At 41.6% G+C, this 288,358-nt stretch overlaps 3 protein-coding genes, 1 long non-coding RNA gene and 1 pseudogene across 12 annotated transcripts; 3 read left to right on the forward strand and 2 right to left on the reverse strand.

The window, feature by feature from the left end:
- The first annotated feature begins 10,567 nt into the window (after nt 1-10,567).
- FRRS1 (ferric chelate reductase 1) lies at nt 10,568-36,644 on the forward strand. Of its 4 annotated transcripts, XM_039486250.1 has the most exons (18): nt 10,568-10,711; nt 10,872-11,018; nt 11,796-11,899; nt 21,459-21,654; nt 21,999-22,135; nt 22,704-22,798; nt 23,992-24,142; nt 25,518-25,700; nt 27,787-27,885; nt 28,863-29,010; nt 29,599-29,715; nt 31,074-31,186; nt 31,518-31,604; nt 32,539-32,636; nt 32,859-32,917; nt 33,781-33,924; nt 36,259-36,320; nt 36,406-36,644. In XM_039486250.1, exons 4-18 carry the CDS (start codon nt 21,459-21,461, stop codon nt 36,496-36,498), a joined length of 1,782 nt encoding a protein of 593 aa, XP_039342184.1. In that variant the 5' UTR covers nt 10,568-10,711; nt 10,872-11,018; nt 11,796-11,899; the 3' UTR covers nt 36,499-36,644. The 4 variants fall into 4 exon arrangements, with proteins under 4 accessions (XP_039342184.1, XP_039342183.1, XP_039342181.1 ...); XM_039486249.1 differs by lacking the exon at nt 11,796-11,899; XM_039486247.1 differs by lacking the exons at nt 10,568-10,711; nt 10,872-11,018; nt 11,796-11,899 and adding an exon at nt 11,067-11,145.
- Nucleotides 22,868-23,247, forward strand: LOC120370181 (annotated as a pseudogene).
- A 5,326-nt stretch (nt 36,645-41,970) lies between the features above and the next one.
- Nucleotides 41,971-108,516, reverse strand: PALMD (palmdelphin). 3 transcript variants are annotated; one of them, XM_039486395.1, is made up of 12 exons: nt 108,223-108,516; nt 107,629-107,755; nt 85,231-85,451; nt 84,394-84,612; nt 76,954-76,999; nt 70,379-70,459; nt 62,883-63,013; nt 51,771-51,885; nt 50,651-50,684; nt 50,421-50,534; nt 48,430-49,539; nt 41,971-42,107 (listed from the first exon to the last, which is right to left on the reverse strand). In XM_039486395.1, the coding sequence occupies exons 5-12, from the start codon at nt 76,996-76,998 to the stop codon at nt 42,064-42,066; spliced, it is 1,674 nt and encodes a 557-aa protein (XP_039342329.1). In that variant the 5' UTR covers nt 76,999; nt 84,394-84,612; nt 85,231-85,451; nt 107,629-107,755; nt 108,223-108,516; the 3' UTR covers nt 41,971-42,063. The 3 variants fall into 3 exon arrangements, with proteins under 3 accessions (XP_039342329.1, XP_039342330.1, XP_039342328.1); XM_039486396.1 differs by lacking the exon at nt 85,231-85,451; XM_039486394.1 differs by lacking the exons at nt 84,394-84,612; nt 85,231-85,451.
- LOC120370985 lies at nt 105,917-180,124 on the forward strand. Of its 3 annotated transcripts, XR_005584096.1 has the most exons (5): nt 105,917-106,023; nt 106,467-106,560; nt 110,964-111,038; nt 174,253-174,395; nt 179,376-180,124. It is a non-coding gene; the product is annotated as an uncharacterized LOC120370985 (long non-coding RNA). The 3 variants fall into 3 exon arrangements; XR_005584095.1 differs by lacking the exon at nt 105,917-106,023 and having other exon boundaries at nt 106,352-106,560; XR_005584094.1 differs by lacking the exons at nt 105,917-106,023; nt 110,964-111,038 and having other exon boundaries at nt 106,352-106,560.
- Nucleotides 180,125-219,604: 39,480 nt separating this feature from the next.
- PLPPR4 (phospholipid phosphatase related 4) lies at nt 219,605-264,025 on the reverse strand. Of its 2 annotated transcripts, XM_039485243.1 has the most exons (7): nt 263,648-264,025; nt 245,450-245,635; nt 236,609-236,738; nt 233,003-233,198; nt 227,226-227,283; nt 225,143-225,316; nt 219,605-221,631 (listed from the first exon to the last, which is right to left on the reverse strand). In XM_039485243.1, exons 1-7 carry the CDS (start codon nt 263,723-263,725, stop codon nt 220,294-220,296), a joined length of 2,160 nt encoding a protein of 719 aa, XP_039341177.1. In that variant the 5' UTR covers nt 263,726-264,025; the 3' UTR covers nt 219,605-220,293. The 2 variants fall into 2 exon arrangements, with proteins under 2 accessions (XP_039341177.1, XP_039341178.1); XM_039485244.1 differs by lacking the exons at nt 245,450-245,635; nt 263,648-264,025 and adding an exon at nt 242,903-242,969.
- Nucleotides 264,026-288,358: the final 24,333 nt, after the last annotated feature.

A 288,358-nucleotide genomic window follows, 5' to 3' on the forward strand; every position in this document is an offset into this window, starting at 1 on the left:
TCCACTCCATGCATCTGATGAAGTGGGTTTTAGCCCACAAAAGCTTATGCCCAAATAAATGTGTTAGTCTCTAAGGGTATGTCTACACTACAAGAGTAGTTCGATTCAACTTAATTCGAATTTGTGGAATCGACCTTATGAAGTCGAATTTGTGTATCCACACTAAGGACACTAATTCGACTTTGTGAGTCCACACTAACGGGGCCAGCTTCGACTTTGGAAGCGGTGCACTGTGGGAAGCTATCCCACAGTTCCCGCACTCCCCGCTGCCCATTGGAATGCTGGATAGAGCCCCTAATGCCTGCTGGGGGAAAAAATGTGTCGAGGGTGGTTTTGGGTAACTGTCATAATTGAACCGTCAATCACGCCCTCCCTCCCTCCCCGAAAGCGCCTGCGGGCAATCTGTTCGTGCACTTTTCTGGTCAGTGACAGCGCGGACGCCACAGCACTGCGATCATGGAGCCCGCTGCAGTTATGGCCGTTTTCACCTCCTCGCACCTTATCGTCCACCTCTTCCACAGTCAGCTGCTGAGAAATCGGGCTACTTTTCAATGGTGCTGCAAGCACTGGTGGAGCATAGGGGACGTTTTAGCAACATCAACGTCGGGTGGCCAGGCAAGGTTCATGACGCGCGTGTTTTCAGGAACTGTGGTCTGTTTAGACACCTGCAGGAAGGTAGTTTCTTCCCGGACCACAAAATAACTGTTGGGGATGTGCAGATGCCTATAATGATCCTCGGGGACCCAGCCTACCCACTAATGCCCTGGCTCATGAAGCCCTATACAGGCGCCTTGGACAGCGACAAGGAACTCTTCAAGTACCAGCGAGCAGCGTGACCTGTGACTGTTCAGTTTCTTTTCAGAGAAGCTGAACCTGCCCCTGTTTCTTTACCCAGTTACTGTTGACTATCCTCTGCAGTTACATACCCCGTTCACCCCGTTTCCCCCACTTCCAACACACGTGTAAAAATAAAATACATGTTCCATTGTTACTTAACAAAGGTTTCTTTATTAATGACTTTGCATTAAAGGGTTGAAACTGGAACGCAGACTGTGCTGGGTAGGGTGTGCAGTGATGTAAAGACCGCCTCTAAACTTGAGGAATGACAGGCTCCTGCTCCTAGAGCGGTCCGCAGTGCCGGACTGGTTGTTTCAACGGAGCCTGCCATCCCTCCTTTTTGGGATTCTATGTGCAGGGGCTATGTGACCTTGTGGCGGAGGAGGATGGATACAGATTCCTCTGCTGCGTGACTCTGCGGTCCAGGACAAGGACCGCTGCATAAGATCTGTAACTGCCCTCCCCCACTACAAAGTCACGTCCCCCACCCCCACAGAACCTGGAAACCACCTTCATACCGACCAAGGTGCCTACTGACTGCACTGTGTGTGTGACCTGCTGCTGATCCTGCCCCCGTGTCTGTACCCTGGTAATGGTGAATGTCCTACGCAATTACAAACTCCCCCCCCCCACACACAAAGTCTTCTGCAAAGAAACATGGCGGAAACAGTAATTAACAGCAAACTACTTTTAATACTCAACAACACAATTGGGGGTTGAAACTGGGATTTGGGCTTGGGTGAGCCAGAAAGGTAGGGACTTTTCAAAATTTATGGACTGAGAGCTTTTGGGTAATTGAGCTCTCTGCTGGGGTGCAGTGACAGTTTTCACGGCCCCTCGCGCCGGCCGTCGACACTATCCCATAGTCAGAGTCCACGGTCACTGGTGGGGCAGTGGTGGCAGGCTCCGGAGCGTCCGTTTGCCGCTTTGGTCTTCTGGTAGCCTTGTCTCAGGTCCTTGATTTTCACGTGGCACTGCGTTGCATCCCGGCTGTATCCTCTGTCTCTCATGGCTTTGGAGACCTTCTCGTAGGTCTTTGCATTCCGTTTTTTGGAGTGCAGCTCCGAAAGCACAGACTCCTCGCCCCACACACCGATCAGATCCAAGACTTCCCGGTCAGTCCATGCTGGGGCCCTCTTTCTATTCAGAGATTGCATGGACTCCTCTGCTGGAGAGCCCTGCATCGTTGCCGGTGCTGCTGAGCTCGCCCCGATATCCAACCAGGAAATGAGATTCAAACTGGCCAGACAGGAAAAGGAATTCAAATTTTCCCAGGGCTTTTCCTGTGTGCCTGATCAGAACATCCAAGCTCGGACTGCTGTCCAGAGCGTCAACAGAGTGGTGCAGTGTGGGATAGCTCCCAGAGCTACTAAGGTCGATTTCCGTCACACCTAGCCTAATTCGACATGGCCATGTCGAATTTAGCGCTACTCCCCTCGTCGGGGAGGAGTACAGAAGTCGAACTAAAGAGCCCTCTATGTCGAATTAAATAGCTTCGTGGTGTGGACGGGTGCACGGTTAATTAGAATTAATGCTGCTAAATTCGAATGAAAGTCCTAGTGTGGACCAGGCCTAAGGTGCCACAAGGACTTCTGGTTGTTTTTGCTGATACATACTAACACGGCTACCACTCTGAAACCTATATTATGTCGCTCAGCCACTAGATGGCACTGTATAAAATACTTTATTTAAATAAACCTCAGCTATACTTGGCAGAACATTAAAGGATCTTATGACGAACACATCTGGGGTCTATACCATATCTGGTACAGGAGCATGACAGTCACCACTTGATGTTAGGATCATCTAATAGTCAATCCTGTAATTAGCAGATGAAGTTCCTTAGAGTCTCACTTCACACCTGGGATAGCTGCCATCTCCATTAGATTATACTTGCTACATATAGTCCAGACTAGTCTGATAAAATGGGGTGTATAACCACCCAACTCATAACATATCTGAAAGACACAAATGGTACAAATGAAATTAAAATACCTTGAGTTTTTATAGTGCTTACATTTGGTGTCCAGGTCACCCAGGCCTGGCTCACCTAAATCAACATTATTTTTATAGTACCATTGGTAGCCCTTCATTCCTGCAGTGAATTATTTGAAGCAAGTTCTGTTCTGTATCTTACCTCTGACTATATGATCCAGTTAGCTGGGGAAAGTGAACCAATGATCTGAGCTACAACAGGCCATTCTGGTTTGTTATTTTGACCAGTAAAGCTGCCGGCTCAGTAGATACCTTTTAATCAAGAGTGGTTAAATCCTGTATATCAGTGGCTCTCAAACTTTTTTACTGGTGACCCCTTTCACATAGCAAGTCTCTGAGTGTGATCCCCCTTCTAAATTAAAAACACTTTGTTATATATTTAACACCATTATAAATGCTGGAGGCAAACTGAGGTTTGGGGTGGAGATTGACAGCTCGCGACCCCTCAAGGAATAACCTTGCGACCCCCTGAGGGGTCCTGACCCCCAGTTTGAGAACTCCTGCCGTATATGGCTTAGCCATTCCATTGTTTTATCACAGGACCACAGAAATAGCCTACTGTATAAAGATACCCTGTCCCTCTTTGTCTAGGTCTTCACTGCATGCTAACCACAGGTAAACTAACTCCTACCATGAGACCACTTTGTCAATATCAACACACTGCCATCATGTTTGGCATTTGCACTGGCCTTGCATCTGGCTGTGACAAGCAATACAGCTTTCTAGATGTGTGTCCTGTGATTCACAAGTGCAACAACGCACTGTATCGCTCGATGCTGATCGCTGAAGACTGTTGTGGGTCATCTTGTCTGCCCACTCTGGGGACTGTGGGAGGAAATGAGCTAGGCCCAGGAAATTCATTTCCTGGCAGGGTGATGCATCATTATGTGCCGAAGGTATGGAGCCCACTCACCCTAATAATTGGGATTAACAGCTGCTGCTTTTCAGGGAGACAGTGTTTATTTGGCATGCCTCTGCAGACACTGCTTCCAAGAGATGGTGGCAGGTGTTTCAAAGGTGGCATTTAGCCTGCAGAAGATGGAGGCAGTGGCTTACAGTTACAAGCAGAATCACAACAACAGACTGGGATCATGTGGACATGGATACATGGAATGAGCTGATGCTATTTTGCACCAAGATTCTGATATCATCCCTGGCCAGGTTGGTGCACAGTGATATATGGGCTTCTTACAAGGCATTCTGGAAATGAGTGAAACTAAAGGAACTGCAGGCAGGCAAGCAGTGTGGGATCAAGGATGCTGAGCAGAGGCATATGAAAGTAGACTACTTCCAGTCAGGGGTCAAAGCACAGGTAGATTTCAAGATAATACACAGGAATGGTTGCCCAGGCACTTGTTGAAGGGAGTAGAAGACCATCTATCAATTGCCGTGACTGGCTGTGGCTGTACATTTTCACTGCAATCTCCTGAGTTAGAAATACACAGGATACGCTATCTCAGTGTCTGCATTAGGGTTGCTTTCCCATATGGCACAGATAGAGGCACGTGGATGTATGAATGAATAATGTGTTCTGGGGAAAACCCATTGTTGAACATGAGTTAAGTCTGCAGTCTAAGAAGGCTTTTAAGTTTCTGATCACTATAGACCAGTGATGGGCAACCTGCAGCCCATCAGGGTAATCCGCTGGCAGGCCGCCAGACAGTTTGTTTACATTTGCACGTCCGCCCACAGCTCCCAGTGGCTGCAGTTCACTGTTTCCGGCAAAAGGGAGCTGTGGGAAGTGGCAGCCAGCACATCCCTGCGGCCCGTACCACAAATGTAAACTGCACGCGGCCATGCAAATGTAAACAAACTGTCTGGCAGCCTGCCAGCGGATTACCCTGATGGGCCGCCCACCACTGCTACAGACCAGTGGTTCTCAAAACCGGTCTGCCGCTTGTTCAGGGAAAGCCTCTGCTACTGCTGAACAGAGTCCATTACACTCAAAGACCGTCATACAAAGTAAAATGCTGATGTGGGTATTCATCCATTTCCTCTTCTGTCTCACTTCCCAGGTGCACCAGGCAGCTTTGTATTTAATGAGGAACCATGCTTTCCAAAACCTCTAAATGCCTGCTTCCAATTTTAGTACCTTGTTGTGATGAAGGCATATGAAGCAGAATCAGTTCGTGCAGCTGGATTTGCAAAATGACCAAACTTTCTACAAAAGAAACAGAAGTTGGCATTCTTCTCTGAGTGCTTGTGTTGTTCCCTTCTTGAGTGCCATGCTGATCACAAGGACTGCAGATGAGTCCAGTTGCCAAACTTTACATTAGGATGTTAAGGGAGAATCAGACAGATCTGTACAAGATCTCTCTGTATCTGTATAGAGAGACCTTGAAGAGAGGACATTTTTATTCTTTTGTACTTATTGCTGATCCCAAGAGGATAACCATAGTCAAATGGAAGATACTGTACAAAAACAATGTTTATATTTACACAAATATTGTATCAGTTACAGTACTCTCCAATTATAGGGCAGTAAGACTATGAAACAAGAAAGCTGTACTGACCTGGGGAAAATGACAGAGCAACCCCCACGAGGAGCAGTTTTCTATTCCTAATTATAATTACAATTTAAATGATTGCATTTGTATACACTATTACCGAAAGAAAAAAGCATATGTAATCCAGCCTTGAGGTCTGGCTGCAGCCTTCTCCTTTTTCTTTTCTGGGGTATGAGTCCTGGGTTCACCTATAAGGGCGCCAGATCCCTCTATGCAAGGAAACCCCTTCTAGTGTAGACAGCACAGAGGCTCTGTCCCTTGGGTAATTATTCTCATACAAAGGAGTGTAAGTGAGAGCACACAACAATAAAATAGCTATCACAATTCTCAAAGTAACAAAACTGTACCTGGCCATTATTAAGTATGGGGCACTCGGGATAAGGGACAATGGAAACAAGGGATCAGGATAATAAAAGACAAAAACAACAATTGTAAACTGTATCCCTCCAAATGTTCACAGTCAGTACACACTACCATGTGCTCTCTCCCAGCACCTGCCTAGGCAAACAGTGAGTTTAGGCACAGTCTTTGCTGGGCGTGCAGAGCTGAAGTCAGAGAATGGCTTAAAACACAATATCAAAATAAACAAACCGGGGTGTTCTTAAAGTATCCCCACTAAGAACTGAAAGAGTGTCTTTGTGGCATTCTGGACTGGATTCAAATATGAAGTCAGGCTGCCTCTTGGTAGCCTAACTATGACTCTGTCCTCAGACTCCTGGGTTTCTGGTCTCTGCTGAGATGACACTGTCCAATGTCCCAGAAATCGCCAAAGGGCTCATAGTCTTCCCTTGGGTAGGAGTGTGGATAACAGTAGGGTTCTCCCTTGCTGTGACGGTTCTCTCTCTGCTTCCATCTCAGCCCTGGAGCCTAAAATAATCTGAGAAGCGGAGTCCTGAGCCTCCATCGCCATTGCTTCTGGAGTCCAGGGGCCAGTCTCCTTGAGGCTCAGTGTGGTAATACAGGAGCATCTCCAAAGGGGTTACACGTCATTAATCCAGGACGCCTGGTTTCTAGACCCTGAACCACCACTAACTGTGGTGTGTCCTTGGACTAAAACGTTGAAATGTCTACTAACTTTAGGTGCCTCAAGTTTTAGGGGCACAGATTGAGATGCTTAGGACCTAATTTTAAGAGATGCTGAGGACTTGTGGCTCCCATTAACTTCTGTTTGAGTGCTTTGTGCTAAGTGCTTCTGAAAATTGGATTCTAGGTACCTCAAACTGGGACCCTAAATACTGATGTGCTCAGAACTAGTTAGTGGACATGTTTAAACTTCAGCTGTAGTCTCTTTGCCCCAGTTTCACCATCTGTGAAATGGGCAAAATAATACGTATCTACCTCACTAGGGTGTTGTGAAGATTAATTCATTAATATTTACAAAGCATTTTGAACTATTTGGCTGGGCACAGGAAAATTGGCTTGGGAGAGGTTCTGTCTGGGAAAGCTAGGCTAGTGGAGAGGAGGCAGGTAGGGAGAAGAAGGGTGGTGTGAAACAGCTCCTTCATAGTGAAGAACAAGCGGGTAGAGCGGGAGAGGGAAAAGTTAACAAGAAAGGCAAGAAGCTGGTGTGATGAAAGCTTGTATTTTTGATGGGTCATTCAGTTCCGATGGGAGCTTGTGGTCTGCAATGCGTATATTATTCCTTAAACTGATTAAACAGTGTCAAGTCATAGGTTGTTATAACTGCAATATATTTGTCATATTACGAGTAAGTGACACTTCTTGCGGCCTCAGGATCCAGCTGTGGGCCTTTTCTAGTACATATGCTGTGGGGGTATATTTCTTTGATATAACTCTGACACGCTTTTCTGGCTTCGACTGCATATTGTGCAGAAATATTAAATTTAAAAATGATTTGCCTCTTACAGCATAAGAATCTTGTTCATGGAAACATTTTCACTAGGACTGTGCACCTGTTTGTGTATTTTGGAAATGGGATCAACAAGCTTGAAAAGCTGTTTTAGGGGGAGCATATGCACCTGTTCTAACTTATTGTTATTGGCTCCTTCTTTTTTGTGGGTGTAATAATATTCGCCAAACTGTTATAAAACAGTCAGTAACAGCTATTGAAATCAGAGAAGCTGAACAAGTGAGCAACAACAAAATGTCATCCAGGGCCGGCTCCAGACCCCAGCGCGCCAAGCGCGTGCTTGGGGCGGCATGCTGCGGGGGGCGCTCTGTCTGTCGCCGGGAGGGCGGCAGGTGGCTCCGGTGGACTTCCTGCAGGCACGTCTGCAGGAGGTCCACCGGAGCCGCAGGACCGGCGACCGCCAGAGCACCCCCCGTGGCGTGCCGCCGTGCTTGGGGCGGCGCAGTTGCTAGAGCCGCCCCTGATGTCATCCCCTCCTTTTGCCCAGTTTAACATGGAGGGACAAATGGATTCACTTTTCCAGTGTCTTAAGTACTGTTATCAGCAAAATGTACACTAAAGTGGCATCAAGGGCTACATTTCAAAGCTGAGCCTCCATCTGTGAAGATGAAAATCAGGTAATTAGCTGTATCTTTTATAATTCCAGCCCATCATTCAGAGGCACAGACCTTCATACTGTAATGAGATCTGCACAAGCCGACTGCTGAGACCTTAATTCCAACTGAGTTCTCCTAACTTGGCTATATTTTAAGTGGCTTACAAATAATAGTTACAAACAAACAAAGTGGTTGTAAATTATAACAGAGAAATGGATTGGGCACTTTTCAAATAAGATTTGCCTTATTTTTGTGGGGTTTGTTACCCATAATTTTATCAAAAAGACTGTATTTTTAGGTTTACTTATGAGTGGAAAGTGGACATGACCTGGAACAAACACCCCTATATTTTGATTTTGTATGGTGTTTCCCTAGATACTACACAATAAGGACCTGCTTATGCAATGACTTCACTGAGGAAGATCAATGCAGGATCAGGGCCTAAAACACTAACAAGATGATGGCTTATTGAATCGATATTTCACTATTATTTTGCACCGTAAACCTACCTTGGAATATGCTTTTACAGATCATCTCTAAAATGCATCATAGTATTGAAGTTGGTTGGTGGTCGACATGACTTAGGAAAAGTGGGACTAGAGAGAAATTATATGATACTAAGCAAGTCTCCTATATTTCAGTAGATAGTTATATTTTTCTAACTAGCATTAATTATAACTGAATGCCAATGAAGTCATAAAAATTGTTCCAGTTTACTAGTAAATAAACCACTGAGTGGATTAATTGCACATCATGTCAAAACATAATGTAAATATAATATTGCTACTGTGCATTATAAGTGAAATTCACTCCTGTGTAGAGGCCAGCAATGCATTAGGGGAGTTAGAGGGGGATATATTAACTCAGATCAGTATCTTTATTGAAGTCCTGACTTTTCATTGAGAACACGCTAGGGATATCAAAATGTTATGTCATTATGCTCAATTTAAATTCCCACACACAAAAAATATCTTTAATTTACAGTTGAGTTTGCATAAGTGCATTTCCTAATAAAGCAATATCTAAAACCCCAGGAAGTCAAAGTCACCATATAAGACAAGTATCAGAGGGGTAGCCGTGTTAGTCTGGATCTGTAAAAGCAGCAAAGAGTCCTGTGGCACCTTATAGACTAACAGACGTATTGGAGCATCAGCTTTCATGGGTGAATACCCACTTCGTCGGATGCATGATATAAGACAAGATACCCCTCCATACCAGCCCCAAATACCACATCAAGATATCTAAACCCTCTCAGACTCTTCATTCCACAACAAACTCCCCTTCAGTTTTAACATATAACCAGCCAAATATAGATATACACTTTTGCCCAGCACGCAAACACACAATATGAACATTTGATTAATGTATTTCCCTGGAAGATTTATGCTTTCTCTTAAAGTCTGTGGACTGAGACTTCAGCTGTGCCGAACTATGCTCCCTATATTGGCTGGTCTGGAAAAGAGGATAAGAGCTTGTTATCTCAATGCCCTATGTTGTTATCTCAGTGAGTGGGGCAGAAACTATGGGAACCCTAATAAAACAAAAATTTGCTCTCTTTGCAGTAAACAGGAGAGGCTCTACAAGGACTGAAAAGGGACATACTTACTGCTTCTGAATATCTTTTGAGTTTTTATGAATATTTGCTATGGCTTCTTTCCCTCCGCTCCTTTTTTTTTTTTTTAAAGATACTGTGGTTACCGAGCAATAAAGGATTTATTCAAAAGATGAGGGACATTAAAGTTGTGACATAAGATGTCTGCATAAATACATAGGGCAGACTTCCAATTAAAGACAGTACATATTTGCTTTGCTGGTAATAAAAGCTGCAATCTGGCAAACATGCACACCCAGGACTAACTTTACACTTCTGAGTAGTAGTCTCATTGAAGTCAGTGAGATTTCTCACAGGCATAATTGTTTGCAGGAAGGATCCTTGCATAGCCACAGAGGGCCAGATCCTCATTGATTTCAATGGGAGTTAGGCGTGTAGATGCCATTGAGGCTCTGGCCCAGAGCCTCAATGAAGTTAACAGGGCACCTCACTGGTACAAGGGTCTGATTGTATCTTGAGAGCATTACTAGGTAACTTTTAACATTTCAAGTTTGCAAAACAAAATATGTTTATTGATTGCACTGGATCCTGCAAGGTTGACTCCTACAAAGCCCCATTGACTTGACTGGGGGGGTCTGTATGGGGTCCAGCTGCATAGATCAGCTTGTAGGATCAGTCCTAAGTTTTACACAAACCATTTTAATTTGCCTTTCAATGGAAGCAACTGGGCGAAGTTTTTATATAATAATAGCAAGACAATGCCCTTATTTACAAATTAACAATGATTAGAAATAGTGCCCCCACCAATAAATTATTCTAAAATATCCTCAAATGTTTTCATTTGGAGGAAAATATAGCTCTCCTGCTTCTATAACTTTTTAGGATTTCCCTGCAATTTGCTTGAACACATCTTATTATTAATGAAAATTAAAATGAAAAATGCATATTAATGAAAAATGAATTTGATCTTTTAGGACCCAATCCCAAAATGAACATGCAGGCAGAGGCATGTGCACACATAAAGCCCCTCAGAAATTAATGCAGCTGTCCATGGAAATAGGTCTGCTTGTCTAGAGCTCATTACACGATTAGGACTTTAACTTTCAGATCCCCAGATTGATTTCAATGGGAATTAGGCACTAATTAATACCTGCAAGGATCTGGGCCTTAGTTCTCAATTCTACAAACATGCATTTGTTTAACTTTACTATTCTGAATAGTCCCATTGAAATCAATGGGCTACCTCCAGTAGTGAAGTTAAGTGTGTGCATAACTAATATGCATTAATTGTTGCAGCCCTGGCAAAATTCTTCTTGCCTATTTGCCTAAGAAGAGTGTTTCCCCCCTCCCTTGAGTGAGTAAAATATCATGTATTTTTCATTAGTCATTCATCAGGGTAAAGGGAAGTAAAGTAGACTTTATATGTGGTGTGGTAAATGTTTATGACAATTTATTAAGACAGGTATTTCTAAACGTTAATTTAAAGCATTACTATTTTTTCCCTTTCTTCCTAGCTTCCTACTTGCTTTAACCAGTTTTCCCTAGGGCCTGTTCCCTTCTGATTAAAAAGCTGGTTGGCTCCACCCACCCCCTGCTGAAGTATGATACAACTTGTCAGAAAGCAGGAAGTCTGGTTAGAGCACTCTGCATGATTTGATAAGGTAAGCGTGATGTTAAGATTCTCTTGGTAGCCAAAATGCTTTGAAAACCATCTACTAAAATACTAGTTTTAAGAGTGTTTGTGGTACTGGGAGAAGTGGTTGCTTTATGGTGAGCAAGGTGTATGTAGTAAGTAAAGAACCGGTGTTCTGCAGTTGGTTCAACAACTTCTGTTGTGATTGTGTAGGTCACGCATAAAGTTAATGATTGCTTTCCTGTGATTAGAAAGTAATAACTGTAAATAGAATTTTTAAAAAATGTATGTTGATGGGGGGGGGAACCTCAGTTTCTGTGCTCCCTGTACTGTAGAGAACTGTAGGTATGTATAGCAAAATTCAATTATTATAATTTGGTATCTGCAGAGAGAACTTTTATTTTAAGCTTTATATATAAGTTTTTTTCTGGAAGTCCAGAACTTGTGTTCAATCAAAAGCTTAACTATTTTAATGCCATTCACTTCCAGCATTGTTTCTATATTATAATAAAGTCTAAATTTCTCAAGACAACATATGTGCAAAGAGAAAGCTATGTTTCTAACAGTTATAAAATAAATGAAAATGCTTTGTATTTAGTGTTTTATAATAAAAATACTTCTATAATGCCTTTCATGGAAGACTTCAAAGAGGTCTAATTATTTAGCAAGCATGTTCCTTGCTGTAAGTTTGAGATATTAAGAGCTACTGTTAAACTAAATTTCAGCCTACTTTATATTGAAACAATTTTGACTTTTTCAAAAACACACTTGCCTCTTAGTGCTTTACATTTTTTTTTCTTTAAAGAAATCTCTATTCCTCGGGGGGGGGGAACTATCCAAAGGCCCTGATCTTGTAACTCAACTGGCACAAGTGGACCCTATTAACTGGATGCAGGATTGGAGCCAAAGGTGGGAAAGCTGACTCCACTCTTGCACATATTCTAAACCTGTGTGTAACTTTAACTTTAAGCATGTGCATAAATGTTTGCTGCAAGCCCCAATCTTGCATAGTGTTAAAAGTGACCAAAGTAAACTGGCTAAGAAAAAAAGAGAACTTTCTTCTCTACTCTTCCACTTCTATACCTGTTCAGTGGAATATGTTCTGAAAGAAGTACGGTTTAGATTTGTTTAAGTTGCTATTATCCCCCTTTTGTTTTAAAAAGAAATATGAATTTTACCTGGCACAAAGCAAAGTGTGTATTTATAACCAGAAATTATTGTATGAAATCACAAGGCAAAAATAAGTTGTTAAAGAATCTTCCTGATTTGTACCAGAAAAACATGTGTGCTTAAAAAATAAAATAAAAGGCTCTGATCCTGTACTAGCACAGCAGTCTGCCAATGTGCAACAAGTTGCAAGATTAGCTCCTTGTTCACCTGTGTACAATTTCCTATATTACATACATGTATGTGTGAAATGTTTGTGGGTTGAAGTTGGGAGGTTAATTTAAAAACGACAATGTCAGGTTTCTTTCTTTTAAAGCTTATGCACTTTGCTCTTTTGTGTGGCTTTTATACCTCTAAGGGTATGTCTACACTTACTGTGGATTGATGCTGCGGTGATTGATCCACTGGGAGTTGATTTAGTGGGTCTAGTGATCAGCTGCTAAATTGACCATGGATTTCTTGTTCCAGTGGAATCAGCAGGAGAGCAGTGTAAGGTAAATTGACAGGAGAGTTTCTCCTATTGACACAGTGCTAAGTCGACCTAAGCTACATTGACTCCAGCTACATTATTCACGTAGCTGAAGTTGCATAACTTAGGTCAACTTAACCTCATAGTGTAGACCTCCCTAAAAAAGACACTTCCATGTATGCAGCTTTAATGTTAACTGAAATAGAAAACATTGTAATGTGTCCCACACTACAAAAAGCAAATGAGACCCAATTTTTCCTTTGCTCAGACTTGAATTGGTCTGATTATTCTTGTTCTTGCATTGAAATGTATATTTGTCTTTTGCAAGCTAACAAAGAATGTGGACCGAATGCAGAAAGCTTCTAATTTAAAACAGATAGTATACTGCTCAGGATGATAGGACTAAAATATAACCTCCTTCCTCTATTATAAAAGAAATTTTTGAAATACTTTTTCTTTCACCGAGATGGTGAAATATGTCAGACTTCCTATATCTTAGTCTTTAAGTTCCAAGTTCTAAGTGACTCTCTAGTAGAGGGTGCTGAGTTTATTGCTAACCTGAATATGCAAACAGTGCTGTACTTCTGCTCTCTGTGACTGTTCTGTTCTTTAGAGCTGGCAGGGGATCAGAAGTGACCACAACCCTCCTTTTTGTATTGCTCAGGAACGTGGAGCTCAGACAGCCGGGCTCTCTCCCCCCTAGTGCCTTGTGAGGATAGTGAAAACATGGCATAGTGTGATATGCACAGAAATGCATGCAGAATCTGAACAGCAGCTCACCCAGTTTCTAATTCAGATGCTCAATCTCCCTCTTCTGAAGAAATTCCTCTGGGATGGAGTGTGTGAACCTAGACTGTTCAATTTGGGGAAGGGGTGAGCTCTGCCATCACCCCAGTGGAACCTAGCTGTTGATTTCCCCCTCCCCCATATTGCTCGTGGGACCTGCTGGATCCCAAGGCCTCCGGTATAGAGGCCCAGAGGTTAGGCACTGGCACTCTGTTCCCTCTCTGAATCCCTGGCAGTATGGCTTGAATGAGGCCATGCTCTCAGAGCTTCCTTGGCAGTTGCTTCAGGGCCCTCTTTTAGGAACATTCCCCCACGTGTAGGGGTTTGGCATGGAAGATAGCACAGACTGAGGCTTTGCTGCTTTTTCTGCAAATTCTCCATGGGTCCAGCTGACTTTTTCTCTTCAGCTGCAGATTGTTGATCTTGCAGAGAACCCTCCATGATGTCCTGGGAGGTGGGATGGTGCTGGTGCTACAGAGGCACCTGCCTACCTAGTGTGGGCCTCTCATCTAGGGGTAGCTTGTGTACACACATTAGGTGGGAAAAGGAATGACTAGGCCCTGGGATTCTAATTTTCTTCTTACAGCCTTTTAGTCCTCTAGAAAAATGTGTGTGATGGGTGAGGTACGGGTGCATCTTTTTAGCCCATTAATGTTGAATATTGTCCCTCTAAAAATGCAATATGGTGCTTGGGTGTGGCAGGATGGAGAGGGAATGTTGGCACAGCTGGGAACCATCAGCAGGAATCCATTTTCATTTTTTTAAAACAGATTTTTTTCTGGGGTTTGTTTTATTTTACAACTTGTGATCTACACAAAATCCAAAGCTTAAAAATTCTCATACCATACATTGTCCTGATAATAGCTGAAATCAAATCCAGTATCTTTCAGTCCTCACTGTCCCACATCTACTAACGGCCTGATCCAAAGGTCATTGTAGTCCATGAAAGTAGAATCTCTTATTTTCCAATCTGTCCCTCCAAAGGACTTAGCCAGTGCTAGATACTTCAATACTTAAAATGGGGATAAACCTTTAAGTTGGCGGGTCCTGTTATGAACAATCTGGCTTATTGATCATAACAGCTTTTGTGGACAGACCCTCCTGTCTCTCTTCTGAGGTCAAAATGACCTCTGTAAACTCCATCAGTTAGTGGTTACAGGTAAAGAGGTACTCTTGCTCTGCTCTATTACATATCTAAATAAGCACAGCTGTTTTCCCTTAGTTCAGACAAGCTGAAGAGGGAGGGACTTCAGTTTACCAGTCCTTCAGGAGTGTCTCTTGCAGGTGCCCAGAAGACCTGACTGGAAATCCAGATCTTGTTTAGAACCAAAATATCCGTTCCTCACCTCTGAAATCACTAGCTTCCTGGGAACAATATTTGGGTTTTTAGGCAATCCTTGCTGGCCTACCAACATGTTTACCCTATTTGCATGGGTTGTGCCCAGTGCAGGAGTCAGGGCTGGGTGCCTCCAGCACAGAAGGCTCCTGCTTGAGCCCTGAAAAACTTGCCTATCCTGTGGGAGACTTCTTAAAATGGAAGGCATTGGGTAACAAATGGCTCCGGGAATAGACTGAAGATTCCAATTCAACTTCAGCTGGGGCCAGTACTGATTACAAGTTACCTATCAGCAGTTGGCTGTTTAGGTGACCTCTCTAAAACTTGTTTTACAGTCATGGCCCTGTTCCAACTAAACAAGTGTTTACACCACAAATACTAGCACCAGAGCTGGCATTAACTGTTAATTGGGTTAGTCTGATCATGGAGAAGCTAAGGATTAAATGGACATGGAAACTAAACTATGTTCATTTCCAGAGAGAGTCAGTCCCTCCTGAATTAGGATTGGCAGCAGATACAGGAAGCAGGCACTGTCAAATATCATAATATACTGAACATTGCATAATTAGGACTCTGTGGACAGTTCATATTCAGTACTTTTTATAGCTCAGTGTTTGAAGCATTGTTGTATAACACTTCTGCAAGTGGGAGTTTATTCAGATTAGTGTATTTCGAAGCTAGTGGATTACCAATTCTCTCTAATGAGAGGGTGGAAAACGAGTAGTGTATTGCATAGAAATGAGTTACAAAGTACATAATGAACATACAAAAGTCCCCGTCTAACTGACAAGTTCTGAAGCATTTCCCAAGTAACCACTGCTAGAATACATTGTTAGAGTTAATCATATTATAACTATCTGCTGACATTAAGGTCTGCCAGCTCTCTCACCATATAGGACAACCATGTCATAAGGTCATATAAAAATACTTCTGGACTGTTTTAAAAAAAAAAAAAAAAAAGGTAAAACAGTTTGACTTTCATCTCGTGATTTACTGCAGTTTGTTGTTGGATGGTGCAGTTTGGTTAACCTGTGAACAAAACCTTAAACTCCATGATGTTTTTTCCATTTCAAACTGTATATAGATGGCTCTAAAGTTAATACAAACGCTAGAGAATATTAGTTATCCAGTATTACAAGAACTGCTGTCTTCTAATGTGTGTGTTCCTGTTAAAAGGTCACTATGGATTCTTCACGTATGGCACCAGCGTAGCTAACTGCATTCTGCTTCACGTTGGGTATAAAACCAGTCATCTGTGGGTAGCCTTCAGTTTTATTTGTAGTGTGGCTTAAGGGCTAGTCTTTTTTCCAGTTAAATGCTACTAAATCTTATCTAGAGTCTTGGTTTGCATGTGACCTTCTGATTGAGCTTTCCTTAGGCTGACAAAAATCAATCAGCTGACAAAAATCAATTCACTGCTTTTGAGCTGGAAATAATTTAGTAAGCCATACTGTTGGGGGAGAAAAATCTAACTAAATCCTTTTTAATTATAAGACATTTATAGCTGTGATCACTTCCAAATTATTCAATACAGGTTGGGGGAAGGAGGCGTGTTTAAAAATCTTTCAAAGTCCTCTTCCCTTTCATGGTGAATTTTAAACATAAACAACAACAATGTGGTATTCAAAGAAAATAATTCAGATGTAATCTATGTGCATTTTTACTCCAGAAGATCCTGATCAAAAAATGGGATGCACATGAAGTCAAATTTTTCCAGTGTGTTTTCAAAGCACGGTGATTCGGAACAGGTTTTTTTCCCTAATTTTCCTCCTTACTTTACTGTAAGTATATCTCACTGCTACCCTGGAAAAATGCATCTTTTAAGCTCTACAGTGTATTGTGTACTTACTGCAACTCTACAGCATATTGGGCATACACTTATTGCAACTTTAATAGCTTTTGGACAGACTGACATTTGAATTTGTTTACCTACTAGGCAAATGTAGCAATAATCTTAATGTGTTGGTTAAGAGTGTGTTTTTTCTTTTCTTTTCTTTTGTAATGGTTGCTCATTTTTAGCAAATAACATGAATGACTTCATGTTTTGGAAATTGCCTATGATGATAAAGCAAATCTATGCTACTGACTGGAAAACTGTAATTATCAGAAAGTAGCCCTGTAATTTTATGGAGGGAAGGGTAGCTATTCTAGATTCCACTAAGATGTTATATGAGAAAGGGTTCAGAGACTTTGGCTGTATTGAGTGAATACAAATGTTCCATAATTTTACCAAAGATTGACATAGATTTGCCATGTTTGTTATCTTACCACTCTTGATTTCAACACACTTTTTGAATTATAGAGATCTTATGGTACTTCTGTCCTCGTTTATAGTGACTTTTCTGAAGCAATTATTACTGGTTCAGTAAGTTAATTAGCTAATTCCCTTAAAACTGAATATCACACCATCCTGACCTACTGATGATATATATTCAATTTTTCCTTCATGGCTTTTAGTTAATGTGTGGTTAATAGTGTCGTATTCACAAAGCTGTGAAGTGTTCTGTCTCACAGTTATTACTGCTATGGACTTAACGGCAAACAAGTCTCACAATAAAGCCTCAGGATAGAGACATTTGAAGTCAGCTCCTTGGTAGTCTCTCGTAGTCTGGTTTTTTTTTTTTTTTATATTCTCTTAAGGAAGGTAGGGTATGCAACAGATTGGAGGTGAGAATGATCTTTGGCTCTACGCTTTAATTCACAAACTTCAAGATGTTTAGGTTTGGGGCATTACTACTATGTGGAATGGTGTCTGGCATGACATTCTGCTTTGGACTGGGTTTAAACACTGAACTCCTTTCAGAGAATTTGGGCAACTTTAAATCTGAGGTATTTGGTTGGACTCACCTCTTACAAAAATTGGCTTCTCTTCAGTGCCAAATTCCTCTTCCCTCTGACATTCCACAGAAAGTGAATCTCCAAAAGAATCAAAATACTGCTGTATATACATGTACTAGAAGGAACTGAGTTTTTCAGAGAATAACTTCCTGTTACTGGGAGAAGAACTCTGAGAAAAATGTTATGCTGTAAAAGAATCTTAACTCAAAGAAAGTAAGGGACTTTCTTAGGAAACTCAGCTGGGTGTGTGGGGGGTGTGTGTGGTTTTTAGTAGGATTACATTTTAGTAGGCAAGTTGGGATACCTAGCAGAAACTCACCTATCCCTTTGTAAATGTCTCCCCACCCTATCTCCCGTTTTAAATTACTGTTTGGCATAACAATTGTTTCACATCTCCCTCTTTTCTCTCCCCTCTGCAAAGCCATTTTTATCTTTATGGGAAAAAGTAGCATTCTTACCAATTCAGTTTGAAGAAGAATAACCTTGGCTTCTCTTTAAAAAAAAAAAAAAAAATCTGTACCACATCATCTATTATTTAAACTGGAACCTTAACATTGTTTTGTTATCACCTTATCACATACAAGTCTTATCTCTTAGTAACTGTCAACATGTTGAAGCTTGTTATACCTTCTGTTACTACGGGCTCATGCTAGTGAGGGAAAAGTTACAGTGACCTGAGCCAGCATACTGTGATCTTAACAAGGACTATGCAAACTTTCTTTACACCAAAAATCCAGTGCAATTTAGTTCTTGCATGCTATATCCTCTATGTGCTCCTCTGCCCCTCCAGCGCAGAACTCTGGTGGTGATTGAGACTTGTGATGGATTTTTTGAGACGTGCTCGAATGGGGACTATGAGGAGCTCACCAAATGCATTTTAATTTATCTTCAATAAGCTTGGAAATCAGCTCTCTAGAAGTAATCGATGAGCTTTCGTGGGTGAATACCCACTTCGTATCATGCTCCAATACGTCTGTTAGTCTGTAAGCGGCCACAGGACTCTTTGCTGTTTTTTCAATGACACAGTGAGTTTGTATACTAGCCTGTCTTGTGTCTCAGTATTCTTAGGGAAAGCAATGGTTTTGCTTTTAGGGTGGTGGTTGTTCTAGTAGTCCCTGGAGTATAATCATTCTGAAGACCTGGATTTTTCTCAAATTTACTGAACATAAGAGCTGTTTGCTGACTTTATGTAGAAGCACAAATCCTGCATTGTTTTGTACAATTGCATCCAGCACTTTCTGGGAAAAGAGCTACTATTACATGCTTCTAGAGCAGCGGTTCTCAAACTGTGGGTCAGGACCTCAAAGTGGGTCATGACCCTGTTTTAATGGGGTCGCCAGGGCTGGTGTTAGACTTGCTAGGGCCCAGAGCTGAAGCCAAAGCCCAAACCTCACCGCCTGGGGTCAAAGCCCAGGGGTGTCAGCTCCGGGTGGCAGGACTCGGGCTTCAGTTTCAGCCCTGGGCTTTGTCTTTGGGCCACCCCTCCACCCCCACCCTGGGCTCAGGCTTCAGTCCCCACTCCTGGGGGTCATGTAATAACTTTTGTTGTCAGAAGGGGGTCATGGTGCAATGAAGTTTGAGAACCCCTGTTCTAGAGTGAGTAAATGGTTACTCTGGCCTTGTAGCCTTTCTGGTTTCTCTTTTATCAGAGAGCAGGGCTCAGCTTATCTGAGAAATGGTGCTGTGCCTGTGTTATCTTTACATCCATAGGAAGCTTCCTAAGCACATAACTTGGTTTTTCTGATCTATTTGTGTAAAATAGACTGTACTTCCCCAGAAAGCAGATCTTTGGACCTCACATTAGTATATTTCTGACTTGGGTATGTCTCTCCTACACAGTTGAACGGGGGAACTCTATTCTCTGGTAATCTTTCAACCTTGATGTCTCAGTGGGGGATGAAGATTTCAAGAGTCTTTCTTACCATTTTGTTTGACCATAGTAGAAACAAGTTCTTTTAATCATATGTTAAAGATGCACCAAGTACATGTCAAAACCCCAGACACCGTTTAATGAGTACGCCCTGAAATAATGCTGCCATCCTTAGCGTCTGTCTTGGAACAATATTGTGCATAATATCAAATGTCTATCTTATACCTGTAAGTACAGAATGTATTGTTGTGTATACAAATAATGTTCATGTAACAGTACCATAATGCAAGGAAACACGAGGATGAGGCAAAATCAGTATCAAATGTATTCTTATTTTGAAAAATTTCCTCATAATAATTGAAAACTTTATTTACAATGTTCTGCTTAACATGCATCCCCATAAAAGATCCGACTGTACATAAATGTAACTTTAAAAGCCAGATCTGCCTTTCTTTCTACCATACTCCCCATCGTGGCAGAACAAAGTAAATTTTCCTTCTTTTTAAACCTCTGCTGTGAGATCTACATTGCCCTTCGTCATGATCTTCAGTCCTAATAGATCATGGTTCTTTGCATCAATATTTGTTTGTTATGATGAAAGGTGGGGGGGGGAAGTCTAGAACTACTCTGTTCAAATCCAAAAGCTGATTCCATGGGGGAGAATTCCAGCCACCTGTTTGTAGCTAATGGAATACAGGGTTTTTTCCCCCAAATTAATAAACAGACAAATATTTTACTAGAGGATAAGATCAGAGTTTAGTTCTAGTCAGTAACTTTTTGTACTTTTGAAACAGTAGCTTGATTTTTAGCATGTCACAGTAATATTTTGTTTAATCTGACTTTAAATAAATGTTTTCCACTACTTGGCCATTGTAATCACTGGGGAAGATCTTGTCATTGGGGAATCTTTAGTCATGTAAAAAGGAATAAATATATACTATGTGACTGGTTCGCCATCAGTACTGCATGATGTAGATTTGGACTTTTGTCACTCTGATTAATAAACATCTGGACTTGTCATAGGCTTTTGATGTTCCTCAATACTATGATCCTTTGCATTTGTATTTTACTAGGTTGATTTTTGGAAGCTGTGTATGTCCCATGTAACTGGTGGGCTTCATCTGACTGGAGTGGTCGGATGAGAGAGGGTGTAATGCCAGTTTTGAGTCAAGTCCCTGTTTGAGGCTGACTTATCTTTTCTAGGACTGACTGAAGCCTGCAGCTGAAGATTGTAGCATGGGCTGAGCACGAGCCTGGGAAGCAGGAATTCCTGAGTTAAAATCACAGGATGAATATTCTTTGCAGCCTTGATCATGTCACATAATCTCTCTCCTCTGTTTCCCCATCTGTAAAACAGGGATGATATTTACATACGTGAGAATGTTAGTGTCTTGTGAAGCATTTTGAAATCTAAAAGGAAAGTGAGGAGTGTCCTATACCGTGTAATAAGTGCCAAGTATACTCACTTCAAGTATATGAACAAAGAAGCAGCAAAGAGTGAGCCCACATGTGTTTTGGGGGCTATTGCTCATGGTCCTATCTTCTCTCCACTGTTGAGAAGACCCATGAATATCAGCAGAAAGGTAGAAAAGACTCTTCTGAAAGTTGTGAAAGGGCCATTTTAAAAGGAGAAAATAAACATAGACCTTGCTTTAAATGGTAGCCTGTCCACAACACAAATCTGGTCAGAGAGAGGACAAACAGTACCACATGACTGGATGATCTGCCACAACCACAGGAGTTCTTGAACAAATAATCATTCATACTAAAATTTGTTAAATGTTTGGTGTCTATAAACTATCTCATGAATGCCTGGCAATTGTCTGGATACTCCAATTTGCTATGATTCTTGAACTCGGTGCCTTCACAAGCAAAGATGTTTCAAACATATATTTTTTTTAATTTAATCATGTCTACTAAAGACCAACATTAGTCTTCCTACTCTATAAACAGCATAGCATTTACAGTGCTGGTTAATAATGTGTGACTTTAACTTCTTCAGATGGAGCCTCCTGTACTGGCTTTTGCTCTTTGGATATTTGCCTTTCTTTCTGTTCCTGCGGCTGGTTATCCAAATGGAAAAGTAAGAGAGGCCTGCAGTAGTATGATGCCTTGCCATGGACATTCTCCACAGCCATCCCCTGAGCACACTATATCAGTGAATGAGACCAAATTTAGACCAGGGGACCATATAAAAGGTATTGTGTTCAGCATTGCAGTTGCGGTAAACTATGGTAGTCAAAGGAAGTGCTTTGTCTTGCCTCACTCACCTTCTGTAGATTCCTTGTGGTTACCTGGTTAAAGGAACCATCGATAGCCCCATTCTGAGAAAGTTGAAATGTCCTGGTGATGCTCATGAGTGTTCATCCAAGTCAGTGCAATTACCCTCTAAAATAATGTTAAACAGAGGCCATTGCTAAGGCATGGGGTTCAGGGGGCAGGGGAAGCATATTTGTTCACTTCCACCTTTACAGATGACATTGGAAACATCTTAACATCTTACCTTTTTTCTCTCTCTCCCCCCCGCCCCCACTTATTTTAGTTAGTTTATCTGGTCCAGTCTTTGAAGGATTTTTCATACAAGCCCGGAATGCAGAGAACTTGGCTGGCCCTGCAGTTGGCTCTTTTATGCTAGCTGAAGAAAGGATTTCTCAGCTCCTGACATGTGGACTTGTAAAGGTATGGTATGTGTTTCAGACAGGAACTAAGATGCATTGGTATAGCTACACCAATAGCTAAAATCCCCAGTGTAGACATGGCCTAAGCTTTTTAGCCCTTCTAGTTCTGTTTAGGCAGGCAGCTCACCACAGTTGGGCAGTAACTTGCAGATGGAGGTGTGGTTCTCTGCAGTTAGCTCTGGCCAAAGCCTCCAGCTTCCACTAATGTGAAATGGTTAGTGCCAACTGGCTCTTCACACAGCAAGTGGACTATACCTCTTAGTGTGTTAATATTAAGTAGAAAAACACAGCACTCCATACAGCATATATTGCAGACGTTGATCATTGCCACAGCCAGGTTATAACTGATTCCCTTTCATGGGACTCAACTGATTTCCCATTGAAGTCAGTATGGAGGCTTTCCATTGAAATCAGTGGAAGGTGGGGTGAGTCTGTGGACTTGTTCAGGACTCAGTTTAACTGCATCTCTGGTGCACCATTGTGTTGCCTTGTAGAATAACCATAGGAGTGTTGCTATAAGTACATAGTTTGTAATATATACTCTGATTCTGGATATATCTCTTTTTCAGAATTCTGCTGTCAGTCACACAAGTAAATCAAAAAAGACACATGTAGAGGCTTATTGGGTTGCTCCCACAGATGCACCAGAACATGTACAATTTCTGTAAGTAAACACAATATTGGAGCTACTTTATTAGAAATCCAAACTAGGTGAATATATAGTATATCTGTTATGAATGTTGACAAGCACCCAGGAAATGTCTCTGGGGGAAACTGTTTGTTTCCTTCCTTTTTCTACCCACACCAACTCTTGCTCAAGAATTGGCTCTGCTGCCTATGGAAGGAGCTGGGAGGTTTCAGTGAAGTCAGTGGTTCCGCTTGGGCTGTATGCAGGGCAGCTGGCATTAAACTGGGCATGGACTCCCATATTCTTTGGAGCTCACAAAATTAGGATGGGGATTGGTCGATCTCCTACTCACTAGTGGTGCAGCAATAGCTACAGCTGTCACCTGGTACCATGTCAACAAGAAAGCAGCATATTTGATGTTCCCTTATTTAGCTTGGTTAACTTTGGCTTCTGTGCTCAATTACCGCATCTGGAAGGACAATTAAAAACAAGAAGCAATCTTAATACAGAACCTTGTGGAAGAGAATATCAAGGCAGAAGATTTATTTATTTAGGTTTTTTTTAATGCATTTCCCAAATAAAGTTACAATCCTGAATTGGCGACGGGGGAGAGAAAATCATCAACATTCTCTCCTCTTCTGAAGTGGGGAAGTTGCAAGGCATGTTACTGGCTGACACTGGCCAATACTACTTAGGATTTTTCCTCTCTCTTAGCAAGTGGTGGTTTACAAATGTAGTGATAGAAATATTTTTGTGATGTGTGAATTTTAGTTTAATTCCTAATCAAAACTGCACACGTGCTCTACCGTTATATGGCTTTAAAATTTGGACCCCAAATGTATGGTATGAGCAGTGACACTCATATGTTTTGAAACAGAAATTATATGCCACCCTTCTGTGATGCTGCAAGTTATGCTGCAGGCAGCTGAGAAGTGACTGCCTTGAATCCATTTCTGAAGCTTGATCTGCTGTGTGGTGGATCCTTCTAGCTGGAGGGTTCTCCCCCCATTTCCCCCCCCCCCCAAAAAAAACCCACCAGGTACCTGCGTAGATGTCATATTTTGTCATACAACTAATGTCTCCAAACTTGGCAAGTATGTTTCTTTTTGGTCAGCTAAATAAAGGAGTTTCTCCCTCCTTTTTTGTAAAGCATTATTTAGTAATTCATTTAGTACTTGCACACCCCTCATGGTACTGAATATTTGTGTGGTTTCCTTCCCTCCCTTCAGAGCCACAGTTGTAGAGAAATATAAAATCTTTTGGGTGAAGATTCCTGGTCCCATCATTTCCCAGCCTAATGCACCACCTTTGACAACACCTACAAGTATTACACCAGAGACTCTACCAACTTCACGGCCAGTTTTCCATCTAACAACATCAGTGGGTATTATTTCTCTATTATGAGCTAAATTCTGCAAGCTTTATTCAGTTCTTATGCCTGGTTTCAATAGGAGTTTTCCCAAATAGGGCTGCAGTTATGGCTTTCTTAGCCACTGTGTTGACAGAAGGTGGAAGATAGGAAATGACCTATCAGATTATTGTATGCAGTGTTGTTGTAGCCAGGTTAGTCCCAGGATATTAGCGAGACAAGGTGGGTGAGGTAATATCTTGTATTGGACCAATTCTCTCTTTTTGTCTCAACTTGTCTTTTTCTCGCGAACAGAAGTTGGTTCAGTACAAGATATTACCTCACCCACCATGTGTCTCTATCAGATTATTAACTATTGAGATGTTGAGAGAAGAGGGGTGGGGGTAGGAAACTCAGTTCAAGCACCACTTTAGTAAGAAGGTGAAAAGACAAATACCTAAGCTCATCTGGGGAGTCATGTTATGCTTCATGCATAAAGAGCCTTACTGACCTGTTCTGTATAGATAAAACTCAAGTTTAATAAAGTGAGAGTGTGGGTGGGCAGGAACAAAGTAGATTATTTCTATATACGAGTGGGAAGGCTTAATTTATAACTGCTTGTTCATATGGGTTTTTCTTTGTTTGGACTTCCATTACTGGTTCTTGAAGTTTTAATTAAAGTTGCCACATTAGTTGGGCAACAGTATTATCATTTGCTAGGTTTAGCAATATGCCCTTTTTCCACTTACTGCTATCTTGAGCATGCTTGTTCTGAATTTGTTGTATTTAAAGTACTCCTAAAGTTCAATGCTATGTATTGGGCATTTGTGCAGCTTAACTTTTTTCTTGGTGGGCTTTTAACCAACCATTCAGGAAAAAAATACACTTCTTTTTTTTTTCTCCCCTAGAATGTGTTATTTTGAGTGTGTAAGAATCCACAGGAGCATCTTTCTAATAACTTAAGCACTATGGGGCTGTTAATGACTTGGAATAGTCTAGGAAAAGTGAGACCCCAGGAAGCCTGAAAAGTATATAGAAACGTTTTACTTGAGTTAATAACTTATTTTATTAAACCGAAGAAATGTCCTTGAACAGGAGGGGATTGTATTACACTTCCAAATTATAGCCTTGTTACCACTATGATGTCAAACTCTTTCATTTAAACTGATTGTGAGCTTTGAATTCACCAATTTAATAAGTACCATGACAGTGAATTCTAATCCTGGTTAGTAATTATTGGCTATGTGGTGGGGGTGGGGGAGAAGAAGAGGGGTTTCTTTATTCATTTTCTGTGTAAATCTTCATTTCTATATTAGTTGGGACTATAGTAATTTTAATTGTATGTGGGGTGGGGTGGAGAATGACCAGCTTGTTTTTGTTAACTTAATTTTCTACTTGTCTGTCCAGTTTAATGCCTCCGGCTGTGGAATTACAAAGTTCTGCATAAGGAATCCTCCAAAATGTGATCCTGGGGCTGCCAACTGTTTCTTTCTGTCCTTCTTCAAACAAAATAACCACTCGGTACTTATTGAAATGAGTGGTCCTACTGAAGGATATATAGCCTTTGCATTATCTCATGACCAGTGGATGGTGAGTATCCCTTTTACAGTATTTCCTATGCCATCCAAGTAGCACAACAAAAGACATAAATAATTCTTAGTCAAGATATTGAGGATCAGGGCCACCCAGAGGATTCAGGGGGCCTGGGGTCTTCGGTGGCAGGGGGGCCCCCACTGCCGAATTGCTGCCGAAGACCTGGCACTTCAGCGGCAGATCCCTGGGTGGAAGGAACCCCCTGTGCCGAATTGCCGCTGAAGACCCAGAGCGGAAGAAGCTCCGGGGGCCTGGGACCTGCGAGAGTTTTCTGGGGCCCCTAGAGCGAGTGAAGGACCCCGCTCCAGGGGCCCTGAAAAACTCTCATGGGGGGGCCCTTGCGGGGCCTGGGGCATATTGCCCCAGTTGCCCCCCCCCAGGCGGCTCTGTTGAGGATGAAGACTGGTGTAGCCCCACCATTCTCAGCTGCACGTCCATCAGATTTTATAAATTAAATAGACCTGAGCCTCAGTAGTAGTCAGATGAGAACCCTTCAGAAGAAACTGAAATGCTACTAGGAAAAAGAACAGGAGTACTTGTGGCACCTCGGAGACTAACATATTTATTTGAGCATAAGCTTTCGTGGGCTACAGCCCACTTCATCGGCTGCATGTAGTTTGAAAATACAGTAGGAAGACACACACACACACACACACACACATATGAGAAACAATGGGTGTTACCATACACACTATAAGGAGAGTGATCAGTTAAGGTGAGCTATTATCAGCAGGAGAGAAAAAGAACTGTTAGTAGTGGTAATGAAAATGGCCCATTTCCAGCAGTTCTTTTTCTCTCCTGCTGCTGATAGCCCACCTTAATTGATCACTCTCCTTATAGTGTGTATGGTAACACCCATTTTGTGTGTGTGTGTGTAATATTTATCACACACCCTCTCCCCCTATCTTTCTACTGTATTTTCAACTACATGCATCCAATGAAGTGGGCTGTAGCCCACGAAAGCTTATGCTCAAACAGTCATTCCTGAAAACCCTTTGGAGATTCTTATGGCTGAAGAGAGTTACAATGTGCAAGAGTATTATGCACTAATCTGTATATCTAACTTCCATACTGAACAGAGTAATCTTCTTAAAGCATTTCTATATGTGTCTGTTGTCACAAGAAAAAGTAGTTCTTCACTCTACAAATATAGGAAGAAATAACATTCTCTTCTTTGACCTCAACAGTTAATTCCAGTTTTCATCAAATTATGTGATTATGTAGATTGATCTACTTATCTTAAATAATCTGAGTTATTTATTAATACTCCTAGAAGTATTTGTGACTCTGGCAATGTGGATGGGGATACTTTGTAGAAAAAGTAATGGCATAATTTAATTTATAAACCAGTATCAGAGGGGTAGCCATGTTAGTCTGGATCGGTAAAAAGTGACAGAGTCCTGTGGCACCTTCTAGACTAACAGACGTATTGGAGCATAAGCTTTCATGGGTGAATACCCACTTTATCAGATTTATAAACAAGTTATTCATTTTAATTAAAATCCCACCCCTTTTTAGCACTGATGTTCAAAAGGTTTAGATGAAAACACTTTTAGCATCCCAAAAATACTGTTAATGAGCTATCAGATACCAGGATCAAACCATTTTACAGACTATCCTGGTGCTCACTGCATAAATATTTCAAAAAGTACGTGTACCACTGACCCCTGGTGGTAAGCCTTTATCATTTCAAGCACTATATCTTACAGTGTAGGGTGTGTTGTGTTGGAGTAAACTTTTTAAACTATAACATTATCTTCAACTTAACAATGCAAAGATTGGTATTGGCATATGGTATGCAGTTAAATAACTTTTAATACCTTGTATAGTTCTAGCCAATGTCCTTCAAAAAAGTAGTTTGAACTTACAAAATCTAATGGAAAAAAAACCAAACTTTCAACTCTTACAGTACTTCAGGCCAGACTCTCAGTTTAGTTTCACCGTTGTAAACTTGCTGTAATGGCAATTAAAGTACTCTGGGTATAGTGCAGGTGGAAAGGAGAGCTTGGAATAAACCATTCATCTGCATATGGCCTTGCCTATAATTACTATCTAAATTGGGGGAAAATGCTTTTATTTTCAGGGTGACGATGATGCATATCTGTGTATTAATGAAGATCACCATATTAATATAAACACGGCCTATCTTAGTGGGCGAACTCCTCCTGTGTTGGACTCAGAGGTATGGTGTGTGACAGTTAAGTCACTTTGCATTCAGCTGGGTTCTAATTTGTCAATATTTCACTGATGTATAGTGGTGTGGTGGGTTTTTTTTTTTTAATCCTATAGCTCTGAATGAAGCTAATAAGGCAGTAGTTCTATAACTAGCCATCTTATGATAAAGACTCACAGGATTTTTCCCTTTCTGGACTCACTGACCCACCTCATAGAAGGTGTTTTATTCCTGATGCACAAGAAATGTCGAGATCCAGATCCGTTGCTGGCTTCTTTATTACTTCTATTTGAACAATGTGTGAGGTAGATGTCTGTTATTGCCCGGCCTATGCTAGGGAAACTTTCTACAAAATCTCCTACCATTGCTAATGCTGATGGAGCTCCACAGTGTAAGTGATTTTTCGAGAGCCCTGCAGTGTCTCTACAAAAGGTTAACTGAGAGTAAAAATGGTAGCGGGGCAGTGACTTGCTCAAGGTCGTGCTGAGATAGCAGACAAATGAGTAATACAATGCAAACTTCCTGATTCTGTTATCCAGGGAAGCACTCTGTCTGTCTTTACTCTTATGCCCTCTTTGTGACCTTGAGCAAGTAATTTAACCACACAGTGCTCCTGTGCATCTATTGTCTTTTTAAAATAGCTTTCTGTAAATACACCCGTGTAAGACACAACTTTGTTAGTCACCGTTTTGAAGACAATGCCCTAAAATGTAGTGTGTGAAAGCACGTCCCTGCAGCTGTTGCCTAGAAACCTACCACACCAAGAGAACTCTGATTCTTGCTGGCATCACTGACTATGCTGGTGCAGCTAACTCTTTTTATGATATGGGCTGTTAAGAGACAGTGAACACTGGCTCATTGTCTAACACTGGTCAAGTAGAGCCAGGCCAGAATCACTGGCCTTGAGGAAGGAGTGGAGTAAATTTGTTTTCAAGTTTGAAAGACCTCACACAATGAGTATTGAATGTTCATCGTATGTTTCATAGAATGGCCTTGAAGATATCTCATGGAGGGTGGCTGATGGTATTCTTCAGTGCTCTTTCAGAAGAAATCTTCGTCTTCCTGCTTATAAAGGGAGGTTTAATCTAGATGCTAATTATTACATATTTCTGGCAGATGGGGAGGCGAGTGAGGGTAAGTCTGGTTGAAGATATGGTTAAATATTCACATTTCTCAAACCACGCTAAACAAGGACTATCCCCTATAAAGTGTATTAAAAATAAACACGAGACGTAATCTGACTTCTGTCTCAAGTTTCACATGTAACCAGTGAAAATAACCTTAATGTGATGAGCTCTGGCTCATCTCTGGGAATGTAACAAAAATATGGTTTGTTCTTAATATAAATGTGTTCCATAACCATCTGGTGCTTGGAGTAGTATTCTTGAGAGAGAATCCTATACAATTTTTAATAGGAATTAAACTGAAATGAGTATGGAAACTAAATAGCATTGTATACAAGATACTCTTCAAAACCCTGTAGATCTAATAGAGAGTGATATCTTTTCGTGTGTGTGTGTGTGTGTAAATATATAGGAAAAAATCTTGAGGGGGCGGGTGGAGTTGAATCCAAAAGATTCCAGTCAGAATCTGCAGAGGTAAAATTTACGAACACAATGACCATCCCCCATAACACATGGTGCTCACTGAATTGTAAACAAGGGATAGGAGGGGAAGGGACTTTCACTAATTATCTATAAACTACTCTGTATCTTTGCATAGGAGGTCTAATTCACAAACATCATCATCAGCCTCTCATCACCAATGGAATGTACAATGTCACAGACTCTCCAAAGGATGTAGGGGGATCCCGCTCTCCACTTCTTCTTAAACTCCATGGCAAGTTACAGTTTAACAGCAAATACTAGATTTGCCCAGTGCTGAAGAAGCTACTGTTGATTGCAGAAAGAAGGATGAAAATTTTGTAAAGAAGCTATTTCCGGTGGTGTCAGTCCACTGGGGTATCTGCTTCTCCTGATATAAGAGCTGGTTTGGAAAACTGAGGGAAAAGTAGGAAAACTTTTTTTTTTCCTTAATTTTAAAAAACCTGACAAACTGTAATATGGTGTTGCAGGATTCTACTCATCCAGAGAGAGGAACTTGTTTTACTCATTTGTCAAGCATATTACTAGCTCCCTTGTTTGAAAGGAATTTTGTCGTCTTATTTTTATGACTTGGCAGTCTAAATTTAGCATTGCATCTCTATTTTGAAGTTCCCTTTTCCCAATACTATGTAAAATAAATGCGTGTACCATGATTTAGGCTACGTTTTAGTCACAGGTATTTTTAGTAAAACTCATGGACAGGTCACAGGCAGTAAACAAAAATTCATGGCCTGTAACCTGTCCATGACTCTTACTATATACCCTTAACTAAAACTTTGGGCTGGGAAGCTGTGGGTGCTGGGGGTGGTGATGGTCTGGGACTGAAACTGCTGCTGGCCCAGGGGCTGCTTGGCTCAGCTGAAGAAGTCATGGAGGTGATGCGAAAGTCACGGAATCCATGAGTTCTGTGATCTCTGTGACAGACACGCAGCCTTAACCATGAGACATGCAGCCTTAACCATGAGACACTCATCGGGTCGTGGTTTGGAGCCTGAGCCAAAGCCCATTGAAGTTAATGAGAGCCTTTCCGATCACATTAATTGGTTTTGAAACAGGTCCATAAAGAGCTGAATGAAAATTCTACTTTCTGTCAAAGAAAGAAGACCTGTTTTGAATTAACTTTTTAAACTTTTGTTACTAAAATCTAACTCAAGAATTCTCTGTGTAGTGCTCACCAAAAACCTGTGGTCAGCAGATGAAGCACAGGCTGCTCATTACTGCCTCTGTTTTGACTTGTGCTATTGCACAGTGAACCAGCTTGTGGAGGCAGCAATAGATTGCCCTCTGGTTTGGAAGTGAAATCTATATCTTAGTGCATGTGCTTTCCCTGACCTGGCACTGATCTCTCTACAGTGCTATCCATACAGATTAGTCCTATTATTGACTGGTCTCTGCTCAAAAATAGATATAACATAGCAAGAGTACACCAATGTATGAGGCATTTTTGAACCAAGTACCAGAAGGATTTGACCCTCTACTCTTATGTTCTTCTAAAGTTATGTTTTGAAGCTTATCCCTTGCAATATTTGGTCAATTGTGTTCATATCCAGTGTTTGTAACCAAATTTTCACATGTGAATATTTTCTCCTTCAGCTTCATTAATGTTTGTTGCATGGATGACTACAGTTAGTATTGGCGTTATTGTTGCCAGATTCTTCAAGCCAGTTTGGCCTCATTCATTGTTTGGGAAGGAGATTTGGTTCCAGGTGGGCAAAAATCTCTACATAAAAGTTTAGCTATATGTATTTGTATTAGTCTTATTACAAATAGATTAAAACACAAGAGACTGTCTTGCTCCTTAAAGTGCATCTTCTTTTATTTCTTGACCTGGGGTGCCACAACAGGTCATAACTTTCATTTGGATTTGTGAAGTACAATGAGTTCAGTTAGGTATTGTCTCCTATTTACAGTGGACTTTGTCTTTACTAGTAATCTCTGCTTGCCTGCCAATGTAATGCAAACTCTAACAGTTTCCTCTAAATACACTTCAAAATATATCGCCACTCCTTCATTTTAAACCTATTTAAATGTTCATAGGTACATCGTATGCTGATGTTGACCACAGTGCTTCTTACGAGCATCGCTTTTGTTCTTCCTTTTATATACAGAGGAGGCTGGAGTGAAGTGAGTAAAACCTTTTTGGGCTGTCTCTGAGATTTGAAGTCTGTATTGTTTCCCGGATAAATGTCATTTGAAGTATGAACAGTAGATTTGTTTTTTTTAATGTCCATGGCATAGGTAGTTATTTAATTCCAAAGAAATTGCCATGAAAGCGGTTACCTCATTGCTGTGCTTGAGTGATCTCCTGATGACCAAGAAGTATAAATCAGGCATCTACCTTGTTTTCCTACTTACTGCTTCTTTCAGTTGAAAAATTGCACTTGTCACCTTTTCTGGTTTTTCCCCTGTGTGTGAAAGACCTTGTTTAGAATTATGTGACCCACTTGGAGTCCACCTTTTTTCTAGTTTCACCACAGAAACTAGAGATGAAAAAGATCTATTAAGTCCTGAATCAATCTGCTGCTGCTTCCCTTCCCCTCATCCAGCTAATACAGGATTCTTCTCTGTGGTATAATTTTTCTAGTGCTTTATCTAGCCTATTTTTAAATGATGGACGGCAAAGCACTTCTCTTAAGAAAACTGTTCTATGTGTGATGATGGTAGTTGACATCAAGTTCATCCCAACACTCAGTCTGAATCTTCCTTTTCCTGTTTACGCCCTTTTCTCTTAGTTTTGTCACCATGTGCCACTAGTTCTGTTTTTTCTCAAGCTGCCTTGTACACTATAAATGCCAATTCAGTTTTAAATTAATTTAAAAGCATACACCGGGAGGAAAAAGTGCTTCTACTCTTAGCCAAGACAGACCAAAAGGTATGTGAGATGGGAACACTAGTTGCTGAGGATAGGGGCTTGGAATGCACCTGAAAGAAACGGTGTTAAAATAAGGCTTTGCAATTGTGTACAGTTGTTGTTCCTGACCTGTTCTTTGGTCTGAATGATGCTTGCGTTGTTTAGTATGAACGTCACAGTATTAATAAAAAGAAATCCTTTGTTCAGTGGGCAGGTTTTCACCCATACCTTGGCTGTACCGTGATGGCTCTGGCAATCTTTCAACCTCTGATGGCAGGTTTCAGACCACCTCCTCATGCACCAAGGTACACTGTTGTTTACACTCCTTAAAATGTCATAATGTACTTCTCCAGGAGATTACACTGATAGCATACAAAACAAGTTTTGAACATGTATCATACAGATACAAACTTTATATTTTTTCAAGATAACATGGCATATTTAAGGATCTCTTTTCAACCTTTGGAAGACTTCATGTTGGCAACTAAATTACTTGATATAACACTGATTATTTTTTCTTCTTGTAGAAGGCAAGTATTTAACTGGGTTCACTGGAGTACTGGCACAACAGCTAGAATACTAGCTGGTGAGTAATTGTAATCCTGTCTAGGCATATCTAGTGTACCTCATTGTTTATAGCCCATTTGTAACTTGCTTAGGCATCTTGAAATGTTGATATTGCAGAAATGGAGTGGTGGTTGAACACTAGTTACTCAAACATGGATCTTAATGTAGATGACTACTTCAATCTCGTTAATCACCAAAGTGATCTTAGAATAAGGGTTTTGTCTGTATGGGCTATACAAACCAGACTTAACCCTGTATAATAGCAAGAGTAAGCAATAACCAGACAAATTTTTTACAGGCTTGCTTGTGTATTCAAAGCTTCTCTTCTTTTCCTAAGTCTCCACCTATCAATATGGAGTACTGGGACCCCTTATGTAACTTTCTTGTCTTCAGGGACTCTGGTGGCCCATCTCCTGCACGAGGCACCTTTCTCTCACCTCATCTTGTAGTTTTTGGGGGAACCATTTGTTTTGGGGTTTGTTGGTTTGGTTTGGTTTTTTAAATTGTGTATAATCACCAGAGTTTTCAAATCAGTTGCGGTCCTCCATTTATTTGGAGGAATTTGTTACCATTGTGGCTATGTATCACATCATTGTCCTTTTTAAATCTCTCTTTAGATTGTAAACATGCTAATCTATGTAGTAAAGTAGCTCCGGACTCTAAGGTTATTTCATAGGATCAATGTATAACAAGGATCATGGTTATCCTGAGCCATACAGTTAGAGATAGTTGGATGTGGCTTTTCACTCTTAAGCCTCCAGAAGTATATTTCACTCTTGATAACCATTCACCCACTAAGCCATAAGCTTGTGTTACTTTGTCTTAGGGACAGTACTTCTCAATGTTTCTTTTCACATCTTTAAACTGACTTTGTTTTAACAGTGGTGACTATGTTCCTGGGAATGGACCTACCAGCACTCAACCTTCCAGACCCATGGGACACTTATACAATGATTGGATTTGTAGCTTGGCATGTCGGTATTGATATTCTCCTGGAGATACATAGCTACTGTCTCATTCGCAAAGGTACAAACCAAACAATTTGGCTACTGTCACTGCCTTGCTTGCCAGGTAGTGCAAAATAGGACTTCCCAGGTGAAATGCAAAAACTTGGGTAATTTAGTTCACTTAGTTAAGAGGCTTAAACCAGCCTCTAATTTTGTGCTTGCAAATATCCGCTCATTTAGGTGATTTTGGATATGTGAAATAGATGCATGGATGACTACTTTTGAAAACAAGGAGTGAATTTTGACACTTTTTGGTTAGACTTTCCTGGCTGTAAGTGCTGGTACATTTTTGAATTGGCCCGTTTGTCATGAAATCCCAAAACTTAGTGCCAGAAGGTCACGTGAATCTCTTAAAATGTACACCAAAAATCTTCTGTTTGTGTTGCCAGCTCAACACAGCCATTGTGTTATTATGGGGAAAGTCAAGCTTAGTGTGGGAGTGAACTCAGTCCTTTGAAACTAGGTAGGAAAGCAGGTACTGTCACTTGAGATCCTCTGTGATAAACCATTACTGTAACTAGCTGTGGCTGCCTACCTATGAACAGACTGGTCTACAGCAGAGGACCTTAAGCACAAACACTATTTGAGCAAAAATAGCTAACTCATTAGCTGCTAAATACCAGGGCCGCTGGCCCCATTGAAGCCTGAGAGAGTTTTGAAGTTAATTTCAGTAAGGCCCAGGATTTCATCCCAAGTTCTTATCTTCACTTTGGTCAGTATCTCACCAGGAGTCAAGATTACACACAAGTAAATAAACCACTGCATAGTTGTCAAGAAAGATGGCGAGCGGTGGTTATAGTTGGGGAAAATAATAATATTAAACACTTACCTGGAAGGGGCGGGGCCTCGGGTAGAAGGGGCAGGGCTGGAGGGGTCAGCCTCCCCCAGCCAGCCCATCCATGCTGCCTGGCCTGTGCTGCCCAGGGCTTCGGTAGCAATTTAAAAGGGCCTGGAGCTCCAGCTGCTGCAGTGGTGGTGGCAGCCGGGAACCCAAGGCCCTTTTAAAATCGCTGACCCTGGGGCAGCTGCCCCTTTTGCCTTCCCGCCCCATCCTCTGGTCAGTGGCCCTGCCAGTATGGGCTGGTACCAGTGTTTTTTTTTTTTTTTTTTTTAACCAATACACAGTACCGGCCTACTTTCACCCCTGGTTACAGTAGACAGGAAGGGTGATACTTTCTAATAAAATAGAATGAAGAGAAGAGAACAATTTAGCTATTATGTGGAGAAGTGGGAGGAGTTAGATGCTGCCTATACATGGGGGGAGAAGAACTGGGTGACTCTCTGGTTACTGGCTTGAGTAACCAGAGCATAGCAGCATCAAATGGCTCAAAATGGGAGGGGAGGGGCAGGATGGACGGACAGAGGATTTTTGGAGGAAAGAGGAGTTAAATTCCAGCTGACCATGAGAAATCCAGGAGACGATGTAGAAATCCTAATCAAATTGACCTTTTTAGCAGTGGCTCTCAACCTTTCCAGACGACTGTACCCCTTTCAGGAGTCTGTTTATCTTGCATATACCCATTTCACTTCACTTAGCTATTTGCTTACAAAATCAGACATAAAAATGCAAGTGTCACAGCACACTATTACTGAAAATTGTGTACTTTCTCATTTTTACTATACAATTATAAAATAAATCAATTGGAATATAAATATTGTACTTGCATTTCAGCATATAGTGCATAGAGCAGTATAAAGAAGTCATAATCTGTATGAAATTTTTGTTTATGCTGATTTCGTGGTGCTTTTTATATAGCCTCTTGTAAAACCTAGGCAAATGTCTAGGTGAGTTGATGTATTGCCTAGAACAGTGGTTCTCAAACTAGGGCTGCCACTTGTTCGAGGAAAGCCCCTGGCGGGCCGGGCCAGTTTGTTTTACCTGCCACGTCCGCAGGTTTGGCCGATCGCAGCTCCCAGTGGCCGCGGTTTGTCGCTCCGGGCCAATGGGAGCTGCAGGAAGCAGCGAGGGCCAAGGGATGTACTGGCCTTTGCTTCCCTAGTTTGAGAACCGCTGGCCTAGAAGACCTCTGCATACCCCTGGTTGAGAACCACTGCTCTTTGTCATTGAAAAGACAAAACACTGAGAGTGTCCTTTTTATGCTTCTGGCATGCTCTTCCACATTTTCATTAACTTTCTATCCTTATTTCTACTTAACTGTGAACGCTGAAGTGTAGGCCATGAGAGGATGCATTGCATGAGGCTTTTTCAGTGGTGTTTCTGAACTGGCTGTAGAGATGCCTGTTGATCAGGCTTAATACCATGCCATGATTAGCCAGAAAGAAGTGTATGTGAAACATTGCATCTCTTCTTATTAAGTACCAGGCTAACCATATGTTTGTTTTGGTTTTACAGTTGAAGTGATTGATGAGGATAGAATACAAATTCTTCAGTCACTTACATCAGCAGAAGCAGAGGCAAGTTGCTACCTTGTAAAGAAAAGCACATACCGTGAAATACTTTCCAACACTGTAATTGTGAAATGTGTATTTTCTCTTACAGGGTCATACATTTAAAGAGATTGTGTTAACCATCTACATCTGTGGAAATATAGCATTCCTTATTACCTTCCTGGCAGCAATCCACCAACTATAAAAACTATGAATTTCTGGCAAGGACATTAGATGTTGAGCATTTGCAGTGAAATCAAGAGTGAAGCACCGCTCAAGGAATTCTTACAGATACCAGTGTTGCCTCAATACCTTCCTGAAGTTATACTTGAAGAATAATTGTGTGTGATGATGATCATGAGAGCACAGACAGATGGATTATCAACAGAGAGAATGTATGTTTTAGATTCTAAAGACTGATCCTGCAGTCCGACCCAAACTTTTTTTTTTTTTTTTAATGGGAGTCTTTTCGTGAGTAAGGACTGCAGTAACTCTTTTTTAACCAGTAACTTAACTTTTTGTTTTGAATTGTGTAGGCTAAGAGGGTATGATTATAACTACTGATTGGTATGGCTGGAAATCACTGTTTTGAACTTTTATCATCATTCTCTGTACCTACATGTACATTATTTGGAATACTGAATAGACCAGTCCTAAATCTGCTTGTCATATAGTTCAGTTTACCATGGTGCTTAATGAATAATGTACTGCCTAAATGGCTATTTAAAGTATGTGATGTTGGTATTGTGCACTCAAAATCTGTGCTCAGAATGATTGTCACAAACAGTAGCTGATGCATCAAAGACTACATTGGCATATTTCTCTGCAATTAAATGCAAAAACTACACTTTCTGCTCTAAAAGAAGTTCCATATAACATACAAACTGGGCTGAGCTTCAGTCCTGTAACTTTGTCATTACTTGCATCAGTCACAAGATTTTTTAAAAAAATCTTTAGACTATAAAGAGAAGACACACTGCAAACTCATTATGAGAAACTTTTAGCGAAACTACGCCGCAATGTGTCTACATAGTCATAGTGTCTTCTGGCCACTTAAGTCAAAATATCTGTTCCATCACTTTGTCGTTAAACATGGTACTGTTAGAAATGAGGCGTTTCCTTGACCTCCTGGTTAACCTGATAGAAGCTGCTTTCCCACAGCTCTTTTTGAATTAGCGTGTCCATCCAACAGGAGAATGACCTTTTTGCTTCATGTGCACAGGAATATTAGAGACTGTGGGGGGACAGAGAGGGAGGGTTGTGCCTCTCCCTACTTTAAGCAGTAAGGGATTCTTATAAGCAATATTGGCTAGATAAAAGCAACCCTCTCCACTTCTTGTTTTAAATTGTTTGGTTTTTGTTTTGTGGGTTTGTCTAGGGGTGGCAGTAGCTCTACCAACTATATAGCCAAAGCGTTCAATAAGCAGTGTTTTACTAGTGTATAACTGCAATAATACCCCCTGTGAACCCTGAACAGCTTCTTTTCATGCTTTATTCTAGTTCCTGATGTTTCAAAGCATAAAGATCTAGGTATGCTATAACAGAATATTTTGCCAACCATGACATGAATACCTGACTAGCTGTGATGGGGTGAGATTTGGGATGAAGAAAGGTATAAGAAACCAGACCTATCCACCCTCCACTCTCTTAGCAAGCATGATGTAGCTGTGGAATTTGTCACAGATAGTGATTAAGTGGTGGCTACTGATTTTTTTTTTTCTCCTGTATAACCCATCTGTACTCCTTCCATCGGGTACCTACTAATGTAGTTGGTTAAAGGAGCAGCTCGGTGGAGGGCTACGGGCTCAGGCTGTTGGTTCAAGATTATTTTCTTAGCTCTTCCAGAGCTATCTTAATGTGTTTCAGCCCCCAGCTGTTGTTCGGTAACATCATGGGCAGCAATGATAGCCTTCAAGTGGGTGTAGGAATGGGAAAGAACAACCACCACCAGCAGAAAGGAGGGAGTGGGGCAACCAAATAAAACACAACCACCAAGCAAAAAGAGGAAGTACTTACCAAAAACCCTAGATGTGGATACAGAAGGAAAGAAATGGCAGGAACTATACTGGGATATGAGTTTGGGAATTGATTGCAATGGAATATGGGAATTTCCAATCTCAGGAGCTTGGGGACCACTGGTACCCTACTGTCATATGAGCAGATCAGATCTAAAGTCACTAGGGACTCTGCATACAAATGTATTTCTTTACAGGAAAAAAAAAAGCTGTCAAACCAGATGTTTCACTGGGTTTTTATTCTTTAATTATCAGTGTTGAGTTCTTTTGCATGGTTTTTACACTGATAGCTGTATGTGCTGCGTACTCTGATACCTCAAACATTGTCCATTCTGTCATGGAAATGTGAACACAGTCTTGATTGATTTTTGTTTGTTTGTTTAAAGAACATTAATATAAGTACTTTTGAAATTAAAGTTTCTCTTGTCTTTTTAGTGGGATAAAGACACTTCAAAATATTGTGTAAGATTCCTTCCTACAAAAGAGAACCTATTCAACTTTTAAACCTTAAAGATCTGTTTCTTTTTTTTAATTAATCTCTTGCACTACTGGCTTTCCCCAAAAGGGCTTCCAGGGATTGCTGCTCATGTCACCTTCCCAGATGATGCTAGTGAGACTAAGCTGCTTGTCTCAAAAGGGGAAAATAAAATAACTGGATCATTCTGCTAACATTTATTGCTTGGTGCTCCTTATTTAGAGTCTCTGCACAATGGGCCTGACCAACACCCGGTGAAGATAGTAGTTTTTGAATTAATGACAACGGGTGTTGGACTAGGCTCAGCACAAATAGGAGTACAAAACACTGCTCAGGTGTGTTTTTTGGAGCTTGCCCCCCTTTCTTCTTTTATAACTCTCTGTTTAAAGACTGGACCATCCCATGGCAGCAGCAGAACAGATGGCACTGGCAGCCATTGAGAGCTACTAGTATTCCTTTCTAGTCATTTGGTAATCTAGCTTTAAATAAAGGCGGGTGAATTATTGTTGGGCTGTATCTTTAAGGCTATATCTTGGTATTAAAATACATTCAATCAAAATAACTAATTCTGTGGGACTGATTTGATCATGACACAATCAAAACTCCCAGCTGAAGTCCAGGGGAATTTTGCCTGTGTACGGGAGCACAGAATTAGGCATACTGATTTTTTTTACTTCCTCCATGCCATCATTTCATGTTTAATGTACTATATTACTTTACTACCAGCACCAAATCCTGCTTCCTTACTCCTGTGTGAAATCCAATTGATTTCAGTGGGACTACTCCAATGAGGTGAGCAGAACCCCTTCCTTCCAACTCATTATGACACAAGCTGTAATTAATCACCAGAATAGTTTCATTCTGGTAATGCATTTCTCCTTTTAAAGCCATATTCTGGTTCCACTTACATTGCGTGATTTCACCCTGATCTACTTTAGAGGAAAAATGAAGTGGTGAAAATACCCACAAGTGACGCTATAAAGGTGCTGGAGAATGTCAATTCTCTTGACTATGAAAACTGTTTAACAGAACTTTAATTTAAAATTATATGCAGTGGTAGCTTGTACAGTGCACTTTAAGGAAAAGATTTCTTCCTCCCAATCACTGTGACTTCCTGCATTGTTGCTACCACTTTTGTTCTTGTCAAAAAGTACCAGCTGGAGAAAATGTATTTAAAATTACTCCATATTTCCTCTTCCTCTTAGGATTTGAAGCTATCAGGGATACATAAGTGGACAAAGTTTTGTCCTCTTTCCTGCTCTTTTGTGACACTGCAGCTTTTGTGACACTACGTGGCGCTCTTGTTCAAATAACATGAAGTCCAGGTTGTTGGGGTTTTTTTCCCCCCCCTCCCTCCCCAAGTTTTAGAACTGTAAATGTGGGGGGCCTAGGTGTGGGAGATTATGTACAAAAGAGGGTCAATAAAAAAGAAATTGTCCAAGAAGCTTATTATAATATCAAAATTATTAGATAATTGGGTGAATAAACTGAATGTATTTCACAGATATACATAGTGAAACTGGTCTTTACTTAAGAGTCATGGTTGAACTGACTGCGATTGGTTTACAGAGCTTATATTTTCACTTGTATGACTTCACTAGGGTTAAGTTCCAAAAGTCTTTATTTAGTGGTGTAGCAAGGAAAATCCCAGTTGTCTTTTAATGCTTCCCCTCCTCCCCGCACTGCCCTTCAGTTTAGTGATGCACTGAGAGAAGTCACTGTAAAAACTATGCTACCACTGAAAAATTAACGCTGGTGATTGTTTTGCTAATGATAGTCTGGCATTGAGGGTGTGGGGGCAGCATATTTCCCCCACCTGTGGCAGCACAGGCAGCCTGACATTAGGCATTGCTTGAATTCATGAGAAATGCATGGTACGATTTTTTTTATCAGGTCTGAAATATATTTAAATTGGGCATTAATAACTTGAGCATTTTCCTTACTTTGTGGGGAAAAATACTTAAACTACAGTACTTAATATACAGAGAAAGGAAGGGACTCCATCTTCTTAGGATGGAAATGCCTGAGAGAGCGCAAATGTGGTACTAGGAGGAGAACAGGGGTGGTCACATTAGAGGGAGAAAACGGACAAAAGGGAAAAGCAAAGCAATACGAGAATGTGAGATTACTAAAGATGGAAGGAGAGAGAAAACAATGCAAGTGGAAAAGAACTGCAACCCAACAGCTTAAACCTTATTCAGTTTTATTTGGCCAAGTTCTAACATTTGAGATTTTGCAGCCCTACATGTTAAACACGCGTGTTTAACATCTCAGAACGTGTCTGTGTCAGGTATGATGACAGCTCACTGGATGGGGTGCAGCAAGGGAGCTAAATAACCAGACCCAGGCTTGCCAAGCACAACAGGGTGCTTTGTGTGAGTTGCACCTAAGTCTAGCACCAGATTCAGCACTAGCTATTGCCTTCTCACTGGCGATGTGTTGGAGTACAGCGACGGAACGCCCAACCACAGCCGGCACAGTGACAAACAGTTACCACCTCTCGAGAGAGAATTTGGATTTGCTTTTACATCCCTGCTGGGTTGCAGCTGACTTGAGAGAGCCTCCTGATAGGAAGCTACAGTCTGAATTGTAATTATTGACGAAAACATTTTTGAGCCAAGTCCTCAGCTGTTGTTAGTTGCTACCAATCCATCGGAGTCCAGTGCTATGGGAATGCTATGCTATGGGAATCTCTCTGCATATTTACATTCCATCATATTTCTACTTTAAATAGCTGCTTTTTTTACATTTAACTTAATAAACTTTCACTAGAAATACACTGCAATAGCATCTTCAATTAGGTTGGTTCACTTTCAAGTGTGTGCATGTGTCCTTGAAAATTTGAATACTGGAATTTCCTCAAGGGGTGTTTAATTGCTTAGCCGTGCTGTACTCATGGCAACTGTTCTTTACCGTGTGTGTGTGTGTATCCGTGTGTGTGTGTGCTCGTATAGGGCCAAAGTTGACAGGTTCTTATGTGGGCAAATTTCCTATTGATGTCAGTAGTAGTTTTTTATTTAGGTGTAAGGACTCCAGGATTTGGTTTGCGCTGTTTATCTATGCAGATGCCCCCCTATGTCTGGGGGGGGGGGAATCCTAGTGAAGTCACTGGGTCTCTGCAGAGGGACAGGGCTGCATATGTGTAATATGTAATTCATATTTACATTTTAGAATAAGCAAAACACATTAAAGTCCAGAAAAAACAGCCGGAAAGTAAGTCTTAACTTTATTCTCTTTTGATTAACAAAGCCTAAATTTTAGTTCCATGTCATTCCAACTGTTAAATCACCTTTTTCCCCAGCTTTGCCATTCTCATCCTCAGAGCTGTGGATAGAAAAGAGAACAGAAATAATGAATAATATGATTAGCTTTCTGCTTTTGAATCTAATCTCCTTGTTTAGAATAAGGAAGAATGCACTTACCCAAATGGTTAGATCCAACAGACTAAGCGTTATTTTAGTGTTATAGAAAGAAATTAGTAGAAAGGATTAGTGCTGGTAATTTCACAGCATAGACAGAGTACAGAGAATGAATCCATTAACACTTTTAGAAGATAGGTGGACTAAATTTCAAAGCTTATTAATTTTTATTTTTTATTTTTTGCTTTAATGCACAGCAAACAGCTGGTATGGTTCTTGATTGGATAGGTGACCAGTTTAAAAGAAAACATGTGTAATTAAACTAAACTTTGTTTATAGCCTTCACTTAGTGGTTTAGTTTAAAATAGGGCTGTTGATTAATTGCAGTTAACTCACACGATTAACTCAAATTAATCACAAATTGTGATTGATTGCAATTTTAATTGCCCTGTTAAACAATAGAATACCAATTGAAATGTATTAAAATTGTAGATATTTTTCTACATTTTGAAATAGAGTTCAGTTACAACACAATACACTGCTCACTTTATATTTTTGATTACAAATATTTGTACTGTAAAATGATAAACAAAAGATAGAAAAATACTATTTACCTCATACAAGTACTGTAGTGCAACCTCCTTATCATGATAGTGTAACTTACAAATGTAGATTTTTGTTGTTGTTACATAACTGCACTCAAAAACAAAACAATGCAAAACTTTAGAGCCTACAAGTCCACTCAGTCCTACTTCTTGTGAAGCCAATTGCAAAGAGGAAACAAGTTTGTTTACATTTATGGGAGGTGCTGCAGCCCACTTCTTATTTACAATGTCACCAGAGAGTGAGAAGAAGGTGTTCATGTGGGACTCTTGTAGCTGGCATTGCAAGGTATTTATATGCCAGATATGCTAAACATTCATATGCCCCTTCATGCTTCGGCCACCATTCCAGAGGACATGCTTCCATGCTGATGACGCTCGTTTTTTGTTCCTTTGTTTGTTTGTTTTTGTTTTTTAAAGTGTTACATTTGTGACTGAACTCCTCTGGGGAGAATTGTATGTCTCCAGTTCTGTTTTACCTGCATTCTGCCATATATTTCACGTTATGGTAGTCTCGGATGATGACTCAGCATGTTGTTCATTTTTAAGAACACTTTCACTACAGTACTGACAAAATGCAAAGAAGGTACCAATGTGAGATTTCTAAAAATAGCTACAGTACTCAATCCAAGGTTTAAGAATCTGAAGTGCCTTCCAAAATCTGAGAGGGACGGAATGTGGAGCATGATTTCAGAAGTCTTAAAAGAGCAACACTCCAATGTGGACCTGAACCACCAAAAAAGAAAATCAACCTTCTGCTGGTGGCATCTGATTGATGCATGGTCATTTTCATCATCTGAATCTGTACTGCTTTGGATTGTTATCGAGCAGAACCTGTTATCAGCCTGGATATAAATATCTTGCTAGGCTGGCTACAACAATGCCATGTGAATGCCTGTTCTCACTTTCAGGTGACACTGTGAACAAGAAGCGGGCAGCATTATCTCCTGCAAATTGTAACCAAACTTGTTTGTCTGAGTAATTGGCTGAACAAGAAATAGGACTGAGTGGACTTGTAGGCTCTAAAATTTTACATTGTTTTGTTTTTGAGTGCAGTTATTTTTTGTACATAATTCTACACTTGTAAGGTCAACTTTCATGATAAAGTGATTGCACTAAACTACTTGTATTAAGTGAATTGAAAAATACTATTTTTGTTTTTTACAGTACAAATATTTGTAATCAGAAATAAATATAAAATGAGCACTATATACTTTGTATTTTGTGTTGTTGAAATTTAATATATTTGGAAATGTAGAGAACATCCAAACATATTTTAAATAAATGGTATTCTATTGTTTAACAGCACAATTAATTGCAATTATTATTTTTAATTGCTTGACAGCCCTAGTTTAAACACTTAGAAGCTTCTCTTTTTGTTTTGGATTAACATATGTAGAAGATTTGATTCTGTTCACAGTGGAGTAGGAGTGGGGCAGCAATGTCACAATCTTACCCCAAGTTCAATTTGTCACGGTAATGTGGTTTCTCTAAGTACTAAAGGCCTACTTATAATACTTCAAAGTTACAAGGGAAACACGGGTGATTAAATATTAAGGCTCTTTCTAAAACAATGATATACAACTTTATTTAAAGAAAATTTCTGTAGTAATTTCTGTAGTACACTCACAGATTTTTTTTCCTCCCCTCTTCCCCCCGCCCTTCCCCCGCATTGCCTAGCTCTGTCTACTGCGAGATAAGTGGAGTTGAGGATTTAGTCATCTGTTATCTGATTTATGAGGCTTAACAAGTGTCCTTGGGGAGCCCCTGAGTGTACATATTAAACTTGAAAGTTATTGCTAATCATAGGTTATACTCTACATCTATGGGGAAAACCTGCTCAGCAGACCACAGTCCGGATTAGGCTTTGGGGAAGCCAAAGTCCGAAGGCTCTGTGGCTACCACCTTCAGATCTAGGAATTTTGGATGATGAATCCTATCATGGTTTGGAAGAATGATCAGTTAAGCACTTGATTTAAAAATGTAATTTGACCACCTGGATGTACATTGCCCCTTGCTTTACAGAAATAGTATGGAACACTTTTTTTTCCTTCTCTATTGAGTTTTTATTGCATACTGTTTTCCTCTATATGAATGTAGTTGCATGTCAGTTGTGTTTCCCCTTCGCAACAAAGTAATAGGTAAGGAAAACATTAGTTCATCCACTCCAACTCCCTGCCAGAAGGCCCAGACTTTCACCACTTCTCCTGATAGAATATTCTACCACCCTATTAAAGGTCACTGGTAGGAGATTTTCCTGCTATTCAGCCTAAATATTTCCTTTATTTGTTTCATCCCCTTCCTCCTAGTTTGTGTGACCCTAAGTGCATGGGTGCCAGGTTTGTATAATTTTTGGTGGTGCCCAGAACAGCTCCAAGTAGAGCTGTCCCATCCATAGGATAGATCGGGTCAACCGCTCTGGGCCTCGTGTTTCAAGGGGATGTGGGATCTAGGATGGACTGGGGCAGGGTGGCCTAGTGCTGGCAACAGCAAGCAACCCGGCCACAGCCTGCCCCACTCCACCCTGCCGGCTCCCAGCATCGCTCAAGGGAGGGTGCTTGGGGAAGGGGTGGAGTAGGGGTGGGCTGGGGCTGGGTCACTCATTGCTGCTGGCGCCAGGCCCCCTGCTTAATCTCCAGGCTGCCCTAGACCCAGAGACGATCCATCCATAGGACGTACTGGGGCAACTGCCCTGGGCCCCATGCCTTGGGGAGGCCCATGCTTCAGGGGGATGTGTCCAGGGGGGCCTGACACCAGCTGCAGTGAGCAACCCAGCCCCAACTTGCCCTGCCCTGTCCACACTCCACTCCTTCCCCCAAGTCCCTACCCTGCCTCTTTCCAGTTTACACCCTCCCTTCCCCGAGTGACACCAGGAGCCCGCGGGGCAGACTGGGGCTGGGTCACTTGCTGTTGCCAGTACCAGGCCTTCTGCTAATCCCCCAGGCTGCCCGGGACCCTGAGTCCCCCTGAAGCATGGGACCCCCCAAAGCACTGTAAGCACAAACATTGGTGGAGCCAGGCCCATGTTCCTAAATATTGGTGGAGCCACAGGCACCATGAGCCCATACAACTCACCGCCTATGCCTAAGTGCTTTGCCTCTCCCTGAGTGGTGTTTGGCTCATGCAAACATTTGTAGACCCTAATTCACATGCTGGAAATAAAATTAAATGTTCTAGTACTTTTTTTTTTTTTTTTTTTTAATTTGAAGTTGTAATCCTAGGGCTAGACCCTGTGGAAGCAGTAGCCTGCAACTGTACCTTGGTGTCCTGAGTACACCACCATTCTCAGGGGGATGGCTTCCATGTGGAAAGGGGAGGAGTTTGTTCTGCAATTCTAGTACTGCAAGGGGATGTGTAGGAAACTCTGGTTCAAACCCATGGATCCCCATATACATAGGCAAAGAACATGACTCATGTGCCTCTGAACTGACCCTGACTAGCATTAACCTCTACAGCAATTTACTCTGGAGATTCTTTTCAAATTAATTTTTGCCATCAGACATCTGTGCCCTAGTCTCATTTGCCATCCACTTCCCCTTCATTTTTAACAGAGCCCCTCATACATGTTCTTCATGTGCACATGCAACCATTGGCTCCTCAACCCTCCAGAGCCTAGTTGATTGTTTTCCTCTCTATGCTACATGTAGCATCTGACCCAGAGTTACTGGTCTAAAACATAAAACAGGAGCTTGGAATGGGATGACAATTAACAGTAATGTGCCAGATTCATTCCTGGTGTAACTCCATGGATTTCAGTGGTGTTACCAGGATGAATTTGGTAGTGGGATTCAGGAGAATTATCAATTTGTAAACAGTTTTTCTTTCTCTAAGCAGTAGCCCTTTGTAATACATTGTTACTTTGGATATAAGAGGTTTTCCTGCTTTTGTTTCCTTTTTAGAGCTAGCAGTATGACTACAAGGCTATTTGAAAAAATTAGTCATTTCCTGGCTTTTTCCATCATCTAATATGGCAAGGGGTGGAGACAAAAAGATGAGGGAAGGAGAGGGATGTGGCCCTGTTCCGTGTTCTGCTGGGAACTTTAAAATACATTGTTAGAGATAGTATTGCACATAGTGAGTGAAATTCTATCCCTATCAAAGTCAATGACAAAACTCCTATTGATGTATATGGGACCAGGATTACATCCAACGACCTGTTTCTCCTCTCTCTCATACAACTTTTAAATCAGTAGAATTACGCAAAGATAAAAATGGTTTAAAAGAATGGAGCAGATTCTCTTATGTTTTTACTACATTTAAGGCTTGCCTTATTCCCGCTGAAGTAATTGTTAGTTTACTGTTAAAATGAGGCAGAACCAGCCTGTGAGTGTATTTCTATCTGCCAAAAGAAATTGAGCTTCTGAAAGTGAAAGAAAAATAAACTTTAAAATTTCTGACTGCATGGTGCCTGAATGCACCATGACAACATGAATTAAGTGAATGCATTCTTTCACAATAGCTATGCAGAAACTTCTCCAAGTACAGTGATATTCAGGCAATACTACTTGAAATTGCTAGCTTGATACAATGAAGTATCCTTGTCCTTTGGAAATGCATTTAAATTGCTACTCTTTTCCTAATATTCTAACTATTGCTAGATCACCAGTGGCTTGTTAGCTAAGGTCCAATCTTGCATGTCTACTGCAATCAAAACTACTGGGAATTTTGGAGGGTGGGAGCGGGGTGCAGGATCAGGACTCAATTGAATACATTTGAGTTATACATGTATTATGATGTCTTTTTCTTTTAAATGTAATATAACCTTTACCAATTGATTGAAACATGCTCCTCTTATTCTTTAGATATATTTCACTGATAGCTAAATTACAGTATAAATATAAAACATACTAGCTTACTTTGATAGACAACTATTGCTATTTGAGGATTTCTTTTTAACTTTTTTATAAAATTTTGCATCAAGAAAGAGTGTAAGGCTGTATATGTTAACAGATTAGAAAAAAGTAAAGTATTTTAATAAATAAAGACAGACAGATAATACAGACAGACTGAAGTTAACATGCAGACAGGAAAATGACATTTTATCATAATTTAAAAATTATAAAAATATCTAAATAAATCAGGCTAGAAAAAATATTAAAATTTGCATAAACATAGTCAAGGCAAGGTAGGCAAAATTGATCCAAGAAGAATATAAAGCTGCTTGCTAAACAGTCTTTCTAATTTAAGGCATAAATTAGATTATACTGAAAGTAGTTAGAACACAGGCACAGATATGTTCCAATAAGGAGATACATAGTGTAAGAAGCAATGCTATTAGTCACCCAGAAGCAAAGTGAATCTATTCTTATATATCATATGCCAAAAGAAGGATTTTAAATTGGCATTTCTAGAAGATCCAAGAGTGTCAAGTTTCTGTTTCTTTTTTATTTAATCTTTGAACATTATGGAAATAGATTTTTGGAGATTAATTTTCAAAATGATCATTATTTCAAAATATGGCAACTAGTGCATTTCTGAAGGTGAAAAAAGCATTCCACAGTATAAAAATGCAGATTAACATATGTTAACAAATAAAGAGTAAAGACATAGGCCAATAATTGTGTAATTGTCCATAAGACAGCAAAAGAATGGGAAAGTGGTAAGGATTGTTAGTAGGAAAAAAGAGCGATGCAATCAGTTGTTACATGAGTGAACAGCAGTGACATGACTTTCCTTTTTTATTACCTGTTAATGAGGGATCCTCTGTACCATCTCCAGATAGCTGGGCACTGAGATGAGTATGGTACATAGGAGAGCTCAAATTTTCCTCTTGTTCTTGCAGGGATATGGAGTTTTTGTGGGATGATTTATTGATGTTTCCACCTACTTTGCCCTCTGGGATCCTCTGTGGAACTTCTGCTATTTGTTTGTTGGGTGGCTGGTAAACTTGACTGTAATGGCCTACAGGATGATATGACGGTCTCTCAGATTTGCTGTCTTCTTCTTCATCATCATCATCAATGACAACCAGTTCCGCATGGATAATTCCATCATATCTGGACAAGTTTTTGTTTGCTGCTGCTGCTTCTTCATCATCATCATCTACATGCTGATAACCCATGAAAATCATTGTAACAGGTTCTGTATCATCCACATAACATGGCACAGCTTGAACAATGCTGTACCTAACATCTTCATCAGCATCCTGAGTGACAGGAGACTTTTCACTGGTATTCTCTGAGTTCAAAAACATTGCCTCACAATGACTCTCTCTTGTCTTCTGATAGGGTTCCAAATCCTTTTGTAGAACTCCTCTTTCATCATTATGTATTATCCTGGTTTTTGGACTAATGTGTACCTTTCCCTCTTTTTGCTGAGACCCTGGAGAGGGAGACTTTGGAAGTGTTAATTTGGGAAGATCAAAACCGTTTTCTTCATTGTGTTGCCTGTTGCCTTTGTTATAGAAAGATTCATTTTGATGATTGCCAAGTTCATTAGTCTCTTTTTTAACAGTGTTTTCCAAATTTCGTCCAGGAACTAATTTGTCTTTCTGGGGAGTTGTTGGCCTGTAAAACTGGTTTGCATACACAGGCTCGTGATACTCTGTAGGAGATTTAGCATTTTTTTCAGTTGCTTTTCTTAAAAGATCTTCCACCTCAACAGGTGCAAGCTCATCTATGCCATTATGTGTTGAACTGCCATTGGACCATGTTGCATAGACTGACTTCCTACCATCATCATAGACTTTTACTCCTGTACTTTTAAACTCATCAGATGGAAGAGGTATGGTAGACAAAACTGTGCTTTCCCCAGTCTTCATGTCTTTCTCAACTTTAATTTCCATGGCAAACAATGCTGTTAAGAGAAACAAGAACTTAACATTGATAACATAATAGCTGCAACAAATATTTAGATTTTATCCTTATGATAGGTGGTTTGGATAAACTGTCAAATCTCGTAGTCCAATTTTCAGCAGAGATTGGCCTGTGCCACTGAATTTGGATCCTGAGTCTAAGGCACCAAAGAATGAGGCATGCACTCAGACCTAGGCTTTTGGTTCAGCATAGTATAGCGAAAATGGTCAACCTTGAAATTTGAATCCAGATCTCGGTTCTGAGATTGAATCCCCACTTTATCCCCTGCTGCCTTCCTCAAAGTTTGAAGATATTAAGAAACAATATTTTGGTTGGGACTCATCTGACAGAAAATCAGCTATTTGAGGCTCCATTATGCAACACCAAATGAGAAAGCCAGGTTAAACTTGGTCTCTTGAGGCCAACTCCTACAAGGTGCTGAGCAGTGGGAGTCAATGGGAATCGAGGGAGTGTAATACTATGCAGGAGTAGAGTCTCGGTCTTAAAGACAGTGGGAGATAGGAAGCTTTATGGAGGTCAAGGGATGGTTAGATTTGTGTTACCCAGCAGGCATAATTGCTCATGGAAAATGCATTATGTGGACTACTATCAGAACCAGATAGGGGTTACATCAAGTACAGTAAGTAAGTGCTGGATGAAAGTGCTAGAAAACATTGGGCCTCATTTTTAATGGTACACCAGTTATACAGCAGTGCCACACAACTGACTACAATGGAGTTACTGTGTGTAAGTAGGAAGAGAATTGTGCCTATTATCTGTACTCTCTCTATTCTTTCCCTAAATAAGTTAGCTTTAATTTTTTAAGAGGCTTATGAACCATTCCAAATCTGCACTCTTTCTAGAGTTACTACCAATCTGTACCTCTTCTGTTTTCCTCGTCATCCTCAGTTCCTGCATGTCCTGCCCTTTTCAGTGCAGAAGGTCTGAAGGATTTTGGAAGGTCAGGTATGTTGGTATATATGTAGTCCACTGCCTCTGTTAAAAATAAATAAATAGGAGATCCAGAGTACTTTTCATTGCCTTCATGCAACAAACATTATTATTATTATTATTATTATTTATTTAGTATAAAATGCTTTGGTTGAACATACCTTCTTGAATTTCTGCTTTAGCTGCCTTCACAGACTATGAAGAAAGAGCAACAAAAAGTGATATGCGATTATTGCAGTTTTAAGAAATTAACTCAAAACACAAGAGACTTTTCTACTGCACAACTGTTTATGTTTTTGTGTAGCTCAGTTTGAACTGGAAGATACCTGGAAATGGAAATAACCTCTCAACAGGGCAGTTGCAGTTGTGAGGCAAGCTTTCCCACTCCACTCTGCCAGCATGCCTTATCTAGCCCCTTAGAGTCTGGCTCCTGCGGGCCTCTCTCCTAGTTTCACATGACACTAGAGAACAACCCACAGATTTGTACATCTGGAGTGTAGAGGACAGGGTGTTCTTAGTGGAGGGCCCTAACTTCAGGAATTACTTTTTCCCTGGGAGCTGACAAAGCCACAGGGCAATTATGGCTGTGAGTAGTCTCATTGAAGTCAGTGAGTCTATTTGCAGGAGCAAGTGTTGTGCAATCTGGCCCCAAGTTTGTTGACTTTCAGGCATATTGCTGAAAATCTGTTTAGATAGGGTTTTCCTGAAGTTATGGGTTAAGGCTTCTCTTTTATTTCAAGTGGGAGATAAGAAGGTTTTAAAAAATGTTGTTGACATTTTGTCAGCATAGCTGACTAATGATTAATGGTACCATAAGATTTTTATTGTAAGTGCACTTATGACAGATGCACAATATAGTGTAGCTGTAGCCTTGTCAGTCCCAGGATACTAGAGAGACAAGGTAATCACAATATAGTTGCTGGGAGTGACCATCTCAAGGGTTTAGGTAGCTCAGTGTCCATGCTCATTATTCATTCCTTGCCCTCTCTGCTGAGATTGCCTGCAAAGCTGCCAATTGCAGTGTGCAATTTTGTGATGTGCTGTAGATATTTTTTCCATTGAGTAATGGGCTGAAACCACCAAACTCTTTCCATATAGATCATGTAGCCATTGGATGGCGTAATCTTTTGGTCACTCTTCTGTGTTAGATTTGAACTACTGAGGTGAAATACCTCATATCTCATTATCAGTGCCACGATCCATTCAATTCCTCTTTACTAAAATCTATTTGTTATAACAATGAATTAAAGAATCCTGTTTCTGAAGTGTTGTAACACCAACCTTTAAGATATCTTCTGCTGTTCTCTCAACTGATTTAAGCTTCTTTAAAATTGCCTGTTCATTAACTGAGATTTTCATCTCTTCTTTTTCCAGAGCTTCAATTTCTTTCTCAAGTCTGCAAGCATAATATATTTACAGAATATGTATTAAAATGCAATTATGCTTACAGTATATTTCCTATAGCGATATAGATGCACCTGATTCCTCTCACACTTACATCATTTTTACACTGATGTAACTGATTTGCTCTTGATTTAGGAAGGTGTGAAATCAGAATACGCCTGTTGTTTTTACAGGCCAATGTGTTTGTCACAGATCTCTTCAGAGGATACTTTGAAAATAAACCGATTTAAGGCACCCTGATAAAATTTCCTTATTAACTCTTTTAGAAGGGGATGGAGGGAGGAAAGGAGGCCCCTAAAGGATTTCTTCACCTTTAACTAAACTCTCTCAAGTATTATCACAACTAAAATGGTGTTCACCTCCCCATAACAATGACTTAAGATATTAGGCCAGTTCACAGACAGTGGGGTGAATGTGTTTATTTGCTCAATTCTTCTGGATCACCATTCTCCCATGTTCTAGAACAAGCAAAGCAATTTGATTGCTTGGTGGTAGGAAAGTTATAACAACAATTTACACCATTTATAATTATGGGGCCAGATTCTGACAATTTTTACATAATGTGGATTAGTCCGGTACTACATAAATTGCTGCAATGATTTCAGATGGACTTCTTGTAGAGTAAGGTACTACTGTGTGAGCAAGGATGGCAGAAGTGAGCTCAAAAGAATGGCGGAAGATACAGAGAGCTAAACTGCTGCCCTTGGAGATAAAAACATTCCTTCCTTGTAGCTGGCACACAGTGGAACTGGGATTATGAGCACTTGTTTGAGTTTTAAAACCCAGCTACAAATAACTAAAGTTCACTTTGTAGGACTAAAGTAAACCAATAAAGTGATCTCATTATCTTTCTCCAGTGTAATTATTTCAATTTTAGAAAACAATTGTTATTGTTAATCATAATGGTGATGATAATAGTATTTTAAAAGATACTAGCACAAATGCTTCCAACCAGTGTTAATTGTGTATCTGGCAAAAACAAAGTCACCCACATACAAAAGCTTCGATGGAGACTGGGATTAAAGCTTTACTTCTTTCCCTTTCATTTGTTTGGGACCAAGAACAACTGATTTACAGATACTCAGTGACAAGGGGTTGGGGGATGACTATTCTAACACTTGCTCCTCTGTATGTGTGTGCACAAGTCTACATATAGAGGGTAGAATTTGAACATTTACCTCCCCCGTCCCGTCTCTGTCTCTCACTTTACAATCCGTAAACAGGGTGTAACAATACCTGACTCCCAGGCATGTTACTGCATGAGGCTTGATTCATTGTGGAAGGAAGGGTGATGCATAAATGCAAAGTACTGTGATGTTGGGGTTTTAGATGTGGCACACCTTAGTACAAGTAGAGAACTGGATGCATACCTTCTACAACTTTACAACATTGACCAGTTTTAAGTAGATGGACCCATGTCCCAGCTATCAGTAAAATCCTCCTTCCTGTCATGTGCCCTTTACCAGTATAACTCAACGTTTCTATACATCCTGCTCTGTGGAAGAAGTGCTGGCTCCACATCTCTGGAAGTATCTCTTTTCAGAAGAACAGTAATACGACCAGAAATGCTGATTCAATGCACCAAGGACAGGCAGCATGGAAAGCTGAACATTTATTGTGCTTGCTGAGACACGGTCTCAAAGTGAACAAGGTAATAGCCTCACAATTGCAGCCAGTCAGTTTGCAAGAGAAGCTTGTCAGCTTCGATAAGCAAGATATATGTAAGTGGGTTATTAATGATATCCCCTTTCTGAACCTTCTTCCCACTTGGATGAGGTGTTCTGTAACAAGTCATTTTAAGGGACCCATTTATTACAGGAAAAATTCTTGGGTCATGCCTGGCTGTAACCAAAGGTCTCTATTAGCAGATTAGATACAATGCAAGCATAAATCTAAAATACCACTGTGTTTTGCAAAGAGTACAGATATTTCACGAATATTTAGTAAACTAAATTTGGGTATTAATAAGACAGTGTTTCCATTACTGGAGATCCTGCTATCTCCCTTCCAGATTTCAATAGTACTAACCCAAAATAGCCTCCCTGCCAGACATGTTGGCTGTCTGGTTGCCTTTAAAGCCTTTATTGTTACAGAAGAGACACACTGATACCCAGCTGAAAGAATTCATCTCTTGGTCTATGCTGGATTTCACCATGTCTTCTTAGTAGTTGTGTGTGGCCTCTCTGTATACCTAGGGAATCACTGTTCTTTTTTCCCTCCCTCTCTCTTTTGTTGTTGTTATGCAGAACTGTCTGTTAGAGCTGGTCAAAAACATGTCAGCACAACTTTTTATCATCAAAAATGCTGTTTTGTTGAAACTGAAGTGTTTCACTGAACGGGATTGGATTGAGGAAAATGTCATGAAGGTTTTGAAACTTTGTAATTTTTTGTGAAAAGGAAGGCTCGTTTTCTCACCAGCCCTGCTATATGTTATTCAACCCCACAATAGAGAACAATAACCATGGTCCTAAGCCAACTCCACCTAAGTCCATAGGTACCTTTCCACTGGATTCAGTGAAAGATTCCCATTGACTTCAGTGGGCATTGGATCTGGATCTAAAATAAATGCTTTTGCACTTGTTCCTGCCATTTCATGTTTATGTATAAAATGTTTAGTGTCAGTTTGCAAAGAATCTTATACATTTGCACACTGAAACTTGTAGGGATGCATTCTTGCAAAAGCCCTGCACTATATGTGTTCAAAGATTCACATGCATAGCTGGAGAGGCTGAAAATTGTGCCAGAACAGCTTTTTGTAATTATTTTTTTAAAATCTGATTTAGAAATGTTTAAATGTTCTAGTGGGGAAAAAAAGTTCTCATATTTAACTATTTCCCATTCTTAGTGTTTAAGTTTTAAAAAATATATATGCTCTAAGAGGAATTTGGCTGCTATGGGGTACTTATCTTTGGAGGTTTTCACTGCTTTGTACAGGTTTCAGGTGTAGGGAAGCTGGGCATATCTACGGATATTAAATACATGATGTGGGTATTTGTCTATGAGGGATTGAGGCAGTTTCCCATTTCTATCAGGAGTAGATTAAGGCAGGCTCTGTGGAACTGGGACTTCAAGTCGGAGGGTGCCCAATCAGAGCAATGACTGACTTGGGAAACAGTACAGCACACAGCTGATTGCTGCTGCCTGCGGGAAGAGGCAGCTCTGCCTCACCTGGAAGAAAGATCAAGGACCCAGAAGTGGAAAAAAGACAAGAGTCTGACTGGAGGATACCAGAAAGAGAGGAAAAGTCAGTTCGGGGCAGGGAGGCAACTTGTTTTGGGTGAGCCCAACATTTTAGCAGCTCTGGACTCCACCTAGCCATAACTTCCCTTCATAAATTACAGTATGCGTCTGTTTTTCTGAAACCCTATTATCCAAACCTCCCCTTATCTGAACCCTGTCCTTGTCCTGCAGCATGAGATGCATGAAATACATGCTGCAGAGGGCAGGTATCTAATGCTGGGGGACAAGGGAGGGATTCGGATAATGCAGAGGTTCAAGTAATTAATCAGAGACCCTGGGCCAGGACTGCAAGGAGGAGGACTAGAGTCTATAGCAGGGGAGGCCACCCTGCTGCTGGATGGCTCCTGTGGCAGACCACTGTCACAGGAATGACTAAGTGAGGCCATGACAGCAGAGTTGCAGAGGGCTTCCTGGCTGCCATTGGGCTGGGGACACCGAATCCCTGCAGGTGCAAGGTGTAGAGAAGCCTGCAATCCTGGTGGGCAGAGCAAACACCCCTGGTCAGGACTGTGAGGAAGAGGCAGAGGACAAGCCCCAGGCTGCAGGGGAGGCCACTCCACTGCTGAATGGCTCCTGCCCTCTCAATTATCCAAATTCCTGAGTATCTGAATAAAATCCATGTTCCCATTGCTGTTTGGATAATTGGGAGTATACTGGATATTCCTAACTGGCTGGATGGTGCTTGGTAACATTATGTTGTTCTGATCTTTTTTAAAATAAGTTGTTTAGCAACTAATTCTACGGAGAATGAACTGTTTTTGCAACCAAGCTGTCAAGTTAAGTGACAAAATATGTCTACCTGATCCTGCAGCCAGTTTGCACCCTCAGCAGAGAATGTTTGGCTTTATGCCCTGTAACCTCTACCATGTAAACATGGTATTATGGGATAGATACAGTGAGTGCTATTCCTGTCGTAACCTGAGTGTTGAACTATTTGCCTGCAGTTTTGGTTCAGGTCACTGTTAATTGTTCAGTATTGATACAAAGAACGGAACTCTCTCGTTTATCTAAAAAAACAGAAATCCTGCTTGTGTTCTGGAGGATTAACCGGCACAAATTAACCCTTGACGGGATCTACTGGGCACTCCAAAAAAGAAATGCTTCAAACTGGAGGCCCCTTATGGGGAAGAGAGGGAAAGATAGATGCATTCACTATGAACCTGCCTGCAACATTTTATTTTATTTTGCTTGGTGACTTACTTTGTTCTGGCTGTTACTACTTGGAACCACTTAAATCCTACTTTCTGTATTTAATAAAATCACAGCAGAAAGAAACCAGGAGCTAAAGAAATGCTGCAATATTCCTTAAAGGAATGTACGTGTTTTTCTTAAAGAAGAGCGAGAAAGAAAGAAGCACAGAATAACTCACCCCTTGGCAGTACATGTGCCATCCACTCTCCAGTTTGACATTCAGATGAACAGTAAAATTCTTTCTCTGGGATTTTCAATAATATATTGTTACTCAGTGGCAAGTGTGCACATGAGCAATGTATCTGTCTTCTCTTTCAGAGCTGTTGGATAGGTAGTTATAGCATAGTGGTAGGAAGACTGGCTATTGGAATAGACATTATACTAAGATTTGTAAGACTTAGGTTCAACTCCCTGCTCACACGCTGACTTCCTTGTGATCTTGTGCAAGATACTTAGGTTCAGATCCTTAAAGGTATTTAGGGGGCCTAACTCCCATTGATTTCAATAGGAGTTAGGTGCCTAAATCTTTTTGTGGTCTGGGCCTTAATCTACCCCATGCTTCAATTCTCCATCTGTAAACTAGGGATAATGACTCCCTACCTCTCACAGGTGTTGAGGATAAAATCCATTAATGATTGTGAGGTGCTCATGTTAGGTTTTTCTTGTATATTAAGGTCCTGAAAACCTTTAAAGCACAGCTAGATCTCCACCAATGGTAGACAGAGCTATTACACCTGTATAATGCAGAACAGAGGGGCTCGGCAGTCTGACCAGGAGTAGGTCTTGCTATATCTTTTAAAAGGTGTAACTGTGCTCACCTGCAAGCACTTACCTGCGTGCAGGAAGGTTGGACCATAGCCACACCCATTCTGGCCTGGTTAGTGTTAGGAGGTCACTATCTTTTGTGCCCCTGTGTGCAGACAGCTGAACTATGCCTAGCAGGCTTGGTGAAATGATGGGAGTTTCTTACACCTTCTCTCCTCTTTGGCACACCCACACAGGGCCATTGATAGATCAGCACTAAGATGGTGAGGCTTTCACTTTCAAAGATTTTAATGCTTTTATGCTACGTTTTGCTCTGAATAGAGTTTTAGCTTGTTACAGTTTGATCAAACCCCAATTATTTTGTGGTATTAGAATTTAATATTAAAATTATTATTTATATATAATATAAATATTTATTGCAATAGTGTGTAGGGTGTGACTACAAGGGTACCTAGGGTCACACCCAGGTCTGACATAATGCAATTTAATTCACAGAGAATTTGATGATATTCAGATCATGCTTTCAACAGCTAACATCATCCCATTATACCTTTGTACTTCCTGGAGTGTTACTCATTTCAGCTTGATTCCTGTTTTGTTGTCTTTTAAATTCTCTGGGAATTAAATTGTATTATGTCAGACCTGGGTGTGACCCTAGGTACTCTCGTATTCACACCCTACACGCTATTGCAATAAATATTTATACAAAATATGCCTTGTGAGGTATCATTTGACAAGTCACAACAGACCGGTCAATAATATCCTTGTGAAATGTATGTGACAATGCTGAGTGTGGATGGCCTCTGATATTGGATTTAAAAGTCTGTATTTGAACAAAGTAGAAAACAGGTCTGCCCAGGAGCTGAATACAAACAAAGCATGGTTGATCAGCGATGGTGGGATTGCAATTTATGAGTGTGGTAAACAGAAGGACAATTCCCAGTCATTTGGCATGGGGAATTGTTATAGGGACAGTTACATTGTAAAATTGCAGCAGGAACCATCACATTGGAATACACCAGGGGACACCTTAATCAAGATGAAGTTGGTCTCCTGGAGGAGACCGCAGACTGAACTCCAGGGGATCAATTTGACCCTGGAAAGAAAGGCAGACTTTGAGATATAAGGACACACAGAAAGACTAAGTTATAATTCACCTGAGGAGACAAGGAAAGCCAGGACCTGGCTACGAGCTATCAGCCATTGCTCGAAAAGGAATATTGGTGAGGAAACTACCTTGAATGAATTCTGCAGCTTGCTAAATTAATTCTGTGCCCTTTAGAAAGTGTATTATTTCTTTTGCTTGTTTGTAAACCTTTGTTTGTTTGTAAACCTTTCTACCTTTACTTCCTAGTACTTGGTATCACTTAAATCTATGGCTTTTTATGTAGCAAACTTGTTTTACCTTTACTATAAACCAGTTCAGTGCTGTGACTGAAATAAGAGTGTCAAATATCAGCTACATTAATGAGCTGAAATGCATTGACTCTTTAAAGGAGCAACAAATGTAGTATTTTCTGTGAATGTGCAATGATGGTCTGTGCATTGAAGAGAGGCATCTCTGAGGAGCTCTGGGGCTGGAGTTCACTGACTTTTACCTGCTAGGCAAGATGAAGACTGGAAGAGTGTCGAATTGGCTGGTGAGGAGACAGATTGGAGGGAGTGCGGGGGAGCTGACACACACTCTACCCTCCAGCAAAACTCACTCCTGATGAGGCAGAGAGAGAGAACACCATGGCTCAGAGCTCTGAGCATCCCCAGCAGTATTTTACAATGGTTCTGAATGTAGTTCTTTGGCTGCCAAATGTGTTAGCTTTAAGAATGTGAGTTATGTGAAAGAGCCGTGTGTGTGTGTGATTTGTTCTACACTTCAGTTCGCTCATATCTTTCTGGAAATAATTTTGCTGAGTAATAGCACTGATTCCTTTCTACATTCTCTCAAACACAGCACATTCAAAACAAAACTAAGTGATATTTACCAATCTTCATTCTATTTAAGTAGCATTACATCATAACTAGATCTTTTCTTCATAAAGTGAGTACAGTGAATCTCTCTGTGCTGTATTTCCCTTGGCAGTTAACCTTTTGCATTTTATACTCATGCCATTTGTGTCAGGCTCTCTTTGCACTCCAATTAAAGCTAGGATATTTTGTATGTGCATCAAGAAGAAGTGGAAATCATCTGGAGGAGAAAATGATCTGTGCTTGCAAAGAAAGGTCAAAGTGAAGGAAAAGTTAGCTAGGCAACAAAATTAAGTAGATGACGCAAATAATAATAGCACAGAGCTGTGAAAATGTCCATGTTGCACTGCAAAAGGTCACCTGCCACAAGGGTGCACACAAAATCAGCAACAGTTCTGGGTTCTACTATTCATGAGTAGCAAAATGAAGTAGTCTAATATGAAGAGAGGAACCTTTTAGTGATGGGGGGCAATGGAGTTTTAGGATGAAATTTTCACCCTCAGTTTAACTAAGCTGATTTTGCATCTGTAAACGATTGTGGGAGTAATTAAAATAATTTTGCAATCTAAATAACTGATTTGTAGTCACAGTCAGGTGCATAGACACCCATGGCATGTTAATCATGCCTGTAAACAACTGAAGGCTCAAATTTGCTTTTACAATTGTTTGTACCTGGAATTTACAGGCACAGCAATAGAAGCTAGCTTTTTAAAAATTGGCTTCCCGGTATACAGGAAAACACTGTGTTTGGGGAAGGGATTTGCGAATAGATCTTCAGTGAAGATATAGTGGAAACAATTAAAAACTCTCAGGCTAAAATTCCACTAGGAATATAATGGATATTTGTATTCTATAACTAAGCTATTTGATAGTTTTCTGCTAGTAAATGTAAAAATAATGGAAAACTATCAGAGATGGGCTAGGGACATGGAAGTCTTTGGATCTGTGTTGGAGGGTTATGCTTGGGCTCAGGTTCAAGGCTGAATCACGTCTAGATTATGGATTAGATGACACTTATATCTATGAGCTGGTTTTATGTAGTTTTATTTCCAAATAGTAGAAATCTTGCAAGGCCAGCTGTGAGATTTTCAACATCTCGGGGCCAACTCTCATGAGAATTATTGTTGCTGTGAAGCTTTTGCTACATCTGAACCAGAATCACAAACTAGGCTTTGGTAAAAATATGATCTAGAACACAAAAAGTGCCTAACTGACCTAGGAGCTTATTGGCCATATTTTTAAATATAGGCATTTAAAGATGCAGATAGGTGCTTAGTGGGATTTTCAGAAGTATCTAGGCGCTTAACTCCCATTGAAGTAAATAGGATTTCGATGCCTAGGTGCTTTTGAAAATCTCACTAAGAGCCTACCTGCATCTAAGTGTCTTAAGTCACCTTTGAAAATGGACTTTGGAACCTAAGTCCTTTAGGCCCTTCTGAAATTTTTACCCTTTGTCTACTTTTGTATTCAACCTGCAATGAAAAGTGGGGGCTCTGATTCTAATCCACCTCCCTGAAATACAAAGAAGTATTTAGTTCTGTTTTATGGGGAGGTTCTCTCCTTTACAGTATATTGGCTTTACAGTAAGAACAATAAGTGATATGCAATTAATGTTCCATATGGTGCAAAAGAAAGTGTACTATCAGTGTATACAGCCTCCTGTGCATGAGGAAATAAGGGCTATATTTTGAATAAAGGCAGCATCAAAGGGCAGTATGTACTCTATAATGAGATTCTGCAACATCCTTAACAGTCCTTAGGAATCAAGCATAGTAAGAGATACAAAAATATCATCACTACATGGGTGATTCTAGTAGGATTTAACCTTATTAGAAACCTGGTTAAGTCAATATTAAGAATGTAGAGTTTTTTTTATGCAATAGTCTGACCATTTATTATAAGGATTTAAAAACTTGCTGAAAGCTTTGAGCTAATACCGTAGGAGTTATTTTGATGCTAATTCTAAGTCCTCTCTACTGATAGGATGCAGGAGACCTGCAGCAACTGTTGCTATGAGACCTGCCAGATACTATGACTCAGGCACAGAGAGCACTTAAGGTACCTTGATCAGGTGACAAATTGGATTTATACTCTGGAGTTATAGTACTTTCCTGCTGGGGTGTCTTGGTCTCCAAGGCATTTAATCTGTCAGGAGTTCAATAGCTCTCATTTTAGCTCTACTACTATTCACAGAGCTGCAGGATAAGGGCACTGTCTGTTCTTTATTTAGGTGCCACTGAATGAATTTGAAACAGTGCAGAGGACTGCTACAGGGAGGAGAAAGGAAAAACATGAACATTCTTGACCTGATTCTATGGCTTTAAAAATAGCATTTAAAAAAATTGCTGGGGAGGCTAGGTTTTTTCTTTCTCTTCTCAAAGGCTCAAAGCAGAGGTCGATGCCCCACTCCTACTGAAAGTCTGTGAGCCTTTGAAAAAATCTCCTCCTGGTATATCAGAGAAACCGGATTCGTTGGGGCCTTAACAATAGGACAGCAGCTCACAGCATGCTGTGTGTCCTCTGCTTGGTCCTGAGCCTATCCTTCCCTGTGCATGTGTGTAATATTTGACAATCACGTTGATGGTGCATTTTAACTGGGTCTTACAACCAGCTAGGCAGCTATACCCTTGTCACCACAACAAAGCATTCCACTGATGTACTCAAAAAGCGATTCTCCTTGGGAAAAGTGTTTCACGGAAGGAATCGCTCTAATTAAGGGACACAAGCTGGCACAGCAGTGCTGCCTATCAGCAAACAAATATCACTTGTACCAAGACGACAGGAAGTAGGGAGGAGGTGGATGGGAGATAATCTTGATGACAATTTAGCCAAAGGGGTGTGCGGGGGAGGAGAGCTGAGGAAGAGGACTCTTCAGATGAAGATGCTGTTAAATTAAAATAAAGTAGGAAGAAGCCTCAGCAAGATTCCAGGGACAAGGCAATTTTGTGGATCTAAAGAAACAGCTCTTCATCTTTGCTATAGTCCTCACTGAGCAAACGTTGGTACTCCTAGCCACAGAGGAGCTACAACATGTGTACAGTACAAACCCCACAGCATTCAAGAAGTACTGAATGTGGCTAACAATCCTGAAGACCATATCTATGATCAAATAGGGCCACCATGTCTGAATCTGCTTATGTCGCTTTAAAAATAGCTATATGTGGTGGAGAGCCAAGCTGTGAGATTTGTAGAAACTGGTAAGATGAGGTAGCGAAAGGGTAAAGGAAGGACTCTGTGGGAGGGTTCTGAGGATTATGTTTAGGATGGGCTTAACACTATGGGTTATGAGTGTGAGCAGGACAAGAGAGAATCACAGGGCACGAATGATTACATGACCCCTTGCAAAGCATTCCACATCACAATATAGTACCTCTAAGTCAAGTTTTGAAGGCTACATGTTCTCTAGCTAAACTTAAGAACTTATTGGTTATCTTAATTTTAAGTGTGCATTATCTGACTTACTAAAATATTCATTCAACTTGTTAGCATCTCTGAGCAAAATCCACATGCTGGTGCTTGCCTCTGTAGAGTACAGTATGAATGGTGAATTTGGAGTCAGGAAAACAAATCCTTCAGGGGTATTGTATAGATTAGTAGGAATAATGACTTTCAAACCCACATGCTATACTTCTGATAGTTGTAGAAGCCCTTCAAATATATTAAAGACTGTATCGCACCCTTGGAATTAAATAAAACACTGCAAATTATTAGCCTTAGCTGATGCTTCATTTTACCTGTAACAATGGAGGGTGGGACCTCTCCTTTTCTTCATGCTTTTAAGAATGAACCATTTTAATGACTATAGGGGGCCACAACAAATTAGTGCTGTACCTGAGGATGCTTTGTTCCAGGTCGTTGGTCCGTTCCTGGTCTTCTCTATTGTGCTTTTGCATTTTTTCTTGCTCTTTTGGCGTGAGAGCACTCAGGCCATCCAAGAGCCATTTCTCCCGAAGGGCCTTTTTCTAATTTCAGGAAAGATAAAGACAAGTGTGTTTAAAAAATGCTAATCAGTAACTTTCCCTATCTGCTTCCTAGACTGTAAGCTCTTTGGGGCAGGGACTATGTCTTTTTATGTGTTTGTACAGCACCAATGAGAGATGGGAGCATCTGGACTCCCATAATAGAAATATAAACAAACAAGAATAAACTGTTGTTGTTTAGTGATTGGTTTAACAATAGAGTTAAAACAGCAAAACATTTTCATTATCAATCATTCTGCCTTTACAGATGGGCTGAATTAACAGGTGAGCAGACCACATGTCACTTATTAGCTGTGATGGTTAACATTTGTAAACTGACCCAGTGTTTGAGATTGTTTGTTTTACTCTGTGCTGCATTAAAGCATCACTACTACAGGCTCATGCCTAGGGCCCCAGCTCCTGAAGTCCTGCAGTTACATCTGTATATATATCTTTTTATTTTTAAATGACAGTTTCCAGCCAGGATGGTTATAAAGGAAACCTTGAAACAGTCAACAAAGTGATGAGTGCCTGAGTCTGCAGACAGCTTGAAACAATAGCTCTGAGAGCTGTCCCTTGCTCACTTGGAGATTGAACGTGGTACAAAAGTGGGGCTGCAGAGGTGGAACCATGGTGTAGGGGAGTGGCTTGTATCAGTATGCCTAGAGCCCCAGGTTGCCTTGCCTTTTTCTCATTGTGTCAGTCTTCTGCTCTATGTGAAAAATTCCTGTTGCAAGGGTTATTTAGAGGAACTCCTGAAAATACCAGTAGAATTGTTGCCTGCTGAGCTTTCCCAGTGCAGGACTGGAAAGACTGAATTATTAATGCAGACCTCAGGATAAGACATGTGGGACTCTTGAATACAAGCAGGGTAAGCCTATCTCAGTTATTACACAGACCTAGTGGGAGGCTGTATGATTCCTGAATTTAGAAGAGGAGGCCTGACTGAATTAGTTCTGCCCTTCTTCTGGGTGCTGAGGGGCTAGAGAGTTTGGACTCTGTATGACAACTAATACATAAGTCCCAGAAAGCAGGAATCCAAGCCTTGTACTCTGGTGCAGGAGTAAATCACTGCAAGACAGAAAACGGGTAGTGGGCTGTGAAGGGGCATGCTTGAGGATGGTGCTCCATCATAGCCTCCTGAAGGTAAGTAGAAGGTATTAAACCCCTCAAAGACAAAGCCACAGCAGTACAGATGGAGACCTCCCAGTCCCTTTGGAATGAAGTGGCACTCGTGGCTGGTTAACGAGTGGAACCGTGCATTAGTAGTAGGTGTTTGGACTTTTGTACCCGTTAATGAACATTACTTAATTAAAACATGAGTCTGTCTTTCATCTGCGGTTTAGATTCTTTTGAGCTGGTGAATTGATCACACAGAACATGCTCTCAGTCACTTATTCGTTTATGTATTTGTCAATTGCATGACGTGACTGCTGATCCTCTTTTCACGGGATTATAAAGCACACTCAGTTATTACTCCCATTGTTTTAGAACTTGCTTTGGATCAGATGGCTATAGTCTCTCCTATGCCAGAGTTGTGCTTGGTGCAGGAACGGGAGCTGCTTTGGTCTCAACACAGATTAGAGCAACTGCTGGGCTCCTCTAAATTGCACCACTGGTGTAGGGTTGTTAGAGATATGTTTCAGCATGCCCCTTCCTACCCTGATGCCTTCCTGTGCTGGGAAGACAGGAGGAGTGGGGACAGAGGGGAAGGATGTGTCGGGTACAGGGCCAGATCTGTCATGTTTATGCCAGCAGGGAGCTTCCTTCCAACAGGTGAATTCTCTGTGGGGTGCTTGTGAAAGCTATGGCTCCTTTGCACACCAGAGCAGTGCAAAGCCCCATAACTGTGTGTAGAGAATCTTGCCCAGACTTTGTAAATGAAAGACATCTAGAATGAAATGTGTAGGTATTCATCACTACAATCTAAAATAAATAAGAGGAAATGTGTTAATTTCTCAAAGTGCTTCTGAGAAGCTACAAGTGTATTTTCACCCATATATATATTTTCCTTCATTGAGCAGATTCACTTTCAAATAGAAATAGGATTGAACTGTGAGAAGCTGATCAGGCTCTGAAACTTTCTCCAAGCCAAATTCAATGTGCCTGCACTTGGAAGGGCTGGAAGAGTAGCCCTGAGGAAGACAACCAGGAGTAGCCTTTCCCTCTCTAGGAACAGCACTCCCTGGTATCTTTCCAACCTGCTGCTGATCAATGGAGATGTGGCAGTGGAAGGATGATTCTATGGCTAGGACTTGGGAAACCTGAATTAAGTTCCTGCTCTGCTACAGACCTCTTGTGTGATCTTGGGCAAGTCACTTAGCCTCTCTGTGCTTTAGTTCTCCATCTGAAAAATGGAGAGAACAGCTTTTCCCTACCTCACGTCGGTATGAGGAGAAATACAAAGATTGTGAAGTGCCCAGATAGTATGGGTCATAGATTCATAATGCCTCTTGCCTTGCAGGACAGTATTGAAATTCCTAGTGAAAACAACTAGGAAGAGATGTTAACATAAAATTCAGTCAAAATGCCAGTTTAACATAATATTTCAGCCTAAGATTGGAGGCCACCAGTGGGATGCTGGTGGGTACTGAAGCCTTTGGCTGACCCCTAGTCTGTTCACCCATTGCTGTGTTCTGCGAGTAATCTTTAACTTGACAAATGATTTCTTCATTTGGGCAGCACAGCATCAGCTTCCTAATGAAACTGTTTGAATGGGAAGTGGCTTTGTTTAGTTCACCACTAAGCCATCACAAGAAGCTAGTTCTGTGCTTGTGCAAAGAGGATGTGCAATGAATGTGTCTTGGTCTCGGCATGATCAGATGTGTGATTGTGACCAGAAAGGAGATGACTGGGATTATGCCAGAATATTTGGCACTCAGAGTATCTTCCCCTTGTCAAATTGGGACAATTCCTACAATAATCTAGTCTGATTAGGAACCAAGGTATCTTTTATTTAAATGTTTATGATAGGTAGGGCTTTCAAGGTAATGACTTTCCAGGTATTGCTCTGCTTTGAATTGACCTAGCACTACTTTTGGGCAAAGGAAATTATAATTTCCAAATATGACATAGGATCTGATCTTGTAGTTCTCAGACATGCATATTGCCTGTTAGAGTCAATGGAAGTTTTGTGTACAAGGACTACAGGGATAATCCCCATCCATATAAGTACAATAATATAAAAAATAAGCAATGTGGGTAAATTTCCTATTATAGCTTTCTTGTACATTTTATTTCATTAGTCGCACTTTCATGAATGGCTTACATGCTGTATAACTTGGAAATGTTTGTTGTATAAAGGGAGAAGCTCTGGCTAGAGAAGAATTCTGCATGGCTCCACTGAAACCAGTATAATTCATTGAGGTATAGCAATAACAGCTGCCTTTAGGCATGCAGAAACTTTCTGCAGCGCCATCTTGCTCTTCCTTCATTACAAAGAATGAAAGTGGCTCCGGTACGGTACAAAGTTATGCATGCTACAGTATGTTTGTACCTCTGATATCATGTTGACTTCTGTACACTGTATAGAGGAAAAGGATGCTAATACAATATGGTGTGATAACACTCTCAGAATGGCTGGAATGCTATCATTGCCCCATGTGGTTCATATTCCATCATGCTAGTGGTACTTACAATAGATTACATTGCCGTGAACAAACTCCTGAGCATGATCTGAGGGGGGTGTAGCTGGTCAGAGACCACAGAACAAGTCTGGAGTAATGTAGCAGGATGTCATTATTTTGTCCCCTGCATAGGTGTTTCAGAGTCTTATGTAAATTTTGTGGCTGGTCATCAGGTGCATAGTCTATTTTCCCAATGTGCAAAATGCAAACCCACACTATATCTAGGAAAAGGTCTGAGTTTTTCATATTTTAATAGCTTTCAAAAATAGGGTTACATACTATTCTCACAGGATAAACCCCTGGGATGGTAACACATGTGACCTCCATGAGATAGCACTTGGCGAGACATTGAAGGGGGTGGGGATAAACAGATTCACCAGGTAAAATGAAAGGATCCATAAAATCTGCTGGAAAGTCTACCCAGATGGCATGCATCTGATGAGTGGGCTTTAGCCCCCGAAAGCTTACGCTCAAACAAATTTGTTAGTCTGTAAGGTGCCACAAATACTCCTGTTCTTTTTCCAGAACTATATGAGTCCCATCTTCTCTGCACATCACCTCCAGCAGCACGGCTGTGGTGCCTATAACTTTTCCCATCCTCTCAATAGGAATGATTGTAGTGCAGAGGGGAGTAACTGCTGGCTGCGCCAGTAATCATTCCCATGCAGATTTAATGTATGCTCTGTACAGGGGAGACATGCTACCCTTGGCCCAGGGAAACATCTTTTCCTGACCCACAGAGCCCTAACCTAACTGATCTGGAGTGAGACTGCTGTAAGGGGGCTAATCCATGAAAGCCTCATTCAGGTGGGGAGCTTACCTGCCCTGTTTTGTTTCCCTCTACCATACACAGCAGAGGAGCAAGTAGCCCATAGTTATGGGATGGAGAAAAGTGATGCAATGCAAAGCAATTCAGTGAACGGGACAAAGCTGGAAAGCCAGAATGCTGAACTAGATCTAGGGGTGATAGTGGATGGCAAGTGAGACATCAGCTTGCTGTGTAATATGCAAGCAAAACAGGCCAACATAATCTTGGTTTGTATATTGTGTGCTCATACAACCAGTCATGAAACAGGGGATGGTAATCCCTCTCCATATGGCTTTGCTGTGGCCACACCTGGGGATATTAAATTCTATTCTGACACTTCATTACCAGAAAGACACCTGACAAATTAGAGGTAGTTCAGAGAAGAGCAAGCAAAGTTATTTGGGGAACAGAGGGATTGATTAATGGGGAAATGATATATAATTAGCTCTTTTAGTAATTTAGCTGAAACTCCTAAAGTGGGATAGGATAGCCAACAATACCTAAAGAGTGTAAACACTAATGAAAGAGAATAATATACTTAGGCTGATACCAGAGAGTGCACAAAGGAGTCATGGGACAAATTTAGGAAAGGAAAAATCCAGTCTGAGTATCAGGAACATCTTTGTTCCATTGTCTGGGTCACTGAAAGATAATTGTGCAATAGAGAACAAATCCAAATGAATGAAATATCCTGCATTAGCAGAGAGATGGACTAGAACTAACATTTTCTAAAGTGAAAGTCAATGGGCCTTAGGTGCCTAAGTCACTTTGGTGCACCGTGTGCAACTTTCAAACACGTCTAGTTTGAAAGTTAGACTCTGCCTTGTGATTGTGACACATCTGCCTGTCTTTTTGTGCACCATGATCAACGTAAAGTAGCTTCTGCATGGTTTCTAATGCAGTGACCAAGGAACATGCACAGGTAATATTGGGGTAGAAAATTACTGCTCACAAACTAAAGAGCCCTTAAAGTCATTCTCTTCTCTTTCCCTCCCACCCACCCTCTCACTCCTCAAACCGTGTAAGTGTGTGTGTGTCTCCATACCCATATACAATTGGGGTTTGAAAAAAATAGGTCTGAAGGACCAGACACTCAGTCAGTGTGAGCCAGTTGATTGATATATACCAACTGAAGATCTTGTCTTTAATATGCACCTTTAATATGCAGGGCAGTGTGTACACTTGTACTATAATTATAGGTCATTGTTCCTTCAACATAGGGATTGTTTCTGTGTATTTTAAAAGTGTATTGGTCTGTGTTTATCTATATCTTGTTAGAAGTTTAACAATGTAACCGGATTATCTTGTAGGTGCTAATTCCCTTTCATGTCTTGTTTGCCTTAATTATATATGTGACTGTGACCAGTTAACCTTAAGATTAAAGATATAAGATACTGCAAGAAACTAATAATATTAACCACATTGTTTTTGGTTTAAATATCTGTGTTACAATGCATGACCGGTTAAATGCCTTATGTGAATAAGTGTAACTAGTTTACCAGTGTATGCATAGGAAATAGAAGATTAGCTTCAAAGCAAAGACCTGCATTGCATATTCTTCCTCTGGAGAAGGCCCTACTGTGACAATTTCTGTGAGCAGGCTTGTCAGCTTGCTAGAAGAATTATAAAGGAAGCCCTGGGCTGATCCTTTTCATCTCTAGTTTGCTTAAACTTTGAACAGAGAAAGTGTAAGTTGTAAGACAGACATCTTCCAAATAATGATTTGGAATAACCTGAAAGATGCGTGGAAAGACTGGGACAGACTCTACATCTGGACTGCCTATTGGACTATACATTTTTAAATTGATTCCAGAAAGACTTTTACAAATCAGCAGCCTCACCATCTCTGCTCTGAAACTGACCTAAGGACTTTACACACATTTGTATGTATATTGATCTTTTTAACCATTTGCAACTCTTCCCCCCCCACCCTTTTATTATTAAAACCTTAGATTTAGCTATTAAGGATTGGCTGCAAGTGTGATTATTGGGTAAGATCTGAGACTCATATTGACCTGGGGATAAGTGTCCGGTCCTTTGGGACTGGTGACCCTCACCTATGGTGAATCAGGTTTTCAGTAACCCCTCGCTATATTAGACTTGGCTGTCTAGATGGGAGTCAAGGGCTGGAATGCTTAAACGGGACTGTGTCTGGTTTCTTGTTAACCACCGTGGTATTAGAGAAGCTGTTTTGTTACTAGCTTGGTGAATCTAATTACAGGATAAACCCCCAGTTTGAGGCATTGTTTGCCCTAATCCTTGGAGTCGGCCCTGAGTGTAGCATCCTCAATGTGGCCCATCCAGGCTGTCCGGTCATATCAGTGTTTTGAACACCACACTGATGTGAACTTGCCAAGTCTGACGACAGTGCGAAATTTGCAGATGCTTCTCCCATATGCTTCCGACACAGGATCACAACATTATTTCACTAAGGAGATGTATTAAATACATTGATGTTTTGCCAGATAAAAATAATCTGCTACTTGATGATTTTAGCAAGAAGCTGCTATTGCCATTTGGTTGCATCTGGTGATTATATTGCATTTTGTGCTGAAATTATAAAGTGAACACACTCAGTCTGACATGTGAAGTCCAGTTTTAAACTGGGAATTATTTCTGGTTGTGATGTCACTTCAAGCTACAAAAATTATCAAACAACATTAGCCCCTTTATGTGAAGCTTTTGCACGATGCCTATTAAAATCACTTGGAGTCCTTCTGGTAAAACTCCAGATAGTTCTGCAAATGTAACAGTAAAGGCATGACTTAAACCCATAAATGGAAGGACGCTTAGATTGAAGGCTGAAGCAACACTTAATTACAGCAGTCTTGCCTAATGCTAATAGCAGGGCTAGGACTTGTGTTTATTATTTGACTCTTACAGATATTTAAAAATGTTGAATAACTTAAGCTGCTGATATTGACAAAATAATACCTTCAAATGCTGGTATTTTAATTTTTCTTCTTCTACTTTAAGACGCTTCTGTGTGATTTCTTCTTGAAGCTTTCTCTTGTCCTGGAAATTAAAAAAACCCCACAAATTAATTTTTAAAGTGACATGTCACTGCTTTGGTGCTTTAACTTGGACCCCTAGGGGAATTCTTAAGTGATGTAGCACCACCTTCCTTCCTATTTACAGCGCAGAGGTCATGGCTAAGGAAAAGGGTTATGCCCGGGGTGTCCCTACACCCAGGTAATACCCACCTGCTGGGATGGCCCCTTGGAGCCACAGAGAGCTGCCATAATATAAAATAACCTTGTGGCTGCTCTACGTGTCACCAGGAGACTACTGATTTGGTGCCCATTGGCATAGGTGCTGGAACTAAAGGTGATGCCACTCCCCCTGGCTTGAAGTGGTTTCCATCATATCCAGTTTGGTTCAATGACTCTCAGCACCCCCACTATAAAAATTGTTCCAGTGCCACTTTTAGTGGCCTCCAGAATCTGGGAAGAACATACAATGATGATAGATGACTTGATCCAATTCTCTTTGAAATAAGAAGAAAGACTCCTATTGACTTCAATGGGCATTGAATCAAGCACAGAGTAACTTGTACCATTACGAGCCCCCATAATGGGCCACTCTACTGCCAATCATTGCTTTCACAATGTATTGCTATTAGATATAACAATTTTGGCACCTATTCATTTACATTAACGTGTGGTAGGGCAGTAACTAACTCACGTCTCACCTGCTGTTCTATACTATGATGCACCATAGTAAGAACTGATGTAATGACTAGAGGCTATAAAAGACTGCATATAGGGATCTCTGACAGTGGTGTACGTGCCTCCCATGTGACTTAGGAAAAGGCTATGCCCCTTTACTGGGCCAAAAGTTGGACGTTTGGTTCTCAGACTACCTGAGCTGCCAAACGTGGTGGGAAGAGCTGTCAGGATGAGCCTAGCCTAGCTGCTAGGAGAAGGAACTGACAGCTGTGGAGGAAGACAAGAAAAAGGAAGTGGCATCTCCCAAAGGATTGCTCAGTCTCTTTTTGGAAGGGAGAGGAGCTGGTCTTTACTCCACTGTCATGCCTGGGAAGTGCCTGATCCAAGCAAGAAAAGGAGTAAATAGGGGAATAGAAGCTTTCCTTGGTGCAAGGCGATGCTGTTTATATTTTGATCATTTATGAACATTCTGGACTTAGGGCAGCCTCTCCTCACCCCTTTGTTCATAAATGATCAAAATATAAACAGGATCGTCATTACAGTTAGGGGCCACCACTCAGGCAGCTGCCCTGCAGTGATGGTTTATTTCCCGCCTCATGACTGAGATGGAACATGTGTGTTTGACTGATGTTGGACCTGCCTTAATGGACATGTAGCCCCAAGCCCCAGGGGTTGCTAGTGTCCTGCCAGAGAAGCCCTTCACTTGCTATTGAAAGTCAGCCACTTCTGGTGTGAAGGCTGTCAGCTGTGTGACTGTTGGTAGGAACAGTACCTGTTTGGGGGACAGCAAGTGATAAACACCTAATCAGTTGGAAGTACATGGGGAGGAATGTAGCTTGGCAGAGTATGATTGCCCCCATGTTAGACTGTAGTAAGTGAATTAGCATTGACACACTTTATCTTCTGAAAAGTGTCAAATTACAAGCGGGCATAACTTCTGTTTTCCATCTCCCTGAAAGGTGCTACTGACCCATCTCTGTAATACAAGATACAACTTCTAAAGGTGAGTTTAGATTTGGAATATAGCTTGACACAGTCCCTATAACACTTATCCATCAAAGATTCTTTGTTTCTTCTGTAACTCATTTAACCTAACAATCAATGGATTTAAGATATTAGTGTGTGATGTTTGTCAGCAGCATCTATTATAAAATGTGCTTTGTCTAAGATCTGCTATCATCAATTTCTTACTGTTCTACTTATCCTGATTTCAAGAACATGCCATCTCTGAACTTCACAGCTTTCTTTAATACAGAACTTTCCTAATATCACTGTATAAGTGTCTCGAATTAATCCAATCGTTAGATGAACAGGTCATGAAGTCAGCCTGTATTTACAGAATAGGATGCAGAAAGCTCAGTCATTAGGAAAGTTACTTATCACGGTCCTGAAATCCCACAACATAACCCTCTCAACAAAAATAAAACTTTATAATTCTTTTGTGCTCACATCTCTCCTCTACGGCGGTGAGACCTGGACACCATACAAGTGGCATATCAAACAGCCAGAGGCCTTCCATATGCGATCTCTGTGCGCCATTATGGGGATCTGCTAGCAGGACAAAATTACCAACCTAGAGGTTCTCCAAAAGTCAAATGCCATAAGCATTGAGGCCATGCTGATAAAGCTCAACTACACTGGGTTGGACATGTCATTAAGATGCCTGAATATTGATTCCTCAAAAAAAATTTCTGTGGAGAATTGGCACAAGGACATTGAAATCAAGGCCGCCCCAGAAAGCGCTACAAGGACACCATCAAGAACAGCATACACTTTGGTGCAAAAAACCCGAATGATCTTGAGAAGGCTGCATTAAATAGATCAGCCTGGCAGCACACAACACTCAGAGCTTTCCAAGCCTTTGAAGAGGACAGAAATAATCGATTGTTTGTTGCAAGGGAAAAGCATCATACTACTGCTATAGCTACCAAGACGCTCACCGATGACTTTGTCGGCCCAATCTGCTCACGAGCATGCATTTTCATGCTTTGGACTTCAGAGTCACTCCAGAATCCACAAAAAGGGAGAGCATGAAAACGTCATTGTCAAACCGACGGACTACACACATTTACAGACTGGTCCACTTTCTAAGGGAATGCATTTTCTTGATAGTCACATTTTAAGCCAGAGAATGCACCCAGCTTAAATTCATGCTAAAATATACCTGTGTTAACTTTGGTACAAATAATAAATTATGAAAGATGCCTGGGGCGTCCACATACTCACCAAAGAAAATCTTATTTTAGCATTAAGAGGTCAAAGTAAACAATCAGGTAGCCAAATACACTTTCAAAATGACAAAAATCCTCCATTAACAATCATTTCCTCTTGAACCATTTTTCTATACTGTTTACAAACTAACACAGAAGAGTGGTGTATAAGAATACTGTACAAAAAGGCAATCATAAAGGGATTAAAGTAGAATGCAAAGAAACAAACAAACAAAAAATCCAACTGAAAATGAGATCAGTGTACAACATTAAAAGAAGGAAACATTCTTTTAGTGAACACCATGCACTTTGCATGTTTCCTCCTATGCTCTGCTTCATCAAGTTTGTTCTTGCATCCTTCATAACAGCAATAGCCACAGATAACTCCTCCCTAAGTAACTACCCATTAACTAAGTAAAGTAAAACACATTTTTGGTGCTTTATGTATGCCTGTTCATCTGAAATTGATTGCTGAATACAGTGGGCCGAATTCCACACAGAGACTGAGCACAGGTGCAGCCTTCTAGTCATGAAAGGATTTAAGGCAGGTTGGGGCATTCCCTAGGGTGCACTTTGCTGTGCTTGTCTAGATCTTACTGCAGTACAGGTTCTGCATTTTAAATAGCTGAATAAATGTTAAGTATTAGTCAACTGGGTATGGACGTTCCCTCTTGAAGATTCAGCTTACAGGCAAGAAGCCTCTTAGCGCTCTTCACAGTGGAGAGGGAGATGCCCTGTTTGTGTGACGGTGAAGAGGTACCTACGCCCCTTTCTCTCATCCATATACCAAAGTGGGACATGGCCCGATGCCTTAATTTTTGACTCCCATTATAGTCTATGGAAGTCTTGCCTAACTAAATACTCAGGGTCACCTTAAGTCCTTCATAATTCATGTGCGGAGGGGAGGAACCCTGTGCAAACCCTGGGGGAGGGGAAGGGAAGAGAAGAGACAGCAGTCTCACATCATGGATCTTCCAGGCTAACTGTATATGGTTTTGTGGTTCCACTGCTTGTGAATGTGCATCTTTGGGAGGGTGGAACCAACGTTTAGCCACTCTCCATGATCCCCTCCACCACCAGAGCCAGAGACATATACTTCATAGGAAAATACAGACCCTTTCAACATTGTCTGATGCAGAAGTCCTACTGCACCCCTAGTCTTCCACTCCCAGCAGTTCCAGCTTCTTCTCCTGTCTGCTAGGCCCCACAGCAGAGGGTCTGTATTGTTAGGGCTATCAGAACAGCTAACGAGCCAGCCTGTGCCCCTTTGCTTTTACAAGGATTCCTAGGAGTGCTTGTTGCTCATCCAAGTAGACAATAGCCTTTTGAGGACATACCCTCATCTCTTCTACAGGGAGGGAAATGCCACCCTAATGGGATGAGGCCAAGGAAACACCATGATCTAAAACTGTTTCGAAATACTTCCACTACTACTTTTCTCATGGAAGGTAGGGCTTAGCCCTGGTTTTTGTCTCAGTATCAGTTTGCTACAGCAAATATTACAGATTCTATAGTTAGGGGCAAGTACTTGCTTCAGGCAGCCAGTGCAATAAATAAGAACCTGGCTAAACCCTAGGCTTGACTTCCCATGTCCTATAACAGGCAGCATAGGGTATAGGAAGTGGTCACAAGTCTTTAAAAACTGCTTCTCAAGTGTTTCTAAGGAGAGAAAAGTTCAACCCCTTCCAGCTATTCCATCTGCTGGCCCTCTAAAAAACTTCTCAGCTTTGAGGCTGTGTGCTGAAAACCAGGTTCCAGCTTGAGCCTGGTCTAGACATCATTAAAGTTAATGAAAATCTATCCAAAGATCTTAGGGGGGAAATGGATCAGGCCTGAAATGAATATGCTGTTAGCTGTATTTCCTAGTGCAGTGGTTTTCAAGCTGCGGGTCACGACCTAGTATGCGGTCACGGAATGTAAAGCACTGGGTCACAGCGGCTCTGGTCAGCACCACCAACCGGGCCGTTAAAAGTCCCATCAGGGGTGCTGCCTGGCTAAGGCAGGCTAGTTTCTACCTGTTCTGACACCGCGCTGCGCCCCGGAAGCGGCCAGCAGCAGGTTTGGCTCCTAGGTGGCGGGGCCACAAGGCTCTGCGCACTGCCCCTGCCCCAAGTACCAGCTCCACACTCCCAATCCCGTGGGAGCTGGGGGTGGTGGTGCCTGCAGACAAGAGCTGCATGGAGCCGCTTGCGTGCCTCCGCCTAGGAGCTGGACCTGCTGCTGGCTGCTTCTGGGGCACAGCACAGTCTGCAGTGCCGGGACAGGCAGGAAGCCTGCCTCTGCACCCCGGTTGTGCTGCTGAGCGGAAGCTGCCTGAGGTAAGCCCATGCCCCAACCCCCGTGCCCCAATCCCCAGCCCTGAGCCCCCCAAACCCCTCATCCCTGGCCCCACCCCAGAGCCTCTATCCCCAGCCAAGAGCCCCCTCCCAGAGCCTGAACCCTTCATTCCTAGCTTCACCCCACACCCCAATCCTCTGCCCCAGCCCTGAGCCCCTCACACATCCCAAACCCTATATCCCCAGCTCCACTGGGTCATGGGCATCAACAATTTTCTTCAGCTAGGTCGCCAGAAGAAAAGTTTGCAAACCATTGTCCTAATGTCTAGTAGATGGGTGGTGTTTTAAGATGCAACAAAGTCCAGTTCAACGCTTTATCAGAATTTCCATCTAGGATCCTTCATGTTTATCCGTGATGTGCTTAGTGCTGGTAGGTTTTTTTAATACCACTGGCTATTTATCCAGGCAATATAATCTGTCTTTGACCGCTAATTGCAAGATCATATAATTCTAACCCATCATATGGAGTGTGTGGGGGGGCTTGAAAACAAAGGCATTGGCTTAAAGGTTGCCTGTAATTAATCAAACCTGAACTATCCTACTACAGATTTTCTTTTCTTTTTGTCTCATCCAGAGCTAAATTCTGCCCCAATTTAACCCTTCTCTAATCTAATTGATTTCATTGGGGGTTAAATCAGGGTCCTGTAGATTTGAGTGACTTTTTTTGTTGTTACATCAACTTCAGCCATCTATGCACCTTGTTTTAAAGAGATCTAAAAGTCCCCCCCACCACATAAACATTCAAAGCAGAATTCTGTTTAGAGCAGTAATGAAGGTATATTCTACAGTCTTTGGCATACATTACATTCTTTATAAATATCCCTCAATCTCTTGTTCTACGGAAAGCTGATAGCTTGGAATTCAGTCAGCCCATGCTCTTTCTTCTGACTTTTACAATTTAAGCTTTAACATTTGCAGAAACTAGCAATCCTGCAGTGTTACTTCATTCTATGATATAGAGGGGCAAAAAGATTTCAAGGCCCTAGTTACTTTTTGCCTGTGAAATATGGTAATTTATCAGTTGCAGAGCTTCTAGCTCAAGAAGACCTGCTTTTTGACCTCAGTGCACTGGATTTAGTCTTTAAACCATAATAAAATGGGTACTGGCAAATTTACTGTATCACAGCATATAACTTACAAAGCAAATAAAGGAAAAGTAACCAGTTCAAGCAGAAATAGATGCTTTTTTCTTGTTCCTTTATGGAACAAATGATTCTTCAGAAAACATACAATATTGTATTAATGCACTGATTTTTCTAAGCCTATCCTCATGGGTTCTAACTGTAAGCACTTACTGTTATGGCCTGGAATCTTTCCTTCAGCAGTTCAGCTTCTTCCATTCTGGAAATTAAAAACAGACAAGCGGTGAAGGGAGAAGAAAAGATACCATAGGCAAAGAGCCACCTGTGAGAGATTCAAGAAAAGCTGGGTGGCTTGTGATCCTATTCCACAGCACAGAGAAGGGAGAATTTCTGACTTATCCGGTAAGTCTCTGAACAGATGAGCAGATCAGCAGAAGCAGACACATGTAATGAGGGTGCGGTGGGGAGGCAGCCGTGGAGAGTGCTGGCATGAGCTGACTGACAAGTTTGAACAGTGGAGCACAAGCCCTTTTCCTTCAGAAGCTGCCAACTCTTTGTTTTAATGTGCACAGTTAGCTGGCCATAGTTTCTTTAACTGTTTCATGCCCAAAGCACAATTTCCAGGAACATGGTACAAATGCACTCAGACACAAGCCACAATTCACTTTTCCTTGTATGTATGTCTTTAATGAAAAAAGTGTAAAGCAATATGCTGTAGACTTGAAAGCACCAATAACTGTACATAGTAAAGGAGTCAGATCCTCAGGCTTCCACAACCTGGCTAAGGACTACAGGGTCGGGCTCTCTACCTGAAGATCACCAGTATGCCTTTGAGAATTCTAGTGCTTGTGTTCTAACAGAGCTCTCGTATTGGGTGGCTATTCAGCTGAGCAGAATGAGATGTGTATATCTGTCATGTGCTTTGGAACTTGGTATTGTGCTGCTTAAGGGATGGTGTACGTTTTCACCTTTCTGGTTATATGACGGGGAGTGAGCCTTCTAAAATCAGATTAGGAAACCTCCAAAATGGGTGGAACTGCCTCAGATAAAATCCACTCACTGAAAAAATCCTAGCACATGCGTAAAAGCTGAAGCTGGGTACACATAAGATGTAATGTGAGTCTGGAATCACTTCAGCCCTCAGCAATGTGTAACTGTAATGTCTGCAAATACGCTGTATGCAAGGATCTGTCAGTGTCTCCACTCTCTTTGCACTTAATACACAGACACTAAATACACTGTGATTCAAATCATGGGATCACTACACATGTAATGAGTTGGTGCAAGGAAATGACTTTCACCAATGCTAAGGAGAGATGGATGAAACTATTTGCCTGTTGCTCTGACCTCTCATTCAGTGAATGGTAGGTGTGTATGTTTTTATGCCCCCCTGTGCCTGGGTTGTTAGCCATAGGTGAGGTGCAGCACCAAACCTGCCTCAGTGCCACTGATCCTCTCTCTTTATAGATGTGTAAACCTCCAGCAAGTACCTTGGTGTTTCACTATCTTTCCCTCACCCCATGTTCCATTCTGAGTCAGCACCACCAGTACCTGCCTATAGCTCATCACCTGGATTTTGCTCCTGAACCATATGCAAGATCCAAGCTGCTTCCAACCCTACCCCCTTTGCCTCAGGCTCCTGACTTCACACTTTTTATTCCCCTGGCTGGGTCCAAAAGCTGCCCACCTACATAACTAGCAGTACATCACCATAATGGATATAGACCAGCTACTGACAAATGCTGAGATGCAACAGAATTGACAGCTTACAAGTGATCTACCATAAGTGAATCTTCCCTCTACAGATCCTGATAGGATTCAATACTTAATTGCATATCCCATATTTATGCCATCATTTGCCCATGCATCTAAGCAGTATGCTTCCCTTCAGGCAGAGTTTAGGGATGCATTAATGTCTTCAAGATCCACCTTGAACTTTTGTTCAAAATTTGAAATTAACTCATGTTCACTGTGTGATGAGAGAACTAATTTTTTGTGTGTCACTATTAACATGTTCTGCTCTTCCTGGTTTGGGTCAGCACCTAAAATTAAAAATACCACAAGAAAGGTGAAGTTTGCTGTTCAAAGCCTGAAGTACTGAGCTATCACAAGAGCCTGATTGTGCAAGTGTGGCAGGCCACGGAAGTTTGGATATGTCCAGATAAACATTCCCTTACGGATTTAAAAGAAAACAACTTAACTACCCCCATAGAACTTAATAATATCCCTGTTATAGAATCCTAGAGTGAGAAAAATAATTTTCTGTAACATGATACACTTCTATCAAACCTAATTACTTTTTCATAGACTCCTACTTGTTTCATTCTTATTAAAATCTATAGATGATCAGAGATCCCTTCTGGCCTTATGAATCTATAGAAATTGTCTTAAGTTTTGGATGCTTACCTGAGTTTTAGAACCATACCCATTCCTAAAGGAGATGAATGCTAATGACCAAGATAAAGAAGCCATTTGAGGCCAAATTCTGCTCTCTGTCATCAGTGGAATTCCATGGATGTAAAACCAGTATGGGTTCAAACTTGAGTTCAAATGGCCCCTTAATTTCCATGATCTTGCACCTCTTGTAATCATTCACACCTACGGAAAGAGTGTACAAAATTCTACCATTCTGAACTGTTTTGGTAACACTCTCTGGAGAAGTGTAAATGACTACACAAGGTGCAAGGTATTGGAGAACTAGGCCCAGTGGAGCTATTGAGGTAATCTTTTTCAAGACCAAGCCCCAAAATAGTAATTACATCTAGGCAGACAACTTGTGTGCAGTGATTCAGCTAGATGTAGTTTGGGTGGCCAACTGACAACCCCCAGGAAAGCCAGCCTATTTCCATTATATGTGTATAGTAAGCTTAAAACAAAGATTTGAATGTTCTAAATCTATAAGCAATTTTTTGTGGAGAAGGAGTGGCCCTGAGAAGCCCCCATTCTATCCAAGCTATTGGCCCTGATTCTCCCTTTATCTGAACCTTTGTGAAGTCCTTTGCATAGTGGGTGTAAAATCCTGCCACTTGGATTTGGGACATTTTATACTTAGCCCTGATGTAAATGACTGCCCACGGTGCATGGGAACAGAATCAGGTGTTCTCGATCTACCATACCTCCAGCTGAAAAGAGCTAGATGAGACTTCCTTTGGTGTCTATCAGTATCATTCAAACTTCAAGTATAGTAGATGCTATCAATGTATGGTAACATTTTCTTAAATTGCCTAAGTCCAATTGACTTTCAAAAGGAAGTAAGTTCCTAAATCACGTAGTCTACAGGTGGGATTTATTAAAGAGTACTTTATTAGCAGTTAAGTGGCCATAAGGAGATGTACTAGCTGAGATTTAATGTTTTCTTTCCCTCATCTATGTTGCAGAGTTCAAGGTTACTCTAAAAAGGAAAGGCAAGTATGAGTAATGCTACTGGGCTCTGTAAGTGCCCATTATTATGAAAGTATTTAAAATGTGTTTCTCAATTAACCTGTTGCTAGGTAGAATTTTTGGTTCAGCCACTAGGTTATTTTCCAGTTATGTTAATCCTATTCTAAACTGGATTTACATGGCAAAAGAAGAAATGGGCCAGCTGTCACTTTGTCTGCCCTTAAGCCTGCTTCACCAATAACAGTGCAGTAACCAAGACATTACATATTGTCAAATCAGTGGATCCAAACAGCTGTGCTTTCAGTCTGCAAGATTCCTGAAAGCTGACAGATAAAATAGTTTCCTTTGGAAATATCTTACCTAGTCCATAAATTAAAGGGAAAAAAAATCTTCTAGTGGAAAAGTGTATTTAACCTGTCTTTTCTATTGCGGGTGGTCATGTAATGTATATTTCTGCTTTGGATGGACTGATATTTTGAGTTACTTAGAAAAGGGTGATTGTGCCACTTGATCTGTCATGCAAATCACATTCTTTTGTGTTCATCCCCTTTATTCATTTGTTTCCATTTTGCCATGGATTCCTAATGTAGGAGTCAGATTGCCTAATGTGTATCCAAGGCAAATGGTGAAACAATTGCATTATACAGTCATGTAATGAAGTGGGTGGGAATTTAGGGGAACAGAACATTATGATAAAAGTTCACAAGTGGGCCTGAAGAAACACATTCACAGCTGGAAATGAATATGGATCTTGTTTCTGAGATTTGTGCTCCTAAAAGCAAATTCTAAAGAGCAGCACAGAAAAATCATGCCACATCAGTCCCTTCACCCACTTTTCCATATCCTTGCTTATGGCTTTTAATGGTAATTGTAAAAATAGTGTTAAACTGTGTAATCCAGCATAACTGAAAATAGAAATTGGCCCTGAAAACTGAAATTGCAGTCTGAAGGGAAACACTAAACTAAATCAAAAGAGAATTCTGTATTATTGAGGTTATAAGCAACTCCTCTTAATCAACAGGTAATAACCCCTTTGTTTGTTAGGGAATAGACGTTTGACTACAGTTATAGGACCAGATTTGCAGTGGGTGTAAATTAGCAAGATCCCATTAACATCTTTATATTTTTTTAAAAAGCCAATGGAGTGAGTCCAACTTATACCAGCTGAGGGTCTAGTCTCTCTTTTCTGCTAAGTGCTGTTATTGTTTTTAATAGGGTAAACTTGCCTTCACCATGAGTTTGTCTATATGTAGCTTTAAGTTTGTCTTTTTTGGGGGATGGGGGAGAGACAATAAATTCTGGAGTTGTGGGCCTCTCTCACTGAGAATGCCTTGCCACAGCCTTTTGTTAATTAAACCAGAAGGCTGCTGGCTGGAGTGACTTAGCTGACCTTGAATACCGTAATACCATTGAGGAGGACGTGGTCTCTTGCATAGCCAGGATCCAAGCAATTTAGTTCTTTAAAGATAACTAAAAGAACAAGTAAGACCATTCTTATGGGAGATTGACAGGAAAAAAAACAATGTTGGAAGTCATGGTGAATTTATGATAAATAAAAACAGCTTAGATAAGCATAAAAAACTTCTGGGCACTTTCAAGGTCAATGGCCAATTTCACTGGTATTCTGAAATGCACTTTGGGCTGCTTCATCCAGCTGTGCTTTCAGAGTGTTGTGGCATGGGTCGGTTTTCATCCAGAGATATGCCCTGATCATTTTACCCCATCTAGAACTTTTTTGTGGTTTACAGAGGCTCTTTCTGACCAACAAGCGCACCAATGAACAGATGTTTCACAAGGAGGCCAGAACAACCTGCATATGAATTGGATATTTGGTGCACTGGCAGACTTAGGCAATGAGAGAAGACTCAGTTACAGAAACATAAAATCTTAAATGCAAGGAATGGAAACAAATAACACAGGGACAATACAAAATGGGAGGAAGTTACCAATTAGCAACACCCAGCACATTAAAAGGAGTTTATTTTCATTGGATCTTGATACTGCCTTCGGAAAACACTTGTATCCACAAGGACTACAAACTGTGAGTGGGATTGGGAGTGGCAATGGCTCATGAAAGGATTCCATAATAAGAAATGGTCCCAAATATGAGCGAGCTTTAAAACTACTAGGAACATGTGGCTTTTAAAATATCACCTTAGAACATGGGTAGTTCCTGGTGGTGACTGAAGAGTTTATGAACATTATTAGTGACTTGTAATATTATATATTTTGAAAATGGAATGTTTTCCAACCATACCCATGGTATCACCAGGCTGGGAGATTTGCTCTGACTCCTTTTAGCTACTGTTAACTTGTTTGCAGATGTTCCCTATTTTACAATTACACTACAGTCTGTATTCTTAAAGGTACCCAGTAGATTTAACATATTACCCATATTGGCTTTCCATCAAATTACATAGTAATGTAAATCAATTTCTCTCTCTCCTTCTTAGGTAATAAGGGTGAAGTCCTGGCTCCACTGAAGTCAGTGGAAAAACTCCTATTGATGACAATGGGGTTTGGATTTCACCCTTGGTGTCAGACTTTTCCAGAGCTCAGGTCCAGACTTTCAAGTGTTTAGTACCCAGCATGTTGAGCTCCCTTGAAAAAATCCTGTTTTCCTTGCTTGCCCAAGCAAGCCCACACCCTGAATCTTTGGGAGGAAGAGCTCTGAGTGATTGTTGCTGTTGGTGGAACTCCCTTCCTGTTTCTATTCATAACCCCAAATCTGTTATAGCTTTTAAACCAAACTAAAGAAACACCTGTTTGCCATTGCCTTTTTTATTATTTTAAAACTTTGATTATCTTGATCATGTTTATAGTAAAATGCCTTGTCAGAGTTCATAAAAGATGATATATAAATGTTACATTGCAGATTAATTTCTCTGTATAATTGTCCTAGGAATATTTGCTTAGCATAGCACATCCTGGAGAGTATCTACTGTGTATATATGTGTTGGATCTATATTAAACATACCTGTTATTACACAGATTAATCAACCTCAAAAAGTGATTGTACTAACTGAATCTTGTCCATACTTTTTTAGGATATTCAATAAACTGACCAAATATATTCAATTTTTTTGAATCATTTCCATGGTTTACCATATATTCCTTGGCAATATAACAATTAATGGGCCATAAATACCCGGAAAAGCATTTATATATTTCTGAAAATGGAAATTCATCCAAAGAAACTAACAAATGGTTTCTATTTTGTATTTAAATGTCCCACTTCAGCTGAAACTTTAGTTTAAAACAAGTTGCTTTTCTGATATGAATATGGGAGGTTTTTTTAATAGAAATTGTTCAAGTGCCTAGATCAGGGACAGGCACTTTTTATATAAGATAGCAGCCCTTGAGCATGTTGTGGGATGTGTTGATTGCAACCGAGCATTTTCCAACTGCTGCAGCTCCATCTAAGAATAGTGCAGGACTTAAAACTCCACAATGCCAACTGTGCTGGGAATATTTAGAAGCGCGCTTTGAGACTTAAGCCTTAGTTGTTGTAGTGGAGTTGTTTCATTTTAGCCGAAATCAAATACACTGTAAGTGAGGTCAAACCCTAGGGAATGGAGCAAAGCTCACATAAAAGCACTATGCTGCCCGTGCGCACACACATTAGAGGGCTTGAGGCTGAGCCTATGCAGCTGGGTTGCAGCTATTCAAACAGAGCATTGAGGGAAAGCAGATGCAGCCTGCTGTTCCCCTTCCATATGGGGTGTTGGCCCAGTAGATCAGTAGTGTGTGGGTGCACAGTAAGGGGCTGTAGAGATCCATTACTGAGATCTCCACAATGTTCAGGAATTAGCAGTGTCCCTCTGCCTAGGAACTCTGCTGGTTATGGCCTCCATTTCATGGCTAATCGGTTTTAAGTCTTCTGCAGGTGTGTAAGGCAGCTCAGGATTTCTGTACAAAGGTTAGGGGTCAGTCCTAATAGTCGTACTTGGGCAAAATTCCCACCGATTCCAATGGGAGTTTTGTCTTAGCAAGAGAGTGATTGGGACCTTAAGTAAATTATAAAGCTCAGTGGAGGTGAGTGTCCATTCTCTTTCTCTCCAGCCCCAGTCCTTTTAGATGTAACACTGATTGTGGAATGCTTAAACTTACTGAAAACATTCATGCAGTTGTATGGCCTGCAAATATGTAACACATGTAGCTACATATGAAATAATGTCTTTGGATTATCTGCACTTGTGTTACAATTATGGAGACTTTCCCAACAGTACTTTGCTTAAACCTTCCCCTACCTTCAAAACATATCGTACTTACTTTTGGAGCTTTGGTCAGCTGTGTAACAGTTGTCTCGCTACTGTTTACTTCCTTTATGCACCCAGCTGTTCGTTTGAAATTTAAAACTGTTTGAAAGAATGGTGACTTCAGACATCTGTCAATCCCTACCATGCTCTTAGTTCCACACTATCCTGTAGAGTGTGGGTGGTCAGAAAACCAGCTAACACAGGAATCTCTTTGCTTAAGCTTTTCATAGTACTAAAGAGGAAAAAATAAATGGCAGGAGCTAATGCATAACATTAATGTAAGTGGAGCAGAACAAATTATTTGTAGCAAGTAACATTCTCTGCAAACCAATCCTGACTTTTTTTGGCTAATGTATTCAATATTGGTAAGTATCCACCAAATAGGCTGAGAATAACTTTCATCCCATCAGTCATTCTCAAAGAATTCACTTCAACTCTTCAGTGTTCTATATTTGTAATGCAGTTCATGTCACCTACATTACACAGGATTGTTTCTGCTCACTGACTGGATGACAGAATCTCCTTAAATAATGGAACAATGAATAGCACATCTTCATGCTAACATTTGCAAAAGATTCATGAATACCTGAAATAATCTAAATACTTGTGAACAACAAATGTCGTCATCTCACAACTAACAGGAAACTGAACTTCTCACTTTTATTCTCTAAAATTATTCACAAATTACACAATTGTGTATTTATTTAACCAGCTTTTATTGTGACCAATATCACAAAATAGTGAGAACTATATAGAAGCAAAGAATGCACAGTTTAATGCTGTTGTCTAGTATTGTTCATTTATGACTTTTATTATTAATTTCACAGACTAAGTACCATTAATTACTTACACCACTATGTTTGGTAACACTACAGCTAAGCACCAGATATTCATATTCCTCTCATTTTCATTGGCTGAAATCAGGAGACACTCCACTGAAGTCAATGGAGTTATACTGGTTATACACCAGTCTCTTCAATAATAAGGCCCAGTATATTACTCCCGAGGGCATTCTGCTCTGGGTAAGGTATCCACTGGTTACATCCACCTTCCTTACAGCATTGTGGAGGCCTGGTAAATGGGGACAATAAGGATAAGATTCAGGATATGTTCACACTGAAGTCATAGGGTGTGACTGCAGCTTGTGTGGACAAACCCAAGCTAGCTTTAATTTAGCTAGCTCAGGTCCCGATGCAGCAAAGCTGCAACTGCAGTGTAGACATATTCTCTATTTATATATTTGTATTTTTAAAAGTATGCAGTGCAGGTAGATTTAAAGAGGCTGGCTCCTAGGGTAAATCTGAGCACAGGACTTGGTGGGTCCTAACCCTAACCCTAAATTTAAACTGGAGTAAGAAAGCTAAAGTTTGACTTTTTAACAGCATCAATTTAGACAATGATGCAAGAGGTAGAGGGCATTTCCTAGGACTTAATGACCAGCTGGAAGGACTAGATGGCTTAAAACACAGCCAAGGAGCCTCATGTGGCCACTAATCCCCAGGAAATGCCCCACATCAAGGTCATTATTGTTATAAGCTGATTATTTTTAACAAATGTCATTGTATGGAATTTATTTCATGGCTGGTGCAGATCTTGAGAACTAATTTCTGTTAATCATCAGGCAGACTCCTGAATGCATCTCCCAGAGTTTATTTTAAAATTCCTTGTAGATCTCAGTACAGTATTGACTGACAAAGTTACAGGTTCCTTCCTGGATATTAACTGCAATACACAAGCCTGAATAAGTAAAATTAAATTGACTCTTAAGTCCCCAAACCACCTAAAGCTCTCATTCTGTCCCCTTTAAATATAAACTTGGGTTCTATTCCTGGGTCTGACACTGGCTTTCTGGGTGCCAATGGGTAAGTCACTTCATCTTTCTGTCTCTCATATTTTGTCATCTGTAAGACAGAGATGATAACATTTACTTCCTTTTGTAAAGTGCTTTGAGATCTATAGAACAAAAGCATTGTATAAGAGTGAGGTGTGATATTCTCTGCATGTGATACAGGACTCTTTCTCTACATGGTTTTTCATTATCTGCAAATTCTGCCCTCTTATAGATCTTGAAAAGCAAATAGTCCCATTTGTCTTCAATAGGAGTATTTGGATGCTTAAAGTTAGGCACATGCTTACATGCTTTGCTAGATCAGGGCCCATTGGCAGAATTGCCTCCCAAAAGCCCTATGTGGGATATCCAGTCTGACTCCTTAACAGCATCAAAGTCACTAAATTCCATAAAGTCCACACATTCCAAGACCCAGATTCAAATGAGAATTCTGCTCAAATAAAGACTACAGAAATGTGCCCATTTGCTAATCGTTTGTTTGATTTATTGGTATATTTTAGATTAATAGCATTCTAAGCAAATTGTATATCTGATATTTTTGATCACATCAATTTGGAATCTGTTTGTATCCTTTCAGAAATATTTGATCACAGTGAAGGCATGGGTCAATTTTTAATGCAATTCAGACAGTTTTGAGGGGACAGGAATGAGAACAATTGGACAGCCTTGGCTAAGCCGTTTTTCAATTTAACAGCTAAAGTTTTCTATTGGAGGACTGCATCCTAACCTGGTAGTGAGATACAATCTTATTTCCTGTAATAAAGGTGTAGAGAGCGTACAGAACACAACATAACTCTCATTCCCATGTGGCAATAGACAGCAGGAGGCCCAGAGATGAGGTGGCAAAATTAACTAGCTTCTAAGCTTGAAGTTCTACATTTCATGTAGGAGACACCCAGGGGAGTTTTCAAATGGCCCCCTTTGGAAACTGTGCAGAGGATGTGAGCAAGTAGTTCTGGTAAACTCGGACAAGGAATTTTCAAAGTAGAATGAGATGGTGCTTTCCGTAAATCTAACCGCTCTGGGAGCCTGTTTCATTTATGTATTCAGTTCTGCTGGGTACCCAGGCACTGGGATTTTCACATCTTCACCGCTAGATGATGTTGTGCTCTGCTGTTCTCCCTGTTTCTAAATGCTCTCTCTCTCCCTGCTGCTCTAAGGTCACTCATTCAAGTCACCTCAGCAGTTCTCTCATGGGGCACCTGAAGCCTGCTGGGACAGTAAAATGGCCTCACCAGCCTCTAAATTCATGGAGCTTCAGAAATAGCATCAAATAAATAGGGAGAATTGGTCAGCTTCCAAAAGTGAAGACAACTTTTCACACATTGCTCGAATGTAGTGGGAGTGGAATGTGAAGCAGATAAGGAGCAGTTTCTACACACCGTGGCTCACCCTCTTAAAAAGTTTGGAGAAGCCCAAATAACAATGTGGGTCTCGATCTAGGGGCTAAACTGGTAGTTGAGCACCCAGGGAATTTTCAAAGCTGGTGTTTGGCTACACCCAAATTGCCTGAGCACCTGTCATGCCAATTACCTGAGGAGTCAGAGTTGAACAGAAACCTGCCAGTTGTAAATTAGCACATCACATCTGAGGCCTGGATACCAGCGGTGAGCAGGGTAAATGTATGCTATTTTAGGCACCTTTGGAGATTTGCCACACACAGGGACAGGTGATGAGGGAGATAGCAGAGAGGATGGGGACAGACAAAAGGAAGCTTATCTAAGGAGACTAAGAAACTTACACCAGAATGACAGAAATGCTCCTTCTCGAGGATGAGCTCCTGGGCAAATATTTACGAACCTTCCGTGCTGACAGTATGTAGAGTTTGTGCCTTCAGGTTATGTCCTGGATAAATGCTGTGTGGGTCTATGGCAGGGTATAAAACTTGTGACATGGTCTTGGGTAGACAGCCACCATAACTGCCCATCTATCAATGGAATAGGTATGTGGTCTATTTATTGGCTGTATTGTCTCCCCTTGGTCCCTTCAGAACACGTGTGCTGTGCCCAGTACAGATGGGAAGAAATCCACGGCAAAGAATAACTATATAATTTGGTGTTGGATCTCTCTATCCATAGGGAAACTTAAACCCCTGTGGATTGTAGCCTTAAAGCTGTCTCCTATATACAGAGAGGGTCCTTTGAAAGGACAAGTGGCAAGAATTACTGGATGCTATGGTGACCCTGACTATTACAGAGAAGACATGGCTGCCCCCCATGGCTCCCCCTTCAGCTCATACAGAGATGCTGGATGACTTCAGCAGTCAGTCTAGGCACACAAATACCACTCTATTGAGTGTGGTATGAGAACCTGAATAGACAGGGTAGAATAGCCTATATCCTGGTGTGACCTGTGCCTTAGGATGATGAAAGTCCTTCAAGGCGCATAGATCCTGTTAGGATGGTAAATGCACCTCCTCCTCTGAGCCCTGCTTCCCCTTCAGAGATATAGTCAATTATTTTTTGTCAATGTCCAAATTTTTTGGTCAAGGTATAGTTAAGGTCCAGACTCCAGAGAAAATAACAACAATACTGATAATAAGTAAATAATTTTTTGTGGGGGGGGGTCTGTTCAAAAGCATCTGGTGGTCTGGATTTGGCTCGTGTATGTGTATCGACTACCCCTGGCTTACTGGCTCCTATCTAAATTGTCTCATGATGTACCAGCCCCAGCATGATCACATGCTGCACTAGAGACTCTTCCTGAGACGGTTCCCCTAACCCACAGGATCGCTTCTCTGAGTTCCAGGCTCCTCTCCCTCACCTCTCCTAGCCCATCCTCCTTCCCCATACTAATCCTATAAAACCTCAGCAAATCCTGTCTGCCCCTTTCTGTGTCTTTCAAGTGTGTGTGCGTGTGTGTTGGGTTGCTGTTTGGACACAGTAGCCTGTGCCTCCTGGCTTAATTGTACCTAGACTGCAACTAATTTTTAAGCAATTAGATCAGCCTTGGAGCTGTCCTGGGCCCTTCTGAAAAATCCTCCGTGGGCATCTGTCCACCAGACCATGCTTCCATGCCACCTTCTTGGCGATTTCCAGCCACAGGGCTTTTTGTCAGCATGGGTGCAATCAAATGCCAGCTTTGAAAATGCCATGAGCAATGAATGAGGGATAGATTACTCACATAAGCAAGGCTATTAGGATTTGGTTTGTGTTGCATGGAGCCTTAAAAGAGGAATCACAATTCAGTAATGTGATTCAAGAAAATGCTTTAACTTCATAAAGTTGTTTTTTTTTAAGGTCCTTTTCTTGACTCAAAATTTCTCTGCTTAACTTGCTGTTTTAAGTAGTAATTTAGTTGATTGTATAATTGTTGCAGGTAAAATTTGTGTGTAATGCAGTTATGGAAACCATTTGGTGCAGAAGATAGAGACATCTGCGTTGCTTTGGTAGTTCTAACCCTCGTTTTTTATTTGCTTTCTCCTCACATCACCCCCATTGGATCCTATGATATCATGTCTAGATTAATTTATCTGTTTATCTGAAATTTACCTTTGCCTTTAATTTACCTGATCCACATTCGGAATGACTAGCCAATAAACTTTGGTCTGGTTTATAACGAAATTCCTATTGTGAGACAATAACTAATTCTTTGTAACTCACGCACCTGATCCCTAGTTAGCAAGAGCTTCAGATATGAAAGTGGAATAAGAATTGTTTTAATTCTCAGATTTGTAAAGCTTTGATTATTCAATTATGTTGGCATTCAATCATCCTGAATAATTGGCTCTTCCTGAATAAAGGAAAAAGGTTTATAAGGACTCTTAATCCAGGTGCCAATTCTTCCTTTGAATTAGTGGATGTGGGATGGCACTGTAAACAGAATAGGAACTGTGTGTCATGCGTTACCTTTTATCTGTAGGCTAAATTAGTAATCAGCCTAGTTTAATCTCTCTCCAGCCACAGAAGTTTACAGAGAAAATCTTTGATGGCATCTGTCTCCAATCTGCTTAATTATAAAACCATTAGATTTGTCTAACAAGGGGTGTGCCCATGTGTGTCTGTGTGCGCGCGCACACATGTGTATACCGGTAGGGTCTGTTTCACATTCCCTATATTGACAATGTACAGTGTAAGGACAGATAAACCACAAACTTTTTGGTCTCCTTTGGGTTCCTAGAACACCGGGAAGATTCTTAACTGAAGAGATTGTTTCTCGCCTTCCTTTTGCCAGTTATGATGATATAGGGACAGTGTTTTTACGATTGCTCCCTGTGCAGTTCAGAAATGAAAAACTACTGGGAATATGCCTGTTGCAGATCTAGGAAAGTGAGTCCTAAAAAAAAAAAAAATCAAGTTTCTTGACATAGAAGATATAACGTAAAAGACAGTAGCTGTCTCATGATTATTATAGTTCCCAAAATTAAATACTTTGGTTGGAGCTAAAATAGCTGTTCAACATCCAAAATGCTTCATGTCACTATGCAGTAGGACAACTATTATGTATTTCAAATTATGAGGACTTTTGTACTATGAAATCTATTTGGCAGTGGTATGTGTTTTGTTTAGTTTTTTTCTAAATAGAAATTGATTAAAAGCAAACAACCCCCAAAACATTTAACACAATTGGCAAAGGCTTCTCTGATGTTAGATTTCTCAGTTAAAGTGGCATGTGCTTTAGGATTAATAAGTCAGTGGTGGAAAATTACTAGCATCTCTAAAAGTTTTTCTTTGTTGCATTATGTTGCAAGAGTAAACAAGTATATTGATGACATACAACTTATCTTCATAACTATGGGAAAGGCCTTTTTTCACTGCTTATATATCACAACTTCCTCTTGCAAACTGACAATGCTTTAGAAGAGTTCCTTGAAAACTGAAATTAATCTTCCTCCAGCACTCTGGGTGATCATGGTTAGAATTCAAAGTCCAGCAGCAGAATGAAATGTGGCTAAGGATACCAGTGGAGGAAACAGTTTTCACATCTATCTCTCTTTCTATGCACTGCAACTACACAGATTACCATATAGCTTTCTAGCTGACTATGTTACCCTGCTGGACTTCTGTGGTATTAAAACCAAACCTAAAGTCTTGGCCTTGGTTCACTCTTTTTTGGAGGGACTAATAGTCATTCTCTCTTCCCCACAGATCTCACCCTCGTAACCATTCCTTGCAGTGTCAAGGGCTCTGATATTCCTGTCTTACATAGGGGCCATTTATTAGTTTATTGGTTGGATGGGTGCGTGGTTGGCTGAAGCAAAATGATGAATTTGTGGCAAAAACTCTGAATTGCTTTGGACGTTGGTGTGTGTGTGTGGGGAGGAATGCCAAATTACAGAGATGCAGAATTATGAAATCCACAGTGCTCTCAGATCAATGGGGCAGATGACACTTGGCAAAGTTACTGTTTCAGGCTCTCTGCTGATGAAACTGAATATGTTAGTGTTTGAGATTTCTCTGAAACCATAAAGGCAAGAAAGTATGGTTTGTAACCTGTCCTTTAAATAAGCTTCTGTACCCAATGACTGGAAGATAGCTAATGTAATGCCAATATTTAAAAAGGGCTCTGGAGGTGATACCAGCAATTACAGACCGGTAAGTCTAATGTCAGTACTGGGCAAATTAAGTGAAACAATAGTAAAGAATAAAATTGTCAGACACATAGAAGAACATAAATTGTTGGGCAAAAGTCAACATGGTTTCTGTAAAGGGAAATCGTGTTTTACTAATCTATTAGAGTTCTTTGAAGGGGTCAATGAACATGTGGACAAGAGGGATCCAGTGGACATAGTGTACTTAGATTTCCAGAAAGCCTTTGACAAGGTCCCTCACCAAAGGCTCTTACGTAAATTAAGTTGTCATGGGATAAGAGGGAAGGTCCTTTCATGGATTGAGAACTGGTTAAAAAACAGGGAACAAAGGGTAGGAATAAATGGTAAATTCTCAGAATGGAGAGGGGTAACTAGTGGTGTCCCCCAAAGGTAAGTCATAGGACCAATCTTATTCAACTTATTCATAAATGATCTGGAGAAAGGGGTAAACAGTGAGGTGGCAAAGTTTGCAGATGATACTAAACTGCTCAAGATAGTTAAGACCAAAACAGACTGTGAAGAACTTCAAAAAGATCTCACAAAACTAAGTGATTGGGCAACAAAATGGCAAATGAAATTTAATGTTGCTAAATGTAAAGTAATGCACACTGGAAGAAATAACCCCAACTATACATACAATATGATGGGGACTAATTTAGCTACAATGAATCAGGAAAAAGAACTTGGAGTCATCATGGATAGTTCTCTGAAGACGTCCACGCAGTGTGCGGCGGCAGTCAAAAAAGCAAACAGGATGTTAGGAATCATTAAAAAGGGGATAGAAAATAATAATAATAATATTGCCCTTGTATAAATCCATGGTACGCCCACATCTTGAATACTGCGTACAGATGTGGTCTTCTCATCTCCAAAAAGATATACTGGCATTAGAAAAGGTTCAGAGAAGGGCAACTAAAATGATTAGGGGTTTGGAACGGGTCCCATATGAGGAGAGATTAAAGAGGCTAGGACTTTTCAGCTTGGAAAAGAGGAGACTAAGGGGGGATATGATAGAGGTATATAAAATCATGAGTGATGTAGAGAAAGTAAATAAGGAAAAGTTATTTACTTGTTCCCATAATATAAGAACTAGGGGCACCAAATGAAATTAATGGGCAGCAGGTTTAAAACAAATAAAAGGAAGTTCTTTTTCACACAGTGCACAGTCAACTTGTGGAACTCCTTACCTGAGGAGGTTGTGAAGGCTAGGACTATAACGGCATTTAAAAGAGAACTAGATAAATTCATGGAGGTTAAGTCCATTCATGGATATTAGCCAAGATGGGTAACGAATGGTGTCCCTAGCCTCTGTTTGTCAGAGGGTGGAGATGGATGGCAGGAGAGAGATCACTTGATCATTGCCTGTTGGGTTCACTCCCTCTGGGGCACCTGGCATTGGCCACTGCCAGTAGACAGGATACTGGGCTAGATGGACCTTTGGTCTGACCCAGTGTGGTCATTCTTATGTTCTTATGTTATGTAACTTTTTTTTTAATTTTTAAGGTCAGATTCTGGAGCACAGTTGTTTGCTATGGGGGTGAATTCTGTGGTAAATCCTGCAGAATGCAGAGGACGCTGATTATAGGAAACTGCAGACACAAACAGGCTTCTACAGAACTTGAGTGCCAACTTTGTCTCCAATGTTTACTAGGGACCACAGACAGTGTGACACACTAAGGCATACACAGATACCTAGTAGCTGAATAGAGAAATTAACATATTAATGTATATATTTTCTAGTTTCAGACTTAGACTTCCTTTACTTCCAGAGCCAGATTCCTCTTTATTTTCAGGGTCTCAGTCCCTATTGTCTTCTCTTTCTAGAGCTCCATTTCTCACTATCTTTCTCGGCTTCCATTATTCTTTTCCCTTGCTCCTGTATTTCCATCTCTTCTACCTTGTCTCAGATGATCTTTGCTATTAGTTCCTCTCATTTAGTTCCCAGCACACATCTTTTTCCATTCCTTCCCTCAGTGGAGCAGCTTAAAGATATATTTACAATTATGGTGAAATTGCATGAAAACTTGATTTTGTGGAGGGAAAAATAATTGATGTTGCCTTTCTCCTACTCCTGACTGACCTTGACCTTAGCCTTTTGGATGATGGACTACATTTCTGCATGAAGGGACACCTCATTTTGGCGTCTCAGTACACAACATGATTTTCAGAGCTACTGCTATTCTGAACTTAAAGCTGGGGAGCTGAGAATGTGAATATGACACAAATGCAGACTACTCGCTTACATATGTATATTCTCATGAAGCCATGACACTTGAATGACATTTTGTCATCTTCAGCCATGTCTAAGCCTCTCTCTTCCTATTTTCTCTAGTGCAATTTTTAAGAAGTTGTGGCAACTCCTAATTTTCCCAGAGAGTTCTCAAATATCAATTTTTGGTTCTAATAAGGCATTTTCTTTGCCTTCCTCTGAAGAAACATCAGTCTAGTGACTGACAGGCATGAGCAATACTGCAAATAAAAAAAGGCTTATTTTAAAACTAAGTTTAATTAAGGCTAGCCATATCAGAACAATATACCCACTGAATACAATTATCTCTTCAGCTACTCCTTTACAGGAGATTAGTATTAGCTGAGGATTATGAATTGTAGATAAATGAAAGCATTGCCTTAATTATTCATAATTACTCGGGACTGGCAAGTTGGATGGTATCTTGGGTTTTGTTACACCATTGGCACGTTAAAAAAATTCTGAAATTTCTCAGTTCATGAAATATTTTTCTTCATAATTGAAACCATTGTTTCCCAGGAGCAAATTTAGTTTTAACCTTCTCCCTAATATATTTCTAATAACATGGCCTGTGCTATGTAAACATTGAAAATTATGTTTAAAAGTAATTTTTGCCTGACTTCTAGCATAATCAGGAAAATAAATTACAAAATATACAGGCTAAAACTTGCTATATGACAGAGGCAAATGGTATTCTTGATGGTTAATTGCATTTATTTTGGTAGCAGTTAAGGTCTCAGTCAGGCTCCCTTTGTACATGTCAGTGCACAAACATTTAATAGGAAGATGGTTACTGCTCCAAACAGCTTACAGTCTAATGGTTGGAACCATGTACATCTTGTGTTCTTTAAATCTAGAGCCAAGGGCTTTCAAGTGGGGTCTGAATTTGGGAAAAGAAGTTTTGTCCTTAGTATTAAACTAAAAATATAGGTCCTGATTCTCCTCTCACTCTATTACTGTGGATGTAAATCGGGAATAAGTTTATGGAAATCAATGGCTCCGCACCAGTGGAAAAACTGAGTAGAGAATCAGAGCTGCTCCACCACAGACTTCAAGTGAGCCTAGTTAAGTCACTTATTCACTCTGGGGGCTCAGTTTCCCCATCTGTAAAATGGGCAGGCTAATACTTCTCTACCTCACAAAGGTGTTGAGGACAAATACATAAAAGATTGGGAGAGGCTCTGATATTATATTAAGGAGGACCCTATATGTATGATAGATCCACTGAATCATCTTTTTCTTTTATTGGGCCTTTCGTCCTGAGATTCCAAAATGCTCTCTATAGGGTATATAGAAATCACTTCATTCATCAGAGTAATGCATTCCACCCATGGGGAGGAATATAACAGCTATTTAACGGTTCACTGCATGGCAATTTAGGCTAGGAAAGAACACTGAATCCAACTGAAACTACAGTTTGTCAGTTGGAAAAACAAATGTACGCTCAAGAAGGCTGATTGCAGCAATTCTTACTAGTGTTCATGCAGAATACCAGTAACAACTGACAGTAAAGAGCTAATTATTGATTTGTTGCTAAAATTATCCCACTGAAGTAGCTGATCTCGGAAATTATTGTGACTTCATAATTCTGCTACTGTCTGTCACCCCAATCCAAAGGAGTACTTAAAGAGGTGCTTTAACTCCCACTGAAGCCAATGGGACTGAAGCACATGCTTAAAGTTAAGCACACACCTAAGTATTTTATTGTATCGAGCCAATAGTACTTAGTACCTTTCAGAATAAAACCCTACCTTATGATTGGCAGTGATAAATCTAAGCCTTAACATATTCTCTAGCTTTTTAAAAGACCTTCTGACTCCAAAACACTTCTTCTCTTCCTGGTATTACTCTATTTCCAATGCAGTATACCACTCTGCTCTGTTGGAATCCATAACTTATTATTTTTAATGAATTGCTTGGGAAGAATCCTCGACTGAGGGAATGGCTCATTCCCACCCGCAGCCACATAAACCATAGCTGTCATCAGCAAATGTGATTTGCCCTTGAACAGACGCGCATGTGCTAATCCTTTCATGATCTCACCATCCTTTTTTAGTAGTAGCTTCATTTAATAAGTGCAACCTGCACCTGTCACTCTGCCAAAGGAAGAGCCTGTCATGTGATTTAGTGTCTGAAAAATTTCTGCGGCAGTGCGGCTTGGCTGGCTCCTCAATTCTCTGCACTCTGAGGCTGCTCAAGTACAATAGGCTATCTGTCTGCCTGAAGGGCCACAGTTCAAATCACATCTTAGTGCTCTCCTAAATCAGCCCCCAGACTGATGTTAGGAATTCACAGATGTCGGAAGTTGGAATTGGCAAGGAGGGATGTTTTTCACCCTGGGAGGATGGAGGTTCAGACATGGGCTGCCTTAGCTGCAGGAGAAATCCTGAGCTTGTGCAAAAGCCACCATTTTGATATGCAGGAGGGAAATATAACTAGCAGTGACTGCCTACTGCAAGATCTCTGCACTGCATAGTAAAATCTTTTTGACTTTGTATAGCTGTTGTAGTACACACAACTACCTTTTTCAAAAGTCATTGTGTGGGCATGAGGGGCCAGATTTTTCAAGTGCTCATTATTCACAACTGGGGGAAGATTTTTTCAAAAGTTCACTTCCCATTCTGTCACTTAGGGCCTGACTTTTCTAAATAGTTCAACCCCCAACGTACTGAGCTCCTTTTGAAAATCTGGCACCTAAGTGAGATGTGAATGCTTTGGAAAATCTGCTTGGAGTGTGGGTGTCAAACTTCTGAAGATTTGCCTCTATGTGTAATAACCGCACATGTGTAGCAACTGCAGGTTGCTTTATTTTCAAAGACTTGGGTAACTGTGTGTTGGATTCTGAAGAGCATTTGACATGCCAACGCATAGAGACTCTCAGACATATAATTGCGTCTGGCTCAGTAACTGGCACTGCACAAAGACAGATTATATCTAAGGTATTTATAGAGCACAAGTCACCACAGTATCTAGGAGACGCGATAGCAACATGTTACTCAGTACTAGTCACCTGCTTTCTGTGCACACTGGGAAAATGTGTATCTTTCTACTTAAGTCCCAGAAAAATCAGATATTTCTCTTACACTTCTACCATAAATAATCTCTCATTTCCTTCAGGCAGCTGTGGTATGCAGAGATATCACAGGTTCTTTATACACCAACAGGCTCTGATGAGGACTGGGGTCCCATTGTGCTAGGGTCCTATAAACACAGGCAATAGTCCTTGCCCTGAGGAACTTAGAAGATAAATGGCCCTTCATGGAGGCCTTGCCCCAACGGCTCCCAGCCATTGGGTCTGTGATCTAATCTGTTTCTCCCGGCCTAACAGAATTTGCCTTGCCAGCAATAGAGAATGTCTTATCTACACAGGGGAAAGTGCAGTGTGTTAGAACATGTGTTAATGTACTTTAACACACCATAGGTTTGGGTTTAGTGTGATCGAGGATTGTCATATTTAAAAACACGTTAGCTGATTAACCCTGGGCCGCCTCCTACGTTTACCTGCAGCCATATAACATACTTTTAGACCCTGCCCACATGTCTACTAAGTTGTTTAATGTCATGTTAGAAAATATATTAAACACATTTCCCCACTGCAGACCTGGCCTGACAGGGTGCTGTAGAGCTTATCAAATGAAATGGGGGCAACAGAGGGAGAAACTCCTGGACAAACACAATGTAAGACTAGCCTCAAGCTATTTTAAAAAGGAGGCAGATGGGTTGGTGACTGTAGGGAATTGGCAGGTGAGTCCATCAAAGGAGAAGTATATCATTATGGGAGACATGGCAGGGCTGGTGGTATTGACAGATGGCTGCTGCTGGGGAGTGGAGGGTGGGAAATTTAACCCAGAATGGATAGTGCAGAGCCAGAAAAATAACAAAGCATAAAATGAAACCAAAAAAGCAACCAGTCTGCTTCCTATTTGTTGGTTGCCTTTCTCTGACTTTCAGTATCACTTCTTTAGCCACTGATCTGCTTTTAACTCTGGCTCCCTGACTCGAAACAATAAATACTTCCTGAAATGTTCAAATAATACACTACATTTGGACAGGGCATAGCTGTGTATGGAACAGATCGTAGAGTTTTTATCACTCCAAGAAGTGGGGCTCTCGGGATGTGATCATTTTCACATTCCAAAACCAAAAGGGACCATTGTGATCATCTAGTCTGACCACTTGTATTACACAAGCCATAGAACTTCCAGCATATTTTTTAGAAAAACATTCAGTTTGGTTAAAAAGTTACCACTGATGGAGAATCCACCATAATCTTTGGCAAATTGTTCCAAAGTTTAATTATTTCTCACTGTTAAAAAATTATTCCTTATTTCCAGTCTGAATTTGTCTAGGTTCAACTTCCAGCCACTGGATCATGTTCTACCTTTATATGCTAGACTGAAGAGCCGGTTATTAAATGTTTGTTCCTCATGTAGGTACTTATAGCCGGGAATCAAGTCACCCCTTAATCTTCTCTTTGTTAAGCTAAATAGATTGAGGTCCTTGAGTCTATCACTATAAGGCATTTTTCTAACCCTTTAATCATTCTTGTGGCTCTTCTCTGAACCCTCTCCAATTATCACCATCCTTCTTGCATCATGAGAACCAGAGGTCACACAGGCTGTTTGGAAAGAATCGATGGGTATAGGAGGAAGCAGCCTCCTTGTGAAGCAATGCTCACATTCTGCAGTCTGGTCACTGTGCTGAGCAAAAACAGATGTGACATGTCAGAAGTAGAAAGCTCTCTAATCAATAGTTTCTGCTCACACCCTGAGAATAAGGCAGGCCAGCTTGCTCAGCTGATCTCCCCATTCTGACAAATAAATTGAGTTACAGGGCAAGCAATAAGCAGGAGTCACTGTGACATCGGGTGGAATAATAGCAGAGGAGTGACAGAATGACAAACCATTGTTTGTAGCAGAAGGGATAGAATGAAAGGGATGACTGACAGCACAGTTAGCATTGCCAATTCAGCAGGAGTCAGAGGCAGCACTTCCAAACAAAAATCACAGAGGCTGGCAGTACCACAGAGCTGAACCTGCCGAATCTTGCAGACCTGCCCTCTGTGGCAGATGGGTAGATTCGATATATATCATACGGCACATCATGGTAAGCTCCAGTGCTGCCCATGAAGAAAGCTGGATTGTTGTCATGCCATGTAAGGATGGAGCATGACATGGGCTGCAGCATGGCTTGAAAAAAACACAAGGGCACAATAATACATGTTTGAGCTGAAAATTCGAGTAGTAATAGGTGATACCCCTCTTCTGAGATCCTGAAATGGTGACTGCTCACAATGACAGCTGCCAGCAGTTATTCCTACCATTCTCATTATTCATTTTCATGATGGAGATGAAACCTATTTTGCCAATGTATATAGCACTCAGATACTGTGCTTAGGGGTGCTATCTGAGTACCTGCATGGGTGGATAGATATCACTTGTACACCAATAACATATGAAAACCCCATATAGTAATTCTAGTCTTTCGAAGCTATGTTGTGTGGAAATACTATTATCAAATGAATCAGCTGAGAGCAACTTGGCAAAGATTAAATATAATGAGTGATTCTCCTCTCCTTGACACCACTTCAAAACTAACTTAACTCCATAGACTTCAAGGGAGTTAGTTCAGATTTACAGAAGCATAAATATATGGAGGCTCGGGTTCTCTGTGAAAAAACAACTACGAGTGATGTTAAGCCCAGGTCTGAAATGCTAGGTTCAAAGGTACTTTAATCCATTGATTACAACACTGAGCTAGCTCTCACTTGGTGGGGGAAAACTATAGCTTTAATTATTTGGAGAGAGCAGTCTCATTAAGAAGGTTCTGACTGTGCAGCATAATTTCTCTTCTTTATAGCATCACTGGGGATGAAGCTTTGAAAAAAAATAGCTTAGCAGTTATTCTATGCATAGGGGACTAACCGCAAGATAACAGTTGTTATTATAACACTCAAAAGTGAACTAGGAAGCTAGATTGCGTAGGGTAACTTTCGGAGGGAGAAACAAAGGTAGTTTTTATTCCATTTGTAGGTCCTTTGGGATTAGCTTTCTAAAATAGCTTTCTTTCATGTGGGTTAGTTTTATAAAGCCAAACATATAGTCTAGGTACCTCAAGAATGGTGTCTGTAAAGAAGATTAAATACCACAGCCTGTTGCTTTGATAGATATGGTGAAGTTATACTAGTCAGAATAGAGAATCCAAATCTTTCCTGCACCTGAGATCTTGAAAGGTGTGGGAAATACCACTTTTTACTTCCAGCTGAATTCCCACTAGATAGGAAGGTCCTCTCTGTGCACACTATGGGATCATGGTGAGGCATGAGGTGCCTTGGAGTGAGCTACATATTTTGAAACAACTCTTTTTGAATGTGTGTGTAAGTCCCACTCGTAGGTGCTGACTTCTGGCCCCATCTACACTTATAGCTTTGCATGTCAAAAACCAGAATTGTCATAGAATTGTTTAATTCTAAAGTAAAGTAAAAATGTCCCTCTAGCAACTAATCGAAGGGGCCATCTTGAAAAGTCAGGAGGAATGAGAGATGTCTCCTATCTGGGTCCTGTTATAATGAGCAGTACAATGGTTAACAGGTTATTTCATTTGATTTGTTGTTTGACTTCCTTTTAGACTATACAGACCTATCCACTTCCTGTGTGGTGCACTGACTGTGGAGGTGATCCCGGAGTTCTTGCCAGGTGCAAAGATCTGCACATGCAGATTCATGTCAGACTCAGGCCCTGGAACAGTACTAGTGCAAGGCCTTCATGAAAACAAATGGTAGCAATAGCAGGATTCAGTCTGTAGCAGATTTTGTTTTGGCACCCAATCCAAGCCCCCTGACAAAGTGCATTCATTTGCTGGTAAGTTTCACTGTTAAGTTGCTCTCTAGCTGTAAGGACAATTGGAGAGGATTTGTTTGGAAAGGATGAATCTTGCTGTCCCGCAGCAGCATGTGACAAATGATAGCCAAGACACAAATCAGCAGGGCCATTCTGAATCTGCTGGGGAGCTCTCTTGTTTGCGTACAATACATTAGAATCATAGATTATTAGGGTTGGAAGGGACCTCAAGAGATCATCTAGTCCAACCCCCTGCTCAAAGCAGGACCAATCCCCAAATGGCCCCCTCAAGGATTGAACTCACAACCCTGGGTTTAGCAGGCCAATGCTCAAACCAGGGGAGAGGGAAACCTGATTGGCTTAGTACCTCTTGAGACTTCCAGCTTACAACTTGGAATATAATAGTGAGGCAGAAGAAACAGAAGCCAGCTGGACTAAATTCATCCCTGGTGTAACTACTGAAGTTGGAGTTATAATATAGCTAAATTTGGTCCATATAGTCTTAGCACTGAGGATTCAACAAAGCCCTCTGGGAGGATCCATGTTGAAAGCTTGTCTTTAAATTATTGCATTGCAGCTCAGTTCCTTTATTATTCAGCATGAGTCCCCCTCTCTAAGTCTGATTTGCTATGGATATATGTGACTGTGTTCTCCTCTCATCAGTCAGTAAAATATAAATCATATGAAAACACTTTAGCATTCCAATTGAACGGTCACTATTCTGTAGTTTAATGAGAAGACAGGCTGTTTAGGGTGGAGGTTATTTTACTGGTGCTATTCAATCTCTGTTACTGCATTTAAAGGACTCCTAATGCCAAAAATACTGGCTGGAGATGGGGTCTGCTCCACGCACTGGCCCTGCAAGAGCTGAATTTGGCCAGATGGGCCCAATCAGCTAATTAGGCTGCAAATGGAAGAGCTTTAGGTTGGATGCAGCTAATTAGAGAGAAGCAGCCTCTCCCTGGGAAGAGGGCTTGGAGGTTGCCAAAAACAGGTTGCCTAAAGTTAGTCCCTAAGAGAAGGGATGAAAGAGACTGGCGAACCCAGAGGAGTGGGGAAGGCCAGGAGGTATGGAAGTGACACAGGGAAAGGCAGCAAGGTGCAGGGAATGGACCTTGGTTGCTGTGTAGAGGGTCCCTGAGCCAGAACCTAGAGTAGAGGGTGGGCTTGGGTTCCCCTGCCAGCCACTGTGGGAGTGGCACTGGGAAGCAGAAGACTGCCTGGGACTGCTGGAGAGCAGGAACCTTGATATGCTTCTCTCCGCTGCCCGGGAGGGGAAATCACCACAGTGACCTGGGTGGAGTCATGAAGTGGACAACTGCGGCCCCTGAGAGAGAGAGAGAGAGAGAGGAGCTACAGAGGAGAAACTGAGAGGATGTAACTGCTGGAAGAGGCATCAGCCTGACTGAGCTAATCCCCAGAACCACCAGGAGGCAGCGCCATTTAGCAGTAAGTAGGGCAACCAGTGAAATGGCTAAACAGGGTATTCTGTACATAATCCTGTATCAGGGTTAAGTGACGAGCAGCATCACCCCACAAGGAGCTCCCCAGAACTCTCAGGGATAGGTCAGGATGTGGCTCAGTGCTCCCTTTTCTTCACCTGGTCTGTTTTTTTGGGCGGTACAAGTGGAGAAGGATTTGGTTTCAGCTCAATCTCTTGCATGGGTTGCACCTCAAGGGTGAAAAACCTGTGCTCCCTTGAGTGCAGGGACTGGGCCTTCCCACTTAGAAGCAGGACATATAGTAGAAGCTGTTTTCTGCACGTCTGTGTACCCACACAACAGCCAAGGCATAATCCAACCCCAGATCTTTGCTACTGGCCATGGCATTTTCTCTGTGGCTGCCTGTTTCTCTAAAGAATGTGTGGTTTTGCTGCTGTACACTTGACAATCCTTGAATTAGATTTCCAGTCTGATCTCACTGGTTTGGCAAGCTCCTTAGGTGACTTCAGTAGAACAAATCCACACAAGTAACAAATACAAGTCATATGCCTGGCATTCCATCCAGGTGCTACACAAATATTTAGCTGCAAATACAGCACTTGCTACCAAGCAGCCTTCACACCTGAACTCTACTTGATAGGCAAACCCATGCTTCAAGATTAACAGTAACACTCATTAATTTTTCACTTTGTGCTCTTAAATAACAGATGATGCATTTTCTGACTCACTGTTTCTTCAGCCAGCAGTGCCAATTCTATCTGTTCCCAGCCTAATGGAAACTTTTTACTGAAGGAAGCATCTTGTGCTTCTGCCCATTGTATGGAAAGTATGTTGTTGTGCATGGTATATAGCCAAAGCACAAAGGCGAGCTTACCGTGAATACCCAAGTAGAATGGGCTTTGCTCTTATACCTTGGGCACTTGTCTGAAATAGTTGTCAGCTAGTAGAGCATTCTGGGAATTTGCATAGAAATGAGCAGTGTAAGCATCTCACTAAGTGTAGAAGATTGTTCTCCCTTTATGCTCCGGTAGACTTTATTCTTAGTGGAGGTGGCCTTATTTCCAAAAGGGAGATTTGGCAAAGAGGGAGGGCAGGCAATGCAGGAGGAAATGTAACTCTGTGCATGGATACTGGTTTGGTCTACCTCCTCCTGCTCATCTAGAGATATGTAAAACAGATGGGTTCACTCCCAGATTCCCGCTGTAGCCTCCAATGGAAACTGAAGCCCAGGTCTCTGGTGGTTAAATGCCTATCTCAGAGTGGAGCTGTAGACCTGCAAAGGCATCTCCATCTCTCCTATCAGCTGGCTGACCCAGCTCTGGAAGTGGGCACTGTCAAAAATGTCAGGCACAGCCAGAGTGTGAGGTGATGCATGCAGTGCTCCTGTAAAGGGCCTTTTGCAGTTTTGGATGGAGGCTAGGTGATATTGCAGCACTAGCTCTTCTCTCTCTCCTCCTCTCAGCAGTTTTATGTCACTATAACAGCATTGCTAATCACTTTATCCCCCATGCAGTCAGGGGAGAATGCAGTTCTTGTGTTGTGTAAACAGAATTACTCCTCCTCTCAGGACCTATTGATGTAGTTTCACAGGTGAAAAAAATAGTGTAAAGGAGAACAGGCCCACAGGAATGAAAACACAACTAAGTTGACGTCACTAGAAAAAATCTTTGCATGTCTTGCTTTCTGTGACTTTAACTGTAGAACTGAATGGCCCTTTAGGGTAGATAGTTTGCATTTGGAGGGGGTGGGGGAAAGTCTGATGGGGGTGGGGGAAAGTTTGAACTGAACTGGCTGTTCAGTTCAAAGTAAATTCATGCTTTACTATAATTTTCCTGTGGCATTTATCAATGCAGCACTTTAAGTTGATTTATTTAAATATATTAAATCTTAGTGTAAATGCTGAAAATAGTTGCTAGCAGGAATATTGGAGGCATGAGAATGTGACTGATCAATCACTTGGTGTCAGGTCACTCAGCAGAAATGCTGAGAAGTTCAAGAACCTCTCAGTTGCTTCACTTATTTGTTTTCATAAGAACATTAACTGAGAGGCCTGTCAAATGCTTGCTGTGTCAGTGATCCCTTGGAGCATGCACTGTGTGACAACGTACCTAAAACTGATGATGTGTGCATCTTTCAGGGATTTTATTGTAGGTCAAAGATGAGTACAAAGTTATAAAGCAAACAAGGAAACTAAATCACAGAAGAACAGGTGAATTTTAATTGTCCAAAGACCTATATTGAATTATTTATTCAGTGCTTGGTATGTCCACCAAGGAAAATGAACTGGACTATCAGCACAACAAAACTCTATGCATTTAATTGTAGCAGAATGGAGCTAAAATAATCCAAATCCTTCTGACTCTTTGCATTGCTTTTCACTCTTTAAAAATTATTCTGCCTCCAATATTATTTGAGCGCTCCTTTTTCCAGGTGTGTTAATCAAATTTAGGTAATCTAGCTGCAGAAGTAGCTCTTGGCCAACAGGCCCTGTGGCACAATGATTGAAACTTCTTGGTTCGTGGTTCATAGTTGTGGTGTTCATTTAGGTTGTCTTTTTAGCAAGGGTCTTTCTCACTTCCTGCCTGATAACTGGCACTTTAGAATCTTGCTGCTTGTTTAACCTTATAATCAATATAAATTAACTCATGCTGAGGTGTACAGGATTTGTGGTGAAAGGGTGGCTGCAGAACTCCATGAGCTCCAATAGAGGCAAGTGAAATTAATGAGTGAAGGGGTCAGTGTGAGAGAACCGAAGGGTGGGTATAACTAGACTTTGGTCATCACTTACACCAATGCAAAGTACTGAGATGGCGGTAAATCAGAAGGGTAGTACTTTACGTCCTTGCTGCACAGATGAAACTGACTATACATGGCTGTGAGGAACCAAGCCTATGTTGTCCCCTTCTCTTAAAAATGTGATATAGACCCTCAGCTGGTGTAAACCAATAGTCAATGGAGCTATGAATGTTGGGATCTGAGGATCTGGCCCTGTGGTCCCAGACTAGGTTGTGAATCTTTTTTTTTTTTTCCATCTGGAGACTCCACATCACTCAACTTCAAGAATCTGCTTAAAGAGTTTTCTATTTTGTGTAGAGTCCTAAATTAACACAATCCAGAAGTACCACCTTGTCCTCATACAAATCCCTCCCTAAAGTTCTCCTCTGCTGGGATACTTGCAGAAAACTGCCACCTGAAAGCCGCTAAGCAAGTGGTGGCTTGTCATTCCTGCCTTGATTATTATGCTTTATTATTGCCACAAATTGCTCACACAACTACTTTATATTATTCTGATTCAGTCTAGACCACCACCTTCAACACCCTGGCCTTTCTGTCCTTTCCACAACTCCTCTACAGGCCTTTGTAACAAGACCCAGACCAGCATGAACTTTTTCTGCTGCATCCAAATGATTCCATTAGTGAAATCACGTGGACTCACGTAGCTTTGTGTGCAAGATAAAGGTTGCTATCGGTTGCACAGCCCGTTGTAAGTGATCATAAAGTCCATGACCAGGGCACTGAGGTAATACACACGGTGCCAGGCTGTGTCTGTGTCTATTTGCTATGTGCCTTTTGCTCTTTGTAGTCATGCTGCATCCAGCTTGGTCACAATCCAGCCAGTACTCTGACCCTGGAAAAAAATGCTTTTAATATGAATCTCTCCTGCACTAAACCTATTTCAGTCACCAGCAAATTGAATCCTCTGAGGAACAGGGGAAGGAATCAATGTTGTCAGAGGTAGCTGGCCAAAATGAAATACACTGTAATGTTCTGCTGAAAGTGAAGAATTCCCCCCCCCCCCCGCTCCGTGAGCGGCACTGACTACCAGTTGATTTGCTGGGTGAAGTTTAAGGTACTGTGCTTGGGTTGCTTCAGTTCATGGTGTCCAGTTTGAGATCCCTTTTTAAAATGGTTTGAGCCACAGCTACTTGGGTGACCGCCTCTGTTTGTGTGAGGTCACAGTAGCTGAAATCCAAAGTACTTGAGCTAATACTGCCTGGCAACAAGATATTCTGGGTGAGGGATTGCGGGCTCTAGAATTAATTTATGTTCCACCAGAGCCTGGATTTCTGAGTGCAGTTTCCCATGACATTGCTGGAAAGATTTTATCTGAAGCACTAAAGTTCTGGAGTGGGGTTTGTGATGATGATGAAGTATTTGTTTCCTTGTTGACAAAACAGGGTTCTGCATAAAAGGTTTGAGTTGCTGACCCCCTTGTAGTTCTTCAATATCCTTTTTGAGCTAGGGTAACCGGTACTGTACAAAGTGTTCCAGGTGAGGCCCCACCATTTATTTACATAAAGGCTTTATAATATTACTTGTAGTATTTACCATCCCATTCCTTATGGAACCTAACATCTTGTCACCACGTTCATTCTTGAACTTCATGACCTGATATGATTATTATGGGACAAGATTATGGCAACAAGTGAGATTGTACATTCATAGTTACTAACCAGGATAGCTTTTAATAATGCTTCTAAGTAAACACACCGAAATTAAATTGCTTACATTATGGTCCTGCTTTTATCTAAACTTAAAGGAACAATAATTCCTCTAGCTCAACATCGCATTTAATTCTGAAGAAACAGTATGGAAAGAGGTCAGTAAATTTTTATCAGATTCTAGTTCAGATGCTGCTGATTTATTAATTGAAAGCACAGTAATGTCTGTGACCATGTCTAATTTTTGTATGTTTGTTTTGAAATGAAAATTGGAGGCCTTAATATTAGAGGACTTGTGCAAAAAGAAATAGCCATGAAGGGAGAATCACATGTAGGCATCAGAAAACTAACATGTATTTAAGAGGATTCGATGGCTGCAGGACCAATTGCAAGAAGTTGTAGACACAGAAGAGAGAATTCAGAGAAGAGTGACAAATGATCAAACAGCTGGAAGTTTTGACTTAGGAGGGAAAATTAAGAGCTAAACATGAATAACTTAACTAAGTGATTAAGATGCAAGAGGCAGCCTGCAAATACTTGAAGGGCCAGTGGAGAGGAATAAATAAGGGGGGCATAACTAGAAATACTTAAATGAACCCTAGAAGATAAATGTGAACTTCCTGTGAGTGAGATTTCAGATTGTGGAATCTTTTCCTGAGAGAAGTGACGAAAGCCCTATTTTGTGGAACTCTTAAGACAATCCTTATTGTTCAGTTGTTTAAAGTATTGGACTTTAAATAACTGAACAATAAGATGCACATTAATGGACAAATGGTTACTTTGTTTGTACTTGTCTGACTGTGGTGACACGTCTCAGAATAACTTTTTCTACCCCTTTTCACCATATTGTTATATAGAATACCTGTTAAGCCAAAGGCAGCTAATCAGACTTCCTTACCTCAAAACAGACCGTTCCATTTCAGATAGTACAAATTAGTGCAAAAGCACATAAGTAAGCTGTGATTGCTGATGTGTAGGGTTCCTCTGGTTTACAGTTTAAGTCCACTTTGTGTTACTGCAGCCTCCTATTATTAGATAATAAAACAGGATCTTATGAAATTTATAGAAAGAGGGTTACATCACTCATATTCAACACAACTGAAGTTAAATTCCTTCCCAAAGAATTGTTGCAATTGCACTGAGATATATTAAGGCTTCTGTAGCTCAAACTTTGAATGTATGTCCAGATCCTTCAGCTGTTGTAAATTGATATAGCTGTACTGAAGTTATGCTGATTTAAACCAGCATGAGATCTGGCCTATCCTCTTGTCTGACACAAATGCCCTCTAACACAAATGCGAAACATTGTACATGTATAACAAGAAAACTTTTATTATTATTATTATTTTATTTTATTATTTATTTTTTAAAATAACTCCATCAAGGAAAAAGCTGACTGCAGGGTATAAAACTCTTTGCCAGGAAATGACCTGAATTTTGTGTGCCAAGTTTCTAAAAAATAGCATTCAGGCTATGTAAGTTGGGCTCTTACCTTCTGTTCCATGAATTTGTAGAAATGAAATCAAGAGACTGCTTCACTCTGTCATAGTCCCTACTGCCACTTCATAAATTAATGTAGGTCAGAGACTGCATGGGAGAAAGATACAAGTGATATCTTACAAGACTCCATCTGATGCTGTTCTATTGGACTCCTTTATTCAGATGCTTGCATGAATGATTGGCCAGCATCAATAGTGTTTACCCCCCCCCCCAAAAAAATCTCATAGCTAGAATTGTTTTTAGAAACCACTTTCCTCAGTGGAGCTAAGAGCTCTATGCTAGCAGGCTATATTCTAGGAAATCATGTATTGATTTAAACATGCCAGCCCCACACTCATGTTGTTACTGTAAAAGATTTGCTAGTCACAGCAATATTAGTAAATATTTAACTTGATACATCTGGAACTTGGAGTTATGTAATGTATGTGGGTGTGGCTGTATTAGGGCAAATCTTTGTTCTGGATACTGCTTGGGTAAATTAGCAGTTGGGTGGACAGTCAGTGTAGCTCACTGCCACTACTACAACTTCAGGATCCCCCACATGCAGTATAGTCTGATCTTTCTCTGCAGGGAAATGACTGGGGGAATCTGTCTACTGTGACATGGAAGGATTCATTCCCAGCTTTGTAGTGTGCAGCAGGAATGAACTCTGTGTGGGCTCTGTGTCCTGCCCCCTATGTAACAGGCCTTCACGGCCTGCTCTGTGCCCACAAGAAGGGATGTATGAGTTGGCCAACTGGCCCAAGTCCTTCAGTGCTTAATCAGGTCAAATTTGTATTGACTTCACTGTTCCACCAAATGAAAGAAGTTTATTGAAATGGAATGTAGCATCACTGTGTGCACAAAATCTCCATGGAGAGAAGGAAATGACATTCCTAAGTGAAATAGTGATTGTGAATATTTGTCATTCAGAGGAGAGGATAAAAGGTCTTAAGGAAAAAACCTTAGCAGTAGAAGGGTTGGGGTGTGTGTGAACACCACAGGGCTTCAGCCACCTCAAACTAGAACCAACTCTAAACTGGACTGAAACTGGGGAAAGCTATTCAAATTCCTTCATCTTTGCCTTTATTGGATACTGACAATCTGCTGCTGATGTCTAGAGTATTCCCCAGGAATGGTACCCTAGAAGGCACAACAGCCTAGGAAATCTCAGACTAGTTGAGGCTTAAAGTCCTCTGCAATCTGAGGCATCTGTATCTGGGAAGCCACATAGGTACCAAATTTGAGAGGAGCAGGAAAAAGACTAGTGCTGCTGCCTGCTCTGGTTGGGAGCAGTGAAGCACTCCATAAGAATGGTAGAGGGTCATGAGACAGGAGTCATTTAAAATCCTGGATTTGGATAAACTTGAGGTACATCTCACAAGTACAGTACCTACAAATTGGAAGCTAGGTAAAGTCCCTCTTAAAAATCAGACCCGTAGTGCAATAGAAAATATATTTTTACTCATTAATGAGTAGGAAAAGAGCTAAATAATTACCAAAGCATTTCCACTTCTTGAGAGCACATCTGACTAGAAAACTGCCTGACTTTAAGCTCGCTCAGTGGGTGCAAAGGCATGTATGTTTTCCTCAGATGCTACCATTGGGATGTGAATAGGTCTGCCCATACAGAGCCAAATTCAGAGGAGGCCTAATTAATCTAAATGAGGCTAAGCTGCTGTAAGTCACATGCATTGTAGACTTTCTCCAAATCTGAACCCCTGTGGGTCAGTGTGATGGAAAATGGCAGGCTTTATGGGTTACCTCTAGCAAATATGGTAAAACTTCACTTATGATTTAGTATGAATGAGATAAATACATTACCAATAATAGTGTAAAATGTCATGGGGGGGTGGGAACCCTCTTAAAAACTAACTTCTATGATTAACAAACTTCTGAACAGCATCTAAAGGAAAGCAACACTATCACTTAAGGGACAGAATAATTTTTCCAAAAGGAAAATAGCCTCTTTCATGCTCCCTTCCTCAGGGAGAGGAATCAGTATGCATTATGGTTCATACCAGAATGCTTTGCGATCAATAATTTCATGGCAACCAGTGAATTTTGCAGTGTTGTGACTTTTATGACACCTCAATTTATAGGGGGTGAAGAATGAAAGGAAACACTGCTGCAAGTTTTACAGGAGACAAAATATGGCTTTCCAGCTGGGTAATGCTTAGACAGCTCAAAATACACCATCTATCTCTGTTGCAGTGAATATATGTCTCAAATGGCAAAGTATTTGGCCAAAAGAGTACACACAGCCCCCAGCATTCACACTGTATATCAGTCTCTCGTCTAAATGGATCCTTTGGGAACAAGGCAAACAAACACACACAGGCCTGCTGAGAGAGAGATCAGAAATAAACGAGTGTTTGGTGAAAACGGCTGCTGCTAAAATTAGAACCGGGGATATCTGCATAGGTGCTATCTCTAAACTGCCATAATAAGGCAGTTTTTCAGTTCTGTCCAAACTGACAGTCTGGGATCTTCATTTGTGACACAGTACTGCAAAATTTAATGGTCAGCTGGAATGTTGAGCTGTATTCCACTGGCATTTACATTGTTATACCAGAGTGGCCAGTTGTGTGCTGATTCAGGGCCAAATTCTTCCAGCCTTACTCTGACTGAGAAGAGACTTGCTCTAAGAGTAGGCTTACTAATTTCAGAGGAGTATCCCTAGAGCTAAGGCTTACTTAATGTAAGTAAGGCTGGCAGGATCTGGCCTTCAATAATTTTGATATCTGCCTACAGTTTGAAGACTAAGATAAGAAGAGAGAGAAGTTGTAAACTAAATCAGCATTTGGCCTCAGATTACCAGGGTTGAAGGTTAGTGGATTAATCCATTCTACCTACCCAGCCTCCCTTTAGCTCTCAGTCCCATGGTAATCTAGTGATCACATATTTGAGATAAGTAGGCCTTAATGACTTGGAAAACCAAACCTTCTGTTAGGTGCACTCCTGTAGTTTGGAGAGGGAAATCTCCTGATGAAATTATATTTGCTACGTAAATAGAGCCCAAGCAGTTTGCCTTCAGAGAGAAGTTTTAAAACTATATTAAACATTGATTAATGAATAATATATAAAAACATGCTTGTTTGTTAAATATTTTTAACTACAAGTAAATGTAGGCCCAACTGCTTTATAGCCCAATTCACATCTCTATATCAGATAGGAAGCAATATTTATTTATTTTAGTATATTTGCTTTTAAAAAAGGATACATGTGAGTTAAGTCTCATCAAATTTGCCCAGCCATAGGTGTTGATTTGACTTTGATAAAAGAGTAGTTACATTTTAAATATATAATTAGGTCTAGTGTGACGTTTCCCCCTGGTGGGAGCTCTGTGGTATTACAATGATTTACACAAAAGTATCTGTGGGGTTGTATGCCAGCTACACAGGGAGGGTGGACTTGAGTAAGTGACTTACTACAGGGCCTTGAGGAAGGAGACTCCCTCCTAGCAGTGAATGTTGTGCTGTTTCAGAAATGAAGGGGGCTATAGGAATTGTGCCTCTCATGTTCTGCCTTTCTGGGATAACTGCTAAATAACTTGCATTCAATCAGCAAAATGAGGTGACTAACAGTTCTTAAGCATCAGACATACCACCAGCAATAAAGGCAAAACAAAAGAGCTGATAACTCTGCCAACTACATGGTATCTCAAGATTGCTGTAATCAGAGGAAAGAGGAAAAAGGAAAATGAAAGTCCAGATCTAAAATTTAACGCTTCAAATGCCCCCCCCAAAATTACTTTACGAGCAATTTGAAAGTCTCAAGTCCTTATGAGAATGTCTGTTTAGACTTAATCCTGCAAAACAAACAAACCTTTGTCTTTCTCTTTTCTTGGCATCCTGTAGCTCTCCAGCTGTCTGTTACATCCTTTCTGGCCAGGTATAGAAACATACACACCTGGTTATATCTTTTGGCCTATCAGCCTTGACAACTCCTTTAAAGGCACTTTCCACATCATATAACTTTCAGATTCAAAATCAATATGACTCTATACTAGGGCTGTCAAGTGATTAAAAAGATGAATTGTGTGATTAATCACGCTGTTAAACAATAATAGAATTCCATTTATTTAAATATTTTTGGATGTTTTCTACATTTTCAAATATATTGATTTCAATTACAACACAGAATATGAAGTGTACAGTGCTCACTTTATTTTTTTATTACAAATACTTGCACTATAAAGAAAAGTATTTTTCAATTCACCTCATACTGTACTGTAGTGCATATCTTTATCATGAAAGTTGAACTTACAAATGTAGAATTATGTATAAAAAATAACTGCACTCAAAAATAAAACAATGTAAAACTTTAGAGCCTACAAGTCCACTCAGTCCTACTTCAGCCAATTGCTCAGACAAACAAGCTTGGTTACAATTTGCAGGAGATAATGCTGCCCACTACTCACTTTCAGGTGACATTGTGAATAAGAACAGGCGTTCATGTGGCACTGTTGTAGCCAGTGTTGCAAGATATTTACATGCCAGATGTGATAAAGATTCATATGTCCCTTCATGCTTCAATCACCATTCCAGAGAACACGCATCCATGCGAATGATGGGTTCTGCTCGATAACAATCCAAAGCAGTGCAGACTGATGCATGTTCATTTTCATCATATGAGTCAGATGCCACCAGCAGAAGGTTGATTTTCTTTTTTGGTGGTTTGAGTTCTGTAGTTTCCGCTTCTGAGTGTTGCTCTTTTAAGTTTTCTGAAAGCATGCTCCACACCTTGTCACTCTCAGATTTTGGAAGGCTCTTCCGATTCTTAAACCTTGGGTAGAGTGCTGTAGCTATCTTTAGAAATCTCACATTGGTACCACCCAGGGGCGGCTCTACCTTTTTGGCCGCCCCAAGCAGTCATCCGCGGGAGGCGCCCCGGAGCCGCGGGAGCAGCGGACCTCCCGCGGGCATGACTGCAGATGGTCCGCTGGTCGCGCGGCTCGGCTGGACCTCCCGCAGCTGTGGACGGTTCGCAGGTCCGGCGGCTCCGCTTGAGCTGCCGCAGTCATGCCTGCGGGACGTCCAGCTGAGCCGCGGGACCAGCGAACCATCCGCAGTCATGCCTGCGGGAGGTCCGCCAGCCCAATCTGCCGCCCCCCCGGGAAAGGGCCGCCCCACGCGCGTGCTTGCTGCGCTGGGGTGTGGAGCTGGCCCTGGTACCACCTTTTGCGTTTTTTCAAATCCGCAGTGAAAGTGTTCTTAAAATGAACAACATGTGCTGGGTCATCATCCAAGACTGCTATAACATGAAATATATGGCAGAATGCAGCTAAAACAGAACAGGAGACATACAGTTCTCCCCCAAGGTGTTCAGTCACAAATTAAATTAACGCCTTTTTTTTAATGAGCATCATCAGCATGGAAGCAAGCCACCTTAATCTTTTCTTATATGGAAGCTGTTCTATACCCTTAATAATTTTTGTTGCCCTTCTCTGTACCTTTTCCAATTCTAATGTATCTTTTTTTTGAGATGAGGTGACCAGAACTGCATACAGTATTCTAGGTGCGGTTGTACTATAGATTTATTTAGTGGCATTATAATATTTTCTGTCTTATCTATCCCTTTTCTAATGGTTCCTAACATTGTTAGCTTTTTTTGACTGCTGCTGTACATTGAGTGGATGCTTTCAGAGAAGAATCCACAATAACTCCAAGATCTTTCTTGAGTGGCAACAGCTAATTTAGACCCCATCACTTTGTGTGTACAGTTACGATTATTTTTTCCAGTGTGCCTTACTTTACATTTATCAGCGTTGAATTTCATCTTCTATTTTGTTGCCCAATCACTCAGTTTTGAGAGATCTCTTTGACAACTACTGGCCTAAAATCTGTCTGTATGAAGATTAATAGCCTGAATCCTTCTTCCTGGGTGAACAACCCGCTAGGGAGCACATCCAGGGAGACTGCCTCACGCTCTCCACCAATCTCCATTTGGAGCGAGGAGGACCTGCATCATAGTGCAGAACCCCTTTTTCAGTAATGATGGAGTGGGTTACCCTACCGTTATCAGCTCCTATGCAGAGCTCATTGGCAACTTAACACACCATCTGAGACCCATCCATCTCCCTGGTCCCTGCAGGGGTTTTTATAGCACTGGGATTGTAACAGCTTCTGTAGGCTGTGCAGTTCCAGGGAATGGCACTGCTCAGGAATCAGTGCTGTTCCACTTTGCCCTGGTCCCATGTGGTTGGTATTTTTTTTCTCCTTTATACACCAAGCTGGCCTCTCTCTGCATCCCATGAGGCTGGTATGGCACAGCTCACAGGATTAGGCCAAACATTCAACTGTAGGGCTTACATTTTCAAAAATTACTAGTGATTTGGGGTGCCTCAGTTTTGGGGGATTCAACCTGAAGCACCTTGGAAGGGGCCCAGCTTTCAAAGAACTGCTGGTCTGCACTTGCAGAGATTCCAAATCTTCTGAAGTTTGTCAAGTTGGATACCCAAATTTATCAGTCCCTTTTGAAAACTGAGGCTGGAGGGTACTAAACTGACATGGCTTGAACCTCAAGAAAATGTGCAGAGAGCACGCTGACGCTGCACAGATCTCCAGGTAACATACCCTACCACCAGACATCAGTCCTGAAACTGCTGGTGAAATTTAATGATTTTCCATCTGTCAAACTTTCCTGACTTCTTCCTCAGGATGGTGAATAGCTTTTCAGATCCACCACTGGACCTCAGAAGCAGGAAAAACACTTGAAAAAGATGTTGACGCGGCAATGTCTTATTGATTCCTCTTTGAAACGATATGGAAACTTGAAGAATTTGGGATGAAACTGAGCAGTTTTAATGAAACCACCTTTTTATAATTGGATAAAGTAACAATGCAATAGGTGCTTCACAATTATGCTTCATTAATGGCTCAAAACCACTGTGAAAGACAGGTTCATCAAAATGTATAAGTCGAATGCATTCATTTCCAGATATCTGTTCCTGTGAACAAAAAATAATGCATAACTGAGATCCATTAACTACTAGGGTTATATTGGCTGAGCTAGCAGCTTCAGGTGTTGGCTGGCTTTCAGCATGGTCAGTTTTTTCACTCTGTTATATAAATGAAATTAGGAAAAAGCAATGGTTCCTGGCAATCCAGATTTCACTAGTGTTAAGATATAACTGAAAAGCTTTGTTTCCTCCTGCAGCATCTTCACTCTGTCCCCACTTTGCCCCTGGAAAAAAAGCAGCCGACTTTTTTGAGACTAAGCTGCACAGATTGCTGCTTTGCTCAGCAGTAGTGTTACAATGTAAAGATTAGAGATTTCATTCGCATGTAGGGACACCTCCTTCCTTCTCTAGCAGAAACTCATTAATTTTAATACACACCAATGAAGCGGCAGAATGGGCTTTGAGATATCTTTCAGAGTGTGATGCATTGCTTCTGCACCGCTGAGCTCATTATTCTTTTATTACAAAAGTAAGGAGGAATAGAGAGTTTACAGTCCCAGTGCTGTGTTCTGCAGATATCACAGGGCATCAATGTTCTCCAAAATCACTCAGAGCCCACTTTAAAAATGAAATGAAGCATTCTTTATTTTGTTCATCCCCATAAGTGAGGAAACATATGGCATGCCAGTTCCTATAGTGTTCACATCTTCTCCCACCAAAAATATGTTTAAGGAAAAACTGGGGCCAGAGAAACTGGATATATAAGCAAGCACCAACTATACTAAACTAGTACCTATAATTATGAGGTTTGTCTATATTTTTGATGCAAACACCTATTTTCAAAGGTTTGCAACTAGAGCTGAGTGAAATGTTTTGAACTAAAATTTTTTGGTGGAAATGTACAGATTTGGTGACACTGAAACATTTCACAAAATGTAATTTTTGCTGACATAATTTGGTGAAAATAAGAAACCAACAATTTTTTAAAAGATTTCATTTTGATATTTTCAAAATGAAATGTTTCATTTAAAATTTTTTTTTGAAATGGCTTTATTTAGAAACTTCCTTTAATTTTTTTAAATTAAATGTTAAATGCTCAAAACCAAAAATGAAACATTTTGTTGTGGGTTGAACAAAACATTTCATTCAATCCAGAATTATTTTTTTTCTTTAAAAATTGCCAGCTAACTGAAAAATCCAACAACTCTTGATCTTGTACCTCAGATACAAAACTATTCTGTAATCGTCCCATTTTAGAAGTAAAAACTTTGTTTTCTAGTGAATGTAGTTATATAATTGTCAAGCATTTGCTTTCATTGTATATCTCTAAAACTGAGGTATTTTGGTGGTGGGATTCAATTAACTTTAATGGGAACTGGGAGTCCAACTCCTTTAGGCGGTTTTGAAAACCTCATTCTAATCACTATGGACTAGAGGAAGGCAGCCATTTTGTATTCAGTTCAATGATCTTGTCAGAAAACGGATGGACACATGCTGTGTGTTGTCTCATGGAGACACTTTTTTTCTTTCTGTTCTCTTCTTTATACTAATATCAAAGGTCATCTTTATAGAAAGTACGTGACTATTCTCTGTGTGTGCAAAACCATAACATATAGAAATAACAAAACTGGCAGTGACAAATGTTTTTAAAATGCAGGTGGTCACAGATTGCAAAATTCAGATCCAGATTTTGAACCCCTAAGTAGAGTTGGTAGGAAATTTTTCTGTTTGTCAGAAAAAGCTGTTTAATTGGAATTAAATATTTTATCATGAAATTGTATTATTTCAATGAAATTTCCTGTTAAAATAAATGGAAACACTTCATCTTGAAAATTTTCATTTTTTTAACTTTCAAATTATTTTTACATAATTTGGCATATCAGCAGTTGTAGTGAGTAATGACATCATAATATGTACTATTACTGAAATAATTAAAATAGTCTATATTTTAAAAACAATTAAAAGGAAGTTGTTATTTAGTATAGATTGGAATACCTTCTTATTGAAAGTGTCTTCTGTATGTGTTGTAATGACAGTTTAACTCTTTCAACAAGAAAATAAGCATTCGGTGTACTAACTGGAGAAGCAGTTGTTTTCAACACAGGAATATTGAAAACAGCTGCTCCTCTAATTCGTACACTGAATAAGTATCTTATTTTCTAGATCAGTCACTAGCATTCTAAGAATATATTGGATACGGAAGGAGCATAGAGGGATCTGACATTTGATCTGTCACTGGAATTGAAAGGGATGTGTGGGCTACCATGTGTCTCTTGTACATGAGCTCCCCATAACTCAAGTGGCCTTCTACAAAGTCTGCTCCCTTTCTCTATCTATTAAGAAGATGTAAATAATTCCCATGGAGTAGATGCATAGGGAGAAGGAAGGATCACAACAGGGTCACCTATATGTGTGTACACATGCATGTGACTATACTATGGTCACCCCTGGTCCCTCACAACCTCTCCCCCCAGTTTGTCTAGACACCCCACAGTCAGGATGTTGGGTAGCACACAGAATACCTAGGGAAATTTGTTTCTTTATGTAGCTACAGAAAACTGCTCCAGAATCCAAGCTTTCATTTTAAAATGTTTCTGGTCTTTTTAGCCATGAAGAAAACTTTGAAAATATTACCAGAGTGTAACTTGATGTAGGATCGCAATGTCTCCCTGAGGCTGCCAACAGCCTGAAACAATAGCTCAGAGTGCTCTGAGTTGCTGCCCTTCACACACAGGGATGTTAACTAGGAAATGAAATAATTTAAATATCAATATGATTAACTATTTCATTGCTGATCATACTGGTAGAAACATTTAGCTGATTATTGCACTGACTGTTCTAGTCATAGTCTTATTTCTAGTATTTAATTCAAATAAAGGTGTTGCAGAATTTCCTGGGCTTTGGCTGCAGAAAATAGATGTAGCTTACTATGGGCAAGTCTACATTACAAACTTGCATTGGTGCAGCTGCACCAGTACAGCTGTGCTGCTGTAGGGCATTTGGTGAAGACGGCTCTTCGTCAGCTTAACTCCCCCTCCATGAGAGATGGTAGCTGTGTTGGCAGGAGAAGCTCTCCCACCGACATAGTGCTGTCTACATGGGGGGTTAAGGTTGGTATAACGACGTCATTTGGGGTGACACCCTGAGCGACATAGCTATACCGAAGTAAGTGTGTAGTGTAGACCTGGCCTATATCTTGGTGGTAAGGGACACTTAAGCACCTCACTCAGGAGAAGAAGTGAGGGAGAGCATATCAGAGTGGCTGCACTGTTGCAATGAGTGTCATGGATAGTTATTCATGTTGATGGGTGCCAGCCTCTCCTATGCTGACAGATTTTGGGGTGCATATCTATGCTACAAATATCAGTGTAAATGCTCCTGTAAATGCTTCTTGGTCAATGGCAAGTCTTTAAAGTCTTGTAAAATCACCTCAGGAAAAGTATTGCTATTTTCCAGCCTATGGAAAACTCTGATAGGGCTGTAGGTAATTGAAAACTAGAAAACCTACTATTATACCAAGGGCCAGATGGTGGCAGCATAGAATGTATTAGAAAGCCATGTAAATCTCCATGTTAAATAGCAAATAAAAGAACCAGAGGTTCAGCCCTCACCTCTGCTAGGGGACAAGTCTGGACCCTCCCACCTCACTTTCTGCTCCTGGAAGCTGCTCTTGCAGCAGTCACTTGTGACCCTTGGAAGGGAGAAGGAAAGCAATGATTTTGTTCCTTACACATAGAGACCTTTAATGGCCTACACGGTCTATTAGCTCAGAAGCAGCAACCACTGAAAAATCTTTCCTATGGGATGTCAATGGAAGCAGTTCTGCTGAAACCTTTATCGTTACTTCTATTGTAAACCTGGGGGCCACAGAAGCAGAACCCAGAAGATTATGCCAAATGTGATGGGGCTTACAAACCCCACACCGGTACTAGCCCCTTAAGGAAAGAGCATAACAGAAGGAATAGCTGATTTTTAGATAACTGTGTGCTTAAGAAGCTGAGCACCCCCTTTGATCATGTGACAGGGAGGAAGTGCTACTGCTGTTGCAATGCCACTGTTGTGTCCTTTTACTTGAGCCCTAGAGGTGCTACTCACCTGGGCTGGATGGTGTAGGCAGATGGCCATTGTACCAGCACCATTCTCTCTAGACCCTCTAGATTCTATGTGCAAATACAGTTGGGAGATAACACAGTTTGGTTAACTCGTGCAAAGCACCTAGCTACTGTACCCAAGCAGACATAGGGGACTTAACCAAGAGCAGTGAGGCTTTTGCCAGATCCATGCTGCTAGGGGCAGGAATGTAGGCAGGGAGACCATCTGGATGGCCAGTTGTCAGCACAGGATCGCTCATATCTGCTAATGAAGGCACACCCTTGCCTGTGGATTCCCAGGATCTGTTGCGTTTGTTTGGATGCATCCTTGCAAACTCTGCTTCACCCCAAGACTTCCCTAAAGAATGTAATTCCCAAGGATCTCCATGTGATAAACATGATAGACTTTTTCTTCCTCTCAAGTCCTCTTTTGTAGTTTCTCTGTGGGAGCAGGTGATGTGATGCACACAGCAATATTCTACTCCTGCTTCTTAATTCTCAACTTCTGGATAAATTCTAAAAGTCAAGCTGTTCCAATGATTGTACTTACTATCTATTTGCATAATTTCCCCCCATAAGCTCATAGTCATTTATCCTCAGACTATCCAGGACATAATTTTTTCTATCATACATTTAAACATTTAATATTCTCCTGCCAATGGAGACTGCTAAATTAACACTGTCTAGCTTAGCAAAATCCCCATCCTCCTTGACATAATTAGGAATCACAGGAAAAAGAATAGACAGCTGTAAACTTACAAAAACTAAACCTACTGTGAATTGAAAGGAATATTTCAATGTGCCAACATAGTGGCTTCAGAGCAGTAGTGGTGGTGCAGGAGACTCAAGTGCCCCGTGGAATGTCAAATTATTCCAGCCATCATAATTCAAGCACATTGCTGAAGTGCCAGACTCTTGCTACACAAACTCCAGCTGCCACCCAATCTCTGGAGCAGAAATGACATTTGCCTTGGATAAAGCAGTTTGCCTCAACTTTGTTCCTGGCCATCTACAAGGGGTATATGGATGATGGAGAAAAATGGTGGTCTCCAAGAATTGGCAGTTGTTCAGAGACATTATTAAGGGCACAAGAGCAAACTATCCTAATGCGTAGGAGAGAGAGAAGTATGGTAGACACACCTTGGCTTAACGAGGAGATCAAGAACCTGAAACTCAAAAAATGTGTCATAAAAAGTGGAAACTAAATGAAATTATGAAGGATGGAAAATTTTAAGAAAAAAAAAACCACCCCAAAAATATAGGGACAAAATTAGAAAGGCCAAGGCAAAAAATGAGATTACATTAGCTTGGGACACAAAATGTTTGCTTGTTACCCTTTACAAACACATTAGAAGCAAGAGAGAGACTAAGGACAAGATAGGCCCATTACTCAATAAGGCAGGAAAGACAATAACAGAAAATGCAGCAATGACCAAAGTGTTAAATGCCCTTTTTGTTTCAGTTTTCACCAGAAAGATTAACAGTGATTAGATGACTAACATAGTGACCATCAGTGAAAATGGGGTAAGATCTGAGGCTAAAATAGTGAATGAATTATTTCGACAAGTTAGATGTCTTCAAGTCAGCAGTACCTGACAAAAATACATCCTAGAATACTTAAGGAATTGTCTGACAAGCTCTCTGAGCCATTCGTGATTATTTTTTGAGAACTCGTGGAGGATGGAAGAGGTCCCAGAGGACTGGGAAAGGACAAATGTAGTACTTATCTATAGAAATGGGAATAAGGACAACCCAGGGAATTATAGACCAGTTATCTTACCTTCAGTTCCCTGAAAGATAATGGAGCAAATAATCAGATTGTAAGTACCTAGAAGCAGGGGTGAAAGTAAGTTAAAGGATTTACCGGTATGCCGGAGTCCTGGGCAGGGGCGTGGCCTCAACCAGAAGAGGTGGGGCCTCAATTGGAAGAGGCAGGTTTTATTCCATCAAGAATTAAAGGCCCCAGGGTTCTGGCTGTGGCTGGGTGCCCCAGAGCCTTTAAATCATCTCCAGAGCTACCAGCTGCAGGGAGCCCAGGGGCAATTTAAAGGGTCTGGTGCTCTGGCCACCGCTACTGCAGCGGTGCTCTAGGCCCTTTAAATCTCCAATGGAGCCCTGCCGCTGCTACCCCGGGGCTCCGGCAGCTGGGTTCAGGCAGCGGGGAGCCCCGGCCCTTTAAATTGCCTCCGGAGCCCTGGGGTAGTGGCGACAGGGCTCTATCGGAGATTTAAAGGGACGGGGCTCCCTGCAGTGGCAGGAGCCTTGGGCCCTTTAAATCGCCACTGGAGCCTGGCTGCCGGAGCCCCGGGGTAGTGGCAGCAGGGCTCTGGCTTACTTTCACCTCTGCTTAGAAGATAAGGTGATACATAACACTTGACTTGGATATGTCGAGAACGAATCTTGTCAAATCAACCTAATCTTTGTTTGCCAGGGAAACAAGCCTTGTGGATGGGAAGAACTACTAGATGTGATATAGCTCTGCTTTAGGGAAGCTTCTGATACTGTCTCATATGGCCCTCTCATAAGCAAACTAGGGAAACATAGCCTAGATGAACCTACTTAAGGTGAGTGCACACCTGATTGGAAAACCATACTCTGAGAGCAGTTACCAATGATTCACAGTCAAGCTGGAAGGGAGTATTGAGTGGGGAACTGCAGGGATATGTAATGGATCCAGTTATATTCAATATCTTTATAAATGATTTGGATAATGACATAGAAACAATTGCAGACAATATCAAGTGGGGAGAGGTTGAAAATACTTTGGAGGATAGGGTTAGAATTCAGATCTTGACAAACTGGAGAAATAGTCTGAAATAAACAGGATGAAATTCAATAAGAATAAATGCAAAGTACTACACCCAGGAAGGAATAATCAATTGCACAAATACAAAATGGGCGATGGCTGCTTAGGAAGGAATGCTGCAGAAAAGGATCTGGGGTTAATGTTGGATCACAAACTACATATGAGTCAACAATGTAATAACATTGCAAAAAAAAAAGCGAACATCATTCCGGGATGTATTAGCGGGAGTATTGTAAGCAAGAAGTAATTATACTATTCTACTCAGCACTGTTAAGGCTTCAGCTGGAGTATTGTGTCCAGTTCTGGGCACTGCCCTTTAGGAAAGATGTGGACAAACTGGAGAAAGTCCAGAGAAGAGCAATAAAAATGATTAAAGATCTAGAAAGCATAACCTATAAGAAAAGACTGCACAAATATATGTTTGTTTAATCTGGTGAAGAAAAGACTGAGGGGGTGGGGGGACATAAGTCTTCAAGTGCATAAAAATTAGAAAGAGGGGGGATTATAAATTGTTCACATTATCCACTGAGGACAGGACAAGAAATAATGGGCTTAAATTACAGCAAAGGAGATCTAGGTTAGACATTAGGAAAAACTTCCTAATTGTATGGTAGCTAAGCACTGGAATAAATTACCTAAGGATGTTGTGGCATCTCCATCATTGGAGGGTTTTAAGTACAGGTTAGACAAACACCTGTTAGGGATGGCCTAGATAAATACTTAGTCCTGCCTCAGTGAAGGGGACTGGACTAGATGCCCTATCAAGGTCCCTTCATGTCCTACACTTCTGTGATTAGCTGTTTTGGCTCACACTGGGAGTTCATTTTCAGCTTATTGTCCACCACAATCCTGAACTCTGAACAAGAGTCACAGCTCCCCCAGATAAAATCCCCTATTGCATAAGTATGGTCTAGATATTTTGTTTCTAGATGTGTACATTTACATTTTGCCATATTAAAAACCATATTATTTGCATTTGCCTTCTTCACCGAGCAATCCAGATCACTCTGAATCAGTGATCTGTCCTCTTGTTTACCACTCCCCCAATTTTTGTGTCATCTGTAAACTTAATCAGTTTAACAATTGATTTGACACATTAGCTTTCTTTCAGTCTTCTGGAACTTCCCCTGTACTCCAAGACTTATTGAAAATCAACATTAAGGGTTCAATGAGCTCTTCAACCAGCTTTTTAAAACTCTTGGATGGAAGTTTATTTGTACCTGCTGATTTAAAACTAACTTTAGCTCCAGCTGACGATCTCTGGAGGAAAGCTGGAGAAATAAAATAAAACAGAGGGGGCAATGTTGTTGTAATTGTGCTGGATACAAATTTAGGGCTAGATTTTCCTTGGCCTTTCCATAGGTGTGCTGGGAGGAGGAGTGAGAGGCATGAGGAGGTGTTAGAGGGACCCATACCCCCTTGTGCTGGGTACACAAAGGACAAGTCACTTAGGAGAATGCATGGACTTCTCCCTCTGTGTGTGCCTGGTTGTCCAGGGCAGAGGAGGCAGGGCTAATGGCTCCAGCCCATGGAGTGGGCTGAAAGTACTGGGGTGGGGGTGGGAGGAATGACATGTGTTGAACCATCCCTGAGTTCCATCTGGGACAGTATGTTTCTGCACTACCCCCCATTCAAGAAAGTATTCTAATCTAGCCTTAAATAAGTAAGCATTGATGACTGTTATCTGAATAATTCCTCTCTGCTTTGATGGGAGAATAGATTCTTAGGCTGGCAGCCTCTAGAGGGGAAAACTGATAGGGGATGAGAGGAAAAAAGACCAGAAGAAACTGAAAATTCACCAGCCCCTCGTTACTATATCTCACATACTACAAACAGACAACCATATGGAATTCCATATGGCCCTTTGGAATTCCCAAAGAAACAGAGAGGTTTTGCCACAATTTAATTTGTGTTATACATGATAAGGTGGGGATGAAAATACTTTAATTGAAAGAGGGAAACCGGCTACCTATTGATATTTATTACCCATCATCCAACACAAAGTTAAATTCAGACCTTTCCAATGGAGGCACAGATTAATAAATATCTTTTTAGCACTTTGAAGATCTAAAATACAGTAATGGTATTATTGTTAGATATTAAGCTTGCTCTTCTAAGCAGAAATATTTGAGTTTTCTCTTAAGGCTTTTTATTAGAAATGAGTCTTTATCAAGTCTTTCTGAAAAGACTAAATGACATGGTCCATTTATAGGCACAGTCATGAGGGCACTTACAATTAGCCAAAATACTTTATAAAGGCTTAGAGGAAAGGGATTTTTGAGTCAGCAGGTGGCACCATTAAACGTATTTAAAGGTATTTTAATAATAGTATTTTCACGTCCTTTTAGAGTGTATGATTCTTATTAAAAAGGAATAAAGAACAAAATCACTCCTGAGGCTGAGTACACTGCATTCGTGCTAGCCTGAATCCCTGATTACAAGCACTACAATCAGGCATGTGAACAAAACATGGCCATGGCAAAGGCCCTCATAATTGTGGAGAGCTGGTGCTGTAAACAGATGAAGGATCTCTCTTAGAATACTAATTAGGCACACGACATGGTGGCTCAGCATGTTTATTTGCTGCTTCCCCCAGAAATATTAATTTCTATTCATGTTATCTTTACCATCTTTTCCTACCCTATAATTTTCAAGCCAGGAAAGCAGCAGTATTCATATTGTACAGTCTTTGCAGTTACTTCTTTGGAACGGACAGAAATGTTGTAATATTTCTTTTTGCTATTAGTTTTTAAGCATTTGAATATCTTTAATAAAATATTTATTCCTAATCAGTAACTGATTTCATGGGGTAAAGGCCATGAAGTATTTATCCATACATGGGTAATAACAGTAGAGCTGCCAGGATGATAAGGTTGCACTCCAGGCTCCAAAAGATCAGGCATGTTGTGACAGGTTGCCCCCCGTTAAGTGCTGCCTGATGTACTGAGCCTGTCTGTTCCACCAGCCTAGGCCCCCTTTACTCTGTCTTGCTGAGACAGGCTCTTAAGCCTCCTCTAGCACATTCACAGGCAGGGCCACACCCAGCTGCAGAAAGACAGAGATCAGATCTGGGAAGACTCAGTTTAAGGGACTTGCCCCAGCACTTGGGTGCCTACCTCCCTTGGAGTGCAGACCCAAAGGTTTGTCTTGCGCTGTATAGAAAAATCTGCACAGTGGAAGCTCATAAAAATTTGCCCTCTCCTTCAATGTGAAAAGAGATATGCACAGCTTCTTGTTTTCCCTCCTCCCCCAAGATATGGATTACACAAACTGGGTTATGTGTTAAACTAGAAATAAGTTTATTAACTACACAAGACAGATTTTGAGTGATTATAAGGGATAGCAAACGGAACAAAGCAGATTACTAAGCAAATAAAACAAAACATGCAAACTAAGCTTGATTCACTAAAGAAACATTTTACAAAATGTAATTTCTCACCCCCAAATGTTGAATTAGACAGGATGCAGAGTTTCTGTAACTTAGAGTTCCAGTTATCTCTTCTTAAAGACTGGACCCCTGTCTGGACTCATCCCTGCCTTTCACCTCAGGTACTTTCAGCAGTAGGGTAGGCAATGGAGGAGAGTCCCTATCAACCCACTCCCCAGCCCTTAAAAAGGATTTACCTAAGGCAGGAGTCCTTTGTTTGATCCCCATCCCCCTACAGAGGAAAAGTACCAGCAGTGCCCAAGAGGGTATTTTTCATCGGGTGACATTATCACCTGACCTTATAGTGTCAATGTAGCCTCCCAGGAAGCAACTCAGGAAGGTGGGAGATTAGCATCTTCAGAGTTCTATTGTCCTTCTTAAATGGGTCATTCAGGAGGACTGCCTACTGTCTGGTGGTTGTTCCTCCCCTCCCCCCATGTATACACACAGTTGTAATTGTTACATAGTCAATATTCCTAACTTTAGATACAGAAATGATACATGCATACAATTGGATAATCACATTCAGTAAATCATAACCTTTCCAATGATGTTACATGAGCCATCTTGCATAAAGTAGATCTTAGTTATGCCATATTGATATCATAACCATATTTCTATGAAGAATATGGGGTGTAACATCACAGTTGTAAATTTCTGCACTTGATCTCCAGTGAGGGAAAGACCTACTGGTCACTTAATAAGGTGTCAGTAAAAAGGGAGTGTCAGTAACAGTGACTAGAGGAGGCTACATAGTCCTCTTTTCTGATAAGAAGGAGACCACCAATAGCTAGGTTTAAGAAATGCTGTTAAAATCAATATGGTCAATAGTGTGACGTAGTACACCCAAGCTATGGTGCTTGGCACCAGAGGGTCCCAACTGTCTAACGGTTTTTTATAAAATTTTGTAAAACAAAATTGCATAAAATAAACATAAAAAATAAATTGGGTGGTGGCCGGAAGCGTACTAAATGCATAAATGGGGGTGGTGGTGTTTACTGTCCGTGTTAGTAGAGCAGCTATCCCTGTTGCCATCGTCCTCATAGCCTCCCCACGCCCTACTTCCTCCCAAAACCCCATGGCCTGAAAAATTGGGTAAAATGGGTGGTTCTGGTGGCCTGTAATGGCAAAAACGGTTTTGGGGTTCGTCTGGGAAAGAAGCTGGGAGACAAGCATTTTCACCTTTTTCCCTGCTTTGCCCTGCAGGCTTTGCCAGCATGGCAATCTTTTTCATTGTTTTGCTTTCGCCGCATGCCCACTATGATGCCTAGATGCGCTCACACAGCAGCAGTGCAGGCGATGCACAGCAGCTTTTGCTTGCTACAGAGAGCAGACAGAGATATGGTGCACCATCAACCATGCTTTTCCAAACCCCCATGAAAATTGATGATAAACCATACCATGCTAGCCATCCTTTGCCTGCTGCTGGACCTGTGCGATCAGCCAGCAAATAAGCCAAAGATTGGTTACTAGCCAATTTGCCACCATTATTGATTTGCCATGTGCCATTGGCTGTGTCATAGCCTGGCAGCCAAATTACAAGCCAAAAGAAAAAAAATTGAAGCAATCAGCCAATCAATCCCTCCTCCTTTTGGAAAAAAAAAATCTAAAAAGTGCAATAAAATATACTAGTGCTGTAGAAGATGCCTAGTGTACCAGAACCAGAGAGCACAGAGCTGACAGTGCAGAGATCCTGGAGAAATTACAGCTATGCTATGGGGGACAGGCTGCCTCCTAAACAAACCTTGCTTCTGATTCTCCCCTTCTTTCTTGTTTCTTCCCCCCCCACTTGATCCCCCCCTCCCCCATGAATTGATACAAATAAGATGAAATAAATAAGAAAGACACACTGATGAAATGTGAAATGAGGGAGGCAGCAGCTATGATAGTCCAGTCCAGACAGGAAGCAGTGTGTGGAGGAGAGCAGCCCAGCTAGGCAGTCCAGGCAGGGCCAGCCCAGGTCTCTTTTTTGGATGAGGGGTGGGGGTGATGCAGGGTCAAGCTGCTGTTGCTATGGATGGATGGTAGCCATATTGCACCATCCATCCCCCCCCCCCAGAAAAAATTAGGCCCAATAGGCTGATGACCAGGACGGTTACCAGTTTTTGCAGCCATCAGCAGGCTGAGATGATGGATGGTGATTTCCATCTTTTAGCCACCAGCCAGCAGCCACATGGGGAGGAAGGATGTGGGTTGAAGGAGTGCTGTGTTATATGCTGCACATGCAGCATTAAATAAAGACATGCAGTAAAAGTCAGTCAGAGGATTGTTTTACCTTAGCTCTGGGGTGGGTGGGGGGGTGGGGTGGGTGTTGCAAGCTATGCCTGCACTGCTGGACTGTGTTTGACCCTTAGAGCATTTGGAGCTCAGCAGCCAAGAAATAAGCATTTCGAGGCTGCAGGCTGAACTGGAGGCTTCAGTCCTCCAGTCCAGTCATCCATCCATTTGATTCTTTGGCTTTTCGTGGCTTTCGCACACGCTTGCGCGCTCCTGCTGTGGCGCTCTGTGCTGTGTTGATTTTTAAAAAATTTTTTTTATCTTTTCTTTATCGGAGCGCTGATAGAACGGATGATTCATCCGCATGGTCATGCGCTCTTTATTTTTTTTTTTTTGATTTGATTTTGATTCTGCTTGCGGCTGATCGGAGGCTGGGCAAAGCGGAAATAGGAAAAAAGAAATATTCTTTTTTTGTTTGACTTTTTACCTGACCCCGAGTTCAGATTGCATCCAGAGCGGTGCGGGGGCACTGGGGGACACTGTGGGATAGCTCGGAGGCCAATCAATCGATCAGCCCACCTCATCACTAACCCTAATCCCGATATATTAGATACACTAGCGTACTCCTCTCGGAGGAGGAGGAGACAGAAAAGTAAAAGAGCCAAAAAAAAAATATAAGGTGCCTCCTAGTGTGGACGGTTTTGGCGTTAAATCGGTTTTATGCTCCTAAAACCGATTTAAATGCCTAGTGTAGACCAGGCCAGAAAAAGACAGACAAAAAGGTGGGCCACCAACTAGCATTTTCAAAAGAGCCAAAGGTGTTAGGTGACCAACTCCAATTCAGGGCTCCTTTGAAAATCCCATCCCAAATCCATTGATATTAATGTACAGTATCATGGGATGATTAATCTTTTGTTCTTTCAAGTGCTATTAATAGTTTCCTGGAAAGTTGTGTACTCTACAAATACGAAAGTATAAATTCAATTACATTATGTCAGCTTAAGATTAATTAAATTTGCTGAGCAGTATTTGGAATGAACTTTGTGGCATACATAAATCATCCTATTGTAGTGGGCTGGTGTGGCTCCCCTCCTCCCCGGAGAGGGTTGAGCCCCGGACACAGGAAGGGGCGGGGCTACAGAGTGGTGAGCCCGCCCCTCAGAGGGTCAGACGGCGACCCGGAAGGATAAAAGCCAGCCCTTCCATCCCAGCCAGTGCCCAGCCACCGGGGAGAGCAGACCTGCCTGAGGGAGCTCCTACCGGAGGAACCGCTGGAGCCCCGGGCAGCTGCCAGGACTGGCCGGAGAGCACCCCACCTCACTACTGGGAAGACCTGCCGGAGCTTCCCCGCGCCACCTACGACGAGGAGCCAGTAGGAACTTCCCCGCTACCGTGCTGTTACCCCGAAGAACCCCCGGAGCAGGATTGGTCGGACTTCCCCGGGGAACTACCCAACCTACCCCCCAGCCCGGGTTGTGAGGAGCCCATGCAGTGGGACTTCCCGGGACCAGATGCCGCGGACCAGGTAGGACAAGAGGGGGATATTGGAAGTGGCCCGGGGGCAGCCGACCTCAGTCAGGCTACTGATCAGACAATACCCATGTCAGTGTGTTGCGGTCAGGATCCCCACTGACGGTCAGTGGTAACGACTACTGCCTAGGGCCCTGGGCCGGGACACAGTGGAGTGGGTGGGCCTGCCACCCCACTCACGGGTGGCAGTTATCCCCTTTACTGTTCACTGCTCAGCCTGCTGCAAGAGGCCTGAGCTCTCCTTGTACTGTTTACTGCTCAGCCTGCTGCAAGAGGCCTGAGCTCTCCTTGTACTGTTTGCCGCCCAGCCCCTGCACCAGAGGGCCTGGGCCTTTTCTCGACCGTTTGCCGCCCAGCCCCTGCACCAGAGGGCCTGGGCCTTTTCTCGACTGTTTGCCGCCCAGCCCCTGCACCAGAGGGCCTGGGCCTTTTCTCGACTGTTTGCCGCCCGGCCCCTGCACCAGAGGGCCTGGGCCTTTCCGAGACTGTTTGTACTATTTGCAGCTCAGCCTTGCAGCAAAAGGCCTGAGCCCCAACTGACTCTGTCTTTGTTGCCTAGCCTTAAAGGGACAGGACAGAGCCCCCGTGAGACTAGCGGGCCGGTGTGGCTCCACTCCTCCCCTCAGAGGGTTGAGCCCCGGACCCACCTGTTACACTATAAATACATCCACATGAGGCATCTCTAAACAGATTCAGAGGTGGGGGGAAAAAAGGAAGTTGGGTCATTCAAAAAGCAGTGAGAAGCTAACCTAAGAAGACAATATTTTGAAGAAACAAGCCCATTAAGTTGATTCATAAAAGTTCACAATATGTTGTTAAATCTGTACTACTAATAGTCAAATTCTGTCATGGTGGGTAACCTCTCCCCACCTGTCACTTAGTAGGAGCTGCATGTATGCATCTATAAGCAGAATTTAGCCCTAAAGAATTATTACTTCACAGAGTGTCAAATTGTGCAGGCTAATCTCAGTTTTTTGGTAACTATATTGTGCCAACCTAGATTCCAAGTGCACTTTGTCTGATATTCTTCACTGCTGGTTCTAAGTCATCTTGGTAATATTGCTATGTGCTGTTAAGCATCTGCCATTTTTCACCCCTAAGGTGTTTGCATTTCACTTCTCAGTGAAATTCTCTCTGTACAGGACATAATTTGCAAAGTGCTTTGTGATATTTGGGGCTAAATGGTGCTGTATATGGTTAGCATTAGTACCATATGGCCTGTTCCTGTTTCCATTAAAATCCATGGGGAAAACTCCTAGTAATGTCGATGGAAGCACAGCTGGGTCCACAAGTGTCGTGTCCTATTTTATAAAAATAAAGATTTACTAGTGGATGTTCATCTATCTTTGGTATGTAAGGAAGAGTTTTTTATTTGATTGGTACTTTTAAGGCAGTTCAAATATGTTAGACACCAGACAGAAACAAAGCCACTCAAAAATGAAAACTATAGTGTTTTAATTAAGATATGCAAGAGACAGTAAAAACAAGCTTAGAGCTTAAATTGGCTTGGTCAGAGGGAAACCAAGTTGTTAGAGGTACTGTTAACAAACCACTTGGGACTTGGTTCAATTGTTGGCTGGCTTCAGCAATGTGCTGAACTCACAAACTCAACCTCTACATAGGAGAATTCGCTAAAAAATCAATTTTATCCCCAGTATCTGGCCACAAGAAGGGGTGCAGATAAGGGTAAATGGAAGCTTTCACTGCAGCTATGTTCAATGCTGCATTCAGATCAGAACTGCACAACATTCTTACCAGTTGTGTGCACTGATTGTGATGGCTGTAATTCAGAAACACCTTTCCATCTATTGCTTACAGAAAAACATGCAAAATTTGTGTGGGTGTTTCTTTCCATTGCAGCCCTGTAATCTGAAAACATCTTCAAAATAAATATGACAATGCAAGTCAGAATGAACTTTGACAGCATGATAACAAAATGTGTGGGAGGCAGTTCTCAATCTGGAGAGTTTGAAAGGAAATCTAATTCCACCTCCAGTCCTGCATAAAGTGGTATTAGTCCAAGGACATTCAGTACAAGTAGCAACAGTGTACAGTAGAATCCATTTGTTGGAAAAGAACCCCTTCTGGTGTGTTTTTAATACTCTAGGGTTTTCTCCATCTGTTGTCTCTCATCACATACTTCGACTGGAAACTTGTTTGCATAGTAACATGCTTTTATATTTCATGTGTAGACAGTGTCTAGTACAATGGGGCTCATATTCCTAATGCAGGGCCTTTGACTGCTGCTGCAGTGTAAAAGGTAACCAATAATAACCGGATGACTTTTAACTCTTTTTCTAGCCAGTAGTTTATAACTCATGATTTCTTCCCCACACCATCCGTGAGTCTACTCCAAGGGAGAAAAATGAAGGGCCACATCTTCAGATGGTGTAAATTGGGTGAATCTAATGAAGAGAGGAGGCACAGACCCTCCTTTTCTCCTAATGCACCCACTCAGCAGCAGGGCAGGAGCACATTTGCAGTGCTCATCATCAGATGCGGGACCTCGAAAAACAAGATCACTGATGTTTCACAGCACTGAAGGGGTAGGATGGATTCTGGACTCTCTTCCCAGTCAGTACCACCTTCTTTCCTTAACTTCATACTGTACAAATCTGAGTCTTGGTCCAGGTTTACCCATATGTAATCCTTTGTGGTCTAGGGGACTACTCATATGGGTAAAGCTATGCATGTCCTAAGTGTTTAAGGCACACTCTTAACAATGAGAGTGTTCAACCATTGGAACAAACTATCAACGGAAAGTGGTGGACTCTACATCTTTTGAAATCTTCAGATCAAGACTGGAGGCCTACCTAGAAGATGTGCTTTAGACAAACACAAGTTATTTGACTTAGTACTGAGTAACTGGATGAAATTCTATGTCCTGTCTTATACCAGTGGTGTTTCTTATTCATCTTTTTTAAAATATATTTTTCTTTGCTGATTGGATGGAAAAATAAAATTCTCATTTGGGACAATCTAGGATGTGGCTTTGAAACCTGTTTTGGACACACTGACAAATTCTAAATATTTTAAAAATACCTGAAATTTGGGGAAAAAAGACCTTTTGGGGGAAAAAACACATTGCTTTTTCAATGGAAATGGCTCAGAATCGATTAATTATGGCTGCCAATAAATTATGAATAATTATTTGTAACCACTCATTACAGTAATGACATCTTTCATAAAGAAGAACTAAACCTTGACATACTTTCTTGACTGTGGGGAATTATAGATTTATTTCACCTGTTACTAACAAGGGCGGCTCTAGACATTTCGCCGCCCCAAGCAGGGCAGCATGCCACGGGGGGCACTCTGCCGGTCACCGGAAGGGCGGCAGGCGGCTCCGGTGGACCTCCCACAGGCGTGCCTGTGGAGGGTCCGCTGGTCCCGCGGCTTTGGTGGACCACCGGAGCCGTGGGACCAGCGGACGCTCCACAGGTGTGCCTGTGGGAGGTCCACCGGAGCTGCCTGCCGCCCTCCCGGTGACTGGCAGAGCGCCCCCTGCAGCATGCCGCCCCAAGCATGCGCTTGGCGTGCTGGGGCCTGGAGCCGTCCCTGGTTACTAAAATGAAGCTACACTGGAAAAAGAGGAAAGTGTTGGTCGCGGGGGCAGGGGAGGGGAGAGAGGGAAGCTATAGGGGGAGAGAATTCAGCACATTCTAACAAGAACTGTCTGGAATCATCCAACAACAAAATAATCAATACAATACAGCCATTATGCTTAGAGAGCTCTCATCTGGATGGATTTCACTTAGTTGGATCCCTTGATAATGCCCTTTGTCCTGAGATTTCTTTTTAAGCTTTCTCTCTCTCTCTTTTTCTCTCTCAGCTTCCCGTCTCTTAGACTCTCATTTCTAAAGTCCTGCATATCTCACTTTCTCATAGGGACCATGATGCCCTTCAGTGTTTTTTTTTTAATAAGTGGCCAGGAACTGCAGAAAGGTGTATGTTAAAGCAGTTGTGCAAGTAACTACATAGCATACCCTGTAAAATGTATAAAAATAAGTGTTTACAAGCCAGTGATATGGATTCCAAATCTGTGAAAGTCTTCCCAGAACAGCTTCGTATCGGTGTTGCACCTCTTGTACCTACTAATGGAATAGACACTTTACAGTTAGCAGCATGGTGCAGTCTGTGGTGAACCCTGCACAACTAGACTAGATACGCCGTATACTCCAGCTATGCATCTAGCGCACACACAGTATATGAGGAGTGAAATTCTGCATTGCTAGATATTTGCTAGTTATTTCTCCTTTAGACAGCCTAATTATAGTCATTTTTTGTCTAATAATATTTGCTCACATCTGGTGGTCTTGTGGAGGTGCTATTGACTCTGCCAATTTTGAATACCATGCCTTCCCCAACACTGTCTTCTTCAAAGCAAATACTATCCTAGTAGTTGGCCTCAGTGTATCTAGTGTAAATGGATGCAGAGGGCTATTTATCTCATTTTGTGACTCTTTCCAGTTATGTTCCTCTGGGAGGCATTATGTGCATATGTCCATGGTGTTGGGAATGAATTGTGTTGTAGATTTGACTTTTAAAAAAAATCTTTTTCTTCATAATCCTAGGCTATAAGTGAAGTGGTCCAGGTATCACGCTTCATGATTATTCAGCACCAAATTGTCCTGCCTTCCCAAGTCACAGAGCTTGTGGAGTTCTCCAAGTTCCCTGGTCTCTACAAGTGCTTGGGCTACTTCCTATTCAGGTGGGAAGGGTGTAAATAAGGAGAGGGAAGAATAAATGGATCATGAGCCTGAAGAGCCTTGCTTTCCACCCTCTCCAAACAGCTGGGGGAAACAACCCCTATACCCGCAAAAACAAACAAACCATAAGATAACTGGGATGGAGAATGTCACACCACTGATCAGCTGGTTCTTTCTCAACCCTCTGACAAAGCAATACAAAGCTCTTTTTATTTTCTAAAAGGAAGCAGTAGTAGCAAAAAACTCTGCAGGAGGCAGCTGGGGAAAGTGGGCTAGAATCTGTCATTCTGAGATTAGTAATAACTGATATTTTTCCTTTGCTTTTTTTATGACAGGTTTACATTTTAGATCATCGGAGAACAAAAAGGAACCAAACATGGTTGCTTAGGGAACAATAAACGCACACAATTCCTGCCACAGAGCACTAGTTCATGGCAGTAGGCTGGGGAAATGGAATGAGAGGAGTGTCTGGGGTAGGGGAAATCCAAACTACTAAACACATAATAAAGAGACAAATGTCACATGCAGCAATTGAGGCAGGTTATTTAATTATTAATTTCTGCTCAGTGAGCTGAGCTCAAATAGCCCTCTTAGGTTCCATTCTCATTGCCTTTGAAAAAGGAAACAATGTGATATTCAATTCGTTAGTGTGTTTCTATTAATGGAGAAGACAAATATTTTTAATCTGGCTTGTGCAGCACAATGTGAGTTTATGCTACTGCATCATGCAAGATATAGCTTTCCAGAATGTGAGCGCCAATGGATTTTAAAAATATTTTGGCTGAAAGTTGTTACAAATATGGGGATTGTTTTCATGTTTACATACTATCTGTGTATATGTGTGTACACACGCTGATTATTTATGCTGCTTTATTGCTCTGCTGCATGGAATACTACTATGAAAAGCAGTATAGCCTTCAGACTTATATTCTTTGTTTCTTCATTGTAAACATGATTCACATCTTTTTAGGGGTTCCAGTAACTGGTCCTGACTATGTTCAAGACAAGTGTAAGAACAGAAGCACCGTAGTGGTGTTATAATGGGATATGTATCAGTATGTCAGGCTGTCCAAGACCTACACCTTCTAATGGAGCCTTCACAACCAGAGGCGGCTCTAGGAATTTGGCCGCCCCAAGCAGTCATGCCTGCGGGAGGCGCACTGGAGCCGCGGGACCAGCGGACTCCCGCAGGCATGACTGCGGAGGGTCCGCTGGTCCCGCGGCTCCAGTGGACCTCCCGCAGCTGCGGAGGGTTCGCTAGTCCCACGGCTCCGGTTATGCTGGCCTTGCTACTCTCCCGTGTGCCATTGTCATTTTGATAATAGATAATTGAGGCTACATCTTGAGACTGCTTGAAAGGCTGCCACATTCTTCAGGAACTTCAGTTACTGGCTGAGCATGGTCTTATGCTGACAGTACATAATACCAGAGCTCTGGAAACTGCATTGGCCTCTAGTGAATTTCAAGTAGAATTGAAGGTGTTCATTTGGGACCAGATTGAGAGTTTGCTTCTTTTTTTGCACCAGGTTGCAGCAGTTGAATGAATCAATGAAGGTACTAGATTACATGCAGCATGAATCCTCCCAACAGTGACAGATCCCAACACTCCCTTCAGTCTTTCTCCTGGACTCCAATGCATCTTAATTCTAATATTTTATACACTTGGACTGTACCTACGGTATGCAGGAAAAAATCCCCCCTGATTCTACCATCAGTCCAGCTGCACTGGTGGGACCCCTCTTGCAACCAAGTCTCTAGCAGCATCCAGAGGATTTGAGGGCTCTAGCCAGTGATGGCACCAGGAGTGAGGGAGGGAGGAAGGGCAGACTTTTTTTCTGAAAGTCACGTGTAGACAAGAGCAGAGTGTATTGCATGCCCCAGAGAACGATATTCAAATTTGAAGCAGCTTGGGCTTAGTATGAAGGAACGTGATCCATTCCTGGTGGCTGTGTTGGGAGTAATGTCCAGAGTTCACAGGGATGCTGGGTGAGGCCTGAATGGTTGAAAGACTGAAGAGATAGTGAGAGCTCATGCCACAGCTCTGTCAAAGGAAGATTCTAAAAGATAGAGGCAGACTAAATAATGAAACTCAAGGCCTGGATGATTTGGTGATGCACAAGAAATCATTTTGTAGAAAACAGCAATCAAATGGATGACACAAACTAGCTTGCCTAGAAGATATTTTGAAGGCCTCTGACCCAATCCTTCAGGTATAAACTACCCTATAAATTACCAAGGTGTAGAACATGTTCTCATCTTTACAGAGAGAGATTATTTTAGACATAAAGAAGAATAAATTCATTCTCTCAACTGTAAAAAAAAAAATACAGATTTTGTGCAAAAACCTATATCCTTTTGTGACGGAGTGGGGAGGATTGACTTGGGGATGTGGCAGGGGAGTTTTACTGGGACTGTCTGCATTGGGGATGGGATAGCAGGGGGTGACTTCACTTGAGGGATACCTGAGCCAGGACGGGGGTTGGGGCCAGGTGACACCTTTGCCCAGGAAACTGGACAAAGGCTGGAGGAGGAGCTGTGGGAAGGCTGGGTGAGACCGCTTCAAACTGAAAACCCCGTTCAGCAGTCTGGGGAAACGGAGGGAACCCCAAGGCTGGGGTCTAAGCTCCCTCCTTCCCTCCCCCCGGCCCGAGGGACATGACTGAGAGGTCCTGGTTGTACCTACAAGCTCTGTTTGGGACTGTGTGCCTGTCCTCTAATAAACCTTCCATTTTACTGGCTGGCTGAGAGTCACAGTGAATCACAGGAAGTGAGGTGCAGGGCCCTGACTCCCTCACACTCCGTGACACCTTTTTAAACAATAATGGATATAATTCTGTTTATTTTACCTATTCCTATTCCACTTCTGCTTGATTCTTACAGGTTTGTATAGATTACACAGCAGCATCACAAGACAAAAGGATATTTGTTGCTGCTGTTTTTTTTTTAAAGATTGAAAGAGCTTTTTACATGCATGTGTTCTATTAAACTGTAACTGAGCCAACATAAATCTGCGTATTGCATAACACTACTAAAAGTGCCTTTCCTCTATTCTTTCACTAACCCCTCCCCTGAGCTAATTTTATATGTGTATGAGGTTGTTCGTGACTGTATTTCTGCCTCCCCTCCCCTATCCTTCTCAGAACTACAAATCCAAAGTGAGGAGTACACACTGCCACAAGGGGGCAAAGTCAGACAGATATTCAGTTAAAGCAATATTAAGGAGAACCTTAAAAAAGCAGTGTGTTCCAAGCTAGGCAGCAGCATGAGTTTGTCTGATTGAATGTTGGTTTTCTGTCCCCTTCATCTGCTAGTCGGTAAACAATCAATAATCAGCTTCCACTTCAATTAATGTCTATGGTACTGCTTCTGAGATACTGAGGAATGTCTGTGTAAACAGTGCATCATATGATAGTTTTGCAAATGTTTTAAGGGCAGTACAATATGGAATGTAATAAATTGCTATGATGTTCCATGCTGCAATATACAGCAGTCTTGGAAATACACTGTGCAGTATTTTGGCAACTCCTTACCTTTTTTTTGAGCATGTCTTTAAAATAATGTGCAACTGTAACGTGCCATGATTCTAGTCTGTAACAACATTTTTGTCTATTCTGAGAATAGAGTAGCAGGAGCCTGAGGCTTAAATCATGCCCAGTTATACAAGGTTTGTAGATCATACTCATGTCTAGGAATCTTAAAAAAGGAAACCTACTTTGTAAGATATTTCAGTGACTTATTTGTACAGTGAAATGTAGTCCTAGTAAGTCTTGGGACCATAAGCTGGTATTCGTCAGAGACATGAATACAAGTGCAGAGTTCTTTTAAATCCCTCCTTAAAATCTTCTTCTTTCCTGGAAACCATCTTTGTCCACTGCTTCCCTCCCGCCCAACTGTCTATTGCTTGAACTTGTTATACCATGTATCTTTGTCCGAGAGAGAATTCTCCAACAACTGATTGAAATTCTGTGTGAATGGTCCATAGTCTGAACACCGTTCATCCCAACTGTGGAGTATGAGGGAGTTGTGGGTCAGATTTTTTTTCCAATAAATATTGTAAACCTATCTGTTTGATATCAACATGCCTGACTGCCAGGAATTAAATCAAAGAGGCTGTTAAGGGAGAAACCAACAGGAAATGAAACAGTGACAAAGACAAGACATTTGGGGGTAAATAGCTTTGAAGGAGTTAAGATAACAATGGCTGCACCATCTATTGGGAATGGCTCTGTCCAGGCTGGCATAGGTTACGGTACCCAGGGCTGACAGCCTAGGATCAAAGGGGATTCTAAACCTTAAAACACTGGCTTGGGGAAACAGGAGAGGTGAGAGAGTTGTCAGTAGACTGAGTCTGATATCCAAACTGATTGAAGGTATGGCTACACTTGCAGCTGTACAGCGCTGGGAGTTAAACCTGTCTTCGTACAGCTGAGTAGGGAAAGCGCTGCAGTCTGTCCACACTGACAGCTACCAGAGCACTGTCGTGGCCACATTTGCAGCATCTGCAGCAGCACTTGGGAGCGGTGCATTATGGGCAGCTATCCCACGTTCAAGTGGCTGCAACGTGCTTTTCAAAAGGGGGGTGGGGTGAAGTGTGACAGGGAGTGTGAGGGAGAGAGAGAGTGGATTTTTGGAGCCGACACTGTGTCAGCAGCTGCCTTGCAAGTTCTGACCCCCTCCCGCACCCGTCTCTCACTCACTGAAAGCAAGCAGCAGCTGTTTGTTTGTTTCCTCACAGACCAGATAAGCAGCCGCTGCCGAAACGGACCCCCCCCTTCCACCCACCGTGCTGCTTCTCTCCTCAAGCCCCCTCCCTCCCCCTCTCTTCAAGCAAACACTAGCTGTGGGCGTTCCAAAGGGAGCCCCGTTGCCTCTGCCCATTCACAGCAAACAGTAGCTGTGTTTGTTTTTTTGATAAGCAGCTCTCAGAGTTCACAACAAAAGAAAGAGCGGAGTACAAGCAGCACTGTAGCCACGGAGATACAGCGCTATATGTGCCTTGCCAGTGTGGATGGGGAGTGAGTTGCAGCGCTGTTGGTGGCTTTATTGCGCTGTAACTCTCAAGTGTAGCCAAGGCCTGAGTCATAGAAATATAGGGCGTATGCTGCAAGCAGGACATTCTTTTTCTCCCAGCCAGAGACAGGGGTTAGCTGGGCTTAGGGGAATTTACAAAAGCTGGCAAAAAAAGATTAAGGTAATAGTAAAACCCATCTGTATAGGTCTCTTATTGTTTTTGCTCTTTGCTTTGTGCCTTTGGGGGTGGTGGTGAATAAATAAGGATTTGTTTTGAAGATTCTGTATTTGAGTTACTTTTATCAGCTGCTGTCATGAGTCTCTGGAATGAAAGGGCTTAACAAGTACCAAATGTAGTTGGGCCTGCTATGTTAACACAGCTGGGAAACCAGATTTCGAGGCTGTAGCCCTCCTTTCTAAGAGTGATAGGGCCATATGGCTCCACGCAGAGTTGGTGAAGGTAGTGAAACCTGTCCCCACTTGAGAGACTAAATAGGGTCTAAAGTGCAGCTCAGCTTGTAACTGTGATGCCAACTACCCAGCAAATAGTTGTGATGAACAAATACATTTTCAGAAATGAGAAAAAATGGATGAACTTGCAAGGAGTAGTTTTCACAATGAATAATTACTTAGTCTCTAGTCTCACTACTTTGAATGCTCAGCTTCTGCTCTATAATTACCAGAGTCTTTTATGATCTTTTTGCTCAGAGTTGAAGTCTATCTTAGACCTGTTTAAAAAAAATCCCAGATGATTCATCTGAGGAATAGAAAAATGTGTCAACTAGCTTACAGGCAATTCCAAATCCACATTGGAGGTGGGTAGTTAGTAGTAGATATATGTACCCTCTAATAGTGTGGATGCCAGGAAGGGATATCGATTAAACATATTTTAAAGGTATTTTTAATAAAACCAATGGAGTGCAAAGGAAGACAGTGAAACTAAATGGAAGCTGCAATGGAACTCTCCATACCATGCAAAATTCTGGCATTTTGAACATCTTTTTAAATGTGTTCAATCTGCTCCACTATTATTGTTACTTGCTTTGTATTTTGCATTATACATATTAAATATAGAGACAGTCCTGAACCAAAAGCCTGCACCCAAACTTGCTTCTTAAATTCTGGGGAAGGTCTGATCCAGAACAAACTCTGTGATATATCTATGGTCAGATAATAGTTTTTTTTCCCTGTGGAAAATGTTGCGTTTTTGGAGAAAAATGAAACCTCAAAATATTTCAGCCCCAAACTGAAATACTTCTATTCTGAAATGTGGCTGGGGTGCCTCATGAGCTCATGGTGAGTGTACATCTCCCATCATGCACCACAACCTCTTGGTGATGTGTGGTAGTACATCATGATGCACTGCAGCCATGCAGTTGTCATGGGAGATGAAGTCCATCGGGAAACCTGACCCACAGAGGAGAGTGGGAGCATGAAGCACTTGAATTACAACTCCCTGGAGGCACCATGGCAACATTTCAGAATTGAAATATTTCAGGTTTTGGATGAAATATTTTGAGTTGAGAACATTCCATTTTTTGACAAAATTGAAATTTCTCCCTGGAAAGTTGACATGTTTCATGAAAATTTTTCTTGAGTTGGAAAAACCAAATTTTCTCTAGTTAAAAAAACAACAAACATTTAAATGGAAAATTTCTGAACTGCCCTGGGTGTGAGCCTGTGAACATGCCCTGAGTGGCACAGTGATTTTGATAATTACTTTTGAAAGTGCCACCATAACAAATATTTTACTTTCATTTCTAGATTGTTTGTTTGTAAAACATTTAAAACTATGATGCAACAGCAAACTCTGAACTTCATGGAGCCATTTCCTCAGGCTCTGCTCATGCCTGGTTTTATGTAAGTGAGAGAGGGGATGCAAGAAATCTTCACTTGCCATACAAGCCTGTCCAGGAATCAGAGACTGCCCTGCTGCTTGTGCTCACACAATACAAAGACTGTTCTGCACCAATAGCCTCCTCAAAGGAGTGTTATAGGGCCTTGGCACAGTCCCCGTTGTAAAGAGAGATTGCATACCGAGCCTTGTTTAAAGAGTTATAAGTAATCCAAAGGCTGCATGGCCTGCCCAGCTCCAGGAATCTGGAGGCTCAGTTTGCCATTTAGCATAGTAGACCAAATGCAGTAGTAAAGCATAATGGGATATTAGAAACCACCTTCCACCATCATGCATGACTAAAGGAGTCACAGAGGGAGTAACTTGGCTGCCAAGGAGCCAGAAGTTGGATCAAATTATCCTCCCATACACCTGGCTCGAACAGGTGTAAACAGATCTAGGCGATTCTAGTGCTAAGGGGTCTAAATTAGTTCAAGGAGCCTAACAGAATATGCTATGTACATTGGCCAAACTGGACAGTCCCTACGTAAAAGGATAAATGGACACAAGTCAGATATTAGGAATGGTAATATACAAAAACCTGTAGGAGAACACTTCAACCTCTCTGGACACACAATAACAGATTTAAAGGTAGCCATCCTGCAGCAAAAAAACATCAAGACCAGACTCCAGAGAGAAACTTCTGAACTTCAGTTCATTTGCAAATTTGACACCATCAGCTCAGGATTAAACAAAGACTGTGAATGGCTAGCCAACTACAAAAGCAGTTTCTCCTCCGTTGGTGTTCGCACCTCAACTGCTAGAAGAGGGCCTCATCCTCCCTGATTGAACTAACCTCGTTATTTCTAGACTGATTCTTGCCTGCATATTTATACCTGCCTCTGGAAATTTCCACCACATGCGTCTGACGAAGTGGGTATTCACCCACGAAAGCTCATGCTCCAATATGTCTGTTAGTCTATAAGGTGCCACAAGGCTCTTTGTTGCTTTTTACAGATCCAGACTAACACGGCTACCCCTCTGAAACCTAACAGAGTATGTTAGCCATAATTTTTTAATTGGGACCATGAATCTCTTCATGTATCTCTCCTATCATCACAATCTTAAAAGGTATATTTATTTAAGGCAGACAGATATTTGTAATGCATTTCCTTCCCATGGGTTAGCTTTCTCATAGGAGTGCCTTGTGTACGAAAAGATTTTAAAGAATTAGGCCCAAAATCTCCATGCACAGATCATAATGTTCTTAGCTATATTTTATTTGAAATTCAATGACATTTATTACAAATTTTATTTACTTGCTCTTCAAAATCCAAATTCACTTAGTTATGTTACTTAGTTATGATTTGTCACAGAGAATCATAGATGATTGGGTTGGAATAAACCACAGGAGGTCATATAGTCCAACCCCTTGCTCAAAGCAGGACCAACCCCAACAAAGTCATCCCAGCCAGGGCTCTGTCAAGCCAGGCCTTAAAAACCTCTAAGGATGGAGATTCCACCACCTCCCTAGTTAACCCATTTCAGTACTCCACCTACCCTTCTAGTGAAATAGTTTTTCCTAATATTCAACCTAGACCTCTCCAGTGCAACTTGAGACCACTTCTTCTTGTTCTGTCACCTGCCACCACTGAGAACAGTCTAACTCCATCCTCTTTGGAACCCCCTTTCAGGTAGTGGAAGGCTGCTATCAAATCCCCCCTGACTCTTCTCTTCCGCAGACTAAATAAGCTCAGGTCCCTCAGCCTCTCCTTGTAAGTCATGTGCCCCAGCCCCCCAATAATTTTTGTTGCCCTACGCTGGATTCTGTCCAATTTTTCCCTTTCTGTAGTGGGGGGCCCAAAACTGGATGCAATACTCCAGACATGGCGTCACCAGCACCGAATAAAAGGGAATAATCACTTCCCTCGATCTGCTGGCAATGCTCCTACTAATGCAGCCCAATATGCCATTAGTCTTCTCGGCAACAAGGGCACACTATTGACTAATATCCAGTTTCTCGTCCACTGTAATCCCCAGATCCTTTTCTGCAGAACTGCTGCTTAGCAAGTCGGTCCCCAGCCTGAAGCAGTGCATGGGATTCTTTTGTCCTAGATGCAGGACTCTGCACTTGTCCTTTGTTGAACCTCATCAGATTTCTTTTGGCCCAATCCTCCAATTTGTCTCCCCCGCAGCTTACTGTCATCCGCAAACTTGCTAAGGGTGCAATCCATCCCATCATCCAGATCATTAATGAAGATGTTGAACAAAACCAGCCCCAGGACCGACCCTGGGTTCATTCCGCTTGATACCAGCTGCCAACTAGACACTGAGCTGTTGATCGCTACCCACTGAGCCCGCAGATCTAGCCAGCTTTCTATCCACCTTATAGTCAATTCATTCAATTCATACTTTTTTAACTTGCTGGCAAGAATACTGTGGGAGATCGTATCAAAAACTTTGCTAAAGTCAAGATATATTGCATTCACCGCTTTCCCCATATCTACAGGGCCAGTTATCTCATCATAGAAGGCAATCAGGTTGGTAAGGCATGACTTTCCCTTTGTGAATCTAAGTGCTTCAAAATGGATTCCTTTGAGGACCTGTTCCATGATTTACCCAGGGACTGAGGTGAGGCTGACCAGTCTGTAGTTCCCTGGATTCTCCTCCTTCTCTTTTTTAAAAAAAGGGCACTATATTTGTCTTTTTCCAATCATCTGGGACCTCCCCGATCACCATGAGTTTTCAATATAATGGCCAATGGCTCTGCAATCGCATGCATCACATAATATTATTTCTATTCTCTGGGTGGATGTAACCTTCAGGTTTCTGGAGGAGAAGTTCATGGAAAGAATATTTGCAGCTCGCTTTTACTAAGTGTTTTAATGTGAAAAGTTGTAAATCCACTTTCATGAGCATTCATATCAGTAAAATTCAATCTCAGAAATGTTTTCAGATAGCATAATCAAACACAATGACTATTCATTCAAAAATGGCAATCAATACCTGTGGAATCTTTCACAGTATTTCCATTATTACGTTCTGAGCCAATGTTTGTGCACAGGATGGAAACTAGCCTTTTTCCACTCCTCTCTGTCATTAGCTGCTGTTCCCATCTGCTGTATGGTGTTGAGATTTATTGTTCCGCCCTCCCCGATAAGGGCTCTTCTTAAGGTTTCTCTTGGGTGTCTTTGTTTCCTCACACCAGTTGGTTTCCACTTGACAGCATCATGTGTGAGTCTGCGTGTTGGCACGTGGAGTACATGCCCCTTCTGAGGGAAACAAGATGCTGGTTGGTGATTTCTTAGACCTCTTTGTTGGTAGTGAAATCTTTCCAATTAGTGCCCAGAATCTTAAGTAGGCACTTATTTTTGAAGGCATCTAGTTTTCTGTACAGCTTTACAGGTTTGTTTGCACAGAAATCGTTTGAATTGAAAATCGTAAGCATATTTCCATCTTTGCTTTTTACTGACTCTTTTCCTATTTTGAAATTTCCACACAGGGTTTAGTTATTTGGTAAATGGCTCGGTGATTTCCTATCATAGCAGCAGCTTCAGCTTCAGGTGCTAGGTCTTCAACATATTTCCATTTATCTTTCCTGTGTTACTTTTTACTGCTTTAGCCGCTCCCTACTTTTTTTAAGATTTATTATTAGCTGCCAGAATGATTATAGCTACTAAAGGGAAATCTCCAGGAAACATTCCTATTAATAAAGGGTATACTAAATCATGGAAGAGCCTGTCTATTGAGAAACTGCTCATATTAGATATTGATCTGATAAATATCTTAAACTGATATCTACATACTGAATATATGGAAAACATAATTCCTTTATATAATCAATTATATCATTAATTATACCATTAATATCAATTTTCACCTCAGTGTTTCTGTTCAGTAATGGTCATTTTATCTTTAAGTGCATATTGTATAGTTGTACTTTTTAGAGGTGTATGTAATATTTTCCCAAATCCATAGTACAACTTTATAACAAATACAAATAATTAGTTGGAGGAAATGAAGTAGCCAGGGGATGAATATTAAACTGTCTGTCTGTCTGTCTGTCTGTGTCTCTCTCTCTCTCTCTCCTTATCTCTATATTAGCAAGTAGAGAAAAGAGCAGAAGGTTCTGAGACCACTGCCTGGCATGCTGACCAATTCTGTCTCATTGTTTCCATTTGCTCTCCTGTTGCTCTGTCTGTATCCATCCGTTGTTTTACACTTTGATTGTAAGCTCTTTGCCTACCTTTTCCAACACTGTGCCGCACCCTGAAAGTGGCCAGCAGCAGGTCTGGCTCCTAGGCAGCTTTGCGCGGCTCACGCACACAGGCACCGGAGCTGGTGCTCGGGGCAGGGGCAGTGCGCAGAGCCCTGTGGCCCCCCTGCCTAGAAGCCGGACCCACTGCTGGCCGCTTCCAGGGCACAGTGCGGTATCGGAAAAGGTAGGCACTAGCCTGCCTTAGCTGGGTAGCACTGCCAACGGGACTTTTAACATCCCAGTCAGTGGTGCTGACCAGAGCAAGACGACCCAGTGCTTTACATGCCGCAACCCAGTACTGGGTCGCCACTCACGGTTTGAAAAACACTGGCCTAGTACATTGTCCTTTTCTTCAGAAAGCCATAAGAGAGGAATTTAATATGAAGTCTACAGCCATTCCAAGTTAACCAAGGCAGCCTTTGAAGAAAATGGGGAAAACTGGAGAAATATGTTCTTTGTCATGTTCCTGATTTAATAATTATTGGTATAGAATTAATCTCAGATACCAGAAGGTAAATTCAAAGAACCCAACATCTTGGTCCCTGACTTTTAAGACAATGTCAAGTTTTGAGTGCCCGTTGCCTGATTTTTAAATATTAAGGTTTGGGAATGCTGAGAACCAAAGCAGATCTTCCTGAGATGAGTGAAAAATCTTGTATTTCAAATTTACTCCTTAACAAGAGACACCAGACCAGCTAAGTACAAAAGGTAATATCTCTGCAAGCATACTTGCAATTCCAACTTCATTTTACTACAGAAAATCTATGGGCCAAGATGTGAAACTTCCAGAAACTAATTTATTCTCTTGTAAAGGAAAGATGGAAGGGGAAGAGACCCTTCAAGAACCATACTGAATTTAACATTTACTGTTTAGATTGACTGTCAAATCCTGTGGCCACTCTTAATACTTAAAAACGAGAATTCGGGTATTGAAATATGGATTTGAATGCCTAATTTTAGGTACTCAAGTTTGAAAATGTTGACCTAAGTCCCTATATAGTATTTTATGGCCCTGCTTTACTGGTTCAGTTGAGCTATGCTCAGTGCAGATCCAGGGAGGTGGAGCAAAGGTTGCCTTATGACATCTCTATTTTCCCCTGATCTGGGCACTGATACCGCATCTGGGGAAAGTTGGTCTGTTCTAGTTTAGGCTTTGCTCAAGTCTCAAGGGGCCCCTGGCTTCAAGATGCCATTCAAGCAACCGTGGATCGATGCTCTGATCACATACCCTTTCTACTGCACTGGAGACAGTGAAGGAAATGCCACACAACTGTTATGCTACAATGATTCTCTCTAGTTACAGAGAATCCTGAGGGGACTATATTGGCTGTGCATTCAGTAGTTTTGCATCATCAGAGAGAGGCAAAGCAGATTGAAAAACTGAGCAGAGATTTTTTTTTCCTCCCAAGCTTCTGTAGAAACTTTTACTAATAAATCCCTACATCACCCCTGTAACTAGTATCCCAACATTTGCAGGGAGAGAGAAAATAAGGCAGGGGCATTAAGTGACTTGCCCAAAGTCATTTAGTGAATTAATGGCACAGCTAGAAGTAGACCTCAGGAGCTCCTGGCTCCATTTGTGTCCTTCCACCTGACTTCAGTGCATCTTAGAATACTCAGTTCTTTCCAGTGTGTTCTGGTGTTTCTTTTTCTGTGAGGTCATTTCAGTGATCAGAACCCTTCTGCTTCAATTTCTCATCTATCCAGTTTGCCTCACCAACAGTATAAATCAGACTTACTTTCCCTTGACAATTTACAAAAGCCAGTGACCCCAATGACAGAGCGAGAACAAGACAGTGTTCCTTTTTCAGTTAAGAAAAGCAGCAGTGCATTCCAGAAGCAATGAACCTATTTCCTCAGAATAGATGGGGAAACCAGAGTATGTTAGTAATCTGTATGAAATATTGTGCATACTGTGGGCATTAATCTGAAATTGGATGCCTTTTCATTTCTGTGTCATATATTTCCTTTCTTCCGTAGCTTTTAAACCAATTTGTATGGTGTTTTATAAAATAAACCAGTGCTAAAATGTGTCTATCTGAGGAAAAGGAGGAAAAAAGAAGGCACAAATCTCACAAAAGTGCCATAGATATCTCTTGGGTTCACAGATCTTCTCCTCAGCACTGTTTCCATGGAAATTATTTATAATGCCTACAGGGAGTGCAGGTTACAGATGTACAGAACTACAGTTTGCTCTCAGCCCATTTGAGCAGAAACTGACAACAAATGGGTACATCTTTGAAAAGAGCTGCTCTGCATTTCAGACAAAAAATTATCTTATAAAGATGTGACTTTCAAAGTAACATCAATCAATTAGGTAGGCCAGTTTCGGATGAAAATGGAGCCAGGCATTGTCAGTTTTCATAATTACAACAGCTTCCCACTCCCTCCCCTGTTGTCCCCCCCAGCCCTTTGTGGTCACTAAGGATCCCTTCACACTTTTGTAAGATCAGGAAGTGTAAATGTCAGTTTGGGTAATTATTTTTGCCTAACTAAAATCCATCTTCCCTAAAACAGAGCATCTACCTAAAGCAAATATAAGAAACCACATTAAATGCTGAGGATGCAGCCAGCCATCATTTAGTGTCCGATATAATTTTTTCTTAGCAAAAGTTACAAAAATACCATAGCAATATATGGAAAAATATTCCACAGTTCTGAATATGACCTTCTCTAAAAGTTAGTGTACTTAGATTAGTAGATGAATTAAATAATCCACTTGTACTTTAAATCTGATCTCCATTTTACTTCCTGTCCCAAACTGTTCTGTAGTATTGAAAAGTTGGCTAATTTTGCCCCCATGAGTTTCATTGTGTATTTAATTCATATAGTGCAAGATCTAGTTCCCATTGAAGTCAATGACCTATTGACTCAATGGTGTGGATCATGCCCATAGTGTATGTTTATAATTCATATTAATTTGCATACTCGGAAAAACATGTAAAATGATTCGAGATCCATCTAGAGATTTGGGGAGTATTGGGGACAACTTCCTGGTCCAAGTGCTGGAGGAACCAACTAGGAGCCGTGCTCCTCTTGACCTGCTGCTCACAAATAGGGAAGAATTGATAAGGGAGGTAGAAGTGGGTTGCAGTCTAGGCAGCAATGACCATGAGATGGTTGAGTTCAGGATCCTGACAAAAGAAAGAAAGGAGAGCAGCAGAGTATGGACCCTGGACTTCAGAAAAGTATACTTTGACTCCTTCAAGGAACTGATGGTCAGGATCCCCTGGGAGGCTAATATGAGGGGGAAAGGAGTCCAGGAGAGCTGGCTGTATTTTAAGGAAGCCTTACTGAGGGCTCAGGAACAAACCATCCTGATGTGCAGAAAGAATAGCAAATATGGCAGGCAACCAGCTTGGCTTAACACAGAAATCTTCGGTGAGCGTAAACACAAAAAGGAAGCTTACAAGAAGTGGAAACTTGCACAGATGACTAGGGAGGAGTATAAAAATATTGCTCAAGCATGCAGGGTTGTAATCAGGAAGGCCCAAACACAAATGGAGTTGCAGCTAGCAACGGATGTGAAGGGTAATAAGGGTTTCTACTGGTATGTTAGCAACAAGAAAAATGTCAGGGAAAGTGTGGGACCCTTACTGAATGGGGGAGGCAACCTAGTGATCGATGATGTGGATAAAGCTGAAGTACTCAATTCTTTATATGCCTCCATCTTCACAGATAAGGTCAGCTCCTAGACTGCTGCACTGGGCAGCACAGTATAGGGAGGAGGTGAACAGCCCTCAGTGGTGAAAGAACAGGTTAAGGACTATGTAGAAAAGCTGGACATGTACAAGTCCATGGGTCTGGATCTAATGCATTTGAGGGTGCTGAGGGAGTTGGCTGATGTGATTGCAGAGCCCTTGGCCATTATCTCTGAAAACTCGGGAGGTCCCGGACGATTGGAAAAAGGCAAATATAGTGTGCATCTTTTAAAAATCGAAGGAGGAGAATCTGGGGAACTACAGACCAGTCAGCCTCATCTCAGTCCCTGGAAAAATCATGGAGTCGGTCCTCAAGGAATCTACTGTGAAGCACTTGAAGGAGAGGAAGGTGATCAGGAACAGTCAGCCTGACCAACCTGATTGCCTTCTATGATGAGATAACTGGCCCTGTGAATATGGGGAAAGTGGTGGAGGTGATATATCTTGACTTTAGCAAAGCTTTTGATATGGTCTCCCACAGTATTCTTGCCAGCAAGTTAAAGAAGTATGGATTGGATGAATGGATTATAAGGTGGATAGAAAGCTGGCTAGATCAATGGGTAGTAAACAACGGCTCTGTGTCTAGTTGGCAGCCGGTATCAAGTAGAGTGTCGGTCCTGGGGCTGGTTTTGTTCAACATCTTCATTAATTGTTCTGGATGACGGGGTGGATTGTACCCTCAGCAAGTTCGCGGATGACACTAAGCGGGGGGAGAGGTAGATACGCTGGAGGATAGGGATAGGGTCCAGAGTGACCTGGACAAATTGGAGGATTGGGCCAAAAGAAATCTGATGAGGTTCAACAATGACAAGTGCAGAGTCCTGCACTTAGGACAGAAGAATCCCATGTACTGCTATAGGTTGGGGACTGACTGGCTAAGCAGCAGTTCTGCAGAAAAGGACCTGGGGATTACAGTGGACAAGAAGCTGGATATTGGTCAACAGTGTACCCTTGTTGCCAAGAAGGCTAACGGCATATTGGGCTGCATTAGTAGGAGCATTGCCAGTAGATCGAGGGAAGTGATTATTCCCCTCTATTTGGCACTGGTGATGCCACATCTGGAGTATTGCATCCAGTTTTGGGCCCCCCACTACAGAAAGGATGTGGACAAATTGGAGAGAGTCCAGCAGTGGGCAATGAAAATGATTAGGGGGCTGGGGCACATGACTTACAAGGAGAGCTGAGGGAACTGGGCTTATTTAGTCTGCAGAATAGAGTGTGGAGTGATTTGATAGCAGCTTTCAACTACCTGAAGGGCGGTTCCAAAGAGGATGGAGCTAAGCTATTCTCAGTAGTGGCAGATGATAGAACAGTAAGCAATCTCAAGTTGCAGTAGGGGAGGTCTAGGTTGGATATTAGGAAAAACTATTTCACTAGGAGGGTGGTGAAGCACTGGAATGGGTTACCTAAGGAGGTGGTGGAATCTCCATCCTTAAAGTTTTTTAAGGCCCAGCTTCACAAAGCTCTGGCTGGGATGATTTATTTGGGATTGGTCCTGCTTTGAGCAGGGGGTTGAACTAGATGACCACCTGAGGTCTCTTCCAACCCAATCTTCTATGATTCTATGAAAAGTGTTATTTTTAATGCTGACAACTTGCACAGAAACATGTTGCTGCAAAATTAATTTAAATGTGAATGGAGAACTTAATTTTAGGCTAAACTAAGCTGTGATATTGGGACAAAACTAAATTTTCAGGGAATGGGCATGACTTAAGTTCCTTGTTTATAAGGGTGAAATTCTATTGCACTGGTGTACATTTGGAATAATTCCACTGATTTCAGTTGTTACTCTGATGTAAACATGTAACTGAGAGCATTATCTGGCCCATAGACACTATATAGTAAATGTGCTACTACACCTCTACCCCGGTATAACGCTGTCCTCGGAAGCCAACAAATCTTACTGCATTATAGGTGAAACTGCTTTATATCAAACTTGCTTTGATCCGCCAGAGTGTGCAGTCCCACCTGCTCGGAGCGCTGCTTTACCGCATTGTATCCAAATTAGTGTTATATCGGGGTAGAGGGGTATATATAATAAACTGTACTACTGCACAGTTGTTACAAAACAATTAGTTTTCCATATATTCGCTATTGCTTGCACTTCATGAGTACAAACTGAATTCACTTCTGACTTGTACTCACATTTAGAACGTTATTGCATTGTGCTGTATTTATTATCATGCAAAACTCTATAGGATTCAATAGGAATTTCACACTTGGCTCCATGGTAGGATCTGACTCTTGCTTGTAGCTAAATCCCAGCTCTGAAATTAAGGACAATGTCTTTGGAGGGCCTTATTCTGATGATATTTACATTGGTGTCAATAGGGAGTCCCCATTCTAGCCAATGAAGTTGCTTTGGTATAAAACCAGTTATGTCAGAAAAACCCACAGATTTCTAAATAGCATTTATCTAGTGTGTTGTCTTGACTGATTCTCTTTCCCTCCCATGGTTGCCATAATATGAATCTATTACTTGCAAACTAAGTCACTTGTGACCCACAGGGTGTGAGTGAAGATGTATCTGCTTGCTTATTTAAGACTCTTCAAACTCAAATGGATTTGCTATTCTCACTTTGGCTCCTTGCTTTTAAGGAAGAGCCACCTGAGAATCTCTTTTATTGCCATTATTTTGGAGTACAAGGAATACCTCTCAAATATTTCCTCATGGGCTATGAATTTGACAAAATCCTATATTCCAGGGACTTTTTTTTTTAAATCACATGCATTTTGTGCAGCTCTTCTTGAGCGCATACTCTCTACTATAGTTATTTCCCAGGTGCCTGGTCATAGTCAGTGTTTCCTGCCTTTTCATTTTAAGTGTGCAGAATCAGATCTCAGATAAGACAACACCTTGCTTCAGTTTCACTTCATCTACACTTTAGCAAGAAACCAAACTGGACTCTGAGAAGATAGTGAAATGGTTACTTTTTAGTTTTGTTATGATATTAAATATTTACAGGAAAACTGTTAATATTTCTGATTTCATTTGACTCCCATCCATTTTGGTGTCTTTTGGAGACAATATTGTACACTGCATTTCTTACTGATCGTTTAAAAATGTAGATGCATGGTGAATACAGGAAGCAGCCCATAAAAGTTTAACCAGAAACACCACTCACATAAACCTCAGTTGGACTGCTTTAAATACAATCTCTGACTTTAGGTCTTGTCTACAATTATTTTTGAGTTTTAATTTAGTATGTGGAAGTACCTAACATACAGTAATTCAATATATTTTTTTTTCTTCTGCCAAATGAACTTTACTCACATGGGGATGTTAGAGAGGGGTCTAGATTCTGCTGTCTTTCACTGAGTTCTCTGAATATCTCCACTGTAATTGTGCTCTCAATTAGACATACAGTATTTAATTTTCCTTGTTTCATTCTCTAAGTGGATTAGAATTTTATGATTATTTTAGTGTTCTAACCAACCACAGCACATGTCTAGTTTAAAATGTGATTTGTAGTTTATTATCTATTTAGAAAGTACTGAACAGAGTGTGGCTGCTGCTGAAAATAAAATAATAATAGTTAGCGTTTGGAAGGACAATCTCTTCCATGCTGTGGACACTTGTCCTTGTCATGACTGGGATTTGAGGTATGATGTAGCACAGGTGAGCTATCATGTGCTTCTAACACATTTAAGTCCAGTCTAGAAAAGGCACACTATCTTTTAACAAGACCAGGCGTTGTCTAGACTAGACTAGACTTTTAAAATCTATTAGCAAGTGATAGATGACCTGTGCTACACCACCCGTTAAATCCTCATTTAGTCTAGGCTTTTGGCCTGAATCCACTTCCAGCTATATGTTTCACACAAATATCTAACTCCCTTGGGCTTGAGGCTGATCTAATTTGAATAGGTTTATACTGGTGAAACTTTGATTTCAGGACAGTTACTTTTGACTTAAACGGGGGCCAATGAAAGCAGAATAAGGCCATTCGTGTCAGTGAAAGGCAAGAACCTAGCTATTGACCTGCTCCTGCTCCTCTTGCGGGCAATAGTGAAATTCTCATTGACTTCAGTGGGAGCAGAATCAGGCCCTATCTTTGGATTACCCTGACTATACACTGAATTAAAATAGGAGGGAAAACTGGTTCTTCACTTTCCTCAAGGCATTTTTCTAAAAGGAAGGACTACCTTGATGAGGCATTTCAACCAGCTCTACCAAAGTCACGTCCCTCTTAGCAGACTCTAGGGCTCCAATGCTACAATGCTTGATGGACATCCATCACCCCAGGGCCTGAGGAGTGCTTTAATGGCTCTTAAAGTCATAGTGGGGAATTTTCACACTAGCCAGCAACAAAAGGCAAATGGATGAAATCAGGACTGGATCTAATGTTCATGCTGCTTTAGGCAAACAGGGAAAATCCATGCTTGCACACGTGGACCTCAGTATGATTCTTCCCTAGATTTTATAATCCTGCCAGCCTTCACAGATGATTATTAAAAACAATTTTATGTTATTCTGATACCTCGCTTTGGGCTTCCTCAGCAGTCAACAGTGACAAAAGCTTCCAAGAAAAATAAACAAAAAGCACATTTTAAAACAGCGTTTTTCACAATGTAAAAATAATTTATATTTTCATGTTAAAAGCTGAAACCTCTCAAGGTGTGTTCCCCTTTGTGACTGTCTATTATTTGTATCATAGTAGTGCCTATCACATCCAGTCAGGATCTCCGCTCCATTGTGCTAGGCAAACACAGAAGATGACCTCGGCTTAGGAGATCTTGATCAACTGAAGAATTTCCGACAGTAGATCCTGATATACAGGTCACATTAAATAACTTAACTTTTTTTTCAGTATAGTTCTATCTGAAACATCATGATATATTCTGTAGCAATTTTGTCTTTTCCCATAAAAATTCATTGCCCCAAGAGGCTTACTAACACAGAACTTTGGCTTTTCAGGAAATTTGTCCAGAAATATCAACTGAAAGCTGGTGTTGATCCTGTATATAGAAATCTAGGCTGCCTCTTCCACATATGTACATAGAAAAAGAGGGAGCTAAGTGAGGTAGAACTGTTGCACCCAACTCCAGGATCTCTGGCTTTTACACTGCAGATCTTTTATAGCCAAGTCACTGAAGGGATATTCTAGGACAGCGCTTACCTGAGCAGGCCCTTTTATCCTAATTTTAGCATGTACATTCCCTGATCTAGCACTCCCATCTCTTGCTCAGATTAATTGGACCCTTTATAGCAATAATCTGCATAAGGCTCTGTCTGGATCAGAATACAAGCCCACATCAGCACCACTTTAGTAACATTAAATGGTGACTATCTTTATTAAACAGACTGGGGAATTTATTGCTGAAATCTGTGAGGCCTAAGTCTTGCACATAACTGCTGTGGACCCTAACTTTTCCTTTATAGGCAATGGAGCTATTCGATTGAGCAAGGATTACTCTCAGGCACTTGCAGATGCATAGTGAATTCAAATGACATAGTCATGAAGTCAGCATGATCTGTCACATGGCTGGCCCTATGAATGTCACTTATTTGATGTGTCCTGGTGCACTGACGGCAAAGACAGATGTTGCTAAAAGCATTGATATTTTTATTTTTTATTTCCGTTTATGTGGAGGACAAGATAGCTTCCCCTCTAAAATCATATAGCAATAGGGACTTTAAAATGTTTCCTATGTTAGCCCCTTTCTTATCTGCCTGGCTGCAATATTATATTATTAACTGATGTGTGTGTGTGTGTGTGTGTGTGTGTATTACTGTTGGCTTAGTGGTAGCACTTCAAGCAGGGGATAAGGGCTCATGAAAAGTGCAGGATTTATAGATTCATTTCCTGAAATACTCAAAACAATTAATTACACATTAGTTCTGCAACAACAAGGCCTCTACGACTTCTCTTCTCTCTTCTCCTGGGGTGTACCACCACCTCCATCTCTCTTCCTTTGTAATAGGCTCTTCCAGTTACCACTATATGTCCATTGTTCTGCAGAATGTTACACTGGAGCAGTGTGGAGGCCCAATCTTAGACATGGCTGTGGACTGGATGCGAAATGTTAACCACAGCCTAGAAATGCAGCACAGTCCTCACTAATCTATTTGAAACCATCTGTCATAAGACTGCAATATGCCATATCAAATTTTTTTCCTCCCTGTGGCATCTGCCAACTTGTTTTTAATCTACAAAAATAATGGTGATCATGCTTCTGTCATTTGTGTTCTCTTGGTTCTTATTTATTAAGATCACTTCCATTTTAAAAGCCCCAATTTGGAGTCTTTTTATAGGGGAGTGGTGGTAAAATGTTCTTCCGCTGCTGAGAACTTTTCCGGTAACACCTTGGCACAGAATGTTCTGAACAGCAATATGTTTGTACATTATACTAAGCCATTCTCCCGAGGAGACACTCTTTTAAAAAAAAAAAAATAGTGGCCCATATGCTCCCCTGTTGTGAAAAAACACATGGATAAGAGCAAAAGTCCACAGTCTAGGAGGCTGCAGGGATACAGGGTGGGTATAAGAGTGGAGGGAAGGGGTAGGAACACACAGGGATCTGGGCCATCCATCCAACGTCAGTGGATCCCAGATCCAACAAGAGACTTAGAGGTTGAGACACTGAGCATTGTGGCATTGAACTTTTAGGTCCATGTAAAATCACAGAAACAACACTGCAATCCACAAAGCCTGAGTTAGGAGCCTCAACTCCTACATAATGAAGGGGTAGGGGGGAGATAGGCACCTTAGAATGTGATCCACAAAGCCAGCATGCTAGTGGGACTCATCTAAACTAGCCAATGGGGGATGGTGATAAGAGGGGTGTGTCTTAAGTCCTACTCCTTTCACAGGAATAGGTGCTGAAGTCCAGGCTTCAGGGAGGAGCCTGTCTCTGCTAGTGTTTTATGAAGTGGGGGAGATCAGATGCTCTTCTGCCTAACTCTCAGGTAGTGCCGAATCCAGTAGTCCTGTACGCAGGGGCAGCTCCAGGCCCCAGCATGCCAAGCACGTGCTTGGGGCGGCATGCTGCGGGGGGCACTTTGCCGGTCACGGGGAGGGCGGCAGGCAGGGCTCCGGTGGACCTCCCACAGGCGTGCCAGTGGAGGGTCCGCTGGTCCCGCGGCTTCGAAGCCGCGGGACCGGCAACCGGCAGAGTGCCCCCCGCAGCATGCCGCTGTGCTTGGGGCGGCGAAATGTCTAGAGCTGCCCCTGCCTGTATAGAGGCCACCTAGATCTATACAAAAGGAGGATGTGGCCTTTCCTTATCTTTAGCCCTGTGGTTAGAGCATTCAGCCAGGATGTAGGACATCACCTGTTCAAGTCCCTGCTCTGCCTGATGAGGAGAAGGGATTTGAACACAAATCAGCCACTTCTCTGCTGAGTGCTCGAGCATTACACTGTGGAGTCATTCTCACTTTTTCTCTGGCCCAATTAACAGTTAATTATTTAACTGAGGTGAAACAACTGCAGTAGGAGAGATTGGGGAGGCCCACATCAGAATATTCCATAGCCTAGTGCTTAGGGCACTCACCTGAGAGGTGGCAGATCCCTGTTCAACTTGTCCTCAGGCAGAGAAGGGACTTGAACAAGTGGTTTCTCACATCCTGGGTGAGTTTGAGTGGAAGGCTCCACTTCTGCCTGGTTTATGTGGAGTTAGGCGACCTCTGAGTACGCCTACCAGTTCAGGCCCCACACGTGAGAGTGGCAGAAGAGAGTCTATCTTCCCTCTGCTTCATGGATTGCTCTGGCAGAGATAGACGCCCCGGCGCCTAGCAGGCAATAGTGCACATGTTCAGAAGTGGAAACTTAGGCACTTCTGGAGCTTTAACTGCAAAAAATTAGTTAGGTGCCTGCAGGTTTGGTGGGAGTTTTGTGAATTGCAATTATCAAACCAAAATTGAACTTTGGCGCCTGAGTCTGGGGAGTTAGGTGGCCAAGTACCTTTGTAGATTCAGGCCCAAGAAATGAGGCCTGAGCCACTCACAGGTGTGCAGTGGCTTGCAGGATTGGGCCCAGTGGAGTTGAGGTCATTCAGCATCTTGCACAATTTTTACCTACTTATTTTCTACAGTATTGAGGAATAAACCTGGATTCGTTCTCTGTAGCATCTCCGCTAAATTACAGGGCCGCCGGGGGGAGGGGGAAGGCGGAAGGCGGAAGGCAAGTGCGGCAATTTACCCCAGGCCCCCATGAGAATATAGTATTGCAACTTTTTTTTATGGAAAGGGCCTCAAATTCCTTTGCTCCAGGCCCCCTGAATCCTCTGGGTGGCCCTGCAAAATCATACCAATAAAAACTAAACACCAGCCCCACAGATGGCTTGCTTTGGTGTGTCTTCTCTTTTGTAATCTGATGTAATGAATAAGCAACTCAACATGATGATAACATATGTAGTAATAGAGTACTAGAAAAAACTACCAAGATGGTAGTTTAAGTTCTTTATTGTTGGTAGTGATTAAATTCAGTGGAAAATCATTACACCTGCCTGAATGAGGCAAATTTAAGTATTTTGAAATTCCTTTCATATTCTGCTGAATATTTAGATTCCGCATAGATCTCTCTGTACAATTACTGAAAGGAAACTCTACCTTCCCTCCCACCTACTAAAGTAAGAGGAATTAGTTAAGTTGTCCAGAAGGGGTAGCTTATTAAAGTGTGGTGTGTGGGGAGGTGTTTTTTTGGTGCTTTGAAGACACTCCATGGTAAGAGAATGATCCCTTCAGGTAGAGTCTTCATGAGAATATTTTTCAGTGGGGCATTAACAGGCAGCTTTCTTTTTGTTGTATGTCTTCAGCACAATAGGTCTGTCTTGTACTGTAGAAAAATCTCTTCTGGAGACAGAAGGAAAAATATAGCATTACCACCAATGTTTTCCCCAAATTTCAATTCATGTGGGTTCAGCAAGATTTTTTTCTTCCTTGCTTGCTTTTTTGATTACAAACATCTTGAGTCAGAGCTGGTCAGAACCTGATCTCCCATTCCACTAGATATTCTGAAATGTCATAGTTTTTGTTCTATATCAGAAGGAAAAATTGAAATTTTTCATGGAATTTTGAAATTTCATTTTGGAAAAATTGAAATAACTTTATTGAATAGTTTCATTTCTGTGAAGTTGAAACTGTTCCTTTTCAGCTTTATCAACTTGACTTTTATATTATAAAATAATAGTAGAAATGTTCTTTCTTTTATATTCTATTTTTATACACTAATAACTTGGTTTTGAAATTGGCTAATTGTTAAATGATATTCTAATAATTTTTGGTTTGATAATTGGTATTCTAATTGGTTTTGTAACTGGTATTGTAGTTAAAATAGTATTCTAGTTGGTCACTTGTAATAGTTCTTCCTGGTAATTGGTTTGGTAATTGATTAGGTAAATTGGTAATTTCCTATTGCAATATCATTTATTTTTATATTTTCCCATTATACCAAATACATGTCATGTTATGAATTGGACACTTTAACTTTTGTATTATATTATAAATTTTGATAAAGATGAAACAAAACAATTCAACTTTATTAAAGTAAAACCTCTTGTTAATTGTTCATCAAAAATTGATGAAATTGATACATGTCCATGGAACATTTATTTTTGTCAAATCAGCACTTTCTAACAGCAAAAAATTCTGTTGGAAAAATTTTGACCTGCCCTAACAGGGATTTATTTCCTAATTGCCTCGTGTGAGGCCATGCATGTGCATACACACGTTATTTACCACGTTTGAGTCATTTGATACAAAGGGCCTATAATCAGATCTATAGCTTTGTACGTCCCATCAGATCAGCAGCACCGTGCTAGGTATGAGAAAAGCAAATGATTTGCAATTGCTGATGCACTGGCTGAGACTGAACAGTGGAGAAGTCTTGGGAGGTTGTCTGACAGAGATTACTGAAGGCTTTTTACTCCCAGAAAGACCCCACAAAAGATTTTACCCTGTGGGAATCTATTCCAAAGATCGCAAGCAGGACTTTTGCTTTCCATTGCACTGTATTGTCTCTCCCACTATTTTATTTCACTTAAATAAAACAATTTACAAAAAATGTAGGGCAGATAGTTGCTATGCAGCTGGTAAGTGGCTTCATCTTCTGTCTTTATTACCCAAACAAAAGTGGAATGACTATCTGACTATATACCGTTAATGTGACTAAGACTTCAGGGGTCAGTTTTGTATAGTGCATCTCCGTTTTTATTTTGGTAACTTAGGCAGAAATACATTTTCTGAAATTTAGTGGGCATGTTATGCTTAATATATGAATGTAATGTGTACGTTCCAAATTTGGTAAAAGCTCTGAAACAGGCATCCTCACTGAAATATTCAGGAGAGGCTTGGCAGATGTGCACTTTCGTTGTCTAGCCTTTACCATGAAGTAATTCTACAGAGAGAGACAACATATAAAATAACAGAGTCTTCATTATAACACCTCTTTTCAGCTATTGCATTACTTCTGTTTCACTAGAGCTTGTTTCACAGCAGCTTATGCAAAACAGTTATATGTAAACTCTTACTCTTGTCTTTGCCCAGCAAACCCTTACACACATGAACCAGAAACAACGTATTTTTTCTGCAGCTTATTGTGGTGATGATGATGAGAGGTTATTTTATTTGTTTTTATATTAGTTGTTTTATTGCCTCTTTATCGCTATCTGGTATTTTTAACTACTAGTTTGTTCCTTGACCACCTTGGTGGACCGTGAAGATGCTGTGTAAATCATAATGTTCTTTATGTATTGTAAACTAACGCATCTTACACAACCTATAGCAAAAAAGTCTTTAAAGACAAGAGCACCAGGAGCTAAGTTTAGAGTGGGTTGACCTATACTCCAACAGCTTATTTGCATTGTTGAAACTTAAGTCACACTTTGTAATATAGGAGCTTTAGTTGTGTTACAATCCCACTGTGTTTATACAACTTCCTCTGATTTCAATGGGCTTTAGATCTGGCTCTAAATGATAGATCTTTACAGTGGACATAGAGTGTATTTAGTATATCTAGAATATTCTATTAATATTTGTATTGAGTAGGACACCAAAACGGAGTGAAGGAAATAGTGTATACAGTACATAACATGTAAATTCAGGTTATATGAATTAACGGTAATTACATATGGAAAAGAAAAATGTCTGATTTTACTGTATCTGTAATGTAACTAAACTGTAATTATTGCATCTTATAATGAAGTGTGACCTACTGTATAATATAATAGGGCTAGCAGATTTGTCCAAAGCAATTTAGTTGCGACCATTGATATATTTCCCTCATGTTCCTGCATTCCTCATGAATGTGGCATATCGGCATGTAAAGTAGCATTTAAATCAAATAAAATGTAGAGGATTTATCTTCAGGAGCTCTAACTATAAATGCTTTTATGTCCTGAATTATAACAAGTTCACATTTTATGGATGGAATCCAAACACTATTGGATCCCAACACAATTACATTGCTGTGGAGAATTAGAAGTATGAGTGTTGAAAATGTGGTATGCGCAAGGTTACATTTATCTGTATGCTCTGGGAATGTTGTATCACAGCTCCCTTTGAGTTGCAGTTCTGAAAAGAACTGCGTTGCCATTAATTACTGAACTGGATAAAAATACAGCTGTGCTGCTCTTCATAGCTTTGTCAAATGGAGTGGGTGGGGAGGAATGGATTCTGGGAACTGAACTTGCAGCAAATAAAATGTTAATGAGCTGGAAAAGCAAAACCAGGGATTCTGCCCTGTAAGAAATGGCTAATCCTTTTTGATCAAAATAGCTTATAACGTTACAGATGCATAATTTCATTTGACAAAATTCCTTTTAAAATTAAATTCCAAATACCCGATTCTTGGTTTGGCTGTCTTGACTCCTGGCATTCTGTGATTATGTGGTGGCTAGGTGTATTGGAAATCTGTGATGAATAACTATCTTTTTTCTCTCCCTTATATTTTTCATAAATTCAGATAATGTCTAGTACGTGTTCCCAGAGCTGGATGAATTGCTACTTATTGCCCTCATAATTATGCACATGCTCCAACTCCCATTGATTCAGGCCTTCCAAATGATAACATTATATATCCATCAAATGTTGGTCTTATTCTTTATTTGCATGTCAGATGCTACTTTTTCAGCATAACTTTTACTCCGTGAACTTCTGTTCTTTTTATCACTCAAAAACTTCAGTAACATTCTAATTAAAAATTAAACACCAAATAATGGCATCACTGAGTTCAGTGAATTAGCAGTAGGAATGAATTTTTCCCAGTGGTTTTTACTATCAACATATATCACCTAGATTTTTTCCTACATTTCCCCCCCTCAAGGCTCATTTTTAAACTGTTGTTGTTCTTAGATGAAACCATTCATCCCTGTTAACATTTCTTTGTGGGAAAGTTAAATAAAGCAAAGGCTCAATGCACTAGACTTTTATCTTTGAGGACAAAGGGCTAAATTTGTCCCTGACTGTATATGCTACTGAAGTCAATGGGATTACACTGGGGACTAATTTGACAGCAGACAGCCTGTTAAAACATTTTTGGTCATTCTTGTCTAATTTTTAATGGACATAGTTATTCTAACAGATATCTTAGCCATATTGAGAAATAACAGAAGTCTTAGACCTGGAGAGTTCTGGACTGAAAAGGAACAATTTTGCAGGAGGTGTATTGATAAAATGTATATGGAAATAGATAATAACTTTGTATTAGTCAGGCATAATACAGTTAAACAGTGTCAATGTGTCTCCATGACATACCATGAGCACTGAAGTGCATCCAATAAATTTCATGATCTTTTAAAACATCCAGAATGAATGGTGAAAATAACACCAAAATAAAGGATGAACAAGTAGTGATCAGGAGGAACATATGTGACTGCATTTTCAAATATGGATACAAACAGACACCCACTAAGGACATGGCTACACTTGCAGCTGTAGAGCACTTTGAGTTAAACCAGCCTTTGTAGAGCGCAGTAGGGAAAGCACTCCAGTCTGTCCACACTGACAGCTGCAAGTGCACTGGCATGGCCACATTAGCAGCTCTTGCAATGGCCACAGTGAGCAGTGCATTGTGGTAGCTATCCCAGCATGTAAGTGGCTGCAATGTGCTTTTCAAATGTGGGGTGGGGTGGAGTGTGACAGGGAGTGTATTGTGTGTATGTGGGGGAAGAGAGAGTGATTTTTTGGGGGGAGCTGAGAGCATGTCAGCATACTGTCTTGTAAGTTCAGAACCCCCTCGCCCCCGCCTCTCTCTCACACACGCAGCATTCCACAGTAATGGCTTTTTTTGTCTCATAGCAGATAAGCATGCCGGCTATCAGAAACAGAGCTTTGAAAGGGCGTATCTGCATTCCTGCAGCAATTCCAAAACAATGACAATAGTGGCCACTTGACTTACGGGGATTATGGGACATTTCCGGAGGCTGATCAGAGTGCAGTAATGCAACATCTCATTCACACTGACGCCAGGGCATTTCAGCTGAGGCGCACCAAGCGTTAATCTTCTCATGGAGATGGGTTACCAGGAGCACTCCAGCTGCAGAGTCCAGGTGCTCGAAGTGCCTTGCCAGTGTGGACAGGTTATGAGTTAGGGCACCCAGGACTGCTTTAATGCGCTCTAACTCGCAAGTGTAGCCATGCCCTAAATCTCTTAGTTGCATGTGGATGAGGTAAATGCACACATTTGTGAGTACAAGCGCAGTTTTTTTTTCAGGTTCATTTGTTCACATATTTGACAATTTGGCCCACAATAGACAAGGACAGTTCAGCATTCCCTGTCTATAGTGGGCCCCAAAGCCCTCACCATTGCATTCACTTCTGAGGTGGAAAGCAGAGGTAGGAGATGCCCCGAGTCCCAAAACTCAGGCCTCCTGCTGGGCATTTGTTCCTTCCAATGTATTTTTATTTTTAACTGAAGCTTTCCTTCTAATCTTCAGCTGCCTGCAATTATATCACTATCCTCTTTTCATTTTAAACATGCATCTGATGAAGTGAGTATTCACCCACGAAAGCTCATGCTCCAATATGTCTGTTAGTCTATAAGGTGCCACAGGACTCTGTCTCATTTTAAACTGTGTCTTGTTTATTTTTTAAAAGATATATGCTAAACATGAAAGCAGGAGGAAAGGAAAACATATGCTGCAGAAAAATATATTCTGAATGGCAGTGTTTGCACAGTTTATAAATACTGTAGGGTTTCCACTTGTATAACACCTTGTGCATGGCACATTGACAAGTGCAGCAGCTCCCAAGGAAAGGAAATAACTATGGAAAGGGAAAAACTGCTCTTCAATTAAATGGCCTAGATCCTAGAGACATGGAAGCCACTTACACCTGAACAGGCCGAGGACATCAGGCCAGTACGGAAGAGGGCAGCTCTGAGAGGTTGGGTCCTATGGACCAGTTCAACAGTGCTTGGAATTCAGGCAAATGACCCTCTTCCCCCTCATCTCAGTTCTGGCCCCTCTGTCTCACCTATGGTGGTTTACTACAGTCCCAAGAATTCAGTCAACTCTATGCAACAGCTGCAGGGGGAAAGGCATTGTAGGATTATGGGGCAAATTATGATATAATCTAGATTTAAAGGGATCCAGTCAGATTAAAATTTAAAATTAATCCTGAAAATCTTTGTTCAGTTTTCACTCAGGAAAACTCTTCCTGAACAATTCAGGCTGAGTTTTCTGGAGTGAGGACTGAGTGGAAACTAGATTAAGGTTCTTAGTAACTGGCCTCATATTTCTATAAACTAAATTTCCCTGCCTATTTTTTACAAATCAAATTTAGCATTTTGAAGTGGAAGGGCTTTAAAACTCAAATGTTTTTTGCTATTTAGATTGTTTTATTCTCTGATTTCTCTCTTTTTGTGTGTTTTCCCACCTGTTCACAAAATCCCAAAGACCAAACATAGTCCCACCACCTAGTCTTAATCTAACTATATCTATCTGCTAGGTTTTTCCAAATAGCTCCAGGGGGTGTTATCTAAAGAGAAACAGCACAGGGAAATGTTTTTAGAAATGGATGATGGGGCTGAGAAAAGAATGCCATGGGGTCAATCTGACCTAAAAGGATCCTACTTGCCACTAGAACATTTCCTAGATTTCCCATCTAATTGCTAGCTAATATTTGTGTTCCAAAAAGCTGCCTTTCAAATGCTTTGGATATGGAATAGAAATTTCCTTCCTACCTGCCATACACTTATCCTGTTTGTTGTTATCTGTCAGTTTTTCTCTAGTGATTGTGCATTTTACACATCAACAAAAGGGAAACAATTTAGATTGTGTGTTTTTGGATAAAATATTCCATAGCCAAATGACCTGTTAGAAACTAAACAATTCTTTTTTCATGGTAATTTTTCCCTCTACACATATTATGCTATTTGTGGATATTGTATTAACTCAGTGGTGCGCTAGCAGGATAGAATGATTTTGTACACTACTGAAACAAGGTTGAGCAATTTTGAATAAAAGTCATGCTGTTTAGAGCTGGGTTGTCCCTTTCAATGAAAATTTTAGAGATTTCAAGAAAATTTCCTGTCCCAAAGTGGGATGAAATATCAATATTCAAACTTTGGCATACAAAAAATCTGAAAAAATTGAAATGTTTCTCTTTTCAAATTTTTGACTTTTTTTTTTAATTTTGAGGTTTTTAAATTTGTTTTTTACTATACATTAACTTAAATTTAGAAATGAAATGTTGTTTTGACCCCCCCATAGAAATATCCCATTTTTATATTGTCTACAATTTCCAAAACTTTTTTCAAAATGGGAAATTAAAGGAAAGGGGCAGTTTAATTTAAAAAAATATTCAGTTTTGACTAATCTGCATTTTTTTTAATGGAAAAACATTCCATTGAAGACTATCTGACCAGCTCTAATGCTGTTAATTGCTACATTTACCTTGGCATCCATTTCTGACTTTCTGAAACGTATTTATATTTCCTTTATGCAATTATTGTAAAAAGACAATTTAGTACATGTGGTATATTTTAAATTATTTTGGTATACCCAGAAGAGTTTATTGACTGCATTTGTAGAGAGCACTGGCCATATTCAGGGATATGCTTCCACGAGAGAACTTTTTATACTGGGGCTAAACTGAGTTATTTTGTGACAAACTATGCCCAGCCTGTTGAATGGGACTTACATCTACTATAAAAATACAAGTGGGTGAGATTTACAAAGCAATTGGGCCAGATTGTGAATCACTTATTAACACTGGAGAGCAGTTACTCACATGAGAAATCCCATTAATGCCACTGGTGCAACTCATGTGAGTAACTTCTTTTCAAAGGAGTGAGTAATGAGACTTCCTATAAATCATAATCGGTACTTCTGTATGCAGAGAAAATCCTCCATTATCTGCCTCTGCTCTCTTCCCAGCAGCTTTGTGCCACCCAAACCCACTAAAGAATTGGGGCCCAAGGACTTAAATAGGCAATAATTTAGATTGAAAAGGATGTTCTTCTTTATATAGGATCATAGAATCATAGAATTCAAGATCAGAAGGGACCATTATGATCATCTAGTCTGACCTCCTGCAAGATGCAGGCCACATAAGCCGATCCACCCACTCCTGAAATAATTCTCTTCCTTGACTCTGCTGTTGAATGCTCGAAATCATGATTTAAAGACTTCTAGTAGCAGATAATCCACCAGCAAGCGACCCCTGCCCCATGCTTCGGAGGAAGGCGAAAAACCTCCAGGGCCACAGCCAATCTACCCTGGAGGAAAATTCCCTCCCGACCCCAAATATGGTGATCAGCTGAACCCCGAGCATGCGGGCAAGACTCTCAAGCCAGACCCTCTGGAAAAAGGCTAACAATATCCTATCATTGACCCTTTGTACTAATTACCATTGTGGCATGTTATTGACCTATTGACTAAACCCGTTATCCTATCATACCATCCCCTCCATAAACTTATCTAGCTTAATCTTAAAGTCATGGAGGTCCTTCGCCCCCATGTGCTTCTCAGATTATCAGGATGACTTTATACAGTTTCCACAGCCATAAAAGATTTACAATTCATACTTTTATTGGAACATAATGTGGAAAATATTCTATACTTTAAATCTGACAACTTGATTCATTAAATTACACTGTATATTGGAACAAACAGTCAAGGCTGCTACAACAAACCAGCCTAATGCAACATTACATGAGCCCTGTTAACTACCATGGTTACAGAGGAAGGGAAGAAAAAACCTTTGCAGGCTCCTAAAAGCAGAAGGAAATTTGCCTTTTCATTGGCTTGCAGACCTGCCAAATTAATTCCAGGGCATACGCACATTGCAAGAATACTGTTGTTAACCAGTTTTCTCTTTAAAAAAAGAATGTCTTAGATAATTATGATTCCTTATATATGTAGAAGAAATGCTAACAACACCAAAGGCTTTTTAAATTTATTTTAGGCTGTGTCACTTTGCAGGAGATGGATGGATGAATAACTGACTGCCACATTGCAGTTGATAGGTACCTGCTCTTACAAAGCTGTCAGGCTTGTGCTTTTAGTGTTATGATAACGGCAGGCTTTCCTGGAAACAATGGGTCTTCTTTCAGCAGAATTCAGAAGATCAGATATTTAGAAGCCTAGCTGAACAAAGCTCAAGGTTCAAATGGCACATTAAAAACACCACCAACAAAAACACCCCAGTGGATGTAAAATACTACCAGATCTGAACAATAACCTGTTACACTCACTTAGCCCTGGTGTAAGTGATTACCAAAAGTGCAGGGCCACAAGGTGTGTGGGGACCTCAAGTTCTTCAACGTTAAAATATTTCCTGCTGAACGCAATAAAATATGTTCTCCAGTATCTTCTACATGTAGCTACCCAGTGCAAAGGAAAGTTTGTGATTATTTTTTTTTTGCTTTATTTATTGCAGGGGGAGGGGAGAAGAAACTTGTGTATCAGACAGCTTACAAAACGTTTTATATGCAGAAAAACATTTGTTGTGGTGCAGCTGGGCCATGGGGTTTTTATTTGGGGGCGGGGAGGTGAGCCTTAGAAAGAAAAAGGTTGAGAACCCCTGTCTTAGGGTATATCTTCATGGCATAGTTAACCCTGGCTCTTACCTGTGTGTTAGCTTAACTCCCCCATCCCTCCACCCACATAACCCTCTGACTTGGGTTTGGAGATGTTTCAGGCCCAAGCTAGCTGACCCAGCAGGAAATGTGGTTTAGGCTGGAACCTACCCACTTTGCAGTGAGGATGCAAACTTAAGCTGGATAAAGTCTGGATAAGCATCACAAGTTTTAAGTGTCAGTTTAAACTGAATTGAACCTCCAGACCTCGACCTTCCCTGATTCCCTGCATTTATTTTATTTAGACTATTACCAAGCTTTGAGTGGAGTCACATTTTGTTTGAGGTTAATATTTACTTGATTGCCCACCATGCTCATCTCATGGTCTCCAGTTAGCAATTTTGGGTTATAAAGAAAAGAATCTGGGCTTTTGTGCAGCAGCACACACATTTATATTTAATGGAGGGTGAGTACTTAAATTATAAACCCATATTTTCAAGGGTTTACAACTGGACTACAAACCTTTACAGGAAGAATACTAGCAGCCCTGTACACTAACGTTCTGGCACAAATCTGTATGCCCTTACCTCTCAGAAAAGAGGTCAAATTGTGGCTTCCCTTGAAGGGATGGATTAGAGAGAGGAAATGGTGCAGGGGGGTTATTCCTCCCCAGTTAGCCAGTGTAGCCATGCAGGAGGTAAATATGATATGGCAAACACTCCCGAGAGTGAGGAAGGTGGACTGTTAGTACTGCTGATTCCACAGTGGGTGTGACCTGACATGCTATGGGCATGTGTACAGAGCCGGCTCTACCATTTTTGCTGCCCCAAGCACACACCAAAAAAAAAAAAAAAAGCTGCCCAGACTGTGCCACCCCAAGAATGCCCCAGGCACATGCTTCCTCCGTTGGTGCCTGCAGCTGGCCCTGCATGTGTAGGATCCATTCTCTCCTACACTCTAGGGCAGAGTGCACACTGCATCTGAGCACATACCATTCAGCACCCCTCAAAGCCCTGAAGCTGATCATCTCCTTAGTTACTTACACAAGTACAACTTCATTGACTTTGGATTTTTTACAGTGGTCTGAGTGGAAAATCAGGCCCATTATGCCTACCTCTGCCCTAAACAGACCTAACGGGCCTGCTCAGTCTCTCACACCTGTATAGACCCCCAGTTCAGCAAATGATTTAAGCACATGCTTTTGTTACTCCCTATCCCACATGCCTAAATTCTATTGAAACGTTGAGTAAGGAAGAATTGCTGGGTTGGGCCTAAATCAAGAGTAAACCAATTGGCATCAATGGTGTAATGGGCATAAAACTGGTGCTAGTGAGAGGAGAATCAGGCCCAGCTCATCAGCCCACTACCAACTGGTTATTTCACCTCCTTCTTCCAGCCCTTTGTATTCTCTGGCTTCACTAGCATTGTGGTTCTACTGTACCATTCATAAATGGCTTCAATGCAAAGGTCATTTTTTCTCCATCACATGGAATTTTTGTGTTTGACAATCTGAAAAATGAAAAATTTAAAAATTCAATCAAAACAAGAAGTGAGTTGAAACCCAAATCTGCCATGAAGACTAAAGTTTTTGCATGAATGTATTTTTATAAGGATGTTTATTACAGATAACAGATGCCAGAATACATGATGGAGTGGAATGGCTTCCATTCCATTCTGTCAGCTATATCTATATTTTCAAATTACCTAAATGGATATTTAAAGAATCCAGTCTGGTCTATTGGATGAAGTCCTCTCTAATCATTATGGCGACATAATGCATGTATTTAAAAAAAATGCTGTCTAGTTTCTTTGAATTTCATTAGAGGTTTAGTTTTGTTCTGATAGGAAGTAGCATGTGTGATTTTTTTTAAAAAAATGCCTAATTTATATTTTAATCTCCTCAATCTTCCAAATAAATGACTGCCCGTTTTTTTTTTTAACTCTGCAATTCATTGTATGGTGTCACATTTTTCTGGCACAAATGTGTTTGTAATATGATGATGCAGCGTCAAGGGAGACACGAAGTAGGGCTTTTTAATGACTAGTGTTTCCCATGGTGCACTTTGGAATCTTCCTTCAGTAACATCTGAAAGTAGAAGTCTCATCTGGCACTAGAAAATGGAATATGGCATGAATATTTTGGCGGAATCATTAATCTGTCAGCTAGTGGAAACAGAAGTGATAATGCAGTTTTGAACCACTAAGAGCAGTGCACAATCAGTGTCAGCTTTGATCATTTTTATTCCTAGTGCCTGTCTTTTTAGCTCTTTGCAAAGACTTTAATTGAAGTGGAACATGCTGCCAGTAACATGGTTTATCAAAGACATTTAGCACAAAATATCTAGTTGGTTTGTTTTTTAAATTGGCATAAGGGAAAATATGAAAACAAACAAAAAACCCCATACTTTGTCAGCTTTGTCCATGGGGAGGTTGATTATGTGTTTAAAGACAGACAGATGTTTCATGCAGCCTTAATGAGGTAGTGGCAGCCACAATTTTCATAGAACAAACAAGCAGGGACATAAGAGTAGCACTGCTGTACTTTGCAAAGAGGAAAGTTTTCAGTATCCAGATGTGGATTAGGTAGGAACTCCTAAGAAATTCCATGGCAGTTATGCTTACATGGCTTCTGGTCAGAGATGCATGCACATGTCCTGACTTAGCCAGGTACTTGAGTACATGCCTTACCTTAAGTATGTGATGAACCTCATTGATTTCAAGAGGGATTACTCGTGTTTAAATGCCTTACTGCACGGGTTCTCAACCTTTTTCTTTCTGAGCCCCCCGCCCCAACATGCAATAAAAACTGTATGGCCCAGCTGTGCCACAACAAATATTTTTCTGCATTTAAAGCCTGGGCTGGCATTAAGGGGTAGCAAGCAGAGCAATTGCTCAGGGCCCCCTACCACAGGGGGCACCATGAAGCTAAGTTGCTCAGGCTTCAGCTTCAGCCCTGGGTTGTGGGGCTCAGGGCCCCAGGCTGCAGTCCCTTGCAGTGGGGCTTTGGCTTTCTGCCCTGGGCCCTAGAGAGTCTAATGCCAGCTATGCTTGGCATCCCCCCTGAAACCTGCTCACAGCCTCACAGGGGGCCCCAAACCCCCAGTTGAGAATTGCTGCCCTACTGAATTGGGGCCTGACTGAAGCATGAAAATGCTACTTCAGAGCCCTCAGAAGTATACAGAGCCTAATCCAAAGTGCATTGAAGTCAAATGAAAGGCTCCCATTGACTTCAACAGGTTTTGGATCAGACCTATACTGTATCGATCAGGCTCCTGAGAAGAGAGTGCTTGCTGTTGCACTGCACATGGTTTTCATTACAATTCTAAATACAACTATGCATTCCATCACCTATTTATGCATTAGTGCTCGGTCCAATAGTCCTCACTCATGTAAATCATTTCACTGGCTTCAATGAGGCCACTCATGCGAGTAAGGTAGCAGGATTGGGCCCTGAATCGGTACAAAGAAAAAAAGATGAGGGAAAAACAGTTAAAACCTTATAATTAAATCAAGACAAATATCTTGGTAATTGTAGGTTTGGACTCTTCTAAAACAGATGCTTCTGGCTGTGTGCAGGTTTTGGGATGTGCACCTATGTTTACAGGTGTGAGGCCAAATATCTCTCTTCATTTGTGACCTATAATGTCGGATGCAAAGTACCATAGAAGAAATAAACCACTGTGTTACAAAATTTGTCTCCCCAGTGTTGTTTACCTATAGCCTGATCCAAAGCAAAGATTTCCATTGACTTCAATGGGCTTCGGCACAACCCCATATAATGCATTTCAGTCTTTCTGCAAGTAAATCACGTAAACCTTGGCTCTCGATACATGCACTAAAAAGCACAAATGCGATGGTTCTGCAGTGCAGGCTGAGGAGAGCCTATGCAGGGTCCTCTGGTCTCCTCTCAATGTTCCCCAGGAGCTGGATTGTGGACAGGACTGGAATCATGGTGGGGATGTGTTCATCTAGCTCATGCATTCTATAGTCCTCTGCTCTGAAACCCCAGGCACTGGGTGCTTCTTCTCTTCATTCCCTGGTATGGTGTGTAAAGCCTAGCTGTACAGGCAGCCTGGCTATCTGGGTCTAAGGATTCCATTCCTCTCCTCTGAAACTTCTTGCATGGAGCAAATTTCACTTACACAGTTTTGCTCCATGTAACACGATTTGGCCCTTAATGAACAGAATCCACAGGAATCACTTAATCTTTGACCAGGGTAAAGCAGATGATTAATGCAATTAAAATCTAAGGAGTAAAAAATTAGCAGTAACTAGAAATTTTTTATACAGGCACGCTCACATTTTTTGTTATTTTGTATATAGCCTTTTCTTTACCACCACATGACATTCTACAGTAGAACAGCAGCAGAATTTTTTATTTCTTCTCTACTTCTTCCCTTGAACCTGCATTGTGCCCTGATTACAGTTCACACAAACACAAAGATTGTTAGTCTCAGAGAATTAATGATGTATGGAGAGAAAGAACGGCACTTGTTTGTGGTGCATCCAAAACTGGTGCCATGCAACCGTGCTGTATTTGGCATAAAGGACTGAATACTAACATTTTTACTGGAATAAGGTCTGCATAAATAGACCAGGTAGGGATGGTGGTGGATAAAAGGAAGAGATGGTACATGAATTTAAAGTAATGGTAATTATGAAATGCCCATGCAGGTTGATACAATCGTATATCAATGCAGCAAAGTCTACATTACATCATACTCGGATTTCTTCAAAGTACTGATAAAGAAACATATGTATGTACCTTTGTAGGAGGATTTTAAAAAAATAAAAAGCTAATATACTATCCCTTTTAACTCATATAGTCTTCTTGATGGCATAATTCCTTCAAACACCAGATGGATGAGCAGCTGTCTATTCATCCACAGCACTGCTGCTGATGCTGTGCTTTCTTCAAGAGGCACTTTTCTAAAGACCAGGGGCGGCTCTAGGCACCAGCAAAGTGAGCAGGTGCTTGGGGCAGCCCATTTGCAGGGGTGGCAGCGGCAGGGTTCCAGCCTGGGAGCTGAGAACCAACAGGGGGCCCTGGGAGCTGTAGTTCCTTGGTTAGCTCCCTGCCTATAGAGCCAGCCCTGGAGCAGGGAAAGAACTATATTTCCCAGCATTCCCTTGGTCGCTATCAACAGGAAAAGGAGGGGGAGGGAGTATGGTAGCTGAAACCTCATGCTGCAGCTTGCTGTGAATGGAGAGCTCACTGCTAGAGTGGGGTGGCACTGTGAATGGGGAACAAGTGTGTCCAAGGAGTAGAAGGCTTTGGCCCAGATATCCCCTTCAGAAGACATCCCCAGACTGGATTAGGGATACTAGTGTGACCTCACCTTGCAGCCCCCAAAGAAGGAATTGGGTGGACTAAATGGACAGTGCCCCTCTCTATCTGAATCCTAGCAAGGGAGGTATGTGGATCCCACTAGAATTTAAAATGAAAAGTAAGGGATGGGAGGCTCTACTAGAGGACTTTGGCAGCTTTAGATACAGTACCAGGTACATAGGAGGATTTCCACTTCTGAGCCATGGAAGCAGAAATTGACTTTTCCTTTCCAGATTTAGCTAATATTCAGAAAGGGAATCTAGAACCTGCCTTCCAGATTTGAACACCTCAAAATTCAGGAGTGCTCAAACTCAGTCTGGGCAGCTGTTACTTCATTTCTCCCAAATCAAATATACTCAGCCACTGTAATTTGCTATAGAAAAAGTAGGATAAAATTGAGCAAGAAATGCTTCCCAGTGGTTTTTAGGACTGGAATTGCTATTTTCAACAGCCATTGCTTTTTTTTTTTTTTAAGTTGTATTTGTTTAAAAGGAAGACAGTGATATTGCATTGGCAAATTCCCCATAGAAACAAAGAGTGGAACAAAAGAATAATAAAGGCACCTCAATTTTTCCTCCTTTATGGAGGACAGTCTTATAATATACATCCAGATATCCTCCAATCACACAAACTGAAAATTGTTCCACTTTACTGCAGTTCTGTAACCATATGGGAACCAGTCCTGTCTGTGTTCTGTGCACATCCAAAATTCCTGCTGAATGACCCACCCTGGGAGCAAGTTACCAATGACCCAGGGCTGTGGCGGAAGGAGGGTGCAGGTGTGTGGGGGGGGGAGAGCCCAGGGCTGGGGTGGGGGCAGCCAAAAATTTTTTTGCTTGGGGCGGCAAAAAACCTAGAGCCAGCCCTGCTAAAGACAGTCACTACCTTTTTTCTTTGCAGGAGATTGACTCTTTTAGAAGCCAGTTCTTTTACTTTGTCCATTTTGCTAACATTCTGTAAGTATTTCCCATTATCAAGATAACTTGCCAGCAAGAACAGGACTGATCAGTTGCATATTATACGTTGGCTTTGATCCCAAATGGAAGTTTGTGTTCCCCAAGCAATAAGTGTTCTCTTTCCATTACAGTGCACTTGGATATAAAGAAAGCAGAGAATAAAAGTTATGCCTTCTGGGAATTCCTTTCCTTTCCCTTCCCTGCTCTTCCTTAGAAATGTGCTAATTACACGATAGCAGAAAAAAAACATTTCACAAAATGATTAAAACCCAGACAGTTGCTGGCACTTGAATAAATTAACTTAGTCAGCAACTGGCCTTACCTTGCATAGAGGTTGAAACCTTTAGTAGAGTTGAAAGTCACTCAGGTTGGGTCCATGCTGAACGAGTTATAGTATTTTTCATGACACCTCTTGCTCCACAGGAGGTTTTAATTAAGTAATAAGACACCGATAACCATTTAGGAGTGTTGGCTAGTGCACATCTTGGCCATATAGTGAAGTTTTGATGTGAAGTCGAGTGTACCTCAAACAGTTCTAAGATGTGTATATTAATCATTATGGGGTAAATCCTGAGGTCTTTTATTGTTTTTATTTTTTGTATCTGAGTACTCATCAGGGTGACAGTAGAATGAATCCCTGAGCAGATGTTTGTTGTTTGGAATTGGGATGGCCTTCTATTTGTGAGAAATTGCAAGAGGTTCCAAGCTATGTGGTGAATCTGTTGTACCCTTCACATTTTTGCTGTGCCCAATTACATGGTATCAGAGTGCCTAAGTAATTATATTGCCAGCTAACTGGTTCAGACTCTTACACTCCAGGATTATTTATACTAATTGAATATCTCATACATAACACAAGAATGCACATCAATTAAACGTATTTAATCAAATGTCCACAAAATTTCAAAAATGTGCATTTTTCTTCAATATTCCCTTAGATATTCGTAGAATCATAGAATATCAGGGTTGGAAGGGACCTCAGGAGATCATCTAGCCCAACCCACTGCTCAATGCAGGACCAATCCCCAACTAAATAATAATAATTTGTTCTTGTTCCCATTACCATCTGTACTATGGGATTTATCAAGACTATTATCTCCTTTGCTTAGAATACAAGAAGTCATCTTCTTTAAGCCATCATCTACCAATGTTAATATCTTACCCGACCACTATGGCCACTATGGCTATCTCTAGGACCTTCATTATCTAGCTCTGCATCCCTTAAGCATTCCATTACAACTACTATCACAACAAGCATCCCAAGATGACATTCACAACCAACGCTCTATTACCACTATTTGCATTTCCCAGGCTCATCCTCAAAACAACTCCTCAACATCCGCTCAGTACCTCATCCTTCCCCAAGGCTATCACCATTCTCAAAGATGTCACACCTTGCTTGACCTTCCCTCTGCCAAGGAAGACGCAAATATGTTTCCTAGACGAGCAGGAAGGTATGATTTTCCATTGCCTTGCATGTTATAGAGTCATTCACACCTGTGCAAAATGGGTGTAAAATGCTATCATTCTGATCTGATACTGGTTTACATCCATTCTGGTTACACCCTCCAACACAGGAGAAAAGTACATCCACCAAGAGTGGACCTGTGCTGTTCCTTCAAAGCCCCAGGCATAGGGAATGTGCTGGGGGACATGTGGGAGCAGAAAGAAGAGACTCTATAACACTGAGTCATACAGAAAATATAGGCTGCTCCAGACTGGTGAGCCTGTAACAGGTAGCTCATGTAAAGCAGCTGTAAACTAGAGCAGCTTTCAGGGTTGCTCTAATTTGCTACATCTCCAAATCAAGGTAATACAAAGGTGATTTAAAGCCACCTTTGCCTCCTTCCCCTTGGGCTGCATATTCTATGATGTTAAATAAAAATGCAACAGGCCATGCTATGTAAATATTAAGGATAACATCTGATTATTTAGGTCAAATTGTGATGTACCTTGTTATTCTGGCATCCATGCCAACTCCCGATGCAGTTTTAACTAAGCTGCTTGAAAAAGCTAACATATGGCCTTTTTTACAGCTCTCACTTGCTATAAATGCTCCTCATATTTGAGAGAGCTAAGATTGTTATCTTCTTATGCCAGGGGTTCAATCTGTTCTTCCTTTTTATAAGTTTGTAACTTAGATGATGATGATTTTCTATAGCGGGAAATAACACCATATATATATATATAAAATGTACTGTGCTACAAAGTATCATAGTGCATTCAGATGCCTTTAGATCAAATCTTGTTACTATATTCTTTGTATCTCAGCAATGTCTGTATGCTTTTTGTTAATGTAAAGTATTAGCAATAGTGCATGTGGTGGGGGAGGGTTACAGTTTGCTTATTAAGTAAACAGATGAGACTACAATTAGGAGAAGTGGCAGATGTGAATACTAAAACATGTGTGTCCTCATTTTGGCTATTTGTTGTATTGTATTAAATCTTCAGTATATTAGTTGCACATATTTATTACAGTATTCTATAGGAAATATAAACTCCAGCACTTCAGCTGTTCTTTCACTTTTATGCAAACACTTACCTTCTCGGCAGAGCTTCAAAAAATAATTATCAACAATCCAGGAGAAAATAAACAAAATATTAATGGATGGAAATGATAATTGAATCAATTCAGTATTTAAATTTGAATTTTTGTTATGAAATCTCTCATATCAATTGGTACAAGATACACAAAGTATGCCCACAAGTGTGAATACTACATATTGTATTGTTGCTACATTATTTATCTGTGTGAGATGGGAAGCAAGGTCTATTGGTTAGAACACTGGACTGACAATTAGGATGAAGTTTAAGGCTTGGTCTACACTACATTCTTACTTGGGTATAACTACATTGCTCAGGGGTATGACAAATCCATATCCCTGAGCGATAACTAAGATAGTTATCCCAATCTTAACTCCCTGTCAGGAGTGTGCAGATAAATAATTATGTGGCCACTTTATGTGTCCCCTGTGACCTGAGGAGCTGGTTTCCCCCTGCCCCATGTGGTCAGAGGAGCTGGTTCTACCCCTGTGGCTGGACGAGCTCTCTCTCCCCTCCTCCCCCCCACTCCAGAGGAGTTCTGTGCCTCAGCCCTGCTGATTGGGGGGCAGGGGGAGAAGGGGTAGTCTGTGCCCTTGCTTGCCCCCTGTGCATGCCTCTGCCTTCTGTGTAGACAGTGCTATGTTGGCGGGAGCGCTGCTTCTGTTGACATAGCTACCGCCTCTTAAGGAGGTGGAGTTAAGTAGACAGGAGAGCTCTCTCTCATTGCCTTAGAGCACCTTCACCAAATATGCTACTGCAGTGTAGCCACATCAGTGTAGCTGCGCCAAGGTAAATTTGTAGTATAGACCTGCCCCATGTCTCTGCTCTGCCAGGGGCTTTCTTTGTGACTCTGGGAACTTCATCATCTGTGTATGTCAGTTGTCCTATCTGTTTTATATATATATATATATATATATATATATATATATATATATATATATATATATATATATATATATATATATTATGCTACTGTATATATCTCAAGGGGAGTAGTGAGAATTAATGTTCATAATGTGCCTTTGATCCTTGGATAAAGTGTTCTTTAGAGGCACAATTATTGCAGTAAGTTTAAAATAAATGGAGAGATTGGTGAATGCATACTAAAGACAACTGAAAAGCAAGACCCCTTCATTATCATTGAGTGAAAGAATACACATACATGCTTATCTATACATGCAGCCCAGAACTCATGACTCTGAACATCTCTGACCTAAAGGAGATGCTCTTTTAGGGCATTAAATAGAATAAACTAATGGAAACTAGGAATGTAAATAGGGTTTAAAAATAGTAACCGTGTAATGTATTAAAATTTTATCAGTTAAACAGTTAACTGTTGAGTTCACATAGAGGGGGAACTAGGGTGCGCGAGGTGCTGTAGCACCCCCACATTTTATGTGGGGCTCTGCTGCTGGCCCTGCGCCCCTCAGCAGTCCAAGAATGCTCTGGCACCAAGTGATAAGTCATTCTGTGTGTGTCTGTATTTAAATAGTTCTGACAAAAACATTGTTACAGTGTGGATGTACAGCTAAGCCATGATAAGACAACCAACTAGATTGTGGAGTGGAGATTAAGGATAAGCTAGGCATGGCACAATATCTAAACAAATATTTTGCCTCGGTCTTTAATGAGGCTAATGAAGGGTTTAGGAATAGTGGCAGAGTGACTGATGGGAATGAAGGTGCGGGGTTGGAAATTACAGTATCCGAGGTAGAAGCCAAACTTGAACAGCTTAACGGTAGTAAATCAGGCGGCCCGGATAATCTTCATCCTAGAATATTAAAGGAATTGGTGAGTGAAATTGCAAGCTCGTTAGCGATAATTTTTAATGAATCTCTAAACTCGGGGGTTGTACCATTTGACTGGAGATTAGCTAATATAGCTCCTATTTTCAAGAAGGGGAAAAAAAAGTGACCCGGGTAACTACAGGCCTGTTAGTTTAACATCTGTAGTATGCAAAGTCATGGAAAAAATATTAAAGGAGAGAGTAGGTCAATGGCAATTGGGACAAATTACAACATGGTTTTATGAAAGGTAGATCGTGCCAAACCAACCTGATCTCCTTCTTTGAGAAAGTAACAGATTTTTTAGACAAGGGAAATGCGGTGGATCTAATATATCTTGATTTCAGTAAGGCGTTTGATACGGTACCGCATGAAGAATTACTGGCTAAATTGGAAAAGATGGGGATCGAAATGAAAATCCAGAGGTGGATAAGGAACTGATTAAAGAGGAGACTGCAGCGGGTCGTATTGAAAGGTGATCTGTCGGGTTGGAGGGAGGTTACCAGTGGAGTTCCTCAAGGTTCGGTTTTGGGTCCGATCTTATTCAATCTATTTATCACTGACCTCGGAACCAAAAGTAGGAGTGGGCTGATAAAGTTTGCGGATGACACGAAGTTGGGAGGTATTGCCAATTCAGAGAAGGATCGGGATATCCTCCAGGGAGATTTGGATGACCTTGTAAACTGGAGTATTAGTAATAGGATGAAATTCAATAGTGAGAAGTGTAAGATTATGCATTTAGGGATGACTAACAGGAATTTTAGTTATAAGCTAGGGACGCACCAGTTGGAAGTAACGGAAGAGGAGAAGGACCTCGGAGTCCTGGTTGATCGCAGGATGACTATGAGTCGGCAATGTGATGTGGCCGTTAAAAAAGCTAATGCGGTCTTGGGATGCATTAGGCGAGGTATTTCTAGTAGAGATAAGGAGGTGCTAGTCTCGTTATACAAGGCATTGGTGAGACCTCATTTGGAGTACTGTGTGCAGTTTTGGTCTCCCATGTTTAAGAAGGATGAATTCAAACTGGAACGGGTACAAAGAAGGGCCACTAGAATGATCCGAGGAATGGAAAGCCTGTCGTATGAAAGGAGACTTGAGGAGCTCGGTTTGTTTTCCTTAACCAAAAGAAGGTTGAGAGGAGATATGATTGCTCTCTTTAAATATATCAGAGGGATAAATACCAGGGAGGGAGAGGAATTATTTCAGCTCAGTACTAATGTGGACACGAGAACAAATGGATATAAATTGGCAGTCGGGAAGTTTAGGCTTGAAATTAGACGAAGGTTTCTAACCATCAGGGGAGTGAAATTCTGGAACAGCCTACCGAGGGAAACAGTGGGGGTGAAGGACCTCTCTGGCTTTAAGATTAAGCTTGATAAGTTTATGGAGGGAATGGTTTGGCAGGATAACGTGATTTAGGCAATAGGTCAATAACGTGCCACCACTGGTAATTAGTACCGAGGGTCAATGTTGGGATATTGAAAGTATTTTTCCTGAGTGTCTGGCTGGAGAGTCTTTCCCGCATGCTCGGGGTTCAGCTGATCACCATATTTGGGGTCGGGAATGAATTTTCCTCCAGGGTAGATTGGCAGTGGCCCTGGAGGTTTTTCGCCTTCCTCCGCAGCATGGGGCAGGGGTCGCTTGCTGGAGGATTATCTGCTACTTGAAGTCTTTAAATCAGGATTTGGGGACTTCAACAGCTGAGTCAAGGGAGAGAATTATTTCAGGAGTGGGTGGGTCAGCTTTTGTGGCCTGCATCTTGCGGGAGGTCAGACTAGATGATCATAATGGTCCCTTCTGATCTTAAGTTCTATGATTCTATGAACTATTCCATGCAATCAGCTGTCTTTATAATAATTTCTATAGTTAGAACCTAATTTAGTAAAACACTTAAGCACATGCCTAAATGTAAACATGTGGTTAAGTCTCAGTACAGACTCACCAATCCATCATAAACAACATAAGGAAAACATTGCATAGTTCATTGCCTGTGTACATTTTTAAAATAAGTATTTAATCAATAGCCTATTGATTATATATAAATCATATACTGAATATCTAAAGATTGTTTTTGACTGCTTCATTTATATATTTGGCTTTCAACAGACCACCAGCCTAGAAAACCCTGCTTCTCTGCACCACTACTGTGAGAATCTGAAAGTAACAAAATCTTATTGGCTAATAAATCTGATCTAGAAGATAATGATGAAGAGGGAGATTAGAATGATATGAACATACAGTAATTGTCCAGGAACTGTGAAATGAAAGAAAAGAATCAGTGCAGTGAGGAGATGAGGATTATATTAATGATGAAAATGGCTTGCTGGATAATAAAGAGGAATTATTTGGACATAAAGTGACAGATGGGAAGAATATATTCATGGAATAAAATGACAATGTTATAGTGATAAACCCTTCAGAAGACTTGAAGCCACTAAGCTGCACAATAGTGAACCTACGTAACTGTATGATCATTTCATTGCTGTTGTCCTCCTTCCCCTCCACTTCCTTGCTTTCATTCATTGCTCTCACTTTTTTTTGCCTCTTGTTCCAAATTCTGATCTCATTTTAGCTCTGTTTTAAGACCACTGTAACTCTATTAACTTCAGTGGCTGGACTCTTGATTTATACCCAAAGTAAGGCCCAATTCAGCAAGCGACTTACCCACATGCCAGACTTTGTGACTGTGTTTCAGGGAAGTCAATGGGACTACTCATGTGCATAAAGTTAAGCAATAGGTTTAAGCACTTTGTCTTGATTCAGCAGTATGAGAGGAGAATTGTCAGGGCCTGATCCTGTGCCCACTGAAGTTGGTGGAAAGGCTTTCATTGACATCACTCGCCATTGAATTAGACTCTAAGGGCTCGTCTACCTAAGTTGGAAATTATACCTCCAGCTCCAGTTTAGACTTATCCCTGCTAGCTCTGTTCCAGCCAGTGCACTAAAATTAGAAGTATAGCTGTAGAGCACTCGAGTATGTGCCTATGTTCTCAGATGGGATTATACATGGGGCAGCTAGCTCCTCCCAATTCTTGCACTATTGCAGCTACACTTCTATTTTTAGTGTGCTAGCTCAGTCAAAGCGACTGCATATTTATCTACACAAGCTGAAGATCCTTTCTCCAGCTCCTGTAGAGACATATCCTTAATGAACAAAAATAATACAGAGGGATAAGGTTAGATCTTACAAGAAACCGACTGCCCTCAACACCTAGCGATCGTTCTCTTTCAGTAGCACACTACATAAAATAACCCTGGTTCATCTTTTGACTAAGATGAAGGATATCTGTGTAATTTGACTAATGAACAGGACATGAATTATGTGTATATAACAAATGAAATAATAAAGTTCATTTGCCAATCCCCCTATTTTCAATTTATTTCAGATGACCACACGGCACTACATTTCCTTGGAATTGGCAGCCCCTAATTGCACATCAGAACATGCACATCAGCACCTTCCAGCCTGTCCTAAGTGCCAGAAAATGCCCTGTGCTGTATTATTCATTTCAATATGTTGCACACAACTGTACATTTAGCTTAGCACTGTTCATGGATGCAAAACCTATAATCCCTCAACATGCCTTGAAACCTACTATAGAGCTTTCTTCCTTTTGCATTAGCTTATTGTCTTTAGTTGTATTATGAGATTTTTATTTTTTAGTTGGCTTGTTTGTTTTGTTTTTAGAGAACACTGTTACTTCTCAGTAACTAAGACAACAGCCTGACTGATCAAACTTTGAAGACCTGACCTACATCCAGCCTTTATTTTCCTCTGTAAGAGTGGGTCACGGAAGTAGGGCACATTAGGCAGCAGTCTCAGTGGGGAGCAATGTTTTTGGGTTGCTCACAGTGCCACATCACTTTGAGTTCATTTATCAGAAGGAATCGAGGACAGCAGCAAGAGACCTGCCTCAAAGCTGGATATTCAGCCTTAATTAATTCACAAGAACAGACAAGGAGCAGCATTTTAAACTAATGATCTGATTCTGAGCTTCCGACACCACTGCAACAATCTGTATTGTGTAACAAATCTCAGAGGAAACCTAGTTTATCAGTATTCAGTGTTAACCTTTGCTTTAAGTACATATCTGAATCATCACAAATTGTCATTTCAGGCTCTTGTAAGTGGAACCCCAATCACTTTTACAAATATATTTCCCTCCAAACTGAGGAATAAAAGAGTGCAATGTTCAAACTTTCATCCCGTTCAGAATGTCTCTTCTCTGAAGCTGAATAGACAGTCACAATGACTGTTTCTTTTAGGTACCAGTAAAGTCGGATAAAACTGGATCCTGTCAGGGGCCAAGCACCTTCCATCCGTTTTGGCTTCAGAGGGTGTTGAAAGTGCTCAGCACTGTGCAGAGAAAAGCCCCTATGGGTCACTGCGAATAGATAAGCAAAATTCATCAGGTGACTATTCTGACTGATTTCCTGCTCACAGAATCCCTAACAGCTGATTGCTTAGATGGCTATTGTTGAGGACCAAATACAACTATTATTTTTGTGCTTCTTGTGTCTTGTTTTAACACTATGGATTGATGGCAAACATTTCTGTGAGTATTTGCCATTCCAGCTCTCTCTTACTTTTGATTGACCAAATAAATATGTCTTGTTTCTCTTCCATGGTTGGATAAATGGGCAAACACTTCTAAAGTGAATATTTGCATATGCAGATTGAAATGTGGGTATCTGTAAAAACTATTGCAGTTAAATCAATAAAAATACTCTACTGACAGTTAATAAAAATGTTTTAAAAGGTGGCAAAATAAAATGCTGGACTGTATAGATTATGGCAGTTTTTACTGATTCATTTTGTATGAACTAGAGTAACTAAACAGCAGATGCAGAAAGACTGTTGCTAATGCATTATGCAAATCTATCCACAAGTTTATAAATGCTGGGGCCTTTGGGGCATCAACTCGAGAAGGTCTAAGCCACAATGACAGTGTTCAACACATGATTAATAATAATTAATAATAAAAGTCTCACAAGATTTGGAAGTTGAAATGGAAGTTTGGGCCCTGTGTCTAAAATGTGTGTGAAAGGAATAATATTTAAAAATCCATGATTACACCTAGACTGTGAACCTTTGGAACAGATCCAAGAAAACATAATCCAATAAGATTCCAGGGAAAACAATGCTCAGAAAGCTGCTGACATCATTTTACTTTTATGACTGAGTTTATTAACCTCATACAACTATTATGGAGTCATTGGACGTATTGCACCAATTGTAACAGAACTCTAGTGGAGCTACTTTTGATTACATTGATAAATGTAAATTCGGCCAGTGTCATATGATTTTCTTCTGCACACACAGCATTTATTTGGAAAGTGACAGACTGATCATGCCCAGGTTAAAGCAATGGAGATAGGTGTTACTACTTATTCGTGTTTATTATAGTGGTACCTTAGGACCAACCAAAAGTGGGGACCCATTGTGCTAAGCACCGTACAAACACCAAGTACTAGATAGTCCCTACCTCAAGGAGCTTGCAATATACATAGACAAGACAGACACAGGGTGCAGGGAAAGGGTAGAACACGCAAGTAGAGTGAACAGTATGATAGTAGCAAACATCACTTTAGTTCCATGACTTTTTTGGGGGAAGGGTGAGGGGGTTATTAGTTAAGAGGAGATAAACTAAATGGAAAGGAAAGGGAGAGGAGATGCTGAAGGGAAGAAGGGTCAGACTGTGAGGAAGGAGGAGGGAGAGAGGCGGAACCAACTGCCATTCAGCATGTAGTATATTATACGCAAGTATATTATATGTAAGATCATTTGAACCAAGATTTCTTATGTATTTCTTCCTACTGAGATCTACTGTAAGCTTACTCTTGACTACCTAAAAGTGATGTCAAGTGCAGTATTCCATCAGAAATGAGAACTTTTTGGTGTAGTATCTTGGACAGACAAATGACTAAAGTTCAAAAGCTATCTGTTAAGATTTTTCATTAGTAGTTGGAAATGTAGTCTGGTTAAAGCTATGGAATTGGAAAGGCAAAAATCTCTTTCATTGGGGGCCCTTCCATTTGCAAGCTCTGCATAAAGCCAGGAAGAAGTTAAATCATGGATCTCAAAAAGCAAGTGGCTTCCAGAGAGGAAGGCTTGTGGGAATATGAGGGGGGGCGGGGGTCACACACTTTCTATTCAGTTATAACTGCCAAAGCAAAGTGTACATTCCCCTAGGCTATCCATAGGAAACTTGGGAGAAACTGTGAATTAACAAATAATGGTGCATAATGGTGACCTTCAAGCAGCTGATGAAACAGTAGACTATCAGAGTGTGTGGGAAAACCTTTAATGTCTGGGGATGTGGAGTTTTGTTAATAACAATTGGAAGATAAGTGAGATTTTCAAATGTGCCTAAGTGACTTTGACTTTCAAGGCATCTAAGTAACTTACTTGCTTTTGAAAATCTTACCACACTTCTTGGGGTCATATAGTTTCCTTTGGTTTGACGTATGTGGAGTGAATGGAAATAGCAAGAAATCTGCTACAATGACTCCAAATCTGGGCTCAGGGTAAGGATTTGAGCTGCATTGGCATCATCCAGCTTGTCTGTCAGCCCCATGGTATTTATAAAGAAAGGATTCTACGTGCTTAGGGTTCTGTAAATTTAGGATGGTGGGGGGAGGGGGGAATTGTCATTTGGAGAGAGCTGTTGGAAGGACATTCTGCATGGTCACAAGTTGTGAAAATTTCTACAGGAGTTAATCATAACATAATGATCATTAACTCCAGTGTTGTCCACCCCACACTCGCACAGACATGCTGCCATGGGTATGGGTAGGATACAACAAAGGACTGACAAATGATCATCTGTGAATTATGAATCAAGTCTGAATTTCCAAGAGTAAGCATTTTCTTTCGAAACACCTTTCTTTGGTGTAAGTGAAATGACTCAGCCAAGAAGGAAAACAGTTCCTATTTTAATATTATAATTTGACTTTAGGATCCCATTATGGTAACCGATAAACCTAGACCAATTAAGGATGAGACCAAGTCTTTTTGTTATCTAAATTATATAAAAATGAAGACCTATCCATGGAAGAAGAATCCGCAGAAGAATTAGAGGAGCAAAACCCACATGAATAAGATTCATGGTGCCATTTTAGTTTTAGCAGCATTTGTTTATTATTAACAGTCTTTGGATACTTAGAGCTCAGATGCTAACTTGTTAGGATAATAGTTGTTATCATTTTTCCTGTACAAGTTAGGGTCAAGGGAAAAGAATTAGTAATTGCTATTCTTTTAAAGGATCTAGCTATCTATCTGTTATCAAGAAAGTGTTTTTTTAAACAGCCTGTGAGATCTAATGACATATTTTGTAAATTCTGCAAAATTAAAAATAAAATGGAAAAAATGAAGCTCCCTTCCATTATGATTGTCCTTTCCAGGAGTTGGTGTAAAGATGTTTAATAATATTTATTTAATATATATTTATATCATTGTCACCTCAGAGGCCCCCAGCAGGATCAGGGACCCATTGTGCAAACAGAAGTAGACATACCCTTGGCCCCAAACAGTTTACAGGTCCTGATCCTGCCACTGGATCCTCATGCACAAACCACCACGTCTATGTGGAGTGCCACTGAAACTTAATGATACTCTGAATAGGCACAAAGGTTCACCTGTGGAGTTCCAACTGCAGGATCACAGCCTCAGGGTCCAACTCTCCAAACCAGGGGAGGCCAAACTATGGTCCACAGGCTGGATCCAGTCAGGGCTTTCAATCCAGCCTGTGGGATTGCCAGCCCCATGGCACAGGATCCTTGGCCCCGTGCTGCTCCCGGAAGTGGCCAGCACCATGTCCCTGTGGCCCCTGGGGCGGTGGGGAGGGAGCAGAGGGGAACCATGGCCAATGGGAGCTTCAGGGGTGATACCCGCAGGCAAGGGCACTGTGCGGTGGAGCCACCTGCCCCACCCTATACCACCCTCCACCCCAGGAGCCACTGTCAGACATGCTGGCCACTTCTGGGAGCAGCACAGGGCCAGAGCAGGCAGGGAGCCTGCCTTAACCCCTGCTGTGTGCTGCTGCCACCCCAGAGCTGCTTGAGGTAAGTGGTGCCGGGCCAGAGCCTGCACCCCAAATCCCTGCCCTGAGCCCCCTGCTGCACCCCTCCTGCACCCCAACCCCTTGCCCCGAGCCCCTTCCTGCACCCCCCCACCACAATCCCTCCTGCACCCCAAACTCCTGCCGCAGCCCTATGTTCATGTCCCTGCATACAATTTCTCCACCCAGATGTGCCCTCGGGCCAAAAAGTTTGCCCACCCCTACTCCGAATGCTTACAAGTGTAAATAGAAAGGGCTCAGCTTGTGCAAATCCACATAGCTCCAATTACTTCAGAGGTGCTGTGGTGATTTACACTACCTGAGACTCTGGCCCATGATGCATATATGTATATTAAAATGGTACATATATAATGGTCCCCGTTTTCCCTGCCCTTCAAAAACTGCATGACTTCTTAGGCCTCAATCTTGAAACACTTAAGCTCACGACTCACATTTTTATACACCTCTGTGCACTTTTATGTATATAGAAACATTTCCTGTGTTTTATTTGTTTATCATTACTTAAGAAGTTACTTTCAATTCTGTAGCTGTCCTTCAAACTCGCTAGAGTATGCTGACTGACTTCTTTCAGGCACTGCAGCAGAAGTGGGACTTGAAAAGGGATTTAAAAGAGGTGAGGGAAGCAGCTTATGGAAGTTAATAAATACCTTGACAGCCCAGTTTATGCAGAATTGCCCACAGACACTCTTTGTTGACAGCATCAAAAGCTTTAGTCAAATAGATAAAAACTGAATGCAGGTTCATGTTCTGCTATAAACATTTTTCCTGGACCTGCCTTATGACCAAGATCATGTCCATAGTACTACAATTTGGTCTGAAACCACACTGCGCTTCTGGCAGATTGTCCTTAGATATGATCACAATGAATCTGTTCAATAGAATGCGAGCTAGTATTTTCCCTGCTGTACAGAGGAGAGTAATGTCTCTGTAGTTTCCGCAGTCAGCTTTGCTGCCTTTGTTTTTGACCATTGATACAATAATAGCATCTTTGAAGTCTTGTGGTGTTTCTTCTTCCTCCCAAATGTTACTCAAGATTTCGTGAAACACCTCGATGGCCTTGGGGACTGCTACTTTATACAGTTCTGCTGGAATACAATCCTTTCCAGAGGCTTTGCCAGAGTTCAGTTGTTAATGGCTTTCACAACTTCCTCAACTGATGGAGGGAGGTCTGTATCTTCTTTGATGGGTTTCTCGGGTAAATGATCAAGGGCACGCTGATTGACTGTGGATGGTCCATTGAGTAGACTATTGAAGTGTTCGGCCCATGTCTGTATGATTCTTCCTTGTCTTTGATGAGGGTTGTGCCATCTGCTGACTTCAAGGAAGCTATGTGAATTGAAAGCAAAACATTTTGCTGACATATGTTTGTTTTGATGTAATTTCATTTTGGGGGGAAAATGAAGAAAAAGTATTTTGATAAAATTGAAATGTTCCATTTCAGCATTTCTGAAATGAAATGGTTTGACTTTTTCTTTAGCTCAACCCAAAGCAATTTTCCCCCATAACTTTATTTGGGGATGGAAAAGAATTCAAAAGTGTGGAAGTTCCTGTGAAACAGAAAATCCAATTCCCATCCAGATCTATATGCCATGCTTCCTCCAGAAGTCTGGGACATTAGCATTTACTGGCAGCCTCCCAGAGAGCCTCTTGGAGGCAGGCAGTAACCACCCAGAGGAAGATATTTAGCACAATAGACCTGTGGTCACTCTTACCATCAGCAAATGTTGGGTGGGGTGTGTGCACTAAGTATGGAGTCTTTACATTTTGTCTCTATAAGCAATATGGCCCTGAAATCATTTTTATGACTCAAAATAATTATTTAGTTGTTTTCTATCATTAGTGTTAACTGATCAGAAATATACAGAATATATATATATATTACATCTCTTAAATAGTATATAAGTTTATACTAGTAGAGAAATGTCTGCTGAATAATTTTCCACCTTTAACTGTTTCATAAAGACTTTAAGAAGAGAGTGGTTTTATAGCATGAGTGAAGACAGTGGAATAGCTCTTGTATATGATCACTGAAAGTATAGAAGAGATTACTGATAACAGGAAATCATTTTTGCATTATATCTGTGGCTACTTTAAAGTGAAACTCACCCCACTGGGGATCAGTTCAAAGCCCTATGCACCACTTAAAAACTGTGTTAAGTGGTGAAGTGAAGCGTCTTTGGGCTTCCTGCACTGGAATGAATTTCAGCTAATGAAAACATCAAACACTTTGTGTTTGGTTAGTTGGTTTGGGGTTTGTTTTTGTTTACAAAGGTACTAGCACTCCAAAGCTTTTGAGTTCATAATAGTGCAATTGCTGTAATAATATTATATAATATCCTTGCACCGAATCACGAACTCAAGGGTAGACTGCTAGATGCCAGATCTGTTTCAGAATGTGGCCTTCTGGAATGAGAAGGTAAAAGATCTGCTAGCTGCTCCTGGAATAAAAGGAAGCCAATTCATCCACATGAAAACTCCATTTTAGCATTCTTGGGTGGCCATATTATCCTTCAAAGCTTTTAGCATAGAATAAAACTGAATGGAAATCTTCACAGAAAATGTTTCCCTGGAATGAGCTTTAAAACTGTGGTTATGAAACAATCTCGATATTGCTTCCCTGGAAAGAAGTAATTCAAGTCATCTGCAAATCCTGAGCGTGTGCTCTGGTCAAATCAATTTTGTCTCTTTTTCACAATAATATAGAGAAGGCCAAAGTGTGCCCCTATATACCTGTGAAAAACCCCTGGACTTTTTTGGGGTTGTGTAGGTGTAATTAAGGATGCATTTCAGCCCACAGTGGTTTAGTAGAAAGTACTGGATTACTCAAATGGCATTTCTTTCCAAAATGCAGTAGGAAACAAATTTAAGGAGCTTGTATTCCAGACAAGCTCAGTAAAGAGCTTCAGTTTATTTTCTACTAGCATTTATAATTTTGATATTGACTACAGCTTTGTATGTCTCTTGCTAGAGTGATTAGGGGCCAATCTCTGTAGCCATTTTAGTTTTTTATATCTGTATTAGCCTGTTGAAGTGAAATAGCAATTTTAGAACAAATGCTACATTGGTTGCTAGTCTAGGTTAATGTTTGTGTTAAGGTTACAGAGAAGGAATGAAAGACAATTATGTTTTCAAAAGCTTTGACTGGATCTCTGCCATTGTAGATAATGACCCTGTATGTTTGTTAAGAAGTTTTCTAAATGAAATTATCTTTTGTCAATGAGTAATTCTGCTTTTCAGTAAAATACAAAAGCTAATCTTAACCTGAAACTGTAGAAGATGTAAAATGTGTATGTGCAGGCAGTTTAGTGGGCTATGCTTGAGCTTCATTTTTAAGTATTTTTTCTCGTACTGAATGTATATATGCGCAGTCAGTACGAAATAATAATCTTAGAACCTTTCTCTGAGAATTTCCTAAATGTTGCATGTTTAAATTTTTACTTATAACATTCTTTGGCCCAGTCCACATTAGTTTTTCACCATGACTTTGTACCTGGTTAGAGACATGGTCCCTTTAGCTAGTTACAAATAATGTGGTTCAATTTTTGTCCATGCCTCACCTTATCTGCCATTACAACTATTTTGTGTATCAAAACCTATCCTGCCTTCTGGGAAAAGGTTGGCAGCTATTCTATAGTGCCTCAGTAGGGAATGGAGTGCCTGGAGGACAAGCACATACTTTCACCAGCAGCTGGGGAAGTAATGCAATATGAGGTGTCCTACTCCACAGAGAACTCTGAGGAAGGAGTATTGGCCAAATCGGTTATACAAATATGGTCAAGATTCCTGTCTGCACTGCAAATTATAGAAAACAAAAAAATAGTTACAGGAAGAAGACAGCAAAATACTGATCATACAAGGCCTCTGACTGGAACAAAATGTGATTACCTACCCACAGTTCCTAACCAAATTTTAATCCTGTTGTGTGTGGACACTTACACACAACTAGTCTTGTGGTCTTCAATAACATTAAGCTTGTGCATTAATATTTGGAGCATCAGCCCCTTGGTTAAAATTTTAATATAGATAGGACCTTTTGCAGTTGTACATGAAAAGGAAAATGATGCAGGAACCTTAACTAAAAGCTACATCCTGTTTAGTCTGCGGATTAGGAACACCACAGAGTGTTCTACTGCCCTTGTTCAGTTCTGATGGACAAGATGAGATGGCCTTGGAAATTCATTCAATGTGTCTGTTCCCTCTCCATTGGAACTATGGAGCAATAATTTAGTTATTGGACAGATAAAACCCTGTTGAGTATTTCCACAGCTGCTTCACAGTCTGATGGAGAGGATTACTTCCTCTGTTTCTCATGAGCATGAGGTCACTGCAGTGCAGTTACTGAGGCTGGGTGCTGATCTGAAGATTTGGTCCTAGTATCCCATTAATGAACGACTGAAAAATGGAAACAGACCTGCAATTTTCTTTACTTACATATTCGCAGATCACTTGCCAAGATATTTGGACCCAGAACTTAAAGATTTCCAACCAGTAGGCCAATATTACAGCAACGAAATTCTCACACATTGAAGTGCAAGAATCTATTCTCAATAATGACCAGAATAAATCAGTTGTAACTCCATTGACTTGATGTGTAAGAGCTGAATTTGGCACTAAAATATTTTCCTCGCACTTTCTCCATTTTGTACATTTAAAAGCTCTAAGTCCTATCTTGAAAATGACATCTTGTGAAATTCACTTCTTCATCTGCTAGTATTTGTATGGCAATCTATATAATACAAAAATAGCATTGATGTTAGCTTTTCGCAAAAAGCTGTGGTGTCTTATTAGTAAGGCTGGCCAGAACACAAGAATTCTGTTCTACAAAAAAATCAAGCTTTTGACATTCCACATCGGAACGAAAACTTAGACCTTCCAAAATTGTTTGTATTCATTGCACTGGAGAGAGACACACTGATTCTATAACTAAGTGGTTAGGGCACTCCCCTGGGAGTAGAAGACAGTTTCAAGCCCTGATAGAATGTGGTTATTCTAGGCTGGAGTGCTCTTGCATCAAAACCAATATATTTCTGTAAAAGGCTTTGATTTTGATGAATTAGTATTTTCGGATAAAAATATTTGTCGAAAAATTTCCAACCACTTCTACTGGTCTATGGTTGGTATCGCCCATATAGCATTAATGTAAATAGCTACAGCTGGAGATTCAATAGCAATGTCAAAATATTATTCCTGAAAGCTATAGTAAGGAATACCAAAATCTATCTTAAGTTACAATACCTGATGCGCTACATCTTTGAAGCCCTTTTGCTGTTAACAAATAATACATTATTTTAGTCCAGACCTAGTAGCTTGATAATATAGAACACAGGCTAGAATATGAATCAGAGTCTCTGGAACATCTTTCTTCATTTAGACTTTAGTTTTCTTTCATTGACTTCAGTAGGCTTTGGATCAGTCCCTATGTCCTGTTGCTAGTTTTCTGTTCAATTTCTTGGTAATAATTATTTTTGGTAATATTTCTCTCTTCAGAGATCTGGCATGAAGGGCTCTTTGTGGATATTTTAATGATCATAATTTTTTTTTAAAGTGTGATTTACGGGGCAAAGGAAAGAATAGCTAAATGATTTCACAGATGTGTGAATACTTCAAGACTATGAATTTTTGACATATTAAAAATCTTTACTATTATTTTTAAAAATTAATTTTCATGGCCAGCCTAGAAGATTTTTCCAGGTGCAGATTGTGCACCCATGTATTTTACGTTAGAATTAAACCCCAGGTTCTTAAACCTCTTAACAAATAATTACCCTTCCTCACACTATACATTTGCCATTCAGATTTCTCAGGGCCGTGGTAGTGTAGTAATAGATATCTAGCAGGCCCCAATTTGTCTGCAGCACAGGGATTCTAAAGATAAATGCTCTCACAGAGAAAGAAAAATGTTTCTCTTTTCATCTTCTCCACTATTCCCGCCTCACCTCCCCAAGCATCTTCAGGGGAGCTGAAGTAAAGCTGCTGTGAAAATGATCTGTTCCCATTCCTAGTCTCCATTTAATGACATAATTCGTATGGCCATCTGAGTACCTCACTTGTGAATGTCTGCAGTACCTACAAGGAGCCAGATTAGTTGAAACTCAGAGCTATGAGTCTCCAGCAGTCATTACATAATAGGATTATAACAAGAGGCTGCAGCAGCCCTCTCTTCCCTTTCTCGTAGTTGTTATCTACTTGTGTACAAGCCTATTTGAAGCTGGCACAAAGGCTCTGGCTAAAGAAGAGGTTTAGTAACTGATAAGAGAAGTTTAATTTTTCATCTATGGATTACAAAATTAATTGTGGTATATTAAACACTGCCTTTCCACTGAAAGACCAGCCAGACTCATTGATAAAAGCAATACTGGAGAAACTGGATTAAATTTAGTGGAAATGAAGTGGGGGAAGGAAAAAAGTCTGTTGGCATGAGCACAGTTCAATGCAATGATGCCACTGAGGATTGAAAAGATGTAAACCTCTGTTGTTACAGCCTTCAGTATTTATTCAGGGTGGTTTGCATTTAGGTCAGCATTTGTCCTTTAATGGATCAAAGGTATGATAACATCTTTCCACCAAATTGCATAGAAAAGATGATTTGCCAGATTTTAGAGGCAGATGAATAATTATTTATCCTCTTATGAAGGCTTCTGTATATAGTATTTGTCAAGTATTTCTTTCTCCTTGTGCTCTGTCACATTATATGTGTGTGTGGTATCCCTGAATGCGGGTAGGGTGGTTGTTATATCTTTTTATCTGCAATAATTGTCACAATTAGGAATGCAGAATTAAAAAGCTCTTAGAGCCTGAACTAAAGATCTAGTGTTGGCCAAAATGCTCCTTGCTTACAAGCAGATGATTCTATTTTCAGGCAATCCTGAAAGCAAGAGTTTATGTAAATGGGAGAAAGGAGCCCTCATTTTCCTTGCTTCCAGGGAAATGCTAGGAGAATTGCTAGTTTTTCCTTCGTACTGGAGGGATCACTCACTTATGTTGTGAGGTGCCTCATTTTCAGGATTTCTAAAAATCTTGGCTAAAGAACTCATCTGATTTGCTCTTTTTATTTTGTATCTGGGAATGAAGATGGTCTGGGCCTAGTGTGATCAACCTTAGAGAGACCCAGGAGGATACGATGGTTGTGTCTGCAGGACATTGATATGGATCGGTCAGTAGGATGCTATCAGTATCTGCTGAGATACTGAGAGGAATCCAGAAGTGGTGGGTAGCCACAGCCAGTTTCAGAGTTGCCATATCTTGGGAGCAGAGCAAATTGGAGCTCTGTCAGCACAGCAAATAGGCCTAGCTGAGTGACTTCAACCAGAGCTAACCTGCTGTCTTAAGCCTGGTGTAAGAGAGTTTTTCCGTTGGAGTTGGTGGGAATGAATGACCTAGTTCCTTTTTAAAATGCCTGGCTATATATATTAGCCTCTATGATAAGTTGTAGACACATGAATCAAAGCCATATTATTATTTATCTGAGCAATCACTAGCTTCTTCCTTCGGCAAATCACAAACACACAAGAAAACTGGCTCCTGCCCTGAGTACTTTACAATCTAAAGCAGATAAAAACAAAATAAAAGGGAAGGCATGAAAATACAAGCAGGGCCTATTGAGGGGTTTTGTGGGAAATGAGGAGAGAGGGCAAAAGGACTTGCTTTGGGGTTCTGCCATGTTTGATAAGTATAAGCTTCTGAAAAACAGCTACATTCTGGCTGTTGATCTACAGAACTCAAGCATACTGGGTTTCAGCTTTGCTAAATGGGCTTAGAGGAAAGTGAGCAGAAGAGAGGGAAGTTTGTGTTATGGTTAGATCAGGAAGCCATGAGGCATACTCCGTTATGGTCTGCCAATCACCTTGGTGTATAAGAACCAAACATCAGTTACAAAGAGAGCATAAAAACTCCCAAAAGTTATGACTTTTTCCTTCCTTCAGTTTCCAAGGTGAGTGATTGTTACTGGATTTATTTTAGTAATGGGGGTCTATCACTGATGGCTTACACAAATCAGTTTATCTCTCTTTGCTCAAGTTTCCACAGCCACAAAATAGGTAAAATAATATTTACCTACATCCAAGTGGTGTTGTGAGGCTTAATTCATGTTCATAAAGCACTTTTTGATTCTTGGATGAATCCAAAAGTAACCAAATCTCAGCATTTTACAGAGCCCAGCTCCCTACATCCCACATATACAGATAATATTTTCAAATAACAAGTCAAGAACTTAATTGTAACAACTTTCTAGTAAGGCATCTAGAGCAGATGCTGCTGACAAATATTTAGATAAAAAAGATATGAAAAATGAGCACAGATTGAATCATTCTAACTGAGAAGGAGAGAGAGTGAGAGAAAAAGGACAAAAATTGAAGTGAGAGGAGTAGTAGAAAAAGCAAGAAGATGATTTACGGCAGCATCTGCAGGAAAGAAGTTGTTAAAGAAAATTAGATTAGCCAGAAAAGAATATAGGTTCTAATAAGGTTATAAAAAGAGAAACAATAGGTCATATGATAAAGTGATGTGTATACATGAGAGAGATCAAGTGTCATGCTTTAGCCACCAAGCAAGTGAGAGTGAGAAGAATGCTCAAGAATATGGGAGAAATCATCATTGTCACTCTCAAACTGACACTTCAACCTCCAAAGTCCAGGAGGTTGGTTTCACAGTTGATAACTCAGTTGTGAAATGGGTACAACTCATTATCAGCAAGATTGTCAATCATACTGTGTCTATGCAGGGGATTAAGAGGGCATGAGTTGCTACCATAATATCCTACATGAGCTAATCACATTGTTGATCAGTATGAAAATGAGTGCAAGAGCAGCTGCAGATACTCCACCAGGCAGGGGCGGCTCTAGGCACCAGCAAACCAAGCTGTTGCCTGTGGCGGCCAAATCTAGGGGGCGGCAGGCTGGGCCGGTGGACCTGCCGCAGGCATGACTGCGGAGGGGGCGCACGTCCCGTGGCTCGGCTAGACCTCCCGCAGGCATGACTGCGGCAGCTCAAGCGGAGCCGCCGGACCCGCGAACCGTCCGCAGCCGTGCCCGCGGGAGGTCCGCTGTTCCCGCGGCTCCGGTGGAGCTCCCGCACTCATGCCTGCGGCAGGTCCGCTCGTCCCGGGGCTCCGGTGGACCTGCCGCGGGAGTTCAACCGGAGCCGCGGGAAGAGGGGACCCGCCGCGGGACCGAGGAAGGGCGGCGCAGCACACCGCGCTGCCTGGGGCAGCCTATTTTCTAGAGCCGCCCCTGCCACCAGGAGCTGGGGAATGGGGAAACATGGGCAAAGAAGGGGTGGAGTCTTGACTTCACCTATTTACCAGCTGAGCTGGTGTGGAGTGGGAAATAATCTGTGCTAGGTATAGGGCTGGCAGGTTACTTTTCCCCAGAGCAAGGAGTAAATTGTGATTCCCGGCTGAGTCCAAATATTCCAAAGGTTAATGTAAGTGATTATGCATCTGCTTTCCAGCTCCAAACAGTATCAGCTATTCATTGCTGAGTCTCTGTTTGTAGAAAACAAACACAGGCAATATGAATTAAGACAATAATGGCACAATTCAATACCTATTAAGTGCTGTCTTGGAAATTTCTAAGAAAAAACAACTTTGGCTAGGGCAAAGGGGTTGTATAACGGTATTGTTTCCTTGCTTCTGTGTAGTAAGTCATGAAGAAATAATAGTGTTGATAGAATGGAAGAATCCAACAACTTTGAAGGAGGACACTGATAGGCCTTGGATGCAGAAAACAGGGTTTGTTTCGGTGAACTCCATGCAAGCAACATACCTCTAGGGGGTGTTCAGGTAGAGAAGGTGAAGCACAGCGAATCAGAAAACAGGTAGGAACTGCAAACGTTTTGATTTCAGTTTTTAATCCATTTTTGGGCCATGCACAGTATATTGTACAACTGGAATGCACGGTATATTGTACAACTATTATTATTTATTTGTATTGTATCGTGCCTACAGGCCCCACTCAGACCAGAGCTCCATTGTGCTAGGCACTTTACAAACACTGTTTAAAGTGAGATCCTGTCCTAAAAAGCTTGTAATCAAAGTTCTAGAAAGTTATTTGCAGGCATAAGGGTTTGCAGAATTAATGCCTAAATTAAGACAAGATGCACCAAACAGGTGCAACAAACAAACAGTGGAAATGAGACAGGCAGGGAGAGGGTAACAGTGGTAGATTTAGATGGTTACTTAGCATTGCAGTACACTGCAGAATTTTTTTTCTTCAAATATAAATAAAAAACAAATTGATTGTATCAAATAATTCCTGCTGTCTACCTGAACGTAGCCTACTTAAATTGGGCCTTTCTTAGCATGAAACAAAGATGTTTTGATTCCTGCAGTAGTTTAGCATAAATTTAATTATGCCAGTTCCAGCAAGATGACTGTTCTGTACCCATTGGCCCACCATAAAAATCTCTGATCCAGTTCACTGATTTATGCTCACAACAGAGGAGAAAATAGAAAAACAGTAGGAGATTCATCTGATTCACTCCTGATCACTGAATAGCAAGCAGCCTCTTCCTCTGGAACTGTCAACATTGTTTGGAATTTTTTTTTAAAAACTTTTAGAAATATTTCTATGCATTATATGCATGTGTATGTTGTACCATTTTGATATATCATGTTTTGATTGCTTGCATGGACATATATTGTTGGCAGAAGCAGCACCAAGACACAATTGCTTATCCAGTCAGTGAAGCAGAACTTATATTATCTGCAACAGCACTATCCAGTGACTTCCAATAATTTTACATATATCAGTCTTTTTAAAATATATCAAATGAACATTGGAGAACTGATGTTTAGTTAAGTTAGGTTAGTTTAGTTCAGATCGGGAATTAGAGCCTTAAACACCCGCTTGGTGACACTAATTGTTAGAGAGTTTGAGAGCGAGGAACAACTGGATACCTTAATGTCCAATGTTGTCAATAAAGAATTCTGTTCATTACAACTGAGTCCTGCATCTTTATGCCACAAGAGGCCTTACATACCTTTTCAAATTGATACGGATGCTGATGTTAAAAGAAGTACTGTATGTTGCAGACTTTCTATCTTAGGCCTGGTCTACACTAGGCGTTTAAACCGGTTTTAGGAGCGTAAAACCGATTTAACGCCACACCCGTCCACACTAAGAGGCCCTTTATATCGGTATAAAGGGCTCTTTAAACCGGTTTCTGTACTCCTCCCTAACGAGAGGAGTAGCGCTAATATCGGTATTACCATATCGGATTGGGGTTAGTGTGGCCGCAGATCGACGGTATTGGCCTCCGGGCGGTATCCCACAGTGCACCACTGACCGCTCTGGACAGCAATCTGAACTCGGATGCAGTGGCCAGGTAGACAGGAAAAGCCCCGCGAACTTTTGAATATTTCCTGTTTGCCCAGCGTGGAGCTCCGATCAGCACGGGTGGTGATGCAGTTAAAAATCAAAATAAAGAAAGAGCTCCCGCATGGACGATGCGGACGTGATCGCTGTAAGGGCAGGCAAATCTGTTCTATCAGCGCTCCGTTACAGAAGACGAAATTCAAAATCATTTTTAAAAAATCTCCAGACAGATGCCATAGCAGGGACTCAGCACACTGCTGCGTGACAAGCGTAACGGAAAGCCAAAGAATCAAATGGACACTCATGGACTGGAGGACTCAAGCTATCCCACAGTTCCTGCAGTCTCTGAAAAGCATTTGCATTCTTTGCTGAGCTCCAAATGCTTCTAGGGTCAAAAACAGTGTCCGCGGTGGGTCAGGGCATAGCTAGGCAATTTACGCACCCCCCCACCCACCCCCAGAAGTGAAAGGGAAAACAATCCTCTCTTGACTCTTTTACATGTCACCCTATCTTTACTGAATGCTGCAGATAGACGCGATGGTGCAGCACTCAACACCAACATCCTTGCTCCCCCCACGCTATGGATGGCTGATGGTACAATATGGCTGGTATCCGTCCTCATCATCAGCCTATTGGCACATGGGGCAGTGCAAAAGGACTGGTAACCATGCTGACTAGCATCGGTAAGGTCAATCAAGGGCGCCTGGTCCTAATTTTTCGTGGTAGATGGTACAGTATGGCTGATAACCATCGTCATCATAGCAACAGGGGGCTGAGCTCCATCAGCCCCCACCCTTCATGTGTAAAGAAAAGATTCAATTGCCCCTGGACTAGCAGAGGGATGCTGGGCTCCTCTCCTCCACACTCCTTACTGTCCTGTCTGGACTATCATAGCAGCTGGAGGCTGCCTTCCACTCATTTCTCACTAACAAGTCAGTGTGTCTTATTCCTGCATTCTTTATTACTTCATCACACAAGTGGGGGGACAATGCTACAGTAGCCCAGGAAGGCTGGGGGAAGAACGGAATCAACAGGTGGGGTTGTTGCAGGAGCACCCCCTGTGAATAGCATACAGCTCATAATTTCTGCAGGATCTGACACAGAGCAGCTGTGCTCTCTGGTTCTATGATACAGTGGTTCTCTAGTACACTTGCCCATATTCTAGGCAGGACTGATTCTATTTTTAGATACCAAAAAGGAGGGATTGACTCAGGGAGTCATTCCCAATTTTGTTTTTTGCGCCCCTGGCTAAGAGCAGCCAGGGGCACTTATGACAGCAACAGATGGTGCAGTGCAAAAGGACTGGTAGCCACGATCATCTTATTACCAATTTATGGCATGGTAGATGATACAATATGGCTGGTAACCATCTCTGCTATCATGCAAAAGCAAAAGCATGCTGCTGTGTAGCGCTGCTGAATCGCCTCTGTGAGCGGCATCTAGTACACAAACGGTGACAGTCACAAAAGGCTAAACAGGCTCCATGATTGCCATGCTATGGCATCTGCCAGGGCAATCCAGGGAAAAAAGGCACGAAATGCTTGTCTGCCGTTGCTTTCCCAGCGGAAGGAGTGACTGATGACATTTACCCAGAACCACCCGCGACAATGATTTTTGCCGCATCAGGCACTGGGATCTCAACCCGGAAATTCCAAGGGGCGGGGGAGGCTGCGGGAACTATGGGATAGCTACGGAATAGCTACCCACAGTGCAATGCTCCAGAAATCGACGCTAGCCTCGGACCATGGACGCACACCACCGATTTAATGTGTTTAGTGTGGCCGCGCACACTCGATTTTATACAATCTGTTTTGTTAAACCGGTTTATGTAAATTCGGAATAATCCCGTAGTGTAGACGTACCCTTAGATTCTTATATTGGTACCCATCACTTTAGTTTGTTCCACACACTTCCCAAAAGCTCAAAAACAACTGTTGTGATCTGTCTCTCATTTAACATTTTCTACCCTCATCTCCCCCAGATCTTATTGGTAGCTAGGACCAATTCCATGAAGACATTGAAAAATCAAGACAGTGACCTTGAACTGGATTGTATTCAATGGAGAGCCAGTGCAGAGAACAGTGGTTTGTGTTGATGTGTTCTGTGACGGACTCAGGCCAGAAGGATATAAGAGGGTAGTGGAAGGCAGGTAGATCAGCCTCAGAATGAGCAGGTCCCTGTTCCCTGGATAGCCAAACAAGGGCTATTCCAGGCCAATCAAGACACCTGATGCCAATTTAACCAGTTAAGGTCGTTAGGCTAATGCCGGCAGCTGACCTCAGTTAACTGACAAAGGGTCAGCTAAGGCTGCTATGCCAATGGAGACAGCTGGAACCAATTAAGGTCCCACTTATACTACTTTAAAAGCTCTCCTTGCCAGTCTCCTCTTGAGAGGAGCCCAGGTGAAAGGAGCTGGAGGAGAGGAAGCTTTACTGAACCCTGAGGTAAGGGTGAAGCTTGGAAAAGGGGAGCACAGGGAAGTGGCCCAGGGAATCAAAGCAGCATCAGTGGAGGAGGGAAGCCACCAACAGCTGCTACCATTAGGGTCCCTGGGCTGGAACCTGGAGTGTGGGCCTGGGTTCCCCCCTTTCCCTCACCATGCTCTACAGAGATCCCTTGGAGAGGGGAAACAGCCTTTGGTCCAGGCAGGAGACCAAACTGTGCCTACGGAGCTCTAAGGAGCAACAGAGACTGTGGCTATTCCACCTTCCCATCTCCCATACCGGCCTGTGATGAAAGTAGCTCAATAAGCTGTAACCTTTGCTGCCATACTGGGAAAGGGAGGTCATACTAAGGGCCTTAGTGAGCTTCTGAGGCCACTGTATCCACCAGGAAGCACTGGACCCACCAATACAGGCTCGGAGCTTTGTCACAGTTCCCAGTGACCTGTCTTGCTGAGCATGTGGGCTGTCATGTTCTAAACATGAGGAGGTTTTATAGGGTATTTAACTTCCTAATAGATATTGAGAATTGCAATAGTCAAGCTGAGACCCTAGGCACCCCTGTGTTCATACCCTGCACACTACTACAAATGATACTTGTACAAAAGATGCCTTGTGAGGTATCATTTGAAAAAACTAATAGCTCACTGATCAGTAATATCATTGTGGAATGTATGTGACAATGCTGTGCGTGGAATTATGGATACTCACTGTTATGCCTTAAAGTCTGTGACTAGAAGATGTTTAAACCAGTTATGTCAGGGGGAGTTGATAAACAGGTTTTCTCTGGGCAAAGGAAAGAGTGCAACACCTCAAACCAGGTGCAGACAAATTTAATAGGCTCTTGATTTGTATCAAAGATTGCAGGAAGAAAACATTTATTTTCTAAAATTTTCTAAAATTGCAGCAGGAAGTATCACATAGGTGCACACCAAGGGACACATTAATCAAAATAGAGTCAACCACCAGGAGGAGACAGCAAACTGAACTTCAGGGGATCAATTTGGCTCTGGAAACAGAGGCAGACTTTAAGATCTAATGACATACAGAAAGACTAAGTAATCTTTTACCCGAGAAGACACAGAAAAGTGCCTTGGATTCTATGGGGATCCTGGCTAAGAGACAGCCAGCTATTACTGGAAAAGGAAGATTGGTGAGGAAACTACCTGGAAAAAAGACTGGTGGCTGTTAAGTTAGGTCTTAGCCCTCAAAAGTGTATTTACACTTTTGTTTGTAAACCTTTCTATCTTTATTCCTTCCACTTGGTATCCCTTAACCCATGTCCTTGTGTTAATAAATGTGTTTTTATTTTTACCATAAACCAACTCAGTGCTGTGTTAGGTGCATTTACCCCAATTAATAAGCTGTATCAGTGATTTTAAAACAGAAGCAAACTTAATATCTGCTGTAAATGCACAGTGATAAGTGCTGTGCATTGTAGAGACACATCTCAGAGGAGGTTGGGGTCTGGAGTTTACTCACTGTTGCTGGCTAGGTAAGGGTGAGACTGGTAGACTCTCAATGAATTTGCTGGTGAGGAAGACAGACTGGTGTGGCAGGGACCTGACACAGTCTAATCTCCATCAACTCTCACTCTTGCTGAGGCAGAGAGGTAACACCATGGCTCACAGCTCTGGGTATCCCCAGAAGTGCATTATACAAGCTTAGATGTTAAAAAGAATGGAGTGCTGTGGCTAAATCTGAGCATACCTATGCATACCAGTTTTATATGGTAGCAGAAGGGTTAATTCACTCTCTGGCAAATTAATTTCATATAAAGCAAAGATCACCACTGGTAATTGGATGCTGCTGATTGAATGCTCAAGGAGAAATTGTTTAAAAAAATTTGTAGCTTTTTTCTTTGATAGACAGTTACATATATAGTGATTTTTTGTATTAGTTGCATATTTTAAAAGCATATATGTAGGTCAGTTTATTTTACCTCTTGGATTGAAGCTTGTTGATTTATTCTAAATATGATGGATCTGAGAGATTCATATCTAAAGAGATCTACTTGCAGAAAATGTACTGTATTTTGGCACAAGAAATATGTAAACACTAAATACCTGAACTTCTGAATTATTAGCTTAATGTAATTGTACCTCCTAAAGTGGAAAGATGGAAGGTCCTTTCAATAATGCAGTAGACAATTACTGCAGTTTTTATAAAGTGATACGGTCAGCTCATGCTTCTAAATGTAAAACAGCATTAATGTGTAACCTGCTGGCATTCTATACCATTAAGCAACATCAAGTGAAATATATGAAGAGTGAATTTAAATTAAACTTCTCATTTTGGTTTCACTTAAAAGAACAAAACTGAATAATTTTCTAACACACTGTTCCCTCTGCATTTAAAATTCCTCCAGAAATTGGTAAAACTCAGTGAAGCTTAATCCTTGATTAGATGGCTGGTAACATTTTTACATGTTTTCCTATTTAGGAATTATAGTGAATGTCATGTACATAACCTAAATACTTTCATTAGAAATGATTCATATAACAGACAAATTCCTACTTGTAAATGATTATATCACAAATTATATTTGAAGTCATAAAATCCTTTCAGGAAGCAAGAATCTGGTAAATTCACATTTCAGTATGTCTACCCCAAGCTTTCTTTTCAATGTACATACTCCAAACTTTCTTTAGAATTTAGGGCTATATTGTGCCATCAATTTTTAAGCTGAATTCCCCATTGACTTTATTGTGGAATTCTGCCTAAAGGGACACTTTCAACCTGAAAATAACATTTCCATCTGAAAATGTTGCTATTTGTGTTTCAAGAAGCCTTTAAGGCACTGACTCTTTAATGACTTATGGGTTTGCTTAAACTTTATGTGTGTGACTAGTTTATTGATTTCAGTGGCAGTAATCATATGCGGAAAGTGAAGCAAGTTCATAAGTAAAATTATTAAAACTGAAAAGGCTTAGAAACCCCGTCCTCTCAATTTTTCAGGTTGTTTACTGTGTTCATTTTACAGCATTTTGAATATAATCAGTTCCACTGTTTGTTGACAGTCAATTGCAATTCCTGCCTCATGCACTAGCATAATGACATCGCTACGCGTTTAAACCGGTTTTAGGAGCGTTAAACCGATTTAACGCCACACCCGTCCACACTAAGAGGCCCTTTATAGCGATATAAAGGGCTCTTTAAACCGGTTTCTGTACTCCTCCCTAACGAGAGGAGTAGCGCTAATATCGGTATTACCATATCGGTTTAGGGTTAGTGTGGCCGCAAATCGATGGTATTGGCCTCCGGGCGGTATTCCACAGTGCACCACTGACTGCTCTGGACAGCAATCTGAACTCGGATGCAGTGGCCAGGTAGACAGGAAAAGCCCCGCGAACTTTTGAATATCATTTCCTGTTTGCCCAGCGTGGAGCTCCGATCAGCACGGGTGGCGATGCAGTCCGAAATCAAAATCCAAAAAGAGCTCCAGCATGGACTGTACGGATGTGATCGCTGTATGGGCAGGCAAATCTGTTCTATCAGAGTTCCGTTACAGAAGACGAAATTCCAAAGCATTTTAAAAAAAATCTCCAGACAGATGCCATAGCAGGGACTCAGCGCACTGCTGCGTGACAAGCATAACGGAAAGCCAAAGAATTAAATGGATGCTCATGGAGGGAGGGGGGACTGAGGATTCAAGCTATCCCACAGTTCCTACAGTCTCCGAAAAGCATTTGCATTCTTGGCTGAGCTCCAAATGCCTGTAGGGTCAAACACATTGTCCGCGGTGGTTCAGGGCATAGCTCGTCAATTTACACCCCCCACCCACCCCCAGAAGTAAAAGGGAAAAAAAATTCTCTTGACTCTTCTAAATGTCACCCTATGTCTACTGAATGCTGCTGGTACACGCGATGCTGCGGCACTCAATTGCAGTATCCTCTTTCCCCCTCATTGGTGGTAGATGGTGCAATATGACTGGTAACTGTCCTCATCATCAGCCTTGCGGTAGATGGTGCTGCACAATAGGACTGGTACCCGTTCTCAACATCAGCCCGTGAGTGCTCCTGGCTGGCATCAGGTGAGGTCGGCCGGGGGCGCCTGGGTAAAAAAACTCCTGGTCATTCCCAGTAGATGGTACAGAACGGCTGGTAACCATCTTCATCGTAGCAATAGGGGGCTGAGCTCCATCAGCCCCCGCCGTTCATGTGTAAAGAAAAGATTCTGTTCTGCTTGGACTATCATAGCAGCGGGATGCTGGGCTCCTCTCCCCCACACTGCTTAATGTCCTGTCTGGACTATCATAGCAGCTGGAGGCTGCCTTCCCCTCATTTTATCTCACTAACAAGTCACTGTTTCTTATTCCTGCATTCTTTATTACTTCATCACACAAATGGGGGGACACTGCCACGGTAGCCCAGGAAGGCTGGGGGAGGAGGGAAGCAATGGGTGGGGTTGTTGCAGGGGCACCCCCTGTGAATGGCATACAGTTCATCATTTCTGCGGGATCTGACACGGAGTGGCTGTGCTCTCTGGTCTCTGATACACTGCTTCTCTAGTACACTAGCCCCATATTCTAGGCAGGACTGATTCTGTTTTTAGATACCATAAAGGAGGGATTGACTCAGGGAGTCATTCCCATTTTTGTCTTTTGCGCCCCTGGCCGACCTCAGCCAGGGGCACCCATGATAGTAGCAGATGGTGCAATATGACTAGTAACCGTCTCTGCTTGTCTTTTGCGCCCCCAGCCGATCTCAGCGAGGGGCACCTATGACAGCAGCAGAGGATACAGCACAAAAGGACTGGTAACCGTCATCTCATAACCAATTTACAAGGGTATGGTAGATGGTACAGAACGGCTGATAACCATCTCTGCTATCATGCAAAAGCAAATGAATGCTGCTGTGTAGCGCTGCTGAATTGCCTCTGTCAGCGGCATCTAGTACACATACGGTGACAGTGACAAGAGGCAAAACAGGCTCCATGGTTGCCATGCTATGGCGTCTGCCAGGGCAATCCAGGGAAAAAGGCCGCGAAATGGTCTGCCGTTGCTTTCCCAGAGGAAGGAATGATTGACAACATTTACCCAGAACCACCTGCGACAATGATTTTTGCCCCATCAGGCACTGGGATCTCAACCCAGAATTCCAAGGGGCGGGGGAGACTGCGGGAACTATGGGATAGCTACAGAATAGCTACCCAAAGTGCAACGCTCCAGAAATCGACGCTAGCCTCGGACCGTGGACGCACACCACCGATTTAATGTGCTTAGTGTGGCCGCGTGCACTCGATTTTATACAATCTGTTTTACTAAACCGGTTTATGTAAATTCGGAATAATCCCGTAGTGTAGACGTACCCTCTCATGCACTCCTCTAGGGGGAGGCACATTTTGCTCCAGGTCCTACAAGAGGACATTTACCAGTAGCAGCAGCAGCAAAGCAGAAGACTGTAGTGATAACAGGCAGTATGCAGGCAAATGTAAGTAAAGGGAGGTCTGAGAAGGTGGAGTGGGCATAAACATTTTGGTGGTACTCGTAGATCTGCCCCTCCTGAATCTTAGCATGGGAGGAGATAATCATTATAAAATGTTTTAAAAGAATATTTAAAAAAATCAGGGAATGCTACATAAAGGATATGCTCAAATAGGCATTTTTTGTTAATTAGTTAATTTAAAAAAGAATCAAGTTGTCTATGTCCCTTTAAAAACTGATTGTTTTCTTTTTGATGTTGTAATTCTTAATTTTCTTGTTTCCCTATGAACTTTGACCATTTTCAGGGTCTGTTGTTGTCTTTGCAAGAACGGGAAGAAGGATCCCAACTTATAACGACTCCAGCATTAAGCAAACAGGCATATCTTTGTATGACTGTATAATATTCATGTGCTTCAAAAAACTGTAGACAGCAGTCACCAAAACCAAAAAATATGCAATAAATAATGCTTCTCTAGGCTACATTAAATGTAATAGTGCTACAACTTTGAATGTATTTATACTTTTCACTCAATAAAAGTAAAAGGGTTGACACAGGGCTTGTCTTCACTATTGGATAAGTTGACCTAAGTTACACTACTCCAGCTACATGAATAACGTAGCTGGAGTCAATGTAGCTTAGGTCGACTTACCCTGGTGGTTTCACTGTACTGCGTTGATGGGAGATGCTCTCTGGTTGACTCCCCTTATTCTTCTCGGAGAGGTGGAATACTGGGGTTGACCGGAGAGCACTCTGCCATCGATTTAGAGCATCTTCACTAGACCCGCTACATTGATCCCCGCTGCATCAATTGCAGCAGCATTGATCTCCCCATAATGAAGACCAGACCTTAGTGTACCAACAGCTGCTATATCCTCTAGTAATTTATGGTAACTGTAAAATAATATGGTTAAAAAATTACAGTACATTGAATATGGGAGGGAGAGATAGCTCAGTGGTTTGAGCATTGGCCTGTTAAACCCAGGGGTTATGAGCTCAATCCTTGAGGGGACCATTTAGAGATCTGGGGCAAAATAAAATTGGGGATTGGTCTTGCTTTGAGGAGGGGATTGGACTAGATGACCTCCTGAGACTCTATGAAATATTTCCCCAAATTTGTTTACTTTGATGCAAACACTGGGCTGTACATACAATGGGCCATTGAGTACCCCAGGAATACATCAATGTGTTTAGTCTTTCATGTAAAATAGTAGGGAATGATCCACCTTCCACTGAAGTCAATGTGACTATTTCCATTGTTTGTTTTAATGGGAGGCAGATTGGTTTAATAAAGTGTCTTAGGTAAGTCACAAGAGATGAGTGATTATATGAGGCAAAGATGAGATTTGTGAGTCAAATTTTGTGTGTGTGTGAGAGAGAGATAATGGAACAACTTTTCTACCTCACTCTTGTTCCTGATTACTGCAAAGTAATGCTTATATATTCTTTATTAAATAAGCCCCCATGTATATTTTACTGGTGATCAAAAAGATAAGTGATTTCACATATCCATTTTAGCATGCAAGCTCATTCTTGCTTTACATCAGGTTCATGCCAGTAAGAGTCTCCAAAGAATATCATTCTATCCTCCTCTATTTGTCTACAAATGCACCAAGACTTGCAAATAAAATACCTATCTCCTTGAATTCATATGTGACTTTCAGGCATTCCCTCCCTGTTAGTGCAGAAGAGTGATTAAAAATGGAAAAGATGCTTTATAAAAGGCTAAGCAGACAACTGGCATAGTTACCATAGAAACAAAGTACAGTGGTGGGAATCAATTGGTAACCAGAGAACTTTAGCTCAGGAGATAAAAGCTTAACAAATTAAAACAAGAAACTTTCTACTTCACTGGTGGTGGTGGTGATGGGACCCTAGAAATATAGGCCACTCAGCACCCTTCTGTATATACCTGAAGAATGGGGCCAGTATTTGCCTATATAGGCTTAGAGGACAAGCTAGATGTAAAAGGGTCATGTTGTCTCCGCTGAAATTTCCTTCTTTCCCCTGCTATTCTCCTCCCCCACCCCTGACTTGTGTTGATCCCTGGCAATACATAAGTTTAGGGTGTGCAGGAATCCCAGACTCTTCTGTGGAGGATAAAACAAGTCCCACTTGATTTTTTTGAGGGGAAAAATCAAAAAAAGCAATCCTGTAAACACAGTCTTCCAGATCCCACTGCTTTTGTCTGGGGCATTTCCTGATTGGGGAAGCATCCTGCCATTTTTAATCCTTTCCTCCTCTGATAAGAAAGTGAAACCATGTATTTCCCAACCCATTTGTAATGCTGCAAAGGAACAAGAGTTCTTGGTTCCCTATGTGACTTTGGCTATGTTTTTGTATCTTTGCATTTTGTAAAATCCAATAAAGCTTTTTAAATAGAGAGAGAAGAACATTTTTTTTAAAGTATACAATTAGATGTTAATGAGAATACAACAAGCTCACCCATTGACTTCACACTGTTATGGTTTTCTTAAAGTTTGACATTATTATACCAATGACTAAATTTGTTCAGCTGTCTTGAATCAAGGCAAACTCCTCAACTCAAGATGAAAAAATGGAGTCTCCAGTGTCTGGGTGCCAGACTGTTTGCCGTTCTCTGATCTGTCAAACCAGGGCCCTAACAGCCCTGAGGTTGAGGAGGAATGTTGTCTTCTAGGGCCCTGCACAGGGCCCAGCATTGGTGAAGAGATGAATCACGACTATATGGGGCTTCAGCTGCCTGTTTTTTACATATGAAAAAATATTGTTGACTTCAATGGAAGATTTTCTTGCATTAGGACTATGGAATAAGGGCATTATTCTGTGTTTCACATAGTCCCCACATAAGCAAAACTCTATTACCTTCAGTATGAGTTTTGTCTGTGTAAGAAGTGCAGGATTAAACCCTGTAGTCATATTTTTATTTCATTGGAAACTTAAAGAATTTACACACAAGATTTAATTGTCTTAATGTTTATTTAAAGCTTAGTTATTTCATTTCATATTGAGTTTTCAATAGATTACATTTTGTTATCCCTAGTGTGAAGTAGGTACAACTTCCTTAAATTATAAGTAACTGTTACATGTCAGTTTAAGATTTTAAAATAAAAATTCTCATTGAACAAGGGGTGCTAGGTATAAGAGGCTGCTGAGCTGTATTTGTCTAAAATGAAGTAATGGTGCTGTACATCTATCAGGTTTCTCCATTAGGCTCCATTTGTTTCCATGGCAACAGATCTCTTTTCCATCACTCTAGCAACAGGTTACTGTTTGTACCAGCAAACCATTGAGATATTCATAACTTGCTTAGTAATTTTCTGCTATTACTGTTTAACATCAGCCACTCACCATCCTTGCTAACAGATCCACTTTTTAGTACCTGATCATGGAATGGGATCTGCTAACATGGTCAGTGGGATTCTGAAAGGATCAGTCTTAATGGATTTCTTTGTAAGATCAGGGCATCAATCATTGCCTGACTGTTCTCAAAGAAAATTTGTTTGTATTTAATCAGAGACAGAACAAGCCATACAGTAATTCTGAGTTAAGCACACCTCAGGGTGTGGGCAAGATGCAAATAGAAGACCCGGACTTTCCAAGAACCAGAATTGCATTTATCAGCACCATCACATGGTCTGAAGTGTTATAATACTATAATTAGAGAGTGATTTTTTTTTAAATATACAATTTTAAAATTGTTTTAAAAATAATGATTTCAAAGAACCAACATATAAAATAGCCCTTTAATATAGGTTTTAAAATATTATTTTACTTGTGCATCCCTTCTATATCCTCAGTCGGTACAGAGTGTTCTGCTGCATTTGCTTATATAATGATTTTTTTACATTTTCTATTAATATCAATGCAGTGCAATCTTTCAGGTTATTTATATGGTGCAGGGCTTTGTTTGACAAATCAGCTTGGTGCAGGCATTTCTGCAATGGAATTCAAAACAAGACACTAGATTCTAATGTGTAAAAGAATGTACATGTATAACACCCATCCAGTTTACAAGAGAGACCATTTTTGGGTGCCAAGCCTGGAAAGAACTCCATCCAGGTGGGTCCTTGTTCCCATGTATCACTCCTTGCACAATTGGGGCATTAAATTTTAAGGTCTTCAAGGCAGGGACTGCCTTTTCTGTGCCTCCCACAAGGGGGCTTGATCCTCACTGAGGTCTAAAGATTTAATACTTCTAACAGAAAACCAAATAAGATTCCAGGGGGAATTTAGAAAGACAGGATGTAATTACTGCAAGATAATTTTGGCCATGTCACCAAAATTAGTTCCCTTATGAAAATGGTCATGAATTTTCTATTTACCACCATTTATCAGAACCTTCTTTTTCTATACCTCATCTGAAAGGCAGTACCACCATATTTTGTCCTTTTCAGGGGAGCACTGATTCAGTACTGACTATGGCCCAATCCTATGCCTGTTGAAGCCAATGGCAAACCTCCCTCAAGTGAGACTAAAATCAGGCCTTGTGGGAAAAGCACCACATATTGAATCACCCAGACCATTTTCCACAGCATTTAGTAATGTTCCCATCCAAATTGTAAACTGGCTTGATTCTGCTTACCTTATTAAGTGGGTAGAGCTCACAGTCCAAGCTGGGATGTCTGCATTAATTAAACACAGTATTGGTTTCACTGTTGTTTAAAGGCAAATTTAACAGCTATCCTGAGTTATAGGGAAGTACAATGCAAATGTACATATAAAAACTCCAGTAGCTTTTCACTATAAGCATCCATCTCTTTTTGTTAATCTCCTGTTAATCTCAAATCAAACTAATTAACACTTTCATAATTGGCACTTGCATGTTTTAAATATTCTACTGACTTATTTGTTGTTTTTATTTCACTTATTAGATTAAAAGCAATTTCTCAGCTGTGTCCAAGCCTTCCACTGTCAAACCTCTGAGGTTATGTAAACAAGGCATATTGTTTATCTTAGTCTTGGATTCATATGATTCCTTTTTTCCTTTGCTCATTCTTCAATACGTGTTATGAGCATTGTCAGAGGAATTAAGAAAAATCTGAACATATTAATTATCTGTTCATGAGGCTTGTTAAATCTCAGGTATAAATTTACTAAAAATTATCCTTTTGTTTTTTGCTATAGGTGCTCAATCTTTTCTCTAGGAAAGCACTTAACTTTTCTCTTGGGTTCCTTTGAAAATCCTAGCTTTACATGTATCAGAGGGGTAGCCGTGTTAGTCTGGATCTGTAAAAGCAGCAAAGAGTCCTGTGGCACCTTATAGACTAACAGACGTTTTGGAGCATGAGCTTTCGTGAGTGAATACCCACTTTGTCGGATGCAACTGAATCCGACGAAGTGGGCATTCACACACGAAAGCTCATGCTCCAAAACATCTGTTAGTCTATAAGGTGCCACAGGACTCTTTGCTGCTTTTACTAGCTTTACATGTTTCGTTTCTTATTTATGTCTGTTTATTAAATCTTTTACTATCTGTGCATCAAAAAGACCAATAGAAACAAAGGGAATGATGATTTCCCATACACAGTGATAATGTTACAGGAGAAATGAGGGGCCATTTGAAAGTACTTGTCCCCTTAGTATCTGCACATATTATCCCTTTCAGCCAAGTGCTGTATTTTACTCAGTGTATCAGTTATCATATCAGGCTCACCAAACAGATTGTGGTGTTTTTACCTCTTAGTTCCTGTAACAGAGTGGCTTGCCCAGGGACTAGAAAGCATGATGCTAAGCCAACCCTGATTACTTTAGGGAAATCAGGTGACCTCCTGTTATGCTACACTATATATCAGGAGTATGTAACCTATAACATGTGTGCCAAAGGCGGCACGTGAGCTGATTTTCAGTGGCACTCATACTGCCCGGGTCCTGGCCACTGGTCCGGGGGGGCTCTGCATTTTAATTTTAAATCAAGTTTCTTAAACATTTTAAAAACCTTATTTACTTTACATACAACAATAGTTTAATTATATATTTTAGACTTCTAGAAAGAGACCTTCTTAGAATGTTAAAATGTATTATTGGCATGCGAAACCTTAAATTAAAGTGAATAAATGAAGACTCGGCACACCACTTCTGCAAGGTTGCTGACCCCTGCTATATATAAAGGCAGGAAGCTGTAGTTGAGGGAGGAAGCTGAGGAGAATGAGCTATGCTTGAAGACACTACAGGAAGTAAGAAGGCTGCTGCAGGGCCTTGAATCAATAGGGGTAAAGCTGAAGCAAAGAGTAGGAGAAAGCTTTCCAGCTAGGGAGGCCTGGGAGAGATCTCTGCCAAGCAGGGATGAGACTATAAAGGCCAACTGGGCTGAAAAATGTGTGAGTATGCATATTATTTTTGGGGGGGTTAATCAGAAGAAAAACGTTGAACTGGGCTTGAGGCCGAGATGGCTGAAGTGTAACACAGGACTGAATAAAGTGGCCCCCCAAGATGGGATATTTTTTGAACTACCTGTGGAAAATGAGTTCTTAAATGGCCCTGAAGAGGGGGAAAACAGAGGCAACATGCTGTAGGGCATCCTCAAGCCATGAGAGGCATTTGGTTGTGCAACAGGCTCATTGATCATTGGAGCACCTTGTTGACAAATGTGGGATTATCCCCTTCTCTTTTATTTACTTTCTGAATTATACAGATCTGATCATTGAAGTACTACAGGCCGTAGATCCAATTATCACTGCTGATAAAGCAGGGCAATTAAACCTAGCATCTGAACCATGGCAGCTCACAGGAACTGAGCCTATTGAATGATCAAGGCATGTAACAGTCCCATTATTGGCTTTCAACAACATGAGCATTCAGATACTACTTCCTACCAGAAACGCAGCCAGCAGCTATGCAAATGGGGAGAAAACCCAGGGATGTTTGTAGCAGTAGATGGAGACCTCCATGTTGGAATGATCTAATTATTTGAAAACTCTCCTCTCTGTTGGGACAGAGAGGATGATCTATTCTATTAGATAACATTGGTGAGTAAAAATACAAGCGAGGATAGCCACTGATGCCTTCAGTAGGTCCCAGCTACTCTTATTGATGTGCTAGGGAATAGCACTTTCAGCCACTGATAACATCTCTGCATATTTAAAGCACAGCTGGCATGTTGCAGAGCAAAGCATAGCTGGGAGTGATCGCATGGTCCAGGCTGGAATTCCACGCAGGCTTGAGATACAGAAACTCCTGAGTTCTAGTCCTAGTTCTGCAAATGTGTCTCAGTATGTGATTGTGGGCAAGTCACATAACTCAGCCTGATGGAATACCAGAAATATATATATTGAATAATTTGTTTGACAGGTATAGCTGGTATTCATTGAAAAGGGATAGTAATATTCACCAGCAATAGAGCTGGTTGGATATCCCCAAAATATTACCTCACTACATTATTAGATGGAAAATGGCTCTACTTGCTTAATAAATATTTGTCTATTATGACTCAGTGAACTCTACACACAAGTTTTCTTTGCGTGTCAGCATCCCCATGTGCAAAATGCAGATAAATATTTTTTTCTACCTCACGGGGCATAGTGACTTTTAATGATTAATTAGTTAATGTCACAGTGCTTTGCAAATCTATAAGAGCTAGAGGGTGACATACCAATGTAGGAAATAGGCTGTCTGTGTTGCATTAGAGGAGATTGTGCCAGGTTTTCAAACAACTTATAAAACCCTGCCATTTTAAGTAGAGGAATTTTCCATTTTATACATGCCACTGAAATCTTGATAACCCTAATGTATTGTAAACTTGTTATGTACCTGGATTTATTGCCACTCTAGGATACTTCACATCTTTACGAAAACATCATCTACCCATACTGGTATGTGGTCCACTATTTTACAAATGAAAGCACCAACCAATTATTGGCACATACTAAGAGTGTCAAGAAGTCTTTTCAGCTGGGCTCTGTATATGCTTGTGCTGCTAGAGAAGCAAGAGTTTAACATGAATGTATAATATGAGCTATTGTTGAGCTGTTATTTATTGCAGTAAAATTATCATCTTTAAGGCCAAAAGACTGCTGCTGTCTTCTGCAGCTAAGCAGAAAGCCGAGGGGGAGAAGAGAAAAAAATACAAAAAAATCCTACAGGAAAAAAGAAAACTATTTGTTTCCAGTACTCATTGTTCTGTCGTTTTCTCCCTAGAGAAACAGTAAACTAATCTATTGCCCTCGAATGTGTAACATTATCCTCTTTGCAATGATCATTGATTTAGATTTCTAAACACCTGAAGAGTGGTGAAGCAAAACAGATTTTATAATTACCAAGCTAAATGCTCTTCACATCCCTGTCAGTTCTTTCTCTACTTCCACACCAGTTACAAGAACAGGAAAAAACCCCAACACCTATTGGATACAATACACACACGCTAATTTCAGCTCTGAATGCTTTGATGTGATGAGAATGGTGCTTTCAATTATGTTGTATTTAGAAAGGGCAGATATTTGACAGGTTTCAGATTCTTCTTAGTGTTCATGCCCACCACATGAAGCCATAATGCGGTTTGGAAACAGCTGGATGACAGTAGCGCTAGCTGACAGTGGATAATCCTTGGTTTCTCTTGGAAATCAGAAGTACAGAAAACTACTACCTCAATCCTAAACTGGCCTAAAGCCACCTTTTGTGCCCACTCCTCTCCCACTTAGAGAAATGTTAAACTTTTTTCCTTTCTATCACATGCCTAATTAGAAGCATTATTTCTATACAAGTTAGGATACTGTAAAATTAATTGGCTGTATGAAAATTTTAAATGTAATTTTTTCTTGTCAGATACAAAGTAATTGCATTTATGTGCACAGTCCTGATTCCAAAGGTTATTTATTGTTGGATAATTTGCAGGGATCAGGTATGAGTCCCAGATATTTTGTCCCTCTGCTATGTCAATCAGTGTTTCATCCCACATAAAACATCCAGTGTGAATACTCATGCATGAGTTTAAGGTTCACTCTCTGCAGTACTCAAGTGCCATGAGCTTAATTCCTTTGGGATCTCACATGCCCTCAGAAAATGAACACAAAAGAGGTTTGAACATGGGTGGAGTGAATTAATTATTCAATTCAAGGAAATAATTGCAGAAAAAACTGTTTAGTTTTATTTGTCAAGCTCTAGTAAGTTGGTACAAGTAAACCAATTGGAGGCAAAGTAAGAATGACTTTGAATAATTTTCAAGGTTTGGATCCATATGTATAAGTATTCCCTCCCCCCATTACTTCCACTTGTTCTTTCTGTCCCATTTCCTCTTAGTCTACAGTAGGAGATAATCAGCTACTTCTCAAATACTTGGGTATCATTCCTACTTCAGACTCCACCACATTCAGGCCCAGAGAAGTCTGTGGGAGCTTCTCCATTGACTTTGAGGATCTGATGTGAACCCATCAATCTTTCACCTCCCATTAACTCCATACGTTCAGTGCTACAACTGCCTGACATCCCCACCTCAGGTGCAATCTGAGTTTTTTTCCAAAGCTGCTCCTTTTATCTTACTGCTTTAGATTCATAAGGCCCAGCTGATCTGGTTGAGTTCTAAACTACTTCTCTCTCCCCAATTCCTGGCATCTGAGGGCCTCCTTTTTCCTATAGCATACCGGAGATCAATGCTCTATTAAAGCCACAAAGTATGCAAGGTTCCTATTCTCCCATGCTTTCACAACGTGGCTCACAGATGGAGGAATGAATTTCTTTTATGAGAGGCATAACTGAATGTGTTATTGAGCATCTAAAGTGTCTGACGAAGTGGGTATTCATCCATGAAAGCTTATACTCCAATACTTCTGTTAGTTATAAGGTGCCACAGGACTCTGTTGCTGAGCATCTAAAGTGCTTGAAGAATTTACCATAGGACAGGTGAAGGTCTACTGGACTAAGGATGTTTATATAGAACAGCTGAAGGTTAGAGACAATACTTCCCTAAATGTAAACTAGTTATTTTGATTCCACTCTTTAAAGCATGAGCTGAAGGCAATAGTGGGTAATGTACCTGTGTGTATGCGCATATGGGTTGGGGTGGAAAACTATCATATTTTCCTTGTCTATGTATGGTTTTAAGCCACTTGTTAATGCTTGAGTTTTGATGCCTGATTCATGCTGAGCTATAGGATTTGTTAGATATATTATCTATATTTTTGTCAACCTTGAATTTACTCAGAACCTCAAGCTATTTATGAATCCTTGGTTGTAAAGGTCTTTAAAATATTCCTGCCAAATCAGATGTGCAGTTATGTCACATAAAAGGTCTTTAGATTTATAGTTAAGTGATTGCAGTCTAATCTGGCCTCATCTGACTTCTCACTTCCAGGACCTCTGCAGCTTGCTTTAAATCCAGAACAAAATATGTTTAATAGATTCACTTTATTCACTCATGCCTGCAAATGCCTTGAACAGACCTCTTGGCATATTTAATTTGAGGCAATCAATGGTTTCTGTATTAAAAACCAGACACAGGAACAATTTATGAAAGATTGACTTCTGAGCCAAGTATGTAGACTCAGTAAAACTGAAAATGTAGAGAGAGACATACTGGACCCAATTCTCCATGGCTCTGCACCTCATGTAGTTATTTATACCAGTGCAAAGTGGACATAAAATACTGGTGAATCAGAATAATTATGAATTACACTCACTTTGTGCTGGTGTTAAGGACTACAAGAGATGCAGGGCAATGGAGAGTCTCGTTCACTGGCTACATATTAACAGACCCTTAGTACTCAGAGGTCTAGTCACCTTAAGAAGCAGCACCTGCAAATACCACCTGCACAGCCTTTTGCTTTTATTTAATTTCCTGGCCTTTGGCATCCACACATACACACTTGCATAGAGCTATAATGTCCCAGCTCGGCCTGGTGGTAACATGCATGAGATAGGCACGGTGAATGATAATGTAAACTCAACTGAATTCACTTAGGGTCAGGGCTTAACAACCTTTTCTAATCCCCAATAACCACAGCGTAAGAGACCTGGGCCACCATTCCTTGCAAGACTACTTGCTGACTGTTGCTTCTACATGCAACACTTTTCTCTGCAGCTTTCAGCCATTTGGCCCTAGCTGAACTACTTTTGGGAGACGTGTTTATATTTTCCTGGGTCTCTTCAGGAATATGGACTAGCTGTGAAGACCCAGGACGTGACTGAATAGAAACTCTTGGCCCACCAGAAAGACTAGCATTATTACAACCTGGAATGCTGCCAGGCTGAATTTTCAGGTACTGATTGCTGGGGCCATGCAGATGTCCATGCAGTTTAAAACACTAACACACTTGCATGGTCTATGCTACATACTTTATTTAATGGTAACATTGTCCCGTGTGTGTGTGTGTGTGTGTGTGTGTGTGTGTATATATATAATGCATTAATTTTCCTTTCTTTTCCTTCCTGGTTTCATGAAACTTTTTCTTACCTAGAATAGGACATGGGCTATCTTCTCCTGAGTTTTCTTCAGCCATGACTGTTTTTCTTTCTCTCGCGCTCTCTCTCTCACTGTATTTCCTGTCTTTGCCTTCTTTCCCATCCCAATAATCTCTTTCTACACCACACTTCTCTTTTCTAATTTACCTGATGAATCTATCTCTGTCTCTCTCAATCATCCACACACTTTCTAACTGCTGATTTTGTCTCTGCCCTGCCTTTGTTACATGTTTCTCTAGGAAAATGCTTAACTTTGCTGGTGCGGGTAGAAGAGGAATTCTCATCTGCTGCTTTTCTTCTACCCTCCCCGTTTTTCTTTTCCTTCCATTGTACATACGTGTTAAGTCCTGTCTTTCTGATTCACCCTCCACAAGAAGTTCATTTTCTTATGTCCCGCAACAATTAATTTATGACATCTCAGTTTCCTTCTATGCCGACTTGACCCCCTCTCCTCGCCATTTTTTTGCATTTTGAGCATGATTGTGTGAGTAAAATTCAGCCTCTAAAATTGCATGACAAGACGCGGATAAACCCCTTTGCCTTTTTACTGGTGAGAACAAATGAAAAACTGCACTGTCCCCTTTTGTGGAAATGGCATGTCCAATCGAAAGCACATTGACATCAAAGGCTATCTTTCCATTGACTTTAACAGGCTTAGGATCAGGCCCTTCATGTCTAGATTCACTGGCTTCACATTTTCATGTGGATTTTTTCACATAGATCTAAGACTTTCTGTCTTTAAGAAGTCCCTTATGCCTTCCTGTATATCTTAGATGGCACGGCTAATGTCTGGGATTAGCTGCCAGTGCTGCCAGATTTTACATTTCTTAAGCTACACATTAATGATAAAAAAAAGAAGGGGGCCAGGAGTGGGGAAGGAGAGGAGAAATGGGAACTCAACTTCTATTGTGCTACAGATGAAATGACTGAACTTCAATGAGGAATTTAATCTTTATTTTTATGATAGCACAATAAACTCACACAGTAGCATTGATCTGTACTTATTTAACAAAATACATTCTAGCAATTTACAAATTTTTCCATTTGAAAACACTGCATAACAGTTTATTAAACACAATATTTTATATAGAGAATTTTCATTGAAAAACATATTTAATTTTATATTTCCAGTATTTTTTTCTCAGTAAAGCACAGCCTAACAAAGAAATTGGTTCCCCCTTTTTGCAAGTAAGAAAAATTAGAACACTAAGAAGATGCCACTTTTCAATTCATTTCATCCATTTTAAATTAAGGTATTAGTGGAATGTAAACACAGGCTAATTTTACAAAAGGCTCCTTATCAGATATACATGCAGACGTCTGAGTTCCAATGTATATCTTATTACATTTGTTTTCTAATGTAATATAATTTGATAAGCCATTATTAAAAAGAGTAGCCTTTGGCACTTTGAGTAAAAAAAGAATACTGTATATCAATATTATGTAAAGAACACAATTTCAGTGATTACACAAGTGCTTTAAAATCTTTTGTTAAGAAATAGGAAACCTTGATAGGAAAAATATCGCACTGCACTTGAAATAATGCAGCAAATTTCAGAATAGTAAAAGCAACATATGCTAGATGCCCATAAATGGCCCAACTAAAACCAAGGAATAAAGAGCAACCACTCCCACCAGAAACCCTGTCATCTCCAAAACAGTTATATTGCCAGAGAGCGTATTGTATAATCCTTGGTTTATTGCCAGTATTTTCAGTTGCAGTTTTCCATTTCTTTTTTCAGGTTCATCTACTTATGTCCCCCCCTCTTGAATTTATAGGCCAGCAAGACTGCGTCATACCCATTCCATTAAAGCTAATCCGACCTGCTCAACTGTGTACCCAAACTAAGCTAAAGCCAACACATTTTTATCCAAGACAATCCATGTGTTTGCAATCCATAGGAAATGTGTAAAAAAGGTTTGATATTGAATACCAAGGACTGAAGACTCAATTTTATATTTATATATATATATATAGAGAGAGAGAGAGAGAGAAACAAAACAAACCTTGTAAATATTATAATCTGAAAATGCATATTCTAAAAATTACTTTTCTTTTCTCACCGATCCCTAGTTTCTGTGGTTACGTTCACCAGCTATAGTGCCCAGTAGTAACACTCACCATTAGTAGCAGGACATTTCCTTAAACATAATCTGCAGAATTCACCCTTGGAATCTCAGAGGTGGGGTGGGGGCATCTTTGTTCAGACTGGTGGGGAAAACAGATACTGGCTCCATTAAGGGTCTCCCTGCCCCCTTCCTTCAGGGAGTTAGGGAAGGGGAAAGTATCACCTGAAGTGGTGGGCTGGCCAGCAGGGCTCAGGTCAATCATTGGTCCCTGTACACTGGAGCGGGCAGGGCTGTGGAAAGAGGGTATCTAGGCCCTGGGCCTCTGGCTGGAATCGCCTTCCATGTCTCCAGCCCCTGGGATGAAAGTAGGTCCTGGGATTGTTTGGTCAGCAGTGAGCATTGCACTGGACACCTTATTTGGGACTAGGAAGGATTTTTTCCCTTACTGCCAGATTGGGTTTTTTTGCCTCCTCCACAGCAGCTCAGTGACCTGGTGGAGTAGGTTCAAGCTGTTGCAATTTAGCAGGTGGAAGGTGTCCAGTACAGGTACTCATTCCATAGGGGCACAGCTCCCTCATGAACCAGAATTGGAAGTTGACTTAGGGGGTGCCTTCCCCTAAAGCAGCTCAGGAGGAATGGGGCTACGGCTCCTAATGTCTGGTTCAGCAGGAAGACAACCCCCTATCATCAGCCCTTTAGCCCTCCTATGGGGGCTCCCAGTGGGGTCCTGAGAGTTGGGGGACTGATCCACTAAGTGGAAATAATTAAGGAAGGAATCAGGACCTGAACTGTACAACGTATTGCCTGGTAGTTCCCAGATGAGCTAAATTAATAAAGTTGCAGCCTAATTACACCAAATCCCTTGCATCTTGACTGTCCTCCTGTATGTCCAGGACAAAGCCATTTTAGTTCCCTTTAGAGTCTAGTTTAGCAATTCCTGGCAACACAGATTCCAAGAAGGCAAGTTATTTCCTCATATTATAAAAGCATTATAAGAAGGATTACACCATATTCTCTCCAGTGCCAGGACACAACCCTCTTGATTCCTAACTGAAAAAAGGTCATGTTTAAGGAGGCTCTTATTGAGTCTGTCCCAGGGACCCCAATAGCACCTGAGGCACTATGCAACACTCATGTATTGATTCTGCATACTAAGACATTCCACATTTAAAGCAAAGCATTATAAATAAGGATCCACTATGATAAGAGTGAAGCTTATGGTCATTTTGTGCTAAGCTAAGCAAGTGAAGTGAGTATATCCACGTGTGAGCTAAAAGGCTTATTAATCAATAGCTAGTGACTGATCAGGCAGTAGCAATTTCAGTTTTCATGGCTCACCTTCTTTCACCGCAAATTTCTTTACAGTTATCAGTGTCAAACATTATCTAGTTAAAAATTAATAGAAAAAGATAAAGTCTGCAGAGAGACAAAATGAGCGCTTGTAAAAATGCTAAATCTGTATTTTATGTACTTTAAAAGATCCCTTTAAAAACAATATTTAAAACAGTTCTACAAGTTAGCCCACTAAGAAGAAGCCTCTTCATTAGTAGCACCTGTACTTAAAACAAAAGTTGAGCAGCAGCAGCAGCAAAACTATTCAAACTAGATAATTATTCCACTCTAATGGAACGTCACCCACATATTTTTTGTTGCAGTAAACATTATTTCAAAGAACTACACAAAATCTTTGCAATCTTTTAGTGTGGCAAATCCACTATAACAAAGCTGTAAATATTTCCTACTCTACATGAATGCAGCCAGCATCGTCATAGTATTAGCAATATTACTTTTAAAGTAACTGCACATCAATATGTCATGTGTCTGAGTTTAACGGGTATGTAAATTTTCAAAATATGTAAAGTTATAATCAGCACCATCCTGTATTAAAGTTTTGGTGCAAAATCTGCAAAGGTGAATATACAACACTGATACAGCCTTTGCTGTGAAAAATTCATTTGTCCTCAGACATAAATATAAATAAAATAAAAAAGTTGGCACATTCAGGAAATAAAGTGTCTGTGTTCAAGACCATCATTTTGTATCATATCGTCACCCTCAGAGAAATGTTTTTAGTCTGGTGAAACAAGTTGTAAGAAAACTCTTCACATTAGGTTCTTGCATTGTGCTTCCCCCCCCCTCCCCCAATCGCATGAAACCCACAAGCTCATGCACACCATACATCAGCAATGTTCAACAATAGTCAGGCCGATGGTCAGTAAATTTGGCACATCAAGAATATTTCTGAATCCGCTCAAAAAGAAATAGAGCCCAAGCTTTATCAAAATGTGTTAATTCTTGGTAATATGGATCAGGTGACATGTCTCCTTTCATTCTTTGTAAGCTCTTGTGGGAGATGTTCCTTTATAGAAGATGTTTCTGGTGTTCTCTGGGCTGCTCCCTCTTTCAGGGATTAAAATAATGTTACCTTTTCTTCGAAGTGTGGAGTCCCGGCTCGAAGAGATGGACAGAGTTTCTGAGCCAATCTCACTTCCCTCCACTGGTGTAACTCTTATAGTGGTAATCCCATGATGGTGATGCTCACTGTTATCTATGTTACTTCTTTTCCTGTCACCAGACCCATAACTGTCTTTCAAGGATTCACAGCTCTCAGAGTCTCTATTGAGATCATTTAGCTCATAAATTTGACGAAGGCTACCTTTCTCAGGAGCTTTCCATTTCCAAGATCCACTCCCTTCACCTTCTGATGGCACCTGAATTATGGGTCTGTTGTTTTCTGGATGGGCCTCAACTCTTACAATGCCACTGGGTTCATGATCTGTCAAGGTTTTATATCGGATGGCTCCAGTACAGGTGACTGTGCTGCCCTCTGAATTCTTAGGACTGCTCTGAAGCACTCCTTGCTGCTTTGACATGGCTATTACTTGCATGATTCTTGGCTGACTGTTGCTTCTACATGCAACGCTTTTCTCTGCAGCTTTCAGCCATTTGGCCCTAGCTGAACTACTTTTGGGAGATGTGTTTATATTTTCCTGGGTCTCTTCAGGAATATGGACTAGCTGTGAAGACCCAGGACGTGACTGAATAGAAACTCTTGGCCCACCAGAAAGACTAGCATTATTACAACCTGGAATGCTGCCAGGCTGAATTTTCAGGTACTGATTGCTGGGGCCATGATGATCACCATTGACGCCAACTCTGGATGGCTCAGAGCTTGATCTCATTTCAATAGCCCTTGGTGGTGAATGGCCGGTTTCAGTCTCTATTACTTGCAAAGACAATTTTCGACTTTCATTCTTGTTCTTCCATTGAGAAAGAAGTTGCTTGGAACGGGCAGAATCCATTGATGCATGAATTGTTGCGTTTCGTCTAGCTGGATCTTCTAGCGATGGCGTGTTGACTCTTGGCAAAGTGTTGCTGAAAGTAACCATGTTTTCCTTTCCCATGGGGCTCCGTGGAGTTATAATCTCTACATCAGCATTTGCTCTCTTGATGTTAGTCAAGGATCCAGAATCTCTATGGTTTCGATTCAGAATACTCTCAGAATGGTGAGAGGAACGCCCATCACTATTGCCACCATTTTTACCTGGTAAAATTCTGTTGGCATCTTGACTAAGGTCTGTCAAAGATCTTAATGGTTCTCTTTGCAGATTCTGGTGAAATACATTCTCTTCACTTGGTAGGAAGTTCCCCACAGCATACAGACCCTGACATTTGGATAGAAGCATTAGACAATTATGGAAAAACAAATATTTTCAGACACTTTAATTATACTTTCATGGCTTTAAAGAAACAGAAAACTCATAATATTAATACAGCTAAATGGACAGGATTTGTTACGTTTGCTTTCTTTCCATTACTACTTAGCACCAATACAAATCTTATTCATTGTTCCAATTTTTGCCCTCAATTCTGTACATGCAGGTATGTATAAAGTGGTACCATTGTGATCCTTGGTTACAACCATGTAGTCTAAGAGAATCCCTGGGAAAAGTGGAGGATTATTTCCCCCCTCTCCTGTGTTCCCCCTCCTACAAAGCAGCAGATATAGTACAAGGGAGAGTGTTTGTTTTGTTTTGTTTTTAAAATAATTTTTTCACAATTCCTGGCCTTTGCTTAAGTAATGTTTACAGCTACACAACTGTCTGCTCTGATTTATTGAATCTTGTTCCAGCCTGATTAGTTCTCTGCTCAATGGTTCTGCCCTTTCTACTGCGTAATGACCATGTAATACAATATCTACATGATAGAACAATTTATCAGCTTTGAAACAATTGGCTTCCAAGGTATCCAGAACTTCAGCAAGGTTTAGCTTCACAACGTTTAATCCATTCAGTGGGCCAGTTTGTAAAACAATATCATTATTAAATATTCTCTCACTAGAATTTCTTTAAAACAGTCCAAATACTTGAGCTAATCACTCAGGTTAATTCTTTGCGCTACTCCCAGATCTGTTTGTAATTACACAGTATTAATTTACCCTCCTCCCCCTCCCCATTGATTTTTTTACTTTTCTGGGCAGATTTGCTGGCTGCAGGGTATTTAGAACCACAAGTCTCTGAACAGCCTATCACCATGCTGAGTCAAGAACATGCTTGAGTCTGTGTTTCAAACATAGGAACAACTCAATTTTTTTGTGAATTTTGTAAATCTTTACATGCACTTGTCATTTTAGGTGGCATTCAGTAGTAAAATAACAATTCCGGATCAGGTTGCAATACACAGGAACTGACCATTTTCATATACAGTGTGATTTCAATAGTCTATTCATGTTGGTGTTCCATCTACCACTCTAAAAGCTATTGCCTCTAAAATCGTCCTCTGGTGAGGGCATTGCATACAGCAGAGGTTCTCAAACTTTTGTACTGGTGACCCCTTTCATACAGCAAGCCTCTGAGTGTGACCTTCCTTATAAATTAAAAACACTTTTAAAAAATATTTAATGCTATTATAAATGTTGGAGGTGAAGCAGGGTTTGGGGTGGAGGCTGACAGCTTGCAACCCCCCCATGTAATAACCTCACAACCCCCTGAGGAGTCACAACCCCCAGTTTAAGAACCCCTGGCATACAGCCTCTACTGTCATGTGATTATCACAGGGGTCGGCAACCTTTCAGAAGTGGTGTGCCAAGTCTTCATTTATTCACTCTAATTTTACGTGCCAGTAATACATTTTAACGTTTTTAGAAGGTCTCTTTCTATAAGTCTATAATATATAACTAAATGTTTGTGTATGTAAAGTAGATAAGGCTTTTAAAATGTTTAAGAAGCTTCATTTAAAATTAAATTAAAATGCAGAGCCCCCTGGACTGGTGACCAGTTCCTGGGCAGTGTGAGTGCCACTGAAAATCAGCTCACATGCCGTCTTTGGCACACATGCCATAGGTTGCCTACCCCTGGATTATCATGTGACTGAACATCATCTATTTTAGTATTATATTGAAAAGAATTTGACTCATTTTGGTTCATAACTGGATGCAGGGAAACATCTTCTCCTCACCCACACAGGACCCAGGCAAAATGCTGTCAGTAGAATTCCTTGAGCACTGGGGAGGCTAGGGGGTAGCTAGCCTGGCAGCGTTCTCCAGACAGGGGCGGCTCTAGCTTTTTTTGCAGTCAGGCAACCTTCAGTGGCTTGCCTGCAGGAGGTCCCCGGTCCCACGGATTTGGCAGCTTGCCTGTGGGAGGTCCGCTGGTCCCGTGGCTTCGGCATACCCACTGCCAAATTGCCGCCAAATCTGCAGGACCGGCGGATCTCCCGCAGGCACGCCATTGAAGGCAGCCTGACTGCCGCCCTCGCAGGGACTGGGGGCGCCACCTACAGCTTGCCGCCCCAGGCACGCGCTTGGAGCGCTGGTGCCTGGAGCCGCCGCTGTCTGCAGACTTAAGACACAAACCAGTCAGACTGGGGATGTGTCCAGAGCCCCACTTCCTAGCACACACAACACCAAGCACTGGAGGAATATTTGTTATGCTTTTCACCAATGGGATGTAAGGAGAGCTAAGCCCTTCTTGAATCCTTCCAGCTGCGTCTACCCTGTACATGTGGAGTGCCTCAGAGGATCCCTGCTCAGACAGCACAGTTCTGCACAACCTCCCCCACATGTTCCAATGATGTACAAGGGTACTACATTGCCCTTAGTTTGTTACCAACTTGGCAATTTATTGTACCTGCTGTGATGGACTCAGGCCAGAAGGATATAAGAGGGTAGTGGAAGGCAGGTAGATCAGCCTCAGAATGAGCAGGTCCCTGTTCCCTGGATAGCCAAACAAGGGCTACTCCAGGCCAATCAAGACACTTGACGCCAATTTAGTCAGTTAAGGCTGTTAGGCTAATGGAGACAGCTGGAACCAATTAAGGTCCCACTGATACTGCTTTAAAAGCTCTCCTTGCTAGCTCTCTCGAGAGGAGCCCAGGTGAAAAGAGCTGGAGGAGAGGAAGCTTTACTGAATCCTGAGGTAAGGGTGAAGCTTGGAAAAGGGGAGCACAGGGAAGTAGCTTAGGGAATCAAAGCAGCGTCCGTGGAGGAGGGAAGCCGCTAACAGCTGCTATCATTAGGGTCCCTGGGCTGGAACCCGGAGTAGAGGGTGGGCCCAAGTTCCCCCCAACCCCCCTCTGCATGATCTACAGAGATCCCTTTGAAAGGAGAAACAGACTGTGGAGCAGGCAGGAGACCAAACTGTGCCTACGGAGCTCTAAGGAGCAAGAGACTGTGAGTATTCCACCTTCCCACCTCCCATACTGGCCTGTGATGAAAATAGCTTAATAGCTGTAACCTTTGCCGCCATACTGGGAAAGGGAGGTCATATTGAGGGCCTTATCGAGCTTCTGAGGCCACTGTATCCACCAGGAAGTGTGGGACCCACCAATACAGGCTCGGAGCTTTGTCACACTTCTTATGGGGAAATTGCTGCTTGTGAATAAATTTATGCCTAGAAATGGGGCTTTGTGTTGGACACTGAGAAATGAGTTCCTTTCATGGGTGGAAAAAAGAAAGTGATGCTGGCACACCTGTTGTGCTGCATCCTGCTGCATGAGGGCATCCCAGGTGGGGTGTCATCCCTATGACAGGCATCCATTTTAAATGGAGAGACCTGCTTCCTGTTCCCCCTTTATCAGTTTATCTCCAGAAATGACACTTATGTAGAATTCGTTAGCCCACTGCAATCTGAATGACTTTTTTTTCTAAAACTTAGAACACATTCATACTGTATTTACCAAATAGAGAGCAATTCCTCCTCCTATTAGAAAACCACAATAGACATCAACTGGATGGCTCTTGTACTGGGTGATTCGAGTCAGGCCACATATAATTCCACAGATGATAAATGCAAAGACGAGAAGAGGCTTCAGGAGTTTGGAGGAGTCGGTTAAAGTGGAATTGAAGTACATCTTGAAAAGAAAAGAAAAGAAAAAGTGATTTATGAAATTTCAGATTGACCTAAGAGGACATGACTTTATTTCATGTACCGTTTCTTCAACTGGAATACAAAGGAATGCCTGGTATATTCTTATTGCATCAGTTTTGTTGATTTTATTTTTAATTCGTGGTAAAACCCATTCAAGTCACAATGGGACCACTTCTGAAGTCCTTATTCCTTTCCTAAGCCAAACTCTCACTGAAGACAGAGCAACTCAGACCTGAGTAAGGATTTGGTGTGTTGCAAATATAACTAGCTAAGAAGCTAGTGCTTCTGGAACATAGGAATTGTCCTACCAGATGAGACCCATCGTCCAGCTAATACAGTGTTTCTGAGAGCAGTTAGTACCAGATACTTTAGAGCAGTGTTTCTCAGCCAGTGGGTTGTGATCCCTGGGTGTTTGTCACAACAAGCAATCACGATGTGCTGAAATGTTGTTATGATCTAAAGCAAAGAAAATCTTGCTCCTCCACTTCCCTTAACCTTCATGGTCAAGTATTGTCTGTTGAATATGTAACCATGCACACAATTAAATTATTTAGACTTATCGTGGTTAGCCTTAATATATTTTTTACTCATATTAGGATAGTAAGTGTACGGGGATGGTGAAATGTTTTGACTTTGAATAAGGAATCACTAACCTAAAAAGGTTGAGAAACACTGGTTTAGAGGAAGGTGCAGGAGATCCCACAGTAGGCAGATGTGGGGTAATCATTCCTTACCCCCAGGGCCGGCTCCAGGCACCAGCCTACCAAGCACGTGCTTGGGGCGGCACCTTGGGAGGGGGCGGCGATCGGGGTTTGTTTTTGTTGTTTTTGGTTTGGCCAGGCGGCGCTGGGGGGGCGCGGGGACTTGGGCGGTGTGACGCGGCGCTCGGGGGGGGCGGGGACTTGGGCGGCGCGGCGCTCGGGGGGGCGGGGACTTGGGCGGCACGATGCTTGGGGAGGTGGGGCAGCGCTCTTTTTTTTTTTTTTTTTGCTTCGGGCAGCAAAAATGTTAGAGCCGGCCCTGCCTACCCCCACCCCCAGGAAGGTTTCAATTTAATCGGTAATGGTGGTGGTTGTTTATTATTTATTTGCATTGCAAAAGTGCTTAGAAGCCCCAGTCATGAATCAGGACCCCATTGTGCTAGGCACTGTACAAACACAGAACAAAAAAACAGTCTGCAGTAATTGGTTTAAGCCCAGAAACATAAGGTTTCACATTGCTTCCAATCCTCTGTTAGCATTAACTCTAGATATTCTTCTTGTTCATATACAGACACTTGCTCTTTGAATTTTGCTGAGTTCCTAGCCTCTGACCTGTGCTCCTCCTAGATTTTAAAAAATTAAACATTCAACAAAGGCACAATTAACTATAAATTAGCCAGTCAATCCTATTGGTAAATATCAGTGGAGCTATTCACATCAAACAAACACATTCCTGATGTAACTCCACTGAAGTCAATGAAGCAATATCTAGGGAGAAATTTGTCCCTTAGAGTCTAGAGTTTGGATGCAGTGTTTGAAGTAAGATGGGAGGAAGAAAAGAGGCAGGATATGTTGAGCATTATTCGAATGGCAAACTAAAATATCACTTTATAAGACAAGTATCATATTTTGTATGTGAATAATATGAAGCATTAAATATGTTTTAATGTTACACTCCACTACAGAGGATATTGTTGCTAGATAACAAACTGTGTGTGGAACTACTGTGTCCCTACTGTATCTTTTATAGTAATATTTGTAATTTCATTTTGCTGTCTGGCTCGGAGGACAAGAGCTTATTTATTTCCTTACTACATTACAATCTAAATCAAGTCACTTTACGCTAGACAGTAAATGACATTCTGACTTTTCTCTAGTACAAATGAATAATGAACAGAGTTGATTACTTACCGAAATATATACAGCTGCAAAGGCTGCCAGAGTAGCATGTTGAGAAGGGAATGATTTTCTGCCAAAGAAGGACACTCAAATTATGCTTCTCAGTTCAAATACACTCTGCTACTGCTCATTTAAAAACACATGGGGTGGTACAATCCTTTTTAACTTACAAATCACAAGCAAATAATTTATCTTTTATATTTTTTCCTAAGTCCCTATTCTGTATTCTGGGGAAAGGATCAGCTAAGAACTGAGTTAATAAAATAATCACATTTTGTTTTAAATATTCAACATCAAGTCATTTTCTGATATTAAAAAAACTAATTAGATGCATGGAACTCTGATATATTTGATTTTTTTAAAATGGGCAAATATATATAATTACATTTCTGGATATTTTTTCATGGTGGGCTCAATCCTGCAAAAGTCTGTTCATATGAGTCATGTAATTAATTATTCCATTGACTTCAGAGGGCCTTCCTTTTTGACTAAGAACTAATAGTAAGTGTTTGGATGATTGGGCCCAAAGAACTTAGTCCTGAGAGGTGCTGAGCACCAGCAATGACCATGTTGCAGATACGTGGCACCTCTCAGGATCAGAGCCCGAATAGATACGCTCAAAAATCTTTTTTTTTTTTTTTTTAAATCTCACACAGTAAACAGATTGGGATTTCTTTAATTCTTTCTTTAAGTGGCTAGTGATTGGAATGATTATTAAAGGAGGACTGCTACACATTATCTACCTTATTTTTTCTTTTCTATCAATGTAGTTACTTCTGATCAAGGGGAAAAAAGTGAATAATTTGTTTGAGGAACATTGTTTAGCCATCTATAGAGCTAGTCAAATAATGGAGCTTTATTATTTGTGAATAATTTATTCATCAGCAATATTACTCTACATCTAGTCAAATAATATTTGCAAATAATTAATTATGGAGATATATATCATGTAATCTTAATCAATGAAGTTTATGGCTCAGATGCGCAGCACAGGTCAGGAAGCAGTCTGCTTCTCCAAATGTTGGGCCATCTGAATGCCACTCCTGGGGGCTGCTCTAATTTGTGACTGCTGCCGCCAACGTGCTGTTATAGTAACTGGGGGTGGCTGGGGCATGAGGGAGTTGTGGTCACACCCTGTTTTCCCTTGCTATGCCCCCCGTACAGGCAGTCAGGATGGTGATTAGAATAGCAGTTGCTATAGTGTTTCTACACCAACCAAGGATCAGCCTAAGCAGAAGAGCTCCTCTGATGCCAGGATCCACGGGCTGAATAGTACAAAGTTGCCTCACTGTATATGAGAAATGGGGGCCCATAAGTAAGACATACTATGGAAACCAGAAAGCTTCCTGAAATGTTGTAGGTGGTCTGGAGTAGCAGGGTGAAGGCTTGATTTCTGCAGTGCTCTGCCATCCCCCTAAATATCTCCCTCTGACTGCATGGAGCCCCTGCATCCTCTCTGTGCTTTCTTTCTCCTCCTTCCTCCTCATATTACTGTTGTGAAAAGGGAGGAATAACAATGGAGCTTTCTTGTCTTAGGGAGACAGGCTTATTGAACCTTCATTTGCTCTGTCTCCTGGTTCCTCAGATTCAGTTCCCAGTAGTTCCTGATGTGACAGGATCACGTATGGCAAAGGACCTTGGAGAAGGCATTTCAGGATAAAGTAATCCAGCCCCTCCGCCCAACAGCTAAAGGAGCAGACAAGCAGGACAAAAAAAAAAAATAGATGATTTCTTTTAGAAGTCAAGATTGTGGGGGACTCCTGATTTTTGGCCTGATTCTGCAACTTGCTGGGGCTCCTCAGCTCCAAGTGATGACAGAGTTGAGTGCTCTCAGCACATTGCAGGATTAGGTCCCAAATAAGGAGCTATAACGAGGATGAAAGTTACAATGTGCAGCTTAGCTTCTATTATTTTAGAGCATTCACAGCCAGGACCATAACAGCCATAGCTAAATAAAACTGTCACATCAGATATTCTAGCTCTTGACATTTGCCCTTTATGGTTGCATTTCAATACCTTCTTTTCTCTGAAAAGAAGAATAAAAAAGTCACAAGGGCATGAGAGGAAAAAAATACAGGGCTAGATTCAGTTGGGGGAAAAAAAAGTCTGTTGGACAGCCAGGGTTCTCGACCAGCATCCTAGTTAAAGGTCTGTGGAAGATGAACAGAATGACTTTGACCTTTAAAAAGGGGCACTATAAATAGAAAATGTATGTCAGTTTGCTGTCATATATATATGCCCCCCCCTTAGAAAGTTATAGCAATGCTAAGAAGCCTTTGTCTACAGTATGTCCTGGTGAATTAAAGAATTGGTTCTCCTTTGAGAGGAATTCTGCATTTTGCTTTGTCTTCTCTAAATAATTCTATGTAAATGAACTCTGTGGGCCAAATTCAGAACTAGTGTGAATGCAACTCCACTGATCTGTCTAACAATTCCTCAGTTTTGACTCTGGCTAAATAGAAATGTATGAATTACTTATTAGTAAGGTCAGAGATCTAGATCTTTGACTCCTTTGTAAATTCTGAGAGCCTTTCACAAGGAATATCTGTGAATATTAAGAGTGGCATGGGGAAGAGAGACAAAAATCTTCCCTCCCCAGGACATGGAGCCTCTATAGGCTATGGTAGAAGCCACTCAGTTTCTCCCCCAATTTGGGTGAATGAAACCATATATTTATGGTCTCCACATCTTTGACAAAGAGTCAGCTGTGCCAATGAACAGAAAGAGAGGCCTGAGCACAGCACTGGATCCAGCTCTCTGAACTTTGACAATGTTCAGATCTGGATTTTAATTTCATGACTTTGATTGATGTGTAGCTGTGTCATTGTGTTATGATTTATTTTCTGTTTACTGAAACTTTTAGTTTCTTTGCATTCAGTGAAAATGCAGGCTGTTACAGAGACATACATACACAGCTCTCCCAGGGAGACTTTACTTTTGTTCTTACTTGTTTTGTTATCTTTTAATTTTAAAATGAGAAAATTTGGCTGAAAATGTATGGCTCTTCTTTGTGTATGGAAAGCATGACATCTAGTATTAATGTGGTAGATACATTCAGAGTTCTGAAAGAAAACCTACTCTGAGAACAAGAAATAAGCTACCACTCAGAGGTATGAAATATAAACATGGAGTATAAAACTAAGGAAGCTATGAGAGGAAAAATAGTTCATATAACATGCAGAGTGTAAGAACACACAATGCAAAGGGGATATAGAGGATTATGAAACAAAACTGTGAGGGTATAAAACTGATTAAGAAAACTAGAACTAACAAAAGGAGACAGAACTCACCTATCATATGAATAAAATTATAGAAAGGCACTTTGACTATAAACAGGGGAAGAGATTGATGAGGAAAAGCCACTGGACCACTAAGGGATAATAGAGAAAATTAATTTTCTCTATCAGCTGAATAATTACACTAATTCTTCTCTTTACTGTTCACAGGGGAGTCTGGACGCTAGTTACCACAAATGGAAACAAAGTTTTTGGTGGATTATAAATTGAAAATGAAGGCCATCAGCCATCACACAAAAACAAGACTTGTATAAGTTAAAATCACTAAAGTCAGATTTATCTCCAAGGTTGGAGAGATTACACCATGAATCCCCGACAGGGATGACTGAAGAGTCTGTTGAACCAATAAGAGATAGCTGCTCACTCCAGCATGAGTGGAGAAGGACTTGAAGGAAGCAAAAATAATAATTAAGGAGAAGCCAGAAAATTGTAGCTCATCAAATGCAATCTCAGTGTCAGGAATAACATAGAGATAATAATATAAGATGAGATCATAACATTTCTGAAGAAATATGAGCTGATTAAAATTGGCCACTGGCTTCATAAAATATTCATCTGATGTGACAAATGTGATTGATGTTTTAGAAGTGATGACATGCAAAGTGAAGGGTGAAGTACTCTTCTGAAATTTCTAAGAGGCATTTGACACAGTGGACTAATAAGTGCAGCAAACACAGAACAGTAGATGCCCTACTTGAAAGGATAAACAAATTACTTGGAGCTTGGTCCTGCAAGGGTGGACCTATTTGGAGCCCCACTGAACTCAGTGGGATTCCATGCAGATGCAAGGTATTACCTGCACCAGTCACCTTGCAGAATCAGAGCCTAGGTGAGAGTAAAGGCTCATGGGGCAGGAAATAACAGAGTGAAGAATTAGCCACTGTAGAATGATAGAAATGTAGGGCTGGAAGGGACTTTGAGAAGTCATCTAGTCCAGCCACCTGTGCTGAGGCAGGACCAAGTATACCTAGATCCACTCTGACAAGTGTTTGTCTAACATGTTCTTAAACTCCTCCAATGATGGGGATTCTACAACCTCCCTTGGAAGTCTATTCCAGTACTTAATTATCATTATAGTTAGAGCCCTGCATGGACATACAATTTATATCTGTGGACATAAAGCAGATATCCGTAGAGCTGCAGGGCTCTCGTAACAGCGAGCGAGACCAGCAGGGCCATGGTCAGCACCTGGGCCAGGACCCACAGCAGTGAAAGCAGCAGCATCATGTTGGGCCGCCACTTGCAGGAGCCACTGCCCAGCCCAAGCAGCTCCTCCGGCGTGGCTGTACTGCCCCCAGCCCTGCTCACTGGGGTGGGCGCCAGGCTCACCGGCAGTTGTCCCTGGTTACACTAGTGTGTGCAAGCAGCTCACATGCTCCTCTCTTCCTATTCTATAATTTTGTGGGATCTCTTTTAGATAGCTATGTGTAAATTAGAAAGCCATAATATAGGGAGTGCAACAGGAATGAGAAATAAGAAAGGAGAGTTAACCTAGTGTGGGAGACCTAGGAAAAACTGGTGGTGTGTTCAATGGAGGTAAAGAGTTTTAAGAGGAGATGTGACTGCATTTTTCAAGAGCCTAACAAGTATAATTAGGGTAGTATAGATAATTCAAGATAGTTTCTTGAATTAAATGTCAAATATTAAGACTCATGGTGAGGATCAGGTGCATCAGAGCAATAGGATATAGAGCCCCCAATCTCTAGCAATGACTGCTGGCCTGTCTAAAACACGTTTGTGGTCTCTAAGTTCCCAGTGGTGTCCAGCATACATAAACTACCACAAATAGCATTAACTTCCATGCTTGTCGGCCATCTCAAAGGGAGTGATCTCCCTGAGTGACCTGGGGGAATGAACTATCCTCTTGTCCCTAGACAGGTCAGGATTTAGGCTCATATTGGTTGAGGAGTGTGGAGAAGTTTGCAATGCTGCAATCTTTTCTTAAATAAGGGACTTCAGTCTCAATGTCTGTCAATGTCCTGACTTTAAACAAGCAGAAAATGCATAAAAAAAGTAATAAAGAACAAAAATGTGGTGGACTTCATGAACTAAGGTATAGGGAGACCTAAGGTAATGTGGGTATTTAGGCATGATCTTTCCCTACTCAGCATGTAGAACTTATGAAGACCCTATCAAGAGTAACAGTAGAAGCAACCCATGTTGGAAAAATGAATTAGATACCGTGCCTACTTGAAAGGGAAGAAAATTGTTAGTTAATAGTGGATACCACCACACTGTTAGGCACCCGAGTCTGTCTGAATACTCTCCAAAGTCTCCCTCAGGCCTTAGATATGTCGACAATAAACTTAACTAAAGATCAACTTATTCACTGAGTTTTGTTATAAAAACTGTCAAAACTCACTCAGACTTGATGATAGTTACTGATTAAGTCCGGTAGGTGGGACTAATAATTAAAAATAAGAGTGAATACCTACATCCTTTAAAAGCAAGTATGTGAGGAAAGATTATTACACAATGAAAGATGGAACTAACCTTCCACCATTGATGATTATGGGATCAGACCCTGAACAAATGTCCTCCACAATATAAGAATTTTCTGAGCAGGATACATTTAGGGATGTGTAGTTAGGTTTGCATACAGTCAGGAAATATGGTGTCTGATACCCTGTTGACAGCTGTATGATGTCAGTAATGAGGGCAGTAGAACAAAGGCCAAAGACATGAACGCCTAGAAAGTAAAACAAACCAGCTGGTTAAACTTAGTTAGGATCATGATCAAATTCACAGCAACATAAGTAACCACAGCTCCATTGCATTCAGTGGTATTAAGCTTGCTTATGCCAGGGTTTAGGTAGGATTTAAGTGCAATATTATTTAGTCTGTAAGCTTTTTGGGGCAGGGTCTGTCTTTTTTGTTCTGTGTTTGTACTACACCTAATAACATCCCAGCCCATTATTGGGGTTCTTAGGCATCTGATAATAATAATGATGATAATTAATAATAAGCCTTTTGTCAGCCCTCTGTGCAGGGGTAAATTTGGCTTATCAGCTGTAATAAATTGTACAATGTTCCAGTATCAGATTGGAAAATATATATGATGTTATGAATATAAGAAATGGAGATTCTGTACTTTGGAAAATGTACTCTCCACTGATTTCTTTTTTTCTCTCCCAATTTTTTGTCTTTAACTTTAATAACCAATCATCTTGTTACAAGGATTTTTAATAAATCTATCAAACTGAGGTACCGTATAACTGGAAAATATCAAACCTAGTACCTATATTTAAGAAAGAGGGGAAAAGTGATCTAGGTAACTACAGTCCCATTAGTCTGACCTCAATAGTATGCAAGGTTTTAGAACAAATATTAAAGTAAAGAATAATGAAAGACATTGACATAAACTGAAAATGGGATAAAATGCAACACAGGTTTATCAAAAGTTGGTTGTGTCACACAGACCCGATCTTTCTTTAAGCTAACTGATCTTTCAGACAAGGAAAATGTGGTAGATCTAATCTGTATGAACTTCAGTAAAGCATTTGATACAGTTCTATTTGGGAAATTATTATCTTACCTGGATAAAATGGGGATTATTACAAGAATCATGAGGTGTGTAAGAAACTGGCTAAAGGAGACACAACAACTGGTTGGGCTAAAAGAAGAATTATTGGGCTAGAGGAAGGATACCAGTGGAATTCCTCAAGGATCCATCTCTGGACCAATCTTATTTAATATTTTCAATAATTCATTAATCTGTTTATACACTGAACTGGCAGTAGAGGAAATGGAAGTGATGACAGTGCAAGCTTTCTCACACTGCCCCAAGGATGGGCTACTCTCTAGAAATGAGAATATGCATGTTCATTCAATACTTGTTCATTCTCATGAGACGACCGTCTGTGGTGCCAAATAATGCCAATTGGGATGTGTGGTGTTCTTTTGTTTTTCAGTATGGACATCTGTCTATTAGTAAGGGATCTGAGAGCACCATCCCACAGACCACCAAACACCAGTCAGATGGTAATGACTTTTGGGCATTGCGGACCTTGTCTGTGTCCATGCAGTGGTTTAACCCTTGAATCACAGTGTCACTCTTTTTCATTACATTACAACAAACTAACATGTTTAGTTAAACTGCACTTCCTGTTAAGAGTTTATCTATTGAAAAATGAAGTCTTCCTCCAAATGTTCTCTTTTTGTTACTGACTAATAACACTAGTATCTTGAATGCCAAATTCCTGAGACTGAATATACATAGTTCAAGTAAATGTGGTTGCTTTACGGTGCATTTTTTCCTGCTTTGGATGGGTTTTAGATTTTTTTTCCTGATCAACTTGTACTGTTGAAAGTAGTCTTTTTTGCATTGGAGAACTGGAAGAAGGCTGAAGTTATTGCTTTATCATGAGATGATTAAATAAGACACATAAATGAGAGATCAGATTCAGGGAATAAATTAAGGGTGAAATCCACACACCTCCAAAGCTTGGTTTGTATGGAGTTGCAGAGGGACCCCCTTAGGGGGGATAGAGCAGGATATGGAGCAATTTTGCAGCCCTCCTTGGTGGCTATTCTAGCCTTGCCAGAGCCCCCATCCCTGCTGCTCTTATGTGAGGGTTTCTGGCCACTGAATCTATGCTGTATATGGGTCCAGTAACCTCTTCCTTTTCCCACTCTAGCACTTTCCTCCATTCCAGCATATGTGGAGCTGTGGTGAAGCCCTCCTCTGCTCACAAAACATTGCCCTCCTGTGCAATGTTCAAATCCAGTAATTAAAAACAAAAGAAAACACCTAATTGCCTTCTTATGAATGGCTTATGTGAAATGAATGTGTCAGCCTTCATCCATTTTTCCAGGAGATAAGGGGTAGATTCATAGAAATATTTAGGCATTTAACTTGCAGATATAGGCAACTAAGTTCCATTTTTAAGCGCCATTGCAATTCACAAAACTCCTGCTCAGCTGCCACCTAATGCAGTAGGTGCCCAAACTCAGTACCTAAGTGTTTGCATTTAAAATTTCCTAGGCACCTATGTTTCTGTTTCTGAGTATGCGCACCACTGTCTCACTCTGTGTCCAGATGCCTATCTCCACTGCAGAGTGATTCACAAACCAGTGGAAGATAGGTGCTCTTCCACATAACTTGTGTGGAGACACAATCTGGCAAGCATATACAAGGCCACCTACCTCCACACAGAGCAGCCAAGGAACAGGCTCTCCTTTATAACCTTTAGCCCAGTGGTTGGAGCACTCACCTGGGATATGGGAGCCCACTGGTTCAAACCTTCCCTCTTCCTGATTAGGAGATGGGATTTGAACAGGCACCTGCCACCTCTCAGGAGAGTGCTTTAACCACTGGGCTACAAGTTATTGTGCTGGGAAAGTGGGGGAGGTCTCTCATCTCTGCTATTGAAGTTGTTCCACTTTAATAAAATAACTGAAAAATTAAATATTATTTGGGCCAGAGAGTTAGAATGATGCTATGGCCTAGTGGTTAGGCCCCTCACCTGAGAGGTAGCAAATTCCTGTTCAGATCCATTCTTCTCATCAGGCAGAAGGGGGACTTGAACTGTTGATCCCCCACGTTCCACAAGTACTCTAACCATTGGGCATAAGGGAGGTCTTCTATATCACCTATGTCCTTTTGTGAATCCAGCCTGAGAGACCCACCCCATCCACACATGGAATATCAATTCCACTGATGTTTTCTGATAGGGCTATCAGCTCATCAGCTTTCTACTGTGTTTCTCATGAATAGTGATTCTTTTCACAGGGGAAAAAGCATTCAAAATAAAACAAAACCCATACATCTTAACAATTAAATGGACTGTGAAAGGAGATGGGGGTTGGTGGGATAACGATAAGCCAAATTATTGATTTAGCAACACTGATGATAACGCAATCGATGAAAGTGAAAAATGGACAACAGATGTGTTACATTATTGAATGTGCGTTTTTACTTTGCAATACCATTCAACAGCTTCTCTTGCATGTTTGTTTTTTTTTTGGCAGGATGAGAGCTGTGCCAATAACCGCCCTTTACTGTGCTAAAAGGCTATTTTAAAGAATAAAAAAACCTGTGAAATTAAAATAAAAAATATATCACAAGGCATTTTTTGGTAACTAACACCCAAAACCCACCAACGAATCTGACAGCTCTTCTCAGGAAAGAGTTGAAGTTGCAGCCTCCCGCATTAATATTGGCCTCGGCTCCAATCCCATTTCTTCTTTTAGACAGGCAACAGTAGAGAATTCCTTCTCCTACCATTATCTGCAATGACAAAGGAGGTATTAATGGCATAGGTAGCAGTTATGCAGCAGTTAGTGACTGGATTTTAAAGGCTGAAATATAATTATAATAGAACAAATATCATTCACAGAAGTGTACTCGCTTTTAAAGAATTTCATCAATATGCAATTTCCCCTAAGTGAGGGCAGGCAAGAGGATGGCATTGACATTAAATATAACTGACATAAGCTCTTTAGGACAGGGACCATCTTTTGTGTGTGTGTGTGTGTACAGTACCTAGTGCCTGGAACACTGGCCCTGCTTGGGGCCTCTAAGTGGTACAATAATATAAAAACTAATAATTAGAAAATGCTGCATCATAAATGGTGAGAAGCCATAGAACTCCCATAGCATTTCTGGGGTGGATTTAGCACTCAGCCTTTGGCTGCCTGCCTAGCAATCTCTGGCAGCCTAAAATTCCATGACAGCTTGTTCTTCCCTATTGTGTAATGGGCTTGGTTTTTAACCAGATCCACCGCAGAGACTGGGGTTTTGTCCATATGGCCATGTAAATTAAGAGAGTGAGAGAAATGGCAAGCCTATTGAGGGGTTAGAGTTGCGCTAGGAAGGAGAGAGTAAAGTGCAGATGAGTGGCTGCTTCACTCCACCCTGGTGGCCTCAGGGCAACCCTGCCTGTATGCAACCCCTCATCTCAGTTTCCCAAATAAAATCCACACTGGGTTTCCAGTCCAATCACAACAGCCTTCCTTAGGGGCTGATTTATTAATTAAAGTTCAAAACTAAATACAAAAGTCTTCCCTCCAGCCAGGTACAGCCCAACTTCCCCTGATCTGGGCAGAGTCCTTCTTATTTTGCCAGGCTACTCCCAGTCCTTCCTAGCTGTACCAATTCCCCTAGTCTCCGGGTCTTCCCTGCAGGAGCCTCTCTCACTCACTGCAATCTCACTAGGGCTTTCTGAGCTTCTCCCTTACTATGGCTCCTTATAGGAAAGTCCCTGATTCCCCTCAAGTGGGGCTCATTCTGTAATCAGGGTTGGCTTGCCCAGGGCAAGTCACCCTGTTACAAGGAGGAAAGTGTGATGTTGCTCTATGGAAGTCATGGCCATGATCCTAAATTCCAGACACTCAGGGCTTGGCTATTCTTGCAGATGTGCAGCGCTGGGAGTTACAGCTGTCTTCGTACAGCTGTGTAGGGAATGCGCTGGAGTGTGGCCACACTGACAGCTACCAGCGCTGCAGTGTGGCCACATTTGAAGCGGTGTTGGGAGTGGTGCATTATGGGCAGCTATCCCAGCGTTCAAGTGGCTGCAACATGCTTTTCAAAAGAGGGGGGTGGGGTGGAGTGTGACAGAGAGAGAGAGAGAGAGAGAGAGAGAGAGAGAGAGAGAGAGAGTGGATTTTTGGACCCGACACTGTGTCAGCTCCCTGCCTTGCAAATTCTGACCATTTCCCTGACCCCTCATTCACTCTTAAAGGCAAATAGCCTGCAGACCAGATAAGCAGCTGCTCCGACGGACTCCCTTCCTCCCCCTCCTGCCCTGCTGTTTCTCTCCTCAAGCAAACACTAGCTGTAGACATTTATCCCCCTGCCTGCCTCATTCACAGCAAATAGGAGCTGTGTTTGTTTTTTAGATAAGCAGCTCTGGGAGCCCCGAGTTCACAACAAAACAAAGAGTTCTTTAGTTAAAAGCATTATGGGAAAATTCTGGAGGCCAATTACAGCGCTTTTGGTGGCCACACTGGCGGAGCAGCGCTGCATCACCAGCGCTGCAATAGTTATACCCGAGGCAGAGCAGGAGTACAACCAGCGCTGCAGCCAGGGAGATGCAGCGCTGTATGTGCCTTGCAAGTGTGGACGATGTGTAAGTTGCAGCGCTGTAAACCCACCACCAGCGCTGCAACTCTCCAGTGTAGTCAAGCCCTCAGATTTATTTGATGTTTCTGCTAAAATTCTCAGCAGAAACAGTTATGTCAGCAATGCTGACCAGAGCTGTGTGAATAAGTGATTTTTTTGCTTTGCTGGCAATTTTGAAAAATCTTTAAAAAAAAATCATTTTGGGTCAAAATGTTTGGAGAATTGAAAAGAAGAAAAAAAATGTGTTGGGGAACGTCAAATGAAACATTTTGTTCAACCTAAAACTAAAATGTTTTGTTTCACGTTCCAGGGTATTTTAAACATTTTTATATATTTTTAATAAAATTGAAAAAAATTAAAAACAAAAATAATTTTAAATTAAAAACTGAAATATTTCCTACAGAAAATGTTGAAACAAAATGCTTAGACTCTTTCTTTGTTTTTTTTTACATAAACAATTTGGCAGAACAGACACATCTCTGCTAAATGTTTTAGTGTCAATGAATCTGCATTTTTCACCAAAAATTTTGGCTGAAAAATTTTGTCCGGCTCTTATGTTGGTATGTATATTGTTGTTAGACTTCAGAGATAACACTGCTCTGATGTGAATGGGCAGTTGAGACCTCAGAACAGATTGATTGTTTGTCTGGAGATTCAATAAAACAGCACTGCGTAAGGTGTGATTCAAAAGATTTGCAATGCTGCTGAATGCTAGAAACTTAAACATAAAATAAAATTAAGACTTAAATTATGCAGGACCTGATGGAACCATCAGACAAGTGCTGACGCATTATACTATCTCAGCGAAAACCCCTGTCCATGGGGGAGAGGAAATTAAATGGGACAGCAGTTTCTGGACAATCAACCCCCTGCTGACCACACATTTGGTCTTAATTGAGTTCCTTTTTTCCCCCTAGAGCAAAATAAATGCAGTGACAATTGCGTCAGTATATGGGAAAGTCAATGGTAGAGGAGATGTAGAGAATTTTATTAGCTAAGAGTTAATTTCACAGGATCTATAACATTATTATCCATCTCAGTATCGCCATTATAATGCTAAGTCTTTGTCCAGGAGCAAGCAATGGGATTTTAAATTAAAATTTTACAGAATCTTAAATAGCTTTTGGCAAGCCTCAGGGGATATTTGGCATGGGGGAAAAAACCTGGAAAGATAGACCATCTTATGTTATAGAAGGGAAACCAGGGAAACAAAGCGGACAACATGGGGTAGTAGATTCAGATGATCATGCTGATGTCTTTCTTGAGAACTGGATTAAACATGTTAGAGATTAGGGCTGGCAAATCCAGCAGATTGTGAATTTGCTCTCCTGCTTAGGTAACTTACAGGACAAAAGCTTGGCCCCAGGCAAAGCCAAAAGTTGTGCCGTTTTACTAAATATTTCTGGGATTTTTTTATTTTATTTTATTTTACCTAACTGGGTAGTTGTGTTGACTGAGAAGGGGACAATATAAGGCTGCTCCTCTATTCTTTCTGCTTTGGTACTGTCAATCAAACTTGCAAACTATCTGATAAACTATATGATCTAACATTCTGGTACTCTGTGACAAAGCAGATTGCTCCCTTTGTCCTAACAGTCTTTAGCTGTCTAACATAGATTGACATGGCTAAATCAACCACACCATATGAATTTTGTATGCTTTATAGTGCTTTTATTTTCCTTATAAGAGGAACAAATATTAGAGGCCTGATTCAAAGCCCATTGAAGTGAATGGGGGTCAGGTTGTAACTCCGGCAAATGCTGGAGATGCAGTACCCATTCTGAGAGTTTAATATGTATGTTTCAGAGTGGTCTTGTCATTGGGAGTTACTGGAAAAAAAATCGTGTGTGTGTGTGTGTGTGTGTGTGTGTGTGTGTGTGTGTGTGTGTACGTATGTCTGCACAAAGTACAGTCATTTTAGGAGGAACCTCAGGGCTGCAAATAAGTCCAGTTAAAAACTGCTACAGTTTTATGGAACTGATAGTGAGCAAAAACTAATGTGGTTTAAATGGAATGACACAGATTCTCCTAAAATAATAGTTTGGGAAAATAAGTTACTGGATGATACTGTGGTAAAGACTGTTTACTCTAAAGCAGTGGTTCTCAAACTAGGGCCACTGCTTGTTCAGGGAAAGCCAATGGGGGCTGGAGGAAGCAGCGTGGGCCGAGGGACGTGCCTGCCGCCCTCCCTGTAGCCAGGGCTGGCTCCAGGCATCAGCAGAGAAAGCACGTGCCCGGGGTGGCATGTGCTAAGTGGCAGCATTCCATCTATTCTTGGGGCAGCACAGTCCAAGCGGCTTTTATTTATTTTATTTATTTATTGCTTCAGCAGTCTGAGCGGCTTTTTTTCTTTGCTTTGGCAGTTTGGGCAGCTTTTTTTTTTTTTTTTGCTCGGTGCGGCAAAAATAGTAGAGCTGGCCCTGCGTGCAGCCCCCATTGGCCAGTGGGAGCTGCAATTGGCCGAACCCGCGGATGCGGCAAGTAAACAAACCAGCCTGGCCCACCAGGGGCTTTCCCTGAACAAGCGGCGGCCCTAGTTTGAGAACCACTGCGCTAAAGGAAATAGACCTAAAACATACTCTAAACATGGGATAAAGCAAGTGAATATCTCACCAGATGATAGAGACAAACTGATTCCTGTTCTTACTGTTTTTACCTTCCTAGGCCTCTGGGTAGGGATTGAGGTTGGGGTTTCAGAAGGGATTTGTTTTCCTTCTCCCTTTTCCTTTTTGTTAGCCATGATCTTTAAAAATTATTAAATATTGCATCATCATGATTTTGTATATGAGGGGTTTTTACATGATATTGAGTTCCTGTTGCTCCCATAACATAGTAAGTCATGTACAGATATCTTAGGCTTCTGGAAATTGTATGTTACATTATTGGAATTCCTGGTATGGTTCTCGGTGCTTCACTTTATATATTGCATCTTTTGTATGAATTATGATTCCTCAGAAAATTAATGAAAATGTAAATATAAAATACTTAACTGTGCAACTTGAATTTTGAATAAGTATATTCTTTGTGCATCTAACTTCCTAGGATCTTTACTTAAAGGAAAGAACCAAAAAATGAAGAAAGGTAAGTCCCTAGTTCCATAATTCACAGGCACCAGTGAGTAACAGCCAACTGGTGAGTACCACTGCCATTAGTTTCTATTATTAATGCAAGCTAAGTACGCATTTTGGTACAAGGAAATGTACTGGTGTATGTCCTTATCAGTATGCATGAATTAAGGCATTCCTAGAGCTTGCTGATAATTAATGGTTATAACTTTGAAGCTTCTGGACTTATTTTCTTCAAATTTGGCTCAGTATTTAAGTCTCAAAAAGATTTTAAAAAATACTCAGACAATTATAGACAAGCCAAGTTTGGAGAAAATGGCTTCAGGAGTTTCAACATTATGAACGTTTAAAGTCAGCAAGATAGTTTTAAAAAACGCACAATGAACTAACTGGCATGTCCAATGCACCTTTCTTTTATTCCGTAATCCCACAGGACCGGCTGGGACCCAGGAGTGCAGAGCTGGGGGGACTGCCTGGCAAAGGGCTGAAGAGCCGGGGCAGAGAAGCCCCAGAAGGAGTGGAGCCCCGGAGAGCGGGATGCAGGCCCCGCATGGCAGTGCCCCGGGCACCGGTCCCCTCTATGGCCCTGCTGCTGCTCCTGGCCGCCCTGCCACAGTCTCTGGGTGGTTCAGGCCACTTTGCCCAGCCCCAGCTGTGGTGCTGGGGGGCAGCCGCCCTGCGGCACCTACAGGCGGCTCTGTGCGCCCCGTGGGGCAGCCCCCAGCCCAAGTGTCCCCGCTCAGAGCCCACCCGGCCATAAGGTGCGGGCACTGCTCCCCAATGCGAACCGCAGTGGCCCCAGGGCACCCCCTGTGCAGGACGTGCTGCTGCTACCAGGGCTGGCTCTAGGCTTTTGCTGCCCCAAGCAAAAAAAAAAAAAAAAGATGGCCGGAATGCTGCCCCTGAAAATGTGCCGCCCCAAGCATGTGCTTGGTTTGCTGGTGCCTGGCCCAGAGCCATGACTCAATAAATCCTATGGATCCAGTGTCAAAAAAGACATTGAAAACTCCTAATCTAGCATGGTTCTTCCATTCAGGCTAGAAGTGCTCCCAGAATAGAGATTACCTCCATTGAAAGTGTCTAATAGTCAGCTTTGGTGTAAATCCACTGAAATCAATAAAGTTCAGTGCACTTATGCCAAGACTGCATCCATCTCATAGTCCTTGAGCCTGTATGACTTCAGTATGACTCCTGCAGTTGTTCCCTGTAGATGCCAGTGTGAAAATCCATTCTGACAGAATTAAAAAGAAAAAACAACTTAGTTACCCAGCCAATCTGTTTTCCAGGGGCAAACCTTCTGGATCCAGTTTAGGCAGCAGTGAATAAGCCCAGGATGTCCACATAAACAGCAACATTGCCAATCTCTTGTTTTTATCACAAGTGTCATGATATTTCATATTTTCTTAAAACCTCTGCTGCTGAAACCATATTATTTACATGAGACCTATAAAAAGAAACCATTTTAAAAAAAGCCCTCATGATTTTTAAGTCAATCACATGACTTTTGGGGTTCCACTCATGATTTTGAAATGCTTGGGCTGGCAATACTGAAATTAGGTGCACACCGACATGAATGATCCTGAGGAGGGATTCCTCGGTGAGATGGAAGGGACTATGGGCAAGAGAGGAGCAGCTGTTCAAGTATGATAAAGAATGTAGGTGAGCTTCCTACCGGTTTATGAACATGGTTGTACTTAGCAAAGTTCTCCCAGTGCATATACAGGGCCCAAAGGCCACTTTCAAGGAAATGTGTCATTCATTGAGTTGCACATTCAAAAAGGCGGGATATCTGAACGGAAGTAGTGACACAGATGTTAACCAGAGTGCCAAACCTCTGTTTAAAAACTTATAGGGTGAAATCCTGGCTCCACTGAACTCCATGGGAGATTGGGCAATGACTTCAATGGGGGCAGGATTTCACCCCTTCACTGCATTTCTATATATGCAGGGTCGCATTTTAGAGTTTTCACAATTTTAGATTCTCTGATAAAGCACAAAGGAATGAATTAATCCCTGGTTAAACTCAATGCAGTTAGGAATAGGGATGAATTTGTCAGTTGGCCTGCCTGTCCTTGTGTACTAGAGGTAGCTATAGCGTTGTGGCATCGAAGTGCACAGTTAAATGAGCAAATGAGTGCCCCAGTAAAGCAGTATAGACAGCACTCTAAGTGTACATAAAAATAAAGTCTTTACATTTCATTTTAGCTTCACATTGTAATTCCAGCAGGGTTATTATACTAGTAAAGATCAGACATTTTATTTCATTTACTATACAAAAGGGGTTGAATTGCTCATACACTGATATTTAAGTGCTGTATTGGGAAGATTCTGTTCTGTTAACAATGTGTTCTCCCTTTGGATGAGCCATTGAACTAGTTTCCTTCTTGCCCGTCCTATAGCTTACAAGTTAGATACTCCAGGGCAGTTTTGGAAAGAATAATAAATAACCACAGCATCATGATCAATATTAGCTCACTGAAGAAACCTGGCTGTTATATCTAAAACTGCATGTGAGCCACTGCTGAGTGTAACCTGGCATCTCCATTTGCCAAAAAAATCCTGCTCTAGTGATCTCGCTCATTAACAAGACTATGAAAGGTCCTGTACAGACACTATTTCATTCAGCATAATATATAGAACAGTGATTTATATAGGGTGATGTTCACAAAGGGACAGAAGATCCATGCACGCCCTCTAACGTTCATGCCCATAGCAAAGATGGCCTGGGTGGAACTCCACAGTCTCTCCTGTGGGCTACAGATGGAATTATCTTTATGCTAGTTTAATTAGGCCAGTGTTAAGGAGTTGTTTGATTGGCCAGTGGGTAGTCAGCAGGATCTCAGTTTGTGCCAATGAATGGTCATAAACCACTGCAGATGAGGCTGGGAAATGCACTGAATGAACAACCTTACACAGCCTGCTTTTCATCCCAGGCGGTAAAAGGTGAATTCTATCCCTCCCACCCATCTTTGTTCTCTGCACAAAGCCAAGTTGCTCAAGGAGGGGTGAATCTCAACCATAATTTACTGGTGTGCTACTAGGAGTCATTTTAAGACAATGTTAAGGTTGTTTGTTTTTTTCCCCCCCAAACTTTCTGCTGTTCTCAGCCTACACACAAATGTACTGGGCTCCATTTTGTTGTCTTTATACCCAGACAACTACAGTGAGTGTTCATTGGAATTGCAGATTGCTGGACAGTAACTCAGAGCAAAATTTGGCTCTGGTTCTGTAACCACAGAAGTATTTACTTGACAAAAATGCTAGCACAAGTGAAAAGGTATTTGAAATCTGAGTGAAAAGGAGAGAACAAAATTAATTTGCATTTAAGAGTGTCTTCCATGATAGCCTTTGCCTGACTATGCATTCCGATTGGCATCTCAATATAAACAGTTAAGAAGGAAACTTTATTTACTCTCAGCCTTTTAAGATACTTTAACATTTTGTGTGTGTGTGTATGTGTGAGAGAGAGAGAGATTTCATTGTTAATTTCAATACAGTGAATGTTTTATTCTTATTTCATAACTGTACTACTACGGATTAATGGGTAGAATTTTCAAAATTGCTGAAGTGACTTGGGGACCCTAAACCCTATTAAAAGTCAATAAGATTTAAAAAACAACAACACTTTTTCTGTTGTAAAGTTTGGGGGCCCTATTAACACTTGTTATAGAAGGATAAAAAGTGCATATTAAAACCTAACAATCAGATCATCAGTTCATGTAATTCACTGAGGTCAATGTTGCTTTACACCAACTGAAGATCTGCTCCTAAATCTTTTTTTAGGGGAGGCAGGTGAACATTCCCATAACTTACCGTGATTGCAGGTCCAGCAAAAGTCAAACTAAGCAACATCAGGAAGGGAACAGCCTCTTGTGTAGGTTCAATGTATGGCATACTCAGACTCCTGTCATAGCAGCTGAATCCAGAGTGAACTGGCTTGAAGACATCAGTAAGTTCAAGAAAATAGAGACTAACAACAGAAGATGCCAGTATGGGCAACTGGGAAGGAAGGAAGGAAAAACAATTCATTGTTATTTCTTTGTAATAATAAACCTAAACATTCAAATGACCCTATAATAATTTTGCAAAAGCAACAACCTGCAGCCCATGCCACTTCTCACAGCTCCCATTGGCCGGGAACGGCGAACCATGGCCACTGGGAGCTGTGGACAGCCATGCCTGTGGACAGTCAATGTAAACAAACTGTCTTGTAGCCCACCAGCGGGCCACAGGTTTCCCACCACTGCCATAGTCAATTGAGCTGGTCAAACTATTTGTTGGAATCTTATTTCCCAAACAATTTAGCCTTTTCATCTGTGAGACATTCCTGAACAGACTCTGATTTTTCAAAAGTAGGCTCCAATCCTGCAACATAGTGAATTCAGGATGACCTCTTCACACGTGTGGACCCCCAAGGATTACTACATACAGGTGCAGTGGTCAACTTGTTACAGGATTGGGGCCTCATTTCCTATTTATAATTATTTGTCAAAAAGATTATACTAATATATGCCAACATATGGGTTGTTAATGAAGTCTGACTAACTGCTATTTATAGTGAATGATTGTGCAGCTAAATCACATGGTTTTGTTTCTGTTTCTTGCCTGAATGATGTAGTCATCAAAAGTTTAAAACACCCTTGTTCTTTCACATACGTTTTATAAGCTGTTCAATCAGACTAGACTTTACACTTGCTCCAGAAGTACACCAACAGCCACCTTTTATCCTACTCAATGCTTTGCTGTTTATCATTGCTTTTTGTTTAGGGTACTTCAAAGAGTTTTCAGTTCACATGACAGTGTATATACCCCAGCCAATTTGAGTTCAATTTCTAAGGAAGATTTAGTGAGAAATTGTATCCAATGCTTTTCTTTTATATATACAGAGAGAGAGAGAGAGAATTGCCTTCACCTATTCATTATGGGTGAAGGCTTTTTTCTATTAAAAAAAAAAACAATTAACTTTGCCTGGCAGGATTTACTCCTGTAGAAAGCAGATGATTATGGGTCATGGTTCCTTTATCTAGATGTTTAGTGATTTTTATCTTTTAGAGATTAGTTCCATTAATTTATTAGTGATAAAAGTTAGACTTAAGGGGGAAACTTCACCCAGACTCTCCATGAGCTTCTGAAAGCACCGGTTCTATCAGAGGGCCCTCTTTGGCAGACAGTGTACCAGGGAAGCTGTGGGACTGACAAGCAGGCAAAAGCACCTTTCTACGACAGTGCATGCAAGGGCCAGTACAGTCCACAAAGTGACCAGTGGTGGGTGGGGGATGCAGCTTGGCTGGGGCCAGGCCTGGGACGAGCAGACCTGCCGCAGGCATGATGGACCTGCAGCAGGTATGGGGCAGCCTGATTTCTAGAGCCGCCCCTGGCTGGGGCACAGCAGCATATGATGACTCACTGCAGTGCATCCCCTTGCTTGTCAGTTTCCATTGATGAGGTCCTCACTGAGTGCTCAACAGAACTTAAATCTGCATTTCCCCAGCATCACCCAGTGAGAAGGGCCACAGTAGAAGCACGCTGCCTGCCTTCCCTTAGGCTGAAACCCCTTGGGATGTAATGAACCTGGCTGACACAGGGAGGTGATATATCCTGAGACAGTGAAGGTAAATATGACTGATGGAACAGTAATTGCTAGCATTACTCTTCCTTCTTATTTTGAAGACGGCTGTTATGTTTGCTTTTTCTCCACTTCTTAATATAGCTCAAAATACAAACTTACAAGGTCCACATAGACTTGCATATACCTACAGCACCATACAGTGAAGGTATTTCATAACACCAAACATGAATTATTCTATTTCCCTTGCAGGAAATATTATTCTATGCCAACACATCACACTGAGAAAATGTACAGTTTTCCTTCAGAACTTAATGTTCCACTGGATTATGCTGCTTTTGAAATCTTCCTTGCACATTTCATAAAAACAGATAAAATCAAAATGATACATTCTACTTATTTCCATTCTAGAGTAAAACAGAGTGAAGACTGGGAGTGCAATATATGTCAGGTGACAAGATAATGAATGATAATGTTTGTAAAGGGCAGTGGGGAACTGGCTGGATCCATTAATTGGCCATTTCCAAACTTTAAAATGTGTTTTTTAGTCCAGGTTTTTAAAAAAGAAAATGTAATTTTAGGTGTAGGGTGGTTGTTATCTGGACTCCACTGAAACAGGGTTTATAATGGGGCTTGGTTTTTGAAAATAGCAGCTTTGCTTTGAAGTGCTACACAGTACAAAGAGCTGCAGAGTTTAGCTTGTCTTCAAAAGTATTGCTATGAAAAATGCACTGAAGGTAGTCTAAGGAATGCCCTGTTCTCAGTGGTCGGGTTGATTGTGTTATAATTTCATTTTTTAGGCTGATTGTGATTGCATAGAAAAGGAATGTGAATTGACATCCTGAATAAAGCGAAGAGTGGCATTCCCAAGAGTGTCTTGAAAATAACACAAGAAATCCATTAGATTTACTTAAATAAAGAATAAATGCATCCAAACTGAATTTTGTCATTTCTGCCATCATTGGAAGTAGCAAAGTTTTTTAGTTAGCTGAATTGTTTAATTCCCATCTCACACTGGGCACTCCAGAGAACTCCCTTTGTTTTCAGTGGCAGTCCTGCATTTGTAGTAACTCAGTATGATTGCATGGATATGCAAGGAACAAGGAGCTTTCACCCTTTTTTCTCCCCCAGCAGCTGTAAGGGACAGTCACAGTCCCTGTGCTCAGGGGATTATTGAGACTGCTTCTCGGTGCACAAATATCTCCAGATGCCATGGGAGGAGGAAGGCTTATAGTGGTGTATCCCCTTATCCTCCCCAATGCACTCACCCAGAGCTGTTCAGGTGGGTTCCACTCCTGTGTGACCTGGAGCAAGTCACATAGTCCTTTTTGTGCCTCAGCTTGGGGGAGGTTGGGAGAGGTCCATTCAATGGAAGGGTACAGCGTACGTGTTGTCCCCGACCACTAGAAAACTCAGAGAGGGAGAGTGGCACAATCCTACCTTAGCTCCACCGGGCCAGTGCAGCTCTGCACCAATCCATTGGGGCAAAATACCAACACCTATGCCCACACACAGTGTGATTTCACTGACACCACGCATCATGGTTTAGGCAATTGTAAAATCTGACACCAAAATCATTATTTAATATGCATTACAGTAGTACCTAGGGGCATCAACTGAGATCAGGGCCGCATTGTGCTAGGTGCTGTACAAATCACATAATTAGAGACAGTGGCCTCCAAGAGCTAAATCAACAAGGCAGGCAAAGGAATAATTATCCTACTTCTTACAGATGGGGAGCTGAGGCACAAAGAGATTGTGATTTGTTCCAGGTCACACTGGAGTGGACTCAGATTTCTTGAGTTTTAGGGCAGTATGTTACCCACAAGTCCATATTTCCTATCTGACTGTTTCCCACCTATATAATTGCATTTATATAGTGAGATTCAGCTATTATTAAATATGTCATATTTGATATAGTGATGTAGTATAATGCGTTAATGTGCATACAGATCATTTTCAAAGGGATCTGCATATGCTAACTGCAGTTTTATTATTGCTAATTACAAAATCCAGGAAACACCCACATTTAATGGTGGTGCTTAGGAATCCCAACAAAGGATAGGACTCCATTGTGCTTTTCACTTCTAGGATTACCATATTCTTTCAGAACATAAACCATCTCCACCCCCCAAAAGAAAACAATAACTATAACCCCTACAATAATTCCTCAGCAATACTAACAAATACTTTATAGACAGTTTGCAATATACTGTATGTCAGGTCCCATAGGACGTCTTGTTCTCATATCTTTTTTTATCAACCTAAATATAAAATGCATCTTCAAAAAGGCAAAGACAATATAAGTGTTTGTTCAATATTCTAAATAATTCTAACTGGCTGTTTAAAAATATGAATATTTATTGAGTATTCTGCTTAGGGCAGCATTAGCGTTGTAATTACAGGCATTAGCTTTTGATACCCTGAACATGACAGACATAATTAGCTGGTAATAATGTGCATTGTTTTAATTACAAAATAGAAATTCTTTTTCTTATTTCTAATTGGAATAAAAAAAGTAAAGACCTGGGCTAATGAGTCTTCATATTCTGACATGCTCAGTCGATTAAGAAATTTCTGACTTTTAACCTCCGCTCTGGATTATAATTTATGCCTGAAAATAGAATATCTGATCCAAACCTAGTGAAGTCAATGAAAGATTCCAATTGGTTTCAAAGGACTTTGTATCAGGATCATAATCAGCCCAGTTAGGAGAAGAGCTGGTTACAAAACTTCAGATGTTGCCCATTTTTTGTCAAATTTTCATGAAAAAGAAACAACATCCTCTCCCCACTCTAGTTAAGAGGCTTTCTTAAGCCAAAGAGTTGTATTATTCATTACTATGATGATTATTATTTATATTGCAGGGGGCCTAGCCCTATCATGCCATTCCCCAAAAAGCTTAACAAGAAATAAACATATATACAAATACTTTCAGGAGAAGAATAAAGACCAAATGCTCCTTTGTGTTGCATGGTGTAGTCAAAGCAAAGGAGCTCTAATTAGTTAGCAAGACCCAACCCTTGCAGAAGGGGTCCCAGATCTGATGGAAACCCCTCCAAGAGATTTTTGTACTCATACATTCATAGTTTCAAGTGCATGGGAGGGGGAAAAACCAGGCACCAGCCACTCTGTACTGCATATGCCTTTGTGACCATACTCAAAGAGCAGTTATCAATGGTTTGCTGTCAAACTGGGGTGGGGAATGTCTAGTCAAGTGGGAGTCCCACAGGGGTCAGTCCTGGATCTGGTACTAATCAATATTTTCATTAATGATTTAGAGCAGGGGTCTCAAAGTCCCAGCCCACGGGCCATGTGTGGCCTGAGAACCTCCCCACTGCAGCCCACGGAGGAGAGACACATGCAGACATGCTGCCGGCAATGTTGGCTGCAGGCATCGCCCACCGCAGCTCCCATTGGCTGGGGGAGAGGGACAGAGATACCATCACTAGTTGCCGGGCAGAGTCAATCATGGAGGCAGCATCACTTTTCTCCACAATGAATATAAACAAGTCAAAATACCGAACACAACTATCTGATGCACAGCTTGCTGCAATCCTGAAAGTTACAACTTCTTGGTCACTGAGGCCAAACATCAACAAAGTGACAGAACTGAAGTGTTGCCAGATGATAACCCATGCTGTCCAGCCCTCAGGAAAAAAAAAAAAGGTTTACCTTCCCCTTGGAGAATTTTCCAAATCAAAACTTCATTTTCTCTGCAAGTGATGTTTGCTCTGAGTCACTAGCAAGCAAATATTGACCGTTTCATAAAATGACACTGTCAAGACCTTTAGGACCAAAATATGTTTTCTTAAACAAAAGGAAAGACACAAATAAAAAACATGTTCCCAGTTGGAAAAGCCTTTTATTCTGCCAAAGAAAATGCAATCTGGTCCCCCCAGTATGGCAGTATTTTGCTGATGCTCAGGGAACACAAAAATCATAAATTCCCTGACTAAACAACTAAACACCTTGATGGTCAACTCTGGTTCATGTCTTTACAACAACTCACCTAGCAAAGACTTCACACTGATCTTCACCTGCATGAAATAGTAAACCCTGTGGGCTCAGCTGGTGTAAAGGGGTGCAGCTCCATTGGCTTCAGTGCAGTAGTTCCATAGACCCCAGCAGAAAGTTGATCCTCTATGTATCAATAATACTTTGTATGATGTATCTATGCAATCTTTGTGCTCCTTCATAACATGCTGTACTCTACACCTGTTATTTGTAACCTATGCCTCTCTTCATGATCGTAAAGTATTTGCTATTATCTTATTTATATTATTGTTGTTGTGCTGGAGCTTGTGTGTGGCTGCCGGCAGGCATGTCTTAGATCTATAGGCTATGAAGCTGGTGGATGTGTTAGCTGCCTTCTATCAAGGCTAAATGAGGGAGCAGTTAGCCTCTTCATTTCACAGAAGAAACCATCAAAGACAATGCCTGAGTAAAAGTTGAGCCATGTGGCCAGAGGGCTTTGCCTGGAGTCTGACTGCAAGTGCAGGGGCTGGGGCATTGATTTGATTGCAGCTGTCTGAGGCCAAGTTTACATATAAACTTACATCGGTATTGTCATAAACAGATAGTTAAGGGTTAATGTCTCTTTTACCTGTAAAGGGTTAAGAAGCTCAGTAAACCTGGCTGAAACCTGACCAGAGGACCAATAAGGGGACAAGATACTTTCAAATCTTGGTGGAGGGAAGTCTTTGTTTTGTGTTCTTTGTTTGGGGTTTGTTTGTTCTCGGGGACTGAGAGGGACCAGACGTCAACCCAGGCTCTCCAAACCTCTCTGAATCAGTCTCATGTTTTAAATTTGTAAGTACCCAGCCAGGAAGGCGTGTTAGTCTTATGTTTGTTTTCTCAACCTGTAAATGTTTCTTTTGCTGGAAGGATTTTTACCTCTGTTTGCTGTAACTTTGAACCTGAGGCTAGGGGGGATTTCTCCGGCTATATAAATTTAAGTGCCCTGTAATACATTTTTCCATCCTGATTTTACAGAGATAAATTTTACTTTTTCTTTCTTTAATTAAAAGCTTTCTTTTTAAGAACCTGATTGATTTTCTTTGTTTTAAGATCCAAGGAGTTGGGTCTGGACTCACCAGGAGTTGGTGGGGGGGAAAAGGAGGTGGGGGGGATGATTAATTTCTCCTTGTGCTAAGATCTAAGGGATTTGGGTCTTGGGTTCCACAGGGAAGGTTTGGGGGAAAGTGTACCAAAACACTATATTTTTGGTTGGTGGCAGCGCTATCAGATCTAAGCTAGAAATTAAGCTTAGAAGGGTACATGCAGGTCCCCACATTTGTACTCTAAAGTTCAGAGTGGGGGAGGAAACCTTGACAGGTATAAATTTCTCAGAGGTGTGAAAAATCCACATCCCTGAGCCATGCAGTTATACTGACCCACCCCTGGTGCAGAGAATGCTGTGTTGATAGGAGGGCTTCTCCCATTGACATGGCTACCACTTTTCATGGACATGGATTAACTACACTGATGGGAGAAGCTCTGCCATCAGCATAGTAATAGCTTCGCTGAAGTGCTACAGCTGTGCTACTGCAGAGTTTTAAGTGTAAACCTGCCCTGAGTGTGTGAAAAGAATGGGAAAGTGAACAGATAGAAAGAGGAACCATGTGAGCATTGCCCTAGGAGGAAGCCAACAGGGAGCTTTCTTTTGTGCAGAGTACAGGCTGGAAAAGACAGGCTTTGAAATTGTGAGCAAAGAAACTGCCTCCTCTGCCTTCTGCTTTTCCTTCTTACTGTGATCAGGGAAACTGGACTGTGGGTACATTCTACACAAAGAAACAAGTTTGCACCAAAGAAATATCAGACTAGTAGAACCAATCCAGCAAGGCCCTGAATACTGGCTAACTGATTAGGCCAAAGGACAATGTTGTTTATTAATTTATTTAATACCATATATTGCAGCATCACGAGAGGCCACAACAATGTGCTAGGCTCTGTAAATATTTAGTTATTTGTATTTATCACAGGTCTAGGAGCCCCAGTCATGAACCAGAACCCCATTGTGCTAGGTGCTGTACAAACACAGAACAGACAGATGGCCACAGCTCCGGTGAGTTTACAATCTAAATGACAAGACATAACAGATGGGTGAGACAGACAAATAAGCAAACCAGGGGGGATTTGGGTAGACTGGGTAACAAACATAGTAGGAAGTGCATTGTTCTGAGCTAATCAGTAGTAGTGATCACAGTGTTCCACATGCCTAGCTGTAATTAGGTTGTAGTTTGTGCTTTATGGAATACAGGAGGACGGAGTTGGAGGAGGGCAATCCTCTTTTATCCTATCAAGTTCCAATAGGGAGACATCACCCTGGTGTCCAAGTGCCTCCCAGTGATGCATTAAGCAAAGTGAATAGCATCTTTCATGTCTGATTCCTTTTTCATTCTTCTCCCTAGGATGAAAATGAAATACAATATTCCACCTCCCCACCCCCAATCATTTATGAATGATGTGCCATGTGATTTTATTGTGAAGACTAGAGCTGAAATCTTGGCTCCATTGAACTCAATGTCAAAACTCCCATTGGCCTCAGTGGGGCCATGATTTCACCCTAGGTTTTTACTGTACTTCTAAATATACCTGAATATGTATGTTAAAAACATTATACAACCTGAGATGAACATAAATTCATTTTTTAAAAAAGGATGTCAATGAAAACATTGCAGACTGTATGTGTGTTGATTCTAGTACAGTATTTACATTTGATGTCTCAAGATTTGTGGGGTTTTATTTGTTATTGTTTTATGCCCATTGTTAATGACACACGATGAAGGCAGATATGTTGTATACTTTTTTAAATACCCTGTGAATACAATGTAACAACTCTCTTCAATACTTGTATGCATGAGTGCTTGCTTGCAGATACGGGGCCTGATTCTGAACTCACACAGTGAGAGCAGTATCCATTCCTCAGAATACATTTACAATGACAGCTTTGATTATAAGCTGTCATTTTAAATCATACACAGGGATGTTTCCTCCCAAACTGAGAGTGCCTCGTGGGGGGGACGACACATGACCTCTGACTGATGTAAGAGCTGCAGCCGCCACAAATTACTGGTGATTCTACTCCCATTTAAAACCAGTGGAAGTTTTATTACTGAGTTAGGCCCTGATCATGCAACATTGTTTCATGTGGGCTCAGGGGTCCACCCACATGGATATTATTGCAAGATTGGCTCTTTATGGGAGCAGGATCATATTTTTAAAATATAGTCAATTAAAGATGAAAACAAGTGTTCCTATACTATTTTTCCATGTGGGTTTATTGCCAGCTATTCTAAACACATGGTATGTAGAAGAAGGACAGAAGTATTATCAGCTTTTGGTCTCCTCCTCACCTTTATTAATAAGCAGAGCTCTCCTTAGCATGCTTTGGCCAGGTCTTGAACATAATTCCCCCAAACAAAACTGACTCCTGTGCACCATGACCACACTTCAGGGCCAGCCAAAATATTTCAGTGGGTCTTAGGCCTCGTCTACACTGGGGAGGGGGTCAAACTAAGGTACGCAAGTTCAGCTACGCGTAGTTCGAACTACTCACCCGTCCAGACGCCGCGGGATCGAAGTCCGAGGCTCCCCCGTCGACTCCGCCACCGCCGTTCGCGGTGGTGGAGTTCCGGAGTTGACGGGAGCGCGTTCGGAGTTCGATATATCGCGTCTAGATGAGACACGATATATCGAACTCCGAGAAGTCGAACGCTACCTGCCGACCCGGGCGGGTAGTATAGACGTAACCTTAGAGCTTATTTCAGGTACACACCAGATTGAGCTGACACCTTTCACATAAAAAGGTATGTGTGTGAGGAGAGAGAGTCATTAGGATGCCTCTCCCCAGCCTCCTGCTACTGCATGGCCCAGGTGCTTGTCCATTTCACCCCTCACAGTTGCTCACATGGTTAGCTTAGGAATAGTAAACTGATGCTGCTATCTTCACAAGGTAAAGGGCTAGACATATGATTTTTATTGTAATGAAAGTGGAAATTCCCCTTCATGGGATCAAATCATCAAAATGATTGTGTGCAGCTCATCAGTGTTTCAGGTTGCTTTTTAATTTTTTTATTTTATTTTATTTTTCATTTTTTAAATTAAAGATGTTTTTTCACTGCATTTAAGTTTAGGGAGGAAAGTCCTCCATTGTGCCTCCAACAGATGTTGGTGTAGTCTCTGACTCTTTCTCAACTCTTTAATTAGCATACAGCAATTGCCCTTTCCCTGAAATTGAGGAGATTATCCTATAATTCCTTATACAGGTAAAACTCCCATTCTAATCACTAAATTCCCGTAGGCAATGCATATCCTGGAACTCAAGCCTCCAAAAAGCTTGCAGAGTCCTAAGCATATAATTTTAATGTGGATGTGTGTCATGCATGTCTACATACCTAAAAAATCCAGAAATGACTGAGAAGTGGAATTTTTGAGATACTTGGTGATGTGCGTCCACATCTGACATTTCGAATCTACCCTTGTCAGTATAAGTTAGAAATGAATGGGCACTAAGTGTCTGGTCCTGAGATACACTGAACACCCTCAACACACATTTATTTCAACTGGAGCCGAGGAAACCCACCACTTTACAGAACTGACTGCTACAATAATATAATAGATCTCTTGTGTTTTCTAAGGTACCTCCTACCACTGGCTTTCTAGCCTGTCTGGTAGCCAATAAAAGTGGATGGATTATCAGTTCTCAAAGAGGTGATCCACATTATAAGGATGATTGATTGGGTCACATGCTGTCTGCTTGAGGAAATACTGCCAAAAGAAACCCCATTACCACCTTACATATCACATGAAAAGGTAAGGAACAAAACTTAACTCTGTAGATAGTCTCTCTGAGCAGCATTCACTTCTCAGCAAACCCACAGACAAGTAACTGGGTGTATGCGATATTCTACCAATAAATCCACAGTAACACAAAGTTTATAGGTCAATTCTTCAGCTGGCATTTAAGTCTACTTACAGGAGTTCAGGAGCTAGCCTTCTGTATTTCAGCATACCTGAAAATGGATGAAATCTTTACTCCATTGAATTCAGCGGGGCCAGGATTTCATCTACTGAACCTGATTCTCTGATCCCTTATACCCATTATACATTGTTGTAACTCCATTGACTTCAGTGGGGTTACTCTATATTTATACATATGTAAGTGAGAGAAAATTAGGCCTTCTCTGTTTGTACACGCTAACCCTGCAGACAAAAGGCCAGGGGTAAAATCCTGTCTTCATATAAGTATATGGTAAAACTCCCAGGCTCCAGGATTTCACCCCAGATATTTTTTGATGTTTGGCTAATGAGTGAAGAAAAATCACCCACAGATTTTTCCTTGAAACAGAGTATTCCTGTCACTATGAATAAATGTATTTGTCCATGCTACATCTGCAGACATCCTCATCCTCTGGGGAACAGGAGGTATATAACCCTGGAAGTTTTCCAGATTCATACTTAAAATGTGAGGCAATAACCCTTCTGGCTATTGTCCTTGAATGTACCAAGGATGTACTCTGAATATGCTAACGAGGGAAGATCAACAAAGCAAAGGGCAGATCTCTTTCCAGGAATGGTCACAGACAATGGGCTTGTCTGGCACTTTACAGCACTGCAACTTTCTGGCTCAGGGGTGTGAAAAAACACCCCCCTGAGCGCATCAAGTTTCAGTGCGGTAACACACCAGTATAGACAGTGCACCAGCACTGGGAGCCGCACTTGCAGCACTGGTAGCTACGCCCCTCATGGAGGTGGGTTTTTTAGAGCATTGGGAGAGCTCTCTCCCAGCCCTCTGCCGTGACTACACAAGCCACGTTAAAGCACTGTTGCCAGTGTAGACTAGCCCAATATTTCAAGTCATAATATTTTCCTGATGCCGGTAGATCTTTCACTATGGACATTGCCTTCTATTTAAACAGATGCAAATTGAGCTTCTATGAGTAGTCCTCTCTCCCTTAGTTTTTAAAAAAGAGGCTCAGATTATTTACGTATTCTATCCAACTGTGAAATGTACAAACATAATTAAAAAAAGACCAGTTTGTGTGGAAGTGCACTGATTAATATGCACTTCAGGTGAGTAGTGATGCACATCTCCAGATCAGATCATGTGATATGTGCTTCTGCAAAGCGTAGGACTCTTACTGTCATTATAATATGTTTTTAAACGTTTTTATGAGATACATACTAATCCATCAAGGTTCTATTTCACAAATAGTGAAAACTGCAAAAAGTCATGAAATGTTTTATGCTATGTTTAATAAAGTTTCATTAATTTTTTTGTAGGTTTTCTACTTCCCTAGTCTTTCAGCCTAGGCCACATCCACCATGCCTGCTGCTCTAATTCTTTTCTGTATGTCTGTTGATTTCCTTCTCCTCACTTCTACAGCTTCTAACCCATGGGCCTGCTTCTCCATTTATCTACATCTCTGTAAATCAGGAATAACTCCACTGAAGCCACTAATGTAAAATTGGTGTAAGTGAGAGGACAATGTGGCCCTGTAGCTCTACTAAATTAAGCTAGATAGGGCCTGATCTCACATTGTTTTTATGTTGAATGTAACTTCACTGTATTTTCTTGAGTTACTATTGATTGACACTGCTGTATATGAGATCAGAATCAGGCCTGCAATTTTTTTTTAGATTGGAACTATCAATAGAAATGCAGCCTAGCTTACAAAGTTACTATATAATCATATTTGGTCCATTGTTACGAATCCTTATAATCACGAGTATCGGTTACTAACATGAGTAGTCTTGTTGGAATCATGGTAGTAAATACTATGCCTAGTAGTAAGCATCTGCAGGATTGGATTCATTGTCCTCTTCTTCTCTCTACCACTTCCTCATCCCATCCCTTAATTGTAGTCTCTGCCTGTTTTTGTCTCATTTTAGGGCTCAATTCTGCAAACAGATACTACTGGCCATAATAGTGCTCATTCTGCTGAGTAGTACTTGACTTCAGGATAGTAAGTACTGCTCCCCATAGTGAGAGTTTGCAGGATAAATCCCTTAGAAGGAAGAAAATCTGTTTGTTTGTTTTAATTTGCTCTGTAAAGTGCTATGCATGTTTAGGTTACATCAGTGACCATAAGACCTCTTTTCCTTCCCGGCTTATGTATTATGGACGCTTCTATATTGTATGATTTTGGTTTTCCATTTTCTCCTGTTCCCTGGATACTTTTCTAGGCCCCTCTCTTTCCTCCAGTGTTTGGGGAAATAATGTCTGTCTACAGTTTCCCATTATGTTGCTGATATTATTAGTGATAGATCTGCCTTCTCCCTGCGGCCCTGATCCTCCAGCATTTTCTGATTGACATTTCGTTATTGAATTGCACAGGTGAGAAAGCAGCTCCTCATGTCTCTTTCTCAAAATACAAAATGAAACTAATTGTTGCTTAGCCACAAGGAGCAGTGGATTGGGACCTGCAACTAAGAACGGGCTGGGGGAGGGTAAGCCTGACCTGAGAGTAGGGCAGAATGGAATGGGAAGGAAATATACAAAAAGGCCAGATGTATAGAGGGGAGAGATTGAAAAAGCCCATTTTTCATCATTCACCTACTGAATTAAAACGTTTTTGCTATTAAATACATTTGGAAAATCCCAAATTGTGTACATTTCAGAAGCGGCTGGCTTACCTAAATCTGGTCTCCTATATTCATGTTTACGCTTATTTGGATGATGATGTTGCCTATGGTATGCAAAAAACATCCACATTGTGTACTAATGCCAGTTAACCTCACAGGGCCTGTCTCTCTTGTCCCTTACACTGGTAACTCTATTGACTTCAATTGAGCTATTCCTGATTTAAACACATCTATATGAGAGGTGAGCCAGTCTCATGTTCTTCTTTAACCAATCACAATTAAAAAATGTTTAAGCCATTTTCCTCCTCCTGCTAATGCCACCGCAGGGACTGTCAGGTGGTTGTTTCATTAATATCAGTATTATCCTGTACTATAAAATTCCAGAAGCAGAGTCACAGGGGTCAGATTAGAGCTGGGTATATGTGGGTAAATCATAACTATATGTCTTACCACCAGAAACTGAACAGAAGAGTTGGAAGAGGGGGGCAACTATAACAATTTTCTAATTTGAATACTGGATACTCTGTACTCAGTCCACTTTTTCACAGGTGTAAATTAAGTCTACTGGATTTACTCCTGATTTACACAAGTGTAACTGAAAGCAGAATTTGGCCTACTGTCTCATCAAATATACCTGTCATGGCTGCAGGAGAAAAGGAGAGAAATAGAAGAGGAGGACAATAGCTTCATCCCTAAACCTTTAGGGGAACTGGAGTTGGGCCCCAGTTGCAAAGTTTGAATCTCTGGATTTGGATCCAAATTTCCCTAAATATTGTATCTGTTCAGACTTGGAGTTTTGGTTTTGAACAATATATGGACTGGGGCCAACCATAAAATTCAAATCTAGATGTGAACGTCCTCAGTGCTCCCAGGTGCTAGACATGGGCAAGGTGGAAGGATCCTCACAGCTTGTCCTGGAATCCCAAGGCTTTCAGTTTTAGTTCCCCTCTCTACGGGTAAGGGTCTGTATCCTGACAACTTTCCTTACAACAGATGAGGGCTGAAGCCCGCTTCATTTGGTACACAGAAAGCCAATTTCTGCAGAACATGGATATGCTTAAAAACCTCTCCACTCTGCCTCTGCCACAGCAATAGTACAGCATGCAAGATTCCCTTGCTTTTCTACAGTGACTATTAAACTCAATCCCCAAGCTGGGCATATTCCTGTGGCCCACCGCTGATGAGGCTGGTGCACAGAAATACATACAAAATCTATTTGCCTTGTCCTTTGCTACAAACAAGCAAAGTAGTGTGGGGTCTCCTCTCTTCTCTATAAACATATGTAACTCCTACTGACACTAATGGGATATGCATAAGAAGGGGAGAGAATCCTGCTTTGGCCCAATGGAGGTGGATCAATAGAAAATGGAATTTAATAATGAGTTTAAAAACAACTACAACAAAGAAATCCTAACTATTAAGGACATGTGACATTCTGCAGTAATGCAGTTTGTCACCTGACAGCATTTCCCAAAGTGTCTGTGCACAGTGGGTGAAATTTTCTAATCCTACATAAAACCCAAGCACAATGGTCATACTTAAAAACTTGTCTGTTGTCTTGGATAACCATCAGCAGTAGCCATTTTCTCTAGGTCAGTGGATAGATTATTATTTGTATTATAGTAGCGCCTACATTAGAGGCCCCAACTGAGATCACAGCCCCATTGTGCTAGGTGCTGTATAGACACATAATGAAAAACATGTCTTGCCTCAGAGAATTGCAGCCTAAATAGAAAAGACAGACAAAGGCTGGAAGAAGGGGTATCCCCACTTCACAGCTGGGGAACTGAGATTCAGGGAGATTAAGTGACTTACCCAAAGTCTTACAAAAAGAGTGTGCAGTAGAGCTGGGAACTGGACCCTTACCTCCTGAGTTCCAGTCCAGTGACTTAGTCATAAGAGCTACAGCCTCTTTAGTGTGGTTTGCAGTATTCACTATACAAAGTACAGGGAGTTTCTAAGGAATACTGCAAATATATTCCAAGGCCGGAAGAGAACATTGTGAATATCTACTCTGACGTCTTGTATAATACAGGGCAAGGAACTTCCACAAAATAATTCCTAGAGCAGATCTTTTAGAAAAACATCCAATCCTGATTTTAAAACTACCAGTGATGAATAATTGGTAAATTGTTCTAATGGTTAATTACTCTCACCATTAAAAATTTACACCTTATTTCCACTCTGAATGTGTCTCTAGCTTCAACTTCCAGCCATTGGATTGTGTTATACCTTCATCTGCTAGTTTGAAGAGCCCATTGTCAAATGTGTATTCCCCATGTTGGTATTTATAGACTGTGATCAAGTCGCCTTCTCTTTGTTAAGCTAAATAGACTGAGCTCCTTGAGTCTATACTAAATCCTGAGGTAATGTTATCTCAGGCAAAACTGATTTTAAGTGTGACCACTGTTCTTGGGCTATGTGCTACTTTCGAAAAAAATCATCCCATCACAATGTGGCTGCTACTTTCCCTGTGTGCATGTGTGTGTGTGGGGGGGGGGGGGCTGGTTACTAGATATGCATCAGTATAGAAGTGGCTTCTTCCCTTGTCTGCCCCCTAAGCCCTTCTCAGTGATGGGATGGCCTCAGATAGCATAGAGCCCTCTGCTCCAGTGTGAGGAAGATAGAGAGGCCCCCACCTGTGTGGCTTCTCTACCCATGACCTCTTTCCTCTAACAAGAATACCAGAGGAATTATGTGGCCCAGAAGGAGCCTTCCATCAATGGGTTCATTTCCACAATAATGACATCTGTTACTTTAGTATCTAACATTCTCTGAAAAGTATCCCATTGTAGCGGGGTAGTTAACGGCTCCTGCCCTGAGGGGTTTAGAACAGTCCAGCAGAGGGCTGTGGCTGGGGCAAGCAGCTCCCAGGCTGATTGGGGAAGTAGGCACAGCTGGGAGCCACACCCCAAACAGACCACAGCCGGCCCCTATAAAAAGGCTTTGAGCCAGGTGCACAGATATAATCTCTCTGTTTGTAGAGGGAGATAGGCCTGGCTGCTAGGGAGTTGAGAAGGTACCGGGGGGGGAGAGCAGGGCTGGGGGAAGGCCAAGGGAGCTGGGGAGCTCTGGCCTGGAAAACCCCAGGCTGTGGCCTAGTCTAAGGCCAATTGGGTACTGGGGTTGCAGAGGGTAGCCCATGGGTAGGCCAAGGCAGCAGGTCCAAACTCACCTTGCCTATGATGAATGGCTGAGATGCTGCAGTCTGCCCCAGTGAGCGGAAGCTTGATGGTGACTGGCAGTAGCTAAATACTGAGGTGATAGGGGTTCCCTTGAGTGGGGAGACCCACAGAAACTGTGGGGGTACTGCCTGGAGGCTGCTCCCAGAGAAAGGAAGGGTCATCTGGTGTCCAGGAGGCACATGGGGGCCAAGTGGCAGTGGGACATCGGCCTGGAGAGGGTGCTCTGGAGACTGGAGAGCTAATTCCTGAGATGACTAGCAGGAGGTGCCCCACCGTTGCACCTGTCCAATATTAGGCCACTAATAGGGAATTTAGGTGGAAAAGAGACAGCCTGCTACCACTTACAAGCCCCTCTCACACTGTATACTCCTATCTCCCAGTATATTTAAGCAAAACCTTCAAAGTTCTTTTAGTGCATTATCTTCAGCACACCTCCATGAGGCAAGTACCACCATCCTTGTGGTACAGATGGGGAAACTAAGGCACAGAGGTGGAGTGACTCAGTAACTGCCCTACTGTTAGGGCAGAAGCAAGCTGTGTTTGCTTACTATTCGGTTAACAAACACAGAAATGACAAACTCATTTCCTGAAGCTGAAACCATGTTTGCTCTTGTACTTACTAGTGAATGGAGTGCTGTGAAAAGAGGTTAAAATCCTCTAAGCAATAGACCAGTTCTGGAGCAGTGAGTGCCTGTGGAAGTGTAACTTCACCTGGCATCAACAGAGCAGCCACGACATGTTTCAATCTTTCATTACAAAATCTACTGAGAAACTCTTTCACTGTTTCAAGATACAAAGTGTGTGTCATTACCTAGCTCTCTCTTACAGTCCAGGCATGTTACTGGGGCCTGATAAAAATGCAGTACTGATTATTAAAAACTTTAAACCATATTCATTCTTTAGACATTCCTTCTATGGCATGACTTTTCTTTCCTGGACATAATACATGCAATACATGTTTGCATATAACCTCCTCTCTGAAACATGACTTCCTGTTGAGATGATCCTATGTCTGTGACATGGTTTCATTTAGCTGCCAGTCCATTTGCAAAATGACACTCTCAGAAATAATTCCTATAAAAGCACCAGCCTGTATTTTGCAAGGAAGAGTTTAATCTCAAACCAGCTCTTCAGAATACTGATGGATTTCTGGTACTGATTTTATTATGCAAAGCATCACCTACATATTTTACATGAAATGGTTCTGAAAGATTATCAAAATGAACTCCTTCTTTCCCGAGATGTAAAGAACATCCCTCTCCCCGCCCCCACCGTGGATTACAGCTCAGATGATGTAGACCCAGTTTCAGAACCAGACGTGAACTCCATGCAAATATATTACAGGCAAAGCTTAATTTTACCCCTACTGAAATCCACAGCCACATACAAATCAGACCCAGAACACAGCCACGGGTTGACATACCACACACTCACAGAGGAATGAGACACACTGCCATACTCTCACATGCACAATACACAAATAGAACAACGTGTACAGCTCTCTGTAGTGCTATTCTCTATATATTCACCTAGGCAGTGAGGAAGGCACTAACCAGAGCGAACGCCAGTGAAAGGAGCATGCTGGCAGAGAACAAAGTTGTTCCTAAAATGCCTCTAACGATCTGCATTATGCTAAAGCTGAAAGGACACAAGCTCAGGTTCTTCACTCACCTCCACAAAATAAAAGCAGGGCAATAGAGTGACGCTGTCCTTGGTCACTTTGCCTTTTTGCCTCTCCTTTGCAGACATGCTGGCTAAGGGGCTGGGCTCTTCTTTTAGGGATGGGGATGAGTGCTTCGAAGCAGGCTTCCTCTCCTCCCGCTCCGGTGCCTTGTGTGGCTGTCACATGCCCCAGAGGCACCTCTGGAAAGCACAGCGTGAAGCTTCCCCCCTTGCAGCAATCCCTTGTGCCACACGCAGGCAGCCCAAAGCCTCTTCTCTGCGAGAGATCTCCTTCCTTCCTTCCTTCCTTCCCCAAAGCTGCTGCAATGGCTTCCACCCCCAGCACAGAGCCCTGGCTTTCTCTGCCAGAGGAGGATTCGCTGCACTTACAATCCTGAAGCTTCGTACAATATTCATGGGCTTGACGTCAAGAAACCTACTCCAGGGAAAAGGAAGGGGCCCCATTATCCTACAGGAGGAGGGGAGCGTGCTCCAGCCACCTTAACCCTTTCCCTCCTGGATCTATTGGTTTTGAGTATTCAGGAAGAGTGGGGAAATCAGGTGGGCAGCAGAGCTGGGATCATGGGGAAGATGAGCAGGAAGGATGTAAAGTGGTAGGAGTTAGATGCAGCAGCTGAGAGGCAAGTGGGCCCTGAGATTCCTGGGGAGCACAAGGGGACAGGGCCGGCTTTAGGAAGTGCAGGGCCCAATTCGAACAGTTTTGACGGGGCCTCGGCAGGGATGACTAAAAAACAAAAACAAAAAAACCCCACATGTTAAAAAAACCATGTGGGGCTTGTACTCACTGGGCAGTGCTCTGGGTCTTCAGTGGCACTTCGGCGGTGGGTCCTTCACTCGCTTCAGGTCTTTGGCGGCACTGAAGGACCCGCCGCCGAAGACCCAGAGCAAGCAAAGGACCCACCGCTGAAGTGTCGCTGAAGACGCGAAGCACCTCCAGGTGAATACAAATTAAAAAGGCACCTCTAGCCAGGGAAGGGATTCTCATTGGGCGCGGGGCCCTCTTAGGCATGGGGCCCAATTTGGGGGAATTGGTGGAATAGGCCTAAAGCCGGCCCTGCAAGGGGAAGGTATGTAGGAAGCTCTGAAAAGGGAATGGCCAGGTGCAGTAGGTGACTGTTGCTCCACCCCTCCCTCAAGTGGGACATCGGGTAGCAATGATTCCCCACCTCCTCCATTGCAGGGACAAAAGTAGCTGCAGCAGGCCCCTCCTCACATGCAGGGTGGGGTGGCCTGGTGGGGAAGGCAGGAGTAATGTGAAGGTGAGTCCAGTGGTTCCTCCTCCTCCTGCCCCCTCAGCACAGGGGAAAGAGGAGGCTGCAGTGGTGGGTAACCAGCAGGTGGCAGATATGCACATCATTGTCTGGGGAGGTCTGTGTGCTTGTTGTACAGGTCTGCCTAAGGGTGAAGGAGAGAACTGAGGAGAAGGACCTGCAGAGCTAGCTGGCTTTTCAAGAGTAAGTTCCAAAGTTGCAGTGCTCCAGAAGCATTACAATGGGGGAATTTTCAAGTGTCTGGGGCTACTTTGACAAGGTAATTGGTTTGGTGGATAGGGGGAATGTGATGGACATAATATACCTGGACTTTAGCAAGGCTTTTGACACAGTCACACATGACATTCTGTAAGTAAGCTGCAGAAATGCAGGCTCAGTAGGCTGCCATTAAGCGGATGCATACTTGATTAAATAACACTGGACCCAGAACCCCTGTGGACCCCCACTCGAGACCTCCTTCCAGTCTGACTTCATTCATTAATAGTTACTCTTTGTTTGCAGTTGTTTAACATCTTTATTAATGACCTGGATGTCGGAATAGAGGGCATACTGATCACATTTGCAGATGACACACAGCTGGGATTGGGGGTTGCAAACACTTCGGAGAATAGAGCTAGAATTCAAATGGATCTTGATAAATTGGAGAACTGGGCTATAGACAACAAAATGTAATTAAACAAAGACAAATGTAAGGTGCTACACTAAGGCCTGGTCTACACTAAGGGCGGGGGTCGAACTAGGGTACGCAAGTTCAGCTACGTGAATAGCATAGCTGAACTCGAAGTACCCTAGTTCGACTTACTTACCCGTCCAGACGCGGAGGGGTCGAACTCCGCGGCTCCAAGGTCGACTCCGCCACCGCCGTTCGCGGTGGTGGAGTTCCGGAGTCAACCGGAGCGCGCGGGGAGTTCGAACTATCGTGTCTTGATTAGACGCAATAGTTCGAACTCGGAGAAGTCGAACTCACCGCGTCGACCCGCGCGGTGAGTATGGACCTGCCCTTAGGGAAGAAAAACCAAATGCACAAATGCAGAATGGGGGATAACTGGCTTGGCAGCAGCACTGCTGAGAAGGATGTGGGAGTTGTGGTGGATCACAACCTCAACATGAGTCAACAGTGCGATGCTGTTACAAAAAATAGCAAATGCAATTTTAGGTTGCATTAATAGAGGCATAGCATGCAAGTCACGGGAGGTGATAGTACCACTCTACTCAGCACTGATTAGGCATCAGATGTAGTTCTGTGTCCAATTTTGGTCACCAATGTGACCAAAGGATGTATAGAACCTGGAAAAGATCCAGAGGTGGGCGATGAAGATGATCAAAAGGATGGAATACAAGCCATATGAGCAAAGGCTGAAGGAACTGGGTATGTTTAGTTTGGAAAAGATGAGGTTAAGGGGGGGACATGATAGCAGTCTTCAAATATTTGAAAGCCTGCCATAAAAAAGGTGGAGAAAAATTGTTCTCTCTTGCCACAGAGGGCAGGACAAGAGGCAATGGGCTCAAACTACAGCATAGCAGGTTTAGATTAAATCTCAGGAAAAACTTCCTAACTGTAAGAACAGTAGGACAATGGAACAAACTTATCGGGAGGTTGTGGAATCTCCTTCACTGGGGGGTTTTCAAAAAGAGGCTGGATGGCCATCAGTCTTGGATGGCTTAGACCAGGGGTGAGCAAACTTTTTGGCCTGAGGGCCACATTGGAGAATAGAAAGTGTATGGAGGGCCATGAATGCTCACAAAATTGGGGTTGGGGTATGGGAGGGGATGTGGGCTCTGGGTTGGGGCTGTGGATGAGGAGTTTAGGGTGTAGGAGGGTGCTCTGGGCTAGGACCGAGGGGTTTGGAGGGTGGGAGGAGTATCAGCCTGAGGAGAGGCTCAGGCGGTGCAGGCTCCAAATGGCACTTACCTCAAGCGGCTCCCAGAAGCAGTGGCATGTCCCTTCTCCGGCTCCTACGTGGGGGCGTGGCCAGGTGGCTCTGCGCTGCCCCGTCTGCAGGAACTGCCCCTGTAGCTCCCATTGGAGCACGTAGGAGCTGGAGCAGGGCCATGCCATAGCTTCCAGGAGCTGCATGGTGCGACCCCAACCCTGCACCCCGGCCAGAGTGCCAGAGTTGGGGCTGTGCTGCGTGGTGTGGCCCCAACCCTGCAACTCGGCCAGAGTGCCAGAGCGGGGCCGAGCTGCATGGTGCGGCCCTTGACCCAGAGCCCCGGCCGGAGCTCTGGAGCAGGGCCGAGCTGCGTGGTGTGGCTCATGGGCTGGCTTAAAACGGCTCATGGGCTGGACGTGGCCTGTGGGCTGTAGTTTGCCCACCACTGGCTTAGACACAACAAATCCTGCATCTTGGCAGGGGGGTTAGATCAGATGACCCTTGTGGTCCCTTCTAACCCTATGGTTCTAAGTTCAGTTTGTGCCAGGTGTAGACTCCACACACAAGGGAATTGAAGTTATTCCTGATTTACTCCAGTAAGAGGGAGAAGAATCAGGAAAATAATATTTCAAAGTAAAAGCCACCAGGACCACTGATTAAAGTCATGAAGGGAGTTCTGGGAGGCAGGGCCTGGTACCAGTTTGATGGTTTCCATGGTACCAGTCTGATGGGTTGCAGTAGTTTGCCAGTTCAATTACCAAATCCAACTTTTTAAAACTGCTTTTTAAAGAGGTTTTCAACTGCAGCAGCTTTAATATATACTGTTGGAACATGTGAATCCCTGTGGCTACTGACACCAGACGTGCTCCAAAAATCTTTATTTAAGGATTTAAGATGACCTTGTCCCTAGTACAGGGAGTGGGTAATTTGTAGGGCTGTGAAATGATCAAAAAATTAATCATGATTAATCACGCAATTAAAAAAATGAATTGTGATTAATTGCACCATTAAACAATAAGAGAATACCATTTATTTAAATATTTTGGGATGTTTTCTACATTTTCAAATATATTGATTTCAATTACAAGATGTACAGTGCTCACTTTATATTTATTTTGGATTACAAATATTTGCACTATAAAATAACAAAAGAGAGTATTTTTCAATTCACTTAATACAAATACAGTAGTGCAATCTCTTTATCATGAAATGCAGAATTATGTATAAAAATAACTGCACTCAAAAATAAAACAATGCAGAACTTTAGAGCCTACAAGTCCACGGAGTTCTATTTCTTGTTCAACCAATCGCTCAGACAAACAAGTTTGTTTACATTTGAAGGAAATAATGCTGCCTGCTTCTTGTTCACAATGTCACCTGAAAGTGAGAACAGGCGTTCACATGGCACTGTTGTAGCTGGTGTGTCAAGATATTTACATGCCAGATGCGCTAAAGATTCATGTGTCTCTTCATGCTTCATCCACTATTCAGAGGACATGCATCCAGGCTGATGACAATCCAAAGCAGTGCGGACCGACACATGTTCATTTTCATAATCTGAGTCAGATACCACCAGCAGAAGATTGATTTTCTTTTTTGGTGGCTCGGGTTCTGTTGTTTCTGCATCAGAGTGTTGCTCTTTTAAGACTTCTGAAAGCATGCTCCACACCTCCTCCCTCCCAGATTTTGGAAGCAGGGGCGGCTCTAGGCACCAGCAAAACAAGCTGGTGCCTAGGGCGGCAAAATCTAGGGGGCGTTCCTGTGGCCGGGGCGGCAGGCTGGGCGGCGGACCTGCCGCAGTCATGCCTGCGGGAGGTCCACCGGAGCCCCGGGACGACTGGACCTGCCGCAGGCATGACTGCGGAGGGGGCGCTCGTCCCGCGGCTCGGCGGGACCACCCCCAGGCATGACAGCGGCAGCTCAAGCGGAGCCGCCGGACCCGCGAGTCGTCCGCAGCCGCGGGAGGTCCAGCCGAGCCACGCGGGACCAGCGGTCCCTCTGCAGTCATGCCCGCGGGAGGTCCGCTGCTCCCGCGGATCCAGGGCGCCTCCCGCGCATGACTGCTTGGGGCGGCCAAAAAGCTAGAGCCGCCCCTGTTTGGAAGGCACTTCAGATTCTTAAACCTTGGGTCGTAGCTATCTTTAGAAATCTCTCATTGGTACCTTCTTTGTGTTTTGTGTCAGATCTGCAGCAAAAGTGTTCTTAAAAATGAATAAGATGTGCTGAGTTATTATGCGAGACTACTATAACATGAAATATATGTCAGAATGCAGGTAAAACTGAACAGGAGAAATACAATTCTCCCCCAAGGAGCTGAGTCACAAATTTAATTAACACATTTTTTTTAACGAGCGTCATCAGCATGGAAGCATGTCCTCTGGAATGGCAGCTGAAGCATGAAGGGGCTCGGCTCCATGAGCTAAGAGGTGAAAACATTATCTGGCACATAAATACCTTGCAATACTGGCTAAAAAGTGCCATGCGAATGCCTGTTCTCACTTTCTGGTGACATTGTAAATAAGAAGTGGGCAGCATTATCTCCCGTAAATGTAAACAAAATTGTTTGTCTTAGCGACTGGCTGAACAAGAAGTAGGACTGAGCAGACCTGTAGGCTCTAAAGTTTTACATTGTTTTGTTTTTGAGTGCCGTAATAAAAAAAATCTACATTTGTAAGTTGCATTTTCATGATAAAGAGATTGCACTACAGTACTTGTCTGCGGTGAAACTGAAAAATACTATTTCTTTCGTTTATCATTTTTCAAGTGCAAATATTTGTAATAAAAAATAATAATATAAAGTGAGCACTGTACACTTTGTATTCTGTGTTGTAATTGAAATCAATATATTTGAAAATGTAGAAAACCATCCAAAAATATTTAATAAATTTCAATTGGTGTTCTATTGTTTAACAGTGCGATTCAAACTGTGATTAATCGTGATTAATTTTTTTGCGTTAATCACATGAATTAACTGTGATTAATTGACAGTTCTAGTAATTTCTTGTCTATTTCTTAGGCTTCCTCTTTAGGGCTCCCTTTTAAGAGCAGAACAGCAATTCCATATTACCTCTTGTAGGCACAGAAAGTATCATTACAACTTGATAGGGCAGATATTTGAATTACTCATCACCATTGGTTCTGTGATAGGTGCATGCCTCCCCAAAACCAGTGCTTATTGGAATATATTACCTGTAAAATGGCCATATTTATCCAAATCATGTCAGGAGTGAGGCCCTGCAACTCAGTTCGTTCAGTCTCCTGGTGGCCTAACGAATCCTGCCTGATTGGCTGATGAAGCTAGCTGGCCGGGAGCAGCAGCAGTAACTCATTGGTTGCTCAATGGACTTGGCTGTGGATTCTGTGTCTTCCTGCGCTTGCCTTGCTTCTGCTCTGTGCCAGCTTTGACCCTGCCCTGCACCTGGCCTTGTTCCAGTCTTGTCCCAGACTTGCTCCTGCCTCTGAAACCAGCCCTGCTCCTGCCTTCTCTGACTCCAGGTAATCCAGTTCTGATCCTCAGCTCTGATTTTGACTTTGTCTCAACCCTTAGCTCTGGAATTTGGACTCTGATTGCAGTTCTGATCCTGAGCCCTGGTTTCTGGTGAACAGCAAAATATTTCAAGAGTGGCAACGTGCTGCACATGAGGTCACCCTAGCTAGTAAAAGCAGCAGTTTTTAATATACAGAGCTAGAATTAAAGTTTGTGAATTAAAAAGACAGAAATCAACATCAGTATTTAGCAGCAAAACTTTGGACTCTAGACAGCAAATGTGCGCATACATGCACTGAGAAATCTGAAAGCTATTCCTCAAGGCCTGGTGAGAGACAATGGAGAGAATAGACACAAATTCCTCAGGTTCGGGGGAATCTTTCTATAAAGCATAACGGTATCCTGGCACTGAGTATGTTAGTCACATAATATATTCCTGAGAGCCCACTCTTTTTCAGTTCAACTTGCCATTAAGGGCTCAATCCTGCCTTCAGTTACAACCAAGTGGAGTTACACCACTGTAACTGAGCGCATAATTGAGCCGTTAAACTCTGTATGCAACAATGACGCACACTCACTGAAGGATCTTGTGCAATTTCTACCAATATCTCGAAAGGAACTGAGTTACCATGAGCAATTGTTTCCATGGTGAAGCGTGTTATTTTGGGATAATGTTTATTGGTCAAACCTTGCAGCCTTTCTCAGGCTAACTCCCATTGATATTAATGAGAGCCTTACCTGAGTAAGGACTGCAGAAAAAACAGAATATAGCACAAGTTCTTATTTTGTAATGCAATTCAAATGCCTGTACCTGCTACATTGTGCCTGTGAACCTAGCTCTGTATAAGGAGTATGTGATGGAATGGACACCCCACACAAGATCTGAAAGGACTCAGGTGGCTAGGTAGGCCAATTAACTCCCCAGTCTGCACCTGGAGAAGGAGCCAAGGAGCAGGGATTGATTAGATGAGGCTCAGCTGGACAGGAATGGGAGGGGCCTGTATAGAGCCCAAGAGCAGAGGGGGAGGGGTGCATGGAAGTATTTTTCAGTTACTCCCTGGGCGTGGGTGTTTAGGCCTAGAAAGGGTAGACGGGGAGACTGTATGGGGGAGGGAACCAGAAAGGTAGGAATGGCTCTCGGGAAAAGCAGTAAGGAATAGGTTAATGCAGACCTTGGCTGCTGATTACAGGGCCCCTGAGCTGGAACCCAGAATGGGGGTAGGCCTGGGTTCCCCTATTGGCTGGGCAGTGCATGGGAAGACTGCCTGAGCCCATTTGTCAGGCTACATTTTGGTACCCTGGAGAGGGGAAACATAGATCGTGACTTGGCCAGAGGGCCAAGTTATGAAGAGGAGGCTGCAATGCCTGGACAGGGGGAGAATGTGGCAATGGGCTGTGCAGCAAGCAGCAGAAGAGCCTCAGACCTGGAAGGAGCTAATCCCCCCGAGTGGTGAGTGGGCCCCTGTGATGGGGTGGCATATAGCCGCACCATCCCAGGAGCGGAAAGGGAGTGTGACTCAGGTAGTCAGTTTCTTCCCTGCATCTCCCTTATTTCTGGGGGGAATAATCTGCTCCTGGCCCTGACTCCTAACTAGTAGCAGTTTACTGCTTCTTCATGTGAGTTTAGCTCCAATAGCAGTGCATTATGGGATGTGGTGCTAAGGCTCAATCCAGCCCTTTCTCTTTCTGACCACTCTCTTCTCGCCTGCATGGAGGGGGCGCAGAGGGTATGCATATGTGGCATTCCCCAGCACGCCTGAAGTGGATGTGCAGGGAGGCTAGCCTTTATTGCTTTTCCTTTATGCGGCTGTGCAGCCATGGAGGACCAGTCTACAATCTGACTCGAAATAAAACTTTTTCAGAGCTGGGACAGGGTTGAGTGAGTCCTGCTGACACACTGAAGCAGGTGACTCTTGATCTCCAGTGGGAGGCAGGAGTGGCCCTCTGGGATGAGGGCTGGGCAGTTTTTGAGGGGGAACTCTGGAAGCAGTAAAGCTGCTTGGAGAAGCTGTGAGCTGATCTCTGGTGTCTTATTCAGCTAAACGCTGGGAAAGGGAGTGGAGTGTGGCCTGTACAAAGAGTGAGTACTGTTTGTGGAGAGGCACCGACTCACAAGCAGTCAGGCATTTTAATTAAATCCACATGTTTGAGAAACTCTAGCTAAAAGTTGAGATCACAAACCAGCTAGTAGTTAATGGAGAAAATCCCTGATAGGGAAGTCCACTCACAGTAAGTGCTGCTCCATCAGTACTGCCAACCCCAGGTGTGGAAAAATCATGAGTAAGGCTCCAAAAACATGAAATGGGCTTAAAAATTACAAGACTTCTTAAAAAGTAACAAATGTGGGTTTCATTTTGGTTTCTGGCCCATTAGGGCTCATGCAGGTCAAGTTTCCAAGCTTTTCTCCCCAACTGTGAGGGTTGGAAATAGTGTTTGTTGTGGTTTTTTTTTTTTAATAAACTGAACATCTCACATAGCTGAGTGATTCCAGGAGTTGCAGCTTTAGGAAGTATATAAAATATTGAGTCAAATGATAAAATCCTGTGAGCTGGCAAAAGCATAGTGACCAATCTCCAAGAATACCCCTCCTGGCTCTTGACAGTACACAATGACACCTTATGATGGTACATAAAGAACACTGTGGGGAGCACAGCATGTGGCAGCCAAATTATAATTGCCTCCTACGCAGGTGCACTTGGAGCTCCGTGCCCCTACTCTGGAACACCAATGGAAAGCAGCAGTAATTCAGCCCTGTGATGGGATGTACAGACCCTGCTTGGCAGCAGACACTCAATGACACATAATGAAGAGAGCAATTACCCCACCCACAGATGGGACTCAATGGCTGGTTAACAGCTGTGATATAGAGCAGGAGCCACCCTAGAGAAAAGCTTTACAGCATCTGATGTTGGGGGGAGGGGAGAAGCCACTGTAACGTTTGGGGTGCAATCCAGACCAGTGAGTGGCTGTGTCGCTCCTGCCCTGCAAGCTTGGGTGCCTTACAATGCCTTGTTGCAGTAGCTCCACCTGGGCCACTTACAAATAGTCTGCCAGCCTTCAAGTCGCATCTCTGAGTGTCTGTGTGTAATTGTAGCCTGCCCCTCACACATGGGTTACTTTGGCTTTGACCACCCTTGATTACTTCTGCGGGGTGATCGCAACACAATCCCAGTCTCAGCTTCCCCCCCACACGCCCCAAACATAAGTTCTGTACTGCCCAGCCCGCTTCTGGACAGCCCAAAGATACTAGCGCCATTGTCCCTTTGAGGGAATAATACACAAGGTGCCACCTTAAATGGACTTACCCAGACAATAATTTTAAACACTGCTTTGGATCAAACAATAAAATAAGTTTATTAATAAAAGATGGGATTTTAAGTACATACAAATAATGAGGCATAAAAGTCAGAAATGGTTACAAGAAATAACACTTCCTAGTGCCTAACTTAACAAACTATACTTGAATCAAGGTAACATCCTTACCACATCCTTCAACAAAATGTTCAGGCCTCCCCCAAAGGCCAATGGCTGTTCCTTTTGTCATCTTAGGTGCAAAGAGAGAAATGGACGGGGAGAGAGAGAACTTGGCGTGTTTGCCCCTCACTTTTATAGTTAAGCTCCCACTCATAAAGTTCTATTCAGTTGAGTAGAAGGAATCTGGTAGGAAAGCTGGATCATGCTGTTTTCTTTCACCTGTGTGTGTGGATATGAAGATTTTCTTTGTCTTCTTTTTCATCTTGCTGTTTGACTGCTTACAGCAGTGGTCACCAACCGGTAGATCACCATCCTGCAAATGTAAACAAACTGTCTGGTGGCCACCGGCGGATTACCCTGACAGGCCGCAGGTTGCCCATCACTGGCATAGACTATCATCAGCAAACAGCATGCATGTGTTTCCTTCTGTATGTTCCTTATAAATGCTTATATACATACATCAGAGGGGTAGCAGTGTTAGTCTGTATCCCCAAAACAACGCAGAGTCTGGTGACGCCTTAAAGACTAACAGATCTATTTGGGCATAAGCTTTTGTGCATCTGAAAAAGTGAGGTTTTTTTACCCATGAAATATTATGCCCATTAAATCTGTTAGTCTTTAAGGTGCCACTGGACTCCCTGTTGTTTTTGTATGTGCATACACACACAGTATAGCTGCATGTAGAAGATCTGCATTAATGCTAACAGCTTTTGTGCCATATTTCAAAGAGCTTTTGACTACAAAGCATCAGAGAAATATGCTCAACTCTAACAAAAGCACTTAATTAAGTGATGAAAAAACTAAGTGCCACGAAACAGATTAGGGAAACAAAAGTCTTTGATCTGGAGAATATGGCATCTCTCTGACTAGCCTATAGCAAGTAATAAAGAAGGGTGACTCCCATTGACTTTATTAGAAAAAATTTGGCCAGGGCTACTGAGTTTTTAAAACTCTCATGCTGAGGCCATATCCTGGCCCCAGGCTATTTAGTCAAAGTAAACCAGCTTTGTGAAAGGAGCCTAGGCAGATGCTGGAGGGAAAGTACCCTGAGGTTTAGTACCAGCTATAGAGTGGTGGCTGCTGTTTCATAGCCTGGGGAAGGATTCTTCCTGTGACGGGTTGGATCACAGAAACCCCCCCGGGCTGCCAACTGATGTGCCAAGACTCCTTCTGCCCCTGCTTTCCCTGCCAGCTTGGGACTCCAGCACCCTGTCTTGTTGAGCCAGATATCCAGTCTGCTCCAACACAGACCCAGGGTCTGGACCACATGCCCCAAAGCTGCAGACTTAACTGAAAGCAACTTAGGAAGTGTTCCTGTCTTTAACACTCAGATGCCCAACTCTCAATGGGGTCCAAACTCCAAATAAACCCATTTTACTCTGTATAAAGCTTATGCAGAATAAACTCATAAATTGTTCGCCCTCTATAACACTGATAGGGAGATATGCACAGCTGTTCACCTGCCCCCTGGTATTAATACACACTCTGGGTAAATTAATAAGTAAAAAGTGATTTTATCAAATACAGAAAGTAGGATTTAAGTGGTTCCAAGTAGTAATAAACAGAACAAAGTGAATTACCAAGCAAAATAAAATAAAACACATGAGTCTAAGCCTAGTACAATAATAAAACTGAATACAGATAAAATCTCACTCTCAGATGTTTCAGTTTCAGTTTCTTTCACAGACTGGATGCCTATCTAGACTGAGCACAATCCTTTCTCCTGGTACAGCCCTTGTTCTAGCTCAGATGGTAGCTGGAGGATTTCTCATGATGGCCACCCCCTTTGTTCTGTTCCACCCACTTATATATCTTTTGCATAAGACAGAAATCCTTTGTCCCTCTGGGTTCCCACCCCTCCTTCTCAATGGAAAAAAACAGGTTAATGATGGATTCTAGTTCAGGTGACCTGGTCACAAGGCCTGCCTGCAAACAGAGCCATCCACAGTCAATTGTCCTGGTTGATGGGAGCCATCAGGATTCCAAAACCACCATTAATGGCCCACACTTTACATAATTACAATAGGCCCTCAGTTATATTTCATGTTTCTGGTTTCAAATACAAAAGTGATACATTTATACAAATAGGATGACCACACTCAGTAGATTATAAGCTTTGTAATGATAGAGACCTTTTACATGAAGCATATTTTAGTTACATTATATTCACACTCATCAGCAAACTTCATAAAATCATATAGAGTGCAATGTCACACTTCCCTCTCGCCACCCCAGAACTCCTCTGCACAAAAGCCACTTGCTTGGGTTGCATGCAGGGTCCATGATTAGCTCTTTAGCATCAATGTGTAGTTTTGTTTGGTGTGGGGTTTTTTCTTTTTGTACTAAGCATAGAAAAGATGACCTGATTAAAACAATAATCCTCACATGAAGAGAGAGCGACATATAGGAGTTAGGGTTCCCTGTGAATTGACAGTTGTTTTTTTTGCTCTGTTTTGCTTATCATGTCAGAACTATTGTACAATTTTTTTTCTCAGTCCTTCATAAAGTTATTTGGTGTGTGGAATTTGTTCAGTGTGTAGAAGAATTCATGTTACTCCTGCAGAAGTGACTCTGTCTGCTGTGGGTGGTATGGTGATTTCTTATTTCCCAGTCTCATTAACTTATGAGAGATTTGAGTTCATAAGACATGGACCTAGAAAATATTTAAGATACTCCTTCAAAAGATTGTCCCCTCCAGGGGCGGCTCTAGGAATTTGGCTGCCCCAAGCAGGGCGGCATGCCACAGGGGGCGCGCTGCCGGTCCCGCGGCTCCGGGGGACCTCTTGCAGACGCGCCTGCAGAGGGTGCGCTGGGAGGGCGGCAGGCGGCTCCGGCGGACCTTCCGCAGTCGTGCCTGCGGGAGGTCCACCCGAGCCACGGGACCAGCGAACCCTCCGCAGTCATGCTTGCGGGAGGTCCGCTGGTCCCACGGCTCCGGTGGACCTCCCGCAGGCATGACTGCAGAAGGTCCACCGGAGCCGCCTGCCGCCCTGCTGGCAAAATGCCGCTCCAAGCGCGCGCTTGGCACGCTGGGGTCTGGAGCCGGCCCTGGTCCCCTCTGTGGTGTAACTGTTTTGATACATTACCTTCTATAGGGGGGGAAATAGTGGCTCCCAGAGCAATCTTCTCTGCAGACATCTTGCCAAAATAATTTTGCTGCATGTTATCAGGCAAAAAAAAAAAAAAATCTAGTTAATATCAGCAGAGGAAAAATACTTGCAGGATATGTGAAAACTATTTTTGAATGACATGAAGGCCAAGCAATCACTTCAATAATTAACATTTACAATAGCTTTCAGTGATTATAAGTTTCCCCCCTTTAGTTTCTCATGTAGGACAACATTCTTTTCTTTGATCCACACTGTGGATCCCTTGTTAGCAGCGTGAAACTCTCTTGAATAGCTGGCATGTGACACCAGTGGTTGTTCCACAATGGAACAAGTTCAGCATATACAATAGAGGTCTGCAGTGCAGATTAGAGAGGTAAATTCTGCCTTAAGTTGCAATTACATAAAGCAATTGTTTCTTTTCTACAACATTTAATAATCTCCTGTCACAAAGCTGTGTCATTTTTTCATAGTTGCTATATAGAGATTGCTGGTTTTTAAAGTGACAAAAGCACACTGTGTGATCCTAAGAGTACCTCAATGCCTGCCAGCAGAAGGCCCACTAGGCTGTAACTCATATCAAGCCTGACACTCTCACTATTCCCAACACATAGTTGTTGTGATAAGTCTCCAAAAGGTATCTTATAAGCTATCAATGTGCAAATGGTGACGTGATGGTCAGGAATATCACTGAGTGATGTGGGATATATGGGACTCATGTGCCTTGAATGATTAATAGCTAATGATTCCTTCTGGCTCTCAAAAATGATATCCCACCTCTCTTTATCCCGAAATAGGACCCACCTACGAAGACAATAAGAAAATGGTTCATCATGTGAGATCCTTTTGTCTAAGAACCCACAGATCAGACAACATTGGGCATTTCTCCTCCCCAGCTGTAGAAACTAAAATAGCTAAATGCGGGTGGTGATAATTACCTAGGCAAGAATCTGGAAATATGTTCTTAAAATGTGTTTTTGAGGCAGTGAATAGATCAAGCCTGTATTCCACAAAGGAATGTGGATTTACCTGTCTGACTAGCTTGATTACAGGCAGAGGAGAATGAAAGTACATTTACATATGAAGTAAACAAAGCAATCAGCTAACAAGCAGCAGCTTAGTGAGCTCATCCTGGGATAGAGTCTCCATCCCCAGGAAGTCATCCTGACTCTTGAGGCAAAGACAATGGACTGTAGGCAATATAAGGAGAGTAAAAAGACACACTAGTTATCCATCACCTAAAGACAGGTGTCAGCAACCTTTGGGAAGTGGTGTGCCAAGTCTTTATTAATTTAAGGTTTTGCGTGCTAGTAAAAGGTTTTGCGTGCCAGACTGGGAGCATGGGCGGCAGACAGAACCCCAGACTAGCAGCGCGGTGAGCCACTCAGCGAGCTGCCGGTCTGGGGTTCCGTCCGCCAGCGCCTGCCAGCCAGGGTCCTGGCTGCTGGCCCCACTCAGCCTGCTGCCAGCCCGGGTTCCATCCATCCAGGCCAGCAGCAGGCTGAGCGGGGCCGGCGGTGGGGACCCCAGCTGGCAAGGGGCCGGTGGCCGGGACGCCAGACCGGCAGTGGGCTGAGTGGCTCAGCCTGCTGCCAGTCTGGGGTCCCGGCCACCGGCCCCGCTCATCCCGCTGCCAGCCCGGATTCCATCCATCCAGGCTGGCAGTAGGCTGGTGTGAGGCCGGCAGCTGGGACCCCGGCTGGCAGAGGGCTGAGCGGCTCATCCTGCTGCTTCTCTGGGGTTCCATAATCCAGGCCAGCTGCGGGCTGAGCAGGGCCGGCGGCCAGGACCCCAGCTGGCAGCAGTGCAGGGCTGCCCAGAGTGAGGGGCAAGTGGGGCAATTTGCCCCAGGCCCCGGGCCCCACAGAGGCCCCCACAAGAATATAGTATTCAATAGTATTGCAACTTTTTTTATGGAAGGAGACACCAAAATTGCTTTGCCCCAGGCCCTCTGAATCCTCTGGGCAGCCCTGCAGCAGTGTCCCACTAAAAATCAACCCATATGCTGCCTTTGGCTCGCGTGCCACCAGTTGCCGACCCCTAACTTAGGAGATGAAGGGAGTGGCACCTTCTGAATCTGTTAACAAGAAGGGCTGGAGATGCTGTAAGTGACAGAACTGTTTAGGCAATTACATAGCTTGCTTGAATGAAGTTTTAGGCAGCATTCTTTGTTTATTTGTAACTATACCTGTCTCGTTCTCTTGTTTAGTAGCCCTTTATTCATAAAGAATAGAGTTTTAACTTATTTTTAGTTTTACCATAAACCGTCTCAGGGCCATTTATATTGAAGTGAAGAGGGAGCCACAGTTAACCTAACAGGCTGGTGTGTTTGCTGTCTCTTTGGAGGTGGCGAGATAATGGTGATTTTTCTAAGTGTCCGGTCAGAGGGACTAGACACTGCAAAGAGATGTCTCTGGGAAACTAGAGTTCACTGATTGTTACCCGCAAGGCAAAGTTAAGAGTGGCAGAGTCTCAGGGAGTGTGCTGGTGAGGTGGACAGACTGGGGGAGGGGCAGGGAGTGGACAGTTTAAGCCTCAACAAAGCTCTACCATGCTGAGGCAGAGGGGTAACACAGTGGCTTATGGTTCTGGGTGTCCTGAGGAGAGCAGCATACACAGATAACATCTATTTTCATGTTATCTCTTGGATTAGAATGTTTGCTCTAGATTCACATTCTATACCTTTTAAATATTTGTTTACACAATCTATTACTCATTCCAGTAACTTTTTTCTTAATGTGTGTTTTTTGAATACCATCTCAGATGCAGTTCAAAATCAGTCCATGAAGAGACAAATATAGTTGTGAAATAAGATTTAAAGGGAAACCATTCAATTCTGATACACTACACATGGGTAAATCCCTAAACTGAACTCCTTTGTCTACTTTGAAGGACTTACTTCTGTGTCTCAAATTTACTGTCTTAGTGTCCTATATCCAAACTTCCGGGATATGTAGTTTGTGACTTTTGCTTGTCTGAAATATATTGCTGAAGTTCAGAATCCAAATTCTGGTCAGACATATTACAGTGATACAATAGTTGCCCCTATTTTCAGGCACTTATAACTTCCCAACAAAAAATTGTATTTTGGGATGAAACTTGGAAGTAGTATTTTCAATTTACACCTGCAATACACCTGACACCTACAATATGATTAATGTCTGGGAGGGACTGAAAAAAGGAGCTGGAGAATTACCTTAATGTATGTAAACAACAAATATTTTGGTCTCAGCAACAATAAAATTAGGCTCTTTTTTATCAATTTGTTACTGAGTTGCAAAAACTATTGTTTGCTTGGACTATGGGAAGGAATCCATTTTCATAAATGCAAGTGAGGGCTGAAATAAGGAGGGATCTGTGTGTATTTAAGCAAAGGGGAATCACAGTGTACAATTAGAAATACAAATGTGTTTCCTATCAGATTTTTCAAAATCTGATATTTTGAGTGCATAGCTGCGGTATGATGGAGTGCTATGCATTCAAAATCACTTTCTGGGTTTTTAAATTTCCTTTATGAAAATATTGCTCTTTACATGTAGAGCTGCACATAGTGGTTGCCTGTAATGAATCCTTTCACAATGTAACTCATAGTGACTAGTTTTTCCCCAGAACAGCATCTCTGTGAGAGCATTTTGTTCAATAAGACTGAAGGGTTACAGATGACTTAATTTGGGTCCCATGTATTTGACTTTCTGATCTGCTTATAGGGATCTACAATGGCCTTTTTTTAATCTAAAAGTTCCCCATGTTTGAGGTTCAAACAAGATTTATTTATTTATTTTTATTGCGGGTGAGGGTGTCATAGCCTACTGCATCAATTTGCCTCCATGGGAAATTGGTCCCCTTCTGATCAGAGCTTCTACTGCTTATATATGCTGATAAGGCCTGGAGGCTGAGGATTTTTGTGCAATTTGGTGGTTAGTCAGTCCCTGTTGAAGTCAATGGGAGTTGAGAGTGCTTAGAGTCTGATTAAATAAATGAGTCTGTACTAAGAGCTTGAGTCTGATTAAATAAATGAGAAGTGTATGTGCTGTATGCTCAATATAGAAACTATACATAGACAAAGTGATATTTGTATGGCTAAGGTAGTTATATAACTTGTCAAAGAATAAGGTACTCAAGTAATCTCAAATGTATTTATCAGAACATCCTTAGAGTCTCCATTTTACAGATAGGGAACTGAAGTACAGAAAGACGAAGGTCTGATCTACGCTATGAAGTTTTGCTAGCACAGCTATGTCAGTTAAGGGTGGTGTTTATTTTTTAATGTAGCTATGCCAGCAAAAGCCTTAGTGGGGACTTAGTTATACCACCAAAAAAACCTCTTGCTGGTGGAGCTTATTCCTCTTGGGGAACTGGCTTAAATTTGCATCAGACCTTTTTGATAGTATAAACTTCATTTCCACTAGGGGCTTTTGTCGGCATAGTTATGTCACTGAAGAATCTCATACACCTCAACATAACTATATTGACAAATGTAGAGCATACAAGAAATCTCTGAAACTGGGAATCAAACCTGGACCCAGGCTACAGCCTAACCACTGGACCATCCTCCTTCTCTTTACTGTACCAAACACTTGGATACAGAATGACAAAATGCAAGTAGAATTAAATAGCTTAATATCAAAAGGAAAAATGATGATGATACCAATAAGGAGAAGATATCCATCAAGTAAGAAGGGGTGATTCATCTTGATGCACTTCATTTCCCCTAACACATTACTGCCTTTCTTACTATTTGAGTTTTATAGAGTCCAAGTACTGAGGATTAGCTAGGTTAGGAAGTGGAAGTGTACATTTGTAACTTATATAACATGGACCATCTTCTGCTCTGTCAAACCTGTATAACTCTGATATGACCCACAGCTAAATTTGCTCCATCATCTGTAAACACTCATTGTCAATTGCTTTGTTTAAAACTCTGAAATTACTAACAAGTAAAAGCTCTATTATGTAAATGTAACACTTCTGCCCATCAGAGTTGGCAGAAACAGGGCTGGGTTCAGTGTCTAGGGGTTCTGTTTCAATAACACAAGGCAAAACTGGCTCGAGCCCCCACCCAACAACCCGGGACAATTATATACCACTCCCTGGGCGCCTCTAAGAGGCAATACTTCCCCTCTCATAAGCACAGACTCTGAGTGTAGCAAAAGGAGGGAAATAATGTAGCATTATGTTGGGGAAACACCACAAACAGGATTCATAACACAAACTATGAGCAAAAGACCCACCCCCAAGCAAGTTTGGCAGTGTCCTTTTCCCCTCAGGGTCTTAAGTCCAGCAGCCCAAAAGTCACCCCTCCCACAGTTTCTGTCCTTGGTCAGTGCAGCCCCCCAGAGTTCAGAAGTTCATCTGCAGAGTTTATCTCCCAGCCTGGGTGGAAGTGGGGGAGGTATTAGGAGTTGGGGCATCTTATATGCTCTGGTGCTTGGGTTGATGGCCAATTGCCATGCCTCTCCATGGGGTTCTGCTACAATCTTCACCGTCAGCCACGGCACTCTCCACTCCACTCCACTCCACTCGCCACCCCGCTAGCCACTCACCAACTTGTCTTCAGCACACCCCCCCCCCCCACACACTTAACACAGCTCTCAGTGAGTTTAGCTGTTAATAGGGGAGCCTCAGTCTGGTGCACCACTAGCCCAAAGTAGATTAAATGCTTAGACCCAGGTATCACTTAGTTCAGCTCTGTCACATGTAACAAAACTCCTAATGGAGTCAAAATTAGCTCTGTTATTACACAGTGGAGAGAGGGAGGGAGGGGTAAGAGTGATATTTAGGGCCCACACTACCAAACACACATGCCTATCCACAGCCTTTCTCAATTCACTGGGTTTTGGAACCCATGTCCCTTGCCTAGCGAGTGCTACTTAGTTGAGAGTGAGTCCCTCCATCATAAAATGCCAAGTACAGCTCTACTGTCCTTGATTCACATAACCAGGATAACAACCATTTATTACTCCTGTCCCAGTAACAAAGAGACTGGGGATCCCACAGCAGCCAAAGTGACAATTTGGGCAAGCAGTCCATCATGCTAGGCAGGGTGGATGTGCCCATGCAAACGAGATCAGCCCCTGAAGTCCTTTTCCACAGCTCAGCACCAGATGTCAGGGTATAGCCCATTCTGACTCTGCTTACATCAATAAGATTTTATTACATATATTTCTACAAGACATATTGGGAATAATGTTGAACATTAAGAGCATGTGCAATTTTCAAGATCTGGACTCTAGACCACCTAAACTTAAGCCTAGTTCTGTCATTTATTTTTAGGCAAAGCTCATACTGGTGCTGATTCTTTAGATTAAATGTCCAGGTTTATGTTGTTTTGGTGCTAGAGGTCCCAGGTTCAGTCCCCAATGCTGACTACACTGCTACAGTTTGTTACACTTGCACAGTGCACAGAAAAGTGCAAGGCAGTGGCTGCACAAGACAGAGTGAAGGCTGTGTGTGTTAAGAGCAAGCTGTGATCTTCTGCATTGAGTGGCAGTAAGTCCAAGCATGCTCCAGTGCTCATCAGTGTATAGGGGGAAAAAGTGGCAGGATGTAGGTGGAACATAGCCATGTCTGAGGATACAATGAAGGCTATTAATTACATACCAAGCAGGGTTCTGCAGGGATCAGATGTGGGTCTGTTTCTAATCAATATCTTCATCAATGATTTAGATAATGGCAAAGAGAATACATTTATAATGTTTGTGGATGATCCCAAGCTGGAAGGAGTTGCATGTGCTTAGAAGAATTATAATTCAAAATGATCTAGACAAACTGGAGAAATGGTCTGAAGTAAATAGGATGAAATTCAGTAAAGGCAAATGCAAAGTATTCTACTCAGGAAGGAACAATCAATTGCATATATACATAAGAGTAAATGACTAGGAAAGAGTATTGCGGAAAGAGATCTGGGGATTGTTGACTCATATTTAGCTTGTGATCCACTGTGTAACACAGTTGCAAAAAAAATGAACATCATTCTGGGATGTATTAGCAGGAGTATTGTAAGCAAGACACAAGTAGTAACTCTTCCACTCTACTCAGCACTGATATAGCCTCAACTGGAATATTGTGTCCAGTTCTGGGCACCACATTTTAGGAAAGATGTGGACAAATTGGAGAAAGTCCAGAAGAGAGCAACAAAAATGATTAAAGGTCTAGAAAGAGTGGGGGAAAATGGGTTTGTAGTTTGGAGAAGAGAAGACTGAGGGGGGGACACAACCGTTTTGAAGTACACAAGAAGTTGTCACAAGGACAAGGGAGAAGAATTATTGTTCTTAATCTCTGAGAAGGACAAGCAATGGGCTTAAATTGCAGCAAGGGAGGTTTAGGTTGGACACTGGGAAGTTTTTCCTAACTGTCAGATTAGGAAGCACAGGAACAAATTGTTGTGAAATTTCTGTCGTTGTCTAACCTACTCCTAAAAACCTCCAATCACCAATCAGTGCTGGCCTAGATACTACTTAGTCCTGCCTTGAGTGCAGGGGACTGGACTAAAAACCTCTCAAGGGCCCTTCCAGTCCTACAATTCCATGATTCTAGGTTCTCCTCTTAGCCCCACTTTGGGCTGCTGCTGTCCTGAACTTGGTACAGCCCACGTAGGGAATAGGCAAAGGTTGCTAAATGCCACTTCTGTGCCTCCTGGATTCTGGGGGCAGCTGGAAAGATCAGTGTTTCCCAGCATACACTGGAGTATCCCCATGTGTATCTCAAATTATGCTGTCTGTATCAATACCCTGTGGAGCCATCCAGCAATCCAGAATAGCTGGAGCTCTCCCTATTCGTCTACACAGTGGGAACATGAGGGGCTGGAGGAAGACTGTTCTGCTGGCCATATAGTCACCCTACACTAGCAGTTTTCCCCAGTGGGGTGATCTACCAGCATTATGACCCCTTTACACCCACAGAGCTACTGTACAGGGGCTGAAAGCGACATCAGAATAGGGGCCTTAAGCTTTACTCCCAGAAAATCACTGTCCTGCTCACCACTTCATCCTCTGCTTAGACATTCAAAGTTCCACAATGCACTGCACATTGACCTGAGTAGTATGTTGTGGGGTGTGTGTGGGGGGGGTTGTGTGTGTGTGTGTGTGTGAGAGAGAGAGAGAGAGAGAGAGAGAGAGAGAGAGAGAGTTTGCAAGGACTGAAGAACTGTACCCTTGCAATCACTATAATTTTCTGGAAAAAATTAGACCATTAATTTAATTTGAGAAACTTAATTCTACACTCATTGCCATGAGAATAATTAAGTTGTGAATTAGCATAATAGAAATACCCTCACAAGGCTGAATATCTAGTTATCCCCTTTCCTTCTAATAACAAATGTAAGATGTCTTAAAATTAATTTTGCCAAATATGGTGCTGTTGAAATTATTGCAGTATCAGAAGTCTACAGTGTGTATAATGTGTATTATATGTGAAATATAATATATAAAATAATTGCAAATCCGTGTATATATGCATAGGTGCATAGACACTGGTCTGCAGTTGATGAAGGTTACTTAGGGTAAAATGCTGTCTTTTTATTTCTGCCTGTAATACAAATAAATATATAGGATTTGCCTATTTTGTGCTGAGGAAAATCTCTCTGAAAGCCCAAATAGGATAGAAGACCAGCTCTACAGATGTAAAATTAGACAAATTTCCAGGCAAATTCAAGCATATCAACAGCACTCAAGTAATTCAGCTTTAATAATTTTAATAATTCTGTAAAAGTTATAAATGTTTTAATAATTTAGTAATATAAACTGACAATGTACTCCCCCCCCTTTCTTTTTTTGGAAGGTCAAAATAGCTGTTTGAATGGATTATAGTCCTTCTGATTAGTGTTTTATCCACAAATTCCTCAATGATTTACTAGTTCAGACTGACGTGAAATCTATGCATAATTTGTTCCATAGCTAAAGTTTAGCAGCTTAGGTATTTTAATGCCCCAGGAACTTGGAGTAAATCAATTTTCCCAAAGTCACTGTGGTCTTATGATTTAAAGAAAATGGGGAGCCACATTAATTTAAGCTGACTCACCAGCTCTCAACCTACTAGTGAGGGTCAAAATTATTTTGACATCTTAGAGCAAATTCATCTCTGACTTATGTGCAGGAAAGATGGGTCATGGAGCCCTTTCTGCTGCCCCTTACATGTGGTAGATCCAGACAAGGCAGGATAAGAATCTAGGGCCTGATCCAGTTTCCACTAGAGAGTGAAAACTTCTGACTTCAGTGGGAATTAGATTGAACACCAAAGATGCTCAATTGTATGCTGGGCAGAGGGACCAACTAATGCACCCAGTAGTGTTCCATGGCCCCTCAATGAAATTGACTGTAGACAAAGTGCTGCCAAATGTACAAAGTAAACAAACTGGAAATAAAAGAGAGATACTGTTTTGCTAAATACTTTTCCCCCCCCTCTCAGTTACAGGAATCTTACTAGCCATCTTTATATGTACAACATCACAAGAAGGAATGTGATCTTTTTCAAATTGCTGGTGTCCCTTTAATTTAATAGTTTTCCATTGTTTTCACTGGGACTGGGTCAGGCCTGGTATGTTCACTTTTATTATTTCATTTACTGATGACAGAGGGTACCACTGAAAACCTGTTCAGAAGTCAGCTCACCTTGGCAACCTGATGAGCGCCAAGATCAGCTGCAAAGAAACTGACTTAATCCTGTGAGGTACTGAGCTCTTTTATCTCAATGGAATTTAAGGGTAATAATCAACCTGGGGTCGTATAAAAGAGATCAGACAAAATATATAAAAGCTGATGGGAGGTCATGGGTTCTTTGCTCATCAGTGATGGTGCCCCAACAACCAGTGCGGTTATGGGAGGGGTAGTGGTGATGATGATTATGAACAATCAGCTAATTGTCTCCACCACTGCCAATTGTGTCAGTGCTCGAGCACTGATGGGCCCCCCGCCACCGAAATGCCGCCGAAGACCCGGAGCGCCGCCCGGTGAGTACAAGTGCTGCATCTCCCCCGCTTTGCCCCAGGCCCCCTGAATCCTCTGGGAGGCCCTGTTTAAGAGCAAAGAATGTCAAATTTTGAAAAGTAAAAACAAAACAAACTTAATTCCAAACCCGTTCAGTCCAAAATATACAGCAGTCTGGCTTTCCTAGGTGATTTTTTCCCCCAGAAGTCAATTCTTGTTCATTGAGGGATTTATTTGTTTGGGATTTAGAGGGCATTGATGATAAAACATCAGTATCAGCATTTACTTAGCATAATGTAATTCTCAAATTTCCTTTTTATTTGCCTTGCTATGTTGAGTGCTTTCAAGCTACAAATCCTAATGATAAATGAACAGGAAATTGTGAACCATGACAAATTATATTATCTAAAATGAAAAAAGAAAACATCTTTCAATAGACAGGATATGTTTGACACTGCTTTAGATAGAAGTCAAATACTTTGAAGTATAATGTGTTCATTTAACTCTCTGGATAGTGTTGGGTTTTATCTAATAACTTTCTGTTTCCAATCTGTAAAGAGAACCTTCCCCACCCCTTTTTTTAAAAAATTAAGGGATATACTTATTAGTGCAACTCTAATAGGGCCTGATCCAATGCCCTCTGAAGTCCTATCCATTCATTTTCATTGGCATCAGGTTTAAACAGCCTGGCTTTTGGAGGTTCCAGTGCAGAATACAGTTTCCTGCTTAGGGGACAAGCAGGGCACACTGTGAACTAATAGGTGAACGCTTTTGTTTACTTCTAGGACACCTGATGAATATGTATGCAGATGAACATATTATCTTGGGGCCCAGATGGAAACTGTTTGACCCTTACCTATTATCAACCAGTTTATTGATGGCACAAAACCTACTAGCACTTAAAAAACCAAAAAGTGTCTTAGCATAATGACCAAATTAGAGGGAATAATAAAAGATTAAAAAATAATCCTCAAGTAGGGGTACTGCATTAGGATGATGGGAGGAAAGAGCCCTCACCCCCCACACCCTAACCCTCTGCCTTAGCCCTGAGCCCCTCCCACACCCCAAACACCTTATCCCCAGTCCCAGCCAGAGCCCTCATCCCCCCTGCACCCCAACCCCCTGCCTGAGCGCTGAGCCTCTCCAAACACCCCAAACACCTGATTCCCAGCCCCAGCCAGAGCCCTCATCCCCCTGCACCCCAACCCTCTGCCCAAGCCCTGAGCCCCTTCCATACCCCAAACACCTCATCTGCAGCCACACCCCACACCTCTGCACCCCATCCCATCCCCAAACTCCCTCCCAGAGCCTGCACCCTGCACCCCAATCCCCTACCCCAGCCTAGGGCCTGCACCCCAGACTTTCTCCCCCACCCAAACTCCCTCCCAGAGCCTTGGGCAGGTGGGGGGTGCAGTTTGGGCAAGGGCGGTTCTGGGAACCACCAAAATTTCTACAAACCTGCCACCCCTGCTTCCCTCAACAACTGCTTTGGATTTTCTACGCTGAGCAGTTTCTTGTAAAATTGCTGCCACCTCCTAAAGATTTCATCATCTTCCACCAGTA

Source organism: Mauremys reevesii, linkage group 8 (assembly GCF_016161935.1).
Source record: "Mauremys reevesii isolate NIE-2019 linkage group 8, ASM1616193v1, whole genome shotgun sequence".
Taxonomy (NCBI): Eukaryota; Metazoa; Chordata; order Testudines; family Geoemydidae; genus Mauremys; species Mauremys reevesii.

Excerpts from the sequence above, each read along its gene's own strand:
- FRRS1 (XM_039486247.1), top strand. The coding sequence starts at position 11,125 with ATGGTGAGCAAGGTGTATGTA. Across the intron at positions 24,143-25,517 it reads TTTTCCATCTAACAACATCA|TTTAATGCCTCCGGCTGTGG; the intron begins GTGGGTATTATT and ends TTGTCTGTCCAG. Across the intron at positions 31,605-32,538 it reads ACAGAGGAGGCTGGAGTGAA|TGGGCAGGTTTTCACCCATA; the intron begins GTGAGTAAAACC and ends TCCTTTGTTCAG.
- PALMD (XM_039486394.1), bottom strand. The coding sequence starts at position 107,648 with ATGGAACGGTCTGTTTTGAG. Across the intron at positions 63,014-70,378 it reads TAAAATACCAGCATTTGAAG|AAAAAGGCCCTTCGGGAGAA; the intron begins GTATTATTTTGT and ends TCCTGAAATTAG. Across the intron at positions 51,886-62,882 it reads CTGGAACAAAGCATCCTCAG|ACTTGAGAAAGAAATTGAAG; the intron begins GTACAGCACTAA and ends TTATGCTTGCAG.
- PLPPR4 (XM_039485243.1), bottom strand. The coding sequence starts at position 263,725 with ATGTCTGCAAAGGAGAGGCAAAAAGGCAAAGTGACCAAGGACAGCGTC. Across the intron at positions 236,739-245,449 it reads TTGCTGGACCTGCAATCACG|ATAATGGTAGGAGAAGGAAT; the intron begins GTAAGTTATGGG and ends TTGTCATTGCAG. Across the intron at positions 225,317-227,225 it reads TTGCAGCTGTATATATTTCG|ATGTACTTCAATTCCACTTT; the intron begins GTAAGTAATCAA and ends TTTCTTTTCAAG.